The following is a 288,358-nucleotide window of genomic DNA, read 5'->3' as shown; positions in this document are numbered from 1 at the left end:
CCAGGAATGGAAGTATCGACTGCAGTGTTACCATCTGAAACTTGATTTTCTTCACTGATTTGTTTAGTTTGCTGAAATCCAATATCGGTCTCCAGTCCCCTGTTTTCTTTGGAACTAAAAAGAATTTTGAGTAAGTTCTGGATCTCTCTGGTCTGTGGGGACTTCTTGGATGACTCTTTTTCTAAGCAACTTTTGCATTTCTAATGATGCTTGTTCCTTTTGACTGGGTGGTAAATCTGGAATGGATTTGTTTACGGGAATGAGGAAATTGAAGGGAATAACATATCCCCTGAATATTATGTCCTGCACTAATTTTTCATTGGTTATCTTTTGCTAGGTTTTGAGGTGCAGTGACAAATGCCCCCCCCCCCCCGACTGCCTCCACAGGCAAACACTCGGGCATTCCTTCAGAAGCGCTGAAAGGGTCTGCCAAAGAAATATTCTCTAGAGTCCTGATTTTGCGGGCCCCCTCTACCGCGTGGGTGGCATCTTCCATTATTATTCTCCCCCTCTGCCTTTGAGGGAACTTTCACCCTGAGTGTCCTGATAAGAACTTTGAGATTTCTTGAACCACATTTTCCCACTGCCCCTCTGACCTTTTGGAAATGGTCTGGTGGGTGTGGAAAAACATACTCCAATGGCAGACAAGATCTTACCCTCTTGTTCACACCGGGTTAGCATTTCCTTTAACTTGAGCTCAAAGAGGGATGAGCCATCTAAGGGAGCATTTACAAAGGAAGACTTAAAGGGCTCTGCAAAATCACAAAGGTGCATCCAGGCCTGCCTCCTAATGGAGATGTCTGAACCCGCCACCCTACCTGCTCCATCTGCAGCATATGAGATAAGCCTCAAGGAGGAGATGACCAGAGTTGAGAGTAGCAAGCTGAGCATTGACCTTATCAGCTGCTGCATCAGCTGCAACTCCCTGGAGGGAATCTGATAATTCTTTTAGCAGATCTCTCTGAAGTCTGGTGAAGTGAGTGAAATAGTTTAGCAATCGTAAGGTAAAAGCTGCTGAAGAGAAGACATGCTTCCCATACCTATCTATAGTTCTAGAATCCTTATTAGGAAGATGGATAGAGGAACTGGTCTCAGAAAGTTCATTTTTCATGGCAGCCACCATGACCATGGCATCCACTGCTACACCTTTGGTAAGGAAAGCTTGGTTCTTAGGGGCTGTGATGTACTTATTTGGCCTTCTAGGAGTGGGTTCTATAGAATTTGCGGTCACCCACAACTTCCGAGAGATTAACTGAATAAGCTCATTGGAAGGCAGTGTCACCCAAGAGGCTGAAGGGTGAGAGCCGAAGGCCTTCAGTTATACCGACTCCTTGGCTGAAGGGGATGAGGACTGTCAGTCACCTCTCTGTTTCAGAATTTCCAGGATGTCTCCAAAGGAGACATTCTCAGGAGGTGACTCAGGGGGACTCTTCTGCTACATCGAAGTCTGTATCTGAGGTGACAGACTCCTCTGGGGAGCCCAGATGCTTCCTCTTGCATGGTCTCTTCTAACGGACTACTTCCTCAGTGGGATATTCTGGGGAAGTTTCAGAAGAGAGGAGAGTCCCCTGGGGAACATCCAGGGGCCTGGGATCTCTGCGGACCTGTGGATGGAGGTGATGAGGTTAGACACCTGTGCCGATGAAGGAGGAAACTCCAAGGAGGACTGTGCCTGAGACTGAGGAGCAGTCAACACTCTCCTCATAACCTCGAAAGCCATCCACCCCTGCTCCAAAGAACTCCCCTGACCCAACAAAATAGATGTTGGAGTCAAAAAAGCCTGCAGAGGAGGAGGCAAAAGCTCTAAAGATAAGGTGGGAGCCGAACCCATCTGCATCAAGCCCCCGAGGGATATACTCATATCCGAGGAGATCCGAGTTGGCTCCGAAGACCCAATCAGCAAGTGTCAGCTCCCACAGGTCTCCTGCTCTGTCTCGGTGGAGACATTCAGGGCAGACACCGGATCCAAGCAGCCAACCAGCCCTGGTCCAGAAACAGACACCAGTTGGATACTGGAGTCTTCCAGCTCTGAAACTGAAGGATGGATCGGAGGACGAGTAGGCGTCATAGGGGCAAGATGAGCCTGATCCAACTCCTTTGAGTTTGGATCCAAAAGAAACTTAACCAAGGTAGGTGGCTTAAGAAGCCTCTGCACCACCCTATCCACATCTTCGTCTGAGAGACTCCTAGCAGACCTAGTAGACAAAGTCAGAGATCTGGATCTGGTCAAGAAAGGAGAAGGGAGCAAAGAAGTATTCAGCTCCAAGGATGGAGATCGGCAAAGATAACGGTACTCAGCTGGTGTAGGTTCTTTTGGAGATGATGAGCCAATGGATGGTTTTGAGCCGAAGATACTGACTCCTCCGAAGAAGTCCCTGCTCCAGAGGATGCCATCTGCTCTGTGGATGCTGTTGGAGTGGACAACTTTGAATATTTAGCTTTCTGCTCCAACAATGATTTTAGAGTTGGAGAAGGTCGCTTTCCCACTCTCTCAGATTTATCAGACTTAGGAAAGATGGGATCAGAAGAGATAGGCTCAGAAAATAGTTTTTTCAATAACCCCTTCAAAATCAATTTATTTTTCCATTCCATAAGCACCCTCTGGTTAAAGGCATGGCATATGGAACAAGACACTTGCAAATGGAGAGGCCCCAAGCAGTAAACACATAAGGTATGAGAGTCACTGAGGAGCATCTTTTTGCTACACATCTTGCACTTTTTAAACCCTAAAGGCTTACTCTCTTTTTGGGACATACTGAAAACTAGAAACAGCAAACCACACCAAGTAGCTAAAGAAAGAATAAAGATAACGTTTTTTTTTTTCATTTAGAACTACCACAGCAATGGGAAAAGGAAGGGGGTGCATCCTCTAACTTAAACAGACTTTGTGACCTGTTCTCTAACTAAAACGAATGGTTAAGCAGGACAGAGAAAGTAATAGCACTATAAAACCCTCTTTATACAAAGAAGAAAGGGGAAAGGGACACCCTCTAACTCAAGTGGGTGAAAGTTAGATGCCCTCTAAGTTAAATGGACACTAACAGAAAGGGAAATCTAATGCAGGAAAAAAAAACTACTGTTAAAAAGGGAAGGCACTAACTACAGCTGAAAAACAGTGCAATCTAAGTATAAAAAAATACAAAAAAGCTAAAATAGCCAAAAAACTTAGCCCAGAGCTTGCTTGAAGATCCTTCCAGCAGTGCGGCAAATAAGATCTGAGGAAGTCAGGAAACTGCATTATGGGTAGGGAAGGAGGCCCACAAGCTTTGCTAAAGTCCACGGGTTTTGTAAAGGCCAAGATGTATCTGACACATTGGATCCGACCCATCAGTAGGCCAGACTGACAACAGCACATCATCAGTTATGCAAAATATGTCTGAATGTAAAATACATCTTAGGTTCATAGGTTGGTACTAGGCTATCGGCCCTAGGGCCTATACAAGCCTAGCCAAGCAATTCCCCGGATATTTCTTCCCACGATATTTACTTCCCTGGACCTCTGTCTAGCAGGGCGGCTGACGTGATCAGCAACCAACAGCAGCAAGCAAATGTTAGAACAAACCACAAGAGCAGGATGCAGGATACTAAGATTTATTCCGGTACCTCGGCCCAACAGCCTTCAAAGGAATAAACATCAAGCCTCCAGGTGCAGTATATATACACACACTGGTGCTACCCAACAATTAAACAATTAAATACAATTAAATACAATTGAGAAGAAGTAGAACAACTCACGAAAATTAAAGAGACAAACACAATCTTAGAGCCACTAGCAATTGAAATACATTAAATTGCTTATCAAAATTACTATTAAATATTTAAATTCACTTCTAAATTCAAACCTCGAGGTTTTAAAGTACCATATTTCAAAATGAATCTACTTTCTAGATTCAGTAAACTTTGTTGATAATTACCTCCAAAAAATGCATTAGGTTTGGCCAGGGCACAAAAATGTAATGAGTCCACAGACCCATTATGCACACTATGAAAATGTTCAAATATTGGACTACTAATTCTAGCATTACGCACATCACCAATATGTTCTAATACACGTTTTTTTAGTTGACGTTTTGTTTGACCTATATAATATTTAGGCAAAGCACAGTCACAACCAATAATGTAAACTACACCACAGGAGCTGCAATTAAACTTGTTTTCAGCAAGATATTTAACCCCATTAATAATACTACCTGATAGATTTTTCACCCTCATACATATCTTACATTTTCCACATTGGAACATACCTAATTGTTTATCAGAATTCAACAAAGAAGCCTCACTAAACAGATATCTAGGTTTCAAAATTTCCTTAAGATTTGCATATCTGCCATATGAGAAAGAGACATGTTTAGGAAAAAGGTGCCCAATCTCTTCATTATTACAAACAATTGACCACAAAAAGTTAACAATGTTACACAAAGTATCCGAAAATAAGGAAAATTTTGTGACAAAAAACATCCTCTCATTCCTATCCATCTCATTATGAAAAACATTAATATGAGATATCTTTGTGGTATAGTGCTTCTGAATAGAATCAAATCTTGCACGATTTTTCCTAATAGAAGTTTCAGAATAACCTCTATCCAACAGTCTCTTACAAACAAAATCAAATTCCAAATTCAAAAGGCTATGTTCAGAAGTGTGTTCATAAATTCGTTTGAATTCACCATAAGGAAGCGCCTCAATTAAGTGCATAGGATGTGCACTCGATGCATGAAGAAAATTATTAGAGGCTACCTCCTTCCTAAATGGTTTAAATTGGACAATCCCCTGTTTATCCACATATAACAAGATGTCCAAAAACTGAATTTCCTGTTTGTTAATAATGTATGTGAATTCTAAACCAAACTTATTTTTGTGTAAATCTACCATAAACTTGTCAAAATCTGAAACATCACCTCTACAAATAAAAATTAAATCATCTATGAATCTAAAATAAGAAACAACATTATTTTGAAAAAATGTCAAAGTATACAAAAAATTAATTTCAAAAATTGACATGAACAAAATTGCGTAAGTTGGAGCAAAACTTGCTCCCATTGCGGTGCCATCTATTTGAAGAAATATTTTCTTATCAAATACAAAGTAGTTGTGACTGAGAGCAAACTCTAAGAGTGAAATCACAAAAGATGTACGTGGACCTTCTCCCAAAATTTTCATTATGGCCTCCAAACCCAATCTATTACTAATATTCGTATATAAAGATCTTACATCTACCGTAGCCCAATACAAATTAGAGTCCCATTTGAAATTTTTAATTATCTCACAATATTGATTTGTATTAGTAATGTGAGAAACAACATATTTCAAATGTTCCTTTAATACACTATCCAAAAAAATCCCTACAAACTCCAAATAACCTCCACAACAAGACACAATAGGGCGGCCTGGAGGGTCGGAAACATTTTTGTGTATCTTGGGCATAGTATAGAAAATGGGGTCCTTAGGATTGGCCACATATAAACATTTCACATCTTTATTATTCAGAAAGCCCAACCTTTCACCTCTTTCAAGAATCTCTAGCAGAGAAGCATTGTAATCAGTAATAGGATTACTAGGCAATTCCACATACACTCGATCATTACACAACAAGTCATAGCTCATTTTTAAATAATGACATTTGTTCATAACTACCCATTTTCCCCCTTTATCTGCAACGCAAAAGGCATATTTTTTTGCAGCTTCTTTCATATTCTTCAAAGCATTCCATTCAGACTTATTTAAATTGAATGAAAAATATTGCTTCAAAAAGCTAGCATATTCACTTTCTGCCTTTTTGCATAGGACATTCTCAAATGTCCTCAACACTGCAGAGTTTTTAGGTGGGCAAAAATTACTACGACTCGGTAATACAGGTAAAATAAATTTCCCATAACCTGTGTAAAATCGTTCTGAACGAGTATCAACGGCTCCTGCCTCATTATTACCTACCACTAAACTACTGCCCCTTTGACTAGAGCTAACTAATACGTTTTCTGCCATAATATCATGAATAGAAATATCTAGCAAAGGGTCAAAAAGAACAGAAAAATCGTCCAAACCATCTATATCAATAGAACTAACAGAGAAATCTTGAGCGTTATCAAAGTCTGCAGAAACATATGAATTATCTTCTGTAGTTGCTGCAATAATATCATTGTTAACACAGCTTTTATCAAAAAACAATTTTAGATATAATTTTCTGCAGAAGCGTTTAATGTCCAAAAGAATATCACATAATGCTGGAACTTTAGTTGGTACAAACTTACTGCCCAAATTCAGCACCGTAATCATTTCTGGTGATAAAACCAAGTCACTCAAATTGACAACATTAGTCCCGTTCTCATAATTCACATTACTGTCCAATGGACGGACTTGAGTAAATTCGACACATTCATTTGCATGCTCCTCACCACAAAAACCGTGAATTACATGCTCGTTCTCATTACCATTGCCAAAAGAACCAGTACATTCATTTGCATGCTCATATAAACTATATGAACGAAAAGCATGCGTTTTAGCATTAGCGTCAGCACAAAACTCAGTACCTTTTGTTGCGACCCTTTTGGCGAAATTTTCGTTTCGCTCCTTGCCGAAAGCTCCATCTGCCTTGTTCTTCTTCTCCTTCCATCAGTGAGCCGTTGTCATCCACCAGATCAACTCGTTCAAAAGATACACTCTTCTTAATTCCACCGGCTGTATCAGATGATGACACTGAAGAATCACGTCCACTACGTGAACTTCCCTCTGATGATCTTCCTCGGACTGTACCATTCGTACTTTTCTTCTGCTGACGCTGACGTTGCCATGAATAGATGGTATTACTCTTGAAGTCAGCAATGTCTCTATTTAATTTTTTCTTTTTCCTTGCTATAACTTCACCCTCAGCTTTGGAAACGGCAGTATTAACATCTTTCATAGCTTGTACGAAAGAAGAAGTTACGTGTGTATCTGATAATGATTAACTAGCCTCACTTTCTGCTATTTTGGATTGGAGTAGTCCAAGGCTCCTCCGATTCCGTTTAATAAGAATTTTCAACCAAGTTAAGGTACATTGGAGAGACGCTGCTTGCCATTCAACTAAAAATTCACCTTCATCTTCAGCAAATTTATATGCAGGAAGTTTATCTATTCTCAAACCTCTTGGTGTGATAGACAGTTCAACATATTTTTCCAAAAGACAAATATCATAAAATAATGATGTCTCTTTAATTCTCAGTCTCTTTAAATCTTCAAATTTTTTGTCATAGCCATAATTACCAGACGTTGTCCATGGATCAAATTGAGCCAGCTTGAGATCCCTTTCTCTAGCCAAGCTGGCAAATAAAATTCCTTCATTCTCAACGTTGTAATTAGCCATCATAAATCCGGACCCAACTCTGACATTGAAACAGCAACCAACAGCAGCAAGCAAATGTTAGAACAAACCACAAAAGCAGGATGCAGGATACTAAGATTTATTCCGGTACCTCGGCCCAACAGCCTTCAAAGGAATAAACATCAAGCCTCCAGGTGATCCCCAGGGTGAATTTCCTATCTCCCATCCAATTGTCAAGGATCCTTTTGAAGAGGGCCAAGGAGGCGCACTGCTTGACATGTATGGGCAGTCTATTCCAGAGTATGGGGAGTCTCTGGGTCAGGAACCTATCCCTCCAGCATGTTTTGTTCACTGTGATGACAAAGTTTAGACCCCTGGAGTGTGTGGCTCTGAGGGATTGGGATTTTTTTAAGTGGAGCATGTCCAACAGCTCAGGGTTTGACATGGCCTTGTACGTTAAGCATAGATCGCCTCTGACTAGACGATATGCCACAGAGTATAGCTGGAGTTTTTTTAGACGGTCAGCATAGGGCATCTGCTTTAGGCCTGTGATTCTTTTAATGAGGTATTTCTGCGGCCTTTCCAGCTGTTGCAGATGTCTTGTGAGGTACATACCAAATGGGGCATTGTACTCTATAATGGGACGAATGAGGTATAAGTACAGTGGGACAATGAACTCCTTTTTTCTGGATGAAAAGCCCTTAGTGATGAGGTGTGCCACATAGAAGGATTTCCTGACTGCTGTGGCAATGTGATTATCGAAGATGAGACCACTGTCCACCTGTGTCCCTAAGTCTCTCATCACACTTTCGGTGTTTAGTGTACTGCCACCTATGTGGTAATTCATGGGTATGTGTTTTTCCCAAAGGGGATAACGACACATTTCTTGGCATTAAGCTTGAGCCCATGGCTCTGGCACCAAGCATCTGTTTCTGTAAGGCCCTTTTGTAGAATATCCACAACATTTGGGGATTCAATAATGGCTCCCAGTTTGCAGTCATCTGTGAACTTTGGTCCCTTAGTGTTGGCCTGTACTTCAGTGAAGTAGATGCCAAACAAGAGCGGTCCCAGGACTGAACCCTGAGGTACTCCACTTGTCACTTGTCTGTAGCTGGATTTGGAGTCAGCTACTTTTACAGTCTGGGTTCTGTCAGTAAGCTGGTTGGCAACCCATCCAGTGATGTAGGGATTTATGCCCAGCTTAGTAAGTTTATCTATGATTCCAGAGTGGGGGATGGTGTCAAAGGCCTTGGCGAGGTCCAGATAGGCTGTGTGGACCTCGTCCACAGCTCTGGAGACTGTTTCAAAGAAGTCAATCATGTTCAGGAGACAAGATCGGTCCTTCACGAACCCAAACTGGGTGGGGTCTAGTGTTTGAAGGTTGCCAATGTCTTTGTTTTGCAAACTGAATCAGACAGATTAATATCCATATGTTAGTACTAGGCTAGCTGCCATTGTGGGCCATTTTAAGCCTAGCCAATTACCCCATGGAAGAATCAAACCCTGAACATTGTGTCTGTAAGGTAAATACCTTAACCATTATACCAACCTCCCTATTTATGTGATAAGGAAATGCCAGATACCACTGAGAAGCCCATGTTTAAAAAAGACAGCTTGACAAAAGTGCTGGAAAAATATAAGTACACATTATCAGAGAGAGAGAGAGAGAGTGTGTAAAATATGCAGACTTTATGAACTCTACTCAAAAATCCTACCACACAAGGTATACCTCTCAACCACTTAGTGCAAGAAATCTAAAATAATGGAGGAGGGGGATGGAGAACAAAGGCCCAAAAATAGGGGCAGATTTTAAATCTTGCTCTTATAAATTTAGAAAGATGGCAGAATAACAGGATTTGTGTTAGCATCCATTTTATTTTGAACAGTATGAAGGCTGAAACTCAAATGTATGCCATAATTGCCATTATTTGGAAACTTCAATCCTCAGTGATTTATCAGAAAACCACAAATGTTACGAGGAACACAAACAAAGAATGTAAGGCAAAAATCTGGACACTTGAGAGCTGTGGCTATGTATGCTAATACTTGCTGCATAGTTGTGATCGCGTTTTTTTTTTCTTTACCTGGAAGAGGAGGAACAGCCACCGGAGATAAATTTTCTTATCTTCGACTAGACCACCTGCAGCAGCTGTGCCTGTGACCTGGTCAGACCTGTCCTTCCAAGGATTCCTTCCTGATTTCTGGTTCTGGGCTTGCTTGGTCTGGGTCCAGCACTCTGGATTCCTGGGAGTGCAAGTTGCAAAACACTGACTGACTTCTCTGACTGGGCAGGAATTGGGATTCAGGATGGGACTGGTCGGGACTGGACTCTGCTGCTGCTTGCTGCTGCACTTATATTTATTATTTAGTACACTCACTCACTGCACTACTGTTGAAATATACCGGATGATGCCAGTAGAATCCTCAGTCAAAATGAATACACGATATGCAATAAAAAACACTGATGAATTCACCAACCAAAAAAAAGATGCTGTTCCAAATACCATAAACGAACTCTTTTATTCACAAACAAACAGATAAGCGCTTTCACGCACCCGAAGTGCGCTTCCTCAGATCTTAACATTTAATGAGTGAATACAGGGTGGTATATATAGTCAGTAGAAATCAGTTAAAGCAAGTAAATGCATCCAATCATTCAATTTGCTTGATCAATTAATTACATTCAAGACAGAAAATAGTGCTCACATTTATGTGGAGGGCTAATATACTGAAATTTCACAATGCTTATATACGTTAGTTTAAAACAATACTTTCGACCTTTAAGATGTGTTTAAAACATTCAATATAATAAATTAATAAATAAATAAATAATGAATAAGTAATCAATAAATATTGCACACATTTATATATAAAAAACTAATATGCTGCTGTCATAATGCCTGTATGCATATATTTCAAGGCAAAAGCTTGCAACTTATGAAATCCGTTAAAACAAACTTTCAAAGCACATGAGAATAGTTTAAAACATTCAAAACATAAATAGTCCCTATTCGGTAATGTGCAAATAACGCATTTCATGAATTTATAGTATGATACTATATAAAATCTTTCTCATGTTTTATATGAAAATATTTCATAATCTTGTATATATGAAATGTAAATATGTCAAATAAATAACAATATAAATAAATATAAATAAATAAATAAATATATATAAATATAAGTATAAATATAAATATAAATATAAGTATAAATATATATATACATAAATATAAATGAATATAAATATGAGCATAAATATATGGATGTATAAATATTTGATCCATGTAATTGATATAAAATAATTCATGTGTGCAATTATAGCATATCTTATATTAAACTAACATTGTTATTTAAAATTATTTAAAAATACATACTATCTTATAAAATATTTGTATGACAGAATAATGAAATAGTTCATATGTTTCATATATTGTGTTTATGAATGCACATATACTTAGATAGTGTAGTAGAATTAAACAACTTAAAAGGGTGCTATTTGATAAAATAAAGAGTAAAAAGTATAAAAAGTGCTTTTGTAGATAATATATAAAAAATATATAAAACATTTCAACATCTGTGGGAATAATATACATATACGTGCATATATGTATAACTATATTCAACTACCTTTACTTATATAACCTGCTGTCTAGGACTGGTTTGATACAAACAGTCTGATTCAAACCAGGATGTAAATGGGCACCTAACCTCAAAATCCAGGATAATTCAATGTTTGCTAGGGTATTTGCATTATTTCCCCATCTTTTGTTTAATTTCACTAGTTGCAATACTCGAAATGTGAAACTGTGTTCTGTATATTCATTTATGTGTCTGGCTAAGGCATTCTTATCACTCTTCTTCCTTATTTCATAAATGTGATTATATATCCTTTGTTTGAACTTCCGTTTGGTCAGACCAACATAAAAAGCCTCACATCTTGTGCATGTTGCTAAGTATATCAAATTCATAGAATTGCAACTTGCATAAAATCTGGGTTTAAACGTAAAATGCATTCTTGGATGTTCAAAGAGTTGTTCATTGCTTATATATCGACACATATTGCATTTTGTGCATGGAAAGGTGCCTACAGTTCTCAAATGTATCTGTTCATTTAATCTGCCTCTCTCTTCTTTAAAACAAAGTAGTCGTTTGAGACTAGGTGAATTTTTAAAAATAAATTTAGGTTGCTCACCTACTATATTTTTAATTCCTTCATCCACGGTTAATAATTTCCAATTTTGTTTAATTATATTCTTCAAATCATAAATATCATTAGTATATTGTATCAAATATGCTACCCTATTATTATTATTACTGTGAGTCTTTCTACTTATTGTAAGATGATTAGATCCATTGTTGTGTTCCATTCCTACATGCTGTGTGCAAACTTCCATTGGGAAGATTTCATTTCTGATCTCGTTAAGCATTCTTTTGTTGTAGCCTCTATCTATAAAAAGATTCTCCATATTTTCTAGTTCTTGAATGAGCACTTTATCATTGTCACATAACTTGCCTATTCTAATGTACTGACTTTTAACTATGCCTGGGAACACATGTCTAGGATGCATGCTGTTGTAGTGCAAAAGATTGTTCACCCAACAGGTCTTCCTATATAGGCTAGTTTCCATCCTATTCCCATTTATCATAATGTTAATATCTAAGAAACTAATACAAGTATAAGACCACTCCATTGTAAATTTCAAAAATTGGGTGGTTGAATCTAAATACGCTAAAAACTTTTTAAAATCATCCAAGGTGCCTTCCCATAAAATCAGAATGTCATCTACAAATCTTCTGTACATTCTGATATTTTCACTAAATCTCTCATCATTAAATAAATTATTTCTCTCCCAGTTAAACACAACCAAATTCACATAAGTGTTGGCAACGGGAGTGCCCATGGCTACTCCCCATTGCTGCAAGTAGTGTTTGTCTTTAAACATAAATGCATTATTTTCAAGGACCATTTGCAAGAGAAAATGTAACAAAATTTTCTCATATGTATCAAAATCTGTATCAGAATTGAACACTTCCATCATAGCTTGCAAACTTTCATCATTGGGTATGCTGGTGAAGAGGTTTTTAACATCTAGTGTTATTAGGATGCAATCATCCAATACTTTTTTATAACTTCCATTGAACTCATTGATGTCATTTAATAAATGGTATGTGTCTTTTAAAATAGTGGGGATGGAGTCAACTATAGGTCTTAATATTGTTTCTAAATATATAGATATATTAGAAGTGACCCATCCCCTACCTGAAACAATAGGTCTTATTGGGAGAGGAAATATTCCTTTATGTACCTTGGGAAGGCCTTTCATAGAAGGTATCAAAGGCAAATCAATAAGTAAAAAATCATATAGCTCTCTATCTACTTGTCTACACATTAAGAGGTTGTATATATTATCATGCACATTTCGTATAATCTTGGATATATCAGTTGCAGATATAGCTCTGTATGTCTTAATATCATTTAAAAGTGTATGCATACTTTCGTTATAGTCTTCTGTGTCCATAAGGACTATGCTACCCCCTTTATCGGCTGGTTTTATTGTTAGCATATCATCTTCTTTCAATTTAGTAAGTGACATCAATTCTAATCTACTCATGTTAGAAAATTTATTCTTCTTTCTGTTTTTATCAATATGTGTATAATATTTATAAAAGTCATCTTCACATATTCTGATAAAACATTCTACTTGATGCGGTATGAGGGGAATAAAACTGCTTCTTTTCTTTAACGATACATTTGTAGTAGCTTCAGGTGTTGCTGTACACGTATGAAAATACATTTTTAGAGCTACGGACCTACCAAATAATCTTAACTCAGTCAAAGTGTTGTTTAGCTTGCTACACTGTGAGGGTATAAAACCCAGCCCTTTGTTTAACAACATAAAATCAATTTCATTAATTTCTCTGCTCGAAAAATCATATACTAAGTCATTCAGTTTCTTACGTTTTTCCTCTGTCCATATCTTTCCTCCGAAAACTTCCTCTTCCTGGGACCTTTGCTCAATGAGCGGCCTCTTGTGTGATATGTTTGTCTGATAGGGTATGGTAAAAAACGTGTATCATCTGAAGTGTTGGTTTTCCGGCGAACAACTTGTTCACTCTCTTTATTAGTAGATGCTCCCAAGGCCAATTGATTTGATGGTGGCGTTGATGTATCAGTTACTGTTCTATTCAGGAAAGTATTCGTTGAAATGGCCCCACTTGGAATATTGTTGAAGTCGACTCCGCCTGTTGTGTTACCAGTAGTCGTTGGTACTTCAATTGCCTCATTCAAGTGATCCATTCGACTGTTATTGTTCTCTCTATGCGTCGTGACGTCGTCGGCTCCTCCATCCAATGCGACAGCTGCCGCCGATTGTGCCTGGCTGTGTGTTCTCGGCCACACAAAGATGTTACCGTTTGCAAAATCGCTATGGTCACGACATAATTTCCTTTGTTTTATTAATTTCAGTTTTTCACTATATATATTTAATTGAGAATGTAAATTTTCCATCTTTCTGCTACAGAAATTGTTGGATGTGAAACGCTCATAAATGTCTTTTCTGAGCGCCTCCACCTTCTTTTGTAGTTCTGACTCTATCGGCAGGAAGTATTCCAGGATCAGGTTAATATAGCTAAAACCAAGGTTGATGTTTAGGTCTTGCCACTTCTTTAATAGGACAGGGTGTTGTTCGCCATAAGTAGGCATGCAGAGTACTCGCGTGCCTCTTGGTATTATTTTAAAATGTACACAAGCCTCCAGGTGCTTGCGCTGCCAGGAGTATCTTTGTAATTTATACATGTCATTCTCTAATTGCCTTAGCAATATGTTAAACTCAGTCATATTATTATTGGTTTCTATGTTCGGGCTTGATATTTCAGAAGGTACCTGTAGATCAAGTTGTAGCAACGGGTTTTCGTTAGATTGAATAAGATATTCCCATTTTTGTTGTTGGTTCCCTCTTGGAATCGGGTTATAATCAAGTTCAAATCACTGCACTACTGTAGAGAAAAAAGTTATTTATTATTTAGAACACTCAGTTAGCTCTCTGCACTACTACACTGTACAGAAAATTAAGAATAAAAAATTCCCAATGTAATGGCAATCTTCTTCTGTAATCAAGAGTAAAGACAGTTCAACAGACTAATTGCCACCATACTACAAACTGAACGTACGTAGTCTAAGGAGTGGAGGTAAACACACACACACAGGCACAGTCCAACCCCCCCCCCCCGAGCCCTCAGACGAATTCCGACTGGCTGGAAGTCTGCCTCATGAAGCTGAAGTCATTGAACATGCCCCCGCATGTGATGATGTCAGCAACAACTTCGGTGAGGAAAAAAAAATGAAAAAAAAAAAACAGGAAATTATCGGGAATTGAAGGGGCCACTCAGGAATATGTGGCACCCCATTATTCTGCCTCAAAATCGGTAATTACCGAGGAATTCAATATGGTTGAGAGGTATGCAGATAAATATAAAGACAAAGTACAAAATAAGCAATTGATTGATGACCCCAAAAGTTTTATAGAGAATTAAGAAACAAGGCAAAAAGAAGAGAAACGCAACCAATAAAGGAAGAAATAAGACACGTTTTGGAGAACTATCTATGAAGACCTTATGGGACATAAAGATGGTGAATGGACAGAAGAAGTAAAAGAAACAGTAAGAAGTTCATATGTACAGGGTATGAAATGGGATGAAGTAACAGCCAGAGAAATTGAAACAAAATTAACAAAAGCTCCTAAATGGAAAACCCCAGGCCCAGATGCAGTACCTAACGTCTGGCTAAAAGTATTATCATCTTATATGACGATTAAGCCCAGAGTAAGAAATACTTATAAGCACATCCCAAACAGATACCAACCTGGTTAACAGGAAAAATTATACTCCTCCTTAACAGTAAACCTGCAAACTATCCTAAAACTATAGACCAATAACTTGCCTTCCAGCAACGTATAATCTATATGCTGGAATTGATGTTGACAGAGTTTATAATCATTTAGAAGAAAACTCAATCATGGCAATAGAATAAAAAGGTAACAAAAGAAAATGACATGGAACAAAAGCTAATTTGTTGTTAAATAAAGTCAAAATGGAGAATTGTAAAAAGGGGAAGAATCTAAGTATAGCTTAGATTACAAAAAAGCATTTGACAGCATTCCACATTCATGGATAAAGTTGTGCTTAGAGACGTGTAGAATACAACCTACATTGATCAATTATACTACAGTGACCATGAAACTCTGGCAAAACCACTTTGCAGCTAAGCCATGATAAGGGACAAATTATTATCCCAGGGATAATAATTCAAAGGGGATATTCCAGGGGGACTCTGTCACTGCTGCTCTTTTGTCTTGCCCTTAACCCATTAAGCTGTCTACTTAACAGATTAGATCATGATTCAGTGTGGCTACCAGTAAACAACCAAGTGTAAAGACCTCTCATCTTTTTGAGAATGATTGAAAACTATATAATTCATCAGATGAGGAGCTGAAAGCACAACTGCAAGTGGTTAAAACTTTCTCAGATATAAAAATGTTATTTGGTCCTGATAAATGTGCAAAAGCAGCATTTAAAGCAGGAAAGTTGCAGCACCAAGAAAATATCAGTCTGGGACAGGAATGTGATATAAAGAAACTTGAGCAGGAGGGAGTATATAAACACAACTCAGTAATGAATATTTTAGAAGACTAAAATTAATGCTGAAAACAGCCCTGACATTTAGGAACAAAGTCTACACTATAAACCAATTTGCTCTTTCTGTTATAAATTACAGTTCTGGGGTGATGGGTTGGCCTCAAAAATTACTGGATCAGTTGGACTGGAAAACAAGAAAAATGCGTCATGCTTATCAAATGATTTATAAAATTCAGTGTGTACAAGATTATATACTGCTTGTTGTGAAGGAGGTACAGGCCTCAAAACTGATTACTTGTACAGATCTGCAGTTGCAGTACTCCATATATCTCTGCTGAATTCATCAGGTCCTATCATAGTGAAAGTTTTAAAGCATGAAGAGAACAAGTGCAAGATGACTTTATTGCTTAGTTTAGCAGAAGCATATTGGTGTCAACCAGGAAAGGGAAATCAAACCAGAAGTAGACAAAAATCAGGGAGCAATGTGCCAAAAAATATAAGAAAGAATATAATGAGAAAGATCAGATGAGAAGTTAAGAAATGTGAAAAAGGCATAACTATAGTTGCAAGTACAAAAACTCCTGGAACAACCTCGTATTGATCAGGACCTGATGCAGGAATGGTTAGGGACAGGTGAATTTAAACCCAAAACATGAAAGGTAAATATAATGGCAGCCCAGGATACTTGACTATGTACATGTTGGGTTACAAAGTCCATTGAACATATGGGAGAAACAGACAAATGCAGGTTCTGTAAAACAGAACTGGAAAAAGTCACACATCTTGTTGCTGGGTGTGATACACTAATATCAGAGGGCCTGTATACTGAAAGGCATAATAATGTTGCAAGACTACTGCATTAGGGATTGTGCAAACACTGCAATATTTAGGTAGCTTAGCAGCATTGGAAACATGAGCCACAAAGCATTATAAAGAATGATGACGTTTAGATCACATGGGATCACCCACTACTAACAATTCAGAAACTAGATGTAAGAAACCCAGACATAGTAGTCTATGAAAAGAAGGCAAAAGTACCATTGATCATTGAAATTACTACACCCAGTGATTACAATGTCTTAAAAACAGAGAGACACAAAGTCATAAAATAACAGGATTTGCTGTCAGAAATTAGGGCAATGTGGAAGAAGGATACCTAGACAGGTCTAATAGTAGTAGGAGCAATGGGTCTCACAAAAAAATAATTTACAGTCATATTTAGATACTGATACATGACCAGATGGCTTAATGGTTAAGGTCTTCTCCTCCCATGCACAAGATACAAGGTTCGATTCCGACCTCTGTCCAATGCCTGTTTGGAGTTTGCATGTTCTCCCTGTGTCTCCATGGGGCTTCTCCCATGTATGAAAAACATGATGAGTGTTTCCATCTCAAACTCACCAATGAATGATGGAGCTGTGGGCAATAGCACAGACTCTACATGGTGCCCTATAGGGGAAGAGTTGTACAGACCAAACGCTTTGGGTATCTACTGTGGTGTGCAGTATCCTCAAGATAGGAGAACACGGATCACATACTGCCCGCCGTGGTAGGGCTAGCCCCTTAACGGTGTAAAATATGGCTCTAGGTGATTCAGTCATGTTGACTAATGTCACCAAAAAATGGGCATGGGTAGTTACCGGTGATAAGTGGGTTGAGGACCCAGCCTACTATGACCCACGACAGGGACCCTTGCTAATGGTGGGAGCGGTATATGTGCCCTTATTGGCCAGTCTGTGCCCGCCATAAAGCCCAGCAGCCCTGGGTCAATAAGTTACTGGCTGGCCTGTGTCTAGTTGCCTAGCCTGGGTTACCTGGGATAACTCTGTTGAGCGAAAGCTGGACGTAAAACCAACCAACCTGCCAAACATGAACTGTGAATTGCTAGGTTAATGGAGGTTCACTGACAGGACGCAGCTTGGAAGTGGATGACATGATGATACAGAGGTGACTGGACATCATATGTATTCAAGAGACGAGATGGAAGGGCAGTGCAGCAAAGCCACTTGGCTTGGGATCCAGACTCTACTACTCAGGTGGGGGACAAACTAGAAATGGTGTAGGAATTGTGGTGAGAGAGAAGCTTCAGAACACAGTGAGGGATATCATCATAATTAATGACAGAATCATGGCAATCAAGACTTCAGTGTAATGACGGCAGTATTCATAATCTCAGCCTATGTCCCATAGCAGAGTTGTGACAGTAAGGAAAAGAGTACATTCAGACAGCATTTGCAGGACCATATTGGCAAAGGCTCTTGCTACTCCCATAGTGCCTTTTTTAGTCAAGGCTAAAAAGACAAACCCACATCCATAGGTATCACAAGGGATAAGAAACTAAGAGTAATGCTACTCAACGCCAGAAGTCTAAACCTCAAGATGCACGCACTCAAAACTCCCCTTAGCATGGAGAACATCAATATCTATGCAGTAACAGAAACCTGGTTCAAGGCTCCCGAGAGCACCCCAGCACTACCAGGTTATAACTCATACCATGCTTTTCGGCCCCAAAACTTGGACCGAACCACAAAAGGAGGGGGAGTATCAATATTCGTCAAAGATACCCACACCTCCAGGTTGGTGGCACAGCACGAAGCATCAGAGACTATCCATGTGCAACTAACAGTGGGTAAAACTGCCTTCCAGTTTATAGCCTGCTACAGACCACCCTCCCAAACCCAGGAACCCCACTCGGCCTTCCTGAGAACAGTGGAAAATATGAAGGTCTCTCCAAACACCATTATATTGGGCGACTTCAACTACCCAAACATAGACTGGGAGCATTACTCTAGCTCCAACACCCTAACCCAAAGGTTCCCAGAATTTATAAACTCAAATGCTATGGAACAACTTGTTACCACTCCCACAAGAAGAGAAAACATACTGGACCTGATCATCACCAACATGGGGACTCTATGCTCCAGACCAGAAGTGTATCCCTCACTGGTAAGATCAGACCATAAACTAATCTCACTGTATTCACATCCTGGCCTCACCCCCTTCCCAGAAAACCACAGTGAAAAACTTCTCTAAAGCAAATTTCACACTCCTCAAAACCAAGGTGGAATCCTTCAAAGCCCCCGGGCCTGTGGAAAATATGGCCCAGACTGCAGAATCCTTTATAAACACATTCTATGAACACCTTCAGGAATGCATGGATCATGCAATCCCAAATAAAACCAAGATCCAATCCTCCAAAGGCAGACGTCCTGTCTGGTGGACCCCAGCCATAAACAAACTATACAATAGAAGGAGGAAGCTACTACATGATACAGCAAAATCCCAAAAAGGGAAGGCATCTCTGATCAGTATTAGCAAAAAACTACTGGCACTCATAAAATCGTCTAAGGCCAGCTTCGAGAGAAAAATTGCACAAGACACTAAGGATAATCACAAGGCTTTCTTTAGTTATGTTAGGAACCTGGGTGGGAATTCCCAGATATGCTCAGAATTAGTCCAAAATGACAAAAAATACACCGAACCCACAGCCATTGCCATCATCCTAGCTGACAGGTTCAGCGCAAACTTCTCCCCCCCCACCAAAAGGGCAAATATCTATCCCAGCAGAGTGCTACCCCCCTGACATCTCAGATGCTCAGGTAAGAGCCACCCTCTCCAAAGCAAAAAACACAGCATCAATGGGACCAGACGGTGTCCCGGCTGGCCCTACATGAACTCCAAGAAGAGCTAAACCCACACATAAAACTACTGTTCAATCTCAGCCTTACTACAGGATATGTACCCAAAGAGTGGCGTACAGCAACAGTGGTCCCTCTCCACAAAGGTGGCGCCTCAACGGATCCTGGAAACTATTGCCCCATAAGCCTGACTAGCTTGCTCTGCAAAGCTATGGAAAGGATCATCATGGAACTCATAAATAAAGATATTGGGGACCTACAGACACTGGATCCTTCCCAGTTCGGCTTTGTTAAGGGCAGATCCTGCCTCTTAAACCTGGTCGATTTCTTTGAAACAGTCACCAAGGCCATTGACGAGGGGAAGGTAGTCCACACAGCCTACCTGGACCTCGCAAAAGCCTTCGATACAATACCCCACTCGGGCATTATAGATAAGCTCACCAGCTTAAATATAAACCCCTATGTCACTAGATGGGTTGCAAACTGACTCAAGGACAGAACCCACATGGTTAGAATTGCTGGAGCCATGTCAGACTCCAAACCAGTTACAAGTGGCATCCCACAAGGCTCAGTCCTGGGACCTCTCTTGTTCGGTATATATTTCTCGAAGGTACAGGCCAACACGGAAGGACTGTGGCTGACCAAGTTCGCAGATGACTGCAAACTGGGCGCCATAATCGACTCTCCAACCGACATAAGCATCCTCCAAAAGGGCCTCATAGAAACAGACAACTGGTGCCAGAGCCATGGCCTCAAGCTAAATGCCAAAAAGTGTATAGTCATCCCCTTTGGCAAAAACAAAGTGCCCACAAATTACCACATAGGTGGTAATCCATTAAGTACAGAAGAAGTAATTAGGGACCTGACAACCCAAGTTGATAGCAATCTCTCATTTGACAACCACGTGGCCAAAGTGGTTAGAAAAACATTTTATATAGCCCACCTAATCATGAAGGGATTCACATCTAGATCAGGGGAGGTCATCGTGCCTCTTTACTCATCCCTCATCAGGCCCATAATTGAGTACAATGCCCCTTTTGGGATGTACCTTACCAGACAACTGCAGCAACTGGAAAGACCCCAAAAGTACCTCACCAAGAAAATCAAAGGGCTCAAACAGATGCCATATGCTGCCCAGTTAAAGAAACTCCAGCTCTACTCAGTGGCATACCACCTGCTCAGAGGCGATCTGTGCCTGACGTATAAAGCCATGTCCAACCCAGAATTAATGGACATGCTGCACCTCAGAAAATCCAAATCCCATCGAGCTACGCGCTCGAGAGACTTGAACCTCAGCACTGAAATAAACAGGACATGCTGGAGGGACAGATTCATAACCCAGAGGCTCCCTTCACTCTGGAATAAAATCCCAGTCCAGGTTAGGCAGAGTCCCTCATTGACTCTCTTCAAGAGGAATCTTGATGAGTGGATGGGAGAGCGTAGGTTTACCCCGGGTATCACTTCTGTGTCACTGTTAGACAGAGGCACAGTATACTAACCTCGAAAAGGGCATAGCAAAATTAATTTAAAATGGGTGGCGAAAGCCAAACACACTCTGGCTAGGCTTATAAATGCCCTAGGGCAGATAGCCTAGTATGAACCTATGAACCTAAGATAAAGCAGGACAACATGAATTGGTGTTGATAATGGGTGACTTGAATGCACATATCGGGACAAACAGAACAGGATATAAGGACTGCTTTGGTCCACATGGGTGGGGCAACAGGAATAAAGAAGGAGAAGCCATTCTAGACTTCTGTCTGGCAAATGGCTTGATAGTAGCCAACACATGGTTCAGAAAGAGAGACAGTCACAAGATCACATACAAGAGTAGCCAACATGCAACTCAGGTAGACTTTCTCCTAGTAAAGAAAAGGCACTGGGGTAGAATCCATAATTGCAAAGTTATCCTCAGTGAAACAATCATAAACCACTAGTTGCCACAATCAGGTACAAGCAGTGGTCAGAGAAGGCTCTAAGGTCAGCAGAGACTGGGCTGAAGACCTGGAAGTTGACTGGAGAGAAAGTACAGCAGTTTAAGGAATTACTCAGGGCTCTAGTACCCCAAGAAGAGGAGGAAATAGGTGGAGCTGAAGAAGAGTGGCAGTGCCTAAAAACAGCATGTGTTAGGACTACAAACAAGGTATGTGGCCAAGCCAGGTATAGAAATAAGGTACATAAGGAAAGCTGGTGGTGGAATGCAGAAGTCCAGGAAGTCATCAAATGAAAGAAGGAGTGCAGGAGGAAGTGGGAGATAGAAAAGACTGACCAGGCTAGGAAGGACTACTGGTTGGCTAACAAAGAAGCTAAAAAAGAAGTTGCAGTAGCAAAGAATAGGGCATCGGAGGCACTCTACCAACTTCTGGAAGGTGACTCAGTAAGGGGTACAAAGAAACTATATCAGGTTGCAAGGCAAATGCAGAAAGATAAAGAAGATAGTCAGACACCCTTCATAAGGGATGCCAGCAACAAACTGCTCACCAGTCCACAGGACATCAAAGGCAGATGGAAAGAGTATTCCCAGCACCTTCTGAATGAAGAAAACCCCATAGAAGCTGCACTGTCCCAGAAACAGCCGAGGAGAGAAGAAGAGGAGCCCACCTTAGAAGAAGTAAGAGCAGCACTAAGGAAGATGAAGTCACAGAAAGCAGCAGGCTCAGATGAGGTCACAGCAGATGTGATAAAGATGCTGGGTGAGATAGGGGAGAAATGGCTCCTGAGGGTACTAATAGCAGTGTGGAGAGAAAGGCGTATCCCAGATGACTAGAGAATAAGCATACTCGTGCCAATGTACAAGAACAAAGGGAACATCCACAACTGTGGGCAGTACAGAGGCATCAAACTCCTACCACAGTGCATGAAAGTTCTGGAGAGGGTGATTGATAAACAGATACGCAGAGTAGTAGACTGTAATATGGGAGAGGAGCAGTTCAGATGCAGATCAGGATGCAGCACAATTGACCCAATGCTTGAACTGAGACATATACTTGAGAAGAAGCTAGAGATGAAGAGAGAGTCCAACTGGGCATTCCTAGACTTGGAGAAAGCATATGACAAGGTCCCAAGAGAGCTGATCTGGGCAGTGCTGCGATGGTTTGAAATCCCAGAAACAATGGTAGAATTAGTGTAGGCTATGTACAAGGACCCAATGACTCAAGTACAAACAGTGTTTGGCCTCACAGAGAGGTTCCCAGTAGGAGTGGGGGTACACCAGGGTTCAGCTCTGAGCCCTCTGCTGTTCATACTGGTGATGGACTACATTAGCAAAGAGGCTGGAGAGGACAGATCAAAAAAGCTGCTGTATGCACACAATGTGGCAGTACAGGGAGACTGAGCTAGAACTTCAGCAAAAGATAGGAGAATGGAACGCAAATCTGAAGGCACATGGGATGAAACTAAAGACAGATAAGACGGTGGTAATGGCAGCAAATTGGGGAAATCAGAAGACGCTGAGAATAGAGATAGAAGGGAAGATAGTGGAACAGGTAAACAGCTTCAAGTATCTGGGAGGGATGATTGAGGAGAAGGGTAGTCTGAATGAAGAGGTCAAAGCTAGAATCAGAGGGGCTGCAGCCAACTGGCATAGAGTATCAGGTATAGTCTATGACAGAAGAATGCCAAAGAAGCTGAAAAGTAACGTGTACAAGACAGTGGTGCGACCAGTACTACTGTATGGTACAGAAACCTGGGCAGTAAAAGCAGAACAGTTGAAGAAGCTAGAGGTGATGGAAATGAAGTGCCTGAGACAGGTGGTAGGATACACACTGTGGGACAGATGAAGAAATGAGGACATAAGAGAAGAAGCCAAAGTATCTCCAACTGTAGAAAAGATCAAAGAGAACGGATTACGGTGGTTTGGGCACGTGTAGAAAAGCAGAAGACAATCTGGTGAGGAAGATTTGGGACAGACAGGAAGAAGGTAAGAGGAATTGAGGACGTTCAGCAAAGGGGTGGATGGATTGTGTGAAAGATGATTTGTGACAGTCAGGCATGAGTGTTTAAGAAGGGAAGAGTGTGGCACTGAATAGAGAGTTGGCGACAGTTAACATAGTACCCAGACCCCATGTAGAAAATAATTGGAAAAGGGGGGGCTGATGATGATGATGATGAAGACATATAACTCCATATAAATTACAGAAAAAGCCAATTCTGGGTGCATTGTGGGTTCTATGAAGAGCACTTTTGGCTAACATCAAAGATTGGAACAATGCTAAATTCATGAACTTTAAACATGCGTTGACTTAGGAATGGGATTCATTCCCGTCATGGTATTAGAAACCCAAAAGACTTAGAGAAATTAAAATGAGTGCAAATATATAATCAATATGTGCTTTAAACAAAACTTGGCTTGGCTATGCCAACCTAGTTACCTTTAATAATATATGCAAATGAGGCTAACTGTTATCATATGATTCACTGGAATTTCAAGGCAACCAAGTCTTTAGACCATTTATGCCTGGCCACTACCCATCCTTAAGTCACATCCCCTTTCTCTAAGAGGGCTAGACCAGTCAAGTCTGGGACTGAATCTGTAGGTACCCATCCTATCATCTAGGTCTCATTTGGAGGATGACATTGTATCAGACTGCTTAATCTGCAGGAACATTATTTTCCAGAGGTGGCAAAAGGCTCTCTATGATGAATCTGTCTCTCCCACGAGTTTCATTTTCTTGCTGGTGAAGATTTAGGTACCTGGTTCTGGTACTTGTGGAACTACTGGACTTGTGGAGATGAAAGAGATCCAGGACAACTGGGCCTCTAATGTCATGGAAGACAAGGCATATATCTTTCCCCATGAGTCTATAATATACTGAATAAAGGGACAGTGCTTCCAATCTTTCTTGGTAGCTCAGGATCTTTAAGACCAAGATCTTCTTAGCTATGAACCTCTGGGGTCTTTCTAATTGTTTGAGATGCCTATTGAGGTACATCATGAAGGGGGAATTATCAAATAATTGGCCTAATTAATGCTGGCTATAAGGAAACAATGACCTCTTTACATCTGGAAGATACTGTCTTTGCAACTAGTTGCACTAAGGAGAGGTATTTTCTGACTACTACTGTAACATGATGATTGAAACAGAAGCAATTATCAACCCATGATCGTAGGTCTCTAACATAATTTTCATTTTGAAGTGGGGTATTGTCTATGCTGTATACTAAGAGAAGGGATTGTCCAGTAAATGTCCAGTAAATGTGACAATAGTTCACTTTTTTCTATTTAATTTGAGCCCATCTTCAGTACACCAGTTATTCTCACATGTAAGTTCTTGCTGAAGGGTTAAGGTATCAGACGAGTAATGACACCTAGTTTGCAATTATCTGCAAATACACTTAGCCAGAGAATTTGGTTCCAGTTTGGAGATCAGGAAAGTAAATGTCAAAAAGTAGGAGTCCCAGCAATGAATCCTGGGGGTACACCACCATTTGATTTCATGCTTTCTGATGAGGCAACTGCCTCTCACAATGTGTAGCTGACTTTTTGCTAGTTTGCTATCCATATTACCACACAGGGATCTATTTGTAAGGCATTACGCTAACATACAATGCCAATATGGGGTATGGTGTCAAACACCTTGGCCAGGTCGAGATGCACAATTATGACAGTATTACATCTGTCGACAGCCTGAGTAATTCTCTCAACGAAATTAACAATATTCATTAGGCAGAATCTTCCCTTGACAAAGCCAAACTGCTACAGGTCAAGTGTAATGAGATTTTTGATACTAAAGTTTATAAGGTCAGCGATAATATGTTCCATAGTTTTGCACATGAGACTTAGGCAGATGAGTGTATAATTTCCTGAGGTCAGTGGTAGGGTCTACCTAGTGAAGTGGCATCACCACAGTAGTCTGCCAAACTTCAGGGACAAAACCTACAGTTAAAACTTAGGTTAACAGCTTGAGGAGTGGCTCTGCCAGGGCATGCTTAGTACTGTTTACTAAACAACCAAGTTATATTGTCAATCCCGAAGGAAGAACTATTTTTGGTCTTAGAAAGCACCATCAGTACATGTTCCTTTGTTATAACAGGAAGTTTAAGGAGTATGTGGACTTTGGAAACAAATCTCTGAGGTAGAATTAGTGCTGAATTTGTTTGCTAGAATAGTGGCAATGCTTGTTGCATCTGAATAGGTGGAACTATTTTAAATACATTCAGGATAATACTGGTTGCTATTTCTTACTTTTTTGCCTAGTTAAAGAAGAATTTATAATTGCCCTTAGCTTCAGATGCTAACCTGCACCTGTGGGCTGCTTTTGCAGACCTTTTAGTAGTTTAAGATTTTGGTAATATTTCTGATAATAACCTGGATATGAGGGGTTTAGTATCCGCTGTATAATTTAATGATTTTTTTTTCATTGCAAAGTTTATGTTGTAGGACCACCAAGGGGTTATTTTTGAATTTCGCATTTTATTTTGTTCTGACTGAGACTGCTAGACCTATATATTTATAAAGGTTCATAGGTAAGTACTAGGCTATCTGCCCGAGGACATCTATAAGCCTAGCCAGAATGTGTTGGCTTTCGCCACCCCCTTAGATTAGTTCCCTGTGCCTCTGTCCAGCAGAGCCACTGAAGTGATCCCTGGGGTAAATTTTCTGTTTCCCATCCACTCGTCAAGGTTTCTCTTGAAGAGTGTTAGTGAGGGGCTCTGCCTAATGTAGATTGGAATCCTGTTCCAAAGTATGGGGAGTCTCTGGGACAGGAATCTGTCCCTCCAGCACGTCCTATTTATCATTGTGGTGAGGTTTAGATCCCTAGAGTGTGTGGCTCTCAGGGATTTGTTTTTTTTTAGGTGGAGCATGTCCATCAATTCTAGGTTGGACATGGCCTTGTATGTCAGGCAGAGATCAACTCTGAGTAAGCGGTATGCAACTGAGTACAGCTGGAGTTTTTTCAGTTGGGCTGCATAGGGCATCTGTTTGAGGCCAGTAATCCTCTTGGTGAAGTACATCTGTGGTCTTTCCAGCTGTTGCAGGTGTCTTGTAAGGTACATCCCAAATGGGGCGTTGTACTCTATGATGGGTCTGATGAGTGATGAATAGAGGGGCACAATAACCTCTTTTGTTCTAGATGCAAACCCTTTTGTGATTAGGTGGGCCACATAGAAGGATTTTCTAACCACCTTGGCAATATGATTATCAAAGGAGAGATTACTATCTACTTGGGTCCCCAGATCCCTTATTACATTTTCTGTATTTAGGGGACTACCACGTATGTGGTAGTTTGCAGGTACTTTGTTTTTTCCAAAGGGGATGACTATGCACTTTTTGGCATTTAGCTTGAGGCCATGATTTTGACACCAGGTATCCGTCTCAGTGAGACCCTTCTGGAGGATGTCTGTATCATATTAAGTATAAATTAGCATAAAACTCCTTCATGAAACTGCCTGTTGTATCAGGATCAGAGCTCATATTGCCATGAGTGAATTTTGAAGGCTCATCATAGAATTTGATAAGGTTAATATATTTGAAATCCTTAAATTCCCAGATATTACAACATGCAGCATCTCTGGAGATTTTGAAGGTGAAAGCCACTAGTTCACAACCTGACATAACCAGGGAAGAAGATACCATGGGAATAGTGCATGAAGAGGCTATATTTGTAAGGACCAGATTGAGACTATTGTGTCCTATAGTGGGTTTGTTAACTATCTGATCCAGGGAACTTTTGTTCATTAAATCTAAGAATGTCAGGGCATTCCCTGCACTGGAGGTATAGGGGTGTCGGTTTATTGAGGGGATGGCGCTGTCTCCCAATATAATGGAGTTCTTGTATATATGGAGTTCATTGATTACATGTAGAATCTTACATAATTAACAGAGTTCATAGAGGGTGTTCTGCAATAGGTTATACACTGATGATTTCTTCTGTTTAGGGTGATCTAGAGTTCTGTGTGTAGGTCTCTGGAAATCTGCCAGAGGATGATGTGATCCTTAACAAACATGGAGACATCACCACAGTTGCCATTGTATCTGAAGGCATGGTAGACACAAATCCCAGTATGGAGGGAAATACTTCTTTATATTTAAACTATGCCTCAGTAATTACACAAATATGAATGTGTTACAGTTGCAAGACTGGGCAATTTATTGTTGAGATTTCTAGCTTTCAGCAATGTCTCCTTAATATGATCCAGTTTTGAGTTTGATATGTTTGTTATGTTCATGGGTTCATAAGTAAGTACTAGGCTAGCTGCCCTTGTAGGCTATTTTAAGCCTAGCCAATTTCTCATCCAAAGATGAGAATCAAACCCTGTATCTTATGTTTGAGAGGTAAACACATTAACCATTATTACCAACTCCCAACCTTGTTTCATTACAATGTATGTGTTTATAGGTAAGTACTAAGCTAACTGCCCTTGTGGACCATTTTGAATTTAGCCAGTTTCATTTTCAAGGGTAAGAATCAAATCCTGTACCTTGTGCCTGTGAGACTAACACCTTAACAATTACATCAACCCTCAAAGTATTACACCAATTCCCAAACCAAATGTTGGAATGCCCATTAGATGAACTCTACCTAAAAAGGTACTATGTGGGCAGCAAAGGCATTAGCCAGTATGCGGAATGTTGGAATGAGCAGTGCAGGCCATCTTTTCTGAAGCAAGTTGAACTGTCGTGCATCTCATACCATGCTGACACACACTGGATCCCTCTAGAATGACACCAACTATTCAACCGATTGTTGAAGTAAGTTGTTTTTTCTGCATACCTAGGCATCATTCTTGAAGAAGAAAGGATTACACTCAGGATCAGTGTCTTGTCTGCATTTGTCACATGCATGGAGAGTTCCAGTATGTTTCTCTGCATAACCTTCAGGGTTTTGTGCTGCAAGTCATTTTCTCCCACATGGAACTCCACCATGTTGCAGTAAGATCTGTCAGGTGAAAAGTTCATTAGAGCTCTTGTGATGCCAGAGGTCCTGGTATCTGAAGGACAACTTACCATTACTCTGTCTTGGTCCAGAGTAGTGATCAGATAATCTGTGCGCCTGATTATAAAATCAACTATCACTAAAATATTTTTATTAGCACAGTGGCTTGGAGTCATCGATTTCTGACTCTTACTCTTTGAAATTACTGTGAATTTATTTATTTAGTTATTTATTTACATTTGTTGACCGGTAGTGATCGACTGGACGTAGGTCCATTTTCAGCGGAGGCCCAGGGAGAAAAGCTCCACAGTTAAAATATACAGACAGTTACACTGGATCTACATAGCGATTAACAATTTGATTAACATAGCAATTAATTACAAACATAGTTACAGATGAAGAACATAGTACATCAATAGACAACTAGAATCTTTATCTGCGAAGTACATAACAGACATTAACAATTGTTACAATAAGAACTTCCTGCTGTATAATAAGTAGTAGGCTTATGAGCATCCGAGCTTGCTATAATCAAGGTAGTTAGTGGGGTGGAAAGAAAGGTAGTGGTTGGATGGGGTGGGTGATATTAGAGTGGGATTTGCAAGGGCATAGCCAGCATGTTTTTAGGTGTGCTTTTAGTAAAGTTTTGAAGTGGGTGCATGATAGTAAGAAGGTAATTGTGGGTGGGAGGGAGTTCCATAATTTGGTTATGGTGCAAGAGAATAGTGCTTCACCAGCAGAGTTATTGGCTGTAGTGATCTGCAAGTGATTTTTGTTGCTGGATCTTAGTGGTCTGGTGGTGTGATAGGGTTGGAGTAGATTCTGGAGGGATGGGACATTTAGTGGATGGTTTACTAGTTTGTGGGTGAGTGAGAGTTGATACCATTGAAGGAGGTGAGGGAGTTCAAGCCAGCCCAGTTCAGCAAGTAAGAGACAGTGGTGACTATGGTAGGATGCCCCTGTGGCAAATTTGGCGATTTTGTTGTAGCAGGTCTCTAGCTTGTTTAGATCGCATTGCCTTAGGTTGGTATATATTGGACAGGCATAAAGTAGGGTGGAGATAAGGTGGGAATTTGCTACTGAAATGTTTGCTGCTTTGGTGAGAAGTTGCTTATTTCTGTATAACGCTCTGAGTTTTTTGTGGACTTTTTTATGGTAATGGATATGTAAATGTCAAATTTTAGTTTATTGTCTATTTCCACTCCTGTTGGGTGCACAGTGGTGTTGTCTTTTGCTGTGATGGTAAAGTGAGAGTTGTTTTGAGTATGTTTGGTGGGTTGGAAGATGAGTAGTTTAGTTTTGTTTGGGTTGAGTATTAATTGGGCATCGGATAACCAAGTTTCAACAGAGGAAAAGACTTCCTGTGTGACTTTTTGAAGTTTGGGTAGGGACTGGGCTGAGCAGATGATGGTTGAGTCATCTGCGTATTGTATGAGTGTGCCATGTTTGGTGGCAGAGGCTAGATTATTGGTGAAAATAGAGAAGAGTAGAGGTCCAAGGATGGATCCTTGGTGAGCCCCTATAGAGACAGGTAGTTGTGGAGATATGTCATTCTGCCATACAACAGATTGTTGGCAGTCAGACAGGTAACTCTGAAATCAGTTGGTGACTGATTGAGGGAAGGATAGGTTATTGAGGACATGAGTTGTTTGTGTGGGACCATGTCAAATGCTTTAGATAGGTCTAGGAAAAGAGCAGAGGAGGGATAGCCATTGTTTTTATGCTGATGGATAGTGTTAGTAAAGGAGAGTAAGGCAGTGGTGGTGCTATGGTCTGGTCGGAAACCATGCTGAGAATTGGAAAGGAGGTTGTTAGTAAAGAGGTAGTCTGAGACCTGAGAGTGAATCTCTCTAGTATTTTGGAGAGTGGAGAGAGAATAGCTATGGGGCGGTAATTGGTTAGTTCTGTGGAGGGGCTGCCTTTGTGGAGGGGAATTGTATGTGAAACTTTCCACAGTGTGGGAAAGTAACTTTCTGACAGAGATTGGTTAATCAAGATGGATACTGGGTAGGCCAGAGCATCAGCTGCGATTTGTAGGTATTCACTTGGGAGGTTGTCTGCTGCTAATTTGGTGGGCTTAAGTTTAGTTAAGGGGTTTTTTTTATGTTGGAGGTAGGTACAGGAGAAAAAGAGAAGGCAGTGGGGAGATTACTAGCTGAAGGTGTGGGTTGGAGGGGAGGGAGGTTGTGTTGTTTAGCTAGTGATAGTATGGTTTGTGTGAAGTGTGTGTTGAATGAGGTAGCAATATTTTTGGAGAAGTGAGGGATGTTAGGAGGAGGGGTATTGACTGGGCGGAGGATGGAGTTTATGGAGGACCAGAATTGTTTGGGGTTGTGTTGGGAGGAGTCTAAGGCAGACTGGTAGTATTGGAATTTGTCCTGTTTTATTAGCTTTTTGACTTTATTGCGTAGTTCTAGGAATTTCTGTCTAGTTGAGGGAGTTTTGATTTTGCACCAGTGCTCCCAGGCTTTATCCCTGTTTTTCATTTCTGACTTAGTGGTTTTCTGTAGCCATGGGGAGGGTTGTGCTTTGGTTCTGGAAAGTCTTATGGGGGCATGGTAATTAAGGATGCTCAGGAAGGTAGTATTAAAAAATTCAACTGCGTCATCAGGACTGAGGTACTTTAGAGGATGCCAGTTACATTCTTTGAGGGATGAGATGAATGTGAGTGGGTTAAAGTTTAGTTTTTTACGTATTTGATAGTAGATGACAGGTTTAGCTTGGCATAGGTATTTTTTGAGTAGGAATGTTGGGGAGTGATCACTGAGGCTATCTGATAAGCAGCCTGTTATATATGACTGGGGGCTCTTACTGACTAGTATCCAATCAGGGTAGTGTGCTTGCTGGAGTTTTTATTTATCCTGGTTGGCGACTGGACTAGTTGGGTGAAGCCATGAAGGTTTACATGATGGGTTGGATGGTTGCCAGAACAGGACTGCCAGTCAATATTGAAATCACCCAAAATTATAGTTTCTTGGGAGAGATGGTGGGTAGAGCAGCTGAGGAGGTTGAATGAAGGAGATGAGATGTTGGATTTACACTGAGACCTAATCTTGCTAGATCTAGGAGGCTTTGGGAAAAAAGAAGTTATGTACTCACCATAATGTTCCATGTCTGTTGTCCATATTCTCTCCTTCATTCTTGATGGTTGGGTTCAGAACAGAGCATCAGTTCCGACTCGGCCACATACTATAGCTCGAGAGCTTTTACTGGCTCGAGGCTATACCCTATCCCAAGATGCCTATTGACAGTTACCCAGATCTCGTTTGTAAGAAACCAATCACTAGACTATCCAACCCACTATGGTAAATACAACCAAACCCTCTGCCTATAACTCATGAGGCCCGAAGGGAATCAGAGAACTCATAGCCAATTTCAAAAAATGTCTCCTGATCCTCCAAGAAGGGGAAAGGAGGGTGGGATGCAAGAATGAAGACGAGTATATGGACAACAAACATGGAATGTTATGGTGAGTACATAACTTCTTTATGTTATGTTGTCCTATCTCGCCTTCATTCTTGATGGTTGGGACAGCGTCCCCAGCACCTTCTTCTTGGGTGGCTCAAGGGAATAAACTCTTCAGAACAGTGGAACCAAAGGATGCCCTGTTCTGGGAGGCCACATTTACTTTGTAATGAGTGATAAAATTATGAGGGTTAACCCATGTGGCTGCAGCACAAATTGAATCCAGAGGAAGTCTGGCTTGAAAGGCAGTGGAAGTAAACATAACTCTAGTTGAATGACCTCAAATTTTCCCTGGCAGCTGCTTGTGCTAAGAGTTATAAACATAAGTAATAGTGTCTGGAAGCCATTTAGATAAAGTAACTTTTGAAACTGAAGTTCCTTTTCTATTTTCTGAGAATGAAACAAACAGATGGTCAGATCTTCTAAATGCCTTAGTCCTATGTAAGTAAAAACATAACTGCCTATGGACATCCAATTGATAAAGCTTGTATTCTGCCTTATTGCCATGATTGGGAAAAAATACAGGTAGCTCAATAGAATTATTTAAAATTGGACTCAGAACATACTTTTGGCAGAAAAAAAGGATTTGTTCTGAGACAGACTCTGTCTTTGTGGAAGATCAAATAGGGAGGACGGACAGATAGAGCTTGTAATTCTGAAACCCTCCTAGCAGAAGTAATGGCTGTTAAAAAGATTGTCTTCCAAGTTAAGAACTTTAGTGGACAAGAGGAGGCTGGTTCAAATGGAGGGAGAATTAAAGAAACTAGTACCAAATTTAGGTCCCAAGGAGGTGGTGGTTCTCTTATGGTAGGTCTTAACAGGAATGTACCTTTCAGAAATGCTTTGCATAATCTGTGAGACGTAATATTGAATCCCATGTCTCCTACATGGTAGTTAGATATCGCAGCTAGTTGTACTTGTATCGTGGCTGCAGCCGCACCTTGATTAAAGGTTGTTAAAAATTCAAGAATTGCTGATATAGGGGCTGTAAAGGGGTCTATATGTTTTTTGTCAATCCAACAAGAAAATCTCTTCCATTTGCTCACATAAAGTTTCTTAGTTGTATTCTTGTGTAATGAAACCAGAATGTGTCGCACTGCTGGGGATAATTCTGGAAGCCTGGCTAAGATGGGAAGTGGAGTAACTACGCTGCCAGCTTGAGGGTTTGAATAGAGGGGGTGGAGCATTCCTGACTGATGAGTCAGAAGATCCGGTAATGGGTTCAGGATCCAAGGCTCCTTCTGAAGATGGGGCCATAGGAAGTGGAACCATATTGACGAGGCCAGTACGGAGCGATGAAAATTAGCCTGCAACTCAAGATTTGGCCTTCTGAAGAACTTTAGGCATTAATGGAAACAGGGGAAATGCATAAAGAAGTCCCGGGGGCCAACTGTGAACAAGTGCATCCCTTGATGACTCCCCTGCAGGGGAGATTAGGGCAAAGAAGCTGCTGCATTTGGAGTTCATGGACATGGCAAAGAGGTCGCAGGAAGGCTGGCCCCACTTGTGAAAAATTTGGTTAGCAATTTCCTGTTTCAGAGACCACTTGTGAGGCATAAGAATTGCCCTGCTTAATTTGCCCGCTATCACTTTGGATTTCCCCAGGATGTGAATTGCAGTCAGAAAACATTGAGAAGATATTGCCCATTGCCATACTCTTATAGCCTATCAGCACAGGGGGTAAGATCTGGTTCTGCCGTGTTTATTGATGTACCACACACGGACGTATTGTCTATTTGTATTGCAATTGTACCTACTGGAAGAAAAGTCTGGAATGTCGACAACACCAGAAGCACCGCTCTCATCTTTAGGACACTGATGTGTAAGTAGTATTTGCGTTCTTGCCAAGTCCCTTGGACAGTCTGTCCCAGATAATGCCCCCCCCCATTTGGGACGTATCCATGGTCACTGTAGTTACAGGATGGGGAAGAAATAACGGTCCACCTATCGTTACTTGCATGGATTGAAGCCACTTTCGCAGGTCCCTCTTGCAGGTGTCCATAATTAGAATCTTGTGTGACATGGGTAACTCCTGCATGGATCACTGAGCAAAGAGTAGCCACTGTAATACCCTCATGTGTAAACAAGCTAGTGGGACTAATGTTATTGCAACTGCCACTGAACCCAGAACCTTGAGGACAAACTTTGCCTGTACTTTCTTCGTCATGAGCAAGATTGATACCTGACGGCATAGCGTTAGTGCTCTTTCATGAAGCAGTTTTGCTACTATGTCTTTTGTGTTTAAGTCTGCCCCTATAAAGGTAATAGCCTGTGAAGGCAACAAGGCAGATTTTTCAAAGTTTACAGTGATGACTAGCTCTGAACAAAGATGAATGGTAGTGTCCCTTGTTTTGGTCAGCAAATGCTCGGTGGTGGGCGGTTAGCAGGCAGTCGTCTAAGTACGGAAACACTCGGAATCCTATACGCCTCATGTGAGCCATGACTACTGCCATGCATTTGGTAAACTCTCTGGGGGCAGTAGTGAGACCAAAGGGAACAGCTCTGAACTGGTAATGATTGGCTCCCAGCCGGAAGCATGGATATCTCCTGGATCACCTGTCCATCCTTATGTGGTAGTATGTATCCTGAAGATCTATTGAGCACATCCAATTGTCTTTTCCCAGAAAAGGGAGTCTAGACTGCAGTGTCACCATCCAAAACTTTGTTTTCTTTATGGACTTGTTTAGTCTGCTGAGATCCAAAATGGGCCTCCAGTCCCCTGTCATCTTTGGAACTAAAAAGAACCTTGAGTAATTTCTGGAACAGATTTGGTCTGCAGGGACTTCTTGGATGACTCTTTTTCTTAACAACCTTTGAATTTCTCGGGTTGCTTGATCCCTTTGACCAGGTAGTATGTCTAGGATAGACACCTTGGTGGAAGGGGTGGAAAGGAGAAAGGAATGTTGTATCCCCTGGATATGATCAACTGTACCCATTTGTCTTGAGTGATGTCCAGCTAGGCTTTTGGGTATAGTGATAATCTCCCCCGATTGCCTCCCGAGGTAGACAGGCGGGCCTCCTTTCAGGAGCGCTGGAAGGGCCTACCAGAGAATGTAGCTCTGTCACCCTGATTTTGCAGACCCCCCTCTGCCATGAGGGTAGCATCTTCCATTCTTATTCCCCCCTCTGCCTCTGGGGGAAAAATCACCACGTGCATCCGGCATAGCTCTTTGGGACTTCTGGAACCACATTTTTCTGCCCTTCTGTTCCTTTGAATATGGTCTGGTAGGGACGGAGTAACATACTCCCATGGCAGACAGAGTTTTGCCTTCTTGTTCACACCTGGTAAGAGTCTCTTTCACTTTTGGCCCAAACAAAGATGAGCCGTCAAAAGGGGCATTAATAAAGGAAGACTTGAAGGGTTCAGCAAACAAATAAAGACACATCCAGGAATGTCTCCTCAGAGCTATTCCTGTGCCTGCTGCCCTGCCTGCTCCATAGACTGCATATGAAATGAGATGCATGGAGGAGTTTATTACAGAATTTAAGGTAGCAAGCTGAGAGTTTACCTTGTCAGGTACTTCTGCAGCTGTAGTACCCTGGAGGATATCTCCTAGCTCCTTGAGGAGATCCCTCTGAAGTCTGGTAAAGTGGGATAAGTAATTCAGCAACCTAAGAGTAAAGGCTGCTGAAGAAAACATATGCTTCCCGTATCTGTCCATCATACAAGAATCCTTATTCGGCGGATGGATAGATGAAGATGTTTCGGCTAATTCCTTCTTGGTGCCCACCACCACCACCATAGCATCTACTGGGACACCTTTAGTCAGAAATTGTTTATCCTCCAGGGCTGTAATAAATTTGTTGGGCCTCCTTGGAACTGGTTCCACAGATTCTGGAGAGCCCCATGCCTTTCAACTGACTACACCAAGGAGCTGGTCGAAAGTCGGAGACACCCAAGAGGTGGAGGATTGAGATCCGAATACCTCCAGGTATACAGACTCATCTTCATAAGGGGAGAGGGTCTTCCAGCCACCTCTCTGCTTCAGGATCTCTAAGATGTCTGAAAAGCAGACATCCTCAGAGGGTGACTGTGGGGACCCTTCTGAATCCTCTAAGTCTGCATCCGACGTGACAGACTCAGGGGAGTCCAGGTGTTTCCTCTTACAAGTTCTCTTCTGAGGGATCTCCTCAGAGGGATACTCTGGGGAGGTTTCAGAAGAGAGTGGCTCACCCATTGGGGCATCCTGGGGCATTGGATCTCTATGCCTGGGCTGGAGGGATGGTGTGGAGTTAGACACTGGCCCTTTAGGGGGAAGAGTGACTGGAGCCGAGGGTGGAGCAGTCTGGGGGGACAACACACTTATCATCACCTCGAAGGCACCAGGGTCCTGGCCTGAGAGAGCCTCCGGCTGTGAGTTACCCGGAAACCTCCCCCGCATCAAGGATGATGGCTCCAAGGCTGATGTGGGTGCCAAACTCACCTGCGCTGAAGATGGGATAGTAAAGAAAGGCCTGAGAAAGAATGACGGCCCACACAGTAACAGCAAAAAAAAAAAAAAAAATGAAAGAACCAACAGCATGCTCAAAACTCTCAAAAAAGGAAGCTTCTTGAAATAACTTAATAATATCAAAGGTTTGACATGAAATATCACTAAAGTATAAAATGAAACAGACTTAGCCTGAGCCAGCAAAAAGCAATCCAGAAGCAGCAAGCGGCAAACGAGATCTGGGTAACTGTCGCTAGGTATCTTGGGATAGTGTGTAGCTTTGAGCCAGTGAAAGCTCTCGGGCTTTAGTATGTGGCTGAGTCAGAACTGATGCTCGGTTCCGCATCCAACCATCAAGAATGAAGGCGAGATAGGACAACAAACCATCATTTGTTTTTGGCCTTAGAGTAAGACATTTTAGAGTGTTTCGGTTTAGATTGTGGTGGAAATGTGCGAGACTCACAGTTATTGTTCTTTTTTTTCTGACAGGGAAGCCTCCATATTAATTAAATATTTGTACTTCTTGCAGACAGAATTATTTGTGTTTGGTAAGAATTTGTTATCTGTCAGCATAAGACAATTACTATACTGTCTGGGGATACCAAGTGCTAAGAGGATGGCAACCAAAGTGGAACAAATGGGCTGATCTTCCATTTTTTTCCAGTGACCCAGAATTTACTTAAGAAATATACAGAATAAACTGCAGCTACACATATGTGCTAGTTTATGGAAGGATGTAACTAAGTGGGTGATCATGAAGGGATACACTGACTGACACAGAGTAACTCCATGTAGCTAAATAAGATGATTTAAGGAGGGAAGCACACTCTAAGCCATTAAAAGAAGTAAAAAGTAAAGTGCAAATAATGGGTGTTTATTAGCTAAGTGCTGCTTAGAGGACTAGACAGTAAACCAAGCTCACACTGTAGCTTGCTACACAGTTACAGGCAGATGTGGGCACTTGTAAGTTCCACGAGTAACACTGAATAAACAGGATCTGGGAGAAGGAGACGATGTAAATAGAGATTTAGGTCAAGATGCCTGCATCTGCACAGGGCACTTTGTAGTGGTGGAAAGTTAAGCAGAGAAGTGGTCTAAATCACACTAAAATGCCTTATTTTTAACATTGAAATAATACAGCTTGAGAAAGCTCATCAGCCAGTACCAACTCACTAGAATTTCTCCTCAACAGCAAACATAAGGTTTAAAGGTAACTGTAAGAAGTAAATACAGTACGGGTGTGTTGACTTGCAAGCTGGTACAAAAGCAAAACATTGCTTCAGTCACAAATATGCTTCTACACTTAGCAAACAACAAAGCAAATTGATAAGCAAATGCATAAAACTCCAAAATGATATACCACCAACAACAGCATTTCTCCATTAATATTAATGAAGAGGCATGTCTTGCAGTTTCAGAATTAAATCAAACCTGCCACCATTTTATCCTTCTAACAAAATCTCTTCTTTGTTTCTATTCAGCGGGCAGTGCTATATGTCACATTCACATGATCACTTTTAAGATAGTGTGTGTTATTTTGATGGGACCATAAAGTGCATAGCACCACTTAGGAAAATAATTTTACCCATCCCTGTATACTAATACTAACTTGCAAAGAATATTAATTCCATGGCACACAGAATTTGCATTATTTCTGTCATATACAGAGTAGCACATACAGTAGAGGTTGTATTAATTCTGTTGAATAGAGATTGTACAAAGAATACCTTAGCTTCTACAATCTGAATTAATTCCACCACACAGCTGGGGGAGGAACATATAACATAATGGTAGTGATGCCTTGAAAAACACCACAGCAGGATAACTGGTAGTAAGATGTAATCTCTGAATACAAGCAAAATGTTCTACTATATTTTACAAGACTACAAATAACAGGGGGCCTGTGCCATATAGTATCCTGAGAATGTATTAATACTAAAACCCAGACATGACTGAAAAACTACAGTTAATCATATAGAAGTAACATACAGCAACATTTTTCTCATTGCTGACAAGCACTATTCTGTCATATCGTACAATCAGGAGCAATAACCAAATATAAAGCAGCATATGTATCTGATCATCAGCAGTAATAGCCAAACTGAAGAAAGAGCAATATTTCACTCTCTTTCAAATCACTGCAAATATCATTTAGTACACTACTTAGTGGGAAAAAAGCAAACACCCACATGGTCTTAGACTATTTTAATTAAAATAGTCTCTGAGATGACCAGTTGTGTCTTGTCTATAATAGTATGCAAGAAACAAATAAGTTGCTTGATAATGAAGTTCAACATTAGCTTGGAGATCAGTGATCACTTAATGAAAACTGCCTTGGCAAAAACAGCAATGTCAAGTAAATTTACAGAGATAAAACAGAATGCACACTGATGGCTACGGATACAGGAAAGAGTGTATTACAACAGAAATAAGGGCTTCCTCATATTAAGCCATACCAGTGACACATATATGACATGAGATACAGACACCTCCACATGCATCATCATCAACACCACCCCCTTTTTCCCATTTTTCTACATGAGGTTGGAGTGTCATATCAACCGGTGCCACTTCTCACAATTCACTGCCACCCTCCTACTATCTTTGACCATCATTACGGACGCTCAAAGGTCTTATCTCATAAAGTGCATCCATCTTTTGGCTGAATATCCTTATTTCCTCTTCCATTCTTATCTTTCCCAAACCCAATTTATCAAATTGTCTTCTGCTTTCTTGTACATGTGACCAAACCACCATAATCTGTCCTCTTTGATCTTCTCTCCAAGTGGGGCTACTTTGGCTTCTGTTCTGCCATCTTCATTTCATAGGTTCATAGGTTCATAGGTTGGTACTAGGCTATCAGCCCTAGGGCCTATACAAGCCTAGCCATAACAATTCCCTGGCTATTTCTTCCCACATTATTTACTTTCCTGTACCCCTGTCTAGCAGGGCGACTGACGTGATCCCTGGGGTGAATTTCCTTTCTCCCATCCAATTGTCAAGGTTCCTCTTGAAGAGGTCCAAAGAGGCACTCTGCTTGACATGTATGGGCAATCTATTCCAGAGTCTGGGGTGTCTCTGGGTCAGGAACCTATCCCTCCAGCATGTTTTGTTTATTGTGATGACAAGGTTTAGATCCCTGGAGCGTGTAGCTCTGAGGGATTGGGATTTCTTTAAGTGTAGCCTGTCCAACAGCTCTGGGTTTGACATGGCCTTGTATGTTAAGCAGAGATCGCCTCTGAGTAGGCGATATGCGACAGAGTATAGCTGGAGTTTTTTAAGGCGGTCAGCGTAGGGCATCTGCTTTAGGCCTGTGATTCTTTTAGTGAGGTATTTCTGAGGCCTTTCCAGTTGTTGCAGATGTCTTGAGAGGTACATACCAAATGGGGCGTTGTATTCTATAATGGGTCTAATGAGGGATGAGTACAGTGGGACAATGACCTCCTTCTTTCTGGATGAAAAGCCCTTCGTGATGAGGTGTGCCACATAGAAGGATTTCCTGACTGTTGTGGCGATGTGGTTATCGAAGGTGAGACCACTGTCCACCTGTGTCCCTAAGTCTCTTATCACACTTTCTGTGTTTAGTGTACTGCCACCTATATGGTAATTCATGGATACATGTTTTTTCCCAAAGGGGATAACAATACATTTCTTGGCATTGAGCTTGAGCCCATGGCTCTGGCACCAAGCATCTGTTTCTATAAGACCCTTTTGTAGAGTATCCACATCATTTGGGGATTCAATAATGGCTCCCAGTTTGCAGTCATCTGCAAACTTTGTTAGCCAGAGTCCCTTAGTGTTGACCTGTACTTCAGAGAAGTAGATGCCAAACAAGAGCGGCCCCAGGACTGAACCCTGAGGTACTCCACTTGTCACTTGTCTGGAGCTGGATTTGGAGTCGGCTACTTTTACAGTGTGGGTTCTATCAGTAAGCCATTTAGCAACCCATTGGGTGACATAGGGATTAATGCCCAACTTAGTAAGTTTATCTATGATTCCAGAGTGGGGGATGGTGTCAAAGGCCTTGGCAAGGTCTAGATAGGCTGTGTGGACCACCTTACCCTTGTCCATGGCTCTGGAGACTGATTCAAAGAAGTCAATCAGGTTCAGGAGACAAGATCGGCCCTTCACAAACCCAAACTGGGTGGGGTCCAGTGTTTGAAGGTTGCCAATGTCTTTGTTTATAAGTTCCATGATAATACGCTCCATGGCCTTGCAGATAAGGCTTGTCAGACTGATGGGACGGTAGTTTCCGGGATCCAAGGTGGATCCCCTTATGGATTGGGATAACTGTAGCTCTGCGCCACTCAGTGGGCACGAAACCTGAGGTGAGGCTATGATTAAACATGACACTTAGGTGAGGTGCCAGTTCATATTGTAGTTCATGTAGTACACAGCCGGGATGTCATCTGGTCCCATGGATGCTGTATTCTTGGCTTTAGAGAGTGCGTTTTGTACCTGTGTGGCCGTTATTACTGGAATTTGGCAATCTTCCGGTATTGAGATGGGCCATTTAGGAGGTGAGAGGGGGGTAAAGTTGGCACTGAATCGATCTGCCAGGATATTGGCAATATCCTTTGGATCAGTATATTTAATGCCATTCTGTTTTAGCTCAGAGCAGATCTGAGCATTGCCATTTAGATTCTTGACATAGTTATAGAATGCTTTGTGGTTGTCTTTGGAATCTTTGGCAATTTTATTTTCGTAACTAGCTTTGGAGGATTTTATGAGGCATCTCAGTTTCTTACTGAGGCTAGTAAGGGAGTTTTTGCATCCTGGGATTTTCCTTTTTCTGCAAAAGTTTCTTCCTTTTGTTGTAAAGTTTGTTTATGGCAGGGGACCACCAGATTGGCTTCCTTTTTTGGATGAGAGCATTTTGATTCTATTTGGGATGGCACGATTCATGCATGAGTGGATGTGCTCGTACAGTGCCTTAGTGTAGGATTCAGCAGTTGAACTTTCAGTTCCGTCTGCATGGGTGTTATGAAGTTTGTCACTTCTGACTTGAGTAGCATGAAGTTGGCTTTGGAGAAGTTTTTATGGTGGTTTCTTTACTGGGGGTGGGGTGGGATGTGGATGTTAAGGGTGATTAGCTTATGGTCAGACCTGACTAACAAGGGGTGACCATAGGTATGGAGCATTGATTTCCCATGTTGGTAATGACCAGGTCTAGGATATTGGAGCCCCTGGTGGGACTATGGATTAGTTGATCCAGGGCATTGGAATTTATGAATTCCAAGAACCGTTCATAAAGGTGTTGGGACATGAGTAGTTTTCCCAGTTAATGGCAGGGTAGTTAAAATCACCCAGTATTAGGGTGTTTGGTTCTATCTTAATATTTTCCAGTATGTTTAGAAAGGTGTAGTGAGAATCTTGGGGTATGGTGGGGGATCTGTAGCAAGCTACAATTTGGATTGCAGTCTTACCTAGTGTTAGTTGCACTTGGAGAATTTCAGACACATTGTGTTGGCCAACTAGCCTGGTGGTGTGAATATCCTTGGTGAATATTGACACTCCTCCACCTTTAGTGTTTCGGTCCTGGTTTGGTGGCCGAAAAGTGTGGTAAGAGTTGTAGCCTGGTATTGCAGGGGTGCTCTCTGGAGCCTTGAACCAGGTCTCAGTTACTGCACAGATATCGATGTTCTCCATTTTAGGAGTGCCTCGAGAGAGTGCATTTTGAGGTTTAGACTTCTAGCATTGAGTAGCATTACCTTCAGATTTTGCATGCTTGTACCTGTTATGGTGGTGGTTTTGTCCTTTGAAGTTTGCCTAAAAAGGCACTATAGGGGTGGCAAGAGCCTTAGCCAGTAACCTGAATCCCAGGAGCGACAGGTGCAGACCATCTCTGGCAAAGCATCGTGGTCTGTCAATCATGTCATCCCAGGCAGACAGATACTGGATCCCCTTTGAATGACACCATAAGCTTAGCCAATTGTTGAAGTCAATCATTTTATCCTTATATTGTGGTATCATTCTGGGCGAAGGCAGGATGCTACTCAGGGCTAGGGTCATACCTGCCTGGGCCACATGATCCAAGAGCTCTTCCATGTCTCTTTTCATGTAGTCCAGGGAGGTACGTCTCAAGTCATTCACTCCAACATGGACAATGACAGAGTCATATTTGTATTTGTTGTGGAGTGACTTGAGTGCATGCGTTATGTGGCGGATCCTGGCACCCGACAGGCAGCTGACTGTAATTTTCTCCTTATTCAACCTGGTGAGAGGGACATCAGTGTGCCAGACTATAGAGTCACCTATGACTAAAGTGTTAGGTACATTGTCTTGCCTTAGGGGCTGTTGCTGGGTGGCACACTGGTGTTGTGAACTATGTGACACATTGGTTGTGACTGGTGTTTGTTTGCGTTTCAGCTTCAGAGGTCTTTGTTGCTTGGGCAGGTTACAGTTAAGGGCCTCTGCATATGTGGATTTAGTGTTGCTATATGTGGGTGTTGGTGGTGCGGGTTTAGAAGGGCTATGTGTTGCTTGGGATGTAGTGTGGGTGTTAACCTTCTCCTCTTGACTGTTTAGCACAATCTTGGGTGGAGAGAGCTTTGCTTCCATTTTGGCTATGTAAGTGCATCACTCACAGGTTGTAGTGTTGGGTGGTAGGAGGAGAGGGTTGTCTGTGTACATGAGGCAATTGCTGCATTGCCCCAGTATGCCCAGATTCACCAGGTGGACAGGAGAAATCACCAGAAGCTGACCCTTGGACATGTTTGGTTTGGGGCTTTTTTTTTTTTTTTTTTTCTTTGTAAAGTATAGGAGCTGTTTCCTTAGCAAGGTACTTTGCAATTATAGGCTGTTTAGTGCCTACTATTAATTTCTCCTTGTTAACATCTGTCCCAGAGTGGACATCTTACCCATTTCAGGTAATTCCATCTCCATCTTGTCAAGCTTCCTCAAGAGCTCTGCCTTCACTGGTCACACCACTGTTTTGTACAACTTATTTTTCAGCTTCTTTCCATTTTTCTGTTACACACTCTTCCTGACATTCTGTACCAGCCATTTCTACTTGCATCATCTTGAATTTTAGACAGAAGTTAGTTTCTACTCACAAGATGACTTGAGGTAGTTCACTATGCCAGCTACAAGACAGTACCACCAGCCTATCAAATGCATCTAAGACGTGAATCAGGCATATCACCAATCTATCAAATGTATGTAAGATGTGAATCAGTCTAGCAGAAAATTCAAATTATGAAGAATGATACATGATCCTAGGGTAATTATGCAGCAGTCAGTGAATTTTACTGTTTAAGGGGCTTCTTCTTTTGTTCCACAACAGCTAACATGCAGTTCTTAACTTTCAAACATTATTTTTAATTTCAGGATGATCCAGTTGGTATGATTATGTACATGGTGTTTGCTGAACACTTCAGATTGTTTTAGGCATTACTGAATAGTAGCACAGGGCAGAAATACAACTTCCAGGAATCATACATGAACATTCTTATTTATTATTTGATAGGTAAAAAGGATAATAGAATGGCAAGAACACAGGGAATAGTGAACCATACCTGAACTGAGAGTTATGTACTTACCATAATGGCAGCTCTTTATGAGCCATGTCCATCCACTTGAACAGAAGGTTGATCACTGCAGTCAGCACAAGTCTGCCATCTTTAGGCTTTATCGTAAGCTTGAGATCATCCCATGACTATAACAATGTACCATGATTCCTTTCCATCTTCAGATCAAGTTTGCTACTGGATGGCCTACCACAAGTGAAAAAACTTACATCCTTATCTGTTTCTCCAAGGAATATAGTCCTTATTTCTACTAAAGGCCCTCTGGTAATGTCAATTGAGCCAACACAGAGAGGGAAAAACTCTTCAGGAGAGGGAAGGAGAGAGGACATGTTATAACGGATGGACATGAACAATGAAGATCTAACCTTATGGTGAATATATAAGTTTAATATCTGGAATAGCTATTAAACTTTTTAATAAAAAACTGTAGTATAGCAGAAAAGGGTGCTGTAAAAGGAAGATCTAACCTTACGGTAAATATATAAGTTTAATATCTTACAAGATCCACTCTATCTTCTTCAACAGAATGACAGGGTCTACAGTTGTATGTCTTGGGCGGCATCATGTCAGAATACCACAAAGGAGGGAGGTCCTGGAGAAAGATCTAGACCTTGAAATCACATCCAACTTGCAATGTCTTACAACTGCATGCAGTGAAGTCCATATATCCACAGAGCAAATGTCACCCATTGACAAATTTCTAAAGAAGGTTAATGAAGTAACCATGGATCAGGTTGCATATGTCCTGGATTCACTTGGAAATGTCTTATTTCTAAAGATCTAACAATAAACAATAAAATCTGTCAGCCACATTAATAAGATGGCTTCAGACAAAGTTAATAAACAGTTAATCATCCTTTCTGTGATTATTTAGTCCTGTCTAAATAAAAACATTGCTGTTTATGAACATCTAGAAAGTATAACTTATATTCTCCCATACTTGACTATGCTGGGAAGAAAACTGGGGGATTAATTGGCTGATTACGGTTTTGATCTGACACTATCTAAGGCATGAAAGTAGGATTTATTTGTATGGTAACCCTGCCCTGTGAAAAATTACATGTGGGCATTGGCAAGACAGCACTTGCAATTCTGGCCTCCAAGATAGATACCTTAGATCTGCCATGGGCTCTAGATTGAATGTTGAGAGTTTCAGTTTTTCAAAAGTAAAGATCCTATGGAGGGGTAGAATCCTTAAGTAGTGGTCTCAGCAGGAAGATACTCATTAAAAAGACCTTACAAATTTCTGAGATAACAGGAAAGAAAAAATATAGCCTTAGTGAACATTTGAGATAGCTGCTATATAAGCTCTCAAAGTAGAAAAACTGGAATAGCTATTAAACTTTTTAATAAAAAACTGTAGTATAGCAGAAAAGGGTGCTGTAAAAGGATCTATTACTACTCAGTGCAAATGGCTAATAGACAACGTGCTGACACTACTTGAAATCTTCAATATCTGTAACTTTTATGAGGCCTTCCAAGATGGCTGCACACTGATCAACAGCTTAATATCAGCTATCCCATTGTAAAAAAAGAAACTGATAGATAAGCGCCAGTAGCTCTGCAAATTTTAGTAAAATTCAGTTACTGACTAAAAAGTACACTACAGGGATGCCAGCAAAGAAGAAATGGAGCCTGAAAGAAAATCAACTAGAAAAAGCAAACACCCGCATGGCCTTAGACTATTTTAAGTAAAACAGTCTTGGTGATGACCAGTTGTGTCTTGTCTCCAGTGGTATGGCTGGGATAAATCCTGAAACTGTTGAACAAAAAGCACTTTTAAGTTCCAGCTTTGGTACAATATATTGCTTTCAGTAATTTAGAGATAAAAATAAACCAAATGTGCTTACAACTAATTACATTAAATGAAACATTCAAGGAGTTTATCAAATCAAAATGGAAAAAATGGAAGAAGCTTTAAACAGCTATTCAGATGAGTTGATAAAACTATGGGCTGGCTGAGTACAAGACTGCTCAAGGAAAGCTGTTTCAAAAAATGGTAGAGTTAGAGGGTAGGGCATACATAGAAAACCTGAGATTTTCTGCTGTATCACAAAAACTGGAAATAACTGTCTGTGCTAATTTTATGAAAGCACAAATAAACACATTGACTGGTATTCCACAACAGAATTTGTTAACTGAAAGGGTATGTCATGTGCATGCTCCAACTTGGCCATGTGAAAGCAGCCAAGACCTGTATTAGTAAAGATGCAATCATACCATCAGAAACAGTTGATCTTGACAAAACTGTGGCAAAATGACAAAGTATTAATAATTGGAGACAGCAGAGTGTTTGTGGATAATGCTTATTCACTGCACACCAGGAAGAAGAGAAGCAAATTCATTCTAGCAATCAGGAAACGTCAAGGGGCAAGTGTGAAACTCAAAAGGCTGTTATTTTTGATGGAAAACAGGCTAAGGAGGAAATGCAAAAGTTTAACCAACAAAAAGTGAGCGATGGAACAGAAGGGGACGCTGCTTTTCATTTTTCTGATAGTAAAGCTCATAGAGAGACTTTACCAGTGAAACCTTTTCCAACGTTCCAATGAAACATGCTTGAGAGACAGAAAAAAAAAATCACCAGTGGTGATTAAAAGAATTGAGAGTATCTTGAACCTGAACTAGAGACTAAGGTTGGGAGATGGAGATGAACTGGAATTAGACCAGCAACACTGAAATTAGTAAATAAATATGAGACTATAAAAAGCATCGATCACATTTGTGAAATATACAACAAAAAGTGGGTTAAAAAGACTGGAGTTTTTTTTTTTTTTGCTAAACTTGTAGGGGGACTGAAAGGCATATGCCCTACTACATGTCATTAATGTTTGGAAGGGCATTAAAAGAGGAAAAAAGGAAAAAAGTGACTGTAAGTACAACAATTTTTGTTATTAACAGTATTTGTATAAATATTTCATGATATAAATTGCATGTTATATAGTAAAACTTTTTCAATGACTGTTGTACGTGATAAAGATACTAAAGTAAACAAGTACTTTTTTCTTTTTCTAATTTTAAGAAATGTAGGCATTACAATGTAAAAAGAGAAGAAAGACTAGACAAGAGTGTGTTTAATTTAATAGACAGTAATCTTGGACTGTTGGGGTGGGAGGTGGGGTGTAAGTGCACTGATTATAATATATGTATATTTGAGATGTTTTCTTTTACTTCTGCATAAGTGAATATCTGAATTATTGCCCTTGGCTTAATCTGATAACAATGTGTGTGTGTGTGTGTGTGTGTGTGTGTGTGTGTGTAGTTGGATTTAAAAACAAGAGACCATTGTAAATGCAATGAATAGTTTTATTTAATAAATAAATGCTCAGGTTGAGTTGAGAAGTCTGCAGCTGAGGGTAGCTGTACATTCTGTTCTTAGGTTTCCATGGAAACAACTCAGTGAAGGCAATAAATCATGAGAGGTCTGGAACTGTTTGCTGCAATAAATCGCTAGAGGTCTGGGCATAGATTGCTGAGAGAAATGTAAAATTAAAAAAAAAAATACAAGAGCAAGTAGCTTAGTAAAAAATAAATCTGAAATTACTAGAAGTGAATAAGAGATATCAGCTTTCTGGTAACTAAATTCTTCAATGGATTTACTGGAAAAATGGCTAATTTAGTTTTATTGAAAGATAGCCAGTGTACCTTTTCTTAAGGCTAAAAGATAATGTTTTCTGAAAGCACACAAGCTGCTTTTCATATCTAGGAGGGGAATAAAGATAAGACAAGAACAGACAGCAATTAGTATAAGTAGGAGCACAGGGTGTAACATGCACCTTATCATGAATAACCTTAGCTATAGGTTATGTAAATGCCTGTGGATGCAGCTGTCAATCTGGGGCAAAAATTTCCATCAGGAGGGTTAAACTTCATTATCTGAAGATGAACATAGTTTTTGTGTATTTGTTTTAAGTTAACAGTTTGTTTTAGGTTAACAGGTTATGGGGTTGTTCTGGGGGTGTGTTTGTTTTTGTTTGTTATAGGGTCTTATAAAATGTGAATTAGAGGGTGCACGCAACACAAAAGGTGGAAAAAGAAGTTATATTCTTACCATAACGCTCCATCTGTGTCGTCTATCTTCATTCATTCATTCATTCATTACTGATGGGGTGTCATGCCGTTCTCAAAACTGAGTCAGCCTTATAACAAGCTTGTGCCAGCCAAAAAACTCTTGAGCTAAGCTTTACCCATAGTGCCCCTCTCCCTGTTACCTCAGGTTGGGTTTGCCCATGATAAAGAAAGCAGAGGCTTTTTTCTGAGCAAGTACCCTAATGTGGGATTTGGACCAAATCTGAACCTCCAGGAGCCCTTGGAGGGGGAAGGAGGGTGGAACATAATGAATGAAGATAAACACAGATGGAATGTTATGGTAAGAACATAACTTCTTTATCTGATGTTGTTAATCTTCATTCATTCCTTACTGATGGGACAGAGTCCCTAGCTACTTTATGTTCTGGAGGTCCTATGGAAGACTGTTTCTGAGTACCACTGAACCAAAGGATGCTCTCCCTCTGGAGACCAAATCCAATTTGTAATGAGTGATAAAGGTATGAGGGTTGCCCAAGTTGCAGCTTCACAGATATCATCCATTGAAGCCATTGAATGAAAAGCAACAGAAGTCACTACTGATCTGGTTGAGTGTGATTTGACCTTGTTTGGTAGAGGAGTTTTATTATGTTGGTAGACAAAGCATATACAATTTCTCAACCACTTAGATAAATTTATCTTAGAAACAGAGTTTCCAATTTTGGCCCTGAATAGGAAACAAATAACTGGTCAGATTTACGTACTGATTTAGTTCTATCAAGGTAAAATCGTAACTGTCTATGTACATCCAGTACATGAAGGCAGTATTCTTCTTTATTTGAGAAGGTTGGAAAAAAGACTGGTAGGTCAAATGTCTGATTAATAGTCAATTCTGAAAAAACTTTGGGCAGAAAGGAAGGGTTAGTCCGGAGTGATACTCTGTCCTTATGAAAGACCATGTAAGGGCGTTTTATGCACAAGGCCTGAAGCTCGGATGTCCATTTGGCTGAGGTGATGCCTACTAAAAATAGGGATTTCCAGGATAAGAACTTTATATTGCAAATTGCAGCAGGTTCGAAAGGTGATCGTGTCAGGGATTGCAATACTAGTGTTAAACTCCGAGGTTCGATCGGTTCTTTGAAGGGTGGTCTGATGTGCGAGACCTCTTTCAAGAAGAGTTTACAGAGATGATGGGAAATTAGGGATGAGTCTTGTAATCCGTTATGGAAATTTGAGATAGAATGAAGAAAGCTTGGCAAATAATCCAATACAACACTAATTGGAGCTGAACAGAGGTCTAATACTTTTTGTCAAGACCAAATAAGGAATCTCTTCCACTTTTTAAGATAAATTTTCCTGGTGGATGGTTTGTGAGAAGCCAGAAGAATGTTACGTACAGGGGAGGTAAGGTTATTCTGCCTAGCAATTACTGGAAGTGGAGAAACCAAGTTGTCAGCATGAGACTGTATATGTTTGGATGCATCAGCTCCTGCAGGTGTGACAGCAATTCCGGAGTTGGATCCAGAATCCATGGTTGGTGTACTAGGTGAGGCTAAAGGAAGGAGAACCAAAATTGTCACGGCCAGTAGGGTGCAATGAGGATTATTCTGCTTCTCAACCGAAAAACCTTCTTTAGAAATTGTGGGATCAGGGACGGGGGAGGAAAAGCATAAATAAAAGCCAATCATGTATTAGAGCGTCCCTCGGGGACTACCCCTGTGGGGGAATTAGGCCAAAATAGCTGCTGCATTTGTGATATGCTGACGAGGCAATAGGTCGCAGCAAAGCTGGCCCCAGTGGCTGAAGATCTTCGCTGCTATGGTAGAATTGAGAAACCACTCATGAGGCAGGATGATGCATCTGCTCAATTTGTCAACAATCATGGTGGAACCCCTGGGAATGTGGATTCCTATCAGAAAGCGGTTGGAAGCTGTTGCCCATTCCCAAATTTGCATGGACTCTTGACACAATGGACAGGACTTGGTTCCCCATTATATGTTGATATACCAGACCACCAACATTTTGTCAGACTGGATAGCAATTGTCCCTGATGGGACGGTAGATTGAAAGGCGTGCAATGCTAGAAGCACCACCCTTAGTTCTAGAACACTGATATGCAGATTGGCCTCCAGTGGGGACCAGGTGCCTTGGACTGTCTTTTCCTGGAAGTGCCCCCCCCCCTATCAGGAAAGAGTCCATGGTCACTATGGCCTTGGGCTGATATGGGGAGAAAAGGCGACTCCATAGGTTTTTTTCTGGCTTCATCCACCAAGTTAAATCTTGTTTGGATTGGTTTGTTATGCAGATCTGAAAGGACACAGGGTGATTGGAACGGGACCACTGTGTTAGTAGGAGCCACTGAAGAAGTCTCATGTGTAGTCTCGCCAGGGGAACTATTGTAATTGATGCTGCCCTTGATCCTAGAAGTTGAAGGACAGCCCGAACTGGAACTTTGTCTTGAGAAAGTATCACCTGGAGTTGGGACCTCAGTCTTCCTTCCAGGTCACAGATTAGAAAGACTGAGGTCCCAACTCCAGGTGATACTTTGTCTTGCGAAAGTATCGCCTGGAGTTGGGACCTCAGTCTTTCTAATCTGTGACCTGGAATGGAGACTAGGTAAGACTGAGTACTGAAAGTTGCTCCTATGAATTCCGGGGTTTGAGAAGGAGTCAACTTGCATTTCTCCATGTTTATTGAGATTCCTAGGTATTTTGCTAGTTTCAGAGTGTAATGTAAGGCTGTAACCAGTACACACTTGGTGCGGGTGGTAAGGAGCTAATTGTCTAAGTATGGAAACACTCGGAATCCTTGCAGTCGCAAGTGAGCTGTTACCACTGCCATGCATTTGGTGAACAGTCTGGGGGCCATAGAGAGTCCAAAGGGCAGCACCCAGCATTGGTAGTGATTTGCTCCCAGCCGTAAGCGAAGGAATCTTCTGGAGCGTTTGTCCATTTTTATGTGGTAATACGCATCCTGAAGCTCTATTGAGCACATCCAATCATCTTTCTCCAGAAAGGGTAGGATAGACTGAACTGTGACCATCTGGAATTTTGTTTGGTTGATAAATTTGTTCAGAATGCTGAGATCCAAGATCGGTCTCCAGTCCCCTGTCTTTTTTGGCACTAAAAAGAACCTTGAATAAAATCAGGATCCTGTTTGGTCTGGTGGGACTGCTTGGATGATTTTTTTGCAACAGCTTTTGTATTTCTTGAGTTGCTGCTTCCCTTTGACTGGGTGAAATGTTGAGAATGTGACTTAATGGCTTTGGGCAAATACTGAAGGGTATGCAGTAACCTCTGGCTATTATACTCTGTACCCAAGAATCTGTGGTTATTGTTTGCCAGGCAGGGTGGTGCAGAGAGAAATACCCCCCGACTGCTTCCAGAGGAAAGCAATCGAGCCGCGTTTCAGGAGTGCTGGTAGGGCTGTCCAGAGAAAGAATCTCTGGAACCCTGGCTACGTGAACCGCCTCTGCCTCTGTAGGGGCATCTTCCAGATAAGTTACCCCCTCTGCCCCAGGGGAGGTAAAATCACCACTTGTGTCACAGAAAGGACACTGGGATTTCTTATGCCATATCTTTCCACTCCTCAGATTCCTAGAGTAGGATCGTTGAGGGGTGGAAAAACATATGCCCACAGCAGACAGGGCCTTGTCATCCTTTTCACACCTGGCTAACATGTCTTTCACTTTCGGGCCAAAGAGGGAAGAAGCTTCCTCTGGAACGTTAAAAAAGGAAGACTTAAAAGGGTCCACAAAATCACAAAGGCGCATCCAGGTGTGATGTCTCATGACAATGCCTGAACCTACAGCTCTAGCCACACCTTCGGTAGTGTGAGAGATTAACTGCATGGACAAGTTGGATATAGATTCCAGGGTTGCAAGCTGTGAGGCAACTCTGTCTCGTATCTCATCAGAAACTGCTCCTAAAGTTCCAGAGAGTTCCAAGACTAGGTCTCTCTGGAGCCTGGTAAAGTGTGCCAAGTAATTCAAGGACTGAATGGCAAAGGTCGATGAGGAAAACACTCGCTTCCCTAACCTATCCATTGCCCGAGACTCCCTGTTTGGAGAGTGGACAGTATGGCTCTCCTCAGCAAGCTCTTTCTTAGTGGCCACTGCCACCACCACAGCGTCTACTGGTAGGACTTTGGACCAGTGTGGACTTTCTTCCGGTGGGGACAGAATTTTGTCTGGTTTCCAGGTGATTGGTTCAATGGTATCAGGACTTTTCCATGTGCACTGCATGATCAGTTGGACTAGTTCGTCTGCAGGCAGGGTCACTCAAGAAGTACAGGGTTGAGCACAAAAAGCCTGCAAGAATACGGACTCCTCAGAGGAGGGGTTGGTAGGCTTCTAATCTCCCTGCTGTTTTAAGATTTCCAGTATGTTTCCAAAGGGGACATCCTCAGGGGGCGACCGTGGGGACCCCTCCCCTTCATTGTAGTCTGTATCTTCGGTAAGGGACTCTTCAGAGTCCACGTGCTTCCTCTTGCACAATCTCTTACATGGTACCTGTTTAGCGGGGGCTTCTGAAGAGGACTCCGAAGAGAGGGTGCTGTGCAGTAGGGTATCTTCAGGCTCTTGTGCTCAATGTCCAGATGTGGTGGACTGTATCAGCTGCGGTTCAGAGGGAGGATATATATAGCACTCCAATGCTGAAGGTTTGCCTACAGAGGCAAGGGCCATCTCCATCACTTGGAAAGCTGGCCTGCCTGAACAGGGATGGGAGCCCAGAACTGAGAGAAGGACAACATCAGAACCAGGGTCACACCCTGCTCTGAAGAACCCACTCCTAAGGAAGGAGAGGACTTGGTGCTGCCAAGACTCCCAGAACCATAGTAGACGATGCCATAGAAAAAAATCGGCGCCAAAATAAGGGTCACGATGCTGGCAGCCCAGCCATGATCCCAAGGATGGCTCAGCTCCAAATGAGTTGATGACCAAAGGGTCGGCTCCGGAATCACGGTGAGGTCCACTTGTGGAACCGAAGAAGTGGGAACTGAAATCGACATCGGTGTCGGGTGCTTCGATACCTGCAAGGAGGTCAAAGAAGGGAAATATGCAAGTGTCCATGGAGAAAAACTCCCAACTCTGGATGGGTGGGGAGTTTTGGAAGGTGTTGCGATCCCTCTGACCGTCAGTTGCTGATCCACAAGTCACACCATGTCCAGTTCCGAGAGGCTCCTGGAGGAGTGGGTTGATATCCCCGATGGAGAATTGGGCCATTCCAAGAAAGGGCTATATTGTTGCCCAACGAAAGGATTTGCTGTAGGAGAGTATCGAGTCCGAGGAACAGTTTCTCCTATCAGCACCATGGTCTCAGGACCAGTAAGATGTACAGGGAGGGGGGAAGTGACCAGTGTTGGATGTACTATTGTTGGTCCTGAATAGGATGGGTTTGAAACAGTAGCTGAAGACATAGTCGGTGCAGTGGACATTATCGGTACAGTGGCTGGTGCAGGAGGCAGTGTCACTGCAGACGGTACCGAAGTGGATAACTGAGGTCTTGGAACCAAGGATGGCACCATGGAAGGCAGTTGAGGCCCTGGTGCTAAAGTTGTTGGTGCCAATTTAGGGATTTTTGATTTTGGTTCAGAAGACTTTTTATCACTGGAATGAGGTGAAGAAGGAACGGAGTGACTTCTTTTTTTGTGTTCTTTCTTTGGAGGGGATGAGCCCTCCGACCCAGACATAGCCTCTGAAAAATGAGTTTTTAAAAGGCCTTTTAGTATCAGCTTATTTTTTTCTCTCATTTAGGGTACGAGAACTGAACCCTTTACAAATTTTGCATGGTGGTTGAATAGAGAGGTGCGGAACACCTAGGCAGAAACAAGGTAAATGAGTGTCCGAATTAGGCTTGCATTGCTTGAAACTAGTTGTCCCTTTCTTTTCAGACATGGCAAGAACAACTTACAAAAAATATTTACCACAAATAAATACAAAGCAAAGTACAAACTCTATACTGATAGATTAGGAAAAACAGATAGAAGAGCGTTTTTTTTAAAGAAGAAAGGAAAGAATACAAACAATGGTATTTAGATTACCTCAAGAGGTAAGGGGAAGGAAGGTAGAGAGAGAGAGAGGGAAGGCCTGTACCAATGATGGTACTGAGATTACCAAGTTGGTAAGGAAAGTAAGAAAAGCCACTGAATAGGGGTTAAGGTTTAGCGACTAAAGAGAGAAGCAAATTACAAAAGTAATAGAAAAACTGTGAAAAAAGGTTTTTAGAATGATAAATTTTATAGTACTTAGCTGAGAGTTGGCTTGACACATCTTGATATCTATGCTATATCTACGTGGCAAACGAGATGTGGGGTAAAAGGGAGAGGAGCACTATGGGTAAAGCTTAGCTCAAGAGTTTTTTGGCTGGCACAAGCTTGTTATAACGCCGACTCGGTTCTGAAGACAGAACCGATACCCCATCAGTAAGGAATGAATGAAGATTAACAACATCAGATTAGATATTTATAATAGGTTGGAATAATAACTTTGTATCATAATTGTGACACTATCCATATCATTTTTGAATGTGAATGGCCTCACAGGTACAGACAAAAAGGCAAGAGTATTGACTTATATTAAGAAATGCACAGTGCAAATAGCAATACTACAGGAGACACATTTGGAAAGAAGTCAGCATGTGAATTAGATAAACAAAGGATTTCAGGATGGATAATACTAGAATATCAGGGACAAAGGAAAAGGGGAGTACTTACACTAATTGCTAGAGCAGCTGCAATAGTGATAGAATATGGAAAAAAGATAATAATGGTAGATTTGTTATAGTAAGGGGCTATTGGCAAGGTAGGAGGATTAAGATGACATGTATTCATACTCTGCCTAAAACTGCTATTACTCAGCATTAGAAAATTTGGGTAGAAATAATCAGCTTTCAGCAAGGAATATTATTTATAGGGGAGAACTACAACTTGATTTGCAGCAGTGAGAATGTATGTAGGGGACCTACAAGTGAAAATATAACAAAATATGGTAGATTTCTGAAGTAATTTAAGAAAATATTTGGCATGGAAGATGTGAATTCAGTAGTAGGAACTCAGAATTTACATGCCATTCACCACGATTCAATAACTGGGCTGGACTATACAGAAAATATATTTCATGGGAAGTGTATTTAATTAAAAGCTTCGACACAAACCCAACAACTATTTCAAATCATACACCAATAACAACTAAGATAAAAAAGCAGCGTAATGATGTAAAACTGAGACACTGGCACTTTCCCACTTACTTGTTAAAAAGAGAGGAATTTAAGGAATGGCTAGCGGAAATTATTCAAGAACTATTAGGGAAGACAGAAATTTCTTCAGAAGGTATAGTTAGTGAATGGGATAAAATGAAAGTGGAGTTTAAAAATAGGGTAGAAATAAAAGAAAAAGGAAGTAATATGAATTATTTACAGGGGCTGACAAAGGTTAAAGTATTGTAGAATAAGGGGAATCTCAGAGAACAAGAAGAGATGCAACTGCAAAGTGTTAAAGAGAAAATAAGGAAATACCTGAATAATATGCATGAATTTAGAAAGCTTGCTGTTAAGCAAGTATTTTTTTATAACTCCAGAGCACAAAAACTTTTAGCACAACAGCTTAGATAACAGAAAGTAGAAAGGATTGTTGCCAAACTCAGGGAACGTTTAATAAGAAAAAATAAAGTGAGATCCTGTAGAGATATTAAGAGATATTTTGGAAATTTTATGAAAAACTATAAAACAGAGAAATGTAGAAATTGAGAAAAAGCACAACTGGAATTATTTATGAAAGACTTAAGTATGCTAATGTTACAGGTAGATGAGGTTCAACAATTAACAGTTAATTAAGAATGGAGGAGATATATAGTCAATCTGCAGGAAGGTCTACAGGGATTAATGGTATTCCTAAGGAAGCTCGGAAACTAAGAGGGAAGAAAGTGATAGAGATCGGGAAGATCTTGATTAACAGATTTTTAAAAGGAGGGGAAGCATCAACACCCTGAAAGAAAGCTTAGGTGTTTGTAATACCTAAATACAGTAAAGACCCATCTGCCCCAGCTTCATATAGGCAATTTCAATTTTAAATCATAATTATGTTGTTGTTGTCTTTCGGCTTTTCCCAGTTAGGGGTCGCCACAGCGGAACTCCGGTCTGCTAATGATTGGCAGTAGATTTTGATGAACGCCGAGGTGCCAGCTCGACATTCAACCTTAAATGAAGGCACGCCCATTTATGCATGTCTTTCGAACGCCCACCCAACCACGGGGAGGACATGCAGACTCCACACAGAGGGCACTCTCCGCACTCCAGCCAAGAATCGAACGGGAGAACCTCTTGCTGTGAGGCAACAACGCTACCGCTGCACCACTGCAGATAGTGTTTATATCTATAATAGTTAAAAGAATGGCAAAGGTCTTGCCAACATTAACAGATATGGATCAATGTGGCTTTGTGGAGGGAAGGTAAACATCTGACAACATGAATAGAAGAAAGAAGATCTAAATGGAAGCAGAATGTAAGAAAATACCACTGTTGTTGATGGATTTTGATACAGAGAAAGCAATCAACAGAGTATGCCCAGATTTCATGAGAAGGATAATGGAAATATTTGTATTTCCTAATACAATAATTAGGTTAATAAGAATGATATATTAGGGATCAGAGGTAAACATTAAATTGGGAGGGTTCCTCTCTTGAAAAGTTCTGTCTGAGCAGGGGACCCAGGCATGAGTGTCCTCTTTCCCCTTTGTTGTTTGCATTATATTTACAGCCACTGGCAAAGAAAATAAGGGATTCAGAAATTTAAGGATGTAATTGGTATAGTAACCAAGAAGAGTTGGCTTTATTTGCAGATGATACTGTTCTGTACCTGATAAAAGCAGAAAAGGTATCTTAGTGTTGTGGAACATACTGAGACAGTTTCAGGTCTTTACAGGATATAAAATTAATGAAGATAAAACAAAGGTTGTAGCTGTAAACTATGTACCCACACATGAACTGGTTCAGCAATATCCATATTTACAGGGACATAATAAACTGAGGTTTTTAGGTATATGGATTAAAGATAAAGAAGTTTATTTTATGCCCACTAAAGATATTTGAGAAGAGACTAAACAAAAGATAATAAAAAAAAAAATGAGAAATTAAAAACCATTGTTTATGGATATGGATAACACGATACAAATAGTGAAAATGTTTTTGTCCCTTTTGTTTTATGTACAGGTCAGGCATATTCTATCAACCAGAGGAGAAGTTGTGGATAGTAAAGAGTTGAAGGATTTTATCTGTGAGTGAAAGAGGACGAGGGTCAAATGGGATAATTTGATCCTTCAAACAGAGCAAGGTGACTTAAGATTACCTGATTTGAAGGGATATTTTAGATTTATGCAGTTAAGGCTCATACATAACACAAGCAGAAAAATATAATTCAAAGTAGAAAGGGGTGATGATGAAGCAGGGAGTAAAATTCAAGAAATAACAACAGAGTGTGATTTTGGATGCAGATCCTTAAAGAGAAGAACAACAGCCATACAGAATATTATATTCATGAAGTAGCAGAAAGTTGATAGGGTTGATTGCAATTAGGGGTATAGAGAAAAGCCAAAAGGGGGGCTGGAATTTACTGGAGAAAACTGGCAAAGGAACCAAGGTATTGGGGGATGCATTATTTATTTATTTATTTACTGACATTTGCTTACCAGGAAAGTTTGACTGAGTAGGAGCCCATTTTCAGCATAGGCCCAGAGAGAAAAGCTCCAAAGTATTGTAAAATTAATGTTTTTAAAATGTTTTGTAATCTTCAAAATAATAAATAATTATACCAAATTATACTAATAACTAGAAAGGGAAAGGTAACAGAGGACATCTGGACTGCAGGTTAGACTGCCTTCCCTATCAGGGACATATCAGAGTATAGGCAAAGAGAAAGGGATAGGGGAATCCCAAGTGAAAGACATGCTCTGGTAGTTTTTAGTTTAATCTAGAACAAAAGCTTCTGTTAAAAAGGGGATAATTAGAAGGGCATATAAAATATTGCATGATAACTATATAAATCATTCAGTGGAGGTTAAAAAAGATTGGGAACAGAGACCGAATAAGTGATTCACAAGGAAGCAATGGGAGGACATAAGAATGTCTTCCAAATATGCAGCAAGGTATACGAGATTTAACAGTTTTGCATTGGTATTTTTTGGAAGTGTTTACATAGGTATTTTTATACGCAAAACATACTACAAATAATTTTTCCCCAGATATATGGCAAATGCTGGCAGTGTGATAGGGAAGAAAGGGGTAACTAGAAATAAGAATTTATGTACTCACCATAACGTTCCATGTTTGTTGTCCATCTCACCTTCATTCATTGCTGGTTGAGTTTGGAACTGAGAATCTGTTCTAACTCAGCCTATACAAAAGCTCAAGAGCTTCCATCGGCACGAGATTATACCCAAACCTATCATGCTCAGGGAAGATTACCTAGATCTTGTTTTCAAAAAAACTATAACTAGTAATATCGACATATAACCATGTCTCAAAAAAAAAAAGGGAACTAAGGAAAAGATTCAGAGAAAAACAACATCCAATTAGCAATAAACCTCTTGATCGGGAAGGAGAGTGGGATGCAAGAATGAAGGTGAGACGGACAACAAACATGGAATGTTATGATGAGTACATAACTTCTTAATGTTATGTTGTCCTATCTCGCTTTCATTCATTGCTGGTTGGGACAGTGTCCCTTGCACCTTATTTCTTGGGTGGCTCAAGGGAAAATACTCTTCAGAACAGTACGCACAATGGAGGCCCTGTTCCTGGAGGCCAAATCGACTTTGTAATGAGTAATAAAAGTATGAGGCTTTACTCATAATGCTGCAGCACAAATTGAATCCATGGGTAGCCTTGCCTGAAAGGCCAACAAGGTTGCTATAGCTCTTGTGGAATGGCCTTTTGTCTTTCCTGGAAGTTCTCTATTCTGAGAGGTGTATGTGAAGGTTATACAATCAGTAAGCCACTTGGAAAGCATGACCTTAGATAAGGAGGCGCCTTTTTTTTTTTACCTGAAAAAAATACAAACAGTTGCTCTGATTTCCTGAATTCCTTTGTTCTGTGTAGGTGGAAACGTAATTGTCTGTGTATGTCCAGTTGGTGTAATCTGTACTCTGCCTTGTTGCCCTATTTTGGGAAAAAAACAGGCAAGTCAATGGACTGATTCAAATTTGTTTGGAACATACATTTGGGGAGGAATGAAGAGTTAGTTCTCAGGGAAACTCTATCTTTGTGGAAAATCAAGTAAGGGGGACATACTGACAAAGCTTGGAGTTCTGATACCCGTCTAGCAGAAGACGTGATGGCCATCAAGAAGGTTGTTTTCCACATTAGAAACTTTAGTTGACAAGATGATGCAGGTTCAAAGGGAGGAAGGATCAAGGTGGACAACACAAAGTTAAGGTCCCAAGGAACTGGTGGTTCTTTCACTGGAGGCCTTAGTAAGAAAGTACCTTTTTAAAAAGGCTTTGCAAAGCCTGTGGGACATGATTTTTAATCCCATTTCTCCAATATGATAGTTTGAGATAGCAGCTAATTGAATTCAAATGGTAGCCACTGCTACACCTTCATTGAAAAGTTTTGCTAGGAAGTCTAATACGGTTGTTAGAAGGGCAGCAAAAGGATCAATGTGATTGTTGAGCGCCCAAGGGGAGAACCTTTTTCATTTGCTAGCATATAGTCTCCTAGTTGAAGCTTTATGGGATGAAATCAAAATACGTTTCACTGAAGGGGAAATATCTGGAAGCCTGGCTAGGAGTGGAAGTGGAGCAGACAAGCTGTCAGTTTGAGGGTCTGAATTCACGGATGGAGTGTCCCTGATGGATGAGTCAAGAGGTCTGGAACTGGGTCCAGAATCCATGGCTCCTCTTAGAGATGAGGCCATAGAAAAGGGGACCAAATCTGATGAAGCCAGCATGGGGCAATGAGTATCAAACTGCACTTCAACATGCTGGCTTTCTGAAAGACTTTGGGAATCAAGGGAAGGAAAGGCATAGAGAAGGCCCAGGGGCCAATCGTGTACAAGTGCATCCCTCAGTGACTCCCCCGGAGGGGGGATCAGGGCAAAGTAGTTGCTGCATTTGGCATTCATGGACATGGCAAAGAAGTCGTAGCAAGGCTGGCCCCACTTGCAGAAATTCAGCTCCGCAACTTCCTGTTTTAGGGATGACTCATGAGGCATTAGAATAGCGCTGCTGAGTTTGGCTGCTATCACGCTGGATTTCCCCGGGATGTGCATTGCTATCAGAAAACTTTGGGAAGAAACTGCCCACTGCCATACTTTTTGGGCCACTCGACATAGGGAATAAGACTTGGTTCCTCCTCGTTTGTTTATATACCACACCACGGACATGTTGTCTGTCTGGATTGCAATTGTTCCTAGTGGAAGGGAGTTCTGGAATGCCTGCAATGCCAAAACCACCAGTCTCATCTTTAGGACATTGATATATCATATTCTGCCAAACGCCTTGGACAGTCTTCCCCAGATAATGCCCCCCCCACCCCATCTGAGAAGCGTCTGTGGTCACTGTAGCTGTTGGCTGTGGAAAAATGAATGGTCTGCCTAATTCCACCTGAGTAGAGTGAAGCCACCAGCGCAGATCCCTCTTGCAGGAGTCTGTTATGATAATCTTCTGAGACATGGGCTCCTGCATGGACCATTGGGTGAAAAGTAGCTACTGGAGAATCCTCATGTGCAGACGATCCAAGGGTACCAAGTTTATTGCTGCCATGGTACCTAAAACTTTCAAAGCAACCTTTGATTGCACTTTTTTCTCCGTTAAAAGGTTTTTGACTTGCTGACGTAAGGTTTGAGCCCTCTTGGGAAGAAGTTTGGCTAACATTTATCTTGTATTTAAGTCTGTTCCTATACAGACAATATGCTGTGATGGCAACAAGGCAGATTTTTCAAAGTTTATCGTGATGCCTAGCTGAGAGCAAAGATGAATGGTGGTGTCTCTCGCTCTTGTTAATAGATGCTCTGTGGTGGTGGTTAGGAGCCAGTCGTCTAAGTACAGAAACACCCGGAATTCTATATGCCTCAAGTGAGCTGTGACTACAGCCATGCATTTGGTGAACACTCTGGCGGCTGTAGTGAGACCAAAGGGCAGAGCTCGAAACTGGTAGTGACTGGCTCCCAACCGAAAGCGTAAATGACTTCTGGATCACCTGTCCATCTTCATGTGGTAGTACGCATCCTGGAGATCTATCGAGCACATCCAATTGTCTTTCCTCAAAAAGGGGACTATCGACTTCAGTGTCACCATCTGGAACTTTGACTTCTTGACAGACTTGTTTAGTCTGCTGAGATCCAGAATGGGCCTCCAGTCCCCTGTCTTTTTTAGAGCTAAATAGAACCTCAAGTATGTTCCGGATCCAATTTGGTTTGCGGGGACATCTTGGATGGCTCTTTTTCCTAGCAACCTTTGAACTTCTCGGGTTGCATGGTCCCTTTGACTGGGTGGAAAATCTGGGACTGATTTCTTTTCTAAAGGGGAGAGGAAAAGGATATGTAGTAACCCCTGGATATGATCACTTGTACCCATATGTCTCTTGTTATTTTTAGCCAGGCATTTGGGTACAACAACAAGTGACCCCCGACTGCCTCCAGTGGTGGACAGATGGGCCTCCTTTCCGGAGTGCTGAAAGGGCATACCAAGGAAGGACTCCCTGTCACCCTGGTTTTGTGAACCCTCTGTGCCACATGGTTGGCGTCTTCCATTGTTATTTCCCCCACTGCCACGTGGTTGGCATCTTCCATTGTTACTCCCCCCTCTGCCCCTGGGGGAAGAATCACCACATCCACGAAGGCTCACTGGGACTTATAGAACCACATTTTTCCCCCCTTCTGGCCTTTGGGATAAGGCCTGGTAGGGAAGGAGAAATGGACTCCAATGGCAGAAAGAGTCTTTCCTTCTTGCTCGCACTTGGTCTCTTTCACTTTTGGTCTGAACAAGCAGGAGCCATCAAAAGGGGAGTTAATAAAGGAAGACTTGAAGGGTTCTGCAAAGTCACATAAGCGCATCCAGGAATGCCTCCTTAAGGAAATTCCTGTACCCGCTGCCCTACTCGCTCCATTGGCTGTGTAAGAGACAAGTCACATGGAGGAGTTTACCACAGAATTTAAGGTGGAGAGCTGGGAGGAGACCTTGTCTGAAACCCACACAGCTGCAGAACCTTGGAGGGTATCTCCTAGCTCTTTCAGGAGATCCCTCTGAAGCCTAGTGAAATGGGTCAGGTAATTCACTGACCTAAGGGCAAAGGAAACTGACAAAAATATACGCTTACTGTATCTGTCCATCATTCGAGACTCTTTATTCAGTGGATGGACAGATGAGGAAGTCTCAGACAATTCCTTTTTGATGGCTGCCGCCACCACCATACATCTACCAGGACACCTTTAGTAAGGAAATCCCTATGTGAGGATGCAGTAATTAATTTCTTTGGCCTCATAGGAACAGGTTCCACTGAATCTGGAGAGCCCCACGCCTTCTGACTGACTACGTTCATAAGCTGGTCGAAAGGTGGAGACACCCAAGAGGTGGAAGGGTGAGACCCGAAAGGCTCCAGGTACACAGACTCATCCTCAGAAGGGTTGATGGACTTCTAGCCACCTCTTTGTTTCAGGATCTCTAGGATGTTTGCAAAGGAGACATCCTCAGAGAGTGACCGTGGGGACCCTTCTAACTCATCAAGGTCCATGTCTGACATGACAGACTCCTCAGGGGAGTCTAAATGTTTCCTCTTGCATAAACTCTTCCAAGGGACCTCCTCTGAGGGGTACACTGGTGAGGTTTTGGAAGAGAATGCTTCGCCCAATGGGGCATCCTGGGGTTTCGGGTCTCCACGCCTGGGTGGAAGTGATAGTAGAGACGGACACTGGCACTTTTGGGGGAAAAGTACTAGGACCTGACAACGGAGTAGTCTGAGCTGACAGCACACTCCTCATCACCTTGAAAGCCCCCTGTCCCTGATCCGAAGAGGCCTCTAGCTCAGAGGAACCAGAAACCCCCCCACTGAACCAAGGCAGTGGGCTCCGAGGCCAATGTAGGCGCCAAGCTCACCCGTGCCAAAGCCAGAGAGGTAGATTCAGGTCGAACAGCTGTCCAGCTCAACTCTCCTCCCCACACCCGATGGGACAGTGTCGGCTCCTAGACCCCTTGAATTCCAATGCAGCAGAGGAGGTCGGAGCGGTAGTCGGGCCTGACAATACCGGAGCAGGTCTCAGCACCGAAGATTCCGCTACAATCAGATCCAAGCACTCCAGCTCTGAGGCCCCAGAATGGGTTGGAGGAGGAATCGACAAAGGGGAAGAGATGTTGGTCGGCTCTGAATCCCTCTGGGTTAGAGTCGACAGTATCTTGGCCAACGTTGGTGTTCATAAAAGTCTCTTCACCACCCACTCCACATCATCATCTGAAAGACTTCTGGAGAATCAAGAGGATAGGGTCGGACAGCTCATAGGCTGTAATAGCGGGGATCTCAAGACAGGGGAGACCAGTTCCAAAACTGGGGAACGGCTCTGAAATTTAAACTCTGTCAGTCCCGAGATCACAATTGGAACTGAAGAGGTATATTTCTCGGGCCTGAAAGCCTTTGGGTCCGAAGATGAGTCCTTTGCCTGTTTTTTTGCCAGCTCCAACACTGAATCAGCAGAAGACATCCTCTTACTTGACTTTTCTGATCTGGAGGACTGAGATTTCTCAATAGTTTTTGAGGCACTCTGATTCTCTTCCAAAGCCTCAGAGAATGTGGTTTTTAACAAACCTCTGACTATGAGCTTGGTCCTTCTTTCCATCAGTACGCTGGAACTAAAGGCATGACAGAAGGAACCAGACTTCTGTAGGTGGACAGCATCCAAAAAATACACACAGTTGGTGTGTCCATCAGTTACTGACATTTTCTGACTGCACTTTTCACATTTTTTGAAACCCGAAGATTTCGGGTTTTTTTAGGATCCTTAGACATCTTACCAATATAATATACCACCAGAAAAAACAACTACAAGAAAAACAACACTTTTTAAAATTATTTTTATGACAGTTAACAGGTAAAACTAACCTTAAAACACTGCTATGGAAAAGGGACGGGAAGACACAGTTCTAGCTAACAAATGAACTGACTGCATGCTACAAGGGGAAAGGAAAATCCCGCTAAGTTAAATTGGCCAAAAGGAGCCCTCTAATTTAAACTGGCCCAAGGGAGCCCTCTAACTCAAATGGACTACCCAAACAAAGCAAGAAAGAAAACTAGTCCAAACTCTCTAACTTAAACGAGTTTGGCCGGGGTAGGGGAAAAAAGGTCAAACAGGCCTAGCGGTAGACAACTGCCACCAGGAAAACAAACAACAACGAACACCGGAAAGCACAAGATACCAGTCCTAACAACTTAAATTGTTAAACTACAATAAAAAGAAGTTATGTACTCACCATAACATTCCATCTGAGTAGGTAACTTAATTTGTCAGCAACCTGTGTGTATCGGATCCAACCTGGATCCGAGCCGGCAGCTTTCCAAGCTAAAGATCCGAGCTCCAAGCTCCTCCCCTTACTCATAATACCCTGCTACCTCCTTCCAGCCCTCAGATCGCATTTGCCGAATTATACAATTTCACCAAGACAAAACAACAACCTAAAAAAACATCCTAACCTAGCGAATACTAAAGGCTGAATCATTGTAGGATTCAGATAACCAAAGAACCAGGTTAGGGGGATTTATCTGAAGTAGTTAACTTCATTTGATCAGCAACCTGTGGGACAGAGTCCCCAGCTACCAAACACTTGGGAGGTCCTTAAGGAAGGATATTCCAGAGCACTGCAGAGCCCAAAGTTGCCCTTCCTCTGGATACTAAATCCAATTTATAATGAGAGATAAAGGTATGAGAGGAAGCCCAAGTGGCCGCAGAACAAATGTCATCCAAGGGCACTCTTGACCAGAACGCAGCAGAAGTAGCCATAGAACGGGTAGAATGAGCATGAACCCCTAAGAGCTCTGGCAGACCAGATATCTTGTATGTGAGCAAAATGCATTGAGAAATCCATCTAGCTAAAGTCACCTTCGACACTGGCTTACCCAAGAAGGGCTTCACAAAGGAAACAAAGAGCTGCTCTGACTTGCGAAAGGCAGCTGTTCTGTGCAGGTAAAAATGCAATTGTCTATGAACATCTAACAAATGAAGTTTGTATTCCCCTTTATTCTGATAGTTAGGGAAGAAAACAGGTAGATTAATGGACTGATTGATGTTCGCCTGGGAAGCCACTTTAGGTAAGAAGGAAGGGTTAGTCCTGAGAGAGACTCTGTCCTTATGGAAAACAAGATATGGGGGTTTAGTACAAAGGGCCTGGAGCTCTGACACCCTTCTAGCTGAGGTAATAGCTACTAAGAAAGCAGTTTTCCAACATAAGAATTTTAAATCAACAGAAGCTGCAGGCTCAAAGGGTGGTCCAGTTAGAGCCTGAAGGACCAAAGTTAGGTCCCATGGGGGAACAGCGTTCCTAGTACGAGGTCTCAAAAGAAAGGTGCCTTTCAAGAAGGTCTTACAAATCTTAGTGGAAGCTAAAGGACTAAGATTGTCTCCAATGTGAAAATGGGAAATGGCAGCCATTTGAACCTTTACAGTAGAAGAACTGGCCCCTTGCTGAAAAATATGAGATAGGAAATCAAACACTGCTGGAATGGGAGCAGTAAAAGGATCCAAATTCCTATGTGAGGCCCGAATGTAAAACCGTTTCCATTTGCTGTTGTAAACCTTCCTGGTAGAAGGCTTATGCGCCGCTACCAGGATGGATTTAACTGCAGACAAGATACCGGGTGTCCTGGCAACTAATGGAACTGGATCAACCAAGCTGAGAGCTTGAGGTTGTCCAGATTCGAAGTTTCTAATCCTGAAGGGTGAGAAATCAGATCCGGGATGGGATCTAAGATCCAAAGAGGACCTACAAGATGAGACCGTAGGTATGGGAACCAGGTTTGACGAGGCCAGAATGGGGCTATGAGGATAATCTTATTCCCCAACCGACGAGCTTTCTGTAAAAATTTTGTCATTAACGGAAGAGGAGGATAAGCATAAAGAAGACCGGATGGCCAAGCATGAACTAGGGTGTCTCTGGGGCTTTCCCCCGGTGTTGGGGGGGGGGGTTAGAGAGAAAAACTCGCTGCACTTCGCGTTTGAAGGCAATTCGAAGAGATCGGAAAAAGGCTGACCCCACTTGTGGAAGATCTGTTTCGCTACTAAGGGGTTCAGAGAACACTCGTAAGGTGACAGGATAGTTCGACTCAGCTTGTCCGCTAGGATGCTGGACCGACCCAGAATGTGCATTGCTAACTGAAAATGGTTGGTGGATATTGCCCAATCCCAAACTCTCATGGCCTCTTGGCAAAGAGGGTAAGACCTGGTCCCCCCCTGTTTGTTGATGTACCAGGGCACTGACACGTTGTCTGTCTGAATTGCAACAGTCCCTGGAGGAAGAAAGGTATGAAGAGCTTGCAACGCTAGAAGCACCGCTCTCATCTCCAGAACATTGATATGCAGAACGGTCTCTGTCTGAGTCCATGTACCTTGGACAGTTCTGCCCATGCAATGCACCCCCCACCCAAGGCGGGAAGCGTCCATGGTTACCGTGGCTTGGGGTTGTGGCACTATGAACGGTCGTCCTTCCCGAAGCTCTCGAGATTGGAGCCACCATATGAGGGAATTTCTGGAAACTCTGCTGAGGGGGACTGGAGAGTCCAACGGGTGTTGAAGGATGGACCACTGGACTTGCAAGGTCCACTGGAGAACCCTCATGTGCAAGTGAGCTAAGGGCGAAAGGTTGATTGCTGCTGCCATGGACCCTAAGGCTCTCAGGACTAATTTCGCTGATGGGGCTGGAGATTGAAGGAGTGCTAGAACGTGAAGGGTTAAGCTGGGAAGTCTGTCCGACGTCAAGAAGGCCTTGGTCTGAAGTGTGTCTATTCTGGCCCCTATGAAGTCCAGGACTTGAACTGATTGAAGGGATGATTTCTTGTGATTTATAGTGATCCCCATCTGGAAGGCTAAGAGCTGGAAGCAATCCCTGGCTGAGCAGTGTAGATGCCTGGTGGAGGCGGAAAGGAACCAGTCATCCAGGTAAGGAAAAACCTGTATTCCCTGAAGTCTCAGGTGGGCCGCTACAACTGCCATGACCTTGGTGAACACCCTGGGGGCTGTGGTGAGGCTGAATGATAGGAACCTGAACTGGTAATGACTGGCCCCCAACCGAAAGTGGAGAAACCTCCTGGATCGCTTGTCTATGAGAATGTGGTAGTACGTATCCTTGAGGTCTACGGAGCATATCCAGTCATTCTCCTGCAACAGGGGGAGAATGGATTGAAGAGTGACCATCCGGAATTTCTCCTTGGCAATGGAGAGGTTTATTGTAGAAAGGTCAAGAATTGGTCTTAAGTCCCCCGTCTTTTTTGGTACCAAAAAGAACCTGGAGTAGTTGCCTAACCCAGACTGGTCTGGGGGGACGTGCTGGATGGCTCTTTTTTCTAGCAGCTTCTTTATTTCTAAAGCTGCAGTGTCCCTCTGACTGGGTGGAACATCAGGGAGGCGCCTCGACTGAGGAAGAAGATTTATGAAGGGAATAGAGTAGCCTCTGGATATTATTCGAAGCACCCAGCGATCTGTCATGATGGACTCCCATTGTGCCAGGTGCTTGGAAAAACACCCCCCGACTGCCTCCAGAGAGGAGCAGTTGGGCAACCCTTCAGGGCTGCTGCGTGGGTCGATCGGAAAAGGGTTCCCGCGACCCAAAATTCTTCGGCCCCCCCCTCTGCCTCTGGGCCGGCATCCACCTTGTCCCCCTCTGTCTTTGAAGGATGAAGGGTCCGGAGCATAACAGGACTACTGAGACTTCCGGAACCACATCTTCTTTTGTCCTCGCTGGTTCCTGGAAAAGGACCTTTGAGGAGTCGAGAAGCGGATTCTGACAGCAGACAGCGTCTTCCCATCTTTCTCGCTCTGGACCAATGTATCGCGGACGGTCTTGCCAAACAGGGTAGAACCATTGAAGGGAGCTTTTGCGAAGGATGCCTTGAAGGGTTCCACAAAGTCGCAAAGTCAGAGCCAGGCATGATGCCGTAAAGCGATGCCTAATCCGCTGGCTCTAGCGGCCCCCTCCGTGGCATGGGAGAGTAACCGCATAGACATGTTCGATACAGATTGTAGAGTGGCCATGTGAGTCGAGAAGGTCCATTTGTCCTCGGCCGACATGGACTCAGGGGGAGACTCAGCGTATTCCTTCACCAGATCCCGCTGAAGCCTAATCACGTGGGCCAAGTAATTCAGCGCTCTTATGGAAAAGGTAGCCGAAGCAAACATCCGCTTTCCGATACAATCCATCGTCTGAGACTCCTTATCAGGAGGATGGACTGAGGAACTATCCTATGCCAGTTCCTTCTTGGTGGCAGCCACCACCACCATGGCATCTACCAGGGAACCTTTACTCCACGCTGTCCTATCCACAGGGGGGCTAAGGATCTTATCTGGTCTCCTGGGGATTGGCTCTACAGTGTCCAGCTCCTTCCACGCCCTGGTAGTAATGAGGTCTACCAGGGGGTTAGCCGGAGGGGACACCCAAGAGGTAGATGGGCCTATGTCAAACGCCTCCAAAAACACCGACTCATCCGAGGAAGGCTTTTGGGCTGACCACCCCCCTTTTAGGCATAGCATTTCCATAATGTCTCCAAAGGAGACGTCCTTGGGGGTTGACCTGGGGGAACCTTCCCCTTCCTCTAAATCGGTGTCATTCGTGAGGGACTCGGGGGAGTCCAAGTTGCATTTGTGAGGGACCTCCTCGGCAGGACTGTCCGAGGACGGCTCACCAACAGGGTCAAGTTCCTCCAGTGGAACTGGGTGGGGCGTCAACGCAGGCTGTCCCTGGGGCTGGATGATGGAAGACAAGCTCATCTGCAAGGGAATGTTGGCTGGATCCGTAGCATGAGCAGGGGGTCTCGAACCTCTCGAGATAACCCTCTCCACCACGTCAAATGCTGAAGGTGATCCGCTCTCTCTTGGTTCCATGAGCAACACCCTCGGATCCGACGCAGGGATCGGCGTTGGAGCTGAAGTACTTCGACCCAAAAGGGAAGTGTGCTCCGACCGTAATGGAGCCGAAGACACACTTACCCCCTCGGATCCGACGCACGGCTCTCGGCCCCAAGAGCTCGGATCTGAAAATTGATCCGACAAACTCGAGGGCATGGCCGGCGAAGTAGCAACTACTATCGGCGCCGACTCCCTGACTCCGAGACTGCTCGGATCCGACGGCTCTGAAACTTGATAATGGATCGGAGAAGGAGCTATGAGGGCAAAGAAAGGGGCTGAGCTCCTCCCCGGTGGGGGGGGGGGGGCAGGAGCACTCCCATCTGCATCTGGGCTTGGAGAAAGCGACGCATCATCCGGTCCATGTCAGCGTCTGAAAGGCTTCTTGTCGACCTAGAAGCCGCCGCCAAAGCTGGCCGGGAAGGCCGCCTCGACAACCTCGAAGATGGCCAGGGCTCCTCTTCCGGCTCTGGCGAGAAATGTGGAGAATGGAGCCGAGAGGGGGAGGACCCGGGAATCTTCACGGGAGAAGAGAGCTGTTTAGCCGGCGGGGCCGAGGGGGCCGAGTCGGCCCGCCGCTTGTGGCTCCTATGTTTCTCTCTAGCCCTCTCTCTCTCTTTCTCCCTCTCTCTCTCTCTCCTCTCTTTTCTCTTGGAGTCATTCTCTCCCTTGAAAATGGTGGGAGGTTGAGTCCCAGCCAGGGGAGATAGCACAGCTGGCTGAACAGCCACAGCCATGGCTGGAGCCACTGAGGGAGAGGAGGAAGAAGCAGAATCGGCGGGTATAAGACCCGCCAGGATCAGCTTGTTCCTCCTATCCCTCAGAGCCCGGGGGTTAAAAGCTGCGCAAATATGGCAGCCTGAAGATAAATGCACTACCCTCAGGCAAATAATGCACTGGGGAGAGCTTATGGCCACACTCAGAGCACTTAGAGAAAATGATCTTAGGGCCCTCGGCCATACCACTACAACCACACACACACTTACACACAAGAATAAGGGGAAGGGAATATACTAAAACTAAGCTAGGCTAATGGGTTTAAACAATCACAAACACACATCTCTCAAACTTTTTGCAAAAATCTAAGAAATTACATAATACTCACTACCTAACCGCCAGGAGCTTGTAACTCGTGCTTGTTAAAGCCGCGGTAAACGAGATCTGGGGGCTGGAAGGAGGTAGCAGGGTATTATGGGTAAGGAGGAGGAGCTTGGAGCTCGGATCTTTAGCTTGGAAAGCTGCCGGCTCAGATCCAGGTCGGATCCGATACCCACAGGTTGCTGATCAAATGAAGTTAACTACTTCAGATCAATAGCTATTTTAAACTAATTTTAAACCAGTTTAGCAAAAACTATAAGGAAAAAAATTTCCACTTAGCCAAGAGCCTGCGTGGAGCACCCAATCTTGTTTAGAGGTAAAAGAGATCTGGGTAATCTTTCCTGAGCATGATGGGATAGGGTATAGCCTCGAGCTGGTGGAAGCTCTCGAGCTTTTGTATAGGACGAGTCGGAACCGATTCACGGTTCCATACCCAACCAGCAATGAATGAAGGCAAGATAGAACAACATAACATCATATGTTTTGGGATTGTAATGAGCTGGCAGACTTTAAAAATCCTCTACAGAGTACCCTGTCAGAAGTTTTTTTTGAGCTAGGGTACAGGATCTGAATTCCCTAGACACAGTAGGGCCTTGTTAAGTTTAATTCTGGTGGCTGCCAAAAAAAGCAATTACTAGGAATTAGAAATCAAAGTTTCTCATATTTCTTGAGTATTTCTCGACATGTCTAAAGCCTTGGACCCCATATCCCACCAACTTCTACTAAATAAACTAACTTGCTATGGCCTTAGTTTATCCCCACTAACTTGGTTCCACAGCTATCTTTCCAACTATCAACAAGCTACAAAGTGGGAAAACTCTCTTTCCCCCCTTACTCCCCATCTCTGTAGGTGTACCCCAAGGTTCCATTCTCCGTCCACTCCTCTTCATCATATTCACAAACAACCTCAGTACAGCAACCCAACATGCCTCCATAGTACGGTATGCAGATGATGCAACCCTTATATGTTCAGCCCCCTCACCCCAAGAACTCCAACTAAAAATGCAATCCTCTTTTCAGGCCACTGATCCTATCTCTCCCAACACCAACTCATTTTAAATCCAAACAAAACCAAAATCATAGTTTTTAGTAACAAAAAACCCAAGACTTTCACACCCCCTCTATCAATCATCTCTGCAAACAGTACCAAAATTACCCCCACTATCCACACTAAACTTTTAGGTGTTACCATAGATGACAACCTCAAATTTGACATACATATTGCCTAAACCATCAAAAAAGTCCACATCAAACTTGGTACCCTTTACAGGGCCAAACCATTCCTAACTCCCAATGCCAGCCTATCCACTGCTCGCATACACCTTCTATCTACCCTTCTCTATGGCTCTCTCATATTTACTAACCTTCGAAAATCTGACCTCAACAATCTAGAATCCTGTTACCATAAGATTGCTAAATTTGCCACTAATCCCCACACAGATCCCACCACTGTTCAGCTCTTTCAATATTAAATGGCTAGACCTCCCCACCTTCTATCTCTCAATCAACTATCCTTAGCCCATAAAATAATCTACCATCCCAACAACTGCCCTGCCATTGCCTCTTTAGTTCAACCTAATATTAATAGACGATCCCTCGGATATTCCAGCAAACTCCTACTAAAGGTATCCAAGTCCCACAATCAACATGGTCACTCCCTCTATTCACACAAAATAGCCAAACTCTGGAACACCCTTCCACACACAACAAAAAATCCAGTAGATGACAAGTTCAAATCACTCCTAAAGGAACACTTTATAAGACACTGGCTGTGCTCATGCCACTCCTCAGGTTAATCCATCTCCCCACTCTTATTTACCTTGTCACCTTATCTTCCAACTTTAACCTACTTACTATCTAGTGTTTTGCTCTTTCTGTACTGTAATTGTACAGTTCTACTGATTGTATTATATTTACTGCTACTAGATTGTGTTGTACTACAGTGGAGTTTTCTCCCTGGATCTCCAGTATTGAACAGGACCTTGCATTGTACTGTCTCTTGATGCTGTAAAATAATTTGATTGTACTAATGTTTGCTGTCACTATGTTTACTTTGTTGTTTGTAGTACTGTGAAGCTTTTCTCCCCGGGTCTCCACTGAAAACGGGCCTCTGGCCCAGTTGGACATACCCGGTCAACAAATGTAATAAATAAATAATAAATAAAGTCTAAATCAACAGTATTTGAAATAGTGAATACTGTAACAGAAATAAAATAATTGGAAGCGATATCTTTAGAAAACGGTAGGAGCAAATTACATGGAAAAAGTGGAAATTGTGGGAATAAATGCAGAATGATGTTTTAGAGGAGGAGTGAATTTTAAGGGGAGGCAGGAATTAATCAGTTTATGTACTGGACTGATGATAATTGTACAGAAGAATATATGAGATGTATAATGTTTGTAATTGTGAACATTTTCAAATAAATGTATGTTTGCCTATGTCTTAAGCGATAATTTAATAAAGGTGTTAAAGAATATATTTGTAACATTTATGGTCCCAATGAGGATGAAGTAGGCCCACTGCAGTGCTTTTATCAGGCCATTACCTCACTGCATGAGCAGCCTCATTCACTGCTTGTGGGAGGGGATTTTAATGTGGTGGTTGATCCCCATAACAACAGGATTCCATTTGATAGAGTTAGGTTACCTAGGATGTGGCCAATGCTAAGAGGAATCATGCAAGAGCTGCATTTGGTAGATGCCTGGAGAGCTTTGCACCTATCTGAACAGGATTACACCTTCCTCACTGACAGAACAGCAAGTCATTTTGACTTTTGGTTGGTAAGTGGTCAGCTTATGAGGAGAGTACAAAAAAACAGAAGAGTTAGTTGTTCCTTGTGAGATCATTCCAAGGTACAACTTGCCCTTAGTGGTTGTGGGCTGCAGGAATACCTCAAAGGAAATTTGATACTTTACTCCTAAGGGGAAAACAGAACCTTGCTTTTCTCAGTAACTCAGTTCAGGGTTACTGGGCCAATAATGACATGGGGGATGGTGACCTAACAGGGAGATGGACATTTTTTAAGAAAAAAAGCAGAGGCTGGGCTTATTTTCTGCAATCTCAAAACACCAAACAAGTAGAGTCCAAGCTAACTGAGCTTCAGATCCAGATTCATCAGACAGAGAACCATTACAAATGGGAGGAGATGTAACTCTAAAATGTTAGGATGGAATATCAGGATGTTGAGACAAGTGTATAAGTACATTCAGTACTCTCATGTGTCTGACAAATGGGAGAGATATAAGTTGTTTCATTGAGCCAGGGGGATCGTGTCTCCTAAACTTTTGGCTAAGAGATATTTGGAAAGATCAATTAATTTACCATTATTTCTATCAAAGTAGAGCTGTACCACTAATCTAATAAAGTGTATCAATATTTTTGTGGCAGAATTTGGTAAATGGGAAGTGCCTATGGGAAAGCGGATACTCAAGATGCTCCCCTTGGTTTGGATTGTCCCATGCCAACTCCTCTATTAGATCAAATGAGAGTAGCCATGGTGAGGCACTTAACACTTCAGGAAATTTATGAGGCAACTCAGACCCTTCCTTTGGGTAAAGCCCTGAGGTTTGATGGCACAGAGTGTGACTTTTATAAGCACTTCAGCCTGTGGGTGGGTGCACCATTACAAGCTCTCTACAAGCAAGCTGCAGCTCTAGAGGAATCTCCAGATGAAATGGTTAAGGTGAAAGTGATTATCATACCCAAACCTATTAAGGACTCCAGTGATGCTGTGAATAATTGTCCAATTTCACTACTGCATATGGACCTCAAGATCTTTGCCAAGATTTTAGCAAGAAGATCAGAGAACATTGCTCCCTCGATTGTGGGTCATAATCATCTATGTTATGAAAAAGGTAGATAAGGGGGTCCAGATGCATTGAGACTATGGCTAAACAATCAAACATTGTGCCAATATTATAAGATCCAGACAGAAATTCTTATGGTGGACTTTCAAAAAGTGTTTGATTCTATCAGTGTCCATTTTTGTGCCAGGTTTGGAAAGGTACAGATTTCCATAGAATAAATAGGTGTAAATTAATATACACAAATCCTATTGCCCAAATAAGTGTCAATGGTTACTTGTCGGAGATCATTACATTGCAGAGGGCACAAGACAAGGATGTCTACTCTCCAGTCTGCTGTTAGTATTGTCTGCTTCCCATATAGGCACCTATCTGACCAATAGTTTGAATAAACTTAGGTTAAATTTTGATTCTGTCTGCTTGGACCTTACCACATGGTTAGTAGATAATTGTGTACTTTGTCTAAACTCGTCTACACATCATATAGCTGCTGCTTTGACTACCATGGAGAAAACAGAAGTTATTGAACTAAGTTAATAGAAAGAAGACCAATCTTTTAGGTTTACACAATCCCCCAACAGCATTAGGTACTGATAACTGACAGGAAAAGCAATGGAGATGGCTTTTGTCCCAATATTTGCTAACTTGATGTTTTAATTGTGTGCATTTTTTAATAAACTTAATAATAATCCAATGGGAAGAAGACTTTATTTAAAAGTTGTAATTATCTAAAAATGTGTCATTTTATTGTTATTTTACAAATTATTTTTTATTTATTTCAGCATTAACAGTGAATTTTTAGACTTTATTGACTGCTTCAAAATACATTTTGTTTTACAATTTACAGTATATAATATGTTATAATAGAATATAAACAAATATGTAACACATATATACATGCACGTGTGGATGTGTGTGTGTACATATATACAATATGTATATATATTTATATATATATAAGAGGGAGTTCCTATTTAGAATGTTGACAGTTCAAAATGTTGACAGAAGTAAGTGGGTAGGTATTAGGGTTGGGAATGTGTTTTATGAGTATTGGCGGGTAAGAGTAAGGGTTAAATAAGGTGACAGCTTTAGTGTTGCACATGCTTGCTAGTGCATGTTTCAGTGTATGAGCCTATCTTTTGTAGTCATACTGTTACAGAAAGGGTTCTTCTAAGATAACATGCAGGGTCAGGGGCTGGGGCAAGGTTAAGGTTGGGGTTAGGGTTAGCATACATTAGTAAGGTGGAGCAGGGGGGTCTCAACCCTAACATTGCCCTTAACCCTGCACCTTACCTTAGAAAAACCCTTTCCTTAACACTACCATTATTCTGACAAACATCGTCCTATGGTGTTGGTATGGTTTTGAATTTTCTTTTTGGTTTTGTTTTAGTTTTGTTGTTTTGTAATTTATTTACTGTGGGGTTTTGGAGTTTGTCGTTAGTAACGTGAGTTCCTTATTGTGATCTGTCCACATTATGAATTGTTGGTAATTTGATGTTAGTATTTTGAGTATTTTCATTTTGAATTGCCAACATTTTAAACTATACTGTCTCTCGTTATCTCTCTCTCTCTCTCTCTATATATATATATATATATATATGTATATACATATATATATATATATATATATATATATATATGTATGCAATATAATTATTTACAATATACAATTTCACACTGAGATGAATGCAGGAGGGTCACTGACAACAACTCTGATCTGTGATATATAACAATAAGTACCCTGTTTTCTTGTTTATTTTTACAAGTTATTGCTTATTCTAACCATTTATTACACTTTTTATTGTCTGCTGCCTACTTTTTACTGTATTTTATTGCTATAAACTATTGCAATTGTCTGGCTTACTAGGCCTGTTAAATCATCTTTGTTACTGCCTCACTTTTTGTAAAGCTTTTTTAGCTAGAATCACTGTGTGAAAAGTATTAATTGGAACTTTCTCCATTTGTTAAGCATCTTTTTGTTCTGATTTTCCTGCCAAGGAGTGTATCATATAACTCATATGTTTGTAGTTAAATTCCTTTTTCTGTTTAAAACTTTCATTTAGTGTCTCACTGCTGCTTTTCTGCTGTGATAAACATTTCTGTAGTGATTCCTGCCTAAAATAGTGTAGCGAGTAGCTGTAGCATACTTCCCCCTTAGTTTCTCAACATTGAATTATCTTCTGTTCCCCCTTTCTCCCTTTCCATCTATAAAAAAAAACTTTATTCAGCTGCGTTTACAGTATTTGTGTTTCCTCCTACTCTATTACTTCATCTTGCTTTTTCGGCTACTTGTTCTCTAAAGTGTTCAATTGCATCTTTTCTGCTGCATTTATTACTGCTTGTTTTTAGCCTGTTTAAATTGTGTTATTCTAAGCTTCTTAGTTTTGGTTTAAGCACTTGGGCTTTAGGCTTACCCCTTAGCTCTCCCTGGCCTCTCTCCTTCAGATTCTGACAAATATGGATGGACAATTTCCTATGTTTTTTCCTGCCAGCCTGGTTGATATGGGCATCCTGAGACAGTGTAGCAACTGCCTCATGTACACGGAATACCATCTACTATTACCACCTAGGAACACAATTTGTGAGAGATGCAATTACGTTAAGAACCTAGAGTCTATGCTCTCTCCCTCACAAGCCAGTATATCTGGCACTGAGAAGGGTATCAACACAATCACTACACCTCAATCACCCACAACTACACAACACACACCCACATATGTGGAGGTTCTCAACAAAAACATACCCAAACAAAGGAGACCTCAGAGGCAAAAACACACACTAACTCCACAACCTTCCACACCGCATGCCAAGTATAGTCCACACACCTGTGTCTCTCAAACACAAAGGCCTAACCATAAACCCAATATATTAGTCATAGGAAACTCCATTGTGAGACACACAGATGTGCCTCTCACCAGAGTGGATAAGGAGAAAGTCACCTTTACTTGTCTCTCAGGTGCCAGAATTCACCATATCACATACACACACTCAAGTCTCTCAACAACAGGTATTGTTATGACTATGTCATAGTCCATGTTGAGATGAACGACTTGAGACGTACCTCCCTGGACTATATGAAGAGAGACATGATTGAGCTAGCTGAATAAGTGTCACAGGCAGGTATGTCCCTAGCCTTAAGCAGCATTCTACCGTCACCCAGAATGATGCCTCAATACAAACAGAAAATGATTGACTTTAACAACTGGCTTAGTTTCTAGTGTAATTCCAGGGGGATCCAGTACCTGAAAGCCTGGGAAGATATGATCGACAGACCACAATGCTTTGCTAGAGATGGCCTGCATCTGTCTCACTTGGGCTTCAGGCAAAGGTCCTTGCCTTCCTCATAGTGCCTTTTTTAGGAAAAGTTCTGAGGTAGCTAAAACCAACATAAAAATTTCAACAAAACACAAATTAAAGGTCATGCTGCTAAATGTTAGGAGTCTAAACATGAAACTGCACTCATTGCAAGCATTCTTAACCCTGGAAGATGCTGGCATTTGTGGAGTCACAGAAACCTGGTTCAAAGCTGCGGAGAGCACCCCAGCCTTACCTGGTTACTCATCCTATCATACATTCAGACCTCAAGCTGTGGGCAGCAAAGCCAAAGGAGGTGGAGTTTCAATATTTAAATATTAAAGACGCACACACCAACAGGCTGGTCAAACAGTATGACACACAGGAGACACTCCAGGTGCAGTTAACCACTGAAAAGACTCCTATTCAAATCATGGCTAGCTACAGGCCACCAAATTTGACTCAAGATGTCCACTCCACCTATCTGGACCTCTTCGAATCTATCAAGATTCAACCTTTTACCCTGATCCTGGGCAACTTTAACTACCCAACCATAGATTGGAAAAACTACTCATGTCAGAATGCAAATGCCCAGAGATTCCTCGATTTTATCAATGCAAATACCTTGGAACAGCTAGTGGATACCGCCACAAGAGGTGATAATATCTTGGACTTGGTATTAACCAATATGAGTAATCACTGCAGCACCCCTACAGTATCATCCTCCCTGGTAAGATCCGACCATAAAGCGGTCACTTTCAAAGTTAGCATCTCCACTGACCTCCTAGCTAGAGTCAAACAACAAAACTTCTCCAAAGCTGATTACAACCTCCTGAGGGATGGTATAAATGTTGGAACTGGCACCAATGTCCAAATCTACACCAAAGTACTATACAAGCACTTATATAGATGCATGGAATCACAAATACCTGACAGGACAAAATCACCCTCTGCAAGGAAGAGTAAACCTGTCTGGTGGACATCTGCAATAAATAAACTACACAACAAAAGGAAAAGAATGTTGTCCCGTACAAAGAAGGAGCAGAGGCCCATTTGGAAGCAATCTCTCCTTAGCCTGAACAGGCAAATAAGAGCACTTGTGAAATCCTCTAAAGCCAACTTTGAGTCCAAATTGGCCACATCTACTAGAGACAATCATAAGGCCTTCTTCACATATTCCGCAATCTCAAAGGAATAACCCAGATCTCTTCAGAACTGGTGGTCAAGGACACCACATACAAAATTCTGTAGATATCGCCAACCAACTGGCTGACAGATTCAGTGAAAACTTCACCCCCCTGTCCCCCCCATCAGTAAATCAGGACATCCCCAGTACCTGCCCCCATCCCCTCATCACTAGGGAACAGGTCATCACTGCCTCTCAAAGGCAATAAATACAGCCTCCAAGGGAACCGATAACATCCCAGGCAGCATCCTGTATGCACACAGGCATGAACTTGCAGCACCTTTATGGACCCTATTCAACCAAAGCCCGGCTTTGTCTTAGCTGAGTGAAGGACAGCCACTGTCATCCCTTTAAACAAAGGTGGGGCATCCACCGATCTGTGAAATTATAGACCCATCAGCCTAACTAGCCTGATTTGCAAGGCCATGGAACGGATTAACAGGGACATCATTAACAGGGACATTGGCAACCTCCAAACAATCGACCCCACACAGTTTGGCTTTAAGGGGGTGTCATGTCTGTTAAATCTGGTCAACTTCTTTGAGACAGTCACCAAAGCCATGGATGAGGGGAAGACGGTAAACACCGCTTACCTTTACCTGGCCAAAGCCTTTGACACTATTCCGCACTCTGGCATAATAGATAAACTCTCTCAACTAGGCATCAATCCATATGGGTAGCAAACTGGCTCACTGATAGAACTCAACTAATCAAAACAGGGGAAGCCACCTCAAGCAGTAGACTCGTAACAAGCAGCGTACCCCAGGGATCGGTCTTGGGACTTTTGTTATTTTGGATAAACTTCTCTGAGGTGTAGGCCAAAACTAGTGGGCTATGGCTGACCAAGTTTGCAGATGACTGCAAGCTGGGTGTGGTCATCAATTCTCCAAGTGATGTGGACGTCCTCCAAGAGGGTCTCACCCAAACAAATGACTGGTGCCAGAAACATGGCCTTATGCTGAATGCATCTTCATCCGCTCTGGGGAGAGTGACCTCCCCACATATTATTACATTAATAACAACGTCTTAAGCATACAATCAGCATGAGGGATTTGGGCAGCCAAGTTGATAGCAACCTGACTTTTGACCACCATGTTGCTTACATTGTATGGAAAGCTTTCTACACAGCCCACCTCATAAGTAAGGGTATCTCATCCAGGGACAAGGTGGTCCTAACATCCCTGTATTCTTCCCTTATAAGGCCAATTACTAAGTACAATGCCCCATTCAGCATGTACCTCGCAAAGCACATACAGCAGCTGGAGACACCACAGAGGTTCCTCACCAGACGAATCCACGGCCTCAAACATCTACCCTACACAGATAGCCTAAAAGCCCTGTCCCTTTACTCAGTTTCATACAGACTCCTCAGAGGTGACCTCTGTCTGGTATACAAAGCAATCTCAGACCCCGCCTTGATGGGACTGCTGCATATCCACAAGTCAAACTCTACTCGAGTAACCCACACGCACGACCTCAACCTGGTCTGTGACATCAACAGAACTTGCTGGCGGGACCGATTTGTGTCCCAGAGACTTCCTCATCTGTGGAATAGACTCTCTCCCTCTATGTCAAGCAGAGTACCTCATTATCCCTTTTCAAGCGCAACCTGGATAACTGGATGGGAAACAGAAAATACACCCCTGGGATTCCACCTGTGTCCCTGCTGAACAGGGACTTTGGGTGCTGACTTGTCTAAACATGGGCTAAACTCGTGGCTAGGCTTATAAGGGCTTCAGGGCCAATAGCCTAGTAATTTCCTATGATCCTATGAATAGCATTAATTTCTTGGATGTGAGTTTTGTCTTGTTCCAGTAGGGAAGAAATACAAAGTGACAGTATTTGGCAAACAGTGATGAGGTCTGTGGTAGGAGTGACAGACCCGTTCAAGGTGGAGGTGGGATTACATCAGGATCAGCTCTGAGCCCTTTATTATTTGCAATGGTGACAGACAGGTTGATAGATGAGATCAGACAGGAGTCCCTGGTGGATGATGATGTTTGTGGATGACATTGTGATCTGTAGTGAGAGTAGGGAACAGGGTGAGGAGACCTGGAGAGGTGGAAATATACTCTAGAGAGGAGAAGAATGAAGGTCAGTAGGACTAAGACAGAATATATGTGTGTGAATGACAGGGAGGACAGAGAAATTGTGAGGATTCAAGGAGTAGAGGTGGTAAAGGTAGATGAACTTAAATACTTGGGATAAATAGTTCAGAGTAATGGTGAGTGTGGAAGAAACGTGAAGAAGAGAGTGCAGTCAGGGTGGACTGGGTGGAGAAGAGTGTCAGGAGGGATTTGTGACAGACAGGTACCAGTAAGAATGAATGGGAAGGTCTACAAGATGGTAGGGAAACTAGCTATTTTATAATGGGTTGAAGACAGTGGCACTGACGAAAAGACAGGAGTCAGAGCTGAACGTGACAGAGTTAAAGATGTTAAGATTTGCATTGGGTGTGACGAGGATGGACAGGATTAGAAATGAGAATATTAGAGGGTCAGCTCAGGTTGGACAGTTTGAAGACAAAGCCAAAGAGGCAAGACTGTGTTGGTTTGGACATGTGCTGAGGAGGGATGCTGTATATTGGGAGAAGGACGCTAAGGATGGAGCTGCCAGGTAACAGGAAAAGAGGAAGGCCTAAGATAAGGGTTATGCTTGAGGTGAGAAAGGACATGCAGGTGGTTGGGGTGACAGTGCAACATGCAGAGGACAGGAAGAAATGGAAACAGATGATCTCCTGTGGCAACCCCTAATGGGAGTAGCAGAAAGAAAAAGCAGAGCATTTGGCAAGGCAACTTTGGTCAGTTATGTATATATGAATACTTGTTATCCTAATGATCTTAAAAAGAACATTATGCAGTCATAGCTTATTACAGTGTCTGGACTTGAACAGATAAAGACTTTGAAAAAGCAGATAATTCATTTCGTAATGTGTTTTTAGAACAAGGTTACTCTAAGGATGACTTTGATAAGTTAGCACAGGAAATATTACCGAATCGCTAATCGTCAAACCCCTATTCTTCGAACAAGTATTTATCGAAGCGGCAAATCTATGAACAATACAGCAAATGTTTTCTTAGGGCAGCGCAACAGTTGGCCGCCATCCAGAATTTGCCCTTTTCCCCACTGTGGTGTGATCTCAGAGTTGGTATATTTATTTGGGGGGGGGGGCACAGCATCCCACATCAGTAAGTGTTAAGTTTTATTTTTTTGTTCTCGATCACTAGGGTGGCCTACAGTTGGTTTGTCCTACGACAACTTTTTCTGAAAAGTTTGTTCGAAGATTTGCAGCTTCAATAAATAGTTGTTCGATGAATAGGGGTTTGATGATAAGCGATACGAAAAACGGATACAGACCCTTGAAAGCATAGCTCTCAACAATGACTGATTTTGCAGAATGCCTCTTAATGTTTGATTTTCTGGTAAATCACTGAGAATTACAATTAGCCAATAATGCTACACATTAGAGTTTCATACTTCTTATTCTTCAGAAAATGCACATAGATGCAAAACCAACTTTCTGGGTTAATTACGGTAATAGGTTCATAGGTGTTTACTAGGCTAAGGACCATAAGGGCCTTTTTAAGCCTAGCCATGCATACCAAATCTCTGAAAAGTTCTGGTACCCTTGTTAAGTGTAAGCAGGAGTTTGAGAGGTGAAACATTTACAAGCAGGGGCCTGGCAGATGAACCATTTTACAGGGTGCCTGTTTCCATAAGATACATAGGTGCCAAACCAGGGATAAATGTTCTGTTCCCCATCCAATTCTCCAAGTTACACTTGGATTGCATTAGGGAGGAACTCTGCTTCAAATGGATGGGGAGCCTGTTCCAGAAAAAGGGTAGTCTCAAATATTAAAAAAATTGTACCTCATTGTTTTTGGTTTTGTTCCTGATTCTTCAGCAAAGAAGTTGATAGATATGGCTGAAACACTTAAGAGGTTTAGGCCTCTATTTTGTGGTAATGATACAGAAAATTTAATAATGAACAGAGAAAGAAAATCAATTTTATAGATTTACTGTGGTAATTAATAATTCAGTAGATCCTCTAAGCATTAAAATATTATAAAACTGAACTGGAAAATTTTAATGGGTAATCAAGAACCCAATGAATGTTTGTGAATGTTTGACAAGGACCTTTTCTTTAAAAAAAATAAGCCAAATATAAAAAAATCTGAATGAGATGAAAAAAAATGATTTTGTTACTTCTAAATAAAAAGAGAGATTTTTAAACTTGTTTCATGTTTGTCTTGTAGATATGAAACCAAAGAGAATCAATGCTAAGCGAGGGTCCAGAAATGGTAGAAGAATTAATTTATTAATTTGTTAAAACAACCTGTAAAAATAAAATGAGGGCTTTTGTCTCACATACAAGAGACTTCATCAGAATAAAATGGTACTAATACAAAGCCATTAAACAGTACATAAAAAGATTTCACTGACATCTAGATAATTAATTAATAAGAACTATAGTATTCTTTACAGGGCCAGGCAACAAATGCACAGTGAACAATGCTACACATAATCCTTGCCAAACAGAAAGGCAGCACAACAAAGTGCATAGAAACATTTGATTATTTTAAAATAGTGTGTGCAACAAATGTAACAAAAAATTTTAAAAACTTGGGCTATAACTTATTATAAGCCTTCAAAGTTAAAATAGGTTTTATTGAAACACTGTCATTCAAACCAGGGGGAAAGGCAGCCCCCATTCTAAGTTGCCAATGCAGTTCACGTACTTTTAAGTAATTCTTCCAGTCCCCCCTTCTCTGTAATCCACTGTGATCTTTTCTAAAATACCAAAATGAAACTTGCTATAACTGTTACATTGGTCAGAATATCTGTACAGGGCAATATTCTCATTCATGCTGGCAATATTGTGTGTGTGTGTGTGTGTGTGTGTGTGTGTGTGTGTGTGTGTGTGTGTGTGTGTGTGTTCATAAATACATAACAGGAACAGGCAAGCAAAAACTGAGGGTGATGATACTCAATGCTAGAGGTCTAAATCTCAAAATGCACTCACTCGAGGCACTCCTTAAAATGAAGAACATCGATATCTGTGCAGTGACTGAGACCTGGTCCAAGGCTCCAGAGAGCACCCCTGCACTATCAAGCTATAACTCATACCACACTTTTTGGCCATGTAACCTGGACCGGAACACCAAATGCGGAGGTGTGTCCATGTTCATTAAGGATATCCACACCTCCAGGCTAGTTGCTCAGCATAATGCAGCCGAGGTTATCCAAGTGCAACTAACTCTGGGCAAAACTGCAATCCAAATTGTAGCTTGCTTCAGATCACCCACCATGCCCCTGGATTCCCACTCCTCTTTTCTTGATGTACTGGAAAATATTAGGGTTCAACCAAACACCCTAATAATGGGAGATTTCAACTACCCCACCAATAACTGGGAAAACTACTCATGTACCAACTCCTTCGCTCAACGCTTTCTGGAATTCATAAACTCCAATGCCCTGGACCAACTTATCCACACCCCCACCAGGGGCAACAATATCCTAGGTCTAGTCATTACCAACATGAGTGACCAGTGTTCCACACCTGAAGTCAACTCCTCATTGGTCCGATCCGACCATAAGCTAATTACCCTAGATATCCACATCCTGCCCCCACCCCCCCATTAAGGAAACCATGGTAAAAAATTTCTCCAAAGCCAACTTCATGCTTCTTAAGACAGAAGTGGTGAACTTCATGACACCCATGCAGATGGACAATACAGTTACGACTACTGAATCCTACACGATTGCACTTTATAAGCACTTACATGAGTGCATGGATCTTGCTATCCCAAACAGAACCAAGACGCTATCCTCCAAAAAAAGGAAGCCAATCTGGTGGTCCTCTGCCATAAACAAACTGTACAACAGAAGGAAGAAACTCTTGCAAAAGAGAGTAAAATCCCATGAGTGGAGGAGCTCCCTGGTCAGCCTCAGTAAGAAGCTGCGATCCCTGATAAAATCCTCCAAAGCTAGTTACGAAAACAAAATTGCCACTGATTCTAAAGACAACCACAAAGCATTCTATAGCTATCTCAATGGCAACACTCAGATCTGCTCTGAGTTACAGCACAATGGCACTAAATATACAGACCCAACTGATATTGCCAACATCCTGGCAGATAGGTTCAGTGCTAACTTCACCCCCCCCCCTCACGCCTTAAAGAGCCCATCTCTATACCGGAGGAATGCAAAGTCCCTGTAATCACGGCGGCACAGGTAAAAACCACACTCTCCAAAGCCAAGACCACAGCATCCATGGGACCAGACAATATCCCAGGCTGCGTTCTACACGAACTACAGAACGAACTGGCACCCCACCCAAGTACCATGTTCAATCATAGCCCCACCTCAGGCTTTGTGCCTGCTGAATGGTGCACAGCAACGGTTATCCCACTCCACAAGGAGGGAGCCACCACGGACCCCGGGAACTACCGCCCCATTAGCCTGACGAGCCTGGTCTGCAAGGCCATGGAACGTATCATCATGGAATCTGGACCCCACCCAGTTCGGGTTTGTAAAAGGAAGATCATGTCTCCTAAACCTGATAGACTTCTTTGAAGCAGTCACCAAAGCCATAGACAAGGGTAAGGTGGTTCACATAGCCTATCTAGATCTTGCCAAGGCTTTCGACACCATCCCCCACTCTGGAATTATAGATGAACTCACTAAACTAGGTATAGATCCCTATGTCACAAGATGGGTTGCCAACTGGCTCACTGACAGAACCAACACTGTGAAAGTAGCAGACTCCAAATCCGACTTCAGACCAGTGACAAGTGCAGTACCACAGGGTTCAGTCCTGGGTCCTCTCCTGTGTGGTATCTACTTCTCTGAAGTACAGGCTAACACAGAAGGTCTTTGGCTAATGAAGTTCGCAAATGACTGCAAACTAGGAGCCATAATCGAAACTCCTAACGATGTGGACATCCTACAAAAGGGCCTCACTGAGACAGATGCCTGGTGTCAAAGCCATGGCCTCAAGCTCAATGCCAAAAAGTGCATTGTCATCCCCTTTGGTATAAATTCTGTACCCATGAACTACAACATAGGCGGTAGTATACTTAACACCAAAAGTGTGATAAGAGACCTTGGGACACAGGTGGACAGTAGTCTCTCCTTTGATAATCACATCGCCACAGTAGTCAGGAAATCCTTCTACGTGGCACACCTCATCACAAAAGGTTTCTCATCCAGAAAAAAAGAGGTCATTGTTCCCCTCTACTCATCACTCATTAGACCCATTATAGAGTACAACGCCCCTTTTGGTTTGTACCTCACAAGACATCTACAACAACTGGAAAGGCCGCAGAAATACCTCACAAAGAGGATTACCGGCCTCAAACAGATGCCCTACGCAGACCGTCTCAAAAAACTCCAGCTTTACTCCGTCGCATATCGCCTACTCAGAGGTGATCTCTGCCTAACATACAAAGCTATGTCAAACCCAGAGCTGTTGGACATGCTCCACTTAAAGAAATCCCAATCCCTCCGAGCTACACGCTCTAGGGACCTAAACCTTGTCACCACAATAAACAGAACATGCCGGAGGGATAGATTCCTGTCCCAGAGACTTCCCATACTCTGGAATAAACTACCTATCTATATCAAACAAAGCTCCTCATAAACACTCTTCAAGAAAAATCTTGATGATTGGATGGGAAATAGGAAATTCACCCCGGGGATCACCTTTGTGGCTCTGCTCGACAGTGGCACAGGAAAATAATTTTCTTGGGTGGCAAAAGCCAGGGTACTTTTTGGCTGGGCTTGTATAGGCCCCAAGGCCAATAGCCTAGTACCTACCTATGAACCTGTGTTCTGAAAGCTAGTTCGGTTTTGCCAACACAGAATGCTGGACATCCTGTGCACATCGCTAGGAAAACTACCCTTTGAGTGCTAATTACCATCATGGAGGGTCATCTTTGTTTTCATTGCACTGGCAACTTAGACTGGAGGCTACCTTTCCCCTTGGTTTGAATGACAGTGTTTCAATTACACCTTTTTAACTTTGAAGGCTAACAAGTTAGAGCCCAAGTTTTTACAATTTTTGGTTACATTTGTCACATTTTTACACACTATTTTTAAATAATCAAATGTTTCTATGCACTTTGTTATGTTGCCTTTTTTTAAATTTATCCAACTCTTTTGTGTTTCTAATACCATGACAGGAATGGACCTCATTCCTAAGTGAAAGGATGATTAAAGTTCATGAAATTAGTATTGTTTCACTCTTTGATGTCAGCCAAAAGTGCTCTTTGCAGCACCCGCAGTGTGCCCAGTAATGACTCCCTCTGCAATTTGTATGGAGTTACATGTATTGGTAGCATATCTAAATATGATTGCAGACTCTTTTTTATAAGACCCATTACTCCTACTACTATTGGAACTATCTGGGTATCTTTCTTCCACATTGCTCTTGTTTCTGCTTACAAATTCTGATATTCTATTACTTTGTGTCTCTCTGTACCCAGAACACTGCAGTCACTGGATGTGATGATTTCAATAATCTATGCTACTTTCTGTCTTCCTTTTCTTGGACCACTATATCCAGTTTTCTAGCATCTATCTTTTGAACTGTTGGTTATGAATGATCCCATGAGATGTCGACTTCATCATTTTCTATGATGCTTTGTGGGTCATGTTTCCAGTGTTTTTCAGCCACTTCAATACCATAATGTTTGCACAATCCCCAGCGCAACAGTCTCACCACATTATTATGCCTTTCAGTATACAGTCCTTCTGCCATTAGTATGATGCAACCAGCAACAAGGTGTGTAACTGTTTCCAATTCTGTTTTTCAAAACCTACATTTGTCTGTTTCTCCCACGTTAAATTAACTTTGTAAAGCAACGTGTATGCAGACCACTATCTTGGGCAGCCAATATTAACCTTTCATCTCTTGGTTTGAATTTGCCTCTCCTTAACCATTCCTGCGTTCGTTCCTGATCAACATAAGGTCCTTACAGAAGTTTTCTACACTTGCAAATATATTTATGCATTTTCCACATTTATTGTCTTCTCATCTAGTCCTGCACCTTATATTCCTTCTTTTGTTTTTTTTGGCAAATTCAGTTGCTGCATGGTTTTTATCCACTTGTTGTTTGATTTCCATTTCTGCATGATGCCAATATGCTTCTGCTAGCCTAAGCAGGGAAGTCATCTTAGATTTATAGGTTCATAGGTAGGTACTAGGCTATCTGCTCGAAGGCATTTATAAGCTTAGCCGGAATGTGTTGGCTTTCACCGCCCCCTTAGATTAGTTCCCTGTGCTTCTGTCCAGCAGAGCCACTGAAGTGATCCCCGGGGTAAAATTTCTGTTTCCCATCCACTCATCAAGGTCTCTCTTGAAGAGGGTTAGCGAGGAGCTCTGCCTAATGTAGACTGGAATCTTGTTCAAGATAATGGGAAGTCTCTGGAACAGGAATCTATACCTCCAGCACGTCCTATTTATTGTTGTGGTGAGGTTTAGATCCCTAGAGCGTGTGGCTCCAGGGGATAAGGTTTTATTTAGGTGGAGCATGTCCATTAATTCTGGGTTGGACATGGCCTTGTATGTCAGGCAGAGATCACTTCTGAATAGGCGGTATGCAACCGAGTACAGCTGGAGTTTCTTCAGTTGAGCTGCATCGGGCATCTGTTTGAAGCTAGTGATCCTTTTGGTGAGGTACTTCTGTGGTCTTTCCAGCTGCTGCAGGTGTCTTGTAAGGTACATCCCAAATGGGGCATTGTACTCTATGATGGGTCTGATGAGTGATGTGTAGAGGGGAACAATGACCTCTTTTGATCTGGATGCAAACCCTTTTGTGATTAGATGGGCCACATAGAAGGATTTTCTAACCACTTTGGCAATGTGATTATCAAAGGAGAGGTTAGATCTCTCATTACGTCTTAGTATTTAGGGGGCTACCACCTATGTGGTAGTTTGTGGGTACTTTGTTTTTTCCAAAGGGGATGACTATGCACTTTTTGGCATTTAACTTGAGGCCATGGTTTTGACACCAGGTATCTGTCTCAGTGAGACTCTTTTGGAGGATGTCTGTGTCAGCCGGAGAGTCAATTATAGCCCCTAATTTGCAGTCGTCAACAAACTTGGTCAGCCATAGTCCTCCTCTGACTGTCTGTACCTCTGAGAAGTATATGCCAAACAGGAGAGGTCCTAGGACTGGGCCCTGGGGAATGCCATTTGTAACCGGTTTAGAGTCAGACCTAGCTCCCGCTACTCTTACCATGTGGGTTCTGTCTGTGAGCCAGTTGGCAACCCATCTCGTGATGTAGGGGTTTATGTTCAGGCTAGTGAGCTTGTCTATAATACCTGAATGGGGAATGGTGTCAAAGGCCTTTGCAAGGCCTAGGTAGGCTGTGTGGACCACCTTTCCCTCGTCTATAGCCTTGGTAACTGTCTCAAAGAAGTCCACCAGGTTTAGGAGGCATGATTTGCCCTTAACAAAGTTGAACTAGGTAGGGTCCAGTGTTTGGAGGTTCCAAATGTCTCTGTTAATGAGATCCATGATGATGCGCTCCACCGCTTTACAGACCACTTTGGCAATGTGATTATCAAAGGAGAGGTTACTATCTACTTGGGTCCCCAGATCTCTTATTACGTCTTAGTATTTAGGGGGGTGGACAGTAGTCTCTCCTTTGATAGTCACATCGCCACAGTAGTCAGGAGGTCCTTCTACATGGCATACCATCATAAAAGGGTTCTCATCCAGGAAAAAAGAGGTCATTGTTCCCCTCTACTCGACTCTCATCAGACCCATAATAGAGTACAACGCCCCTTTTGGAATGTACCTCACAAGACATCTGCAGCAGCTGGAAAGGCCACAGAAGTACCTCACAAAGAGGATTACTGGCCTCAAACAAATGCCCTACACTGACCGCCTCAAAAAACTCCAGCTTTACTCCGTAGCATATCGCCTACTCCGAGGTGATCTCTGCCTAACATATAAAGCTATGTCAAACCCAGAGATGTTAGACATGCTACACTTAAAGAAATCCCAAACCCTCCAAGCTACACGCTCTAGGGACCTAAACCTTGTCACCACAATAAACAGGACATGCTGGAGGGATAGATTCCTGTCCCAGAGACTTCCCATACTCTGGAACAGGCTACCCATCTATGTCAAGCAAAGTTCTTCATTAGCACTCTTCAAGAAAAATCTTGATGAGTGGATGGGAAATAGGAAATACACCCCGGGGATCACTTCTGTGTCTGTGCTCGACAGTGGCACAGGAAAATAACTTTCTTGGGTGGCATAGGCCAGGGAACCTTGTTGAATACGCTTACATAGGCCCTTGGGGCGATAGCCTAGTACCTACCTATGACCAAGCTAGTCAGGCTTATAGGGAGATAGTTCCCGGGGTCTGTTGTGGCTCCACCTTTGTGGAGTGGAATAACCATTGCTGTGCACCACTCTATGAGCACGAAGCCTGTGGAGAGGCTGAGTTTGAACAGTATGTTTAGGTGAGGGGTTAGTTCATCTTGGAGCTCGTGTAGGACACAGCCTTATATTTCAAAACTTTCACCACATTTGGGTCTTGTGAGGTCAGCAGATATGTCTGGAGTCCCAAGGAGGCCCATCTCTCCTTTGGAATGGGGAATATATAATCTTGGTATGCAATGATTTTTATAAATCATTTAGTGAGCATGAAGCATCCTTCTTGTTTTCCTATCTAATCTATCCAACACATTATGGGGCCAGTCAATCACTCCAAAACTGCAAGTTAGGACAGGTTTACAGCTTGGATTTTCTTCTCAGATGTCGACGCTATTTTCAGGATTAATTTAAGTCTTCTAAAGTACTCCTTATTAAGTTTTATTTGCATTTTTTCATGTTTTATCATTGATCCTGGATCAGTTCCCAAATATTTATAAACTCCCACTTGCTCAAGTTCTTTTATATCACATTCTTGTCCCAAACTGATGTTTTCTTGGTGTTGCAGTTTTCCTGCTTTAAAGGTTGCTTTTGCTGCTTTTCTGTTTGGCAAGGATAATGTGCATCATAGGATCATAGGATGATATTAGGCTACTGGCCCGGAGGCCCTTATAAGCGTATCTAAAAATTTCACCCATGTTCCCACAAAGTCAGAACCTGTTTCTCCTGTCCATCAGGGACACAGGTGGGATCCCAGGGCTGTATTTTCTGTTCCCCATCCAGTTGTCCAGGTTCCTCTTAAAGAGGGCTAGTGAGGTACTCTGCTTAACATGGGAGAGGGAGTCTATTCCACAGATGGGGGTGTCTTTGGGACACAAATCTATCCTGCCAACAAATTCTATTAATGTCACAGACCAGGTTGAACCCTTGCATGCGGGTTGTGGGAGTGGAGTCTGACTTACAGATATACAGCAACTCCAGCAACGCTGGGTCTGAGATGGCCTTGTATGCCAGACACAGGTCACCTCTGACCAGTCTGTACGAGACTACGTAGAGGGACAGGGCTTTTAGTCTATCTGTGTACTATAGGTGTTTGAGACCCTGGATTTTCCTGGTCAGGAACCTTCTGTGGTCTCTCTAGCTGCTGCATGTGTTTGACAAGGTACATGCTGAAGAGGGGGGATTGTACTCGATAATGGGTCTAAGGGAGGAGTACAAGAATGTTATGACCTCCTTGATCCTGGATGAAATACTCTTACCTATTGTTCATTACTGTGTATTTGTTGTCTGGCCCTTTAAAAAATAGTACAGTCCTTATTAATTATCTAACGACCAATGACATTATTTTATGTACTATTTAATGGTTTTGTGATAGGACCATTTTATTCTGATGAAGTCTCTTGTATGAGATGAAAGCACTCATTTTATTTTTTCAGGTTGCTTTAATAAATTAATTCTTGGACCATTTCTGGACCCTCGTTTTGCATTGATTCTCTTTAGTTTCAACTTTATCTGGTTGATGCTGCACCATTTTGTGTCATTTCTGATGTCTTGTAGACTAAGTTGTCAGGGACCATTCATATATTTAGAGAAATTAGAAAAACCATAGGAAGACAAACAATATTTTAAAGGTGAATGTACTTTTGCATATATTGCTATATGCACATCTTGTCAACGTTTCTATGCAGAAAAAACAGCATAATTGCTTTTATATTACTGTTGTAACAAATGTGCTTGGTATTTTTGTAATATTTTTGTAGTTCTCTTAAATGAACTTTTTTTGTATATGTGAGCATTTTAAAAGTTTGTCACATTATTTGCTCAGAATCTGTTTAAATGATTGTGTTAACTAAGTATGATTTAATGCTGATAAAGTCTTGTGTTTAATTAGTGGAGACAAAAGTGTTCAACTGTTTTGGTGATTCACTGAATAAAAGTGGTGTTCAGCTATTATTTGTCAGTGTTCTTTTATTTTATTTTTATTTTACATCTTCAGCTGCTACTGTTGTGCATATTTTTCTGATTATTATTTTTTAACTTCTGGAGCACAATGCTGCAGCAGGTAAAATTAAACAAATTTGTTGAACACTTTAGGTTGCACAAATCATTGCTGAACAATAGCGCTAAGCAGACAAGTGATGTACTTGCAGTTTTCATATATGAACACTCTTACTTAATTTTTGATAGGTGCAGCAGTTGTAAATACAAATATACCCTAACATTACTGCAACTGGATAATTAAATCAGAATGAATGTATTTCCCCTAAAAGTTCCATTCCTTTTTTAAAGATCTAGCACTGTTTTACCCTGTATTCCAAGTCAAGTAGCTACTACCTGTAAGCTATACTTAATGCATGCCATTTAAACATTTATTTAGTATTTGGCTCTTTTGCTACTTTTAATTGACTGTTGTGCCAAAAGTTAAGTCACTGTAACCTGAATGATTAATTCTGTATCCCAAAGCAGATGCTGGTGACTGGAATAAGTTTGCCAGACTAGACATATAAGTGAATTATCAGCATACCTCTCAACTTTCCAAATTTTCACAGAATGTCCAGATTTTTGCCTCATATTTTTGGTCTGTTCCTCATAAAATTTGTACCTATCTGGTAAGTCACTGAGGATTAAAGTCACTAAATAATGACACACATTTGAATTTCAGGCTTTATATTCTTCAGAAAATGCATGATAACATAAAACCTGTTGTTTTAGCAACTTTCTAAATTTATCTAAGCAATATTTAAAATCTGTCCGTCTGTGGACCTTTGTCCCCCATTATTTTAGGCTTTGTCCAGATTTCTTGTGCTAACAGGTTGACAGGTATGAGCATCAGACCTGTAAATAGCCTGTTATGCTGTTCCACCAAGCTCATATTTGTGATTCAGATGTATCAGGTTTCATTTTTAACTAATTTCTGAACATTTGTTACATACTAAGTTTCTTCTCTGCCAATAGGTCGTGCAGAATTTATGACAAAGTGAAGCTATGTATATTTTTTTTACTTTGCCCGTTCAAGCCACAAGGTAAAAACTACATAATGTTAATCTGTTTATATGCTGACAATGGCTGAGCATATAAATCTAGCTGGAATGTTGTCCTATAAGGCTGGAAAACCCTTGTTTTAAACCACTAGTTCCACTTATTTTCAAAGATGATTGATCTTCATAGAGGATGAGGGTTTACTGAAACAGAGTTTTGATGATTGCGATCTTCATGAAAACTTACCATGCTATCTTTGGCCTTCTTTTTACACAAAGTTAGTGAAACTGTAGTATATGTACATACTTATTTTTGTATGACACATCTCATGAGACTCTTCATCCATGTCAGCCTCATTTTTGATTTAAGCACATGAATAAGACAGCTCTTACATGCATAGTGATCTGTTTGCAGCAAGAGATCAATGGTTATAGTCCATACTGGGCCTCAGTAATCTCTCAATGTTTTTTTGACTCTTGAAACATTACCTTTTGATTGAACATCTGAAATCCTATTGCGGTCTGACTTCCCTATTCTTGAGTGGTTTGCATCTTATATCTTGGGTTGTACTCAGTGGGTATTCTTAGCAGCTATCCTTCAGGAGGTCACTTAAACACAATCAATTTAGGAAATTCTATCTAAACCCACGTACATTTTTCTTTGCATTTTTTTTTTGGTATTTAAGTTGTTTAAGCTGTTGTTTTATTGCCATTCTTATCTTTTTTCAATGATAATAATTACAATAGACTTAGCAAAAGGTGCTTAGACAGATTTACAGTGACTTGTTCTAAACAACAATGCTTGAGTTAGAGGGAGGTCAGCAACACTACAATACCACATAGTATATTTGGCACTACTGTGCTTGGATCACATGAGAAAACATCACTAGGCCTCAAGTACAGCATCACATGTGCATGTACATATGGTGTACTGTGTGTTGCTATGAACAAAATAAGTTGCTAAATGAAATTATTTTGTCAATCTGCATACATGTCACAGTGCAAAATTAATAACAAAAAGCTTGATCATGCAAATTGAACATCAGAATAAAAATAGTACCACACATGTGTAGTATAATAAAAACAGTACCAAACTGTACATGTTTGGACAGGACGGTGCAGTGTATGGAGACAACACTGACATACACCAGCTGCTTATAAGAAAATTAAGCAATCTGCTTGAATGCTGGCACACTTTAGAACTTGAAACATAGCTGTCCAAGACAGTAAAATACTAGGAAAGTGTACACAAAGCTAGTATACCATTGCAATACTGCTAGACCATCAGGAATACTGAAATGTGTAACTGCAGTAGTGCATGCCAAGCAGAACATAACAGGTGAAGATATAAAATGGTCAGCAGGTTGAATGAGCATGAACAAAGTCAGTAGTCAACACATGCAGCTTGAATAACAGTACAGTACCTACACTACAGATCATAAACAGGGAAATAAATCTATTGACACTCACAGTGGTCCACAGAGAATCCACACACCACAGAAATTCTCCATACCTGAATATTTCCCAATGGATGCATCTGAGATTGTATACACATAATTCCTTATGTTGTAGGTCTCACAGGCAGCAGTGGCAGTAACATGCCCTTTATTCTTCAACCTCCACTTTCATTCATGCAATAACAGAATATATTATTCCTATTTATGATATTGGCACAGTCCTGCTCCCCATGTATCACACTCAGCAGTTGTGAGATGGCCCACAATGGCCCAGAAGAAGGCACAAGAGGTACCTGTATTTTGCATTGATGGAAGGTTTTTCATCTTCAGATCATGCACAGACAATATCCTGGGGCTAAAGAGAGGTGTTTAATTACTCTTTTGTCATCCCTGTTCCCATATATCCTTCCCAGCACACAGGTATCACTAAAGTAGTCCAGGAAAGGCTTCCATCTGTTAGACATAGAGCTCCTGATTTCACTGTAGTTGGTCCTCATTTCTTCAAGGGGCAAAAGCAGCAATGTGGGCAGCTATTTGACTTTGTGCACACCTTTCCTTAAGGCCCAGCTCTTGGTGTCTCTTCTACAGGATTTGTGCAAGATAAGACATGCACTCTCTAATGCTGACTAATGGAAGGTGATGGGGTGTAGAGTTAATGTATACCATTTTGATGTCCAGTAGGATGGACTGTGAGGTCAAGTTGGTGTCCTGCTCAAATGCAATCTGTAGTCATAAACATTGCAGGACTGTATGACTGCTGGTTCCTTCTCCAGATTAAGCAGTATATGGGCAGGGGGGATATTATGTATTTTGCATAAATCCAATCTGCTGATATAAACATGGGAAACACATCATCCATTACTCAGCATTCACTTTGCTGAGGTCAATTTTTTTTTTCATTGTCTAGACAACCAACATTTTGTTCCATAATTGATTTCACCTGGATGACATTCAATGGGATGTTGTCAGGAATGACCTACACTGTGGGGTACTTTTCCTGGGCAGCTGTCATTCTTTACAGACCCTCAATATGGTCAGGTTCAGGTGGCATTTGGAAAGAGTTTTAGGGGTGTGTGAGGAAAGAATGGTAATACTGGATGCAAGCTGCAGATCCTCCCCTGATTTAGATGTATCTTAGCACTATTTTAGTTAAGAGTGTCACTGCTCCTCTATTTCGCTTTTCATCTCATTTAGAAAGAGATGAGCTTCAGTCCCAGCTGCATTTCAGATATAGTGGTGTGAGGGAATAGAGTACAACAGCTTTTCTCCACTTTTTACGCGCAAACACACACACACACACACACACACACACACACACATGCATTTATTATATCTTAAATGTACATTGTGTATTTATCTAGCCACATACAGCTAAGGTTTGTCCTCTAGATGTTTTGCTGGTTGTGTATACTCTCTCCAGCAATCTTGTTGCAGTTTTTTTTCACCTATTCAGCATGTCTCTATGGTTGCAGATATTAGCTTTTCACCTGTGCTTTTACTGGCTTGTGCTGGCAGCCATGATTCCTTGTAGAACTCCAGCCACCAGCCTTCAGCTACTAAGTCTTTCAGCTGCACTTCTGTAGTTGAGCACTAACCATTGTAATCTCCTGCTGCCCATGCTTCATTACTGCAGTTTTCAATAGTTCAAAATACAGTGCCCAAGCTACTGTGTTCCAAGCAGTCTTTAATTGTTGTAGCAGATCCTTTAGCTAGATAGAGAGAGCGAGACATAGAGAGAGAGAGAGATAGACAGACAGACAGACAGACAGACAGACAGACAGATAGATAGATAGACAGACAGACAGACAGACAGATAGATAGATAGATAGATAGATAGATAGATAGATAGATAGATAGATAGATAGATAGCGTTATTATTTTATTTATTTATCCTTTGTTGACCAAGTTAGTCCCACTGGGCTAGTATTCTCTTTTCAGGAGAGACCCAAGGTGGCATTTTCACTACAAGGGGAAGTCTGGCTGGGCATCAGGGAACTTCCCCAACTCTGTTTGGGTGACAAACAAGGAGTGCTGCCATTCCCAGCATGGAGGTGGTTGGGAGGAGCTACACCTTTAGTCAATATGGAGAGGCTATATTATTAAGTGAGTAAAGAAGAAGAGCATGACAATAATTTTGTTGATTCAAAAGAATTATTTCAGCAATGATTGCTTGGAAGTGGTGAAACGACTGACTCAGTGTGATACTTTCACAGAAGGAGGATATTACAATTTTAACTCTTTCAGTCAGGAGGGTTACCAGATGACATAGGTTCATAGGTTGGTACTAGGCTATCAGCCCTAGAGCCTATACAAGCCTAGCCATAACAATTCCCTGGCTATTTCTTCCCACACTATTTATTTCCCTGGACCCCTGTCTAGCAGGGCGACTGACGTGATCCAAGGGGTGAATTTCCTTTCTCCCATCCAATCGCCAAGGTTCCTTTTGAAGAGGTCCAAAGAGGCACTCTGCTTGACATGTATGGGCAATCTATTCCAGAGTCTGGGGAGTCTCTGGGTCAGGAACCTATCCATCCCGCATGTTTTGTTTATTGTGATGACAAGGTTTAGATCCCTGGAGCATGTGGTTCTGAGGGATTGGGATTTCTTTAAGTGTAGCATGTCCAACAGCTCTGGGTTTGACACGGCCTTGTATGTTAAGCTGAGATCGCCTCTGAGTAGACAATATGCGACAGAGTACAGCTGGAGTTTTTTAAGGCGGTCAGCATAGGGCATCTGCTTTAGGCCTGTGATTCTTTTAGTGAGGTATTTCTGCGGCCTTTCCAGTTGTTGCAGATGTCTTGAGAGGTACATACCAAACGGGGCGTTGTATTCTGTAATGGGTCTGAAGGATGAGTACAGTGGGACAATGACCTCCTTTTTTCTGGATGGAAAGCCCTTAGTGATGAGGTGTGCCACATAGAAGGATTTCCTGACTGTTGTGGCGATGTGGTTATCGAAGGTGAGACCACTGTCCACCGGTGTCCCTAAGTCTCTTATCACACTTTCGGTGTTTAGTGTACTGCCACCTATATGGTAATTCACGGGTACATGTTTTTTCCCAAAGGGGATAACTATACATTTCTTGGCATTGAGCTTGAGCCCATGGCTCTGGCACCAAGCATCTGTTTCTGTAAGGCCCTTCTGTAGAGTATCCACATCATTTGGGGATTCAATAATGGCTCCCAGTTTGCAATCATCTGCGAACTTTGTTAGCCAGAGTCCCTTAGTGTTGGCCTGTACTTCAGAGAAGTTGATGCCAAACAAGAGCGGTCCCAGGACTGAACCCTGAGGTACTCCACTTGTCACTTGTCTGGAGTTGGATTTGGAGTCGGCTACTTTTACAGTGTGGGTTCTATCAGTAAGCCAGTTAGCAACCCATTGGGTGACATAGCGATTAATGCCCATTCTACAGGCAATGCTTCCACAGGAAGAGCTTGAAGATGAGGGAGTGGCATCCTGGGGTGACTTCATGGATAGTGTCGAGAAGAGTACCATCATGAACAGTGAGGAGATAACGGATAAAAAAAAAAACAGGATTACAAAAAGAAAAAAAATTCAGAAGCAGTAATCAGCCGAGGTGTAGTTGAAATAGAGCAGAAGAGGCAAAGAGACGATGGAGGAGGAAGTAAGAAAAGAATTACATACCAGATAAGAATAAAATAAAAATTTTATAAGCCAGTATTAGGAATGAAAGTAACAGATGTGAGACAACTATTATGTTGGCAAATGCAATATTTTGTGGTTCATTTTTAAAAAATACAATAGCACTGGAAATATTTTAGGGATGTATGTTTGTGAAAATAATGGTAATGTTTTTCTCTGGAATAATAATATTTTTCAGCAAAGTACGTAAAAGAAAAGGATATATTCAGTTTAGAATGGATGTGGAGGACAGTGATACAACTTTTCTGACAAAATAATACAAAACTGTATCTGATTTAAGATAAACAAAAGACAACAGGGGAATATGGACTGGTGACAGGGAATTATGTTGGTATTAGAAGTGCAAGATGGGAAAAAAAATCAACATTCAAAGACTAAGCTTGCACTCTGGATAACTAAAGAACAAAACAAACCGTGCATTAAAGAGATAAGGCATGGGGAAAATGGATACACCATAAATCCCAGGCAAATCTACAAAATTGAAGGTACCTCAGAAATACGTAAAAAAGAACAGTAAAAGCCGACAAAAAATATACTACTCAAACTCTCAAAAAGTCTTCAGTTCAGATCGCAAAACTTTCTAGACATCCATTAATAAACACATTAATCCAACAACCAGCCCCTTCAATTGGTATGAATTCTGTCAGTATAGCTGAGCAATCTAACACCCATTTTATTAACTCGGTCACCTCCTTACTCAACCAAAACCCACCCAGTTCCCTGCTTCTTTCATTAAACTCTTATAATATCTCAAACACCTTCACACTTAAACCAGCATCCACATCTTACATCAAGAGACTTTTTCTTTAATTAAAACCAACTAACATTGCCCCAGACAATATTCTTACATAATTTGTTAAACTTGCTGCCAGTGCTCCAGCTTATCCCATCTCCATATTAATTAATATGTCCATCGATGCATCCTATGTTCCTATTCTGTAGAAAAATCCTACATCACTCTCTTACATAAGGAAAGCTAATCCAAAGACACTACCAATTACAGATCTATCACTATTTTCTCACCCCTATTAAAAATCCTTGAAAGGTGCATCCAGTCCCTACTATGTCATTGAAAATAAACTCATTTCTGAGACCCTATCACAGCACCACTACCCAATTCTTAATTTCCTGCATACTGTAAATCACACAACGACTCAGGGAACCTTGTATCACACCTCTTCTTAGCCCTCTCAAAAGCTTTCAATATGGTTATCTTTTCACAAGCTACTACAGAAAACCAGCTTCTCTACAGATCTCAACCCCATGACTCACCCGGTTCCAAAACTACCTCTACAATAGATTTCGAGAAGTTAAATGGCAAGATTCCATTTCAACTTTTCTACATGTAACTATAAGTATACCTCATGGGTCTGTCTTTGGTCCCATACTAATTAATATCTTCATTAATGACGTGCACCTGGCAAGTAAGCATACCTTCATAGTCCAGTACGCATATATCTCATCGCTGATCTGCTCTGCCAAAACCTAGTCTATCAGATCCATAGACAAATGTCTCACAAACTCTCACTTATTTCTAAACCCCTCCCAAAAAAAACAAATTAATCCTATTTACACCTGAATAAATGGCAACAAAAAGACCTTATTCCATACTGCATCACATAACAATAGTTAAACTGAACAAGTCAGTCACACCAAGCTACTATGTGTAACCACAGATAAACATCTGATATTTGATCAGCATATAAAACATGTAATAAAAGACTCACTAAAAAATGGGCTCCCTATAGCATCAACCTATACTTAATGGACAGTGGTAGAAAGCATATAGCCCTAACTTTCCTGCTCCCTGCACTATCAACATGTTAAACAGATCCCACTACTGCCTCACGCTAAAACAACTACAATGGATAGAACTTCCAAACTCCCTGACCTACGCCCAGTTATCTACAACCTACTCTCTCACAGCCTAACCCAGTAATTGCCCATCCCTAATTGGCACCATCTACCACCATTCCACCAACAGACTACTCCACTCCAACTACAAACTTCAACTTCACAGTAGCAAATCTAACAATAGCTGGAGCTTCTCTTCTTTGATAAGACTGCCAAAAACAGAATTCCCTATCCATTTTTATCAGGTGAAGTATCAAAACATGTTCCTTCAAAACACAGCTAAAGGAATACTTACTGGATTCTTGGCTGTGCTCCTGTACCTCTCCAGGTTAACATTATAACACAACATAATTTTAGTCATTGTACACATCCTTACAAAACCATCACATTGTACTAGTCTATTTTACACACTATTCAAACTATACTATATTATACTATACCATATTACAAAATTTCTCTCCTATACAGCTTTTCCTTCATGCTTCTTCCTAAACCTACCTCAAGTATACCTATGCTTCAAAATCGTTTCAGTAATATCCTTATCTCTATTCCCCTCACTCCCCATTCCACTCTAATCTCTCTTCATCTTTTCATTGACTAAATGCTCTTCATATGATACCCTACCTCAAACTTCACATCTGACTGGTAATGCCATGTTTATTGCCCCACACATAGTTATAGACCAAATGTTCAGTCATGCTTCTTTAACGCTGATGGACTCCATTACTGCTGCACAAATAATACTGATTTTATATTTTACCAATTACATATACTACACTAATTGTATTATACAACTGTCTGTATAAATAAGAATACTTGCATATTACATTAGTTATTGTAAATAAGTTTTTGCTTTTACTACATTTGTTAATGTGAAGGAGCTTTTCTTCCTGGTGCCCCATTGAAAAGGAGATTGTTGCCTAGCTGGACTATCCCAGTAAATAAATGCAATAAATAGATAAACATATACAGAGTGCCATAAGTTTTGCAAGAGCTAGAGGTGAACTAAAATGTAGAGGGAGGGGAACCAGGGGCTTGTCTTTTTTGGGGGTAAAGAAGGACATTTGATAGGTCAGTGTGACATGACATAATACACACAATGTGGGCTGAAAGGCTATAAGATTAAAATATTTATAGCAGAATGTTACCAATATAAACAAAAAAAGGCATTTTTGGACAGACTGTGGGGTAACAAATGGGGTAATAAAAATGCAAATGTTGAAAACGTTTTACATGATAACAATAGTCACAATGTTGTGATGAAAATTTGCAAAACAGAAACATTTCTGTGAATAATGAAAATGTCTGTGAAATTAATGCTGATTTTACTGTAGAGGAAAATATGGATGATGAAATAGAAAAAAAGAGGATGGGAAAGATAAAGTAAATTATGGAGACATTAGGTGACTATACAAGATAAATATAAAACAGTTCTTAAAGAAGATAGTGAGTAAGGGGAAAATTCTAGATGGCAACAAGTTAAAGGCAGAATTTCCATACAGAGAAGGGTCAAGGATAGAAAAAAGAAACATTAGATTAATGAAATTAAGAAAGGCAGGGAACATAATTTACCTCTAGTTTTCTCTTAACGTAAGCAGTATCATAAACAAAGTAAGGCCATTAACATTTTTTTCCAATGGTACAAAACTGTTAATGCTGGTATTACATATTTATTCGATACTAGATGGTTAAAACTTGAAAAAATAAAAGAAGACAATCAGAAGTTTTATGGGGGTATCCATTGTTATGGAGTTTTGGAGTAGAACAATGTTCTGGATTATCAGTGTCAATCAAAGGGGATGTGAGTAAAATATTAGGTCACATAATTGTAAAGAAAGGATATGTATCTGTTGTGGATATTAAATATGGAAAGAGACGATTTATGATTATTATAGTATATGCTCCTACAGAAATCAAAAAGAGAGAATATTTATTTAAATTTTTACTACCACATGTAATGGTGAATATGGATATAATTGTAGTAGGACATGCAAACTGCAATCTTAGACAACAGAAATGAAAATACTAATGATGTTTAAAACATTTAGTAAAGTGATAAAACTGGGAAATTTAATGTTGGGAAGTAAGACAAATATTAGAACAAACATTGACTATGTATTATATTCAGACTCAATGAAAGAAATACAAGGGGGGAAAATAAGGGTTTAGTTTTTGGATCATGATGGAGTATGGACCAAGACTGGAATTGATATCGCTACAATAAGACCAGGAAAAGGAATTAAAAAAAATAAATGAATTAGATGTAATTGTGAAAGATTTAGAAGATGCAACCAGATGTCATGGAATGAACAGAAGACAGTGAGATTTATGTATAGAAACTGAACAGAAGGGTAGATTGTGCCTAAAAATAAATATAAGGAATTATTTGTTCATATGGAAATGAGATGTTTAAAAGTTAAAAAAAGAGTTATCAGAAGCTAATGGAAGAGATGATAAATATGATGCAAAAATGTAGTTTATCTGAACAAAGAAAAAAACATTTAGAAAGAAAATAAAGACTAAGGAATTTGTTAAAAAGACAGCAATACTTAGTTCAAGAAACTAAAGAAACTGTGTGCCCTTTTCTTGGAAAAATAATAAAACAGATATATGTTAATGGATGATGTAAGAATGACAGACTGAAATGTGGCAACAGAAAGATATGGAGTGATAAGTAAAAACCTATTTGGAAAATTGTGACTGCTGTGAGTAAAATGATTAAATGGAATGTGAATCCTCTGTGTAAGAAATAACATGATATTTTTAACAAGGAATTTTTGTTAAATAAAATTTTAGAAGTTGTAAAAGCAGTAAATTACAAGACAGCACCTGGTATAGATTGACTACACTATAACATTTATAAAGTTTTGAATGATCATCAAACATTTTTGGTGTGTGTGTGTTTTTAATGACTGGAGAGAGAATGATTTTTGGATGGAAAAATATGTGAGGGGTAATTTGATTATTAGAGAAAAAATGTGATAATATGGATTTAATGAATTACAGATTGATAACCTTGACAAATACCAACTACAAAAATGTAATGAAATAATATAAAACAAATTAGAAAAAAAATTAAAAAGAATTTGGAGAATGAATGTTTGGTATAACAAACAGGAATATACAACAGTTAATAATTTTTAATGAAATAATATAAAAGAGTGTAGATCTGAATGACGATGTAAGACTAGCAGGGTGTGATGTTGAAAAAGTATTTGATACTACAGAGAATAATTAGTTATGTTAAATTCTAAAAGCTTTGTTATAGATGAAGGAATAATAAACGTAATCAGGTCTGCATTTGAAAACATTAAAGTATATAACTGAATAGTTGTATTACAAAGAGAACAAAGATTAGGCATGGGGTGAGGCAAGGATGCCTTTTAAATAGTTAATATTTCTTGCTTTAGTAATGAGGGCTGTTGTACAACATGTGGATAGAGGATTGGAAGAAGGAAAATATGTGTTTAAAAATACATTAAGTAGCCAGTTCTCATACTTTAAGCAAACTGCATTATTATACTGACAAGAACATTAACTGATTGATGGAAGTGGTAAAAAACAGAGTTTTATTTAAGTAAGGTGGGATTAAATATACATTGGGACAAAAGTAAATGTTTTGGTGAAATTACAAGTAAAGCTGACATATACTTTAATAGAACAGAATTTGAGTTATTAGGGATTGAATTTGGAAATTATGACACAGTTAAAAAAGAAGGACAAATTGTATTAGAAGATATACATGAAATAAGTAAACTTTAGAGTGTATGTAGGCTAAGTTTTTGTTAAAAAATTAAGAGAATACAGTAGAATTTTGTGTTTATGGATACATTTCAGTAACTGACTAGTAAGTGTACTGCCTAGATGCCAGGAAAAAAAAACCACAGATCACCTGGAAAAAATCATCTACAAAAGTGAGGAATAAATACTCACTGGGGAAAGTTTTGCAGCTGTAGAGAAAAAAAAAACAATGCAACCTCCAGACATGACTTCCAGTAATCTACAAGAAGATATAAGACAAATGCACATACAAACCTGATTAAAATAAATTAAACACTGGTGGTGTCTATCAATACAAACAACAAAAGGCTAGAAAAAATGGAAGAAGCTTTAAACAAATATTCAAACGATGTGATAAAGCTGCAAAAATCAGAGGTTGGAATGAAGAAATGTCTGGCTGAATATGAGACTGCTCAGAAAAAGATGTTTCAAAAAATAATAGAATTAGAGGACAGAGCATGTAGGGAAAACCTGAGATTTTCAGCTATACCAGAGAAGCTGGAAGGAACAGACTGCATTAATTTTAAGAAAGCACAAATAAGTAACTGGACTTGTATTCCATAGCAGGAGTTGTTAGCTGAAAGGGTACATCGTCTGTATGCTCCAAACCTGGCTATGAGGAAGCAACCTAGACTTTTAATAGTAAAGATGCAATCCTACCAGCAGAACGAGTTGATTCTGACAAAACTGTGGCAGAGGGATAAAATGCTTTTGTTTTGTGGAGCATGATTACTCATTGTACACCAGGCAGAAGAAGAGTAAATTCATTCCACTGTTCAGGGAATGTCAAGACACAGGTGTGAAATTCAAACTGCTGTACCCAGTTGTTTTCAAGGTATTCTTCCCTGAAGGGATAAAATCATTTTCTGATGAAGTATATGTTAAGGAGAAAATACAAAAGTTTGTCCAACAAAACGTGAGCTGTGAAAAAGATGGAGATTGTGCTTCTTGTTCTTCTGGTAATAAAGACCACAGAGAGGCTGAACCTGTGAAACATTTTCCACTGTTTCAATGGAAAATGTTGGAGAGAAGGAAAGGAGCATGAGAGTTGACTAAAAGAATTGAGAGTAAGCAGAGACAGGATTTGGGAGATGGAAATGAACAGTAATGAAACCAGTAACAATGTGGGATTATAGTGCAATAATTATATTTGTGAAATATGACAGAACAAGAAAATCAGGAAATATTGGACTTTTTCAGAATTTGTTGGACTTATGGGGGACTCTAAAGTATATGCCCTAATTCATGTAATTAATGTTCATAAAATGCTTTGAGTAAGGGAAGATAGGGAAGAAAGTTAACTGTAACTAAAGAAATATTTTTTCTTAATAGTACTATTTTTGTGGTGTATGGTTTTCTTTTCATGCTATAAAGTAATATTTTCTGTTATTTTTAAGTGTAATGGGGTTGTAAATAGGTGCTGCTATTCTTTTTTCCCATTCTTTCTCCCTTTTCTCTTTCTTTTGTTTGGTTTTAAGAAATGCAGGCACTGCAATGTATGAATGTGCTTTTTCTTACTCCTGCATGGGGGAATACATGGATTAAGGACCATAGATTGATTTAGTAACATGTTTTAAGAGAAAACAACTAAATTGAAAAGAATATTAAATATTATGAGACTTTTTTCTAGCAAATGAATGTATGCTTAGTAGCAATTCTGCATCTGGCCCTCATATCTCCAAGGAAACAATCTGATAAAGAGAAATTGACTGCCTGGTTCTCATGCCTCCATGGAGATAATCTGATAATGAGAAATTGCCTGTCTGGTACCCATGTCCCCATGGAGACAATCTGATAAAGATAAATTGGTTACAGTCTGGTGGAGAATGACTGGCTGGAGGAAAGAAGAAAAGAGAAACTGGCTAGGAGATAATATTCTTTGAAAATATTCAGGGGGTTTCCCAGCTGGTAGAGCTATAAAGATAATACAAAAACAGTTAGCACTCAGTAGAAGCACAGGCTGCACCATGTATCTTAGCATGGATAACCTCTCTTTTAGGTTAACTCAAGTCTATGAGTGTGGCTGTCAGTTTGGGACATTTGCTCCTATTCGGAAGATAAAAATTCAATATTTGAAGATGTACATCATTTTATGTGTTAGTACTAAATTAATTGCAGCAGTAGCATTGTTGCCTCACAGCAAGAGGTTCTCCTGTTCGATTCTTGGCTGGAGTGCCTTCTGTGTGGAGTCTGCATGTCCTCTCCACGGTCGAGCGGCCTCCGAAAGACATGCATGAATGGGCGTGCCTTCGCTGAAGGTTGGGCGTCGGGCTGGCAACTAGGCACCATAAAAATTTACTGCCAATCATTAGTGGACCGGAGGTCTGCTGTGGTGACCCCTAACCAAGAAAAGCCGAAAAGACAAACAGGGAGGTATTCGGGGGGGTTGTTTTATGTTTATGGGCTTTCAATAAAACAAAAGGTTTTGTAAGATGTGACATAGGCTCCAATGGATATGAAAAGAAACAACTATATAAAAGTTCAACATGGCAAACAGTGTATGCATGTAGCACAAAATCTTCAAATAGACATTTAACAAACAAGGTTTTATATATAAAAAGTGGGAATAATAACTTTTTAATAAAAATATTCTTTCTGTAATGCCTTTAAATGTCAATGGTCTCAAAGATAAATACAAAAAATAAGGAAAAGTGAACTATATTAAAACGTAAAGTGCAAATACCTATGTTACAGGAGACATACTCGTACGGAACTGAACATGAGACTTTGATGAAGAAAGGATTTCAGGATGGTTATTCTATGGCATATCTGGGACAAAGGAAAAGAGGAATGCTGATATTAATTGCAAGAGGAGTTCCAATAATGATACAAGAGGATAAAAAATATAACAATGGCAAATTTATAGTGCAAAGGGGCTGCTGGCAAGGGAGGTAGATTACACTGGCATGTATTTATATTCCACCTAATACTGCTATAATGGAGCTTAAAAAAATTCTGGGAGAAATAATCAGTTTTCAGCATGGAATATTACTTATAGGTGGGGACTGGAATTTGATTTGCAGCAGTGAAGGTGCGTCTGGGGGCCCCAGATGGGAAAGCATAACAAAGGAAGGTAGATTTTTGAGGAAATGTCTAAAAATATTTGGCATGGAAGATGTGAATTCAGTAATAGGAGTTTGGAGTAAATTTACATATTATTCCCCAAGCTAAAAACTGTACTAGGTTAGACAGAATTTACATTACACAGAAACATATGTTTTAAATTGAAGGTCTTGATAAGCACCCAATAAGTATTTCAGATCATGAGCCAGTAATAACTAAAATAAAACCACAGGGTAATGAAATAAAAAGTAACACTGGCGTTTCCCCACCTATCTGTTGAAAAGAGAGGAATTTAAGGAATGGGTAGTGGAGATTATTCAGGAGCTATTCGAGAGGATAGAAATTACTTCTGAAAATATAGTTAGGGAGTGGGATAAAATTAAGGTGAAGTTTAAACATAGGGTTGAAATAAAAGAAAGGTAGCCATGGTTGAGGAGTAAGAATTGTTTAGAGGTAGTGGGACTGACACATGTTAAAGTATGGCAATAGAGGGGTAATCTCACAGAACAAGAAGAGGATCAACTGCAGAATGGTAAGCAGAAAATAAGGGATTACCTCGATAATATACATGAATTTAGAAAGATTGCTGCTAAGCAACTGCTTTTGATAATAACACTAGAGCACAAAAACTTTTAGCACAATGACACAGGCAAAATAAAGTAGAAAGGGTTGTCACCAAGCTTAAGAAGCCTATAACAAGGAAGGTAAAAGATCCTGTAGAGGTATTAGAAATATTTCGGAAATTCTATGAAAGTCTGTATAAAGCAGAGAAATATGAAATATAAAGCAAAGAAAAGATACAAATGGAAATGTTTATGGAAGAATTAAATATGCCAAGGTTAGAAGCAGATGAGGCTCAGTTAATAACAGGATAGGAGGAGATGAGATAAAAGTTGTAATGTCTAACCAATCTACAGGAAAGTCCCCAGGAATATATGGTACTCCTGTGGAAAGTTGGAAGCTAAGAGGGGAAAACTGATAAAGATCGGGAAGGTTTTGTTTAACAGTATTTAAGAGGAGGAGAAGTACCAACACCCTGGAAGACAGCTTTAGTAGCTGTAATACCAAAAGAGGGTAAAGATTCGTTATATACAGCTTCATAGAGGTCCAATTCAATACTAAACCATGATTATAAAGTGTCCATATCTATCATGGCCAAAAGAATGGAAAAAGTAATGCCAAAATTGATAGCTATAGATTAATTTGGTTTTGTGGAGGGGAGGCAAACATTTGACAACATTAACAGAACACTGATGACCCAGAGGGAAAGCAGAATATAAGAAAATACCATTGCTGTTGGTGGGTCATAATGCAGGGAAAGCATTTGACAGAGTAAGTTGGGACTATATGAGCAGGGCAGCAGAAGCATTTGCATTTCCTGAAAAAGTTATAAGGTTGATTAGGAGGATATATGAGGGATCTCAGGCGAAAATTAAAGTGGGTAGGGTCCTCTTTGATAATTCCTGCTTGAGCAGAGCAACCAGGCAGTGGTGTCATCTTTCCCATTTGTTATTTGCATTACATTTAGAACCACTGGCAAAGAAACTAAGGGACTCAGAAATTCAAGAACATAATTGGTATGGTAGTCTAGAAAAGCTGGCTATGTTTACAGATGGTATTATTTTATACCTGACCAAACCAGAAAGAGACATTACACTGTTGTGGAACATTTTGAGACAGTTTCAGATCTTTTCAGGATACAAAATTAATGAAGTTAAAACAAATGCAATAGCTGTAATTTATGTACCCACACATGAATTGGTTCAGTGTTATCCATCTTTATGGGGACATGATAAAATAAAGTATTTAGGAGTATGGATTAAAAATGATTCTGTTGTGGCAGCTAAGGATATGTGGGGAAGAGACTAAACAAAAGATAATACAAAAACTGAGAAAATGGAAGCTTTGTTATACAGATATAGATAGTAAGATACAGGCAGTTGAAATGTTATTAGTCCCATTAGTCTTATATACAGGCCAGGCATATTTTTATTAACCAGAGAAGTTGTGGATAGCAATTAATAAAGACCTGAAGGACTTTACCTGGGAGGAGAAGATGGCAAGAGTCAAGTGTGGTAAGTTAATTCTTCCAGCAGAACAGGGCAGATTGGGATTGCTCGATTTGAAGGGGTATTTCAGAGCTGCACAGTTAAGGCTCCTATACATATCACAAGCAGAAAACTATAATTCAAAGTGGAAATGGATGATGAAATGAGGGGATGCTCAAGACACAAGGAGAGAGTGGGGTTTTGGATATAGGCCTTTAAGTAGAATAATAATAATCATACAGAATATTATATCCATAAAGTAGCAGAAAGTGTCCTAAGAACTAAGCCAACATGGGAATGAAGAATGGAGATTCTGCCAACAGGGATGACTGCAGTTTGGAGTATAGACTATAGGAAAGGGGGCTGGAATTTACTGGAGAAAACTGGCAAATGAGCCATTGTATTGGGAGCAAATAACTAGAGAGGAAAAGATGTTAGAATGGGAAGATGCCAAGAATTTATTTGGACTGCAGATTGCCTTCCCTGTCAATGATTAATATCACAGTACAGGCAAAGAGAAAGAAATTGGGGGTGGGGGCTCCTAAATGAAAGACCACCACTGGTAGAGTTTTTAGTAGAATCTAGAACAGAATGTGCCATTAAAAAGGAATAATTAGTAAAGCATATAAAATATTGCATGATAATTATAAGAATCAATCAAAGGAAGTTAGAAAGGATTGGATAAGCAATTCACAAAGAAATAATGGGAGAATATATGTATGTCTCCCAAATATGCAACAAAATCTAGAATAGTTAGGATTTTTGCCTAGAAATGTTTACATATATATTTTTATACCCCAAGTAGACTCCAGAGAATTTTTACTCACATAGAAAGCAAATGTTGGCAGTATGACAGAAAAGAAAGAGGTAATTGGGAACATATTTTCTGGGAGTGCACTGTTGGAAATACTGGATGGGCAGATTGGTTTGATGAGGGAGATGATTTTTCTGAGCTATGAAACAGAACTGGAATTGCCTAGACATGGTAAGGCCTTGATGTGTCTAAATATGGTGGCTGCCAAAAAAGCAATTACTAGAAAATCAAAATCAAAATCTAAACCAGCAATACTAGAAGTAGTGAATATAGTAAAAGAGATAAAACAAATGGAACTGAGATCTTTAGAAAAGGGTAGGAGCAAACTACATAGGAAAAATGGGAATTGTGGGAACAATACACAGAGGGGAGGAATTAGGTTAAAAAGAAGGCAGGACTTAAATGAGCTATGTAATGTTTGACTGGATATGACCGGGTAGATTATAAGCGACATATAATGTTTGCACATGGGAGTGTGTCAATATGGTTTGTGATGTAAAATGCTTCCAATTAGGATAATGCTGGTGTGGTTTGTTTGCATTTATATAAATGTATGATTGCCTGTGTTGTAAATGATGGTTTAATAAAGATGTTTCTAGTTTTAAAAAAATATGGGCAGGAACTGAATAATTTATGCAATGTTGCATAGGTTATATGATATATAGCAAAATATATGACGTATAACGTTTGTAAACATGAACTTGTTAATACAGTTTTATTATATTTATATAAATGCAAATTTGCCTATGCCACAAGTGATAATTTAATAAAAGCGTTTAAAAAAGATGTTATTGTCTTAGGTAAATTAGGGTATTTGGATACAGTGATGGTTTTCCCATGAGTTAGAAAGCAAATTATTACAAATTATTTTTACTATTTTATCGGTATCAGGTTAAATCCTGTAAGAAGAGATGTAATATAAAATAAAGTGAAAGGGGGGTTTAAATTTGAAGACTCCGTTATTTTTTCTAGCCTCTTTTTCATTTATAGAATATTAAAAGCTATCACATTTAATGAAGATAAAATAAATTTAAAATACAGTGGTATATGAAAAAGTCTAGATGGAGGAAAAAGAAAAGTAGAAGAGAAAAGGTAAGCTAAATAATGGAAAATAAAACTACAGATTTAGAAATTAAATGTAAAATAAGTTGAAGACAAAATATATGGTATGAAAATACAACAGAATCATTTTATTGTGTGTGTGTGTGTGTGTATATATATATATATATATATATATATATATATATATATATATATATATATATCCACGGAAAGGTTTAAAACAAGGTGTAATGGAAGCAATCGAGAATAGGTTTACAAGATTTAAATTTTGGTATGAAGATCAGTATTTTATTCAGAGGCCTATGTCAAAATAAGTTATCCGTTAAAGGACCCATGTTATATAAATCAGTAATCGAAAGGTTATGTATCAAGTGCAAGGTTAAGAAGACCTCAATACATGCTTTTCTAAAACGGAATACACTAATTAGATTATGGAAGGAATTGCAGGAATACGTATTTATGGATGGATGGTTCTAAATATAGGGAATATAGTATATAGTTACTACTACAAAGAAAAATATTATAGACAAGACAGAACATGTAGAATTTGTTTTAATATAATACATAATGTTTAGCAAGCTAAGTCGAAAAATGATTTAATAAAATATGAAATTTAAACGAATCCTATAGTCAATCTGGTTTGGTTACAGCATTTAGAGTGGGGGTGAATTTATGGCTTATAAAGATTATACTAAGATAATGATTTTTAAACAACTGCATCATGTTTATATACTATTTAATTATTTCAATTGAGTACTTCTTTATCCTAGCATTATTGTTTTACATTTCTTTAATTATAATGCATACTGCAGACTTATGCTATAAATATTTTATAAATATTATAAAAAAAGAACCCCTACTCTTTTCAAAAGGTGCCGTGGGATCTTTTACATACACCCGAGCTACCACCAACCCAAGCAAATGGGACATCAATTTAACATCTCATCCTAAGGATGACATACTCCAGAGTGCATCACTCCCCTAATGCTGCACTGCAATGTGAGCAATCCAATCTCCTGGAGTGGGAATAAAACCAACAGCCTTCTAATCTTCCAACACCAAAGATGGGTGTGCTATCTGTTGTGCTACTGACACTGCATAAATACACAGATAGAGGGATACATGCATGCATACATACATAAATACATGCATAAATACATACATGGATACATATATACATAGACTTAATTATTAACATAATGTCCCCCCTCTCGCCTCTGTTATCAAGAAGACTTTGAGACAGTACTTTCTGGCTTATACTCCTCAATTCCATATACCTTGCTGATGGTTTTATTTCACACTCCTTCTAGCATTCTGGCATCTCTTCTTCTTGTATGACCACCACATCTGCACATAGTACTCAAGGTGTGGTGAGCTGTCCAGGGCCTGCTAAATCAGAAGCATTATTTATTTATTTATTTATTTTTGCTTCTAGAGACTAGTTCTGAGGGTATATTCCATTATTCCATTTGTTGCTGTCTTGTCCTCTCACTATGTGTCTGGTGGTCCAAAAATGGTGTGATCACTCTCCCAGATGATACTTCATACCAATGTTGTTATATCCCAGTCTCAGCATTTAGTATTTGTCAATATTGAGCCTCAACTGACACATTCTGCCCACTCAGTCAGTCTTTCCAAACCTTTTCTTAGACATTAACCTAACATGCCTCCACTACTGGGCATTGTTTGTGATACCACTGAAGAAAGCCTGTTTTCTGTCCCCTCAAATATCCCTGAAACAAACATAATTAAATGTACCAAATTCAGGACTAGTCCCTGTGGTATTCCACTAGACGTTTCCTTATTCCTCATACTACTACTGCTCTCATCACAACTCTCACTATACTAAATAATAACCATGCAGCAGTCCAGTTACTCTGTCCTGGTCCTACCTCCAACACCTCCAGTTTTCCTTTCAGCTGCCTATGCTGGACTAAATCAAAGGCTTTGGTGAAGTTATGGTATACCACTCCAACCAGTCAAGCTCACCTGTCAAAACAGCCACAGAATAGGAGCCATACCTCTCAAGTGTCCAGAACATCACAGAATATCCAGAGTTTTGCCTCATATTGGTGGCCTGCTCCTGATAAAACTTGTGGTTTTCTGCCAAATTGTTGAGACTGATATCACTATATAATAAATTGTAACTAAGTTTCAGACTTCATATCCTGCAGAAAATGCACGGTAATACAAAAATGGTAACTACAGCAACTTTCTAAATTTGTAAAAATAATAATTAAAATCTGTCCCTGATTTTGGGTCTTGACCCCTCCCCAGTATTTCTGGTTTTGTCCTGGATTCTTGCATTAAGAGGTTGAGAGGAATGACTGGATCACAGCTGGCTGGGAGAATCCTTGGGCTATAAAAATGGATCAGATTTGACTAGGCACTCACTGTTGACTTTCAGGAATGTAGCCAGCCTTTCCCTCTGAATTATGTATATGACTTTCTCTCTTACTTCTGTTAGACTAAGGCTTGTAGTTCCCTGAATTTTTCTATCTCCGAACTTGTAAAATAAGAAGACATCTACTGTCCTCCAAATCACAAACACTTTTGCTCTGGTTAGGGATCTGTTGAAAATACCAATCAAAGTATTTCCCTCTGCACCTGAATCTAACAGGTACCAATCTGGTTCTTACGCTTTATGCTGTTTAATGGTAGCCAGTTTCCTCTCTACTTTCTCCCTCCTTCTCTCTCTCTTTCTTCCTTATCTCTCTGTATATATCTAAGGCACCTTCCACTATGCCATATCTCCCTGCCAGTATGGCAATCTCCTGTAGCTTGCTTGCTCTCATTTGCGAATACTGAAGAAAAGTATTCATACTGAAATTCTGCTTTATCCCAGTCTTCTGTGATCTCACTTCCACCTTTGCTCAGCTTGGCCAGCTCTCAAAGCTGTAGCAAAGGTGGAGTGAAGATGTTAGAGGGCATGTGATCAGAAGAGGTGCTGACCATCCACTGAAAGCAGTAGAGCTGTAGTGGTAGTCATTTAAGCAGTTGCAACCTCACAGCTGCTTAAAAGGCACAATGTATAAGGAACCACAGCAGGAGCTATGTAACTCTTTGTTACAGTTTATAAAGAAAAAAGGTACTTTAAAAGTACTGCAAAGAGCTATTGTCTAGTACATAAATAATGGCTCCCTGATTAGCTTGATTATTCCCTGAATGCAATAGAGAAGGAGTGGTAATTATTTAAGTAACCACAATGCTACAGCTGCTCAAATGGTAGGCTGTATAAGGAAATGTAGTGGAGCTAGGAGCTACAGTTTAGCAAAAGGTATTTGGAAAAGTATTGCAAGGAGCCATCCATATAGCCTTTATGTATTGTATAAATAAAAACTCTATTGAACCTGATCATCCCCTGGCAGCAACTTACATAAGGAACTACAACAATGAGGAATTGTAGCAGGTTGTTGAGGTCTAACAGAAGTATACCTCTCAGCCTCTTCCAGCAAGAATTCTGGACAAAGCCAAAAATGAGGAAGACAAAGTCCAAAAATCAGGGACAGGTTTAAATATTGCTCATACAAACTCAGAAAGTTGCTAGAACAAAAGGTTGTGCATTAACAAGCATTGTTGGGAAATGAAGTCTGAAACACAAATGTCTGTCATTATTTAGTGACTTCAGTCCTTGATTATTTGCCAGAAAACCGCAATTTTTATGAGGTATAGACAAAAAACATGAGGCAAAAATCTAGATATTCTGCAACATTCTGGACAGTTGAGAGGTGTGAAGAAATATTTCAAAAAGCCATTATGCAAGCATAATACTTCTTTGTTGATATCCCAAGATTGGGTTCCTATTGAATTGTCGACAGCTTAGATTGTCAAATGTTTAATCATCGGCATCTAAGCATCGAAAACTTACAATAGAGAATGGCCACATCATCGAATTCTTTCCTTGGGAAAGAATTTGCGTGGCCGTTATCGGGGATTTGCCCTTTCCCCAATGTAGAGCTATCTCGGAGTTGGTATATTTAGTTAGGGGGCAGGGGGGACTATTTTTGGGTGTGTTTGTTTATTTTGTTTACAGACGGCCACCCAAATTCTTTCCCGAGGAAAGAATTTGATGATGTGGCTATTTGCTATTGTTAGCTTTCGAGGCTTAGGTGTCAATGTTTTAGAATTCGACAACCTAAGCTGTCAATGTTATGATATAGACAGCCAAGATTACCTTTTTGATTCTTAACTCAGGTTTAGGGAATGGGGTACCAAAAAGCAGGTATTTCTAACACTGTTAAAAAGAGCTACTTTTATAATAAGATGTTTTTCACAAGCCATAGATGAGCTTTTCTTTCTTTCTTTTTTTTTTTTTTTGGTTGCTTTGCATTGCTCTGCAACTCTGGTCCCAAAGGGAGGTTTTTGTAATAATATGTATATACCAAGCCCAAAAGGACTTTTTTTTGTGCTCATCAACTCTGGTCTGCGGACACCAAAAGGAGGCACTGCCTAGAGCACCGAGCAGCCTTGCAGTTACTTCAGGTTTGTCTCTCTCTCTCTCTCTTCTTTCTACTGCATAAATAAAAAAATTCTACCCTCACCATCTTTGCTGTCATCTTGCCAGCTTCCTTATATTATGCCTTCTATACCTTCCCACATCCTCCTTTCCTCTTGTTCTGTGCCCTACTTTTTGCACTAACTGCTAACCTTGTATTGCTATATACAACCAGTCTGGTGGAATGAAGGGATAAAACCCTGTCAACAGCCTAGGAGGCTCAAGTTCAATTAGTGTCTCATGCATTTGATACAGTTAGCAGGAAGGAAGGATGTGCTTGTCCTAAAGGGAAAGAACCATCCTGATGTGGATGATTCATCCATCAAGTCCTGGAGGAGACCAGGGTTTGGAGCAACTGACAGGCTGGATGTGTGGGTTGCCTGAGGAGGATGCTCTTGTCCTGGAGAGGAATTACCATCCTGATGTGGATGATTCATCCATCAATTCCTGATGGAGGTCAGGATCTTGAGTACTCTCCAGACTTGGTGTGTTGGCTGGCTAAGGAAGAGTGAATACCCTAGGCAGAGGCTATACCCCATTTTCCACCCAGCCAACAGAAGTAATGTTGGAAAGATGTGGCAGTAAATTCTTAGGAAATGTTAATGAGAACAGCAAATGTGATGCTGCAGGCACCAGAGCTGATCAACATCCTCTTCACACTCTGCAGTATAGTACCACTCAAAGGATAATACCAAGATAACAATGTTCTCCACTTCTCCTTCCCTAATCAGTGATAGCATAGGATCAGAGGTCAGCAGCAATCAGAAGGTTGCCTAGCAGCTGATGGTCAAGGTGCAGCATTTTGGTCCAGAAAAAATTCACATTGCTGTACAGTCATATATCCTTTTTCATCTTTTTGTCCCTTTATCAAACTCTTGCTCATAGCCCTAAGTACACTGTTTCCACTGCCCATCCTTACTTATGTCTGCTAACCCTAGCCCTAAACCTAACCCTGCCTCTAACCCTAATCCTATAAATTATCTTATGAGAAACATTTTCCCTCACAGTACCACTATTCAGGCAAATTATGTCTGCAGGTATTATTAGTGTTCGGGTTAAATGATTGTAAATGGTAACTGTTTACATTTGTGATCATTTGTATGTTGAGGAGCAATCGCCAAGCTGGTTACATGGGCTGCCTGAGGAGAATGTGCTTGTCTTGGAGCGGAAAGACCATCCTGATGTGGATGATTCAACCATCAAGTCCTGATGGTGGTGAGGAATTGCACTGATCATCAGGCTTGGTATGTGGGCTGGCTAAGGAAGAGTGAGGAGTCAAACAAGTGTGTGCATGTAGACAGGAAGTTGCAGTGTGTTGTACAGTAGGGTTTTGTTGTTTATTTTATTAAGACGGCATTGAAGTTTTTCCGTCAATGAAGTTTCTTTGAATGCATTTGTGTATCAACAAAAAGCCCTATAACTGTATGTGCATACATGCTGTGTGTGCAGTTCCTGAATCAGAACTCTGTAAATAAAGATGCAGTACATAGAATCTCAAGTCCCTTTGCATTTGTTAAAGTTTTACTGTGAGTGCATACTTAGGTCGGATACACAATACTTACCACAATCTAGCTATGCATATTCCTTTAATTAGCTATCAGCTACTTTTGTCAGGTTGCTGATAATACTTCCTGATCTTAGTTATCTACATCATACTACACATTCTGAACTAATACCATTCACTGTTGCAATGTACTGTATCACTTCTTTGGTTCTGGGTTTCGACTTTGTATATTGTGTTGACTGATATATGACAGCTTGTCAAATATGATTCCTTAAAAACAATAGGGGTAGTTCATGGTAGTGGTTACTCCAAATACTTTATTTTTATATTTTTTATATTATCATTGTGTATTCCTTGATTTAAAATAAAATAAACAGTACATGTTTCCATTTTCTGGGGGACTCAGAGCTTCATGCATGCAACTGCATTCTGTTAAAAAGTATCAGTTTACTCAGCAGGATTATTTGGAAAAACAGCCCTGTGCTATTACAAGTCTTCCTGCATTTCGGAAGCAGCAGAAACACTGCTTCAGAGGAGACTACTTCTGATTGCTTCAGGCTGAAAAAAGTGATGGAAATGGAAGGTGAATAGTTAAGTGCTGAAGTAATTAGTTTCATTTTTTTTTCAGTTAAAATATTACTTATTTTTAAATAGAACTTTGCAAGTCTGGATTATAAGAACTTTTTTTTAATGTGTGTGTGTGTGTGTGTGTGTGTGTGTGTGTGTGTGTGTGTGTGTGTGTGCATGTGCGTGTGCACTTCCAGAAATGGGGAGAAATCCATACATAGGAACAAATAAGAGACACTTTTTAACACAATAACAGCATTCATTTGAAAAGCTCACAGTATAAGATAATGGGAATTAAGATGCATTTTCTGAGGCAAAGATTATAACTTTAATGGCTGTCATTGTTTATTAAGTGTAATCCACCAACTTGTCCACATAAATCACTAGTTTTAGGAGGGAGTACAAAAGACAAAGCAAGATTTTGAACCACAGTCAGGGGTAGCCGAGATGCATTGTGTGTGTGCAGGTGTGTGTGCGCGCGCGCAGTATGTTTGTATGTATATGAGTGAGTACATGTATGTGTGTGTGTGTGTGTGTGTGTGTGTGTGTGTGTGTGTGTGTGTGTGTGTGTGTGCGCGCGCAAGTAAGTGTATGTATGTCTGTGTGTATGTGCACAAGTGCAAATACACAAGAGGTTACTGTGTATTGTAGCAGAAAGCTGAAGTAAATTCCTGGGCTATTATTTACATATTTATTCATAAATATATTTGTTTGCAAGTAAAGTTCTGAGATATGTATTCATACAAGTGGCTGTAATTATGGTTACATCCCTGTGTGATTGTATAGGGATGTTGAAGTGTATTGCACTATATGGTTCTGACTGCAGCAACCTAAAATACATTTTTGGGTCATTGCTTATGTAGTTGTTCATTCATTTGATCACAAAGCACAGATTTTAGGTGTGCACGGTCATGCAGATGGCTCTGATTGTAGTCATGTGTGTGTGTGTGTGTGTGTGTGTGTGTGTCTGTGTGTGTGTGTGTGTGTGTGTGTGTGCGTGTGTGTGTGTGTGTGTGTGTGTGTGTGTGTGTGTGTGTGTGTGTGTGTGTGTGAGAGACAGAGATATATAGACAGGCAAGCTGGCTTGTAATGAGTTGCACTGTATGGGTCTGACGGCAACAAAAAGAAGTTATGTACTTACCATAACAATCTATCTGTGTTGTCCATTTTCATTCTTCCTCAACGTATGGGTTCAGATCCGATCCCTTGGATCCAACTCTGCCATTTGCAAAAGCTTGTGGTAACCGGAAACTCTTGAGCTACTCCCTTAACCACAATGCACCAATCTCAATTACCTCAGATCTTGTTTGCTAAGAAAGCAGAAAGACACAATTTAGTCACAGAGAGGAGACTCTATTGGAGCTATATATCAAGGGAAGTGGCATACTCACAAAAGCACTCTCTCTATCAGAAGTTCGCATGGCAGGGGGTTGGTTGGAGGTTAGCTGAGGAAGAATGAAATGGACAACACAGATAAACATTATGGCAAACATATAACTTCTTTACCTGATGTTGTCGATCTTCCTCAACCTATGGGACAGAGTCCCCAGCTACCTAATTCTCCTGGGTGGACTCAAAGAAGGATATTCCTGAGCACCATTAAGCCAAATGATGCCCTGCCCCTGGAGACCATATCCAATTTGTAATGAGCAACAAATGTATGGGAGTTGCCCAAGTTGCGGCTGCACAAATGTCGTCCATGAAGGCTCTAGCTTGAAAGAGCTCTTAAGAGATTTCAACAAGGTAATATCCAATTTGGTATATATATATATATATATATATATATATATATATATATATATATATATATATATATATAAGAAATACAATGTGTAAACCATTTGGCTAGAGTAATTTTGGTAACCGGTTTCCCAAGTTTCATGTCTGAAAAAGAGAGAAACAACTGTTTAGACTTCCTGAAATTTTCCATTCTGTGTAGGTAAAACATAATTGCTTGTGCATATCTAGTAAATGCAGTGTGTATTGAACTTTGTTAAAAAAAATGGGAAGAATACAGGCAAAGTAACAGATTGGTTTATATTAGCCTCTGATACCACTTTAGGAAGAAAAGGATTAGTTTGTAAAGTGATTCTGTCTTTGTGAAATATTAGGTAAGGTGATTTCAAAAACAATGCCTGTATCACCGAAATTCTTCTGGCAGAAGTAATGGCTACTAGAAAAATTGTTTTCCAAGAAAGGTATTTGAGGTCACATTTAGCTGCAAGTTCAAAGGGGGATTGAGTAAGTTGCTGTAGTACCAGGTTGAGGTCCCATGGGGGAGTAGGGTCTCTGAAGAGGGGCCTGAAAAGGAGAGTGCCTCACAAAAATGTCTTGCGTAGTCTATGGGAGGGCAATGGAAACACCATCAAATCCTCTCTTAAAATTTGACACTGCTGCTAGTTGAACCCTAACTGTGGAGGAGCTAGCTCCTTCTTTAAAAATTAAAGCTAAAAATTCAAGGATACTAGGCAAAGGGGCTAAAAAGGATCACCATTATTTTGACAGGCCCAGTAAGTAAATTCTTTCCATTTACTGGAGTAAAATTTACGTGTAGATGATTTATGGGAAGATAAGAGTATTTGATGGACTGGAGAGGAGAGCATATGTTGTCTGGCTATTAATGAAAGTGGAGACACCAGGCAGTCAGCCTGAGTTTCAATATGTCTGGATGAATCATGCCTGTCAGGTGAGACAGGAGGTCTGGAGTCGGGTTCAGAGTCCACAGGGGTGAGGCCAAAGAAAGGGGAACCAAATCTGTTGAGGCCAAGGAGGTGCAATGAAGATAACGTTATTCTTCAACATGGCAGCTTTCTGCAAGAATTTGCAAATTAGTGGGACTGGTGGATAGGTATAAAGCAGACCAGGGAGTCAATCGTGAAGTACAGCCTCCCTCAGTAACTCCCTCCTGAGAGGATTAGAGCAAAGTAGCTGCTGCATTTGTTGTTTAGGGGAGAAGCAAAAAGACCGCAGCAAGGCTGGCCCTACTGGCAAAAAACTGTCTCCTCCACATTCGTGTTGAGAGACCATTCTTTAGGTAGGAGAATTCACCTGCTCAGCTTATCCACTATCACATTAGACGTGCCCGGAATGTGTGTTGCTATAAGAGAGAGGTTGGATGAGATCACCCACTGCCATACTCTGAAAACTTCTCAACATAGCGGGTAAGATTTTGTTCCTCCTTGTTTGTTGATGTACCAAACTACTGACCTGTTGTCTGCTTGAACTGCAATCATCTGTGAGGGTAGAGCTTCTTGAAATGCCTGCAGTGCTAAAAACACTGCTCTCATCTCTAGAACACTGATATGCAAATTGGCCTCTATGGGAGACCAGGTGCCTTGGACTGTGTTCCCCAGGTAATGTCCCTCACCCTAAATGGGAAGTGTCTATGGTCACTATAGCCTTGGGATGAGAGGGAATAAACAGTCAGCCTAGTAGAACTTGATCTGACTGAATCCATCACCTGGGATCTTGCTTGCAAATCTGAGCGACATGTATTAGGGTTGACATGGGCTGATAAAGTATTGACCATTGCATGGCTAGTATCCATTGTAAAATACTCATGTAGAACCTGGCTAATGGTACGAAGGTTATTGCCACTGCAATTGATCCTAGAGCCGAAGAACCAAACGGGTAGAAATTTTGGTACTGCAGATTACCTTCTTGACCTGTGTTTTTAAGGTCTGAAGTCTTAGAGGAGTTAGTGACGCTATCATGATTTTGTATTGAACAATGCCCCTATAAACTCCAACTTTTGAGTAGGTTGCAAATGAGACTTTCTGTAATTTATGGTTATTTCTAGATGAGAGCAAGTCTGAAGAACGTCACCTTTTGCCTCTACGACTTGATACCTGGTCGGGGGATTAATAAGCCAGTCATCTAAGTATGGAAACACTCAGAATTTTGCAGTCTTAAGTGAGATGCCACTAGTGTCATGCATTTGATGAACACCTTGGGGGCAACTCTGAATTGGTAATGATTGGCTCCCAGCCAGAAGTGTAAGTAACTTCTGGACCACCTGTTTATGTTTATGTGATAGTATGCATCCTGAAGGTCTAACAAGCACATCAAATCATCCTTTCACAGAAAAGGGAGTATGGACTAAATCGTGAGCATCTAAAACCTGGTGCGTCAAACTGATTTGTTCAACATACTGTGATCCAAGATTGGTCTCCAGTCCCCTGTTTTCTTTGGCATTAAAAAGAATCTTGCGTAAGTTCTGGATTCAATCTGGTCTGGTGGGACCTCTTGGATGACTCTTTTTCCTAGCAGCTTTTATACTTGAAATGCTACTTGTTCCCTCTGACTGGATGGAACATCAGGGAATTTCCTTGAAATAGGAAGTGAAAGGGAAGAGGGCAATATTTGGCCTCTGGAAATGATCCTCTGCACCCAAGTATCTGTTATTTCCAGCCAGACTCTCTGGTGCAGGGACAAATGACCCCCAACTGTCTCCAGAGGAGGACAATTGGGCCTCATTTTAGGAACGCTGGAAGGATCTATTGAAAATGGAATCTCTAGACCCTTGGTTCTGTGGGTCACCTCTGCCATGAAGGCGGCATCTACTATTTGAATTCACCCCTCTGCCTCAGGAGGAAGCTCCTCCACTGGAAAGGATCCTGAGACTTTCTGAACCAAATTTTCCCAGTATCTCGTTGATTTCTCAAGAAGGATCATTGAGGTCTGGAAAAATATACACTCACAACAGACAGGATCTTTCCATCATTTTCATGCCTAGATAAAGTGCCCTTAACTTTGGGGCCAGACAAAGATGTTACATCAAAGGGAGCACTGCCGAATGAAGACTTGAAGGGCTCTGCAAAATCACATAAGCGCATCCAGGCATGCCTCCTTATGGAAACGCCAGAACCCACTGCCCTTGAGGTTCCTTCAGATGCATGTGAGAGTAACCTCATGGAGGAAATGGAAACTGCCTGCAGAGTAGCCAACTGAGAAGTGACAGATGCCTGTACCTCATCAGAAATGGCTCCTGAAAGAGTAGCAGAGAGTTCCTTAATCAGGACTCTCTACAACTTGGTAAAATGTGCCAAATAATTCAGAGATCTCAATGCAAAGGTCACTGAAGAGACTCCTTGTTTGGTGGATGGACAGTAGAACTCTCTTCAGATAGTTCCTTCTTAGTGGCCACTGCCATGACCATGGATGGCATCCACAGATACACCTTTTGTCCAAAATTGTCTATCTTCAGGGGGTTGTCAAAATTTTGTCTGGACTCAGAGGGATTGTCTCAATGGTGTCTGGGGCCCTCCATGCCCACCGAGACACCAAATCTATAATCATTGGTGGGCGGATTCATCCAGGAGGTAGACGGGCCAGTACAGAATGCCTGCAGGAATACAGACTCCTCAGATGAAGGGTTGCTGGACTTCCAGCCACCTCATCAGGGGGTGACCACGGGGACCCTTCACCTTCCTCAAAGTCCGTATCTTCTGTGACTGACTCCTTGGGGTAGTCCAAGTGCTTCCTCTTGCATGTTCTCTTCTTAGGGGCCTCCTCAGTGGGAAGCTCTGGGGAGGTATCAGAAGAGGTGTGAACATCCTGCTGGGAAGCCTGGGGTTTCAGCATCAGCTGTCCCTGTGGAGGGGATGGATGGGACTTTAAGTGGAGAGGTGACAAGTCTTCAAACTGAGAATCTGAGGGGAAGAGAACCGTCTTTGTTGAGGAAGCTAACAAGGCTCTCTCCATGACCTCAAAGGCATACCCCCCAAAGAGGAAGAAGACCATGGATCCATAAGGACAAACCTTTGGACCATAGTCCCCTCCTGCTCTAAGGAGAACTCCCCTAAGGCCGAAGTCTGAGCCAAACTAACCTGTGCCAATGCCCAGAGGTGCAAAGACGGCTCCAAAAACTTCAGAATCAACTGAGACACCATGGAGCCAACAGGGTACCCTCAGCTCTGACAGCCCTCCAGATCCGAACAAACCAAAGAACTCAGAGGGCGCTTCAGATCTGAGGAGAAAGCAATTCTTGAATCTGATGCCGACAGGCCTGAAAGGTTCGGATCCAAAAACTTCAAGATTGACAGGGGAGATGGAGGAGAAACTTGCACAGGGGGTGTAGTGGAAGGTTGGATCTGCTGACCCAAAGGGGTAGGAGCTTGGAGGCACTTGACACGCTCTGTGGTGAGAGACTCTTTCTCACTAACCTCTCCACATCTTCCTCAGTAAGTCTCCTGGAAGAGCGAGTGGAGACTAGTGTTGGGAACTTTGGGATATCTAAAAAAAAAGGTGAAGAGACCCTAAAATACCTAGTTCTCGGAAGACAAGAAATATCAGGTGATGAATCCAATATTTGCAGAGCCGGATCTGAAGCATTCTTATCCGACATAAGCTTGGCCATTTTAGGTTTCAGATCTGAAAGTATAGTAGGATCTGAGGAACCTGTCCTCTTTAGTTTTTGATCAAAGGTTGAGGACAAATCAAAGGATTTGCTTTTCTTTCTTTTAGGATCCAAGGGAGTAGACGGATCTGAAAAAGGTATTTTCTTAGATTTTCCTGAAGATGAACTAGAGGAGGGGGAAGCTCCAGATGGCATCTCACTAAAAGAAGAGGGCTGCAACCCCTTAAGGATCAATTTATTTTTCCATTCAACCAGTGCTCCAGGGATGAAAGCATGGCATATTGCACAGTTTTCCTGTAGGTGGAGTGGACTCAAAGAGTACACACAAAGTGGAATTTTGTGACCACATTTCTCACATTTTTTAAACCCAGAAGGGTTTTTGTCTTTATCTGCCATATTGAAAAAAAGGTAAATAAAAAAATATTTTATTTCACACACAGATTACGAGAGGAAACACTATTTATTAAATAACAGATAGGATTTTTTTTTACGGGATAAAGGAAAAGGGCAGGAATACCAACAATGGCATTAAAGAACTATAGAACTGTAGAAGAAAGTATACTAGAGGTAATATACGAAAGAGTACAACTTTACTAAAAAAGTGGAAAGGGAGCTTAACGATAGGAGAAAACTAAGATTTAGAAATAATTACAAATATAAATATTCAAAATAAAGATAGAAATGAAAATTATCATTCCTGAGGAAAAAAAACAATCACTTACCTGCTCAAGAGAAGCTGGAACCACGTCTTTCGCTTTCAAGCAGCAAATGAGATCTGGGGTGATTGGGGTTGGTGCACTGTGGGTAAGGGAGTAGATAGAGACTTTCTGGTCACTACTAGCTTTTGCAAATGGCTGACTTGGATCCGAGGGATAGGATCCAAACTCATAAGTTGAGGAAAGAATAAAAAGTGACAACACCAGATGTTTAAGTAAAATTCATGGGTCATAATTTATGTACTTATTCATTCACTTGATCACAAGCAGAGATGTTTGATGTACACAGTCATGCAAATGGTTGTAATTGTGATCACATACATGTGCGGAGGGAGTGAAATGGGTTACACACTGTACGATTCTGTCATAAGCAAAATGAAATACATTCCTGGTCTGTTACACATTTATTCATTCACTGGATTGCAACTAGACATCTGAAGTTTACACAGTCTTACTACTGATATTGTATATAAGGCAGGATGTGTAACTGATCACTGGCATGGAGGTGGTGCAGTGAGTAGTTCTGCCATCTCACAACACACAGTTCTGTAGTTGAGTTTTTGGCTGAGCTTCCTTCTGTGTAGCATCCACATATGCTCCCTGTCTCTCTGTGGGTTTTATCCAGTACTCTGATTTCTTCCCTGTGACCATCAACTACATAACGTATGGCTGTTTCCATCTGTGCTTTTACTTTCAAAACTTTCGGGGGGGGGGGGAAGAAGCATGCACTGGTGCCAGATAGGATTTATATATCCCTGCAAACATTTACCTTCTTGGTTTATTGAAAACTGCTATTTTGTTAGCTTTGAACATTAAATTTTAGACTAAACATAGGTTTTCTTTGAAAGAAAAAAGCAAGACTAAATTTCTTTCTGTACTCGTGATTTTTGTTAAGGCCATCATTCGAGCAAAAGTTTGAAAAAAAAACGATGACGCACCACAGATCATATAAAATGTTTTGTCTTCTTGGGGACTAGTGGCCCTTAGATCCCTGGCTTAATTCACTAATTTCTTCCACACTTAGTACAGTGCAGTCTTGGATAGTGTGTTGAAAAGATGGAGAAGAAAGCTAGAATGTATGAAAAAGTGTAGAAAAAACATGAAAAAAGTAAACTTTTTGGATAGTATTGGGCCAGGATGGGGTAAAACATGGAAGGAGCACTGAGGGATGCAGGAGGGAGCAGCATGCAACAGAGGGGTCCAATGGTGTCCTTTATCTGGGGCTCCAATTTACCTAAGGCCAGCACTGTTGATGGCAGTTCGACATCTAAGGTGTATATAGACAATAAAGCAGATAGAATGAGTGGATACGGAGGCAGTCTGTGGATGAAAGTGACTGACCCTATCTGCTATGTTATCACAGAATAATGTGCATTAATCTGCCATAGTACATCCCTATCCACTCAGATGCTTCCTTCAGCTCCCTGCTTTAAAGTCACCAGTTGTAACTGTTCAACAAGCCTGATCGTCAGAGGCTTAAGATTTTCCAAAGGAAAGGGAAGCAAGAGAGACTCTGAAGTTTTGACTCCTTCTGAGTTTGACCCCCCCATAGTTCCAAGATTGCTACAATTTGAATAAAACAATAATTTACTTTCTGTGGACTTTTCAAAATGAGATCGTTATTTTCAATAAAATGCTCCATTCCTTGCTTGTCATTATTTTAAGTAATGAACTGTCATTCAGTGACATAAAGACTGAATAATATGCTTACTCATTACTAACTCATGTAATGTTACACTGTTAATGTCCTGATTTGAAATGAGTGCAAAAGGATTGGATCACTTTACCAATTAATCCTTTTAATAAAAGGAATACAAAGGGCTAACCATGTATTCTCACACATTGCAAAACATATGCATGTACTGCTGTTCACTTTCATTTACTGGTAAACATTAATAATGAATACGCAAAATTACAGTAAATAGTAATTACAGTATTTACTTGTACAAAATGTACCTGTCTGTATTCTAAAATGACCTTTGGTAATGGATGAAACTCCTGCAGCTGTAACAGCTGAAAAACAAATAAAATGATCATGTAAAAAATATCAGTCTTTAGATTTATCTACTAAATGCACCATCTTATAAAAACAATATGCTTAATATGTGAAACATTAACAATTGAGGACAACAAATAACCATGCAGTAACAGCTGAAAAACAAATAAAATGATCACGTAAAAAAATAGCAGTCTTTACATTTATCTACTAAATGCACCATCTTATAAAAACAATATGCTTAATATGTGAAACATTAACAATTGAGGACAACAAATAACCATGCAGTAAAAAATGCAGCATTCCCAAGATGAACAAAATTAACCGGTTTAAGCAACCTAAACTTCAAAAATGATAGAACAGCATGGTTCTTGCAGTTTTATTTTTAATTCTAATTTTAAGTAGCGAACCAAATTCAAAACATAACTTTGTGCATCACAGGATCCTTTGTAATGACACCTACCTGTATTGTCAACCACATCCACACAACCAGAGGCTGTCCCAACTGCTTGTTATGCACTTTCGAAAGCTGCATTGTGTCACCCAGTGTAGTAAAGAAGGACACAGTCCCACCACACTCTCCATGAATATCTTCTTATCCCCATACCACATCTCAATCCTAAAATTAGCCAGTAGTAGCTCATCCAAAATCCACTTACCTTTCCTCTTAAAAATCATATAGGCTATGATCAAAACAACCCTATTCTTCTCGCCTTCCAGGATGCATATACATTGCCTCCAGTCTGCCCATGTTGTCTGAATCTTTCAACCCAACTGCAATCTTAATTACTTTCCCTGGACTCTCTCGTTCAATATTCTGTTGGAGGTATGCACTCCAGAACAGAATAAATTATGTCAAGTGAGCATCAACAATGTCCTCCAAGAATGGAAAAAATATATTCCACTTTCCTACAGCACAAGATTCTGATAATACACCAGCATTTTGTTTGGATTTGTTATTCTCACCCCATATTAAGGGCACCTTACTCATAATTATGACTCCCAGGTAATTTTGTTCCACTGTTTCCCCAGCCTCAAGAGGCTCCCTTAAACGATTCCTCCTGACAAAGTGAATCTGACACTTCTTAGTATTAAAACCCAGCTGCCAGTTCTTTTGCCTAGGCAGAAAAGATGTGCTAAAGTTGTTGCTCTTGCTACAATGACAGTTTTAAAGTAAGTGCTGATAAAAAACAGACAAGCTGTGAAATGGCAAATGATGTGATACATAAAGCAATCAGTGAAATAAATAAAATTATCAAGAACAAAAATTCCAGAACTAAGCAACACCCTCTAAGTCACCAGCTTGTCGTATGAAACAGCTATCATTTAACAAGCCTATTCTCTCATACCATAGCTAAGGCCTGGAACAACTTTCCAGGGTCTATTACATCTATCCCCACTATCACCCAGTTTAAAATCTCACTCAAGACTCATCTGATGAATACCTGGTTATGCTCTTGTATCTCACCCAATTAACAAATAAGACTCAGACATCTAAACTATTGCCAAACTCAGCCTACTCTGAAGCACTGTCCAAAAGGCATTGCTATTATTTGCTCTTATTTTTTACTCTCGATGTTTTGATGTAAATAAGCTGTTTTTCTTTTCCTCCATGCAAATACTTAACCCTATTATCCTATGTTAAGGATATTTGATGGATTTTGTTCAAACATTTCTCTCTTGCTTATTGTCTTTAATATACCTACAGTGTATTTCTATTTACTGTCTTGTTCATATTATGATAGTTTAATTGTATTTCTATTTACTGTTTTGTTTATATTATGATAGTTTAACTGTCTTTCTTTTTCTGTGGAGCTTTTCTCCCCAGGGCTCTGCTGTTAATGGACATGTGTCCAGTCGGACTTTCCCGGTAAACAAATGTAAAATAAATAAAATAAAAAAAATAAATTAAAACAAGCACTTTGCACCCTAGCCACAAGGCAGCTCTCATAGTTTAAATACAGATGCTTGACCTATCTAGAATACCCATACCCCTGACAACTGCATAAATTGCAGATACCACATAACCAACTGCTTACTTTCTTGCAACATAAGATATGCTTTTACTAAGAAATGTTTTACATCACTGCTTTTTCCCCAGGTACTCTTCAGATAACTGCGGTGGTGGTGCTGCGGTAGTGTTGTCGCCTCACAGTTAGACATTGCCCGTTCGATTCTCAGTTAGAGCGTCTTCTGTGTGGCGACATGCGTGAATGGGCGTTTCTTCGTTGAAGATTGTGCGTTAGGCCTGGCAAGCCAGCATGTAAAACTCTACTGCCAATCATTAGCGGACCGGAGTTCCGCTGTGGCGACCCCTAACCGGGAAAAGCCGAAAGACACACACACACACACACACACACACACACACACACACACACACACACACACACACACACTCTTCAGAAAAGTTTTTCAAGCATATGTTATCCTCTTAACTCCTCCATTCCATCCACTTTTGCATTTGTCTCTTCTCATTTTCTGTTTTTTTTTTTAATTTAGTTAATTAGTTAGTTATTAGTTAGTAATTACCTTAACTCATTATAGCCGAGTGATGCCTCCAGGTGCATCTGAAGTTAACTCCTACTGACGCCTCTAGGCATCAAATATTGCTTATTCATAATTGCATCAATAATTCCTAAAACCATGCTATGTACAAGATTTTAAAATATTTCATCTTAAAGCTTACACAATGGCAAATTCAACTGCATTAATATTTGACCTCTGTCTAGTGCAGGTAAATAGATATGAATTGTTTTTTTTTATGATATTAATTTATATAGATCTCATTTTCTCATTTTTCTAAATATCTCAACAACCAAGTAACGCAGACACAACTCCTTAGCCTCATATGAATGCTCTCAGCTAGATGAACAAAATGTTGCTGACAGTATGTGTGTAACTTGAGAGGTTGCTGAGATACTGTAAGCTGTTCACAAAATACTACAAATGTGATCGTACTGTGTTTACTGTGACTCATAAAATTTGGTTTAAGACCTAGAACCTAAAGGATACTGCTACTATAAAAATAGTTTGTGCTGAGGGGTTTGCCATTTATACTTCTTTCTTAACCACTATGGTTAAAGTGATACGAACATTTGTTTGAAATGTATGGACATAATTTGATTCCGTCAAAAGGCTTAGGCTCCGCCCATTGGAAGTTACAGTGTAAACTTGCTGAGCTCCATTGGAGTGAATGAGTTAATACATATATCAAATTTTCTCCATGCCCCACTCTTCTTGAAGACAATACATACTTGAACTCTTCTAATCTCTCATAAAATGTCTTCTTGCCTGGACTGTGAACATAACTCTCAACTGTCCAGATTTTCACAGACTGTCCAGATGTTTGCCTCATATTTCTGGTCTGGTTCTCCAACAATTGTGATTTTCGGGCAAATCACTAGCAAATCATTGACGACTGACGTAAGAAAATAATGACAGAAATTTAAGCTTTATACTTCATATCTTTTATAAAATTTAAGTTAATGCAAAACCTGTTATTCTATCAACTTTCTAAGTTTTTAAGGGTAACATTTAAAAAGTATTCCTATTTTAGGGCCTTTGTCAGGATTTCTTGCTCTGAGAGGTTCTGAGGTATGACTGTGACGGATTTTTCTTGCCATTCCCTGAAATGCCTCTGTCCTTCCTATGCAAAACACACCCAGTTCTCTTTATGTGGTCTTGCCAGCTGTTTGTAAAGACAGACAGCAGTTCCTTGATTCCTAATGTATGACTGTTTTATTTTACTTATTTGATAGCCAATTAACTAAACTGATTGGTAAGTAAACATACAGGCCATACATATCAAGGTCATGGAAATGGCTTTGGGCTCATTCCTAATAATGGCAAACAAATGACAAGTTAGCTATACAAAGGCAAATGTGTTACTCCACTTCATCCTGGTATCTCAACAGTCTTTCACTGTACCTTGCCAATACTGATTACCATAAGATTTTCAGACATGTCTACTCAAGGCCATTTTCTGTATGATAGATACACACACACATGGGCCTACTTCTAAATATCGAACCTCATATAACTGAATGTAATTGCCGCAACACAAAAATAGTGAAAGTTGAAATACCCAGATGGCAAATTTTTCCCAAGGTAAGCAAACATTTGCCCAAACTTACACAAAACAGTAAGCGAAAAAAAAAAAAAAGTAAGCGAAACCCACCTAGGTGGGGAGATATGCTCCCCCACCCCCCAATGTGGGGTGGCTGCACCCCCCCAACTACATATACCAACTCTGGGATTGCAATACAGTGGAAAAAAGGGCATGCTGGGCAAGTGTTTACTTACTCTGGGAAAAATTCGCTGTTCGAGTACTTCAGCTTTTGCTATTTTCATCTTGCGGAAATGAAGTTCGGTTATATGAGGTTTGATGTTTAGAAGTAGATCCATACACATACAGACACACACACACACACACACACACACACACACACATATATATATATATATATATATATATATATATATATATATATATATATATGTGTGTGTGTGTGTGTGTATATATATATATATATATATATATATATATATATATATATATATATATATATATATATACATATATATATATATATATATATATATATATATATATATATATACACACACACACATATATATGTATGGGTCTACTTCAAATTAACAAAATTTCACTTACCCAAATTTTAAATGATCAAAATGATAACACCGAACTAGCATTTAAATGATCATTCACAACACCAATATTTCCATCAGGGAAAGGAGGTAGTCAGCCAGCATTCAGGAGTATGCCCTATTCTCCACTATAGTGCGATCTCGGAGTTGGTATATTTAGTTGGGAGGCTGGTGTGGTGTGGGTGGCAAAGGCCCCCAGTTGGTTGGGTTTAATATGCTTTGGTTTGTTTTTTTGTCCATGTTGGCCGACTGCCTCCTTTCCCTGGTGAAAATATCAGTGTTGTGAGTGTTCGTTTAAACACAAGTTTGGTGTAATCATCTTGATCATTTAAAATTCGGGAATATATATATATATATATATATATATATATATATATATATATATATATATATATTCGTGTGTGTGTGTGTGTGTGTATATATATATATATATATATATATATATATATATATATATATATATATATGTATATATATGGATTCACTTTATAATCTTGAAATACTGAAATATCGACTGTCAGTATTTTGAAACTATAAAGTTGAATCTGCAAACTGCCGAAACCCCAAAACTGCAAAAGTAAAAATCACAAACGTAAATACACCATACACCACACAACATATACACCAGTCTACCCACACTGCAACAAACAAACAAAACACAAACACAAAAACACAAATTAACAAACCTACACTATAAATAAGCAGGGGAGCAAGCCCCCCTGCAACCCCACTACTTGTATATACTAACTCCAAGATCACACAAAACCAAAAAGACAGTAAACTCACAACTAGACATTCTACAGTCCCCTCGCACACACACATCACATATATATAAACACCACCACTTTCAACACTTAAACACTCATACTTTTACCTGCCTACCCTAACCCACACGTACAACTTTCAAACACACTCACATACACTCAAACACCTACCCAAATCCCTTACAAAACAGTCACTTACCTTAAAGTTCAGCTAAATCAACACACTAAACCATACATCATGCACACAATACTTTACACGCCACGTACCGGAACACCATAACCGCAAATTTGACATTTCCGGATTCATGGTTATGAAGTTTTGCTATTTTGAAGATTCGACTTTATGGTCTCGGAAATTCGATATTTCAGTATTTCGGGGGGGGGGGGGAGGCTCTTTTCAGGATTTTCACTTTGCAGAAGTATTTTACATGAAGTTTTAAATTTAAGCTTCTGTACTTCACAAAAGTCTTCCACTCTTTCTAGTCGCTTTTCATCCTTGTTTACTTATCTTGTTGCATATCTTTGTATCAATAGGAAAAGCTCAGAAACCAAAAAATACTGATGAAAAAACAACAGGATGACGCTCTGGTACCAGCAGGTAAAAGTCAAAATAGGCCGAACAGCAAGATAAATTCAAGTAGTCCAAATAGTGGATTAAATTGGAATCAGCCAAACCACACAAGTCATCCCTCAAATTATAACGATTTATTTAAGCACCAAAAACGAGCTTTTCATCAGAACACGCTCCAACTTCCTCAGAAAAAACAGTAAACCGTGTCTCACTACAAGTCGTTAGCTTATATACAAAATCATTTTAAAATCACATGGTCAACAATTGCTGATTAGGGTTAAGTTAAATACTGACACACCCCCTGTTTTTAAAAAACCTAGGATGTTTCAATAAATTATTTGACAAATAAACAGCAGTAAAATAGAATATAAACTATTGCCCAAAATAGCATAACTTCGATCGTACCAGCAACGCTGTGCGCCAAAGATAAACCTTGCCCCCACACACAGTGTTAGTATTTGAAAAATGGTAACTAGTTGTGGCTAGCACAACATCACAATGAGTTCATAAAACAATATCAAAAACACATAGTCACCTAATAGATGGTTTCAGATGGTTCTGCAAGTACCACTCTAGTAACCCTAATAAATACAAGAAGATATACTTAATCTACGGTTATAAAATTCTCCTAGTGTCGGAAAATAACCACTCGTCATATAGGGGACCCAGTGGGGGCAAGGATTATCGTTGCTGATACGATCGAAGTTATGCTATTTTAGGCAGTAGTTTATATTCTATTTTACTGTTGCTAATTTGTCAAATAATTTATTGAAACATCCTAGTTTTTTTAAAAACAGGGGGTGTGTCAGTATTTAACTTGAAACTAATCAGCAATTGTTGACCATGTGATTTTAAAATGATTTTGTATATAAGCTAACGGCTTGTAGTGAGACACTGTTTACTGTTTTTTTCTGAGGAAGTTGGAGCGTGTTCCGACAAAAAGCTCGTTTTTGGTGTTTAAATAAATTGTTATAATTTGAGAGACGACTTGTGTCGTTTGGCTGATTCCAATTTAATCCACTATTTGGACTACTAGAATTTATCTTGCTGTTCGGCCTATTTTGACTTTTACCTGCTGGTACTAGAGCGTCATCTTGTTGTTTTTTCATCAATACCCTCTAAAATGTTTCATTTACTGACATCAGAAAGGATCAATCCATTACTACCCTCCTCTATTTTTTTTCATTTTTGATGAGCTTTCAGCTGAACAAACTCCCTTTACCATTAACTTTCTACTTACTAGCTAACATTTTACGCATACAGTCACTCTAAGTCTCACTCCAAGCATGTCTGATTTCTTCACTGATATTTTACATATACACCATATATCTTACTGACATCCAGGATCACATTTACTACCTCTTTGTAGTCTACAATCCAGTTTACCAAAGTACTCTACTAGGTACAAAAAGCTGCATATAACTAATTATTTTAAAATAATAAAATAACTTGGCCACATCCTGAATAAAAAATGTATTAAAATGTTTAGCACATCACCAGTGCCTTCATAGAGTAAAAGGAAAACCAAACAAAAACTGCATGCATATATGCAATTTGTTAACACACATTATTGTTTACACATCCATTTAATTTCAAATCATCAGTTTGTTTACTCAGCCCTCATTAGGCCAGTCATTGAATATAATGCCCACTTTGGCATGTAACTGTCCAGACACATGCAACAACTGGAACGTCCACAGAGATACCTTACTAAAAGGATACAAGGCCTAAATAACATTACCTATATGGACCGACAAAACCATTTCACTATACCTTGTATCTTAAAGAATGCTGAGACGTAAACTGTGTCTAGCATACAGCATACTCTAACCCAGTAATGATGGATTTACTGCACATCAACAAGTCAAATGGCAGCAGAAATACTGGGTCTAGGGATCGAAACTTCTTCTGCAATGTAAACAGAATGGTTTAGAGGGGCAGGTTTGCCTCACCGTGATAATGCTGCTCTGGAACAAACTCCTCATCCACATACAACAAAGTTCATCCTTGTATATATTCAAGTTGGATCTATGGAAAGCAAAAAATTTGTATTAGGACTGCCTCTGTACTACTAATGGACCAGAGGTCACTCTTAAATACTTTATCTCATGCATATTCCTCTCAAATTATCTATGGTACGAGCCCAGTTATTCTCATTAGGGGTCATATATAATTATTGACCACGGGATGGGTAAGGCAAATCTCTAAACAAATGGGATTGGTTAATTCAAGCATAAAAAAGAAACTGTCTAAGCTTAAAATGGCCAGCAAGGACAGCTAGTCTAGTACTTTCCTATGAACCTATGACCCTATAAACACCTCATTACCCCCTTTACTGCTACTCCCCAAAGAGACACACACTAAAACATACATTCATGCACATACCTCCTAATCCTACGTTACTACTAAACTCCCCAGTATGTACCTCTACCACGATGGATGATCATGGCCTTTTAGCTGTGTTCACTATTATTACGTGCAAGGAGCGGCAGTGGTAATCTTCATGTCTGAGTGATTTCTGGAAGGCAGTTCCAGGGGGAACAGCCTCATTAGCATGTATTATGGCCACAGAGACAAGCCCGATGCAATGTTGTATGTCTGCATGAAAAAGTACCATGCTAGAGCTGTCTCTGAATAGTAAAAGGTTACCACGAGGTGTAACCTTTATGAATCCAGGTTAGTGTTAATGTCAGAGATGACTTTAGTAACACAGGGAAATTACAGTATAAGGAAGGAATGTTTATATTAAAGTTTAAAACCATGAGAAAAATAACTGGTGATGTATGCTGTAGTTAGCTTAAGTATGAAATCTTTCTGACTGGTTATTTTTTGATAGGTGCATAGGTTCATGGGTAAGTACTAGGTAAGCTACCCTTTTGGGCCATTTTAAGCCTAGTCAGCTTCCCTTTTGGGGCTTGAATTTACCTATGCCGTTTGGATAGACAGTGGCCTTACCCATCCCATGGTCAATAATTATACATTACCCCTAATGAGAAAAACTGGGATCACACCATGGATTATTTGACAGGACTCATGATGAGCTCAAATAAGCTAATAAAACTGCAAATGTCAGAAGCGGAAAGGCTTTTACTGGAAAGGCTCACCCATACTGTTGCAGTTTGCTGTGAGGGAAAGGATGGGTTGCTTTTTATTTGTTGTATTTTGTATTTCCTTATTGTATTTTTCTATTTTGTATACCGTGATTTGTTTTCTTTACACTGTGTTTTACCTGTATTCTGTTTTTAACTGCATATTAAACTTGTAAAGACACCACAGCTCTGTCTCTTGTGAGTCAGACAGAAATGAGAACAGGTCAATTAAGGAGTCAAACATAAGTTAGAAGAGGTCAGTTAAGGTTAATCATCTATGAACTGAGGGGGTGGAGCTAGGAACTAAACATTCTATTTAAAGGCTAAACTAAAACATTTCAGAGCTTTACTGGAAAGGTTCACTGAGACTCTGTTGCAATTTGCTGTGAGGGAAAGGTTGGTTTGCTTTTTATTTGTTGTATTCTGTATTGCTTTATTGCCTTTTTCTATTTTCTATACTGTGATTTGTTTTCTTTACACTGTGTTTTACTTGTATTCTGCTTTTAACTGCATATTAAAACTTGAAAAGACACAGCAGCTCTGGCTCTTGTGAGTCAGAGAAATTAGAACAGGTCAATTAAGGCATCACACATAATTTGGAAGAGGTCAGTTAAGGTTAATTGTCTGTGAACTGAAGGAGTGGAGCTAGGAACTAAACCTTCTATTTAAGGGGTAAACATTTCAGGGCTTTACTGGAATGGCTCACCTAGACTCTGCTGCAGTTTGCAGTGAGGTAAAGGTTGTTTTGCTTTTTATTTGTTGTATTCTGTACTGCTTTATTACCTTCTTCTATTTTGTATACTGTGATTTGTTTTCTTTACACTGTGTTTTACTTGTATTCTGTTCTTAACTGCATATTAAAACTTGAAAAGACACCACAGCTCTGTCTCTTGTGAGTCAGAGAGAAATTAGAACAAGTCAGTTAAGGAGTCACACATAAGTTAGAAGAGTTAAGGTTAATCATCTGTGAACTGAGGGAGTGGAGCTAGGAAATAAACTTTCTATTCAAGGGGTAAAACAAAACATTTCAGAGCTTTACTGGAAACGCTCACCCAGACTCTGCTGCAGTTTGCTGTGAGGGAAAGGTTGGTTTGCTTTTTATTTGTTGTATTCTGTATTGCTTTATTGCCTTTTTCTATTTCGTATACTGTGAGTTGTTTTCCTTACACTATGTTTTACTCGTATTCTGCTTCTAAATGCATATTAAAACTTGAAAAGACACCACAGCTCTGAGTCTGGTGAGTCAGACAGAAATTAGAACAGGTCAATTAAGGAGTCACACTTAAGTTAGAAGAGGTCAATCAAGGTTAATCAACTGTGAACTGAGGGGGTGGAGCTAGGAACTATTATTATTATTTTATTTTATTTTATTTTACATTTGTTAACCGGGTTAGTCCAGCTGAGCATTAGCTCGTTTTCAGTGGAGACCCGAGGAGAAAAGCTGCACAATCAGTATTAACATTTTACATACAGTCAGCAAGAAAATTGCATTGGCAGCTAAAACAGTAAGTTAGAAAAATAACATTTTACAATAAAATATTACAGAAAACAGTTGGGTACAAATGTTAGAGATCAAACTGCAAAAAGCATTTACAACAAATCATACAGAAAAGCAATAGAGTACAATGTCAGAATTCTTACAACAAAAACTTAGGTTCAATGTCAATGTAGGGAAAACAGTGTTCATTATTCCTAAGTAATTATATACAATATAGGTACAATCGAGTAGTAAGGTAATGTAGAGGTTAAGCAACAAGTCAAAGAGGTAGATGAATACTAAGACAGACAGTGGAAAAGAAAGGAGGGATGAGAGACAGAAGCTAGGGTTAGCTAGTTTCAGGGAGGATGACTACAACGGCAGGACCATTTAGTTGTTAGGTTTTCCCGAGTGGCTAGTTTGAAATGTTTTGTTTGGTCAAGGGACCTAATTTCTAGGGGTAGTATGTTCCAAGTTGTAGCAGGGTTATAGTCATAAACACCCTGATTTGGTTTGGGTTTATAGATCTGTAGGAAGTCTTGGTCTGAACTACATAGTGTCCTGGTTGGGGAATATTTAGTTATACCTGACTGAAGGCTAGGGCAGAAAGATGGTGGATAGAGGATGGAGTGGATAATTAACAGTTGCTATAGTAGCAGCAAATGAAGGAATTTAAGCCACTGCAATTGTTTAAGAGATAGGCAATGGTGTGACTTATAGGTTTGGTTTGCAGCAAACCTGGCAACTTTATTATACATAGTTTCAAGTCTGGTTATGGGTGTGGTGTTAAGATTTGTGTATAAATGAGAGCTATAAAGGAGGGTGGGAAGAAGAAATGCATGGGAGAGAGAGTTATTCTGGCTGAGTTGGTTAAATGTCTTTTGTTTCGGTAAAGGAGTCCGAGTTTCTGATGAATCTTTTTGATAGAGGTGGTGATCTGGAGATCAAATTTAAGCTGATAATCTATTATGAATCCTAGCAGTTTAGTGCTAGGGTCAGAGGTAATGACAGTGTTATTGCTAGATAGGATGGAAAATATTGTTTTGAGATTGATGAGTTTTTTTGGGAGGAAGAGTAGGAGCTTAGTTTTCTTAGGGTTGAGAATTAATTTGTTGTCACAAAGACATGTCTCTATGGTGTTGAATGATGCTTGGGTAGTAGAGTGGAGGTCAGATGGATTGTTAGTAATGCTGATGACTCTAGAATCCTCAGCATATTGTACAAGTGTGGAGTTGGAACAATAAGTGTAAAGTAGGTTGGTGAAAATACTGAAGAGCAGTGGCCCCAGTATGGATCTTTGGGGGACACCCACTGGGAAGCTTAGGGGGTGAGAAAAAGCACAGTGACATTTAACAGCTTGCTGGTGGTTAGAGAGATAGCTGGAAAACAAAGATATAATGGGAGGAGAGAATCTTAGGTGAGAGAATTTGTCTAGGAGGAGGAGATGGGAGACAGTGTCAAAGGCTTTGGACAGGAAGAGGAACAGGCATGAGACTAGTTTATTATTGTCATGGGCCAGTGATACAGTATTAATGAAGGATATTAGTGCAGTTGTAGTGCTGTGTTTGGGACGGAATCCATGTTGTGAGTGTGTCAGAAGGTTCTGTTGGAGAAGGTATTGCATTATCTGCTCGTGAATGCATTTCTCAAGAATCTTGGAGGGAGGAGACAGTATAGCAATTGGTCTGATGTTTGATATATCAGAAGAATTGCCGCCTTTATGTATGGGTAATGTGTAGAAAGTTTTCCATGTAGATGGAACGTATGATTCAGAGATAGATTGGTTGATCAGGATGGATACTGGATAGGCTAGCGGTTCAGCAGCTATATGTAGGAAGTAAGAGGGTAGGTTATCAGCTGAGGGGGAGCAGGGTTTAGTTCAGAGAGTAGAAATTTAATATATTTAGTTGAGACAGATGTAAGAGATAAAGAGTTAGAAGGAGAATCAAGGGAAGATGAGAAAGTGGGGTTTTTAGAATTTTTACTAGTGGAAAGGTCATTAATTATGGTAGTTATTGAATTAATAAAATGAATGTTAAATTCAGTGGCAGTTTCTTCAAAAGTTTTATTTGGGCATGGGTTGGGAGGGGAAGGGTTTCCTGGATGCAGTATATAATTGATTAAGTTCCAGAATGTTTTAGGGTCAGATTTTAGGGCAGTGGGAGGGTTTACATAGAAGTTGATCCTGTCTTTGTTGATAATTTCTTTTATTTGATTTCTAAGTTCTTTGTAAGTCTGTAGGAGAGAAGGGGTCTTAGTTTTGGTCCATAATTTCCATATCTTGTCACGTCTTTTCAAAAAGGCTCTAGTATGTTTGGTCGGCCAAGGAGCTGTGTTTGCTTTGATTCTCATAGTACGGAGGGGAGCTAGGGAGTTGAGGATGTTTAGAAAGGTAGAGTTGAAAGAGTGGACAGACTCATCTAAGGGGAGTGTAATGAGATGGGACCAGTTAATATTAGAGAGTTGGTCTATGAAAAAGTCTGGACTAAAGGATGAGGTTTTGAGGGAGGTGATAAACCTGAAAGGTCTGGTGAAATGGGGAGTGTGTCTATTTACTATGATAGGGCAGTGGTCACTAAGGGAATTTGGAAGAGTGTGAAGGTAGTGGTAATTTTGGGGATGAGACACCAAAATCCAGTCCAGGAGAGACTGTGGCAGGTGTGACTTGCTAATATGGGTAGCGGAAGTGATTAGTTGCTCAAATCCATGTAGGTTAATACAAGAGGTAGTATGGGGAGTTTGAATTGTAAGCCAATCTATGTTTACGTCCCCTAGAATGATGGTTTCATTAAGGATGGTCTGTGAGAGGTGGTGTAGGATGTTCTCCAGTACACTAAGATTATCAACAGGGGGGATGTAGATTACTACAACACTTATGGTGGTAAAGTTGTTAAGTTTAATATTTTTAAGCAGGAGTTCAACTGTAGAAAAAGTGGGTACAGGGAGGTTTGAAGTAGTTATTGAGAGGTGGTCACGGAAGAATACGGCTACCCCTCTACCTCTTTTCTTTTCTTTTGTCTATCAAGTCATAGGATGTTATAGCCAGGTGGGGAAATTTCACTATCTTTATTATATGGTTTCAGCCAGGTTTCAGTTAGGGTGACTATGTCAGGGGTATAGTTAGCTAACCAGGCAGGGAAGTCTTGTACTTTATTTACTACACTCCTGAGGTTGATAGAGCAGAAAGATACTTGCTTTTTTAAGGGGATGAAGTTAGTAGATGTTTGCACAAGAGGATTATTATTTATGGTAGGTTGGGAGTGGCCTGGGTTAGGATTGATATCTCCTGATAGAAGTAGTGGTTTGAAGTAGAATGTTTAAATGGGGAGACATTCTTTTTCTGCTTTGATGTGGTTGGAAGGGAGGGAGATCATTTTATTTCAGGAAGGGGAGTGGCATAGTTTGGGTTAGAAGGACTGGTTTGCAGAGGAGGCTAGGGTTTGGTATTTGGATGTAGAATACTGTTTGTTGGGTAGAAGTAGGGTGGGGGTAGATGTGTGTGATAGGATGTGAGGAGGTATAAGAAGTAAAGTATAGGTATCAGGAGTAAGGCTTGAGGTTTGAAAGGCATGGTTTGAAGGTAGAGTATGTGTAGAAAGTGGGAAAGATGAGGAGTATGAAGGTACTATAAAGGAAGAGGTGTGTCAGTAAGGAAGTAGTTGGGAGGGGGAGGGGCAGGGGAGAAGCTGGAAGGGGTGTGGTTAAGGTGAATAAGTACAAAGGAAATTACATGGGGTGGGTGGGAATGGGGGTTGGAGGAGAGCGAATGGAGCGGGGCCCTACTGAGCAGCTGCTGAATGAGAAAAAAATATCAGTCAGCCCTTTGCCAGATTAGTTCAGAATTCCTTAAGGATATTGGAAATTATTCTGTTTAATTGCAGGAAGTTAGTTATATAGTATTTTATTGGGGTAGTTAGATTTCAGAGTGTAGTTTGGGGAGCAGGGTCAGTATAGGACGTCAGGGTCTCAATGGTACTGTGCTCACACTGGTGACAGAGAACCTCTACTTCAGTGAGGAAATAAGGTAAATGAATTTAGATAGGCCTTACGCTATATTTGCACTTAAAACAGTGGAGTAGTTAGTCATACTTTCTTTTCAGTCAGGAAACAATAAGACAAGGCAATAGGTACTCTGACTTGCTTGTTTTGCATACGTTTCTTACTGAAATAAAATAAACCAAGTTTACCAAGGAGTTCTGTGGAAATTAGGAAGACAGGAATTTATAAGAGAAAATGTTTAGTAGAAGTAGGAAAACAGCAGAGCATACAAATAGTTCTAACTGTAGTCTGTCTTTATATGCTGTGTTATGTACAGAATGGGGGGGGCAGCTAATGTCCTGAAAAAATCAGGAAAAACAGTAAGTACTTTGGACTTACTTGATTTGCATACCTTTCTTTTGAAATAAAACACACTTGTAACCAGGAGTACGTGGGATTTAGAAAGACCACTATTTGTAGGAGAAAGGGTTTAGTAATACTAGAAAAACAGTGGGGCTTTCAAATAGATGAAACAGCTTGCAAAAGGAGATTGCTGTTAGGAAGTACAGTATGGGGAGGGGGCAAGATAACGTCCGCGATGGAGTGCTTTACTTAAAAATAGAAATTAAACAAGGCCTAGCAATTAATTTTGTCTAGAGGATAAAACATACTTTCTGTATATTCTGAAATTAACACTCATCCTGAGGTTGCCCGGTTCTGTTAAAGAGCACTGCAGGCCAACAGATCAAACTCGGCTTGGCAGGGATCCAGGGGAAAGTAGATTAAAAGGAGAAGTTTCTGTATATTTTGAAAATAACACTCATCCTGAGGTTGCCCGGGTCTGTTAAAGAACACTGCAGGCCAATAGATCGAACTAGGCTTGGCGGGGATCCAGGAAAAGTAGACTAAAAGGACAAGCATAGGTATGAGCACTCCCTCCAAAGAGTCAAGCAGCTACACCAACCTTCTATTTAAGGAGTAAAATAAAACATTTCAGAGCTTTACTGGAAGGGCGCACCCAGACTCTGCTACAGTTTGCTGTGAGGGAAAGGTTGGTTTGTTTTTTATGTGTAGTATTCTGCATTGCTTTATTGCCTTTTTCTATTTTGTATACTGCGATTTGTTTTCTTTACACTGTGTTTTACTTGTATTCTGTTTTTAACTGCATATTAAACTTGAAACGACACCACAGCTCTGTCTCTTGTGAGTCAGACAGAAATTAGAACAGGTCAATTAAGGAGTCACACATAAGTTATATGAAGTCAGTTAAGGTTAATCATCTGTGAACTGAGGGGGTGGAGCTAGGACCTAAACCTTCTATTAAAGGGGTAAAATAAAACATTTCAGGGCTTTACTGGAAAGGTTCACCCAGACTCTGTTGCAGTTTGCTGTAAGGGCAAGGTTGGTTTGCTTTTTATTTGTTGTATTCAATATTGTTTTATTGCCTTTTTCTATTTTGTATACTGTGATTTGTTTTCTTTATACTGTGTTTTACTTGTATTCTGCATTTAACTACATATTAAAACTAGAAAAGACACCACAGCTCTGTCTCTTGTGAGTCAAACAGAAACTAGAACAGGTCAATTAAGGAGTCAAGCTTACGTTAGAAGAGGTCAATTAAGGTTAATCAACTGTGAACTGAAGGGGTGGAGCTAGGAATTAAACCTTCTATTTAAGAGGTAAAATAAGACATTTCAGAGCTTTACTGGAAAGGCTCACCCAGTCTATGCTGCAGTTTGCTGTGAGGGAAAGGTTGGATTGTTTTTTATTTGTTGTATTCTGTATTACTTTATTGCCTTTTTCTATTATGTATACTGTGATTTGTTTTCTTTGCACTGTGTTTTATCTGTATTCTGTTTTTAACTGCATATTAAACTTGAACAAAACACCACAGCTCTCTCTCTTGTGAGTCAGACAGAAATTAGAACAGGTCAATTAAGGAGTCACACATATGTTAGAAAAGGTCAATTAAGGTTAATCATCTGTGAACTGAGGGGGTGGAGCTAGGAACTAAACCTTTTATTTAAGGGGAAAAATAAAACATTTCAGAGCTTTACTGGAAAGGTTCATCCACTCTGTTGCAGTTTGCTGTGAGGGAAAGGTTGGTTTGCTTTTTGTTTATTGTATTATGTAGTGCTTTATTGCCTTATTCTATTTTGTATACTGTGATTTGTTTTCTTTACATTGTGTTTTACTTGTATCCTGCTTTTAACTGCATTTTAACACTTGAAAAGACACAACAGCTCTGGTCCTTGTGAGTCAGACAGAAATTAGAACAGGTCAATTAAGGCAATCACACATAAGTTAAAAGTGAACTGAAGGAGTGGAGCTAGGAACTAAACCTTCTATTTAAGGGGTAAAATAAAAAAATTCAGAGCTTTACTGGAATGGCTCACCTAGACTCTGCTGCAGTTTGCTGTGAGGGAAAGGTTGGTTTGCTTTTTATTTATTGTATTATGTAGTGCTTTATTGCCTTATTCTATTTTGTATACTGTGATTTGTTTTCTTTACATTGTGTTTTACTTGTATTCTGCTTTTAACCGCATATTAAAACTTGAAAAGACATCACAGTTCTGTCTCTTGTGAGTCAGACAGAAATTAAAACAGGTCAATTAAGGAATCACACATAAGTTGTATGAGGTCAGTTAAGGTTAATCATCTGTGAACTGAGGTGGTGGAGCCAGGAGATAAACCTTCTATTTAAGGGGTAAAATAAAACATTTCAGAGCATTACTGGAAAGGCTCACTCAGACTCTGCTACAGTTTGATGTGAGGGAAATGATGGTTTGCTTTTTATTTATTGTATTCTGTATTGCTTTATTGCCTTTTTCTGTTTTGTATACTGTGATTTCTTTTCTTTACACTGTGCTTTACTTGTATTCTTCTTTTAACTGCATATTAAAGCTTGAAAGGGCACCACAGCTCTGTCTCTTGTGAGTCAGACAGAAATTAGAACAGGTCAATTAAAGTGTCATACATAAGTTAAAAGAGGTCAGTTAACAGTCACAAGATGGGTTGCCAACTGGCTCAGGGACAGAACCCACACACTGTGAAAGTAGCGGATTCCAAATCCGACATCAGACCAGTGGCAAGTGGAGTACCACAGGGTTCAGTCCTGGGTCCTCTCCTGTTTGGTATCTACTTCTCTGAAGTGCAGGCCAACACAGAAGGTCTTTGGCTAACAAAGTTTGCAGATGACTACAAACTAGGAGCCATAATCGAAACTTCTAATGATGTGGACAAACTACAAAAGGGCCTCACTGAGACAGATACCTGGTGTCAAAGCCATGGCCTGAAGCTCAATGCCAAAAAGTGTATTGTCATCCCCTTTGGTAAAAACTCTGTACCCATGAACTACCACATAGCTGGTAGTCTACTTAATGCTGAAAATGTGATGAGACCTTGGGACACAGGTGGACAGTTGTCTCTCCTTTGATAATCACATCGCCATAGTGGTCAGGAAATCCTTCTACGTGGCTCATCTCATCACAAAAGGATTCTCATCCAGAAAAAAAGAGGTCATTGTTCCCCTCTACTCATCACTCATTAGACCCATTATAGAGTACAACGCCCCTTTTGGTATGTACATCACAAGACATCTACAACAATTGGAAAGACCACAGAAATACCTCACAAAGAGGATTACTGGCCTCAAACAGATGCCCTATGCAGACCATCTAAAAAAACTACAGCTTTACTCCATCGCATATCGCCTACTCAGGGGCGATCTCTGCCTAACATACAAAGCTATGTCAAACCCAGAGCTATTGGACATGCTCCACTTAAAGAAATCCCAATCCCTCCGAGCTACATGCTCTAGGGACCTAAACCTTGTCACCACAATAAACAGAACATGCTGGAGGGATAGATTCCTGTTCCAGAGACTTCCCGTACTCTGGAACAGACTACCTATCTATGTCAAACAGAGCTCCTCATTAGCACTCTTCAAGAAAAATCTTGTTGATTGGATGGGAAATGGGAAATTCTCCCCAGGGATCACTTCTGTGGCTCTGCTCGACAGGGGCACAGGAAAATAATTTTCTTGCGTGGCAAAAGCCAGGGTACATTTTTTGGCTAGTCTTGTATGGGCCCTAGGGCCGATAGCCTAGTACCTACCTATGAACCTATATTAAAACTTGAAAAGACACCACAGCTCTGTCTCTTGTGAGTCAGACAGAAATTAGAACAGGTCAGTTAAGGAGTCACACATAAGAAGAGGTCAGTTAAGGTTAATCATCTGTGAACTGAGGGGGTGGAGCTAGGAACTAAACATTCTATTTAAAGGGTAAACTAAAACATTTCAGAGCTTTACTGGAAAGGTTCACCAAGACTCTGTTGCAGTTTGCTGTGAGGGAAAGTTTGGTTTGCTTTTTATTTTTTGTATTCTGTATTGCTTTATTGACTTTTTCTATTTTGTATACTGTGATTTGTTTACTTTACACTGAGTTTTACTTGTATTCTGCTTTTAACTGCATATTAAAACTTGAAGAGACACTACAGCTCTGTCTCTTGTGAGTCAGACAGAAATTAGAACTGTTCAATTAAGGCATCACACAATTTAAAAGAGGTCAGTTAAGGTTAATCGTCTGTGAACTGAGGGAGTGGAGCTAGGAACTAAACCTTCTATTTAAGGGGTAAAATAAAACATTTCAGGGCTTTACTGGAATGTCTCACCTATTGCCTTCTTCTATTTTGTATACTGTGATTTGTTTTCTTTACACTTTGTTTTACTTGCATTCTGTTTTTAACTGCATATTAAAACTTGAAAATACACCATAGCTCTGTCTCTTGTGAGTCAGAGAGAAATTAGAACAAGTCAGTTAAGGAGTCACACATAAGTTAGAAGAGTTAAGGTTAATCATCTGTGAACTGAGGGAGTGGAGCTAGGAAATAAACCTTCTATTTAAGGGGTAACATAAAATATTTCAGAGCTTTACTGGAAAGGCTCGCCCAGTCTATGCTACAGTTTGCTGTGAGGGAAAGGTTGGTTTGTTTTTTATTTGTTGTATTCTGTATTGTTTTATTGCCTTTTTCTGTTTTGTATACTGTGATTTGTTTTCTTTGCACTGTGTTTTACCTGTATTCTGTTTTTATCTGCATATTAAACTTGAAAAGACACCTCAGCTGTCTCTCTTGTGAGTCAGGCAGAAATTAGAACAGCTCAATTAAGGAGTCACACATAAGTTAGAAGAGGTGAATTAAGGTTAATCATCTGTGAACTGAGGGGGTGGAGCTAGGAACTAAACCTTCTATTTAATGGGAAAAATAAAACATTTCAGAGCTTTACTGGAAAGGTTCACCCACTCTGTTGTAGTTTGCTGTGAGGGAAAGGTTGGTTTGCTTTTTATTTGCTGTATTCTGTATTGCTTTATTGCCTTTTTCTATTTTGTATAATGAGATTTGTTTTCTTTACACTGTGTTTTACTTGTATCCTGCTTTTAACTGCATATTGAAACTTGAAAAGACACAACAGCATTGTCCCTTGTGAGTCAGACAGAAATTAGAACAGGTCAAATAAGGCAATCACACATAAGTTAGAAGTGAACTGAAGGAGTGGAGCTAGGAACTAAACCTTCTATTTAAAGGGTAAAATTAAACATTTCCGAGCTTTACTGGAATGGCTCACCTAGACTCTGCTGCAGGTTGCTGTGAGGGAAAGATTGGTTTGCTTTTTATTTATTGTATTATGTACTGCTTTATTGCCTTCTTCTATTTTGTATACTGTGATTTGTTTTCTTTACACCGTATTTTACATGTATTCTGCTTTTAACTGCATATTAAAACTTGAAAAGACATCACAGCTCTGTCTCTTGTGAGTCAGACAGAAATTAGAACAGGTCAATTAAGGAATCACACATAAGTTATATGAGGTCAGTTAAGGTTAATCATCTGTGAACTGAGGTGGTGATGCAAGGAGCTAAACCTTCTACTTAAGGGGTAAAATAAAACATTTCAGAGCATTACTGAAAAGGTCACCCAGACTCTGCTGCAGTTTGATGTGAGGGAAATGATGGTTTGCTTTTTATTTATTGTATTCTGTATTGCTTTATTGCCCTTTTCTATTTTGTATACTGTGATTTCTTTTATTTACACTGTGTTTTACTTGTATTCTTCTTTTAACTGCATATTAAAAGTTGAAAAGGCACCACAGCTCTGTCTCTTGTGAGTCAGACAGAAATCAGAACAGGTCAATTAAAGAGTCATACCTTTTTTCTAGTACCCTGCCACAACTTTTTTCTACTCTCATTTCTACATAGGCAATTTATATTTAAATGTATATTTATATTTTACTCTCCATATGACAGTCTATTACCAGACTTCTGCATTTACTAGCAGTCTTACTCTAGCAATCATTCAAGAAGATTGCCTCTCAGTCTTTATTTTTCCTGTTTATTAATCCCTCAGCATCTCACTAAACTTCATAAAAAATTTTGATCTTTTTTATTTGCTTTTATGTTTATATAATTGGCCTGCTTGGGGTTTTGGTTTTGATATTTGTTATTTGATTGTTTAAATCTTTGTATTGTAAGTTGACTAGTACGTAGTGGAGCTTTTCTCCTCGGGCCTCTGCTGAAAATGGACATGTATCCAGCCAGACTAGCCCGGTTAACAAATGTAAAATAAAATAAAATAAATAAAGTTAAAAGAGGTCAGTTAAGGTTAATCATCTGTGAACTGGGGGGTGGATCTAGGAACTAAACCTGCTATTTAAGGGGTAAAATAAAACATTTCAGAGCTTTACTGGAAAGGCTCCCCAGACTCTGCTACAGTTTGCTGTGAGGGAAAGGTTAGTTTGCTTTTTATTTGCTGTATTCTGTGTTGCTTTATTGCCTTTTTCTATTTTGTATACTGTGATTTGTTTTCTTTACATTGTGTTTTACTTGTATTCTGCTTTTAATTGCATATTAAAGCTTGAAAAGAAACCACAGCTCTTTCTCTTGTGAGTCAGACAGAAATGACAACAGGTCAGTTAAGGAGTCACACAAGTAAGAAGAGGTCAGTTAAGGTTAATCATCTGTGAACTGAGGGGGTGGAGCTAGGAACTATGATTATTATTATTATTTTATTTTATTTTACATTTGTTAACCGGGTTAGTCCAGCTGAGCATTAGCTCGTTTTCAGTGGAGACCCGAGAAGAAAAGCTCCGCAATCAGTATTAACATTTTACATACAGTCAGAAAGAAAACTGCATTGGCAGCTAAAACAGTTAGAAAAATAACATTTTACAATAAAATATTACAGAAAACAGTTGGATACAAATGTTAGAGATCAAACTGCAAAATGCATTTACAACAAATCATACAGAAAAGCAGTAGAGTACAATGTCAGAATTCTTACAACAAAACTTAGGTTCAATGTCAATGTAGGGAAAACAGTGTTCATTATTTCTAAGTAGTTATATACAGTATAGGTACAATAGAGTAGTAAGGTAATGTAGAGGTTAAGCAATGAGACAGACAGGTAGATGAATATTAAGACAGACAGTGGAAAAGAAAGGAGGGATGAGAGACAGAAGCTAGGGTTAGCTAGTTTCAGGGAAGATGACTACAATTGCAGGACCATTTATTTATCAGTTTTTCCCGAGTGGCAAGTTTGAAATGTTTTGTTTGGCCAAGGGACCTAATTTCTAGGGGTAGTTGGTTCCAAGTTGTAGCAGGGTTATAGTTATAGAGTACACACCCTGATTTGGTTTAGGTATATAGATCTGTAGGAAGTCTTGGTCTGAACTACATAGTGTCCTGGTTGGGGAATATTTATTTATACCTGACTGAAGGCTAGGACAGAAAGATGGTAGATAGAGGATGGAGTGGATAATTAACAGTTGCTATAGTAGCAGCAAATGAAGGAATTTAAGCCACTGCAATTGTTTAAGAGATAGGCAATGGTGTGACTTATAGGTTTGGTTTACAGCAAACATGTCAACTTTATTATATATAGTTTCAAGTCTGGTTATGAGTGTGGTGTTAAGATCTGTGTATAACTGAGGGCTATAAAGGAGGGTGGGAAGAGGAAATGCATGGGAGAGAGTTATTCTGGCCGAGTTGGTTAAATTTCTTTTGTTTCGGTAAAGGAGTCTGGGTTTCTGATGAATCTTTTTGATAGAGGTGGTGATTTGGAGATCAAATTTAAGCTGATCATCTATTATGAATCCTAGCAGTTTAGTGCTAGGGTCAGAGGTAATGACAGTGTTATTGCTAGATAGGATGGAAAATGTTGTTTTGAAAATGATTGAGTTTTTTGGGAGGAAGAGTAGGAGCTTAGTTTTCTTAGGGTTGTGACTTAATTTGTTGTCACAAAGCCATGTCTCTATGGTGTTGAATGATGCTTGGGTAGTAGAGTGGAGGTCAGATAGATTGTTATTAATGGTGATGACTGTAGAATCCTCAGCATATTGTACAAGTGTGGAGTTGGGTCAAGAAGTGTAAAGTAGGTTGGTGAAAATACTGAAGAGCAGTGGCCCCCAGTATGGATCTTTGGGGGACACCCACTGGGATGCTTAGGGGGTGAGAAAAAGCACAGTGACATTTAACAGCTTGCTGGTGGTTAGATAGCTGGAAAACAAGGATATGGTGGGAGGAGAGAATCTTAGGTGAGAGAGTTTGTCTAAGAGGAGGGGATGGGAGACAGTGTCAATGGCTTTGGACAGGTCGAGGAACAGACATGAGACAAGTTTATTATTGTCACAGGCCAGTGATACAGTATTAATGAAGGATATTAGTGCAGTTGTAGTGCTGTGTTTCAGATGAAATCCATGTTGTGTGTGTGTCAGAAGGTTCTGTTGGGAGAAGGTATTGCATTATCTGCTGGTGAATGCATTTCTCAAGAATCTTGGAGGGAGGAATCAGTATAACAATTGGTCTGATGTTTGATATATCCGAAGAATTACCTTCTTTATGTATGGGCAATTTGTAGAAAGTTTTCCATATAGATGGAACGTATGATTCAGAGAGATCGGTTGATCAGGATGGATACTGGATAGGCTAGCGGTTCAGCAGCTATATGTAGGAAGTAAGAGGGTAGGTTATCAGCTGAGGGGGAGCAGGGTTTAGTTCAGAGAGTAGAGATTTAATATATTTAGTTGAGACAGATGTAAGAGAGAAAGAGTTAGAAGGAGAAGGAGAGGAAGATGAGAAAGTGGGGTTTTTAGAATTTTTACTAGTGGGAAGGTCATTAATTATGGTAGTTATTGAATTAATACAATGAATGTTAAATTCAGTGGCAGTTTCTTCAAAAGTTTTATTTGGGCATGGGTTGGGAGGGGAAGGGTTTCCTGGATGCAGTATATGATTAATTGAGTTCCAGAATTTTTTAGGGTCAGATTTTAAGACAGTGGGAGGGTTTGCATAGAAGTTGATCCTGTCTTTGTTGTTAATTTTTTTTATTCGATTTCTAAATTCTTTGTAAGTCTGTAGGAGAGAAGGGGTCTTAGTTTTGGTCCATAAGTTCCATATCTTGTCACGTCTTTTCAACAAGGCTCTAGTATGTTTGGTCAGCCAAGGAACTGTGTTTGCTTTGATTCTGATAGTACGGAGGGGAGCTAGGGAGTTGAGGATATTTAGAAAGGTAGAGTTGAAAGAGTGGACAGACTCATCTAAGGGGAGTGTAATGAGATGGAACCAGTTAATATTAGAGAGATGGTCTATGAAAAAGTCTGGACTAAAGGATGAGGTTTTGCAGGAGGTGATAAACCTGAAAGGTCTGGTGAAATGGGGAGTGTGTCTATTTACTATGATAGGGCAGTGGTCACTAAGGGAATTTGGTAGAGTGTGAGGGTTGTGGTAATTTTGAGGATGAGACACCAAAATCCAGTCCAGGAGAGACTGTGGCAGGTGTGACTTGCTAATATGGATAGGGGAAGTGATTAGTTGCTCAAATCCATGTAGGTTAATACAAGAGGTAGTATGGAGAGTTTGAATTGTAAGCCAATCTATGTTTACGTCCCCTAGAATGATGGTTTCATTAAGGATGGTCTGTGAGAGGTGGTATAGGATGTTCTCTAGTATACTAAGATTATCACCGGGGGGATGTAGATTACTACAACACCTATGGTGGTAAAGTTGTTAAGTTTAATATTGGTAAGTAGGAGTTCAGCTGTAGAAAATGTGGGTACAGGGAGGTTTGGGGTAGTTATTGATAGGTGGTCAAGGAAGAGTACGGCTACCCCTCTACCTCTTTTCTTTTGTCTATCAAGTCTTAGGATGTTATAGCCAGGTGGGGTAATTTCACTATCTTTATTATATGGTTTTAGCCAGGTTTCAGTTAGGGTGACTATGTCAGGGGTATAGTTAGCTAACCAGGCATGGAAGTGCTGTACTTTATTTGCTATACTCCTGAGGTTGATAGATCAGAAAGATACTTGCTTTGTTAAGGGGATGAGGTTAGAAGATGTTTGTACAAGAGGATTATTATTTATGGTAGGTTGAGAGGGGCCTGGGTTAGGATTGATGTCTCCCGATAGAAGTAGTGGTTTGAAGTAGAGTGTTTAAATGGGGAGACATTCTTTTTCTGCTTTGATGTGATTGGGAGGGAGGGAGATAATTTTATTTTAGGAAGGAGAGTGGCATAGTTTGGATTAGAAGGACTGGTTCGCAGAGTTGGCTCGGGTTTGGTATTTGGATGTAGAATACTGTTTGTTGGGTAGACGTAGGGTGGGGATAGATGTGTGTGATAGGATATGAAGAGGTATAAGAAGTAAAGTATAGGTATCAGGAGTAAGGTCTGAGGTTTGAAAGGCACGGTTTGAAGGTAGAGTATGTGTAGAAAGTGGGAAAATTGAAGAGTATGAAGGTACTATAAAGGATGAGGTGTGTCAGTAAAGAAGTAGTTGGGAAGGGCAGGAGAGAAGCTGGAAGGGGTGTGGTTAAGGAGGATAAGTACAAAGGAAATGATATGGGGGTGGGTGGGAATGGGGGTTGGAGAGGAACAAATGTAGCAGGGCCCTACTGAGCAGCTGCTGAATGTGAAAAAAAAAAATATCAGTCAGCCCTTTGCCAGATTAGCTCAGGATTTCTTAAAGATATTAGAAATTATTCTGTTTAATTGCAGGAAGTTAGTTATATAGTATTTTATTAGGGTAGTTAGATCTCAGAGTGTAGTTTGGGGAGCAGGGTCAGTATATGATGTCATGGTCCCAATGGTACTGTGCTCACACTGGTGACAGAGAACCTCTACTTCAGTGAGGAAATAAGGTAAATACATTTAGATAGGCCTTAAGCTATATTTGCACTTAAAACAATGGAGTAGTTAGTCATACTTTCTTTTCAGTCAGGAAACAATAAGAAAAGGCAGTAGGTACTCTGACTTACTTGTTTTGCATACCTTTCTTACTGAAATAAAATAAACCAAGTTTACCAAGGAGTTCTGTGGAAATTAGGAAGACAAGAAAAACAGCAGAGCATACAAATAGTTCTAACTGTAGTCTGTCTTTATATGCTGTGTTAAGTACAGAATGGGGGGGGGGGCAGCTAATGTCCTGAAACAATCTGGAAAAACAGTAAGTACTTTGGACTTACTTGATTTGCATACCTTTCTTTTGAAATAAAACACACTTGTAACCAGGAGTATGTGGGATTTAGAAAGACCACTATTTGTAGGAGAAAGGGTTTAGTAATACTAGAAAAACAGCAGGGGTTTCAAATAGTTGAAACAGCTTGCAAAAGGAGACTGCTATTACGAAGTACAGTATGGGGAGGGGGCAAGCTAACATCCGTGATGGAGTGCTTTACTTAAAAATAGAAATTAAGCAAGGGCTAGCAATTAATTTTGTCTAGAGGATAAAACATACTTTCTGTATATTTTGAAATTAACACTCATCCTGAGGTTGCCCGGTTCTGTTAAACAGCACTGCAGGCCAACAGATTGAACTTGGCTTGGCAGGGATCCAGGGGGAAAGTAGATTAAAAGGAGAAGTTTCTGTATATTTTAAAAATAACACTCATCCCGAGGTTGCCCGGTTCTGTTAAAGAGCACTGCAGGCCAATAGATCAAACTTGGCTTGGCGGGGATCCAGGGAAAGTAGATTAAAAGGAGAAGTTTCTGTATATTTTGAAAATAACACTCATCCTGAGGTTGCCCGGTTCTGTTAAAGAGCACTGCAGGCCAATAGATCGAACTAGGCTTGGCGGGGATCCAGGGAAAGTAGATTAAAAGGAGATGCTTCTGTATATTTTGAAAATAACACTCATCCCGAGGTTGCCCGGTTCTGTTAAAGAGCACTGCAGGCCAACACATCGAACCTGGCTTGGCGGCGATCCAGGGAAAGTAGATTAAAAGGGGAAGTTTCTGTATATTTTGAAAATAACACTCATCCCGAGGTTGCCCAGTTCTGTTAAAGAGCACTGCAGGCCAATAGATCAAACTTGGCTTGGCGAGGATCCAGGGAAAGTAGATTACAAGGAGAAGTTTCTATATATTTTGAGAATAACACTCATCCCAAGGTTGCCTGGTTCTGTTAAAGAGCACTGCAAGCCAATAGATCGAACTTGGCTTGGTGGGGATCCAGGGAAAGTAGATTAAAAGGAGAAGTTTCTATATATTTTGAAAATAACATTCATCCCGAGTTTGCCTGTTTCTGTTAAAGAGCACTGCAGGCCAATAGATTGAACTTGGCTTGGCAGTGATCAAGGGAAGGTACATTAAAAGGAGAAGTTTCTGTATATTTTGAAATGAACACTCATCCCGAGGTTGCCCGGTTCTGTTAATGAGCACTGCATGCCAATAGATCGAACTTGGTTTGGTGGGGATCCATGGAAAGTAGATTAAAAGGAGACGTTTCTGTATATTTTGAAAATAACACCCATCCCGAGGTTCCCCGGTTCTGTTAAAGAGCACTGCAAGCCAACAGATCAAACTTGGCTTGGCGGGGATCCAGGGAAAGCAGATTAAAAGGAGAAGCGTAGGTATGAGCACTCCATCCAAAGAGACAAGCAGCTACACCAACCTTCTATTTAAGGAGTAAAATAAAACATTTTAGAGCTTTACTGGAAAGCCTCACCCAGACTCTGCTACAGTTTGCTGTGAGGGAAAGGTTGGTTTGTTTTTTATTTGTTGTATTCTGTATTGCTTTATCGCCTTTTTCTATTTTCTATACTGCAATGTTTTCTTTACACTGTGTTTTACTTGTATTCTGTTTTTAACTGCATATTAAACTTGAGAAGACACCACAGCTCTGTGTCTTGTGAGTCAGACAGAAATTAGAACAGGTCAATTAAGGAGTCACACATAAGTTAGAAGAGGTTAGTTAAGGTTAATCATCTGTGAACTGACAGAGTGAAGCTAGGAACTAAACCTTCTATTTAAGAGGTAAAGTAAAACATTTCAGAGCCTTACTGGAAAGGTTCACCCAGACTCTATTGCAGTTTGCTGTGAGGGAAAGGTTGGTTTGTTTTTTATTTGTTGTATTCAGTATTGTTTTATTGCCTTTTTCTATTTTGTATACTGTGATTTGTTTTTTTACACTGTGTTTTGCTTGTATTCTGCTTTTAACTGCATATTAAAACTTGAAAAGACATCACACCTCTGTCTCTTGTGAGTCAGACAGAAATTAGAACAGGTCAATTAAGGAATCACACATAGGTTATATGAGGTCAGTTAAGGTTAATCATCTGTGAAGTGAGGTGGTGGAGCCAGGAGCTAAACCTTCTATTTAAGGGGTAAAATAAAACATTTCAGAGTGTTACTGGAAAGGCTCACCTAGACTCTGCTGCAGTTTGATGTGAGGGAAATGATGGTTTGCTTTTTATTTATTGTATTCTGTATTGCTTTATTGCCTTTTTCTATTTTGTATACTGTGATTTGTTTTCTTTACACTGTGTTACTTGTATTCTGTTTTTAACTGCATATTAAACTTTAAAGGACACCACAGCTCTCTCTTATGAGTCAGACAGAAATTAGGTCAATTAAGGAGTCACACATAATTCAGAAGAGGTCAATTAAGGTTAATCATCTGTGAACTGAGGGGGTGGAGCAAGGAACAAAACCTTCTATTTAAGGGGTAAAATAAAACATTTTAGGGCTTTACTGGAAAGGTTCACCAAGACTCTGCTGCAGTTTGATGTGAGGGAAATGATGGTTTGCTTTTTATTTATTGTATTCTGTATTGCTTTATTGCCTTTTTCTATTTTGTATACTGTGATTTATTTTCTTTATACTGTGTTTTACTTGTATTATTCTTTTAACTGCATATTAAAACTTGAAAAGACATCACAGCTTTGTCTCTTGTGAGTCAGACAAAAATTAGAACAGGTCAATTAAGGAGTCACACATAAGTTAGAAGAGGTCAGTTAAGGTTAATCATCTGTGAACTGATGGGGTAGAGCTAGGAACTAAACCTGCTATTTAAGGGGTAAAATAAAACATTTCAGAGCTTTACTGGAAAGGCTCACCCAGACTCTGCTGCAGCTTGCTGAGAGGGAATGCTTGGTTTGTTTTTATTTGTTGTATTCTGTATTGCTTTATTGCCCTTTTCTATTTCTTATACTGTGATTTGTTTTCTTTACATTGTGTTTTACTTGTATTCTGCTTTTAAATGCATATTAAAACTTGAAAAGACATCACAGCTTTGTCTCTTGTGAGTCAGACAAAAATTAGAACAGGTCAATTAAGGAGTCACACATAAGTTAGAAGAGGTCAGTTAAATTTAATCATCTGTAAGGTGAGGGGGTGGAGCTAGGAACAAAACCGTCTATTTAAGGCGTAAAATAAAACATTTCAGAGCTTTACTGGAAAGGCTCCCCAGACTCTGCTGCAGTTTGCTGTGAGGTAAAAGTTAGTTTGCTTTTTATTTGTTGTATTCTGTATTGTTTTATTGCCTTTTTCTATTTTGTATACTGTTTTCTTTACACTGTTTCACTTGTATTCTGCTTTTAACTGCATATTAAAATTTGAAAAGACACCATAGCTCTGTCTCTTGTGAGTGAGAGTCAGACAGAAATTAGAACAGGTCAATTAAGGAATCACACATAAGTTAGAAGAGGTCAGTTAAGGTTAATCATTTGTGAACTGAGGGGGTGGAGCCAGGAACTAAACCTTCTATTTAAGGGGTAAAATAAAACATTTCAGAGCTGTACTGGAAAGGGTCACCAAGACTCTGCTGCAGTTTGCTGTGAGGGAAAAGGTTGGTTTGCATTTTATTTGCTGTATTCTGTATTGCTTTATTGCCTTTTTCTATTTTGTATACTGTGATGTGTTTCCTTTGCACTGTGTTTTACTCATATTCTGCTTTTAACTGCATATTAAAACTTGAAGACACCACAGCTCTGTCTCTTGTGAGTGAGAGTCAGACAGAAATTAGAACATGTCAATTAAGGAGTCACACATAAGTTAGAAGAGGGTAGTTAAGGTTAATCATATGTGAACTGAGGGGTGGAGCTAGTAACTAAACCTTCCATTGAAGGGGTAAAATAAAGCATTTTAGAGCTTTACTGGAAAGGCTCACCCGGACTCTGCTGCAGTTTGCTGTGAGGGAAAGGGTGGTTTGCTTTTCATTTTTTGTATTCTGTATTGCTTTATTTCCTTTTTCTATTTTGTATACTGTGATTTGTTGTCTTTACACTGTTTTACTTGTATTCTGCTTTTAACTTCATATTAAAACTTGAAAAGGCACCACAGCTCTGTCTCTTGTGAGCAGGGCAGAAATTTTCCCCACCTTCCCACCTGGTTCCTGTTGTGTTCTTAAACACCACTGTCTTTCTAGTTGCCTGCTTCTTATATTAATTTGATGATATATCTCATTCCCTCTCTAGTTTTATTGGTTGGTGTGAGTAAGCACAAAATTATCATTTTGTGAAATCATTCCTCTTCAACTATATAAATTCATTGGCCATCCTACTGTATTCCATAGTGCCAGAATAAAAAAGTGACCAGCCCCTTTCAATTTATCTTACTGTTTTAAAAATAGTAACTCTCCACTAAAACAACTTTTTAGACAAGTAAAAGTTAACTTACCTACTTTCACATCTAACTCCTCTAGTGCACACTGCAGTGTTTAGGATAAACCATTTTTTCATCTTACTTTTAAGCATCTATTGCAAGACCACCAGGTATTGGAGAAACCACATTCTACCTCTCAGTAGTCATCTTTGGATTAGTAACCAAAAAACAAAACAAAACTCACAGCAGCTTCCAAATGAAACTTGTAATCCACAAAATGAAGCAGCTTTTCAGGCAAAACAATAACATGTGCTGTGTTTCTGTGGAATAAAGTGAACTGAGGTGTGCTGAGCCATCCGTGTTTTTTTTCACAATTTTCTAAGCTTGCCCTGCTCATGGCTTTATTGTTTTACCTGAAAAGCTGCTTCATTTTGTGGATTACACCTTTGGATTAGTGCTTCTGTTTTCTCCTGGTGAGAGAAGGAGTGTAGTTACATTATTTCCTGGAGACTGCTGATCACCAGAAAGCTTAATAACTGCTTTATAGGTGACAGCTTGGAATCTGTGCTTCTATTCTGACCCTGGTGAGAGTAGGAGCAGAGTGCATTGATTCCTGACTCTTTCTGGTTGGAGAGTGAGTGCCTGTGCTTAAAGTACCTGATTGGTCTAGTTGCTATTCGAGGCATCAACCAGAAAAAGGCTACAAGCTTGCAGACCCTTGCAACATCTGGAACAAGACTGTGGATCACCAAACAGGCCGTGGCCCACTTCTCCTCTTGGGACTGGTGCTAAAATTTTGCTTCTGGTGAGAGAAGAAGCAAAGGAGTATTGTATCCCAACAGTGTGAAGCTGTGCTGAAACCAGTATTAGTAGTAGCCAGGTAATAACCACTCATGCGACTCACCTCTTTTCATCATTCTTGACAAGCTAATTCTTTATTTTCAGTAAGTACTGCTTAGATTCTTCCTAACTTTAGAATATCTGTCTAAATACTTCATCCTTAAAATTTCAGGTTCTACGTATTAGTTGAGTGACATTTTTCCTGTAAAAGGCTTCAGTACTTAATATATCGAGCTCATATCCAGGCATGTCTAAATGTCAGCTCCCTGTGCTTTCTCCTGTCTACCTGGTGAACCTGGGCATCCTGAGGGAATGTAGCAACAGCCTCATGTACACAGACAACCCTCTCCTCTTACCTCCCAACACTATGACTTGTGAGAGATGCACATATATAGCCAAATTGGAAGCCAAGCACTCACCAGCCAAGACTGGATTAGCCAGTCAAGAGGAAAAAAATAACACCTGCACCACACCACATTCAACACACAGACCTCCAGAACTTACACCTCCACAACCCTCACATAGTAACACAAAACACACACCTACGTTCGTGGAAGCTCTCAATAAAAATCTGCCCAAACAACAGAGACCTCCGAGGCAGAAATGCAAATAGCCACCACATCCCAGCACAAACCATGAGACACATAGCTCACATAAACAGTGTGCCACTCAACCAGAGCCCATAAGGCAAAACAACTTACCCAATACACTAGTCATAGGTGATTCAATAGTAAGGCACACTGATGTCCCACTCACTAGGTTGAATAAGGAGAAAGTTACTGTCAGCTGCCTGTCGGGTGCCAGGATCCACCACATAACACACGCACTTAGGTCACTCCACAACAGGTACAAATATGACTCTGTCATTGTCCATCTTGGTGTGAATGACCTGAGACGTACCTCCCTGGAATAGAAGAATGGACACAGAGGAGCTCTCAGATCTTGTAGCCCAGGCAGGTATGACCCTAGATCTGAGTAGCATCCTACTGTCACCCAGAATGATACCACAGTACAAGCAGAAAAAGACTGACTTCAACAATTGGCTATGTTTATAGTGTAATTCTAAGGGGATCCAGTATCTGTCTGCCTGGGATGTCATATTCGAAAGACCTCGATGCTTTGCCAGAGATGGCCTGCACCTGTCACCCCTGGGATTCCGGATACTGGCCAAGACTCTTGCCACCCCTATAGTGCCTTTTTTAGGCAATGTCCTGAAGACAAAATTATCATCATAACAGCTACAAGCAAGGGAAATCTGAGGGTTATGCTACTCAGTGCTAGAAGTCTAAATCTCAAAATGCAGTCACTTGAAGCACCCCTTAAAATGGAGAAAATCTACATCTGTGCAGTGACTGAAACCTGGTTCAAGGCTCTGGAGAACACCCCAGCACTACCAGGCTATAATTCATACCAGACCTTTCGGCCCCTAAACCTGGACCAAAGCACTAAAGGCGGAGGTGTCTCCATATTTATAAAGGATATGCACACCTCCAGACTAGTAATTCAACATAATGAATCAAAGACACTTCAGGTACAACTAACACTGGGTAAAACTGCAATCCAGGTTGTAGCCTGCTATAGATCTCCCACCATGTCCCAAGACTCCCACTCCACATTCCTAAACACACTGGAAAATATTAGGGTACAACTCAATACCCTTATACTGGGAGACTTTAACTACCCCTCCATTAACTGGAAAAATTACTCCTGTATCCACACACTTGTTCAATGTTTTCTGGAATTCATTAATTTCAACGCCCTGGGCCAACTCATTCTTACCCCCACCAGGGGTAGAAACATCCTTGACCTGGTTATTACTAACATAGACGAGCATTGCTCTACACCAGTAATCAACTCCTCCCTGGTCAGATCTGACCACCAGCTAATCACCATGGATATCTATATTCCACCGTCACCCCCCCAAAAGGAAACCACCATAAAAAACTTCTCCAAAGCCAATTTTGTGCTTCTAAAAACAAAGGTGGCTAACTTCATGACACCCATGCAAATTGAAAATAGGTGCATGACTGTTAAATCATACACCAGTGCACTGTATGAGCACATACACAAGTGCATGGAACGGGCCATACCAAACAAAACCAAGAAGCTCTCCTCCAAAAAAAGGAAGCCAATCTGGTGGTCCCCCACCAAAAACAAACTACAACAGAAGGAAAAAGCTGTTGCAGAAAAGGGTGAATTCCCAAGACTGGAAAAACTCCCTTGTTAGCCTCAGCAAAAAACTGAGATCCATCATCAAATCCTCTAAAGCTAGCTACAAAAACAAAATTGCTGCAGATTCTAAAGACAACCACAAGGCATTCTATAGTTATATCAAGAATCTACATGGCAATACTCAGATCTGCTCTGAGTTACAGCACAATGGCAATATATATACAAAACCAACTGATATTGCCCACATATTGGCCAACAGGTTCAGTGCGAACTTTACCCCCCCTTCACCCCATAAAGGGCCTATCACAATACCCGAGGAATGCCAAGTCCCTATTATCACGGCTACACAGGTAAAAATGCACCATCCAAAGCCAAGAATACAGCTTCCATAGGACCTGATAATATCCTTGGCTGTGTTTTACATGAATTACAAAAAGAACTGGCACCACACCTGTGTACCCTGTTCAATCACAGCCTCATTTCAGGCTTTGTTCCTACTGAATGGCGCACTGCTACAGTCATCCCACTCTACAAAGGGGAAGCGACTACAGACCCTGGGAACTACCTACCGCCCCATTAGTCTGACGAGTCTGATATGTAAGGCAATGGAGCGCATCATCACGGACCTTATAAATAAGGACATAGGGAATCTCCAAACTCTGGCCCCACCCAGTTTGGATTTGTGAAAGGTAGATCATGTCTGCTCAACTTGATAACTTCTTCGAGTCTGTCACCAGAGCTGTGGATGAGGGCAAGGTAGTTCACACAGCCTACCTAGATCTTGTCAAGTCCTTCGACACCATCCCTCACTCAGGAATCATAGATAGACTCACTAAACTAGGCGTAAACCTCTATGTCATAAGATAGGTTGCCAAATGGCTCACTGATAGAATCCACACTGTGAAAGTAGCGGACTCCGAATCTGACTACTGACCAGTTACAATTGGTGTCCCACATGGATCAGCCATAGGTACTCTGCTGTTTAGCATCTACTTCTCTGAAGTTTAAGCCAATACAAAGGGACTCTGACTGACCAAGTTCACAGATGATTGCAAACTGGGAGCCATTTTTGATTCTCCAACTGATGTAGACATTCTACAAAAAGGCCTCACTGACACCAATGACTGGTGCCAGAACCATGGCCTTAAGCTCAATGCCAAAAAGTGCACTGTCACTCCCTTCGAGAAAAATTCAGTGCCCATGAACTACTACATAGGCAGTAGTCCACTAAACACAGAAGGTGTGATAAGAGACCTGGGGACACAGGCTGACAGCAACCTCTCCTTTGATAACCACATTGCCACTGTAGTCAGAAAGTCCTTCTACATGGTACATCTCATTACAAAAGGTTTCTCATCCAGAAAGAAAGAGGTCATAATCCCTCTCTACTCGTCCCTCATTAGCCCTATTATAGAATACAATGCCCCATTTGGTATGTACCTCACTAGACACCTACAACAACTGAAAAGGCCACAAAAATACCTCAATAAAACTTAGACACATGCCCTATATGGACAGACTCAAAAAACTCCAGCTATACTCTGTCTCTTATCGCCTACTAAGAGGCAATCTCTGCTTGATCTACAAAGCCATGTCTGAGCCATAGCTGCTAGATATGCTACACCTAAAGAAATCCCAATCCCTCTGTGCCACACGCTCCAGGGACCTAAACCTTATTACCACAATAAACAACATGTTGGAGGGACAGGTTCCTAACCCAGAGACTTCCCATACTCTGGAACAAACTTCCCATTCACATCAAGCAGAGCACTTCACTGGCCCTCTTTAAGAGAAATCTTAACGAGTGAATGGGCAATAGGAAGTTCACCTCGGGGAACACTTCAGTGGCCTTGCTTGACAGGGGCACTGGGAACTAACTTTGGGTGGCATGATGCCAGGGAATCTTCTTGGGCTTGGCTTATATAGGCTCCAGGGCCATTAGCCTAGTACACACCTATGAACCTATAAGAAGAAAAGGGTGGCTGAGTATGAGACTGCTCAAGAAGAGATGTTTCAAAAATATTAGAATTAGAGGAAAGAGCACATATGGAAAATCTGATATTTTCTGCTGTACCAGAGAAACTAGAAGGAGCAGACTGTATTCATTTTATGAAGGCACAAATAAGCAATTAGACAGGCATTCCACAATAGGAACCATTAATTGAAAGGGCACACTATGTGTATGCTCCAAATCTGGCCACAAGAAAGCAGCAAAGAGCTGTATTAGTAAAGATGCAAACATACAAGCAGAAAGAGTTGATCCTAATAAAACTGTGACAAAAGGGTAAAGTATTATTAAGTTGGAGACAGCAGTGTGTTTGTGGAAAATGGTTATTCACGCTACACCATGCAGAATAAAAACAAGTTTATTCCAGTAATCAGGGAATGTTAAGAGGCGAGTGTGAGATTCAAGCTACTGTATCCAGCTGTCTTCAGAATATTTTTTCCTGGAAGATCAAAGTAATTTTTAATGCAGAACAGGCTAAGGAGGAAAGGCAGAAATTTGTTCAAAAAATAGCTTATCAAGAGAAGGGGACACTGTTTCTCATTCTTCTGATAATAAAGCACATGGTGAGACTTTTTCCCCCGTTCCAAATGAAAATGCTTGACAGGCAGAGAAAAGCACAGGAGTTGAACAGAAGAAATGGGAGTACTGTGGAGCTGGACCTGAGTCTGGAGTTGGGAGAGAAAGAGAGAGAGATGAACAGGAAGAAGAAAAGCAACATGGAAATTACGGAATAAATAAATATGAGACTGCAAAGCATCAACCACATTTGAGAAATATGGCTGTATAAGAATAAGTGGAATGAGTAGACCTAGTGACTTTGTTAAACTTATGAGGAACTGAAAATCATTTCCCTCACTTCATGTCATTGTTTGGAAAAACTCTGGGGACTGGAAGAAGGAAAAAGGTAACAGCATTTCTATGAAACTTTTCACAATATAAATTACATATTTTATAGGTAAATGTTTTTAGTTTTTCATGTATGTGATAAAGTTATTAAACAGATTCCCTTTTTCTACTTTATCTTCTCTTCCTTCTTTTTGGTAATAAGAAATGCAGGCATAACTGAATAAAAGAGAAGAAAAGCTACTCAAAAGCATCTTTAAGTTAAATGTCCATAATCTAGGGTTGTTGAGGTGGGGAATAGGGTATAAAAGTACACAGATCATAATATATGCAAAGCTGATATGTTTTCTCTTACTTTAACATAGGTGAATGTCTGTATTAAGATACTTAACTTAATCTAATTACAAATTTGAAACGGAAATATGAGAACACTGAATATAATGGAAAGTGTTCTCTTAGCAATAAATTATTCAACTTGTCTTTCAGGCTAAAATACAGGACTACATTTTCTTTTGTCTCTCACTTTTCCATGGAAGCAAGCTGAAAACAGAGCAATGAAAGACAGAGCACTGTTTTTTTTTCAAGGCTAAAAGTTAATGATTTCTGAATGCATGGTAGTAGTTTTCATATCAGGAGAATAAAGGGGAAAAAAAAGAACAGACACCAATTAGTGCAAGTAGAAGCACAGGCAATAACATGCTCTTACTATGGATAACCTCAGTTTCAGGTCAATTAGGACCTGAGTTAGCAGCTATCTCTTTTGGACAAATGTTCTTATAGGTTCCTAGGTCCTATACAAGCCTAGCCATAACAATTCCATGGATATTTCTTCCCACAATATTTACTTCCCTGGACCCCTGTCTAGCAGGGTGACTGATGTGATCCCTGGGGTGAATTTCCTACCTCCCATCCAATCGTCAAGGTTCCTTTTGAAGAGGATCAAGGAGGCACTCTGCTTGACATGTATGGGCAGTCTATTCCAGAGTATGGGGAGTCTCTGGGTCAAGAAGCTATCCCTCCAGAATGTTTTGTTCACTGTGATGACAAGGTTAGATCCCTGCAGCGTGTGGCTCTGAGGGATTGGTTTTTATTTAAATGGAGCCTGTCCAACAGCTCAGGGTTTGACATGGCCTTGTATGTTAAGCATAGATCACCTCTGAGTAGACGATATGCCACAGAGTATAGCTGGAGTTTTTTTAGACGGTCAGCATAGAGCATCTGCTTTAGGCCTGTGATTCTTTTAGTGAGGTATTTCTGTGGCCTTTCCAGCTGTTGCAGATGTCTTGTGAGGTACATACCAAATGGGGCGTTTTACTCTATAATGGGTCTAATGAGGGATAAGTACAGTGGGGCAATGACCTCCTTTTTTCTGGATGAAAAGCCTTTAGTGATGAGTTGTGCCACATAGAAGATTTCCTGACTGTTGTGGCGATGTGGTTATCGAAGGAGAGACCACTGTCCACCTGTGTCCCTAAGTCTCTCATTATACTTTTTTTGTTTAGTGTACTGCCACCTATGTGGTAATTCATGGGTACATGTTTTTTCCCAAAGGGGATAACTATACATTTCTTGGCATTAAGCTTGAGCCCATGGCTCTGGCACCATGCATCTGTTTCTGTAAGGCCCTTTTGTAGAATAGCCACATCATTTGGGGATTCAATAATGGCTTGCAGTTTGCAGTCATCTGCGAACTTTGTTAGCCAGAGTGCCTTAGTGTTGGCCTGTACTTCAGAGAAGTAGATGCCAAACAAGAGCCGTCCCAGGACTGAACCCTGAGGTACTCCACTTGTCACTTGTCTGGAGATGGATTTGGAGTCGGCTACTTTTACAGTCTGGGTTCTGTCAGTAAGCCAGTTGGCAACCCATCGAGTGACGTAGGGATTTATGCCCAGCTTAGTAAGTTTATCTATGTTTCCAGAGTGGGGGTTAGTGTTGAAGGCCTTGGCGAGGTCCAAATAGGCTGTGTGGACTGCCTTACCCTCGTCCACAGCTCTGGAGACTGATTCAAAGAAGTCAATCAGGTTCAGGAGACAAGATCGGCCCTTCACAAACCCAAACTGGGTAGGGTCCAGTGTTTGAAGGTTGCCAATGTCTTTGTTTATAAGTTCCATGATAATGCGTTCCATGCCCTTGCAGATCAGGCTCGTCAGACTGATGGGACGGTAGTTCCCGGGATCCAAGGTGGATCCCCCCTTGTGGAGTGGGATAACTGTAGCTCAGTGGGCATGAAGCCTGAGGTGAGGCTATGATTAAACATGACACTTAGGTGAGGTGCCATTCCAGTTTGTAGTTCATGTAGTACACAGCCCAGGATGTCATCTGGTCCCATGGATGCTGTATTCTTAGCTTTGGAGAGTGCGGTTTCTACCTGTGTGGCCGTGAATACCGGAATTTGGCAATGTTTTGATAATGAGATGGGCCCTTTAGGGGGTGAGAGGGGGGTGAAGTTGGCACTAAATCGATCTGTCAGGATACTGGCAATATTCTTGGGATCAGTATATTTAATGCCTTTTTGTTGTAGCTCAGTGCATATCTGAGCAATACCATTTAGATTCCTGACATAACTATAGAATGCCTTGTGGTTGTCTTTGGAATATTTGGCTATTTTATTTTCGTAACTAGCTTTGGAGGATTTTATGAAAGATCTCAGCTTCTTACTGAGGCTGGTAAGGGAGTTTTTTTGCATCCTGGGATTTTCCTCTTTTCTGCAACAGTATCTTTCTTCTGTTGTATACTTTGTTTATGGCAGGGGACCACCAGATTGGCTTCCTTTTTTTTTGGAGGAGAGTGTCTTGGTTCTGTTTGAGATGGCAAGATTCATGCAAGAGTGAATGTGCTCATACAGTGCCTTAGTGTAGGATTCAGCAGTCGAACTTTCAGCTCCCATCTGCATGGGTGTCATGAAGTTTGTCATTTCAGACTTGAGTAGCATGAAGTTGGCTTTGGAGAAGTTTTTTATGGAGGTTTCCTTACTGGGGGGTGGGGGGTGGGATGTGGATGTCAAGGGTGATTTGCTTATGGTCATACCTTGACCAATGAGGGGGTGACCACTGGTGTGGAGCATCTATCTCCCATGTTGGTAATGACCAGGTCTAGGATATTGGAGCCCCTGGTGGGATAATGGATTAGTTGATCCAGGGCATTGGAATTTATGAATTCCAAGAACCGTTTGGAAAAGGTGTTGGTACCTGAGTAGTTTTCCCAGTTAATGGCAGGGTAGTTGAAATCACCCAGTATTAGGGTGTTTGGTTGTATCTTAATATTTTCCAGTATGTTTAGAAAGGTGTAGTGAGAATCTTGGGGCATGGTGGGGGATCTGTAGCAAGCTACAATTTGGATTGCAGTCTTACCTAGTGTTAGTTGCACCTGGAGAATTTCAGATGCATTGTGTTGGGCAACTAGCCTGGAGGTGTGAATATCCTTGGTGAATATGGACACTCCTCCACCTTTAGTGTTTCGGTCTTGGTTTGGTGGCCGAAAAGTGTGGTAAGAGTTGTAGCCTGGTATTGCAGGGGTGCTCTCTGGAGCCTTGAACCAGGTCTCAGTTACTGCACAGACATCGATGTTCTCCATTTTTAGGAGTGCCTCGAGAGAGTGCATTTTGAGGTTTAGACTGCTAGCATTGAGTAGCATTACCTTCACATTTTGCATGCTTATATCTGTTATGGTGGTGGTTTTGTCCTTTGAACCTTGCCTAAAAAAGGCACTATAGGGGTAGCAAGAGCTTTAGCCAGTAATCTGAATCCCAGGGGTGACAAATGCAGAGCATCTCTTTCAAAGCATCGTGGTTTGTCAATCATGTCGTCCCAGGCAGACAGATACTGGATCCCCTTTGAATAACACCAAAAGCTTAGCCAATTGTTGAAGTCAATCATTTTGTCATTATACTGTGGTATCATTCTGGGCGAAGGCAGGATGCTGCTCAGGGCTAGGGTCATATCTGCCTGGGCCACATGATCCGAGAGCTCTTCCATGTCTCTTTTCATGTAGTCCAGGGAGGTACGTCTCAAGTCATTCACTCCAACATGGACAATGACAGAGTCAAATTTGTACTTGTTGTGGAGTGACTTGGGTGCATGCATTATGTGGCGGATCCTGGCACCCGACAGGCAGCTGACTGTAATTTTCTCCTTGTTCAGCCTGGTGAGTGGGACATCAGTGTGCCTGACTATAGAGTCACCTACGACTAAAGTGTTGGGTATGTTGTCTTTCCTTAGGGGCTGTTGTTGGATGGCACACTGGTGTTGTGAGCTGTGTGTCACTTTGGTTGTGACTGGTGTTTGTTTGTGTTTTAGCTTCGGAGGTCCTTGTTGCTTGGGCAGGTTAATGTTAAGGGCCTCCGCACATGTGGACTTAGTGTTGCTATGTGTGGCTGTTGATGGTGTGGGTTTTGAAGGGCTATGTGTTGCTTGAGGTGTAGTGCAGGTGTTAACCTTCTCCTCTTGACTGTTTAGCACAATCTTGGCTGGAGAGAACTTTGCTTCCAATTTGGCTATGTAAGTGCATCTCTTGCAGGTTGTAGTGTTGGGTGGTAGGAGGAGAGGGTTGTCTGTGTACATGAGGCAGTTGCTGCATTGCCCCAGTATGCCCAGATTCACCATGTGGACAGGAGAAATCACCGGAAGCTTACCCTTGGACATGCCTGTTTAGGTGCTTTTTTGTAAAGTACAAGAGCTGTTTTCCATTACCTTTGCAAGGTACTTTGCAATTAAAGGCTGTTTAGTGCCTACAATTAATTTCTCCTTATTAACAAGGAGAGTTGAGTGCTTGTATCAGTTTAAGGCTTCCTAGTGCTTTCCAGCAGGTTCTAGACAGGGGGTCAGATTTTAGTGCTACTACTAAGAAATCAGTTAGTTCTAAGGGAAAATTTGAAGAGAATACTTTCTGGCACCTTATTAGGAGGGTGAAACTTCATTATTTGAAGGTACAGTTGTATTACGTTAACAGGTTATGGGGATGTTCTAGGGGGGTGTTTGGTGTTTGGCTTGATGCTTAAAAGTATTGTAAAATATGACATAGGTCCCAATGTTGATAAGAAAAAACTGTATAAAGGATTAACCTGCCAAACATTAATGGATGCATGTATCACAAAACCTAGACATTTAAAAAGCTGCCATATATGATAGGTAGGAATAATGACTTCTTACCATAATGGCAACACTTTCCATATTATCTTGGAATGTGAATGGTCTCACAGGTATAGACAAAAAGGAAAGAAAAATATGTTATGTACTCACCATAATGTTCCATCTGAGTAGTTGTACTTCATTTGTCTTCAACCTGTGGGTTTCGGATCCACATCGGATCTGACACAGCTACATTTTCCAGCTATAGATCCGAGCTCCAGACTCCTCCCCTCACCCATAATGCTCCCCTATCTCCCTTCTCCCTTCAGACCGAGTTTGCCTAAAAGGTATCATGTACCTGACCCAACATCACCTTACCATAACAAGAAACTCCATTACACTCCTTAACCTGGACAGAGTCAAGGGCCAAACACTTTATACAAGGTCGAAGACACAGCCTGCATCCATGATAAGGTCAGGGGGGAGGAGGGGGGGGGAGTCTGAAGACAAATTAAGTACAACTACTCAGATGGAACGTTATGGTGAGTACATAACTTCTTTATCTGAAGTAGTTACTTCATTTGGTCTTCAACCTGTGGGACAGAGTCCCCAGCTACTATAAACTCCTGGATGACCCTCATGGAAGGATATTCTGGAGCACTGCAGAACCGAAGGATGCTCTATTCTGAGACATGATATCCAACTTGTAATGAGAAATGAAGGCATGAGATGAGGACCAAGTAGCTGCCAAGCAGATATCATCCAGAGATACCCTAGACCAGAAGGCAGCTGATGTAGCCATAGATCAGGTGGAGTGTGACTTCACATGTCCTGGCAAGGGCCTACATTTCACCTCATAGGCTCAAACAATGCACAAGGAAATCCATTGAGCAATTGTTACCTTGGAAACTGGCTTACCTAAAAAGGGTTTAGCATAAGACATGAATAACTGATCAGATTTGCGGAAGGACTCCATCCTATGTAAGTAAAACTTCAGTTACCTATGAACATCAAGCAGATGCAAACTCTATGCCCCTTTGTTTTGGAAGTTGGGGAAGAAAACTGGTAAATTTATAATTTGGTAAATATTGGCTTCCGAGGCCACCTTAGGAAGAAAGGATGGGTTATTATGCAACTACACTCTATCCATGTGAAAGATCATGTAAGGCATCTTGACAGGAAGAGCTTGAAGCTCTGACACTCCTCTGGCTGAGGTAATGGCCACCAAGAATGCAGTTTTCCATGTCAAAATCTGAAGATCAACCGATGCTGTCGGTTCGAAGGGTGCAGAAACCAATGCCTGTAACACAAAGATTACATGGAGGCGTAGGGTCCTTCACCGGAGGTCTAAGTAGAAAGGCCCCTTTAAAGAATGTTTTACACAGTTTGGAAGAAGCCAGGGAAGACATATTTACCCCCACATGGAAATTAGAATAGCTGCCAGCTGCACCTTAACTGTGGAAGAACTAGTACCCTGATGGAAGATGCTGGTCAAAAACTCTAAGACCGCTGAAAGAGGAGCCGTGAAAGGCTCCAAAGCTCACTGTTTAGCACATGCGGAAAAACGTCATCATTTGCTGTGATACACTTTTCTGGTGGAGGATTTGTGAGCCGCCACCAAAATGGACTTTACAGGGGATGACAATCCGGGAGTCCTGATAATCATGGGAACCAGAGCATCCAAGCTGTGAGCTTCAGACTGCCCAGATCTGGGTGAGGGATCCCTGAGAGATGAGAAAGAAAATCCGGGACTGGATGCAATGTACATAGAGGAACAACTAGGTGAGACCACAGTGAAGGGAACCAAACCTGGCGAGGCCAGAATGGGGCAATGAGGATAACCGTGCTGCCCAGCCTTTGAGCTTTCTGAAGAAACTTGGACATAAACGGGAGTGGGGATAAGCAGAGAAGAGACCGGGAGGCCAAGCATGAACTAGTGCATTTCTGGGGACTTCCCCCTCTGGGGGGTTCAGAGCGAAAAACTCGCTGCATTTTGCAGTGGAAAGAGATGCGAAGAGATCACAGCAAGGCTGACCCCACTTTCAAAAGATCTGTTCCGCTACTGAGGGATTCAGAGACCACTCGTAAGGTATCAGAATTGATCAGCTGAGCCTGTCCGCTAAAATGCTGGACCGCCCCAGAATGTGCATTGCTACTAGAAAGCAGCTGGTGGAGATCGCCCATTCCCACATTCTCATGGCTTCTCTTATAGCGTGGATAAGATCTGGTTCCCCCTTGTTTGTTGATGTACCAGACTACTGACATGTTGTCTGTCTGAATGGCATTCGTCCCTAGAGGAAGATGGGCATGAAGTGCCTGCAGCACTAAAAGAACCACCCTCATCTTTAGAACGCTGATATGCTACTTGGTCTCTGAGGGGGACCACGTGCCTTAGACTGTCTTTCTAGAGCAGTGCACCCCCCCAGCTGGGAGATGTCCGTGGTCACCATGGTGTTGGGTAAAACAGGGTGAAAGGAACATCCTTTGAGGATATCCGGAGATTGAATCCACCACTGAAGGGAGTCCATGCATGCCCTCGAGATTCTCACTGGAAAGGTGAGAGGAAGATCTAACAGGGACCACTGGACCGCAACTGTCCATTGAAGAACTCTCATATGCAAGACAGCCAACGACAGGAGACTGTGGCTGCATGGAACCTAACGCCCTGAGCACTGTTACGACTGTGGGGACTTGGGCGTGAACAATTTTTAAGACATGGGGAGGGCTCTGAAGTGGAAGTGACTGGCTCCCAGCCAGAAGTGAAGAAACCTCTGGAGCCTCTGTCCATTCTGATGTGGTAGTATGCATCCTGGAGATCGATCGAGCACATCCAGTTTGTGGCCTGCAGAAAAGGCAGGATCAACTGGAGCATGAACATCCAGAATTTTGTCTTGGTTACTGACAAGTTCAATGTGGACAGATCCAAGATGGGTCTGAGGTCCCCCATTTTCTTTGGCACTAAAAAGAACCTGGAGTAAACACTGGATCTGGACTGGCTTGGAGGGGGGGGGGGGCGGTTGGATGACTCATTTGTTCGCAGCTTTCCTATTTCTAGCACTGCCTCCTCCTGTTGCGTGGGTGGAATGTTTGGGAGGAGTCTGTTCATACGGGGATGTTCCTTGAATATGATATGATTTGTAACACCCAGCGATCTTTCGTAATGGACTCCCATGCCTTTGGGTGTAGTGAGAGGCGACCCCCAACTGCCCCCAGAGATGAGCATTCTGGCAACCTCTCTGGGCTGCTGCCCAGGTCCCTCTGAAAAGGGTTCTCGGGACCTGAAATTCCTATGACCCCCTCTGCCCCTCGGGTGACGTCTGTTCTGACCCCCTCTGCCACTGGGGGATGGCCCGATGGCAGACAGTGTCTTCCCATCCTTCTCACTCTGGACCAAAATCTCTTTCACTGACTTCCCGAAGAGGGAAGAACCATCATAAGTGGAGTTGGTGAAAGACGCCTTGAAGGGCTCTGAAAATTGACACAAGAATCAGGCGTGACACCTGATAGCTACAGCTGTCCCAGGCGCCCTTGTGGCTCCCTCCATAGCATGAGAGAGCAGTCGTATGAACGTGTTGGCAACCGCTTTTAGAGTGGCCATTTGAGCGGAGAAGGTCTTCTTGTCCTCCACTGACATGGACTCTGGGGTAGACTCCATGATCTCCTTCATTAGGTCTCTCTGGAGTCTAATAACATGTGCCGAATAGTTCAGCACCCTCACCGAGAAGGTCGCTGAAGACGTATACTCGCTTCCCAAAATGGTCCATCGCTATTGATTCTCGATCAGGGGGATGGACCGTGGAGCTCTCCTAAGTGAGCTCCTTCTTAGTAGCAGCCGCCACCATCATTGCATCTACTGGGGATCCTTGTTCTAATGCATCGTGTCTGACGGGGGACTTAGCACTTTGTCGGGGTGCTTAGGGATAGGCTGTACGGTGTCCGGCTTCTTCCATGCCCTAGATGTTATTAAATCCATGACTGGATCAGCAGGAGGGGACACCCAAGAGGTAGATGGGCCTGAGCTGAATGCCTCCAGGAACACGGACTCGTCCAAGGTGGGTTTGGGGCCTGACCACCCCCCTCTGGCGAAGGAGCTCCATGATGTCGCAAAAGGAGACAACCTCTGGGGGTGACCTTGGGGAAAACTTCCCCTTCATCCAAATCATTGAATTCTGTGAGGGACTCTGATGGAGAGTCCAAGTGCCTCCTCTTACACTTACGTTTACGGGATAACTCCTCAGGGGACTCTCCAAGGAGGACTCGCAAACTTCATGATGCTCCACCAGAACTTCCTGGGGCATCGTGGCCACTGGCTGTCCCTGAGATGGCAAGATGGTCGGAACCGCACTCAGGACCGGGGGAGGTCTGGGCAGAGTCTGAGGACGAAATGGTCACATGCCTCGACACAGAAAGAACCCCCTCCACCACATCGAATGCAGAGGGGGAGTGAACCTTTTGGGACATGCTGCCGGGGCCGTCCCCCTCTGATCCAAAAGGGGAGTCGGAGCCAAACCTCCAGGAGCCGAGATGCTGACAGGGATGTTCTGCTCTGAAGCGCTCAGAGCAGACAGCACCCCCTTGGATCCAAACCCAAGGCTATGGCTCTGAGAGCCCGGATCCAATCCTGTCAGATCCGACAAGCTCAAGGTGATGGCCGGCGCTGAGGTACATGGAACTGTCTAGGCCGAACCCTCAACCCCTTGGATCCAAGAACTCCGAAACCGGCAGTCGGATCACAAAAGGAGTTATTGGTCGGAATAACGGTTACAAGGAGCCCCCTCCACAGGGAGAGGGCGCCGGCAAGACTCCCATCTGGATCTGAGTGCGGATGAATCTCCACATCATCATGTCCATCTCTGCTTCACTTAAACTTCAGATGGAGCAGGAGGACGCCACCGAAACTGGACAGGAGAGCTAGTGGGGAGAAGCCCTTACTGGGGACTGGCTACAAGTATCCTCGGGCTTGGAGGAGAACCTGGGGGAGTAAAGGCGAAGAGACCCAGGCCTAGTCGCTGGCCTGATTTTCTGTGTCGGAGCTGCCTCCGATGAGCGGTCGGGGGACCAATTGCGGGAACAGCCCTTCTTGGACTTGTCCCCTTTCCCGGACCTCTTGATGGGAGTTTGAGTCCCCCAGACACCAGGGAAGAGGAAGAAGACGCAGCAGCAGCTGCTGCTATCCCTGCTGGGGAGGAAGGGATGGTAGTCCCTGAAGAGGGGAGTAATCCCTTCAAAATCAGTTTGTCCCACCTGTCCTTAAGTGCTCTGGGGTTGAAACTAGCACAAACAGGACAGGTGGACTTGAGGTGATCTGCACCAAGGCAAACCATGCACAGAGTGTGGTCATCCGCCGGGGACAGCTTATAGCCACACTATTTGCATTTTCTAAATCCTGCCTTAGGGGCTTCAGCCATAGCCACACAGGCCCAAAAGGCACACACACACACACACACACACACACACACACACACACACACGTGCGCGCACTCTGATAGAAAAGGAGAAGAAAGAAAAGTTTTTTTTGATATCTGAAGCAGTAGCGAGTGAGAAAAAGGATGTCATAAAGAGAATAAATAGAGTCAGAGAGAAAGAACCCAGAGAAAATTTCACTTACGTGACCCACTAACTGGAGCCCAGAAACCATGCTTGTAACCTCTATGGCGGCAAACGAGATCTGAAGGGAGAAGGGAGATGGGGGCATTATGGGTAAGGGGAGGAGTCTGGAGCTCGGATCCATACCTGGAAAATGTGGCCGTGTCAGAGCCGATGTGGATCCAAAACCCACAGGTTGAACTACTTCAGATCACCTAATTATATTAAGAAACGCAAAGTGCAAATAGCAATGCTACAGCAGACACATTTGGAAAGAAATTAATTTAATAAAGAAAGGATTTCAATATGCATATTCTGCAGAACAACAGGGATAAAAGAAAAGAGGAGTAATTACATTAATTGCTAGAGGAGTTCCGGTGGTGCTAGAAAAGGGGGAAAAAAGATAATAATAGCAGATCTGTAGTAGTAAGGGGCTACTGGAGTACTTCTAGTAATTGCTAGAGGTGTTCCAGCAGTGATAGAACAGGGGAAAAATAATAATGGCCGATTTGTAGTAGTAAGGGGCTATTGGCAGGAGATAAGGATTACACTGGCATGTATTTATATTCTACCTAAAACTGCTATTTTGGAGCCTAACAAAATTGGGAGAAATAACCAGCTTTTAAGCAGGGAATATTACTTATAGATGGGGACTCGAATTTGATTTCCATCAATGAAGATGTAGTTGGGGGGGCCTAGAAGAGAAAATATAAGAAAAGAGGGCAGATTTCCGGAGAAATTTAGAAAATATTTGGTATGAAAGATGTGAATTCAGTACTAGGAACTCAGAATTTATATATTATTCCCCAAGGTACAATAAACAGATTAGGCTTGACAGAAATTATATTTCACATGAACATGTCCATTTAATTGAGAACTTCATGCATCCGATAGCTATTTCATATCATGTACCAATAATTACTACAATAAAAATGCAGGGTGATGAAGTAAAGATGAGACACTAGAGCTTCCCCAACTACTTGTTAAAAAAATAAATTTAAGGAACATGTAGTGGAAATTATTGCATTAAGGAAGATAGAAAGTACTCCCAGAAGTTATAGTTAGTAAGTGGGATAAAATGAAAGTGGAGTTTAAAAATAGGGTATAAACATAAAAGAAAAACAGATCTGTTTAAGAAGTAATAATTATTTAGAGGTACAGACAAAGGTTAAAGTATTGCAAAATAAGGGGAATCTCACAGAACAAGAAGACTCACAATTTGCAAGGTGTTAAAGAGAAAATAAGGAAGTATGTGAACAATATGCATGAGTTTAGAAAGATTGCAGTTAAACAACTGTTGTTTGATAATAACTCCATAGCAAAAACTTCAGGCACAAAGACTTAGGCAACAGAAAGTAGAAAGTTGTTGAGAAGAAAAATAACTAGAGATCCTGTAGAGGCATTGGAGATATTTTGGACATTTTACAAACATCTATATAAAGCAGAGAAGTGTGGAAATAAAGAAAAAGTACAAATGGAAATATTTATACAAGACTTAAATAAGCCAAGGTTAGAGGAAGATGTGGCTCAACAACTAATAGTTAAGATAGCAGGAGATGAGGTAAAAGATGGTGATGCATAACCAATCTGCATGAAAGTCTCCAGGAATAGATGGCATTCCAGTGGAAGTTTGGAAGCTAGGAGGGAAGAAAGTAATAAAGATCTGGAAGATTTTGTTTAATAGTATTTTAAAAGGAAGTGAGGCACCAACATCCTAGAAAAAAAGTGTGGTGGCTTTAATACCTAAAGATGGTAAGACCCATCTGATCCAACTTTATACAGACCCATTTCAATTTTAAACCATGATTATAAAGTGTTAATGTTTATAATGGCTGAAAGAATTGCAAAAGTGATGGAAAATTTGATAACTATGTACCAATGTGGTTTGTGAAGGGTAGACATACATTTAACAACATTAATAGAGCAATGATGATCCAGAGGAAAGCAGAATGTAAGAAAATATAGCTGTTGTTGGTGGGTCTTAATGCAGAGATAGCATTCAACAGTGTAAACTGGGATTTTATGCATTTGCATTTCCTGATACAATAATAAGATTAATTAGAAGGATATATGAGGGATAAGAAGCAAAAATCTAAGTGGGTGGGTTCTTTGTGACTGAACAGAGGAACCACACAGGGATGTCTTCTTTCTACTTTGTTATATGCATTATATGTAGAACCACTGGCAAAGAAAACAAGGGAGTCAGAAATTCAAGGATATAAATGCTGTGTGCTCGAGAAAAGTTGGTTTTATTTGCAGATGACATTACTTTGTACCTGATGGGACCTAAAAAGGACATCTCAATATTGTAGAATATTCTGATACAGTTATGGGTTTTTGGGGATAAAAAAATAATGAAGATAAAACAAAGACTACATAGCTATAAACTATGTACCCACATATGAATTGGTCCAGCAATAGACACATTTACTGGGAGATGATAAAATGAAGTAGTTAGGATTATGGATTAAAAAAGATTTGGTTACAGCAGTTAATATGTGGGAAGAGACTAAACAAAAGATAATACAAAAACTGAGAAACTGGAAGCTCTTGCCTATGGCTATGGAGTGCAAGATACAAGCAGTAAAATGTTTTAGTCCCTTTAGTTTTAAATGCAGGTAAGGCATATTTTTATCAAAGGAGAAGTTGTTAGAATAATTAATAAAGAGCTGAGGGATTTTATTTTTGAGGGGAAGAGGGCAAGAGTCAAGTGGGATAGGTTGATCCAGTAGAACGAGGAGGTTTAGGACTACCTGATTTGAAGGGCTATGTTAGAGCTACACAGCTACGGCTCTTATACATAAAACAAGGAGAAATCTACAGTTCACCGTGTAAAGGGATGATATTGAAGCAGTGGAATAATTCAAGAAATAAGGAAATAATGGGATTTTGGATGCAGATCCTTAAGGAGAATAAAAATAAATTATGTCTTATCATAAAATTGCATCTTAGTTGCCAGTCTTCATTTGTCATCAACATGTGGGTTTGGTTCCAATCCTTCAGAACCAATTTGGCCGATTCTACAGCTCGTGGATTCCAAAAACTCTCGAGCACATCTCTTACCCATAATGCTTAGGGTAGATGATGTCAGACTCAGTTTGCTGATAAGTGAAAGAAAAAATATATATGAAAGAGACCATATCTGAACTAATGATAAATTCCAAAATGAAACCTTTCAGGAGGAATGTCTGTTCTTCCAGGAAATCTGGCAAGGGGATAGAGGGAAGGGAGTTGATGACAAATGAAAATGAACAACTCAGATGGAACATTATGGTAAGACATAATTTCTTTATCTAAAGTTGTCAATCTTCATTTTGTCATCAATGTGTGGGACAGAGGCCCCAACTACTTATAATCCTGAGTGGACTCAAGGAAGGACATTCCTGAGCACCACTGAACCACATGATGCTCTTCTCCTATAGACCAGATCTAACCTGTAATGAATAACAAGGGTATGGGGTGATGACCAAGTTGCAGCTGCACATATGACATTTATAGATGTACTCAACTAGAAGACAGCAGAAGTAGCTACTGCTCACTTTGAGTGTGCCTTTGGGGGTACTGGCACAGAAATACCCATCTTCTTATAAACAAAGGAAATGTAGTCCATAATCTACTTGGCTAGAGTTACTGTGCTCACAGATTGTCCTATTTTATTGTGTGAAAAGGAAATAAATGGCTGGTTGGATTTTCTGATACCCTTGGTCATGTCAAGGTAGAATCTTAGTTGTCTGTAAACATCTAACAGGTGTAATGACTACTCATCCTTGTTAGAGTAATTTGGAAAAAATACCGGAAGGTTGATGTATTGATTAAGGTTGGTTTCTGAAACTACCTTAAGTAGAAAAGATGGCTTGGTTCTGAGAAAAACTCTATCCATGTGAAAAATCAAATATGGTGGCCCAGACAAAAGCACTTGAAGTTCCAACATATGTCTAGACAAAATGATGGCTACCAAAAAGATACTTTTCCAGGATAAAACTTCAGCTCACTCCTAGAGGCTGGTTTAAAGTGGGATTGTGTCAGAGCTTGCAGCATCAGAATAAGGTCCCAAGGAGGTATATTATCCTTTTAAGTGGGTTTTAGGAGGAGAGCACCTTTCAAAAAGACTTTACAACGCCCTTGTGAGGCCACTAATGATCCATGGAAACTACTGTGGAATTAGAAATTGCTGCTAGTTGAACTTTAACAGTAGAAGTGGAAGCGTCTTTATTAAAGATGGAGGCTAGAAAATGAAGAATTTCATGTATTGGTGCTGAGAAAGGATCAAAATTATGTGGAGAGGCCCAATGAACAAATCTTATCCATTTACTTTAAAGTTTACATGTAGATGGTTTGTGAGATGACAAAAGGATGCATCAGACAGGGGAAGAGAGCATGTCATGCCTGGCCACTAGTGGAATTGGAGAAACTAAGCTGTCAGCTTGAGAGTTGTAAAGTATGGGTGACTGATGCCTGTCAAGTGTGACAGGAGGTCCGGAGATGGATCCAGAATCCAAGGTTATTGTATCAGGTGAGGCCAAAGGAAAGTGAATCAAATTTGCCTAGGCCAAATGCGGGCAATGAGGATGACTTTGCTCTTCAGCTTGGCTGCTTTCTGTAGAAATTTGGGAATTAGACGAATTGGTGGAAAGGCATAAAAAAGACCGGGAGGCCAATTGTGAAGAAAAGTGTCCCTCGAGAATCCCCCATCTGGGGGGATGAGGGCAAAGTAGCTGCTGTATTTGTTGCTTAGAGGGGAGGCAAAAAGGTCATAGAAAGGCTGGCCCCATGTGCGGAATATTCTTTCCGAAACTTTTCGATTGATGGACCACTTGTTAAGTAGAAGAATGCACCTGCTTAATTTGTCTGTTATCACATTTGACTTCCCCAGGATATGCATTGCAAATGGAAAGTGGTTTGATGAGATCACCCATTGCCATACTCTGAAGGCTTCTCGTCATAAGGGGTAAGATCTGGTTCCCCCTTGTTTGTTGCTGTACCAGACCACTAACATGTGTTCTGTCAGAATTGCAATCATCCCTAGAAGTAGAGAGTCCTGGAATGCTTGCAACACTAATAGCACTGTTCTCATCTCTAGAACATTTATGTGCAGATTGGCCTCCACTGCGGATCAAGTGCCCTGGACTGTATTTCCCTGGCAATGCCTCCCCACCCAAGCTGGGAAGCATCCATGGTCACTGTGGCTTTGGGTTGAAGTGGCATGAACAGGTGCCCTTATAAGACTTGTTTCAAATGAACCCACCACAGAATTCAAAGATTGAAAGAAACTTTATTGTCATTTAGGACCACACAAGTACAGTCTAAATAAAATTACAAATGTCAGCTCACAAGAGAAATGCAGTGCAAATAACATAGATACAGTGGTATCAGAAAATAACATAAGAAATAAAATAACACATAAGACATGCAAGAGGTAGTTCATATTACAAAAACACACTCAATACCCATTATGCAATGATAAAAAATAAATACTCACCACCAAATCCATTCACCATTAAGATAGAGAATAAATATTATGGTTGGTGTCCGAGTTAATAAGTCTCACAGCTGTGGGATACAAACTGTTGTTGAATCTGGTAGTCCTACAGTGGAAGCTGTGATACCTCCTTCCAGATGCAAGTTGTGAGAACCAGTTGTGGACCGGATAGGTCAAATAAGCTAGCATTTTGTATGTTCTTTTTCTTGCTCTTGTAAAGAAAATCTCCTGAACAGAAGGGAGGTTTGTGCCCAAGATTTTCTCAGCCAACCCTCACCACCCTCTGTAATTTCTTCTTCTCAGCAACTGTACAGTTGCCGAACCATGCTATGAAGTTGCTAGTGAGGATGGTCTTGATAGCTCCCCTGTAAAAAGTGATGAGAGCGGACAGTGGAAGCCTGGCCTTTTTGAGCTTTCTCAGGAGGTGAAGCCTCTGTTGAGCCTTCTTGACTATATGGTTAGTATTAACAGTCCAGAAGAGGTCATCTGAGATGTGAAGGCCCAGGAACATGGTTGATTGACTTTCTCTACTACCTCCCCTTTGATAGTGAGCATTTGGTGAATTGTTGCCTTTCTCCTGAAGTCCATAATCATTTCTTTGGTCTTATTAACATTCAGGTCCACATTGTCCCTGTCACACCAGGCAATCAAAGTGTTCACCTCATTCTTGTAGTTATGTTAATCCCCACCACAAATGAGACCCACGACTGTTGTATCATCAGTAAATTTTATAATATGGCTTGAGTTATGTTTTGCAGTACAGTCATGGATGAGGACGATGAAGAGCAAGGGGCTGAGCACATAACCTTGGGGAATGCCAGTATTCAATACTATGTGTTGAGAGGTGTTTCCAGCACATGTCCATTGGGGTCTACCAATCAGAAAATCAAGAGTCCAGTTACATAGGTGGTTGTTTATTCCAAGTTTCATGAGCTTTTCCACCAGTTGCATCTGTATCACAGTGTGGAATGCAGAAGTGAAGTCGATGTACAGCAGCCTTGCGTAGTTGTTCCTCCATTCTAGTTCTTTTAATTCAAGCTGTAGTGCACCTAATATCACATCCTCAGTCAATCTATTTGCTTGGTATGCAAACTGGAGTGGATCGAAGGACTTAGGCAGACCCACAGACAGATGTTGCTTCACAATCCTCTCAAAGCGCTTCATGATGTTTAAGGTTAAGGTGACTGCTCTGAAGTCATTAAGGCAGGTAGGGTTGGGTTTCTTTGGAAGTCGGACAATACTTGCTTCCTTGAAATGCGAGGGAACTTTCTGCATATAAAGGGATGAGTTGAAGATGTCTCTCAGTACCAGACATAACTGATTAGCACACCCCTTCAACACCTTGCCAAGTATGTTATCTAGTCTAGCAGCCTTCCTAGGATTCACCTTCTTAAGCTGAAGTCTCTCCTCCTCGGAGTTTAAGGTGAGCACTATCTCCTCTTTGTCAGTATTTGTTTTAGAAAGTACGGCGGTGTTTATCTCCTCAAATCTGCCAAAGAAGGAGTTCAGTTAATTTAGGAATTCCAAGCTGTCATCACATTGGGGTGTTTTGTTCTTATTGTTCGTGAGCTGCTGTATAGGTTTCTTGTGTCCCTCATGTCTTGAAAGCAGATCTGAATTTTCCTCCCATACTCCCTCTTTGCCTCCTTGATATCCTTTTTCAGATTTGACCTGACCGCCTTTAACCTTTCTTTGTCATTTGCCTTGAAGGCTGTGTTTCTTTCCCTCAGTAGCTCACAGACATTCCTGGTGAGCCAGGCTTCTGATTAGCTCTTACAGCGAAGGCTTTCATGGTAGTTACATGTATTTATGTAGGCAAGAACTGATTTGGTATAGGTGTCTATCTCTAACTGGAGGTTGTGCGTAGCTGCTTCTTTGAAGACCTCCCAGCAGGTGGTATTGAAACAGTCCTGAAGGCAATCCACGGAACCCTACTGCTATACTCTGATCTGTTTAGTTGTTTTTTTCTCTGATCAAAGCTGTCTTATAGGTAGGCAGAAGCAAGATGGCAGTGTGATTAGAGTTGCCTAGTTTGGGGTGCTTCAAAGTTTTAAAAGCTCCTTTGGTATTGCTGTAAGCTTTGTCTAAGGTATTCGCCCCACTGGTGGGGAAATCCACATACTGATAAAAATGGCGTAGCACCTCCTTAAGCTCAGCTCTGTTGAAATCATCTGCTATCACATGAGCAAATCCTGTATTTCTGCTTTGTAGCTCACAGATAATATTATGGAGTTTATTTTGAGCTTCAGTGGTGTTAGCACTGGGGGGATGTACACTGCTGTGACATATATCCCACTGATTTCCCTTGGTACATAATGTAATAAATAAAATAATGGAAACGACTAAAGGTCAGCCTGTAATATCCAAGGCAAACCAAAAAATGAAAAACAGTCTGGCAACCACAGCTAAAACCATAAATTTCATAGACTCAAATGAAGTACAAAACCAAACAAAAACCGGATAAGCACTTTCACACAAACAATATGCTTTACAGATCCAAAAAAATCAGCCACCAGGGTTGAATATTAATGTTCCTTTAAAACCGGCATTCAAAACCCGGTCATTACATCATTGAATCCTGAGGATTTGATTGGTTGTATGTATGGTTTTAGCTGTGGTGGCTGGACTATTTTTTGATTATGATTGAACTAGTGTACAGTCTTTGCACCATCTTTTATTAACACAGTTGCATACACCATCACCTTTAGCTTTCCCACTCTGTGCTTTACATCTATCTGCTCTAAAGAGAGTTAGCCCATCTAGGTCCACAGCATCATCACTAATGTTACTATGTAGCCAGAGAAAATGAACAAGCAAATATCCCTCACTTTATTTTTTGTGAGCTCCATTCTCAGATAGTCCATTTTATTATCCAGTGAGCAGACATTTGCAAGTAATACTGCAGGTAATGTAGGCCTGTGGGGGTTTCTCTTTAGTTTAGCAGCAGCTATGCCTCTGCAGCCTCTCTTTCTAGTTCTTTCACATCTTTTCATTTTGTAGCTGCTCTGGGGCATTCCAGAGCCATCCCTGTGAAGTTTCAGAGGTCTGATGGCATTCCTGTTTAAAATGCAGAGATCTAGGATTTCTGCAAGTGAAGAGGACCTGAAGTACACCGCAGGCAACAGAGATTCAATCCACCAGCTTGTACTAGGAATCTGTTTAATTTCCAGTAATTTCTTTCTGGTATAAGTAGTTGTATCCACATAAAAATGTCTGGAAAGTGTGTGTGTGTGGGGGGGGGGGTTGTGTGCAAAAGAAGTAGGAATAAGCATTTCTCCCTGACGAGCTAACAAAGCTGCAGCCTCCCTGGGTGCTGCCATTTTTTTTTCTCTTGCATGTGTTGGTGATCAAGATTGGCACTGACAACAGATGCTGAAGGACAGACCACTCTGCTGTAAGCAACCACTGCAACATTTTTATGTGGAATCTGGCTAGGGGAACAAGGGTTATGGCAGCTGCCACTGATCCTAATGTTTGAAGCACTAGCTGTGCTGGTACTTTGTCCTTTTGTAATAGTGTCTGGACTTGAGTCTGGATGGTTTCCAGTCGGGATGGAGGAAGCGAGGCAATGGAGGTTGTTGTATCCAATGAAGCACCTGTAAATGTTAGATTTTAAGTTGGTTCCACTGAGGATTTTTCAAAGTTGACTGTGATGACTAAATTGTCACATAATTGCAAGACCTCTTGCTTTGCTGTTAGCAGTAGCTGCCTGGAAGTAGTGGAAATGAGCCAGTTGTCTAAATAAGGAAACAGAATTCTTGCAGTCTTAAGCAAGCTGCTACTACTGCCATGCATTTGGTGAACACCCTGGGAGCTGTGGTGAGACCAAAGGGCAAAAATCTGAATTAGTATTGACTGGTTCCCAGCCCGAAGTGAAGGAATCTTCTGGAATGTCTGTCCATCTTTATGTGGTAGTATGCATCTGGAAGGTCTATAGAGCACACCCAGTCGTCCTTTCCTAAAAATGGAAGAATAGACCGAACCGTGACCATCTGGAATTTGGTTTTTCGAACAGATTTGTTCAGTTTGCTGAGATCCAAAATCAGTATCCAGTCCCCTGTCCTTTTGGCACTAAAAAGAATCTTGAGTAAAACCGTATTCTATCTGGTTTGTTGGAACTTCTTGGATTACTTTTTTTTTCTAGCAGCTTTTGAATTTGAATGGCTACTTGTTCCCCTCTGACTGGGTGGAACGTTAGGGAATTTCTTTGAAAGGTGAGGAGGAAGTGAAAAATGAATTCTTTAACCTCTGGAAATGATTTTCTGCACCCGAGTATCGGAGGTGATTTCTTGCCAGGCTTTTAGGTGCAAGGATAAGCACCCGCTGACTGCCTACAAAGGTGGACAATCGGGCCTCCTTTCAGGAGCACTGGAAGGATTTCCCTTAGAAAGAAACCAGAAACCCTGGTTCTGTGGGCCACCTCTGCTGCCCGGGTGGCTTCTTCCACTACTGTTCCCCCCTCTGCCCCTGGAGGAACCATCACCACATGTATTCTGGGAAGACCCTTGAGATTTTTTGAACCACAGTTTTTCCTGTTCCTTCTTGGCAGGGTTTTCCCATCCTTCACACACCTGGTTAAAGTGTCTCTAACTGCTGGACCAAAAAGGGATGAGTCGTCAAAGGGTGCATTGACAAACAAAGACTTGAAGAGCTCCACAAAATCATACAAGTGCATCCTGGCGTGCCTCCTTATGGAATTACCTAAACCTTCTGCTCTAGTAGTTCCTTTGGCTATATGTGAAATGAGCGTCATGGAAAAATTAGAAATGGAAGTCAGGGTAGCCAACTGAGAGGTGACTGATTAATGTACCTCCTCAGAAACAGTTCCTGAGAGAGTATCTGACAGATCCTTAATCATATCTCTCTGTAATCTAGTAAAGTGTGCCAAATAATTCAAAGACCATAGGGCAAAGGTCGATGAAACAATCTCACTTCCCCAATATATTCATCGTCCGTGACTCCTTGTTGGGAGGATGGAGAGAGGAACTCTCCTCTGCTAGTTCCTTTTTAGTGGTCAACGCTACCACCATGGCATCTACAGCAACTCTTTTTGACCAGAAGAACTTATCCTCCAGAGCTGTGATCATTTTGACTGGCCTTTTGGGGAATGGCTTGGTGGGTGGAGACAACCAGGAAGTAGATGGGGGGGGGGTACCAAAAGTCTGCAGGTACATGGATTCCTCGGTTGAAGGGTTGAGGGAATTCCAAACGCCTCTCTGCTTTAGGATTTCCATGATGTCTCCAAAGTAGACATTGTCAGGAGGTAACCTGGGGGACCCTTCACGCTCATCGAAATCCATGTGTTCCATGATGGACTCTTCTGGAGAGTCTGTTTCCTCTTACACAACTTCTTCTGAGGGACCTCCTCAGGGGGAATGTCTGGGGAGGTTACAGAACAAGAAGACGTACCCTGCTGTGTAACCTGAGGCTGCAGTACCCCCTGATTCTGTGGAGGGTGTGGTTGATGCTCTGGGACGAAAGAAGTCAAGGATGAGGGCTCCAAGGAGGAAGGAACTGACCTAGTGCTAGAAGTAGCCAATGCCCTGCTCATGGCCTCGAAGGCTGATCCACCAAGGGATAAGTGGGACTCCAGAACAGAAAGGGAGGACCTAGGCACCAAAACCCCTCCCTGCACCGATGTGGTCCCCCTCAAGAACGAAGCCAGATCCAAACTCACCCATGCCAATGGTCCAGTATGCTGAGACAGTTCCTATAAAAAGGGAGTTGACCCAAAAACCCTGGAACCGACAGGCAAGCTACGGCTCCAGGAGGACTCCAGTTCCAAAACAACCGGAGTGCTCAAGGCAGCCATCTGTTCATACATTCGGAACTGACGCGGTCATTTCCAGAAAACTTGGAGCAGAGAACTCTAAAGTGCCTATAGAGGTTACAAGAGGAGGTATAGAAGGGGGAGTAGAAGGTATCAGTGCCTACCCTGAAGAGGTAGTAAATGACAGAATCCCTGACACCTCTTGGGCCCAAAGTATTTTCATCACCAACTTCTCCATGTTATCTTCTGTTAGATTCTTGGAAGAACGGATGGAGACCAAGGAAGGGGACTTTGGTCTGGTCAAGAAGAGAGATGGTGGCCTGTCAGCAAACGGGTCTATTGAAGGGGAATGCTGTGTCCTGGGAAGAGGTGAAGGGAGAGATGCCAATTGTTTCGGTGGCGATTAAGGTATCGGAACCAAGGAAGCAGATACAGATTCTAAAGCATGCTTCAGAGTTGAAGATTGAGAAGCCAGCTCTGATGAAGTGAGGACCTCGATGTATTTTTCTATTTTGGACTCAGTGCCAAGGAAGTGCTCGGGACCAAGGCAGACCATTTCTTCACCTCCAAAGATCTAGAGGAGGTAGAAGAGACTGAAGAAGTATGTCCGGATTTGAGTTTAGACTTTTTTTGTCCAGATATGGCCTTCCCAAAGCAAGAAGGAGGCAGGCCTTTTAGGATGAGCTTATTTTTCCTCTCTACCAACACTCTGTGACTAAAAGCATGGCAGATGGAACAGTCCTCTTGCAAATGTAAGGGACCCAAGCAATAAACTCATAGTGAAGGCTGGTCTGAAAAAGGAATTTTATGGCCATATTTTGAACATTTCTTAAACCCAGCTGGAGCCTTCTCTTTATCAACCATTATAACAAGATGTCAGTGGCAATGCACAGACGTGCATGCACACATACACATACACACACACACACACACACACACACACACACACACACACACACACACACACACACAATCAAAAAATGAAAGAGAAAGATGAGAAAAAAGTTTTTGTTTTTTTAAAGAAAGCACTACCAGCAATGGTAGTGAAAATTACCTAGCAGTAAGAAGAGGGTAAGGGATACCAACAATGGTAATAAGGAGCTACCTAATGGTAGATGGAAAGGGGGGAAAAAGAAGAGAAAATTCTTGCCTAAAAAAACAGCTGAAAGTACTTAGGAGGTGCGTTACACAAAGGGTAGAAAGATATTTAGAAACCAGGAAAAGGGAAATTATAGAAAATATTTTACTTAACTGGTAAGACTTGACAGAGTAACAGAAAAACAAAGTCTGAAGCTGAAAGCGACAATCAAGATTTGGGGTAATCTACCCTAAGCATTATGGGTATGGGATGTGCTTGAGAGTTTTTGGAATCCTCGAGCTATAGAAGCAGCCAAGTCAGTTCTGAAGGATTGGAACTGAACCCACACAATGACAAAATGAAGACTGACAACTTCAGGTCAACAGTTATACAGAACATTACATTTATAAAGTAGCAGAAAGTATATTAAGAATTAAGCCAATATAGGAATGGAGAAGGGTAATTTTTCCAACAGGAATGACTGCAATTAGGGGTACAGAGAATAGACAAGTGGGAGCTGGAATTTATTGGAGGAAGGTGGCAAAGGAACCAAGCTATTGGTAACAAATAATTACAGAAAAAACGGTAATAGAATGGGAAGAGCCCAAGAAGACATCTGGAGTGCAGGCAAGTGATTGTTGTTCCTATCAGGGATTGATATCAGAGTATTGACAAAGTGAAAGGGATCGAGGAATCCTAAATGAATGACCTGCACTGGTTGAGTTTTTAATTGAATCTAGAACAGAGCCTGCTGTTAAAAAAGGAATAATTAGTAGGACAATATAAAATATTGCACAATAACTATAGGACTGAATTAGAAGAGGTCAGAAAAGATTGAGGAGAGAGATTAGATATGCAGTTCACAAAGGAACAATGGAAGGACATATGTATACCTTCCAAATATGCAACAAAATCTAGAAGATTTAGGATTTTTGCCTGGAAATGCTTGCACGGATATTTTTATACCCCAAGCAGACTGCAAATAATTTTTCCTAAGTTAGACAGCAAATGTTAGATGTGTGATGGCAGGAAACACGTAACTGGAGAACATATGTTTTGAGAGTATTATGAGTTGGAAGACTTTAAATACTGTATTTCTAGGAGTTAAAAATCTGGTAATGGTATATTCCAACTAGTTACAATGACTGCCGCTACTGAATAATCTGTTTCTGTAAGTTAAAAATACATTGTAAAGTGCTGAATGATATTTATGGCAAACTGGTGAAACTGCTACATTGTTGCAATATTGTCTGGTAATGAGATATTCTAACTAGTTACACTGACTGCTGCTAAATAAGTTTGGTTGTAGATTCTCAACGTATTTGTTTTGGTGAATTCTAATAGGCTATGTTAATTCGCTCTGCTTTCCGTACAATATTTATGATGTCTATGCTTATTTTGATGTCCTTATTTGGTTGCTTTTAGTCTTATATTCTTTCCTTTTGTCTTCTTTGCAATTTTTAGAGCCACTGAGCACCTGGTCGTTTTGGGACCCCCCCACCACCTGTGTTCACTCCAACTAAAAGCAAAGGAAACTTTAACCAACAATCGTTAAAACATAAAGACTGCAGCTCCAGCTTTAACTCCTGGAACCTTGCTGTTGCCACTTTGCCTGTTTTTGTAACTACTGTTATGCCTTGTTAAAATCTGTTACAATCAGCTAGAGTGCATACCCCAGGGGTGACAGCTGCAAACCTTCTTCCTCTTAGCCTCCCACCCCTTTCATATGTTTCATTATTGATACATTTTGCTTAACTTACCTGTTTTATGTTAAGGTATTTAGCCCATCTCAAAAGAGTCATAGCCTTCAGTACCTCACCTTCAATACTTATTCTTCACTAATTAAGCACCAAACAAAGGTGCAAAGTTTCAAGTTGCTTTTATCTTTAGCTACACAGTGTGCAACAAACAATGAGCAAAGGGGAATACAAATGTAAAAGAGAATAAAATCTGCCATTGTAGACTAGTAAGCAGCATACAACTTCTAACTGTGGTGTACTCTTACTGATAGTTTTTCTTAGAGAAACCTTCCAGTCCATGAACAGGATGTCTGTATGTTTACCTTACTTCCTTTGCTGTCCTTTGCTAATTAGCTAGGCTTGCACAGTGCCTTGGATTCTCCTCTGCTACTCTTTACTTCAATTGACTGTTTCTCTCCCTTCCCCCTCCCTCCAAGTGATTGCTCAGGTACAGCACACCAAAGGTTTTTAAAACCCTGGACACAATATTTGCTCTACTTTTGCAGCTGAAAGCCCTCCAGGTGCAGCATCTCTAGTAAGTGCTCACTTACAAGGAAATAGCAGCCTAGCAAAACTGTCCCCTATGCCACTCCCTCTCCACAAAGTTATTTCTTCATTCCCTCACTCATACTACTGTACTTAAATTCTCAGTAGGTCCACTGTGCTAAATTAAATAATACCTCTGCTTCTCTTTACCTTGGTGTCTTAGATGGCACAGACCTGCTGCCTACCTTAGTTCCAACTTGTAGATAGTTTTTTTTTCATCTGACTTACTGCTGTGATCTGCCTCTATCGGTTCTACCCACTCCATTCACCCTTGGCGTTCTTGGGCTCACCCCACTCCCATACCCTACCCCCAATTCCCACCCACCCCTACTTCACCTAATTCTATACTTAAGCATAACCACATCCACAACCCAACACCCAATCCTACAACATCACATCAACCAGTTCCACACCCCATTACATTAGTCCCTCCCCTCACTTTATCTTTCCCTCTCCACCTCTCCAGTCAGGTAGAAGTACACAACACACAATACTCCCAAAAAACCCTACCAAAGCACCCACTTACATTTCTCTAATATATCTCTCCCTACTAGTTTTACTATTCACACATTATTCCCTATCTACTGCAACCTCACACATCAGCTCAACCTCAAAATGAAGCCTTTTAATACAACACTCCTCCATATCGCTACTAGCTTACACTTACACTCCTACACTCTCTCTCCACTTATGACACTGACATACTATCCAATACTCCCCCTTCCTGGCAAACCTCCTCGTTCCACTACCCATGTTGTTCACAATACCACACTACAGTCTCAACCATGTTCCACACCACCTATATAGACTATCACACAAAGTCCTTCCTCATCATCCCACATCACCAGTAGCTCTGAAATATTCAAAACTTCAACACAAACTCTTCAAGCTCCTTTTACACATAATTATGCATTTAAGGTTGGTCCCATCCCCAAACGCAGTTCATTAGCCAGCCCTTCGCCATCAACACTTGCTATGCCCAAACCTCAGATGCAAATTTTCCCTTCTTATCCATAATATGAATGTAAAAAGTACAGCAAAGTCCATGACCTACATGCCCTACTATCCCTTTACACCCGCAATATTGCAACACTAACAGAAACTCCTCCAACACTGTAACACTAACAGAAACATGGCTTAAACCAGATATCAGTAGCAATAAAATTACTGCCACTGGTTACAGCATCCTACATAAAGATAGGAAAAACAAAAAAGGAGGGGATGTTGCGATCTTATTCAAGGATTACCTTATACTAGACCTTCTGGACCTCTTCATACCTGAATTTGATAATGCCGAACTAATATTTGCTAAGTTAACAATTAACCCCCAAAAACACCTAAATATCATAGTTGTATATATTCCACCAGGCAACAATATTGCCACACTTCAAAATATACTACAATGGACCTCCATATCTCTCCCACAAGAAATTATACTAATGGGCGACTTTCATATTGATTGACTCCTTCATTCCACTCCAAACCCTACATCCCATGTAAACATCTACGGCTTCACCCAACTCATCACATCTCCCACTAGGACTGATAAAACTTCACAGTGTCAATCCCTCAGTGACTACAACCCAACCTTTCTCCTAAGAAACTGCATTCATCAGAACTGCCAGCCCTCCATCCATCTACTCAGAAACAAAAATAAAATTTGATCCAAACAGGTTTATCTCTGCCCTAAAAAGCTACAATTGGGAACCTGTCTCTAGAAGAAGTTGTTCTCTCCTTTAACTCCACCTTCCTAAACATACTCAACTATCATGCTCCCTAGAACCATTAGAGTGAAATTAAAATATACACCCTGGCTAAGTAAAGAATCCAGATCCCTACTCAGAACCAGAGAGAAAGTCTGGGAACAATATTGTAAAGCCAAATCACATATAACCAAACAAACCTTCCTAGAACTCCGAAATAAAGCAAAAAAATAGTAAAATTAGACAAAAGCAACTATTATTACAACATACAGAATAAACATAAAAATAACCCTCAAAATGCTGGGCAGCAGTTAACAATACATTGCATCCTGGAAAATCAACCACTCCCACCCCAACAACAACCAACAACTCCATGAACTTAGCCAGTCAATTTAATACTTACTTTACAGAATCACTTCAACAACTTGCACTGACCCAGACCAGCCCTAACCACACCCCTCCTACCCCAAATCACAACAGTTTACATCCACCCAAAAGCAACAACCAGTTTACATTAAACCCAGTCTCCACTAACATCATCAAAAAACTCCTAAAAAATTAAGCCTATTACCTTAGCTGCCAACAATCTCCCTGCTGAATTCCTGCAGATTGAAGCAGAAGCAATTGCTTACCCTGTATCCATACTCATCAACATTATCTGAAGCTTATGTCCCCACCATCTGGAACATTTTCCACATCTTACCCTTACACAAAGGAGGTAACTCCACTGAACTAACAAACCATCACCCACTTGCAATTCTATCCCCTCTCTCAAAAATTCTGGAAAGGTTCGTAAACACCCAACTTATGGACTATCTCCTTACACAAAAGTTCCTATCTAATACCAGACATGGTTTTCACCCCTCTCACAGAACCAGCACAGCCCTACTGTCCTTTACTAACACAGTTCATCAGCATAGAAACATTAGTCATTTTGTATCAGCCATATTCCTGGACCTGTCCAAGGCCTCTGACATGGTCATCCACTCCAAACTCATCTATGTCCTCTCCTCCCTTAGCCTCAGTCACCTCGCTATCTCCTGGTTCCAAAGTTGCCTAGCAGAACATCAACAGACTGTCTGCTGGCACCAAGATCTCTCACCCCTTAGTCCTGTCACCTTAGGGGTTACCCAAGGCTCCATCCTTGGTCTTCTTCTTTTTTCTCTTTTTAACAACCAGCTCCAATCAGCTACACCCCAGGCCTCAGTGGTTCTGTACGCTGATGACACTACCCTGATTTGCTCAGCTACCTCCCTCAAACACCTCCATACTACTCAAAATTCCTTCTTATCTACAGAATCCGGATACACTAGCTCTCAACTTATCCTAAATCCCAGCAAAACAAAACTTCTTCTCTTCTACCCAACCAGATACACCTCCCCATCCACAACCTTCAGTATCCTCTCTAAAAATAAAATTATTATCACCCCAACAAACTATACTAAATTACTAGGAGTGGAAATTGACAATAACCTGAAATTTGATATTCACATTGCCCAAGCCATTAAAAAAGTTCACAAAAAACTAGGTCTCCTATACAGAAACAACAGATTTTTGACAAACAACACAAACGCCACCACTGCTAGAACCCACCTCCTCTCACCTTTCCTGTATGCCTCCCCAATCTTAACTAACACTATGCTCCAGACCAGAAGTGTATCCCTCACTGGTAAGATCAGACCATAAACTAATCTCACTGGATATTCACATCCCGACCCCACCCCCTGCCCAGAAAACCACAGTGAAAAACTTCTCTAAAGCAAATTTCACACTCCTCAAAACCGAGGCGAAATCCTTCAAAGCCCCCGGGCCTGTGGAAAATACGTCCCAGACCGCAGAATCCTTTATAAACGCATTCTATGAACACCTTCAGGAATGCATGGATCATGCAATCCCAAATAAAACCAAGACCCAATCCTCCAAAGGCAGGCGTCCTGTCTGGTGGACCCCAGCCATAAACAAACTATACAATAGAAGGAGGAAGCTACTACATGATAGAGCAAAATCCCAAAAAGGGAAGGCATCTCTGATCAGTATTAGCAAAAAACTACGGGCACTCATAAAATCGTCTAAGGCCAGCTTCGAGAGAAAAATTGCACAGGACACTAAGGATAATCACAAGGCTTTCTTTAGTTATGTTAGGAACCTGGGTGGGAATTCCCAGATATGCTCAGAATTAGTCCAAAATGACAAAAAATACACGGAGCCCACAGACGTTGACAACATCCTAGCTGACAGGTGCAGTGCAAACTTCTCCGCCTCTCCCCACCAAAAGGACAAATATCTATCCCAACAGAGTGCTGCCCCCCTGACATCTCAGATGCTCAGGTAAGAGCCGCCCTCTCCAAAGCAAAAAACACAGCATCAATGGGACCAGATGGTGTCCCGGGCTGCGTCCTACATGAACTCCAAGAAGAGCTAAACCCAAATATAAAACTGCTGTTCAATCTTAGCCTTACTACAGGATATGTACCCAAAGAGTGGCGTACAGCAACAGTGGTCCCTCTCCACAAAGGTGGTGCCTCAACGGATCCTGGAAACTATCGCCCCATAAGCCTGACTAGCTTGGTCTGCAAAGCTATGGAAAGGATCATCATGGACCTCATAAATAAAGATATTGGGGACCTACAGACACTGGATCCTACCCAGTTTGGCTTTGTTAAGGGCAGATCCTGCCTCTTAAACCTGGTCGATTTCTTTGAAACAGTCACCAAAGCCATTGACGAGGGGAAGGTGGTCCACACAGCCTACCTGGACCTCGCAAAAGCCTTCGATACAATACCCCACTTGGGCATTATAGATAAGCTCACCAGCTTAAATATAAACCCCTATGTCACTAGATGGGTTGCAAACTGGCTCAAGGACAGAACCCACATGGTTAGAATTGCTGGAGCCATGTCAGACTCCAAACCAGTTACAAGTGGCGTCCCACAAGGCTCAGTCCTGGGACCTCTCTTGTTCAGTATATATTTCTCGGCGGTACAGGCCAACACAGAAGGACTGTGGCTGACCAAGTTCGCAGATGACTGCAAACTGGGCACCATAATCAACTCTCCAGACGACACAAGCATCCTCCAAAAGGGCCTCATAGAGACAGACAACTGGTGCCAGAGCCATGGCCTCAAGCTAAACGCCAAAAAGTGTATAGTCATCCCCTTTGGCAAAAACAAAGTGCCCACAAATTACCACATAGGTGGTAATCCATTAAGTACAGAAGAAGTCATTAGGGACCTGGGGACCCAAGTTGATAGCAATCTCTCATTTGACAACCACGTGGCCAAAGTGGTTAGAAAAACATTTTATATAGCCCACCTAATCATGAAGGGATTCACATCTAGATCAGGGGAGGTCATCGTGCCTCTTTACTCATCCCTCATCAGGCCCATAATTGAGTACAATGCCCCTTTTGGGATGTACCTTACCAGACACCTGCAGCAACTGGAAAGACCCCAAAAGTACCTCACCAAGAGGATCAAAGGGCTCAAACAGATGCCATATGCTGCCCGGTTAAAGAAACTCCAGCTCTACTCAGTGGCATACCGCCTGCTCAGAGGCGATCTGTGCCTGACGTATAAAGCCATGTCCAACCCGGAATTAACGGACATGCTGCACCTCAGAAAATCCAAATCCCATCGAGCTACACGCTCGAGAGACTTGAACCTCAGCACTGAAATAAATAGGACATGCTGGAGGGACAGATTCATAACCCAGAGGCTCCCTTCACTCTGGAATAAAATCCCAGTCCAGGTTAGGCAGAGTCCCACATTGACTCTCTTCAAGAGGAATCTTGATGAGTGGATGGGAGATCGTAGGTTTACCCCGGCTATCACTTCTGTGTCACTGTTAGACAGAGGCACAGTATACTAACCTCAAAAAAAGGCATAGCAAAATTAATTTAAAATGGGTGGCGAAAGCCAAACACACTCTGGCTAGGCTTATAAATGCCCTAGGGCAGATAGCCTAGTATGAACCTATGAACCTATGAACTAACCACAGCAAGACAGATCTAGCCAAAGCCTGTCACAATAAAATCTCCAAGTTTGCCACTAATGTCTCATACAAGTCACATCACTGCTCATTACTTAAGCAGCGCAAATGACTTGAACTCCCGCAGCTTCTTCTCTTTAATCAACTTATCTTTGCCCAGAAAATACTCTATCAATCAGAAAAAAACCCTGCGCTCAAAGACCTCATTCAGCCATATTCCTCCTCAAGACCCCTTCACGCAACAAACTACTTCTACACACCACCAAAGCAAACAATTCAGCAGGTGAATCACTTTTTTCCAACTACATCTCCAAACACTGGGATAATCTACCCAAATGCGCTAGTAACTAACTCCTCAACACTTCAATTTAAAAAAACTCTAAAAATGCACCTTACTAACACCTGGCTCTGAACCTGCAACTCCCCTGGATAACCTATTTCTCCTTTTCACTCTATTACTATTACTCTTACTCTACTAGCATGATCTACCACTAATGGTAGTTTCACTTTAACTGGACATAATCATTTGGATATATCCACTAAATGAAAACAACCATTTTGTACGTGAATTACTGTTGCTCTACTTATTGTGTCTGAAACCACTATCTTGTATGTATTTGCTTCTCATTTGGCTGTATCTAATTCTCTACTGTATGTATTTGTTACTCTTGGAGCTTTTCTCCACTGAAAAAGGACCTGTGTCCAGTCGCACTTTCATGGTAAACAAATGTAAAATAAAATAAAACTAAAAAAAAAAAAAAAAAAACTCTGCAAAGTACTCTGTCAGGAATACTGAGTGAGCAAATGAGTGTAACTAAGGAAATTATTTATTTATTTATTTTTGCTGGGATACAGAATCTGAATTGCTTAAACATAGTAAGGCCTTGTTAAGTTTAATTCTGGTGGCTGCCAAAAAAACAATTAATCTGAAATGGAAATTAAAATCCAAACCAACTATATCTGAAGTAGTAAATACTGTAACAGAGATAAAAGAATGGGAAGTGGGACCTTTAGAAAAGGATAGGAGTAAATTACATAGAAAAAAAATGAAAATTGTGGGAATAATACATGCAGGAAAAGGTTTTGGAAGAGGAATCAGGTTTAAGAGAAGGCAGGAATTGAATAATTTATATTTGGATGGGGAAAGAAGTTTAAGAGAAGGCAGGAATTGAATAATTTATGCAATGTTGCTTATATTATTTGATATAACAAAACATTTGGACTTCTTCAGAACCTGCCATCTTTTAGCTCTCATCCCTTTTTATACCCTATGGTTAATAAGACTTAATTAAATAATCATTCATGGTCTGTGGTTTCTTAAAGGTAAGTTAAACAATGTGCATAAACTGCATGGTTCCTTGAATTTATAAACTTTAACGCAATGGAACAACTGGTCACCACTCCCACAAGAGGGAACAACATATTGGACCTGGTCATCACCAACATGGGGACTCTATGTTCCACACCAGAGGTAAACCCCTCATTGGTAAGATCAGACCATAAACAAATTTCCCTGGACATCCATATCCCATCCCCACCCCCAGCCAAGGAAATCACTGTAAAGAATTTATCAAAAGCCAGCTTTGCACTTCTCAAGACTGAGGTGGAATCCTTCAAAGCCCCTGGGCCAGAGGATAATACAGCCCAATCTGCAGAATCCTTTACAAATGCATTCTATGAGCACCTGCAGGAATGCATGGATCATGCTATCCCAAATAAAACCAAGACTCACTCCTCCAAAAACAGGAGACCGGTCTGGTGGACCCCGGCCATAAATAAGCTATACAACAGAAGGAGGAAGCTACTACATGACAGAGCAAAATCCCAAAAAGGGAAGGCATCTCTGATCAGTATTAGCAAGAAACTTCGATCCCTCATAACGAGCTCCAAGAAGAACTGAACCCTCACATTAAGTCACTGTTCAAACTTAGCCTTACTACAGGATATGTACCCAAAGAATGGCGTACTGCTACAGTGGTCCCACTCCACAAAGGTGGTGCCACAACGGACCCTGGAAACTATCGCCCCATAAGCCTGACTAGTCTGGTCTGTAAGGCTATGGAGCGTATTATCATGGAACTCATAAACAAAGACATTGGGAGCCTCCAGACACTGAACCCTACCCAATTCGGCTTTGTTAAGGGCAGATCTTGCCTCTTAAACCTAGTTGATTTCTTTGAAACAGTTACCAAAGCCATAGATGAAGGCAAGGTAGTCCACACAGCCTACCTGGACCTCGCAAAAGTCTTCGACACAATACCCCACTCGGGCATCATAAATAAGCTTACCAGCTTAAATATCAACCCCTATATCACAAGATGGGTTGCAAACTGGCTCAGAGATAGAACCCACATGGTCAGAATCGCAGGTGCCATGTCCGAATCCAAACCAGTTACAAGTGGCGTCCCACAGGGCTCAGTTCTGGGACCTCTCTTGTTCGGTATATACTTCTCTGAGGTTCAGGCTAACACGGGGGGATTATGGCTGACGAAGTTCGCAGATGACTGCAAACTGGGGGCCATAACCGAATCTTCAGCTGGCACAAGCATCCTCCAAAAGGGTCTCACAGAGACGGATGCTTGGTGCCAGAGCCACGGCCTCAAGCTAAATGCTAAAAAGTGCATAGTCATCCCCTTTGGGAAAAACAAGGTGCCCACAAATTACCACATAGGTGGTAATCCATTAAGTACGGAAGAAGTAATTAGAGATTTGGGAACCAACGTAGACAGTAATCTCTCCTTTGATAATCACGTTGCCAAAGTGGTTAGAAAGACCTTCTATATAGCCTACCTTATCACGAAAGGGTTCGCATCTAGATCAAGAGAGGTCATTGTGCCCCTCTACTCGTCACTCGTCAGGCTCATACTTGAATACAATGCCCCTTTTGGGATGTACCTTACCCGACACCTGCAGCAACTGGAGAGACCCCAAAAGTACCTCACCAAGAGGATCATAGGCTACAAACAGATGTCCTATGCAGCTTGACTAAAGAAACTCCAGCTCTACTCAGTTGCTTACCGCCTACTCAGAGGCGATCTATGCCTGACGTACAAAGCCATGTCAAACCCAGAATTAATGGACATGCTCCACCTCAAAAAATCCAAGTCCCTTAGAGCTACACGCTCCAGGGACCTAAACCTCAGCACAAAAATAAATAGGACATGCTGGAGGGACAGATTCATTTCCCAGAGGCTCCCCTCACTCTGGAATAGAATCCCAATTCATGTTAAACATAGCCCCTCGCTCACCCTCTTCAAGCGAAATCTTGACGCGTGGATGGGAAATCGCAAATTCACCCCTGGGATCTCTTCTGTGTCCCTGCTAGACAGAGGCACAGTAAACTAATCTTAAATTGGTACCTTCTGTGACCTACTTTACAGAGGCACAGTAGGCTAATCTAATAGGGAGGCGGAAGCCAAATACACTCTGGCTAGGCTTATAAATGCCTTAGGGCAGATAGCCTAGTATCTACCTATGAACCTATGAATATAAAAATAAAAATATAACAATAAATGTGAACATGTATACAACTGACTAAATAATCTTTTATAAAGAATCTTCTTTGTCACTCTATACTAAAAACTTTTAAAAACACTTTAAAACAATTTATTACAGCAAGACTTATAAATAAAACTTGTGGTATTACCAGGCAGTCTCCCAACCAAAAACTAACCAGGCCCAACCCTACTTAGCTTCCACGTCAGCCCTTTCAGAATGCTGTGATTACAAGTGCACTGTTTGAAAAATGTGTTCTTAAATTAAATATTCATGTTAAAAATCCAAAACTTGTAAACCAATAATCATATGAATCTAAAAAAATAAAACTATTATTTTTTATGAAAATTTCATTATTGGAAAAATGTAACACTTCATGAATACATTTTTACAAGTGTTTGAACCATATTCAATAAAGCACTTGAATATAACATTCCATACAATTCTCATAAATCCAATGATTTTATTTTTAAAACAGGCATAATATAAGTGTGTTCAGTTAATCCTGGTAAAATGGTGGCATTACATCTTAACTGCCACTCCAGTTCTTTCCTTTCGTAGGTTCATAGGTAAGTACTAGGCTATCAGCCCAAGGGCCTACGTAAGCCTAGCCAGCAAGGTTCCATGGCTTACACCACCCAAGAAAGTTATTTTCCTGTGCCACTGTCGAGCAGAGACACAGAATTGATCCCCCGGGTTTATTTCCTATTTCCCATCCACTCATCAAGATTTTTCTTGAAGAGTGCTAATGAAGAACTTTGCTTGACATAGATGGGCAGCTTGTTCCAGAATATAGGAGGTCTCTGGAACAGGAATATATCCCTCCAGCGTGTCCTGTTTATTGTGGTGACAAGGTTTAGGTCCCTAGAGAGTGTAGCTTGGAGGGATTGGGATTTTTTTAGGTGTAGCACGTCCAACAGCTCTGGGTTTGACATAGCTTTATATGTTAGGCAGAGATCACCTCAGAGTAGGCGATATGCTACGGAGTAAAGCTGGAGATTTTTGAGGCGATCAGTGTAGGGCATTTGTTTGAGGCCAGTAATCCTCTTTGTGAGGTACTTCTGTGGCCTTTCCAGCTGCTGCAGATGTCTTGTGAGGTACATTCCAAAAGGGGCATTGTACTCTATAATGGGTCTAATGAGTGTCAAGTAGAGGGGAACAATGACCTCTTTTTTCCTGGATGAGAACCCTTTTATGATGAGGTGTGCCATGTAGAAGGACTTCCTGACTACTGTGGTGATGTGACTATCAAAGGAGAGACTATTGTCCACCTGGGTCCCAAGGTCTCTTATCACGCATTCGGTGTTAAGTAGATTGCTGCCTATGTGGTAGTTCATGGGTACAGAGTTTTACCAAAGGGGATGACACTGCACTTTTTGGCATTGAGCTTAAGGCCATGGCCAAGATCCAATTCCCACACCCCATTCCTATTCTGCTTGTCAACTTTGTCCAGAATCCCAAACTTAAAACCTCTGTACTTGTCACAATTTAATGTGTGCCTGTAAAGTGCGTTGTTTTGATTTTTGGATTTAATTGCATTTAAGTGCTTGGAAATTCTCTTTTTAAAGGCTTTTTTTGTTTTGTTTTCCCAATGTTGTAACTATCACATTGGGTACATATTCCAATGTAGATTAGCCCCGATGTGTTACAATTTCCATCCAAGTCTCAAAATCATGGCCAGTGATGTTAAATATAACTGATTCTGTTTTAAAATAGAAGGGCAAATATTACACATCCCAAACTTTCTGGTGCCTTTATTAAGATAATTGGAACCAAATTTCGCCAGGTGCTCAAACCTAAATTTCAAATTGCGGCCTGCTTTGTTCACAAATAATGGCTTATTTCCTACTATACTATATATCTCATCGTAAATTCTGAACATAGCCTGATTTCTAGTAACAATGTTCCTTACGTCTTTTGAAAAAGGCCCATAATTGATGAGCATAGCATTTAAATATGCATTGTTTTTTGACTGAAATTTCCTTACAAAGTTTTTGAATGGTTAGTCCCTTGTAATAATGAGTCCTGTAAGAATTAAACCATTAATAGGATCATAGGAAGTTACTAGGCTACTGGCCCTGAGGCCCTTACAAGCCTAGCCAAGAATTTAGCCCATGTTCCAATAAGTCAGCACCCTAATTCACTGTCCAGCAGGGACATAGATGGAATCACAGGGGTGTATTTTCTGTTCCCTTCCAGTTATTCAGGTTGTGCTTAAAAAGGTTTACTCTGCTTTACGTGGAGAGGGAGTCTATTCCACAAAAGGGAAAGTTTCTGGGACACATTGGGTACATATTCCAATGTAGATTAGCCCCGATGTGTTACAATTTCCATCCAAGTCCCACCAAAAAATCCTACTGATGTTACAGATCACATTGAGGTCTCAGGTGCAGGTTACTCAAGTGGAGCTTGACTTGCAGATATGCAGCAGTTCCATCAGGGCGGAATCTGAGATTGCTTTGTATGCCAGACAGAGGTCACCTCTGAGGAGTCTGTAGGAGACTGAGTAGAGGGACAGAGCTTTTAGCCTATCTGTGTAGGGTAGTTGTTTGAGGCCCTGGATTCTCTGGATGAGGAATCTCTGTGGTCTCTCCAGTTGCGGCATGTGTTTTGTGAGGTACATGCTGAAAGGGGTATTGTATTCAATAATCGGTCTTATAAGGGAAGAATACAGGGATGTTATGACCACCTTGTCCCTGGATGAGATACCCTTACTAATGAGGTTGGCCATGTAGAAAACTTTCCATATAATGGAGGCAATATGGTGGTCAAAAGTCAGTTTGCTGTCAACCTGGGTTCCCAAGTCCCTTAAGACTGATGGCATGCTTAGTGCCTTATTATCAATGTGATCATTTGTGGGAACGTCATTCTCCCCAAAAGGGATGATGATGCATTTTTTAGCATTCAGTTTGAGGCCATGTTTCTGGCACCAGTCATTTGTTTGGGTGAGACCATCTTGGAGGATATCCACATCACTAGTGGAACTGATGACAGCATCCAGCTTGCAGTCATCTGCAAAACTGGTCAGCCATAGCCCATTAGATTTGGGCTGCACCTCTGAGAAGTATATCCCAAACAGCAGAGGCCTCAAGACCGATCCCTGGGGTACACCGCTTGTTATAGGTCTACCACTTGAGGTGGCTTCCCCTATTTTGACTAGGTGGGTTTTATCAGTGAGCCAGTTTGCTACCCATCTGGTAACATGTGGACTGATCCCTAGTTGATTGACTAGGTGGGTTTTATCAGTGAGCCAGTTTGCTACCCATCTGGTAACATGTGGACTGATCCCTAGTTGAGAGAGTTTATCTATTATACCTGAGTGGGAATAGTATCGAAGGCCTTGGCCAGGTCAAGGTAGGCAGTGTGCATCTTCTTACCCTTGTCTATGGCCTTGGTGACTGTCTCAAATAAGTCAACCAAATTTAACAGGCATGACTACCCCTTGACAAAACCAAACTGTGTGGGATCAAGTGTCTAGAAGTTGCCAATGTCCTTGTTAATGAGGTCCATGCTAATCCGCTACATTGCCTTGCAGATCAGGCTAGTTAGGCTAATGGGTCTATAATATCCTGGATTGGTGGATGCTCCACCTTTGTGCAAAGGGATGACAGTAGCTGTCCTCCACTCGGCTGGGACAAAGCTGGTACTCAGGTTTTGGTTGAATAGGGTGTCTAATGGTGCTGCAAGTTCCTGCCTGAGTTCATGTAGCATGCAGCCTGGGATGTTATCAGGTCCCATGGAGACAGTATTTTTTGCCTTTGAGAGGGCAGTGATGAATTCCTCACAAGAGAGAACGGGAGGGGGCCAGGTACTAGAGGATGTCCTGTTTTACTGATAGGGGACAGAGGAGTGAAGTTTTCACAGAACCTGTCTGCCAGCAGGTTGGCTATGTCTACAGGGTTTGTGTACGTGATGTTCTTGACCAAACGTTCTGAGGAGATCTGGGTGTTTCCCTTGAGACTGCAGACATATGTGAAGAAAGCCTTATGATTAGTGGCTGTAGCCTGTTTGGACTCGAAGTTTGCTTTGGAGGATTTTGCTAGTGCTCTTATTTGCTTGTTCATGCTAAGAGAGATTGCTTCCAATTAGACACCTGTTCCTTCTTGGTCCTGGACAGCAATTTTTTCCATTTATTATAGAGTTTATTTATTGAAGATGTCCACCAGACAGGTTTAGTCTTCCTTGAGGAGTATGATTTTGTCCTGTCTGGTATTCCTGATTCCATGCAGCTCTATAAATGCTCACATAGTACTTTGGTGTAAGTTTGGACATATGTGCCAGTTTCTGTAGAAGGGGAGGGAGCTGTCAAGCTGTTTATACCTTTCCTCAGGAGGTTGTAATCAGCTTTGGAGAAGTTTTTTTGTCTGACCCTAGCTGGGGGGGGGGGGGGGGTGTCGGGGGAGATGGTGACTTCGAAAGTGACTGCTTTGTAGTTGGATCTTAACAGGGATGATGACACTGTAGGGATGCAGCAGTGGTTACTCATGTTAGTTAATACCAAGACCAAGATATTTTCACCACTTGTGGGGGTGTTAACCAACTGGTCCAAGACATTTGCATTGACGAAATCAAGGAATTTCTGGGCATTTGTGTTGTGGTATGAGTATTTCTTCCAATCTATGGTTGGAAAGGTAAAGTCGCCCAGGATCAGGGTAAAGCATTGAATCTTGATAGATTCGAAGAGGTCCAGATATGTGGAGTGGGCATCTTGAGTCTGAGTTGGAGGTCTGTAGCTAGCTAGCTATGATTTGAATAGGGGTCTTGTCAATTGTTAACTGCACCTGGAGTATTTCCTCAGCATCATACTGTTTGACCAGTCTAGAGGTGTGTATGTCTTTTATGTATATTGCAACTCCACCTCCTTTTGTTATGCTGCCTACGGCTTGTGGTCTGAACGAATGATAGGATGAGTAACCTGGTATGGCTGGGGTGCTCTCGGCAGCTTTGAACCAGGTTTCTATGACTGCATAATTGTCAGCTTCTTCCAGGGTTAAGAATGCTTGCAATGAGTGCAGTTTCATGTTTAGACTCCTAGCATTTAGCATCAAGACCTTTAATTTACATTTTGATGAAATGTTCATGTTGGTAGTTTTGACCTCATGGCATTGCCTAAAAAAGGCACTATGGGGGAGGCAACAGCCTTTGCCAGGAGACTGAAGCCCGAGGAAGGCAGGTGCAGGCCATCTGTGGCAAAGCATCATGGCTTGTCAATCATGTAATCCCAGGCTGTAGGGTACTGGATCCCCTTTGAATGACACCAGAAACTAAGCCAGTTGTTAATCGCAATCATTTTCTGTTTGTATTGAGGCATCATTCTGGGTGATGGTAGAATGCTGATTAAGGCTAGGGACATACCTGCCTGGGACACATACTCATGAGCTCAATCATGTCTCTCTTCATATAGTCCAGGGAGGTACGTCTCAAGTCATTCACTCCAACATGGACAGAATTCTAACAGTACCTGTTGAGAGACTTGAGTGCATTGGTGATGTGGCAGATTCTGGCACCCGACAAACAAATAACCGTGACTTTCTCCTTATCAATCCTGGTGAGGGGCACATCTATGTGTCTCACAGTGGAGTCACCTAGGACTAATATGTTGGGTTTATGTTTACGCCTTAGTGGCTGTGAGACACAGGTGTGTGGACTATGTGTGGTGTGTGGTGTGGTGGGTAGTGGAGTTTGCGTGTGTTTATGCCTTGGAGGTCTCTTTTGTTTGGGTATGCTTTTGTTGAGGACCTCCACATATGTGGGAGTGTGTTGTGTAAGTGTGGGTGGTGTTTGAGGTGTGTGAGTGTTCATGTTGCCAACCTTCTCAGTGCCAGATAAACTGGTTTGTGGGGGAGAAAGCAATGACACTAGGTGCTTGATGTAATTGCAACTCTCACAAATTGTGTTCCTAGGGGCAGTAGTAGAGTGTTGTCCATGTACATGAGGCAGTTGCTACACTGTCTCAGGATGCCCATATCAACCAGACTGGCAGGAGTAAATGTAGGAAATTGTCCATCCATATTTGTCAGAAACTGAAAGAGCTAAGAGGGTAAAGGAAGGAAGGTCTACGAATAGTACTACTAGATGATAACACAAGTGCTACTAAGGGAAAACTTATAGCTGGAATACCTCAAAAAGGGTTTAAAACCATGCAGTTGAAGCTCTAGATGCTGCAGACCTGTATTTAGACTATGCTACCCAATTTTAAGGTTAAGAACTCAGTAAGAAAAAGCTCACAATGAAGCACAGGTTAATCACTTATAGTCAAAAGAATATCACTTGCAGTATGAAAAATACAGTTAAACACCAACAAAATGCAGTAAAATGCAGTTAAACAGTAATGAATTGCGGTAGAAAGCAATGAAATATAGTTAATCAGTAGACTGCTTTGAAACAATAGCTCACAAATCACAACAGTAACAGAGAGCACCAATAAAGCAGCGATTCAGTAGAATGCTGTCATCAATTTAGTGTGGCTACCAACAAGCAGTAATAAATATGGCAAAGAGCAAAATGAAGAGAAAGAGGTACATTTTTTTATTTTAGTACAAAGTGAAGAGACAGACGATAATGAAATAATTCAAGGTTCAGGAGCTGAAGGGGTGGGCCTTTAGTAAGTTCTCATTATAAACAGTAGAATGAGCTGATGTAATGTGACTGGGGGTCCAGTATCAACTTTATACCAGAGACGGGCAACTCAAAGCCACCAAGATTTAAGACCACCATAACAACTGGGTCAGTGGGTGAGACAAAAAAACAGTTGCACAGATTACACAGATATGTAGTAAAACAGAAGTGCAGAAACAATTGAAAATAAACACATATCTTTTTCCAATTTCACAGCAGGGCAAATGGCAGAAGGCCAATCTCTTTCTGCAGCTTTGAACAGCCTGAGCGAACAAGTATACCTGGTTTAAAACACTGGCTATTAAAGGCAGAGAAACAAAAACTTGCCCAATTATCCAATCAAAAATAACAGTGTTGCAGGAATGCTTTTAGCTAAATTAAACCAGACTGATTACTTTCTGCCACAAAGAAAACAGCTAGGCCTCTCCAGACAAAATATTTCACTACAAGCTGAAAGGATCACAAACAGTAACAGATATTTGGCTCTAACAGACAGCAAACAGGAGACTAAAAACTGTTGCAGTGATTGCAATAAACAGTTGCACAGATCACACAGATAAGTAGTAAAACATAAGTTCAGAAAACAATTGAAAATAAACACTTATCTTTTTCCAATATCACAGCAGGGCAAACGGCAGAAGGCCAATTTCTTTCTGCAGCTTTGAACAGCTTGAGCAAACAAGTATACCTGGTTTAAAACACTGGCTATTAAAGGCAGCGAAACAGAAAACAGCCCAAATATCCAATCAAAAATAAGTGTTGCAGGAATGCTTTTAACTAGACTAAACCAGACTGATTACTTTCTGCCACAAAGAAAACAGCTAGGCCTCTCTAGACAAATGATCTCACTACAAGCTTAAAGGTTCACAAACAGTAATGAAGTTAATTTAGCAAAAAAGAAAATGTATTTATTTTTACAGGACCATTTATTACAAGGGACTATTAATGAGAAACTATATCATTGTTTGCATAATGAAAACACAGCAATACCCTTTTTTTGGAATCCCCACAGTACATAAAACTATAGAGAAACCTGTTTGTTGTCTGTTAGAGCCAAATATCTGTTACTGTTTGCGATCCTTTCAGCTTGTAGTGAAATCTTTTGTCTGGAGAGGCCTAGCCAAACACCAAAGACGGAGGTGTGTCCATATTCATTAAGGATATCCACACCTCCAGGCTAGTTGCTCAGCATAATGCAGCCGAGGTTATCCAAGTGCAACTAACTCTGGGCAAAACGGCAATCCAAATTGTAGCTTGCTACAGATCACCCACCATGCCCCAGGATTCCCACTCCTCTTTTCTTGATGTACTGGAAAATATTAGGGTTCAACCAAACACCCTAATAATGGGCGATTTCAACAACCCCACCATTAACTGGGAAAACTACTCATGTACCAACTCCTTCACTCAACGCTTTCTGGAATTCATAAACTCCAATGTCCTAGATCAACTTATCCACACCCCCACCAGGGGCAACAATATCCTAGATCTAGTCATTACCAACATGAGTTCCACACCTGAAGTCAACGCCTCATTGGTCCGATCCGACCATAAGCTAATTACCCTAGATATCCACATCCTGCCCCCACCCCCATTAAGGAAACCATGGTAAAAAATTTCTCCAAAGCCAACTTTATGCTTCTTAAGACAGAAGTGGTGAACTTCATGACACCCATGCAGATGGACAATACAGTTATGACTACTGAATCCTACACAATTGCGCTTTATAAGCACTTACATGAGTGCATGGATCGTGCTATCCCAAACAGAACCAGGACGCTATCCTCCAAAAATAGAAAGCCAATCTGGTGATCCCCTGCAATAAACAAACTGTACAACAGAAGGAAGAAACTGAGGCAAAAGAGAGTAAAATCCCATGAGTGGAGGAGCTCCCTGGTCAGCCTCAGTAAGAAGCTGCAATCCCTAATAAAATCCTCCAAAGTTAGTTACGAAAACAAAATCGCCACTGATTCTAAAGACAACCACAAAGCATTCTATAGCTATGTCAAGAATCTCAATGGCAACACTCAGATCTGCACTGAGTTACAGCACAATGGCACTAAATATACAGACCCAACTGATATTGCCAACATCCTGGCAGATAGTTTCAGTGCTAACTTTACCCCCCCCCCTCACCCCCTAAAGAGCCCATCTCTATACCGGAAGAATGCAAAGTTCCTGTAATCATGGCTGCACAGTTAAAAACCACACTCTCCAAAGCCAAGAACACAGCATCCATGGGACCAGACAACATCCCACACTGCGTTCTACACGAACTACAGAACGAACTGGCACCCCACCTAAGTACCATGTTCAATCATAGCCTCACCTCAGGCTTTGTGCCTGCTGAATGGTGCACAGTGATGGTTATCCCACTCCACAAGGGGGCAGCCACCACGGACCCCGGGAACTACCGCCCCATTAGCCTGACGAGCCTGGTCTGCAAGGCCATGGAACGTATCATCATGGAACTTATAAACAAAAACATTGGTAATCTCCAAACTCTGGAACCCACCCAGTTCTGGTTTGTAAAATGCAGCTCATGTCTCCTAAACCTGATAAGACTTCTTTGAAGCAGTCACCAAAGCCGTAGACAAGGGTAAGGTGGTTCACACAGCCTATCTAGATCTTGCCAAGGCTTTCACCACCATACCCCACTCTGGAATTATAGATAAACTCACTAAACTAGGTATAAATCCCTATGTCACAAGATGGGTTGGCAACTGGCTCACTGACAGAACCCACACTGTGAAAGTAGCAGACTCCAAATCCGACTTCAGACCAGTGACAAGTGGAGTACCACAGGGTTCAGTCCTGGGTCCTCTCCTGTTTGGTATCTACTTCTCTGAAGTACAGGCTAACACAGAAGGTCTTTGGCTAACAAAGTTCACAGATGACTGCAAACTAGAAGCCATAATCGAAACTCCTAACGATGTGGACATCCTACAAAAGGGCCTCACTGAGACAGATGCCTGGTGTCAGAGCCATGGCCTCAAGGTCAATGCCAAAAAGTGCATTGTCATCCCCTTTGGTAAAAACTCTGTACCCATGTACTACAACATAGGCAGTAGTATACTTAATACCGAAAGTGTGATAAGAGACCTTGGGACACAGGTGGACAGTAGTCTCCTTTGATAATCACATCGCCACAGTAGTCAGGAAATCCTTCTAAGTGGCATACCTCATCACAAAAGGTTTCTCATCCAGAAAAAAAGAGGTCATTGTTCCCCTCTACTCATCACTCATTAGACCCATTATAGAGTACAATGCCCCTTTTGGTATGTACCTCACAAGACATCTACAACAACTGGAAAGGCCACAGAAATACCTCACAAAGAGGATTACCATCCTCAAACAGATGCCCTACGCAGACCGTCTCAAAATACTCCAGCTTTACTCCATTGCATATCGCCTACTCAGAGGTGATCTCTGCCTAACATACAAAGCTATGTCAAACCCAGAACTGTTGGACATGCTCCACTTAAAGAAATCCCAATCCCTCCGAGCTACATGCTCTAGGGACATAAACCTTGTCACCACAATAAACAGAACATGCCGGAGGGATAGATTCCTGTCCCAGAGACTTCCCATACTCTGGAATAAACTATCTATCCATATCAAACAAAGCTCCTCATTAGCACTCTTCAAGAAAAATATTGATGACTGGATGGGAAATAGGAAATTCACCCCGGGAATCACCTCTGTGGCTCTGCTTGACAGTGGCACAGGAAAATAATTTTCCTGGATGGCAAAAGCCAGGGTACCTTTTTGGCTGAGCTCCTGGGCCGATAGCCTAGTACCTACCTATGAACCTATGAACTATACAGTTTAATAGTCTCAGCACATAACTCAATGACATTCATTAGGAGTTTTTGTTGATAGAATGTTTAAGGAATGTGTAAGCAACATAGAATATATACTGAATGGTTCATGGCATTTCTAAGCAAAGTGAGACAAAAATGTTATAGTGATTCTAGTATTCACTACTGTTGATGTGGTGTATTTGTTTTCTTCTATCCCCGTGACAAAGGAATTGAAATGTTCCAGGAGACAGTTTATGAACTAAGTACATTAGATTCTATTACGACAGATTTTATTTGTGACTTGATGGAGATGATTTTTCCTTTCACCATCACCCACCACCCAAAAATCACCCAAGAACATTGCCAGCATGTTTAATATTTTTTTCACTGAGACTATACAGTCCCTAGCTAGCCAACTAACTCCCACATGCTGTAATTCAACCACAGTCACACCCACTTCCCAACTCTCATTTAATTTCCAACCAGTCTCTACGTCACTTATCCAATCCCTACTTAGTAAATTAAAACTACCCACACTATCTGCAGACCTCCTCCCTGCAGAGTACTTACAAAAAGCTGCGGACGCTATAGCATTCCCCTTCTCCATCTTGATCAATACAACCATAATAGAATCCTCCATCCCCTACATCTGAAAACCATCCCATGTTATACCACTTCACAAAGGAGGTAGTTCCACAGAACTGTCAAATTATAGACCCATTACCATTCTTTCACCACTGGCCAAAATAATGGAGAAGTGCATCCACAAACAGCTACTTTACTATCTCATTCAGAACAATCTACTGGCAAACTCTCAGGACGGCTTTAGGCCATACCACAGCACCACCTCTGCCCTCCTCTCTTTCACCAACATTATAAACCATAACCGTAATAACAATAAGTTTTCCTCAGCCCTTTTTCTTGACCTCTCAAAGGCCTTTGATATGGTTAACCACCAACTACTCACCCACACTCTGAAAAATATTTCCCCTGGATAGCCATGCTATTTACTGGTTCTAATCCTATCTGGGTGGTAGACAACCGGCTGTACTCTGGCAGAATAAGCTGTCCACCCTATTACCTCTTACCCTTGGTGTCCCCCAGGGCTCTATATTAGGTCCCCTACTTTTTTCAATTTTTATTAATGACCTTAATACTGTCATCCCAGATGCAACCTGCATCCAATATGCTGACGATTAAACTTTGATCTGCTTGGCCTCCTCCTCGACAGACCTCCAGACCTTATCCCAGATAACCTTCAACACAGTCAAAAATTGGCTCTCCGATCATTGTCTGCTCTTGAACCCTAACAAAATTAAGCTACTACGTTTCTCCCCCACTTGTAGGTCCACTCCACTTTCCTTTACTATAAAATCAAACAATGGTACCATTATTTCCCCAGATGCCCACACTAAACTGGCTAAGCGACAGAACCCACAGGGTCAGAGTTGCTGGAGCCATGTCAGACTCAAAGCCTGTCACAAGTGGTGTCCCACAGGGCTCAGTCCTGGGTCCACTCTTGTTCGGCATCTACTTTTCTGAAGTACAAGCAAACACAGGAGGGTTATGGCTGACAAAGTTTGCAGATGACTGCAAACTGGGCGCCATAGTCGAAAACACATCTGACACAGATATCCTCCAGAAGGGCCTCACAGAAATGGATAACTGGTGCCAGAGCCATGGCCTGAAGTTAAATGCCAAAAAATGCATAGTCATACCCTTCGGGAAAAACAAGGTTACCCTAGCTACCATGTTGGTGGCAATCCACTGAGCACAGAAAAGTCATCAGGGATCTGGGGACCCAAGTTGACAGTAGCCTTCGTTTGACACTCATGTTGCTAAAGTAGTTAGGAAAACCTTCTATATCGCCCACCTGATCATGAAGGGATTCACATCTAGATCAAGGGAGGTCATCGTCCCCTGTACTCATCCTTTATTAGACCTATGATTGAGTACAATGCCCGTTCGAATGTATCTGACCAGACACCTGATGCAGCTTGAAAGGCCCCAAAAGTTCCTCACCAAAAGGATAAAGGGTCTCAAAAATATGTCTTATGCTGCCCGACTGAAAGAACTCCAGCTCTATTCAGTCTCATACCGCTTGCTCAGAGGTGACCTGTGCCTGACATATAAGGCCATGTCAAACCCAGATTTGATGAATATGCTTCACCTCAAAAATCTAGATCCCTCAGAACCACAAGGGCGGAGACTTAAACCTTGACACGGTTATAAATAGAACGTGCTGGAGGGACAGATTCATCACCCAGAGACTCCCTATGCTGTGGAACAAAATCCCAGTACATGTGAGGCAGAGCACCTCGCTGGCCTTGTTCAAGAGGAATCTTGACCAATGGATGGGAGATCGCAGATATACCCCAGGGATTACTTCAGTGTCACTGCTTGACAGAGGCACAGAAAAATGATAGGCATAGTTTTTATTCAAACTAAAGGGGTGGCGAAAGCCACATAACTATGGGCTAGGCTTATAAATGCCCTTGGGCAGATAGCCTAGTATGAACCTATGAACCTATAAACTCTTAGGGGTAATAATACACAATAACCTCAAATTTGATAAGCATGTCAATCAAACCACCAAACCATTAATAAGAAACTCGGCTCACTATATAAAAATAAACCTTTTCTAACCCTGTCAGCCAAGACAGCCATCGCCCGCACTCATCTACTCTCTACCCTTCTATATGGCTCTCCTATACTCACTAACTTGAACAAATCTGATCTTGGCAAACTCTCAAGCGGCTATAACCACACTGCCAGACTTGCCACTGGCTCCACATATAGGACACACCACTGTCACAACCTTAATCTCCTAGGATGGTTAGAATTGCCCAGCCTACTTCAGTTCAATCAACTCATAGTAGCACACAAGGTTCTCAACCAACCTGAAAATACATCTGCCCTTAAAAACATTATCAATTCCTACAGTAACTCTAGGCCACTTCGCTCTTCTAACAAACTGCTAGTTCAAACACTCAAAACTAACAATTCAGTAGGTGACTCCCTGTTTGACAACTATGTTGGCAAAATTTGGAATTCACAAACTGGGAAAGCCAACAACACAAGAACTGAAGATGGTGAGTGAAAGGAAAACTGCTCTTACGACTGGTAAAAACTCACGATAGTTTATTGAACAATTCCACACGACTGGTTAAGCGCTTTTGACTGGTGATCAGTCTTCATCAGAACCTGATGAAGTTCTGATGAAGACTGATCACCAGTCGAAAGCGCTTAACCAGTCGTGTGGAATTGTTCAATAAACTATCGTGAGTTTTTACCAGTCGTAAGAGCAGTTTTCCTTTCACTCACCAAAATTTGGAATTCACTTCTAGCTGACTTTACTCTTGAACCGTTGTTAACTAAATTCAAAAAAAGTCTCAAATGGTATTTTACTACACATTGGCTATATCCCTGTTGCAATCCTGACTAACTCCTTTTTTCTAAAGTGTTCTAAATTACACTGTATTCAATACCTAATTTCACTCATAACTGATACTGTGCAACCTTACTTGTTTTTAATTATGATAAACTGTAAATCCTTCTAGTCTTCTATGAGGGCAATACTGACGGACCCTGTAAATCGTGTCTTTCTTTCTTGTATTGTGTAAAAGTTTATCTTGTATGGTGTAAAGGTTTATCTGTAGTATTTGGAGCTTTTCTCCCCAGGCCTTCGTTGAAAATGGACATGTATCCAGTCGGACTATCCCGGACAACAAATGTAAAATAAAATAAATAAATAAAAATAAGTGTAAATATTTCTGGTTTGAGGGTGAATATTTCAGGCAGATATCTGGTAAAATATATTAATGAATTACCCTCCGTTCTTTGTTTCACCTACAAACATTCTGATCTAAACATAAGTTACCTGGATGTGGAATTATCTAGGAACCTAGTGACACAAAAATTTGAATCTAAAATTCACAGGAAGGAGACATTTTCAAATAGTTATTTAGATTTTTAGAGCTCCCATCCGAAACATACGAAGAAGAATATTTTTAAAGGACAGTTAGTGAGAGCCACTTGGATGTGCTCCGATATTGAATTTTTTTGAGGCGAAGGTAGGTAAATTCTTGGAAATGTTCACAGAAAGAGATATCCTATAGATTTATTAAACAAAGTGATTGTGGATGTTAAGGAGGGATGGGATACTAGATACAAATGCCCTGCTAAGAACGCAAGAACCATTCAAAAACTTTGTAAGGAAATTTCAGTCAAAAAACAATGATATTTAAATGCTATGATCATCCCTTATGAGCCTTTTTCAAAAGACATAAGGAACATTGTTACTAGAAATCGGGCTATGTTCAGAAATTTATGATGAGATATATAATATAGTAGGAAACAAGCCATTATTTGTGAACAAAACAGGCCACAATTTGAAATTTTGGTTTGAGCACCTGGCGAAATTTGGTTCCAATTATCTTAATAAAGGCACCAGAAAGTGTGGGATGTGTAATATCTGCCCTTCTATTTTAAAACAGAACCAGTTATATTTAACATCACTGGACATGATTTTGAGACTTGGATGGAAATTGTAACATATCAGGGGTAGTCTACATTGGAATATGTACCCAATGTGATAGGTACTACATTGGGAAAACAGAAAGAGCCTTTAAAAAGAGAATTTATGAGCACTTAAATGCAATTAAAACCAAAAATCAAAACAAAGCACTTTACAGGCACACATGAAATTGTGACAAGTACAGAGGTTTTAAGTTTGGGATTTTGAACAAAGTTGACAAGCAAAATAGGAATGGCATGTGGGAACTGGATCTGGAAAGGAAAGAACTGGAGTGGCAGTTAAGATGTAATGCCACAATTTTACCGGGTCCTTATTAGAAGAACGAAAGTCCAAAATATCGAATGCTGTGAACAGCGAAAATGATGGACATTGATGAATTTTTTTGTGAGATCCCGGTACAGTGAAGATCGGGAAATTTGCCTTTTCCTCACTGTAGTGTGATCTTGGAGTTGGTATATATAATTAGCGGGGGTGTAGCCCCCCACAATAAAGGGTTTGATGTCTGGCATTTTCGCTGTTTACAGCGTTCAAGTATATGAACTTTCGTTCATATAATATAGACCCATTTTACCAGGATTAAATGAACACACTTGTATTATGCCTGTTTTAAAAACAAAATCAATGGATTTATGAGAACTGTATGGAATGTTATATTCAAGTGCTTTATTGAATATGGTTCAAACACTTGTAAAAATTTATTCATGAAGTGTTAATTTAAATTTTTCCAATAATGATGAAATTTTCATACAAAAACAATAGTTTTATTTTTATTTTTTTAGATTCATATGATTATTGGTTTAAAAGTTTTGGATTTTTAACATGAATGTTTAATTTAAAAATACATTTTCAAGCAGTGCACTTGCAGTCACACCATTCTGAAAGTGCTGCCTTTGGAAGGTAAGCAGGGTTGAACCTGGTTAGTTTTTGTATGGGAGACTGCCTGGTAACACCACAAGCTTTATTTATGTCTTTAGTACATTGTTTTACATTGTTTTTTAACAGTTTTTATTATACAGTAACAAAGAAGATACTTTATAACATATTATTTGGTCAGTTGTATACATCACATTTATTGTATTTTTATATTAATTAATTTATGCAGTTTGTGCACATTGTTTAACATACCTTTAAGAAACCACAGACCATGAAATGATTACTTAATTAAGTCTTATTAACCACAGGGTATAAAAAGGGTTGAGAGGAAAGATGGCAAGTTCTGAAGAAGTCCACATGTTTTGTTAGGACAAAAGTGCTGAACCTGCTCTGATGTTTTACTTTATTTTATTTTCTGGTCGCGTTAATAATCAAGTTCTGTTTTAATGCACTTTGGATCATTCGTTGGTAGATTTTGTCGGTGGATTTCCTTTCATCGCCAGTGGATTTATAACATATTCCATTTGCATGGGAATGTAACAACAACTGGTGTCTTTTTGTGGCTACTACACTGGACTTGATTTAAGACTCAGTCTTGGATTACAGTGAATCTATTCAGAAGACAATTTCTGTATTATATGTACTGTTGAAGCAATTTGTTTGCTATTTACTGATCAAACACTGTGAACTTTTAGTTATGTACTCACCATAACTTCAGATGTTTGGGATCCATCTCGCCTACATTCCTAATGATGGGTTCGGAGCCGATCCCTCGGCTCCGACTCGGCACGCTTATGCCAAAGAGCGAAGTCTCTTACTGGCTGAGCTTACCATATCCCAGGATGCACCACTACCAGTCCCCCAGATCTAGTTTGTCCGCATACATGCACACATGCATACCCTGCTTATATAACATCGTCAGATGAAACAAGATAAAACAGTAGAACTCAAAACTGTTCAATCTCTTCTGATCTCCAAGGCAGGGGGAAGGAGGGTGGGTATTAGGAATGTAGGCGAGATGGATCCCAAACATCTGAAGTTATGGTGAGTACATAACTAAAAGATGTTATGTGATCCTATCTCGCCTACATTCTGAATGATGGGACAGCGTCCATAGTACCTGAATCCTGGGTGGCTCACTGGAAAACACTCCTGAGTACCGTGGAACCAAATGAAGCTCGTCCTCTAGATGCCACATCCAATTTGTAGTGGGAAATGAAAGTGTGCGGATTGGACCAAGTAGCCGCAGCACAGATTTCCGATATAGCGAGCTTGGAATGAAAAGCTATAGAAGTAGCCATAGCTCTGGTAGAATGAGCCTTGATAGATGTTGTAAGTTGCTTATTCAAAGAAGAATAAGTCTGAGTTATGCAATCTCTGATCCATTTTGAGATAGTAGCTTTTGTGATGGTTTGGCCCAGTTTATTATCTGAGAAGGACACAAACAACTGGTCTGACTTACGAAGTTGCTGAGTCCTGTCTAAATAGAAGCGTAACTGCCTGTGAACATCCAATTTATGAAGAGTGTATTCTGCTTCATTGGAGAATTTTGGGAAGAAAACCGGTAGCTCTAGAGATTGTTGTAGGCAGAAACTAGAACAGACCTTTGGGACAAAGGATGGATTAGGCCTAAGTGATACTCTATCCTTGTGGAAAATCAAGTACGGTGGCTTAATAGACAGGGCTTGAAGCTCTGAAACTCTTCTTGCCAAGTAATTGCAACTAAGAAGGCAGTTTTCCAAGACAGATATTTTAACTCGCATGTAGCAGCCGGTTCGAAAGGGGAGATGTTAATGCGCCAAGCACCAAATCAAGATCCCACGGAGGTGCAGGATGAAAAATTGGTGGTCTTAATAGGTTCGCACCTTTAATGAAAGTTTTGCATAGTCTGCTGCTCATCAAAGGAGGATCCATGGATTCGTGGAATTTAGAGATAGCCGCTAGTTGGACTTTAATAGTTGAGACGGAAGATCCCTGATTAAACAAGGATGTTAAAAATTTCAAGACCTCTGGGACAGGAGCAGTGATAGGGTCTAAGCCCTTGAGTTGAGCCCAGATAGCAAACCTCTTCCACTTACTAAGGTACAATTTGTTAGTGGTGGGTTTGTGGGCTGAAGATAAAATGTGAACAACTTCCGGGTCTAGAGTGTGCCTTCTAACTAAAGTCGGAAGTGGAGGAGCCAAGCTGTCAATTTCAAAGATTGAAGGGACTGATGTCGAAGTCCCGACTGATGGATTAGCAAGTCCAGAATCAGGTCTAAAGTCCACGGATCGTCCACTGCATGCTTCTTCAGGTAGGGAAACCACACCTGACGAGGCCAGTACGGGGCAATCAGAATCATTGAAGACCCCAGTTGAGAGGCTTTTTGAATAACTCTGGGAAGAAGCGGAATGGGAGGAAAGGCATAAAGTAGCCCTGTTGGCCAAGGTTGTGCTAGAGCATCCATGGCTGGTACTCCCTGATGTGGGATCAAGGAGAAGAACCTTTGGCACTTGGTGTTTAATGGAGTTGCAAATAGGTCGCAGCACGGCGTCCCCATCTCCTGAAAACCTGAGCTGCTACGGTGTGGTTTAGAGACCACTCGTGAGGAGAGAGAATTGTCCTGCTCAATTTGTCTGCCAATATATTTGACTTTCCCGGGATGTGGGTCGCTACCAAGAAGCGGTTGGTAGCTACAGCCCATTCCCACACTCTCATGGCCTCTCTGCAAAGGAGGTATGATCTGGTCCCTCCTTGTTTGTTCAGATACCAAACCACCGACATGTTGTCTGTGTGGATGGCGATGATGCCCTGAGGAAGAAACTTGTGTAAGGCTTGTAGGGATAGAAGTACAGCCCTCATCTCCAACACATTGATGTGGAGAAGAGCTTCGTCTGTAAGCCAGGAGCCCTGAACTAGCCTGCCCAGACAATGCCCCCCCCACCCTATCTGGGAGGCATCTGTCGTCAGGGTAACCACTGGAGAGGGAAGAACAAAGGGGTTTCCTTGATCCAAATTGGATGTCTGAAGCCACCAGCGAAGGTCCCTTTTGCATATATCCGTAATCATGATGTGATGATTGAGGGAAGATCCTGAAAGGACCATTGCGTTGACAATAGCCACTGAAGAATCCTCATGTGCAATCTTGCCAGAGGGACTAAAAGAACCGTGGCAGACATTAAGCCTAGAACTTGTAGAACCATCCTGGCTGGGGCTTTGGATCTCGAGATCAGAGCTTGAACTTGGCCCTGTAAAGTTTGGATCCTTTCGGCAGGAAGAAAAACACGCATCAATCTTGAGTCTATCTCTGCTCCTATGAACTTTATGCGTTGAGAGGGCAGCAAGACAGACTTTGACCAATTGAATGTAATCCCCAGGGTAACACCCAGGAGATGGTGGCTTTGAGGTTGTCCATTAGTAGATGCCTGGTGGTGGCAGTCAGGAGCCAGTCGTCCAGATAGGGAAACACTTGGAATCCAAGACTTCTCAGGTGAGCCGTCACTACTGCCAAACACTTGGTGAACACCCTGGGGGCTGTGGTGAGACCAAAGGGCAGAGCGCAAAATTGGTAATGACTGACTCCCAGGCTGAAGCGCAGATACCTCCTGGACGCCTGATGTATCGGTATGTGATAATAGGCGTCCTTGAGGTCTATGGAGCACATCCAAACATCCTTCTCCAACAATGGGAGAATGGATTGTAACGTGACCATTCGAATTTGGATTTCATGACGGATTGGTTCAGTCTGCTGAGATCCAATATTGGTCTCAGGTCCCCTGTCTTTTGGCACTAAAAGAACCTGGAGTAATTTCCTGATCCGATCTGGTCTGTGGGGACCGGTTGGATGACTCCTTTTCTAGCAGCTTTAAAGCTTCTGCGGCTGCCATTTCCCTTTGACTGGGTGGTGGGTCCGGGATTCTTTTGGACGGTGGGGAGTATGTGAATGGGATGGTGTAACCTCCGGCAATGATCCGAAGCACCCATCTGTCCTGAGTGATTGACTCCCAGGCTTTTAGGTGCTTGGCAAAACGACACCCGACTGGCTCCGGAGCAGCACAGCCGGGCAATCCCTCATGACGTGTGGGAGGCTGAAGAGCCACGAAAGGACTCGCGGTCTCCAGAATTGCGGGGCCCTCTGTCGCCTCTGGGACGGCGTCTCCCTGAAAAATTTCCCTGTCCTCTGCCTCTGGAAGGGGATTCTTCCTGCTGTTGGGAGAAAAACTTACGGGATTTGCGGAACCACATTTTCCCCCCTCCTTTAGCCTTGGGGTAAGGCCGAAAGGGAGTGGAATAACGGGCACCTACGGCAGATAAAGTTTTTCCCTCTTGCTCACAGCGGGTAAGGGTGTCTTTAACCTTGGGTCCAAACAAGGAGGACCCATCAAAGGGAGCGTCGGCGAAGGAAGACTTGAAGGCCTCCGCAAACTGACACAAACGGAGCCAGGCTTGTCTCTGTAGAGCCACGCCTGTGCCTGCCGCTCTACCGCCTTCGGCCGCATAGGAAATGAGCCTCATGGACGAGTTAGAAATTGACGTAAGGATAGCCAACTGAGAGCTAACCGACTGGGCTAGCTGCTCAGGTAGGTTACCGAGAGGAATCTGACAACTCCTTGACCAGATCCCTCTGAAGCCTGGTAAAATGTGCCAAATAATTCAGAGACCTTAAAGTAAAGGCCGCTGAAGTCAGGGTGCGCTTGCCGTACCTGTCCATACTCCTAGACTCCTTATTAGGAGGATGGATGGACGTTGAAGCCTCTGCCACGTCCTGTTGTGTAGCAGATGCCACCACCATGGCATCTACATCCACGCCTTTAGTGAGGAACTCCTTCTCGGGGCGAGCAGACAAAAATTTATTTGGACGAGAAGGGACTGGTTCCACGGTATCTGGATGTTCCCACGCCCTTCGACAAACTAAATCCAGAAGCTCGTCGAAGGGCGGAGACACCCAGGAGGCGGAGGGCTGAGCCCCAAAGGCCTTGAGGAGCACTGACTCGTCAGTAGAGGGGGGTTTGGATATCCAGCCGCCTCGTTGTTTGAGGATCTCTAAGATGTCTGCAAAGGAGACATCATCCGAGGACGACTGCGGGGACCCCTCTGCATCATCCAGATCAGTGTCTGAAGTAATAGACTCGGGGGAGTCCACGTGCTTCCTCTTGCACGATCTCTTCCTTGGGGGTTCCTCCGAAGACAGCTCAGAAGAACCCTCAGGAGGAGGGGAACCCCCACTGGGGGTAACCTCAGGCCCCGGGGCTCCACTGACTACGGACAGGGGAACTGCCAAAGACCCAGTCTCCACTCCTAGGGAAGGTGCCGGTAAAGCCGGGGAGATGGCCGAAGAGGACTTGGCCAAGGCACTCCTCATGGCTCTGAAAGCCGGACCCCCAGAATCCTGGGAGTGTCCGGTCCCCTGAGCCGTGATAGTCGACGGAAGACCCGCAGCCGAAGCACCGAGGGGGAGGCTCGGAACCGAAAGCATAGGTCCCGAAACATCACCCCGGGTCCAGCCGAAGACGTCCGCGTACCAAACTCGGACCTGAAGGCCCGGGTTGGAGTAAGGGTCGGAGCCGACCCTGAGATCTCCATCGGCTCCAACAGCACCTGCTCCGACGGAGCCGAAGCAGTCGGAGGAGGAATGGCAATGGGTGGGCCAAGGTCATCGGCTCCGAAGCCAACTGGGTCGGAACCGAAACAAATTTTTGGAAGACTGGGGACTGGAACAGTCTTTGGAGCACCCTGTCTATATCAGAATCTGACATCCTCGAAGACCGAGAGGAAACAGAACGGGTCCGAGACGGCCTCTCCAACGGCCCCAAAGGGCTAGGGGACCGGCTCCGAGGCGACTCGATGAGTATCGGCGCCGAGGGAATACACACCAGATTCCATCGGTGCCGAGGTGGACTTCGCGCCGAGGAGGAAGTGTCTGAGCGGGCAACCTTTGTCGGCTCCGAGAGCTGTGGAGCCGGCGAAGATGACCCGCCTCTCGATGCCACAGCTATCGGCTCCGAAGCCAGAGGAGTCGATACTGGTGGCATCGAGGCAGACTGTTCACCTCGGCCCAAGTCCTTGGAGCCGAAGGAGAGGCCTGCCTTTGTTTCTTAGCGATCGGATCCGACGGACTGGTCGGAGCCGACGCCCTTTTCTTTTTGGCTGGAGAAGGAGAGGATGCCAAAGCTTCTTCGAAAGAAGGTTTAATTAATCCCTTAAGAATTAATTTATTTTTCCTCTCCTGGAGGACCCTTGAGGAAAAAGCGTGACATACACTACATGATTCCTGTAAATGCTTTGCCCCTAAGCAATACACACATAGCGAGTGATCGTCCGTGATGGACATTTTGAAGCTACATTTTACACATTTCTTAAAGCCCGAAGGCCTAGGATTCTGAGACATTATAGAAATTTTCAGAAAGTAACTGTAAAGAACACTGGTGACAGACCTATAATAGGCTTACAGTTTACACTGCAATACTCTGAGTTAGTTAAACACAGCACAAACTCTGTAAATGTAATAATTTCTCTCAGTAGTTCCTCTTTAAGGAAGAGAAATATAAGTGAAACAGAACCGAAGTCACCTACAAATAAAAAGACCGGGAAAGGCCTTTCCAGACAAGAGGTACTCCTAGTCCACACTCACAACACAAGAATTCACCAAGTGAATTTTGTCAAACACACTCAAAACACAAGAATAGCTGTTAAAACAGCTTTTTGTAGAGAATGAAGAAAATCCTGACAGAAAAACTAGTGAAATAATCACTACTTAACTCAGCCAGCTCGAGACCACGTCTTCACTTGTTAGCGGCAAACGAGATCTGGGGGACTGGTAGTGGTGCATCCTGGGATATGGTAAGCTCAGCCAGTAAGAGACTTCGCTCTTTGGCATAAGCGTGCCGAGTCGGAGCCGAGGGATCGGCTCCGAACCCATCATTCAGAATGTAGGCGAGATAGGATCACATAACATCTGTTTTTAGTTTTACTGGTTTATTTTTGTTTTCACGGAAGTTCTCCTTTTGGATTCGCTACAAACATACTTATAACTTGTTGAGTCCCTTTCAAAAATTCCATCTTATCACTACAAAGCTTAATACAAAGAAAATGCGTGAGCTGAATGTCATGTTTTCCATGCCAACAATTAGTAGTAGAAGGCTTTCTGTATATGGTAAACAAAACTTTTTTTTTTTTTTTAAATTACCTACCACATCTGGATAACTATTTTAGACTGCATTTCATGTGTCATTTTAAGCCAGACCAACTGGTTTCAATACTAAAAGTAAAATTATAAGCCACTTGGGTGTCCCTTTTGCACAAAGATAATTATCAGCATAGTAAAAGTAGATATATATACTCATTTTCATATAAAGCCATAAATACATTTACGTACAAAGGTGCAAATGAGTTACTTAGAACTCTACCTGAAATTTGATGAAAACAATATTTGCCAAACAAAAAATAACTGTTATTCAGTATAAATATAGTCAACTCAATAATGTAATTAGCTGATGGACTACTTCATGAAAACCAGTATACAGCTCATTCCATGGCATTTTATACAAGTATATAGTCTACAAATATCAATACATGTCTAATATATAGGTCCATAGGTTCATACTAAGCTGTTGGTCAGACATCATTTGTAGTCTACTCTCAACATCAAATTTCATCAGTTTCTAAAATACAAAATAACTACTCCCTAATTTATCCCCTTTCATTGATGGGTTGGGTGGCCAGAGAAGGGGTAAATATATGGTTCCCCATGCAATCATCCAGGTTGAACCTGAAAACAGTCAGGAAGATAATTTGTTTTACATTAGGGAAATCCATACCTCTCAACCTGGAAACATCAAAAATCTGGACAAAGCCTATGAAAAATAGGTATAAATCTGTATGCTGATTAACATAACATTTGCATACTTAATTATATAGCCCCACCCACTCCAATGGCATTGTGGGATACCAACTTTTAAACGCAAACTGAAGAACAGACAACCAAAATATGATCATGAAACACAAAATAAGAAGAAGAACAATAGTGTTTTATTTATATTAATATTTGAACTTGTGCAAATCTAAAAGACTTCTTTCACTTAATCTTATGTACTCTCTTCCCCTCATACCTCTCAGCTTTACAGATTTTCTCAGAATGTCCAGATTTTTGGCTTTTATTTTTAGTCTGTTTTTCATAAAAAAAGAAGTTATGCACTCACCATCATGTTCCATCTGAGTAGTTGTGCTTCATTTGTCTTCAACCTGTGGGTTACGAATCCGACTCAGATCCAAGCCGGAAATTTCACAAGCATCTGCTCCGAGCTCCAAGCCCCTCCCCTACCCATAATACACCACCACCACCTTCCTTCCCTCAGATCAAGTTTGCTACCCCATAAAACAAAGAACCCAATCCAACAAACCTTATTTCATCAAATTTTCCCAACTAGAGCCGCAAAAGTGCACTCTGCTACATACTAAGCCAGCAGGTTCGGGGGAAGGAGGGAGGGATGGTTGAAGACAAATGAAGTACAACTACTCAGATGGAACGTTATGGTGCGTACATAACTTCTTTATCTGAAGTAGTTTACTTCATTTGCTCTTCAACCTGTGGGACAGTGTCCCCAGCTACCTATACCCTTGGGTGGCCCTCATGGAAGGATGTTCCAAAGCACCACGGACCCAAAGGATGCCCGGCCTCTAGATACCAAATCCAACTTACAGTGGGAAATAAAAAGTATGAGATGAGGACCAAGTACTCGCAGAAGAGATATCATTCAAGGACACCCTGGACCAGAACGTCGCTGAAGTAGCCATGGACCTGGTGGAATGGACTCTAACTTGACCCGGAGGGGACAAGCCCTTGTCTTTGTACACTTAAAATGCAGAGAGAAATCCATTTAGCAATGGTCACTTTGGAAATGGGTTTACCCAAAAGCGGTTTAGAGAAAGAGACAAATAACTGGTCAGACTTTCGGAAAGACTTGGGTCTGTGTAAGTAAAAATGTAGTTGCCTATGAACATCTAACAAATGCAACTTGTATTCACCTTTATTTTTGAAATTTGGGAAGAAAACAGGTAACTTGATAGTCTGATTGATGTTTGCCTCAGAGGCCACTTTGGGAAGAAAAGAGGAATTGGTACAAAGAGAAACCCTGTCCTTGTGGAAAACCATGTACGGGACCTTGACAGACGATGCCTGGAGTTCTGAGACTCTCCTAGCTGAGGTGATAGCAACTAGAAAGGCTGTCTTCCAGGACAGAAATTTAAGGTCTACTGCTGTAGCCGGTTCAAAAGGAGGAGCAACCAGCACTTGCAACACCAAGGTAAGGTCCCATGGAGGAGTGGGATCTTTGACCGGAGGACACAAGAGAAAGGTACCTTTGATAAAAGCTTTGCACAATCTGGAAGAAGCCAGAGAAGTCATATTTTCATCAATGTGGAAATTGGAAATTGCAGCAAGTTGTACCTTCACTGTCGAAGAACTAGCCCCTTGTTGAAAAATGTTTACCAAAAATTCAAGAATAGCCAGAATTGGTGCCGAGAAGGGATCCAAGTTTCTCTGCGAGGCCCAGATGGAAAAACGCTTCCATTTGCTATGGTAGATTTTTCTGGTGGAGGATTTAAGAGCTGCCACCAGAACAGACTTGACAGAAGAAGACAAACCGGGAGTCCTGGCAATTAGGGGAACTGGAGCAACCAAGCTGTGAGCTTCAGACTGTCCAGCTTCGGATGTGGGACCCCTGAAGGGTGAGATATGAGATCCGGGTGGGGATTCAAAATCCAAGGAGAAACTAGAAGATGAGACCATAGGAAGGAAACCAAACCTGGTGAGGCCAAAATGGGGCAATGAGGATGACTTTGCTCACTAGTTGATGCACTTTCTGTAAAAACTTTGGGACAAGAGGTAATGGAGGATAAGCATAAAGAAGACTGGGAAGCCAAGCCTGGACAAGAGCGTCTCTGGGGGATTTCCCCGGCAGGGGGGCTTCAGAGCGTAGAACTCACTGTACTTCGCATTGGAAGGAGATGCAAAGAGATCACAGCAAGGCTGACGCCACTTTAGAAAGATCTGCTCCGTTACTGAAGGATTCAGAGACCACTCATAAGGCATCAGGATAGAATGGCTTAGCTTGTCCGCCAGAAAGTTGGACCATCCTGGAATGTGCGTTGCTACCAGAAAGCAACAGGTGGAGAGCGCCCATTCCCAAACTCTCAAGGCCTCGCGACAAAGGGGGTAGGATCTGGTCCCTCCCTGTTTGCTGATGTACCAGATCACCAACATGTTGTCTATATTGCAATTGTTCCCAGAGGAAGAAAGGCTTGAAGGGCCTGCAACGCTAAAAAGACCGCTCTCATCTTTAGAACACTGATATGCAAACTGGTCTCGATCGGGGACCACATGCCTTGGACTGTCCTTCCCAAGCAATGCCCTCCCCACCCTAGCTGGGAGGCGTCCATGGTCACTATGGCTTGGGCCGGGGCTGCAACAAATGGACGTCCCTCGAGTATGTCCAAAGAATGCATCCACCAAAGCCCTCAAAGTGATTATGTCCACCAAAGGATCTGTGGGTGGGGACATCCAGGAAGTAGACTGGACCATGTCAAAGGCCTCCAGGAACACCGACTCATCTGAGGAAGGTTTTGGGGCAGACCAGCCTCCCCGCTGGCGTAAAGCTTCCATGATGTCTCCAAAGGAGACATCCTCAGGAAGTGATCTGGGGAAACTTTACCCTTCCTCCAAGTCAGTGCCTCCGTGAGGGACTCTGGGAGGAGTCCAAGTGCCTCCTCTTGCACGTACGCTTTCGAGGGACATCTCTGGTGGGGCTCTCCTGAGAGGGCTCGCAAGCCAGCTGATGTTCCTCAAGGGGAACCGTCTGTGGCTCTTCGAGCGCAGGCTGTCCCTGTGGTAAAATGATGGGAATCACACCCAGACCAGGGGGAGTCGGGGAGGAATCCAAAGAAATAGTCAAGGGTCTTGAACCAATAGAGAGAACCCTTTTCACTACATCGAACGCCGAGGGAGAGTGAACTACCTGGGACCCTAAAATGGCAGCTGCTCTCCCGGGGTCTGACGAGGGGATCAGAGCCAGTCCCAAAGGAGACGGAGCGCCGAGGAGATGTCCTTGACCCGACAAGGTCAGAGCCAAATGTAAAAACTCCACCCCTTTGGATCCAACGCCCAGGCTACGGCTCCAAGAGCCGCTCAGATCCGAACTAGACAAAACCGACGTGCTCAAGGTAACTGCCAGAGTCGAGGTAGCAAGTACCATCGACGCTGACCCCCTGACTCCGAAGCTCCTCGGATCCAGATACTCTGAAGCAGATGGTCGGATCTAAGAAGGAGAAATAGGTGAAAAGAAGGGGAGTGAGCTACCCCCTCCAGAGGGAGAGGGAGCTGGTAAGACTCCCATCTGGATCTGCATCCTAATAAACCTCCTCATCATTTTATCCGTGTCAGATTCCAAAAGGCTACGGGTGGTCCGCGATGAGGCTATGGACTCTGACCTAGCTGGTTGGTGTACTGAAGCCCTGGAAGATGACCTAGGCTCCTCCGGCTCCAGAGAAAAATGAGGTGATCGGAGCCGAGGGGAGATAGGTTTAGAAACAACCTGCACCTTAGGAGGAGGCCCCGCTAGGGCAGAACGATCTGGGGACCTCTTTCTGTGTCTGTCACCTTTGTGCACTCTCTTTTGTTTCTTTAGCCTTACGGTGTCCCCATCCCCAGGCCTAGAAGTGGAAGGTTGAGTCCCAGCCTTGGAGGGAGAAACAGAGAGAGAGGGAGCTACTTAGACCAAAGATGCAGTCACAGCCATAACCGCCGAAGAGGAAGAAGTGGCTGCCTCAGAAGCAGGGAGAAGGCCCTTCATAATGAGTTTAGCCCTGCAGTCTCTCAGAGCTTGCAGGTTAAAACCCGCACAAATGCTAGCGTCTATCGGCAAGTGGGCCACACCTAAGCAAACAACACACAGAGTGTGGCCGTCAGCAGGCGACAACTTATGGCCACACTCTGTGCATTTCTGAAACATCTGTTTCAGTTGATCAGCCATTCTAAGAAAAGCACAATAGACTAAGATTACCCCCAACCAATCCACACATACACACAAACAGATAGCTGAGGGAAAAAGAAAGAACTTTTTTTTTTAACACGACGCACCAGCGAGGGGGAGGAAAGGGGAACCTACATCATTAACTAACCCTACAAACACTAACAGCAAAAACACTTGCCAAAAAATGCTCAAAGTTACTCACAATACCCGGAGCTCAGGGATCACAATGCAAACGCAAACGTGGCAAATGAGACCTGAGGGAAGGAAGGTGGTGGTGTATATAGGGTAGGGGGAGGAGCTTGGAGCTCGGAGCAGTTGTTTGTGAAATTGCCAGCTCATATCCAAGTGGGATCCGTAACCCACAGGCTGAAAACCAAATGAAGTAAACTACTTCAGATCTGTGTTTTTCTGACAAATCATTGAGGAGTAAAGTCAGAAAATAATGACAGACATTTGAGATTCAAACTTTATACCTTTCAGAAAAGTCATGCTAATGCAATACCTGTTATTCTATAAACTTTTTATGTTTGTAAGACCAATATTTAAAAATTGCCCCTATTTTTGAGCCTTTGTCACCCATTATTGATGGCTTTGTCCAGATTTCTTGCTCTAAGAGGTTGAGAGGTATAGAACTTCCCCTCTATTTTCAAAACTGTACCATTTTCCAAATAAAGAAGACACTTATAACAGAAACAAACAGACAGACTAGCTAGCAGTACAGTACAGTACTTAAAAACAATACAGGGCCCAGGGCTCAGTGAGTCTAATATTATGATAACTCAAAGTCAAGAAAAGAAGTCAACTGTCAAAAATTTCATTTATCTCTTTCTTATAAATGAGCTATTACCATACAAATCCGTAATAGTTCCCCTCTGTTTTCAAAACTGTACCATTTCCCAAATAAACAAGACACTTATAACAGAAACAAACAGCCAGGCTAGCTAGCAGTACAGTAAACTAATTAAAAACAGTGCAGGCCCCAGGGCTCAGTGAGTCTACTATTATGACTCAAAGAAGTCAAAACATAATATTTCAACTTTCATTTCTTTCTTTCTTATAAATCAGCAGCTATTAGCCTTTATATTTACCTGCTGGAGCTGGGGGAAGACGCAGCAGCAGCACCAGAAGAAATACTTTTTTTCATGATTGTCTTGATGAATAATTCACTTGTGAAGTTGTGACTGACGACCGACTTCGGACCGGGAAGATTCACCGCCGCACAGCTCCAAGTCCGTTAGACTAACCAGACTACTTGTCTTAGTCTTCTGCTGCACTGCCTCTGACTGCTGCAGGTGCCGGTGGACACAGGGAGGGATGGAATGGTTTGCTGTCTGAGCTGTCTCCTGTCCTGCCTTCTTCTAATTTATGCAGCAAGTCAAGTTAAGAAGTGACTTTAAGGTTTATTTATTTTAAATTTACAGAAAAAAAAAACAAAAACACTAGTCTGCTCTGCTTTCCCTCTGGCTGGCATCTGTTGACTCTGCTCAGCTGCCAAGTAGTTGGTTTAGAAATATGGAATCTCGGTTGTTGACGTTGTTGTGTGTCTGACTCACTCTATCCCACCCCTCTCTCTTTTATTCCCAATCCCAGGCAGGCTGTTACAGCATGCGAGATGAGTGAGTGACAACGAGACCAGCACGTGCAGTGCTAATGTACATAAACAAACAAACTCGTGCTCGTCTCTCACTTACTCAGCCCAGAGCAGCCCTCAGCCAAATTCTGACAGGTTGGCAGGGTGCTCACAAAGCTGACGTCACTGCAAAAAAAAAAAAAAAAAATAGACGAAAAATAATTAAAAAAAGCTGGGAAATTTGGAATTTAAGGGGGGGCCACTCGGGAATCGTGACACCCCATTTTTGGACCACAAAACCCGGTAATAACCGGGTGACTTGGTATGGTTGAGAGGTATGGGGAAATCTATTCCATAAGACAGAGACTCTTTGGGAGAAACATCTATCCTACCAGAAACCTTAATTATGCTTCACTGGAAGTTTAGTTTTCTTGAGCAGGTGTTTAGGGCATTGCTTATTTTGCTGCAGTGTAGGAGACAATATAAGACTGAATCTTTTAAGGTTTTGAAGGTGAAACATAGGTCCTCCATCAAGAGGCTGTAAGAAACAAGAAAGAGAAAAAGTGCTTTAAGGTGGTCTGTCTAGCATAAGGAAATTAGGCCCTTGATTCTCTTAGTGAGGAAACACTGCAGCCTTTCAATTTCAGTCATATGTTTAAACGGGTCTATATTATATCCTCGAACGCTTAAAAAAGCGAACGCTGATTGATCGAACTTATTTTCGCGAAACTGCAAAATATCGAAGCAGCAGAAACTCGAATTTTTTCCTAGGGAAAGAATTTGGTTGTCCGTTTCTGTTGCTTCGGTATTTTCAGTGTTATGGTGGAAAGTTACCGGTCGGATTCAGGTAAGCGTGCGATTGTGTGGATGTGAGTGTTAGGGTGATTTAGGTGAGTTAGGGTTAGGGCTCGGGTTAGGTGTGTGTGCGATTGAGTGGACATGAGGTTTAAGTGAGTTAGGGTTAGGGAGCGGGTGAGGTGAGTGTGCGATAGTGACGGACCTTAGGGTTAAGGTTTGGGTTAAGGTAAGTGGGTAGTTAGTGGTGTGTGCATAGTTTAGTGTAGGGTTAGGTATCAGATTTTAGGTGTATGTGTGTGGATTTCTGTTTGTTTGGTGTGCTTGTGTTGTGTGTATGTGTTTTGGATCAGCGATTTTTTTCCCTGGGAAAAAAATCGCTGATCTGACAGTTCGAGATTGTAAGCTTTCGCTTAAATTAGGTCGATCAATCAGCGTTCGCTTTTTTAAGCGTTCGATGATATAATATAGACCCTGTTTAAACAATGCATATCAAAATGGGTTTTATATCCTATTATGGTTTGATAACCATGGAGTAGAGTGGAATGATAACTTCCTTTGACTTGAAAGATATACCCCTGGTAATCAGTCTGGCTAGACAAAATTATTTCCTAATAATAGCAGATACAGGGTGATTAAGAATAGTTCATTGTCAAAGAAAGTGCCCAGCTTTCTAAAACTGTATCAGATTTCAATGGGATGTCATCTGTGGAGTAATGCATTAGTACTCATGTTTGCCAAAAGATACACTATTACATTTTTTGGCATTTAGCTTAATGCTATCATCCAGGTACCAGTTGTTTGTATTTTCTAGACCCTCCTGGAGAATCTAGGAATCATATTGAGAGTTTCTGTCAGCTTTGAGTTTGCAATCATCCACAAACCTGGTCAGCCACAGGCCCCTGACATCAGTCTTAACATCAGAGATGTAAATCCCAAAGAGAAATTACCTAAAGACCAATCCCTATAGGACACAAATAGTAACCCTTTTCAATGAGTGCATGCCCCTTACACTGTAGTTTGAGTTCTGTCAGTAAACCAACTTGCTCTCCAGCAGGTAATATAGGGGATTACATTTAGTTTGATTAGCTTGTTGATAATGCCAGACTGTGGGATGGTGTCAAAAGCCTTTGCTAGTTTATTGCAAGTGTGTAACAATTTGCATGCATCTAATGCTTAGGTGACTTGTTCAAAGGTTTATAGATAGGCTTATAGATTAGTACTAGGCTAACTGCCCTTGCGAGCCATTTTAAGCCCAGCCAATTATCCCTTGTGAGACTCAAGCCCTGTACCTTGTGTTTGTAAGGCAAACACCTTAACCATTAGGCCATCAAGCCGCTGGAAGCCCACTAATTTAGGAGGTAGGAGCTACCTTTAATAAACCCAACTGGTTTAAGTCAAGGGAATGTAGACTGCTGATGACGTTATTAATAAGTGTTATAATGATGCCCTCGATTTTTTTTAAAGACAATGCTGGTTAGGCTTATAGTCTACAGTTTCTTGGATAAGAGGTGGGTCCTCCCTTGTTCAGTAGAATTACTATAGCAGTTCTTCACACCTCTGGCTTGAACCCAATGGGGAGTTCCTGCCCCACTGAATATAAGAGCCTAGTTTTCACAAATTATATTAAATTTTGATTATATTTTATCCACATTTTCTAAGTAATCTTGACATACTGCTATTAGGCGCCACCTTTTTTTCTTTGTATCTTAGTGTTACAGCAGAAGATCGGTATCATCATATTTTGTATAAACATTTTACCCACTTCATTAAACTCAAAACTGACTACCTTCATCTAATAAAGACACTCAATCCTTTCTTAACTATCTTATACCATTTAAATGTTCTAAATACATTGTAATATACTGTCTTTTATTGATGTGTCCTGACTTAATTTCTTTAAAATTTGCCCCTTTTCTTCAGTCTAATTATATTCTATAGGCTGCTTATTCTGTAACTATTCTTTAAATGACAGTAGTCTATTAAAATGTATCATAGTTCCGAAATGTCTTGCTGTCATACTTGGAACAGAATAAAACGATGGCCAGCAGTCATAAAAGTAAAACGTCTTTAATGGAATCCAAACGTAAGTGCTTTCACAGTTACCAAGACTGCTTCTTCAGACAATACCATTAGTCAAAAACCTTCATCCCTTAAGTACAGTGCTTAACATTCAAATGCAATACCTTCCTGACTGCTTGTTACACATTTAAAGAACCATCATTGCTACTGCAAAAACAACTAGTACTAAATACATTTAGTAAAACTAGTTGCATTCAAGGCTGTATAATACATGTAGCTATAACCACATTACCTATTTGGTATATGTATCAATACAATATGCCAGTTACATACAAACCTATAAAAAACATGTGTTATCCTGCTACCCCACCAGTATACACACTTTGTTTAACATCCTATTAAAACTATGTTATCTACACAGAGGTCTGGCTATAACCACATTACCTATTTGGTATATGTATCTATACAATATGCAAATTACATATAAACAACCTATAAAAAATAAAAATAAAAATTTTAATAAAAAAAGTGTTAACCTGCTACCCCACCAGTATACACACTTTGTTTAACATCCTATTAAAACTATGTTATCTGCACAGAGGTCTAGCTTTCAGTATGGGTTTGATGGAGACTTTGTCATTCAAACCACTGCCACTATCAGCTCTTAATTTAATAATCCAGCGGGTTTCATTTGTTTCTGTCATACTTTTTAACATCTCCATGTCTCCCATCCAATCTATTTTTTTTCCATAACTAGGAAGTGAAATTTATGTGTCCCCTTGTGAATGACATGTTTAGCTAAGGCATTAGTGGTAGTTCTAGTATTAATATTATATACACGTTCCCTTATCCTATCACGTAGTCTCCGATCAGTTTTGCCCACATAAAATGAGCCACAGCTTATGCAGTGGGCTAAATAGGCCATATTTGTAATGTCACACATAGCTGCAACATTAAATGTAAATGTCCTATCAAAACATGCCTAGTATCTTTTCATCAGCTGCTATGCCTTTCCTGTTGGTTGTCCTGTGGAGCAGGCTATTTATCTGGTGCATTGTTGTGCTGTTGTTACTGTCACACTTACACATGGGGAATGACATGAGCCCTGTCATTAAACAAATCTATATTTAAGTGTTGGTCACCATTAATTAAAATTATTCATCTCTGAAACTATGGTATAAAATAATGTGCAACTTTCATCTTCACCCATTTTACATTCATGTAAAATGTGTTCATCTTATACAACTTCATTTTTATCATGAAAATTATATTTTTAAATTCAATTTTCATACTAATCTAAAACATTCCAGTTTTATTATATGCAATTCTGCTGTTGCAGTGAGGAAGAATTTTAACCGAAATTCTAACACTGTCATACCTGTGTCTTTTAAATCAACTTCTAGTATAATCGTGTGCCATACCTCTCAACTGTCCAAATTTTCACATAATGTCCAGATTTTTGGCTCATATTTTTGGTCTGTTCCTCATAAAATTTGTTGTTTTTTGGCAAATCACTGTGATGATCTCAGGGCTGAAGTCACTGAATAATGGCATACATTTGAGTTTCAGACTTCAACTCCTTCAGAAAATATATGTTAAAACAAACCATGTTACTCCAGCAACTTTCTAAGTTTATAACAGCAGTATTTAAAATATGTCCCTATTTTGGGGCATTTGAGCCCCCATTTTGTTGGGCTTTGTCCAGATTTCTTGCACTAAGAGGTTGAGAGGTATGTTGTGTGTCTAACCATTCATGCGATAACAAAGTCTGAATAACAGTTGCTTCATTACTAAAACAGTACTTATTTTTAATTCCTATGCATTTTGCCTGCAGTTGCTGTCCATTTCTGCCATAAAACTATTGTTATGACTTGTGACCTTGGCTGGAATGAAAATTTGTCTGCCTAAAGTTCACCAAAAGCTGCTGTATGTCCCTGGGGCTGCCTTTCACACTATCCCAAAAAATCTTTGCTTTTGAAGAAACCGCCAACATGCTGTTACTATGTTACTACACATGAACCCACACTGGGCCATATTGTTGTGTTGACCACTAGTTTCCTTTCTACTATGAAAGAACTGATATTGCCCTCTTATGACTATGTACTTATACTGACTGAATTTTCCTGCATGAATATTAAGCAAAGTACAGATGTGTGAGGTACTCATCATAATGTATAAATGTGTGAAAATCTTACCATAACTGTATATAATTTAAACCATTCCTATCTTCAAGTAATCCACCAGCAACAGGTAATGTTATTGTGTAAGGGCAATCAGCCTAGCCAAAATTTCTATAGCACTGCGTATTTACTCACTTGTTTGAGATGTCAGCTACAGTCCTGAAGAGCAGAGGTTGCCTGTCTACATTGACGGGCAATGGGACTTTTTACTAGAATGGCAGCGATAACATTTAGATCTCCACTCTATAGTAGTATATAACAATAATCCATAACAATCAGGCTTTGTGCAGTCAGATACCCAGATAACTAAACAGAAAAAAATGGCACTCTGCCACCAGCTTTTTTGATGCACACAGAAAAGACATCTCTCTCCTCATCAGACCATTAACAAATATAATAATGGATAATTATACCAGAATATCTGTATCTTATATGTATACAAATGTACAATAAATCAGAATATCTGGTGAGCCTCTTACTAGATGTCAGTGCAGTGATACTGGTCAAGATGCACACTATCTTTTTTACATCCAGTTTCATTTTTAGCCCTGCATGTGCACTCCGGTCTTGTTAGCCTGCATAATCACCTCATAAATCTCACAAAAAGCATATGGCTATTTAACTACAACAAAGTATAAGAGCAACAAAAAATAACAGAAGTCTATAGAACATAAAAGAAAAATGGAGAAATGGATTGAAGCCTGTAATAAAGTAAATAATTTGCTGTGACGTGAGTTCCTTACATAACACTGCTAACCTGAACTTGCCTACTGCACTGATCAGAACTGGAGAAGCAATTCATTCTACTTCAAGATGAAAAAGTCAGTCTCTGGAGTGTCCAGTTTCTAGAATACTAACATTAAGGAAGTCTCCCTCATCCTCACTGTTGAGACAAAATAGGGACTGTGGTAGAGGATATCCATCAATACATTCATCTCTACACGATGCAAACAGCTGTGAGGGGGATGTCCCAGTCTTGCCCCACTAACAGACCTCCAATGCCTCACTGCACAAGGGGTATGAATGCAAGATAACCTGTTTGTTCATGTAACAAACAATACCATGGCTATTTGAAAGGAGGGGGGGGCTTAGATTTCAGCTATCCTTTTCTGGAGCCTTAAGAGTGGGCATCATTACCCACAGCTCAAGATGATATTTGTAGAGATCTCTATGTTGCAGACCCACTTTTTTGCACTAGGCAAGACCCTAGGTGGACCTCCCTTTACAGCAATGAGGTTTCTGGCATCAGTTTCTGGAGTGAGCTCAGCTGCAAGAAAAAAATACAACAGTGAACTTGATGGGAATAGATCTCCACTGCAGAGTCTGGTAGTAGGATCCGTGGGAGGCTATTTATTTTATTTTATTTTTTTTATTTATTTATTGATATTTGTTAACCGGGTTGGTCCAACTGGGCTTGAGGCCCATTTTCAATATAGACCCGAGTTGAAAAGCTCCAAAAAAAACAGTTACATGAAAAACATATCGCAGTTAAAAAAATTTAAAAACACATACATATATGAGAGATAGTACAAAGATCAAAATAACAAATCTGTTAATACAGCATGAATAAAAACAAAATAGACAGCTTACATGATACAACAAAAACACAATATTTATAGAAAGCAATCATGTATTTACATGAGAAAATTATGCATCTTAATTGCTAAAAAGCAATTGGCATTGGCTATCATGCATAGAGCTGTGGAAAATGAGATGAGTGAGAAAAAAAAAACTTAATTAGTGATTTAAGGAGAGTGAAAGCTGCTTACGTTGGGTCGTGGCAGGGACAAGTCTTGGAGTTGAGCATATGGTGTTTTAGTTCATTTTTAAAGGGTAATGAGTGAGTGATGGAACATATGTTTAATGGAAGTTTGTTCCAAGCAATTTGCCATCTGTTTTCTTAGGTGTCAAGTAGTTGCTGGTTAGAGGTACGGAGGGTCCTAGGTGGAGTACAAGTAGAGATAAAAGATGAAAGAGATGGACAGGATGAAGGTTTGTAAAGCATGTTGTGCAGCATTTGAAAGTGAAATAGTTGGAGTTGTTGGGGAAGCTCAAGCCATTGGAGAGAGTTTAGAGCAATACAGTGATGAGGATTGTAAGGAGAGTTTGTGATAAATTTAGCTATTTTGTGGTAAGTTTGTTGGAGTTTGTTCAGGGTTGTAGTTTGAATGTCGGTGAGTACTGGGGTAGCATATCTGAGGGAGGGAAGGAGGAAGGCTTGTGCCAGTGTGAGTCTAATATTGTGGGTTAGAAATTTTTTATTATGATACAGTAGCCCCAAATTCTGGTATTTTTTTTATACTTTGGAGAAAGTGCAGGTTAAATTTCAGTTCATCATCAATTATGACTCTAAGGATGTTTGTATGGGTTTCGGGTTGGATAATTGTGTTGTTAGAAGATTTAATAGCAAAGGTAGATTTATGGTTAGTAAGAGATCAGAGGAGGAAGAGTAAGAATTTGGTCTTTTTAGGGTTGAGGATGAGTAAATTATCAGACAGCCATTTTTCAGTGGACAGAAAGGCATTCTGGGTTAGGGTATGGAGCTCGGTCATATTATTTGAGATAGCGATAAGTGTAGGGTCATCAGCGTATTGGATGACAGAAGATTGTCTGAAGGATGTGTAGAGATCCTTGATGAAGACATTAAAAAGAAGGGGACCCAAGATGGAGCCTTGGGGTACTCCAGTTGGGACAGGAAGGAATAGTGAAAAGGATGACAGCCATTTGACAGATTGCTGCCTACAGGATAGGTAACTACTGAACCAGGCCAGGGAGGAAGAAGACAGATTAAGATTAACAAGTTTAGATAGCAATAGAGGATGAGAGACTGTATCAAAAGTTTTGGAAAGGTCAAGGAAGAGGCAGGATATGAGTTTGCTTTTGTCGAGGGCTTCAGCTATGGTATGAGTGAAGGATAGGAGGGCAATGGTTGTGCTGTGGTTGGGATGGAAGCCATGCTGAGTGGGAGTGAGAAGGTTATGCTGGAGGAGGTGGTTAAGAAGCTGAGATTGAATGCATTTTTCAAAAATCTTAGAGAGGGGGGATAGAATGGCAATGGTCAGTAGTTGGCAAGGTCTGTGGAGTTCCCATCTTTGTGTAACGGAATAGTGAAAAAGGATTTCCACAGGGTAGTCATGGTGGATTCTAAAATAGATCTGTTGATTAGTATAGATACAGGACAGGCAATAGATTCAGCAGCAAGTTTGAGGAAGGTAGGAGGTATACTGTCAGTAGAGGGAGAGCAGTGTTTGAGCTTAAGAAGAAGAGATTCGATGTAAGATGTAGGAACAGGGTGAAAGGAAATGAGAGTTTGGTTTGGAGGGTTAGGAGGGATAGGTACAGTAGTAGTGCTACAGTTTGAGGGAATGAGTTTTTGGATGGTTTCAATGAAGTGTTTATTGAGGAGGGTGGCGGTTTCCTGCATAACGACTCTACAAACACTGGTATCTCACTATTCCCAGACACAAACTTAGAAACAGCACAGAAAATTGAACAGTGAAGATGGTGGCTCTTCTGATTCCTCATTCAGGACACAAACCTATGATTTCTGTAGCTCACTCTATAGGCAAAATCAGCTGACACTGAAGTTTGTCCAGCTCTGTCCCAATAAAGGGAATCCCCTATGGCAGGGCAAAATAGAATTTCTTCCACTTCATTGTTACCCTATAGCCTGCAGTTATGGAGGGACTCAGAAAATAGCCTTTAAAAAAACAATCATCCAAGAATGAGAAGACAAGGAGATTATCCTCTTAAAAGGACTTGGCTATTTTGGCCACAACCTTGGCACAGATAGACCAAATGAAAATACTTGCACTGGAGGTGATGTCAGCCCAGATGAAACCAATGGAACCTCATTGTTCCCACACAGTGATATGCCAAAAAGCATTATCCATGTGATTTGACACTATTTAGGCCCTCTGTGACAGCAGGGATGGGATCCTCTGGCAAGTCACCATTTGGATCTTCGTGTATTGGATGTGACTGCTGAAGTTGCTGAAATCTAGATTGGGATAGAACACCTACCAAATGGATGAGGAAGATATGAACACAGAATCCTCTTCCTCTCTCCAAAGAGGAATAGGCACTATGGCCTCTGGACATGCTCTAAGAAATCTATGAAGATTACTAGTCTAAAAGCCTAAAGTGGATTTTTTGATAAAGTACATTTCTGTTTAAGTATACTTACTATAACAAGTGTTCTTCGAGGACTAGTAACTGTAAGAGTAAATCATAATATTTGGGTTTTACCTACTCTATCTTCATTTCCATCCATAAACCATGCCTTGGTTCTCATGTAGGTCAGCGATTGTCTCATACTTGCATTTGCACACCTGCAATCTGAATAATGTTAGATGCAAGAGGATTCCAGGATTTTTCAGTTCATCAAGCCCCTTAAGATACTCAAAGGAACTCACCACCATAGTAGGATTTGTTGCTTAAATTCATAAATAATCTTTCAAAAAAACATTACTAGTCCTGCAGTAGTACATTAAGTAAAAAAAAAAAAAAGAAAAAAAAATACTTGCATATTTTCACAGGGAAGGAGGGAAGGCAGCTTTAGCCCAGTGACCTCTCCTTGAAGATCTACTGTAATTACTCATATTAAAATATATATTAACTCTGCTATGTTCTACTTACACAGAGTTTATGTGTTTGCACAGTGAGCAGCAGTGCTAATTACATATTCATGCTGGGCACTGCATTTAAATTAAGACAAATGCAGTTTCATGGCTAGCAACATTGTTGCTGGCCAGGAAACCATGGAAAGCAACAAATACAGCAGCAGACATGTAAACCTGTTTAGCTATGGGCAAACAAGGTCTGTGTAATGCCACAATTATTACCAGGGTTATAATTTCAGCAATGTATATATTTTCAGCACATTACATGACAGTGTACACAGTGCAGAGAATTGTGGAAACCTGTTTCATGCATACTGAACAAAAGGTTACATAGACTGCATTCTAAATAAACAGACAGGGGAAGTGTGTGTACTGAACAGGGGCACACAGATGACTTGTAGGAATGAACACAGGGAAAGAGGACAGGTGAAACCTGGTAATGTACAGCAGATGAGGACATGTCAATGAAAACAGCTGCAACATAAACACTAATCACATATCAACATGATATAGTACGGACTACACAGTAAATATATATTTAGAATGTACCGTCACCAAGGATGATGCCACAATAAAAACAAGAAATGATAGATGTAACGCCTGTGCACTGGCCCAGTAATCAACTAGCCTCAATCCTCACCACTAGCACCAGTGAGGGGCGTCCACATTGGGAGGATAACAAGTACACACACAGTAAAGTAAAATTTCCCTTAAGAGCACGCAGAGATCACAGTCAGTCTGGGGCTGGTTTCTCCCTTTCTCTCCAGATCCATAATAACACTCCTCACTGGCACAGCTTTTGGGTTCAGATCTCAGCCTAGTGGTCAAGCTAAAACCTCCAACACCCTCTCTGTCCAGCCAGTGCTTCGTGTCCATGCCCAAGCAGCTGACATACACACACTTTAAGATTTGATTTAGATACAAACACACAGACACTCCTGGGAAAGGCTGGAACAGGTTCTCTAGCTATGCCCTCTTTCTGCCCAGACTATAAGGTAGTACCGACTGCCACCAACCACTATTATCAGCTACTATAAGGCCCCTCCCAAAGGGTGACCAATTTCACCTTATAATATTACTGTTATCCAAACAGTAAGTGTACCAAACAGCAAGAGTACTGGAGTGGCTTGGACAGTATCACCAAATACATGCAATGTATCCTGAGAGCTTAAATTATCTCTGCACAAAACAGCCACAGTTGAAAAGTTAAAAAATATTTAATAATAAATAATAAAAACACAAGACAATACTCCTCAACTCAACACAGTGCTAATTGAAAGTTCAGAAATCACAGGAACTTTAAAACAATAGTGTAGGATAGTCTGACAAAAATATAGAAAAACAGCTAGACTAATCTGGCTAAATACCGATCTCACTCTAAGAGAAATCACTATTCTAAATACTACTTACAGACAAGATACAAAATGTTCAATCTTTCTCTCTGAGAAAGTCTTAAATTGATAATACACAGTACTGCTGACTCATTTCACATTACATCATTTTTATCACTTCTCCTTTAGTTCCCAGGCTAACAGAAACTTAAAATTTACATTTCTTTGTAAGTTGCACCTGGCCAGAAAGCCACAGCAATAAAATACATTTTTACATATAAACCTTAGTAATTATCTCTTAAAATAAGACAACAGAAAGAATTTCCTGGCCCAGACATCCTGTCTCCGAGCTTGAGATCAAACACAGCTGTAATTCTTTACTTAACAGCTTTCTTCTAGCAGGGTGCACTCTGGTTACATTTTTGAAGCTCAGTACAACATATAGTTCAATCACAACATATAGTTCTCTTTACATTTGTAAAACAAGCCTGTGGATTATATTAATATTTACAGTGACACAGGATTATTTACAAAACGCTATCTAGCTAAGCTGGCAGCCTTTCAGTTTTTCACATTTCTCCCCCCTGAGAACTCAAGCTAGTTTTTCAAGTGTCCCTTGAGAAATATTGCTTGAGAGGGTTGAGTCTGTCTGTGTACACCTTACCCATTCCATGTCTTGACAACACATCTGTGTTGGCGTTGCTGACCCCACTGCGGTACTGCACTGACATATCATATGCTTGCAACCTTAGGCTTCACCTTAGCAACTTGGCATTTTGCTGGCTGGCTCAGTGTAACCATATGAGGGGATTGTGATCTGTAACTACAGTGAATTTTCTTCCATATAGATAAGGCTGAAGTTTCTGCAGTGCCCACACAATGGCTAGACATTCCTTTTCTACAGCTGCATAGCATTCCTCCCTGGGTTGAAGCCTATGACTGAGATAAACCACTAGCTGCTCTTCTCCCTCCGAAGAAATCTGGCTAAGTACAGCCCTCACCCCATGGTTTGAAGCATCCACCTGCACAACAAATTCTTTCCTGTAATCTAGACTGGCTAACATGGGGGTCCTCCCAAAGTTTCTTTACGCTTTTGGAATGACTGCTCACTTGCTGTGGTCCACACTACCTTATCTGGCCTGTTTTTCCTTGTCAGGTCTGTGAGGGGAGCAGCGATGGTACTATAACTGGGGATGAGCTTTCTTTAGTACCCTGTTGTCCCTCAGAATGCCATCACCTGCTTTTTGGTAACAGGTGCAGGCCATGCGTGAATGGCTTCCACTTTGGCAGGTTCTGGCCTGATATTACCACTCCCCACTCTATGTCTCAGGTAGGAGACCTCTGCCATGCCCACCTGACATTTGCTCAGCTTAATGGTCCTCTGTAGTCTGCCCAGTACCTCCCTGACATGTTGAAGTTGCTCTTGCCAGGAATGGTTGTAGATGGCAATATCATCTAGGTAAACAAGGGCAAACCCACCTGCTCCTGCTAAGATATGCTCTACCAGCCTCGGGAAAGTTGCAGGGGCAGTCTTCATTCCAAAGTGCATCTTTGTGAACTCATACAGCCAAAAGGAGTCACAAAGGCTGACCTCTCTCTAGCACTAGGAGTCAAGGGCACTGCCAGTAACCCTTAGTAAGATCAATGGTGGTAAGATACTTAGCCCCACCGAGCTGCTCTAGGGCTTCATCCGACCTAGGCATGGGGTAAGCATCTGACTCTGTCTGACTTTTTAATTTCCTGCAATCCGTGCAGAACCTGGTGCTGCCATCCTTTTTTGGCACCAGCACCACTGTGGAGGCCCAGGGACTGTTGGACTCTTGAATTACTCCTAGTTCTAACATTTCCTGTATCTCCTCCCTCAAAGTCTGTTTGACGCTCTCAGGCACCCTATAAGGGGTCTGCCTAATAGGCCTTTGAGGTCATGCATCCACCTGGTGCTGCACCAGGTGGGTGCACCCAGGTTTACCAGTGAACATGTCCCGAAACTCCTGTAACACTGCTTGGATTTCTCGAACCTGGGTAGGAGATAGCTGCTGGGACATTGCTACCCCTTCCACCGAGGTGTCAGTCCAAGCCTCACGCTGGAGATCAGTCACCAGATCTCCCTCAGACTCCTCCTGCAATCCACTGCAAATACACAGCACAAGGGCCTCCCTATCACGGTATGGTTTCATCATGTTAACATGGTACAATTTGTGCTCTTGCCTCCTGCCTAGCAGTTCCACCATGTAGTTAACATCACTGACCTTCCTTACCACCTTGTAGGGTTCCTCCCAAGCTGCCAGCAGCTTGTTGTGTCTGACAGGAATGAGAACTATTACCTGCTGCCCTACAGCAAACTGTCTAGCATGAGCATTCCTGTCATACCAGACCTTTTTCTGCTGTTGGGCGTCTGCCAGGTTCTCCTGGGGCAAGCCCATGAGTTCCCTGAACCTTGTCCTGAGGTTTAGGACATATGCCACAACAGATTCCTTGTAAGATTCACACTCATCTTCCCACTCATCTCAAATTAAATCTAGAGATCCTCTCACCCTATGCCCATACAGCAACTCAAAGGATGAAAAATCCATGGATTCCTGGGGAACCTCTCTGTAAGCAAGCAACAGATGGGGCAAATATTTGTCCCACTCCCTCTTAAACTGGTCTGCAAATGCCCATAGCATGGACCCGAGTGTAGAGTTTAACCTCTAAACAAGACCATTAGTCTGGGGATGGTAAGCGGTGGACTTTAGGTGCTTCACCCCACAGTACTTCCACAGACAAGCCAGCAGGTCTGACATGAAACTGGCACCTCTGTCAGTCAGTATTTCTTTTGGGAAACCTACCCTGCTGAAAATCTGTAGCAAAGCATTTGCCACCTTTTCTGCCTCAATGGAGGACAAAGCCACTGCCTCACGGTATCTGGTAGCATAATCTACTACCACTAGGATATACTTTTTCCCTGTGGAACTTGGGGTACTCAGAGACCCCACAATATCCATAGCTACCCTCTGAAATGGCTCCTCAATCACAGCAAAGGCATCAAAGCAGCTTTCACCTTTCCCCTGGCTTGCCTACCTTTTGGCACTGCTCACAGGTCCTGCATTACCCTGTTACACCTCTGGAAATCCGAGGCCAATAGAAGTTTTGCACAATACATCTCTTTGTACATTTTATGCCCATATGACCTGCAAAGGGAATATCATGGGCTATGGCTAGAAGAGCCAGATGGTAGGCTCTAGGCACTACCAACTGCTGTAGTCTCTCACCTTCTAGCTCACCATCAGGGGTCCACTCTCTATACAGTAACCCTTTGTCCCAGTATACAGATTCCCCCTTCCCTTGAGAATTAGGTGCCTCAGTAGCTACCTGCCTCAGGTCTTGCAATATAGGGACTGAAAGCTGAGCCTGTCTCAACTCTCTCTTTGTAACCCTTCCCAGTTCCCCTTCCACAGGAAGTCTCGTATCCTCTGACAGCGGTGCCTCACTGTCAGCCCGGGCATTACTACTTACCTCTTCCCTTGCAGTCACTCTGTCCAAGGGAACATCAGTACCCACAAGCAGCTTTGGCTCACCTTCAGTCTCACTGCTACAGAGTAACTCCCTCCCTGAAGTAACCATCTCACCAGTCCTGGCTGCAAGTGTGCAGTCTGAATGGGTCTCCCCCAGGCTGCCAGACCCACATGCTTGTCTCCAAGCCTGACTGCATGTAACTGCATGCGCACATGGTACTGCATTATCAAAATCATTCCTTATCAGGACATCTGCAGGGATATCCTCAAACACACCTATTTGTTGGCTTCCTTTTCCACCCTCCCAGTCAAGGTGAACCGTGGCCAAAGATATTTGGAATGGGGTCCCTCCTAAAGCTCTGACTAGAGTAGACTGCCCAGGCAAGTAGTGCTCCTCTGTAACCATTGCAGGCTTCATAATGGTTATATCAGAGACTGTCTCTCTCTCTTAGCAATGGCCTCTTTGCCATTCACTACGATAGGATATAACCTCTGGTAGTAGTTTGGTACCCTTGTTGTCTCAAGACAACCTATTTCTGGCATTTTGTCCTTCCCACTTACTGATTCCCTCACCTTTTGTTTCCCACCTTGCCTCTGTGGACATCTATAAGCCACATGGCTGCACTGGTTGCATTCAAAACATTTAACCCTAGGTCCTGGTTGTGTACCTGGTCTAGTGGCTTTCTCTGCTACTGGCAGATTAGAATGGGACAGTCTGGGCTGTCCACTATGGGTTCCTTTAGACCCATGAGCAGCACTGGGTGTCCCTTTCCTGTGCAGTGATGCCCTGCTTGTTAGGTATAGGTCTCCCTTTTTCCCTAACTCATCTGAAGTAGCACATTGTCTATCAGCTAACCAGATCCTCATGTCCTCAGGCAAAGTACTAAAGGCTTGTTCCCTCACCAAAAGGTCTGCCAGCCCTTGAAAAGTGGTGACCTGACATCCACCCACCTATGAAAATAAGTGCTTAGTTCAGCAACATATTCTCACACACTTTCATCTGCCTTGCATCTATGCTCACGAAACTTTTTTCCTGTAAGCTACAGGTGTTAGCTTAAAAAATTCTATAGCAGTATAATCAAAAAAATTCATGCTCAGATAATTTAGACAGCACAGTTACAGCTTTACCATGGAGTAAGAGGGGGTCAGGAACTGTACCCAGAACCTTTGGTCAACATTATACTGTTTACATACCCTCTCAAACATATGAATGAAACTATCCAAATTTACTGACCTTTTGTGCTTCTGGGGTCTGGTTACTCCCTTCCGCATTACCTCCATGACTTTGGCAAAGAGTCAGCATCTCCTTTTCGTGCTGCCTCTGCTTCTCCTTCTCCTTAGCTTCGAGGTGTAGCAGTTTCTCATTCTCCTCAGCCTGCAGATGTCTCAGTCTCTCTGCTGCTTCTGTTTCCAAACGCCTGGCCTCCAACTCAAGTCTTTTTATCTCCAGATGGATTTTACGTCCTCTGCAGAAAGGTTGACCTGTCCATTCTCTGAGTGTTGTACATCTCCACGGCCAGTCTGATCATCCTCCTGGTTGCTATTCTCTGATGCAGCTGTGATCAAAGCTGCAATCATGTCTGCTTTACTCAGGTTTCCATGCACCATTCCTTTAGCCTGGCACATCTCAGCCAACTGGCTCCTTGTCAGCTTACCGTACTCCTCTGCTGACATGCTTGCCTGCTCTCCTTGACTAACTAAGCTGACAAAAATAATGAAACAATTGTGATCTGAACTCTGAATATTCACTGCGTAGCGGATTTAAAGTACAAAAACACCTTCATCACTGATCATTGTACACAAGCTACTGGAATTCACTATCCACACCACTACAAGCCAATTAATATGTGGTGTGGCTAAGGTAAAAACTTCAACCCCTGGACCAACAGGCCATACCCAAAACATGCCTGACAAGAGTCTTCTGCCAAGTATTTCTAGTGAACAGGTTATAGCTGAGCTCTCAAAGGCTAAAAACACAGCCTCGATGGTACCAGGTTTTCATCCCAAGCACTTACTAAGCAATCTAAATCAGGATCTAGTGGACCCACTTAGCATCCTGTTTAACCATAGCCTGGGAACTATCTTTGTTCCAGCAGAGTAGAAAACAGCAACAGTAATCCCCTTGCACAAAGGAGGGGGGGCATCAACCAACCCTGGGAACTATAGACCCTAAGGCCTAACCAGTCTCATCTGCAAGGCCATGAAATGAATCATCATAAGCCTTATCAACAAGGACATAGGTGACCTTCAAACTCTAGACTCAAACCAATGTGGCTTTGATAAGGGTATATCATGCTTATTAAACCTAGTAGACTTCTTTGAGAAAGTAACCAAAGACCTGGATGAAGGTAAGATTAGTGCATACCACCTATCTTGACATAGCCAAGGCTTTTGACACAGACCCCCATCAGGTATCATTGAGAAATTCTCCCAGCTAGGGATTAGCAAATTATCCTGAAAATTGCAGAACAATAACTTGGCTTCCAAAGACATATAAACTATACACTGGAAATGATACCGACAGAATGTATAGTCATTTAGAAGAAAATTCAATCATGGCAACAGAACAAAAAGAAAATAGAAGAAAGTCATATGGGAGAAAGGATCATCTGTTGCTAAATAAAGTCATAATGGAGAACTGCAAGAAAAGGAAATAATCTAAGTATGGCATGGACTGGCAAAAAGGCATCTGATAGTATCCCACATTCATAGATAAAAGAGTGCTTAAAAATGTATAAGATATACCCTACACTGATCGAATACATTACAGTGACCATGAAACAGTGGCCGACCACTTTGTAATTAAGCCATGATAAAGGCTAAATTATTATTCCAGGAATAAAAATTCAAAGGGGGATACTCCAGGGTGACTCCCTGTCACCCCCTGCTATTCTGTCTTGCCCTTAACCCATTAAGCTGTCTACTTAACAGATTAGGCCATGGCTATAATTTAGCTCCTAGAAAATAAAAAAGTGTAAAGACCTCTCAACTTCTTTTTGTTGATGATTTAAAACTGTGCAGCTCATCAGCTGAGGAACTGAAAGCACAACTGCAAATAGTCAAAACTTTTTCAGTTCATAGGTTCATAGATTAGTACTAGGCTAAGTGCCCTTGTGGGCCATTTTAAGCCTAGCCAATTGCCCCATGTCAGAATCAAACCCTGCACCTTGTGTTTGTAAGGCAAACACCTTAACCATTATGCCAACCTCCTTCCCAATATAGGTATGGAACATAGTTGATATAAGAATGTCATTTAGTGTTGATAAATGTGCAAAAGCAACCTTTAAAGCAGGAAAACTGCAGCACCAAGAAAATACCAGTTTGGGATAAGAATGTGATATGAAAGAACCTGAGAAAGAAAAAGTGTATAAATATTTGGGAAATGATGAAGGATCAACAATAAAACATGTACAAATGCAAATAAAATTTAGTAAGAAATATTTTAGAAGACTTAAATTAATCCTGAAAACAACACTGACATCTAGGAACAAAATTCAAGCTATAAACCAATTTGCTCTTCCTGCCCTAACTTACAGTTTTGGAGCGATTGACTAGCCCCAAAATGTGTTGGATAGATTAGACAGGAAAATAAGAAGGATGCTTCATGCTTACCCACTCCAAAGGAGGTATGGGCCTCCTTGAAAGTGATTACATGTATAGATTTGCAATCGGGGGACTGCACACATATCTGCTGACCTCCCAAGACCCAGATGTCATGAAAGTTTTGAAACATGATGCAAATAAATCTAAGATGAGACTTCCCTGCTTAGTCTAGCAGAAGCATACTGGCGCCAAGCAGGAATGGAAATCAAACCAGAAGTAGATAAAAATCAGGCAGCAACTGAATGTGCCAAAAAACAAAAGAAAGAATATAAGGTAAAGGATTAGATAAGAAGGCAAACAATGTGAAAAATGCAAAAATATAGTTGCAAGTATAGAAAACGTCTGGAAGAACCTCATGTTGATCAGGCTCGAATGCAGGAATGGTTAAGGAGAGCCAAATCCAAACCAAAAGATGAAATGTTAAGACTGGCAACCCAAGATAGTGTGCTACTTACACATTGGTTTACAAAGTCCATTGAACATGTGGAAGAAACAGACAAACGTAGGTTTTGTAAAACAGAATTGGAAACAGTTACATACCTCGTTGCTGGTTGTGACATACTAATGGCAGAAGGTCTGTGTACTGAAAAGCATAATAATGTAGCAAGACTGTTGCAGTGGGGATTGTGCAAACATTATGGTATTGAAGTGGCTGAAAAACACTGGAAACATGAAGCACAAAGCATCATAGAACATGATGAAGTCTACATCACATGGGATCACCCATTACCAACAGTTTAAAAGATAGATGTGAGAAAACCAGATATAGTGGACCATGAAAAAATGACAAAAGTAGCACTGATCATTGAAATCACTGCACCCAGTGACTACAGTGTCCTGCATAGAGGGAGACACAAAGTCATAAAATATCAGAATTTGCAGGCAGAAACGAGAGCAATGTGAAAGAAAGATACCCAGACATTTCCAATAGTAGTAGTAGCAATGGGTCTTATAAAAAAGAATCTACAGTTGCATTTAGATATATTACCAATACATGTAACTCCATATATATTGCAGAAGGAGTCATTACTGGACACGTTGCGGGTGCTGCGAAGAGCACTTTTGGCTGACATCAAAGATTGAAACAATACTAATTTCATGAACTTTAATCGTACTTTGATTTAGGAATGGGATCCATTCCTGTCATGGTATCAGAAACCCAAAAGACTTGGCGATATTAAAAAACAAGAAGTTATGTACTCACCATAACGTTTGATGTATGTAGTCCATCTCGCCTCACATTCTTACCTGTGGGTTCAGAGCCGAATCTTGGCTCCAACTCAGCCATACTTTAGCTCAAAGTCTTTCAATTGGCTGGGCTAAGAAAGTATACCATGCTGCATTACTCCCTTTTCTCAGATCTAGTTTGCTGCGAGCTCAATCACTCACTCTCTACACATAACAACACATAGAGAAGGAAGAACATACCAACCATAAAGGAGTTTTGAAACCATACCTAACCCCTAGGTCCTCCAGGATGGGGGAAGGAGGGGGGGGGGGTAAGTAAGAATGTGAGGCGAGATGGACTACATACATTAAACGTTATGATGAGTACATAACTTCTTGATGTTATGTAGTCCAATCTTGCCTACATTCTTACCCGTGGGACAGCGTCCCCAGCACCTGAATCCTGTGAGGCTCAGCGGAAAATACTCCTGAGCACTGTGGAACCAAAGGAAGACCTGTCTCTGGACACCAAATCAAACTTGTAGTGAGTAACAAAGGTGTGAGGAGATGCCCATGTAGCCGCAGCACAAATATCATCCATAGACAACCTGGCCTGAAAGGCTGTAGATGTAGACACAGATCGGGTAGAGTGAGCCTTCACTTGAAATGGTAAATCTCTGCCACCTGAAGCATAAATGAAGGAAATACAACTGGAGATCCATCTAGACAAGGTGACTTTGGAAACAGGAGACCCAATCCTGTTTTCTGAAAATGAGACAAACAACTGATCCGATTTTCTAAGATCCTTCATTCTATGTAAATAGAATCGTAATTTTCTGTGCACGTCCAGCTGATGAAATCTAAATTCTGCCTTGTTCGAGAACTCTGGAAAGAATACAGGTAGTTCAATGGATTGGTTTAGATTACTAACTGAAGCCACTTTCGGTAGAAAGGAAGGGTTCAGTCTGAGAGAAACCCTATCCTTATGAAAAATCAAGTAAGGTGGTCTAAATGATAAGGCTTGAAGTTCCGAGACACGTCTGGCTGAAATGATGGCTACCAAAAAGATTGTCTTCCAAGTCAAATAGTTTAAATCACAAGTGGCTACAGGCTCAAAGGGGGGCGAAGTGAGACATTGTAGAACAAAATTTAAGTCCCAAGGCATAACTGGGTCAAAGACTGGAGGTTGAAGCAGCATAGTGCCCTTCAGGAATGCCTTACAAAGTCTATGTGCCATGAGACTAGGCTCATCAGCGACGTGAAAAATGGAAATAGCCACCAACTGGACCTTAATAGTTGCGGCTGCTGAACCCTGGTTGAAAAGCATGGAGAGGAACTCCAGGACTGACGAAATTGGAGCTGTATAAGGATAAATTTGTCTTGCTTGCGCCCATATGGAAAATCTCTTCCATTTACTGGAATAGATTTTTCTGGTGGAAGGCTTATGGGAGGAAGACAGAATATAAACCACTTCCGGCGAAAAATGATGAAGCCTGACTAATGATGGAAGTGAAGAATCCAGCCTGTCAACCGGAGGGTCTGAAGAGAGGGATGGAGCTGCCCTGACATATGAGTCAGCAGATCTGTTTGTGGGTCCAGAATCCAGGGGGCGTCCATTAGATAGGGATGGAGAAAGGTGAACCAAATTTGACGAGGCCAGTGTGGAGCAATCAGAATCATTTTGCTTCCCAAAGATTGCGCTTTCTGAATAACCTTTGTCAGCAGAGGAACAGGAGGGAAGGCATACAGTAGACCAGAGGACCAATTGTGAACTAGAGCGTCCCTGGGTGACTCCCCCTGAGGGTGGATAAGGGTGAAGTAGCTGCTGCATTTGGTATTGAGGGGGCTGGCAAATAGGTCGTAGCAAGGCTGACCCCACCTGCGGAAAATCTGCTCCGCAACCTGATTGTTCAGGGACCACTCTTGAGGCATCAGAATAGCTCTGCTCAACCTGTCAGCAATCACATTGGACTTCCCCGGAATGCGCGTTGCTACAAGAAAACATTGGTGAAGCCACTGGCCACTGCCACGCTCGCATGGCCTCTCTGCAAAGGGGGTACGACTTGGTTCCTCCCTGTTTGTTTAGATACCATACTACTGACATATTGTCTGAGTGGATCGCAATTGTCCCAAGAGGAAGAAAGCTCTGAAGTGCTTGCAACGCTAGTAGCACTGCTCTCATCTCCAGGACATTGATATGCAGATGCATCTCATGTTCCTGCCACGTGCCTTGGACTGTCCTGCCTAGATAATGCCCCCCCACCCCATCCGGGAGGCATCCGTGGTCACTGTGGCAACCGGAGGGGACGGAACAAAGGGTTTTCCCGCATTGAGGTTGCTGGTGTGAAGCCACCAGTGAAGATCCTGCTTGCACCTGTCTGTGATTATTATAAGATGAGAAAGCAGAAGATGTTGTAAAGACCACTGGGCGAAGAGTAGCCACTGAAGGAGCCTCATGTGCAGCCTTGCCAGAGGAACTAGCATAATTGTAGCAGCCATCGTCCCCAACAATTTGAGGATCAATCTTGCTTTCACTCTTCTCAAAGGAAGCAACGCGTACACCTGTTGTTGTAAACTTTGAATCCTTTCTGGTGGTAAAAACGCCCTCATGAGCATGGTGTCTAACTCGGCGCCTATAAAGGTGACATGCTGCGAGGACAACAAGGCAGACTTTTCCCAATTTAGAGTGATACCCAATTGTTGACACAGTTTGACAGTGGCGTCTCAGGTTTGTAGGAGTAGATGCCTGGTGGTGGCAGAAAGGAGCCAGTCGTCCACGTACAGAAACACTTGGAATCCCTGACGTCTCAAGTGAGCCGTCACCACTGCCATACATTTGGTGAACACCCTGGGGGCTGTGGTGAGACCAAAGGGCAGGGTGCAAAATTGAAAATGACTGGCTCCCAGCTCGAACCGTAGATGACTTCTGGATGAACTGTCCATCTTTATATGGTAGTAAGCATCCTTAAGGTTGATGGAGCACATCCATACTTCTTTTCCCAACAATGGGAGAATAGATTGCAACGTGACCATTCGGAACTTGGACTTCTTCACATGGGTGTTCAATCTGCCAAGATCCAAAATGGGTCTCAGGTCCCCTGTCCTTTTCGGCACCAAAAAGAATCTGGAGTAAGTCCCTAATCCGATCTGGTCTGAGGGGACATGCTGGCTGGCTCCTTTTTCTAGCAGCTTTAAAACCTCTGAAGCTACAGAATCCCTTTGACTGGGTGGAACATCTGGGATTTTTTTGATCGGAGGGGGAGTTGAAGAGAAGGGAATGCAATATCCTCTGGAAACTATTTTTAATAGCCATTGGTCTTGAGTGATACCTTGCCAGGCCTCTGGGTATAGTGAAATGCAACCCCCGACTGGCTCCGGAAATGCAGTCAGGCCTCCCATCAGGAGCACTGGTAGGGAGAACCACAAAAGGAAACGTGGTCTCCCTGGTTATGCGGGCCTCCTCTGGCCCTAGGGCGGCGTCTACCTAAATTACCACCCCCTCCCCTGCCTCTGGAAGGGGACTCACCTTGTGCGGCATGAAAAAACCTCTGCGATTTTTTGAACCACATCTTCCCATCCCTCTGGGTCTTGGGATAAGGCCTGGAGGGGAGGGAAAAACGGATTCCCACAGCAGACAAAGTTTTTCCCTCTTGCTCGCACCTAGTGAGAGTGTCTTTGACTTTGGTTCCGAATAAGGAGGAACCATCAAATGGGGGTTGGTGAACGTAGACTTGAAGGCCTCCGCGAAATTACAGAGGTGCATCCAGGAGTGTCTCCTAAGAGCAACTCCCGAACTTGCTGCCCTACCCGCTCCCTCGGCTGTGTAAGAGATCAGCCTCATGGAGGAGTTAGCAATAGAGTTAAGAGTAGACATCTGAGTGTTGACCTTCTGAGCCACTGCATCAGAAACGTTACCCTGTAGAGTATCTCCAAGCTTTTCAGATCTCTTTGGGGCCGTGTAAAATTTGATAAGTAATTCAGCGACTGTAGAGTAAAGGCCGCTGAAGAAAACATACGCTTCCCATACCAGTCCATGGTCCTAGTCTCCTTGTTAGGAGGATGGACGGTAGACGAAGTCTCAGCCAGTTCCTTCTTGGTGGCCGCTGCCACCACCATGGCATCTACAGGAACTCCCTTGGATAGAAACTCTTTGTCAGAGGGGCTGGACAAGAATTTGTTGGGTCTCCTGGGGACTGGTTCCACAGAGTCAGGGGTTTCCCACACCCTTCGACAAACCAGATCCAGAAGTTCGTCGAAGGGTGGAGATACCCAGGAGGCAGAGGGCTGAGCCCCAAAGGCCTTCAGGAACACCAACTACTCCTCGGACGGAGCTTTGGAGGGCCAGTAACCCCTCTGCTTCAAAATTTCTAGGATGTCAGAGAAAGAGATGAGGATGACTTGGGGGACCCCTCCAATTCATCGAGGTCGGTGTCTGACGTGAGGGACTCATCTTGGGAGTCGATGTGCTTCCTCCTGCACGTTCTTTTTCTGGGTGGCACCTCAGGCATAAACACTGAGGAGCCCTCAGAAATATGGGGACCACTCATGGGGGTATCCTGAGGCCTTGGGTCTCCGCTGTCGAAAGATAGAGTGCAATCAGAGACCTGCACCGGAGCTGGAGGGGACAGAGTGTCAGTGCTGAATGATGCCACTAAGGACCTGGCCAGCGCGCTCCGCATGGCCTCGAAAGCTGGTCCCCCTGGCTCCGAAGATCAACCAGCCATGGAAGACCTCGGAGCAGAAGGGACCAGGTCCAAAGCCGAAGCAGGGGTCAGGCTCCCTCTCGCCGAAGCACCGATAGGGAGGCTAGGAGCCGAAAAGCATCCCGAGGCCTCCCCCTCGGGTCCGACCGAGGAACCATGAGTCCTGGACCCCGTGAATGGAGCCGACGGGGTCGGAGCTGAAACTGGAGCCGATAAGCCAGGATGGGCCATCGGAGCAGACCTAGGGACATCAGATGGCGCTGACCACTCCGGCTCCGAAAGCTGAGATTCGTTTGGAGGAGGAAGTATCGATGCTGGCTGGGTGATAGGCTCTGGAGTCGACTGGGCTGGAGCCAAAAACAATTTTGCCAGTACCGGTGATTGGAGCAGTCTCTGTACCACTCTATCTACATCCACATCTGAAAGAGTCCTGGAGGATCTAGAAGATAAGGAAGGAGATCTAGACCTCCTCTCTGAAGGAGACTTGTGAGGAGGAGAGACCGGCCTAAAAATTGGAGATCGGCTCCGAACTAGCACCTCCGCAATCAGCTCCGAGGGACTTGGAGCCGAAGCAGATTCCGTCGATGCACTAACTTCCTGCGGCTCCGAAGACAGTGGAGCCAAGGATGCCACAGTAGATTTTGCTACTTTCTCAGGAGGCTCCGAGGATACTGATGGAGCCGGATATTACTTTTTAGCCTTGGAAGTTTTACTCTTAGAGGGAGAAGACTTGAAGCTAGAAGCCCTCCCCAAATCCTCTTCGAAGGAGGGTTTCAGAAGTTTTTTCAAAATGAGTTTGTTCTTCCTCTCCTAAAGAACATGTGGGCTAAATGCATGGCAAAATGTACAAGATTCCTGGAGGTGAATCGCCCCCCAGACAATAAACACACACAGAGTGCCCATCAGTGATAGACATTTTATAACCACATTTAGTACATTTCTTAAAGCCCGAGGGCTTATGCTCTTTCATATCCTTAAACATAGTGAAGGAAACTGAAAAGCCACCAACCGTTAATACAGACCAACCGTTAATATAGAAGCCACAAGCGCGGGAACTAAAGAAAAACCAACAGACAATCACAAAAAGACCTCTAACTTAAGCGGTCCCAACAGGAACACAGGGAAAGGACTAGGTCCTCTAACTTAAACGGCCCTAGCCCGAGGGATAGGTACCTACTAACAAGCAACACAGAAAGAACAGGGACAGACTAGGTCCTCTAACTGAAACGGGCCTAGCCCGTATGGGAAATAGTTAGCGGGACACCACAAAGACACAATATCACGAGAAAAACTGTAAACCAGATTATCAAACTAGTACACACACAACACACAGCTATGAAAATAGCTTTTTTGAAGCAAGAATATCTCAATAAAAGACAAAAAGTTATACTTACCCACAGCCAAGAGCGAGACCATGTCTGAGCTATATGAGCGGCAAACAAGATCTGGGAAAAGGGAGCAGTGCAGCATGGGATACCTTCTTAGCCCAGCCAATTGAAAGACTTCGAACTAGAGTATGGCCGAGTCGGAGCCGAGGTTCGGTTCTGAACCCACGGGTAAGAATGTAGGCGAGATTGGACTACTTAACATCTAAGGATTAAGCCTTATGTCACTACATGGATAGCCAAGTGGATCACCGATAGAACACACAGTGTTAAAGTTGGTGACTCAACCTCTACCAGTAGAGCTGTCACCAGTGGCTGGGGCCTTTACTGTTTTGAATCTATTTTTTGAAAGTCCAGGCTACAGTAGACAGCCTTTGGCTTATCATGTTTGCTGGATAACTTGATGGACTTCTTCGAGACAGTTACCAAAGCCCTAGACGAGGGCATATCTGTGCATACGGCCTACCTTTACTTAGCCAAGGCCTTTGACACAATCCCCCAATCAGGCATCACTGATAAACTCACCCAGCTGGGTGTCAACCCATATATTGTCAGGTGGGTTGCAAACTGGCTCACTGATAGAACTCATACAGTCAAAACAGGGGACTCCACCTCCTCCAGCATACCTGTAACCAGTGGTGTTCCACAGGGATCAGTTCTCAGACCCTTACTGTTTGGAATCTACTTCTCTGAAGGTACAGGCTAAAACTAAAGGATTTAGGCTAACAATGTTTTCTGATGACTGCAAACTGGCAGCAATCATTCTAACCCCTAGTGATGTTAACATCCTGCAAGAAGGTCTTATGCAGACTAATGATTTGTGCCAAAGTCATGGTGTTAAACTTAACACAAAAAATACATTATCACCCCCTTTGGCCAGGGTGATGTTCCTGCAAACTACCACACCAATAGCAATGCCCTAAGCACATAGTCAGTGGTGATTGTGATCATGCTCAGTGATCATCTGGGCACACAGGTGGACAGAAACCTTAACTTAGATCACCATGTCTCCACAGTGGTAAGAAGAACATTTTATATTGCTCCTCTCATAAGTAAGGGCATTGCCTCCAGAAAAAAAAGAGGTTATAACCCCCCTCTACTCTTCCCTCATCAGTCCAATAACAGAGTACAAACCTCCCTTTGGTATGTTCTTTTCCAAACATCTGCAGCAATTGGGAATACCACAAAGGTTCCTTACAAAGAAAATTCAGGGTCTTCAAAATCTGTCTTATGCAGACAGACTGAAATCATTGTCACTTTACTCTGTGTTGTACAGACTGCTCAGAGGTCACCTGTGCCTTGCATATAGAGCAATCTCTGACCCACTTTAATGGAAATGCTGCACATTCGCAAGTCAAATGGCACAAGGGTCACTCTCTCAAAGGACCTTAACCTAGTATGTGACATCAACAGAACTTTCTGGAAAGACAGATTTGTCGCACAGATGTTGGCCCACCTTTGAACAAGCTTCCTAATTATGTTAAACAAAGCCCCTCATTGGCCCTGTTTAAACAGGATTTGGACAAATGGATGGGTAACCAGAAATTCACTCTGGGGGTTCCACCTGTATCCCTCTTGGACAAGGACAACAGATGCTGATTTTAGTGTCTGCTTGAACCACACACCCTTGGGAACATGGGTTGAACTTGGTTGGGCTTGTAAAGGCCCTGGGGCCATTAGCCTAGTAACCTCCTATGATCCTATGATGCTCGCAGATTGGCTGCAATCATTGAGTCCACCAATGATATTAACATATTACAGGAGTGGCTAACACAGACAAACAATTGTTGCCAAAGCCACAGTCTACAACTAAACGCAAAAAAAATGTCATTATTATTGCCTTTGACAAGGTGGAATTCCTCACTAATTATAGTATTGACAATATTCCACCCTAAGCTCCAACCCAGTGGTGCAAAACCTCAGAATACAGATATATAGCAATCTGAACTTCAACAAACAAGTTTCCACAGTGGTAAGGAAAACATACATAGTGCATCTCATAAGCAAGGACATCGCATCCAGGTCCAAAAATGTTATAACATCATTCTACTTGACCCACAGTAGAACATTAATAGAGTACAATGCTCCCTTTTGCATGTACTTCACCAGACACCTGCAGCAGCTGGAGAGACCACATGGTTTCTCAACAAGGAAATACAGGGCCTCTAAACCATGCCATGACATACGTGGATAGAATGAAACCCTGTCACTGTACTCTGTATCATATTGGCTTCTGAGAGGTGACTTGTACCTGGCCTATAGGGCAGTCTCTGACCCTACACTGATGGAAATGCTGCACATTTGCAAATCTAATGACACAAGAGTCACTTGCTCTAGGGATCTTAACCTAGCCTGTGACATTAGCAGAACATGCTTGACAGACAGAGATATCTCCCAGAGACTGCCAGCCCTCTGGAATAAACTTCAAAATCACATGAAGTAGAGCGCCTCATTGACCCTGTTCAGGCGCAACCAAGACAAATGGATGGGAGAACGCAAATTCATGCAGGGGTGGCACTCATGTCCCTCACTGGCAGGGGTAGTAGATGTTGACCATAGGCTCACTCTGCTAATTACATCCACCTAATAAAGACAATTGATGCTACTTCTGATGAACATGGCTAGGCTTGTAAGAGTTGTAGGACCACTAACCTAGTAACCTCCTATGAAAGTATGAACCTATGTCAACAGTTCTCAGGGGGCATATTACTACAGCTGTTATAGAAGGCACATGTAATGTAATGGCAGCAATGGCCATCAGTACATTAGCTCACATAACAGATTACAATACCTTCTTGTAGCCAAACTGTACACCCACACCTCAATATAGCATATGTCAATGACAGCAACACTGACATGTCAAATGATCATACGGTTGGTCATAGGACACTATTAGGCTAATGGCCAACATCATATAAAATCCTAGCCATTATTATAAAATAAAAGTAAAATGCCTATGTGTATATTATGGAAGATGGGAAGACTATTGTGTGTATGTGTATATTTCTTGGATTGCATTACATTCTGCCACTGTCCATATGCGACATGTGCACCAGACCATGACAGAATTAGCAATCATACATGCAGTGGTCTGGGGATAACTTGAATAGGCTCATAGAAGGACTTCGCTTCATGATGTGTGTATATTTGACATGAGGACATCCTTCACTCCTCTGCAAGAAGGATGTCATGTGGCCAGAGGACAAAGGAGGATGTGTGGTGCTACGTGAATGGTACCCCAAGTGGTAGTGATATGAAGAGCTAATACCAGCAACCAAAAACCTGATATGAACATTACACCTGTGTAGGCATAGAATATGAATGCCATACAATGTCAAAGTAGAAACACCACATGTCTGACTGTAACACTGTCAAGCTGCAGTATATGGAGTAGGACAGCATCACTGTATGCTGAGGAGAACATGTTGCGAGCACTGTAGGGCATGGATGTGGTGTCACATACCTGCATGAAATTGTCTCATAAGTGAAAGCTGTATGTATAGACATGCAAGTAGCTTGCTGTCAGATTAGAACACCTATATGTGTAGTTAAAATAGATTGCAAACGGAGTAGTTAATGTTACTACAGAATAGGTTTGTATTGAATACTGTCAGAGTACATGTTACACAGGATGCTATAATTACTGTATGCTACAGCAAGATGTTTTGAGGAGTGTTGGAAATAGCTGTGGACTCATATATCATGCTTAAACTACCTATTTAGACAGCACATTACTTAACACAAGCACCAGAGCACTACTGCTGGAGAATACTTTGATAATAGCGGTATTGCACATGCTGGTGTAAAATGTTCTCTTTAATGTCAAGCAAGTCCACAAACACATACACATGCACACATAGCACACCAGTTGTCTGCAGTGCGAACAGAACCCTTGCCTAAGTACACAGACTGGAGAATTCAGCACTTAACACATGCGCCACAGCACAAGTCTGACTTTTACAAGGCTGCAGGACAGTTTATAGTGGGTTACATCATTACTGGATGTTGGATAGAAGATGCTGGGATGCCTGAATAAAATGGATGTGTAAGCATGTCCAACTGTCAAAATATTGGTATTCCATGGGATTGTAGTGATGACTGTAGGACACACGATTGTGCTCTTCTGACTAGACACACACACACACACACACACACACACACACACACACACACACACCTCTTGACTGCAGTGAGATTAGAACCTCTACCTATGTACACAGACTAGAGAACTCAGTGCTTAATGCAAGCGCCACAGCACAAGTCTTTTACAAGGCTGCAGTAGAATTTATAGGGGACGACATCATCACTGGATGCTGGAAAGAATATGTTGGGAGACCTGTCTGAAATGGATAGCCAGCCATGTACAACTGTCAAGATATTAAAGATCTGCATGTTACCACATTGATGAGTGTAGCATTTGCTGTTGTGCTTCCAGTGTGCAGATATGCCTTAAAAAGGCAGGTTTCCAAACTATTTGCAAACAATTGCCCACATTACTACAAGTACTGGAAAATATGAATGTGTATTGTCATTATAAAGATGTGCATGGTATATAAGAAAGCATTTATTACTTATTTCTGTAGTGCAATTGATATATTTTATTTATTTTTATTTTAAATAACATTTGTTTATCAGGAAAGTCTGACTGGGACAGAGCTCATTTTCAGTGGTGGCCCGAGAAGAAAAGGTCCAGATGCATGTCTGTGGAATGTGGGAGGAAACCAGAGCACCCAGAAGAAACACAAAAAATGCATGGAGGACATGCCGACTCCATACAGAAAGCACCCCAGCTGAGAATCAATCCATACAACCTCTTGGTGTGAGGTGACAATGTTAATCATTGCACCACTGTGCCACCTAATGTGAACATGTACCGAGATACTAAGTTTGAAGTGCAAGGGGGGAGGTATAAGATTGCTGCAGTGTAAATATGGATTCTTTCCTCAAAAAGTACCTTCACTTTGTGTTTTTACATGTACTTTCATGGGATGAAGACTAAATGGTCAGTGAACATAAGTAATACATGCTATTGTGCACTTTCCATAGCACACCTATGAGCAGCAGGTTCGCAATTGAATGCAAAGTGTTTTCACATGTGAGATACACATTTATACTGCTTTCCCTGTTTGCTCATAGTTAAGCGGCATGCAAACATGAGCCTCATTGCTAAAATTATGACAGTTCTGAGTAGTGGGTGTATGAAACACACCTGCTGCTTAGCTGATTCTCTGAGAGCAGATGTAAACGCATTGACACATTTGTTTTGAAGACCACATGATATATGATTCGAATCCAGGTGTATGTAACAGTCTTAAACAAATAATTATAATGTAATAAAATAATATATATTTTATTTTATACTACATTCACTGTGTGTTACATTAGTGCAACATGTTTAAGCAGCATTGTGAGTTGGAAACCGCACCAAAGAAGAGATGTTCAACATCGCTTGGCATTGGTGAGCGATGCCAAACTCAGTGCAAACACAGAGGCCAAAAATTGAAGGGCTCCATTGCTTTTTTCTTTTTTTTTGTTTGACTTGTGTGTGTTGTGTGTGATTCTATTTTTTGACCAGATTAAAGGTGTTAAAATGGGGTAGATAGGAAAGTGGTGGAATGGGGGGCAAGCAGGGAGGAAGAACAAAGGGAAAGCAGTATAGGAGTGTGCAAGGGGGAGGTAGGAAAGAACCACAGCTATCCACTTCTTCAACAGTGTAAAATGAATATGTATAGAATATTGGGTGAATTTGGACTGTCACCTCAACAAAGGGTGACAGCGCAATCACGTTGTATAGCCAATTAGACCAAATCAAGTATATCAAGAAGATGTGCGCGAAGTGGAGAGCCATGTATGGGACGATATTTGGGGGGGGGGCAGGTACCCATTTTTTTTTATTTTTATTTCAGTAAGAGAGTTGGGTAAGGGATGCAGGTATTTCTGGGTGAGCTAAGTAGGATAGGTGAGGAAGTAAATGCAAACAAACAAGACAAAACACTGGGATGGTGAGGGACACAAACAGTTGGGAGACACCATGACTGGGGTTAGGGAGGAGACAACAGATGCCCATGCCCGTCAAACATGGGGACAGTGAGAATCTAGTCCTCAACCACAGGACTGTCAGCACTGTCCTCTTACTTGAAGTGCTTGACATATTCTCCTATGCACCATAAGGGAGAGCAGCCTCTCCATCTGCTGTAGTTGTGCACCAGTGGTCCTGTGCACAACCCAATGCACCAACCCTGGCATCTCCTGGCAGTAATGTGAGTCGCACTGAAGACAGCCTTAGCCAGACTATTCCAAGCCTCAGACTTGTATTGGGAGTTAGTACAGTCCCCCTACAAAAGCCTTTAGTTGTGGCACTTTACAAGGAGTCCACTGAAGATTCTGGACTCCTCAACACCCCACCTCTGCTAAACTGGGCACCTTCCCTTCAACCACCAGACATGTCCAACCAGGGAGAACAGCAATAGCTAAGAATGATTTCCTGTCAATGCTTGTTACCACATTTACTGGTAGTGCACAAACCCAAACAATGATGCCATCCATGTTTGTGAGATGTTAAGTGGAGAGCAACAGTGCCAAACAAGGGAAAGCAGTTTTTGAAACTGGAATGTTAATCTGACACTTGGCATTAGTTTGAGGGTTGTTTGCTGCTGTAACTGTTAGGTGATTTAAATCTGCAGACATGTACTGGGGTCATAAATTTCATGACTGACACATTTTGGGTTTTGTTTTATACACTGATAAAATTGATTTTTACAATGTGAGATTCAAACCTATGCATAAGGGGCAAAATATTTTGTTCCACAGCGGTGATTTTCCAACTTTCCTAAAGAGAGGTGCTTCTCAGACATATTTGTGAAGTATATAAAAATACACAGACAGATTGAGGGGTTAACTATGTATGTGCGTGATCTGACAAGGTCCTGGTTTATACATTCATGTGTGTATGAGTCTTACTGAAGTTAAGGCCAGATAGCACATTATAATTACAGAAACATAGTAGGCAATATACCCTCAGTCATACATATAATTTATATGAGCTCTACTGCTACACATACTTATTATTTATAATTATGTGTACATTTTTTATGTGATATTTAACATAAAGTGAAATGGAATGACAGTAAAAATATTTGGAATTTCATGTATTAGAACTCTGGAAGGTATTGTAGGCCTACACTTACACCCACTGCTACAGGAATAGTTAAATAACAGCTGTATATTTTTCTATTTATTATTAACTTGTGTGTGTTAAACACCACTTAACACTGCTTAGTGTGTTTGTGCAGTGCCCAACACACTTGATAGAATGTATCTGTTTTGAAATTGTCTGTCTGCTTTTCTCTCTGCAGGTGTCGGGAAAGATTGTTAACCGTCGTTCAACGCTGCTAACTGACACTGCGAGATGGAAAGCAAAAGATGCAACAATGTATCCTTTTTGAATTTGAGGATGTCTGCATCCTGTCTGCAAGTGTTGTGTCTGCTTCGTGTGTGGGCCATTAGTCCAGGTTTGTGCGGTAGTAAGTGACACAAAAATGAGACAAGAAAAGGTAAACGTGTTTTAGCCTTGTGAGCAGTGTTTATTATGTTTCATCCTTACAAGACAGAGGTAGGACTTGAACCATGATCTATAAATAGTATATGTTAGGTGGATCAATGTGTTTAGCAGATGTGCTACACACACAGGTGATTCACAGGTGTTGTTGATGTACTGGTTATCAAAGAAGTACATTACATAACATTTATTGTGTTAATCCATTTCCTGTTTTTGTGCTAAGCCATACACTGCTCAAATACTGGCAAAAAAAAAAAAGAAAGAAATCAATAAAATAAACAACACTACAAAATATATATTAGTACACGTGATTTTTACAAAAGTCTGGATTTGAACTCTCACACCAATGAGCCTACAGGACACAGTAAGGGTGTCTTATCCCTCTTTGCCACAGAAACATCTTTGCCCATGAGAATGAAAATCATTGTGTATACAAACAAGTACAAAATCATCCACAGTGTTAAACAAAACATATGGCACGTGTACACTTCTGAGTTGTTTTTACATGTATTACATGTATTAATTTCAGATGTAGTGGAATCAGTGATCACACAACCATTATTTGCAGCAATGCAGCTCTGTCTTATCTTTGTATTGTGTTCATTCTTCTCTTATCTGATCAGTGATGTCAGACATGAAGTCTATAAGACATTTTGTATCAATGTCCTTAAAATGTATGAGAATATTAAATGACAATAATATACAGTTTTCAACCAAGGCTGGGGGTTTGGATATTAGTGAACAGAAACTGAAAAATTTGTGCTGTTCACTTCCACTTAAAACCTTCACACAACTACTTCTACACTCTGTACGTGTATCATAGTTGGCACACACACTGCAGGTAAGGGAGTCTGAATTGTTGTGTATTCCTTCTCCCTCCCACTAACCATTCACAGATGCAATCTATTACCAACAAACAATGAAATAGTGCCTACACTATGTTTATATCTGCTACACAAAGCCAAAGGGTTGGGATTCAGCAATTCTAATGAGTTTACACCTCATTTGCACCTTCACTGTGCTTAGAGGCATGAGTCTACACCATAACAAGGTAACCGTGTAGCAAGGGAACTTGAAGGTGCGAGGACTTGTGTACTTATAGAACACAGAGCATTGATTGACATTCGTTTAGAGTTATCTGCACAGAAGACTTCTGATGTTGCTAAAGTATGCTTGTATTTTTCAGGCACATGCTAGATTTGTTCAGATGTTATGAAGAGAACTGTTATGTATATGCATTAGGAGATTAAACTGTTATCAATATGCACTTCTTATACCTCACTCGGCACAGGCATTTTTGCAATCACTGGCTTTCACAGGTACACAGCCTTATTAATTGTCATTACAAGTGTTACTGTTAAAACTGGTTACCTTACAGTCTTTTCTATCTTATTCCACTGCAATATAAAGTACTACATTGTCAATGACACAGGGATGATGGTCCAGAGACACCACCAGGGGAGTGCTGGGCACAGTGAGAGGTGCCTAGCGATCGTATACAATTTACTTTTTAGTTTTACATGTGTACACATTTTGTGAAAATTGTGTGGGAAACATTCATAACAGGTGAATTACATGTTATTCCTTGGATTCTACAAACTGCCATGTTCCTGTTTTTGGCAGGTGGAAGAGCCAAGTACTGTCAGAGTGTTTCCACATCACCAGTTGGGTTTCAAGAGTTTTGCTCTGCAATTGTGTAGTCATCCTGGTATTTCCATGTGTGTATGGGTACAACTGTATGCAGTCAGTGACTTGTTGTACCATAGCATTCAGGCACTGTTGGCCTCTGAAAGGTTCCTGTAACTAAAAACTCTAAGTGCTGCACATACATTAGTCTCCTCAGGTATTGGTTCCCCTCGATTTGCACTTGTTCTCAGTTGTAAATGACAAAGGTTGCAGAGTTCCTGTAGTGTGTCTCTATCCACCCTGTAGCACTCTACAATTTCCATATAATTCAAACCGTGGTAAGTTAACAGCAATCTACATATCCTTTTTCTTCTTGGCCAGGATCTGTTTGCAGCAGCATAGACTTGTGCCTGTAGTACATACATATGTAAAACAGCAACTGCAACCTTTAACAGTGTTTCTTTGTAGAGTACCTTCCATGGCTGTATTCCAATAGATTTTGGAATTTGCAGAAAGAAACTACACTGAGTATACACAATTGCTTTATAGCTTGTTGAATAGCTCCTAAATCTTGAATTGGTTGATTAGCATACAATTTAGCTGCTTGCGCTATACTGAGCATGCCAATATGTTTACTGTGTTTGCACAGCTCTACACATCATGTAGAGCCATTTATGTGCACTATCGTATGCATATTGCACTATGATGCACATGTGGTTTTAGTGACCCATGTAGGGTTTACTGATACTGTACCAAGATGTTTTATACAATGTAAGCACTTTATTTATTTATTGTAAATTATGTATTTTCATGTGACATTTGCTAAATTGATTGATTTTGGTATGTTATATCTTGTTTTTGCCAGTTGGCCTACATTGTGACATAAAAAGATCTAGATGAACCAGTTCACTTAAATGGTTAACAAAGTCAATGAACAAATACAGTGAGTAGATTCCCAAGCAATACTATCATACCAAGGGGAGAAGGACAGCTTGAAGGACAGCCCTCCCAAAACCTATCCTAATTCTGGACAGTGCATCCAACTTGTACTGTTTTGTGAAGGTTAGGACAGTAGATCATACTGCATTTTCAAAAACATCTTATGTGGACACATTCCTGAAGTATGCTGTTTACACGACTGCTGCCCTCGTGGACTAAACATTCACCATGCTTTGAATAGGTTTACTGTACTTGTTTCAACAAAAGAAAAAAATACCAGCAATTTACAAAAAGTTTGTTTATTGGTAGGTTGGCCTTCTTTTCCTGTTTTGAAAGATGGAGAAAGTTTCAGTATTTCTGACATCATTAGCCCTTCTTGCATAGTACCTCAGATGTCTGCAATCATTTACCAAACATGTTACAGGTGCTGTTCTCCATCATTTTGGTAGCTGCAAATAGTAATGGCAATCGGGTGGATAAAGAGTAACAGGAGAAACTACTTTTGGCATGAAATATGAATTTGTTTTCAATGACAACCTTCCATTGTGAAATATCAAGTAAGGTAGTGTATATCTGAGAATGCAACTCCAAAATCATTCTGCCAGAAGTAAAGTAACCAGACAATAGTGCCTTCCAAGAGAGTTATTTCAACTATGTTGAAATCTGTTGGTTCAAAGTAAGATAGAGTTATTTTTTTACAAACAAAATGTGAATCCCAAGGAACAGAGGAATATTGTTTTGAATGTATCAAGAGAAGGATCCTTTTAAGGAAGACCATGACAGAAGAATGAACTGCAATCTTTGGAATGGTTAGGATAGAGGGAGAGACCGTAGAAATAAGAAATTTGATGAATAAGACAATTTTGAGTTAAATAAATATTTAAGTAGCATGAAACCTTTGATACTGGACACCATTAAGGCTATAAACATTGTGTAAAAGTCCAGGATACAATTTTTTTCTACTTCTAACAACAACATTTTCTTGTATTGGCCTTTTAGCCCCTTTCAAAATATCTGGAAGTTGTGGAGAAAAACAGCAACTATTAGGAATCAGAATTCTGTGCTCCATACTGAAAAATTCAAAGTTTTCGGATTGGAAAATAGAATTTTGCCCTCTTGATAGGCCAGTAATGACTGCTCCATAGGCAATGGCCACAGTGGGGGGGGGGGGGGGGTCAACCAAATTAGTATTGAAAACAAAGTTATGTGGGCCTAGATGGAGCTATCAAAACCAAGTTAGCTTTGCCCTGTCATTTTTAAAGAGAACTTTCTCAATTAAGGTAAAAATTGAGAAGGCAAACACCAAGGTCTGATTTTAATAAAAGGAGATGCATCTATCTTTCAAACTGTCTCCTAAAGAATAAGAAAGCAGAAAGTTTTGAGATGGTTGCTGTGGTAGGTGTCAAACAGATTCTCTTCTGAAAAAAAAAACACATTTTCTTTTTTTTTCAGTTAAAAATTCTTGGATTCAATTTATGTTTATGAGACAGTAATTTTTCTTCATAGTACATTTGTCAATTAATTTTTGTAAACCTGGAATATAAGTTGTTAGAAGATGGAGATTATGTTGCATGGCCATTCCTCAAATCCATTCCAACTCTTTGCAAAATTGAAACATTTTGATTCCTCCACGCCTGTCTATATACAGTGAAATTGGAATGGTTGAAAGTTGTCCTGAAAGGCAGTCAAGAGCTGATAAAAATGCTTTGCTTTCATTTATATTAATATGAAACAAATTCTGCTGTTGATACCAGCTTCTATGGAACTGTTAAGTTGATGAGCAAAGCACACAGACAAATTCCAAATTATCCCTGTTGAAATGTGAATGCTATATCCCAGAAGTAACATCATTTCTATAGATAGGCTGTCCTTGCACATCTACAAATTAACTAATTCATTAAGTCCTGTGTTATAGGAATTACTACACCCAGAAGATCTGCAGACAAATTCAAAATGCTCTTGTGATGCCATACCATCAACTTCCTCATATGTAGTCTTGCTTAAGGAACCAGGGGAATGCAAGAGGACAAGCACCTCATTGCCATCATGAACTGTCTCACTATCATAACTTGTTCCTTGGAGAACTATAAAGGGAATTCTTGGAGTTCTACCTTTTGTTCTGAGTAGGAAAGATGTGCAATAATATGTAATTTATCAAAGCTCTTAAGAAAGTTACTTATGTTGAAAGAGTCACATGGTTTTTTTTTGTCATTTTGTCTTATTCCATGTGACTGGAACAGTGCAATGATTTGAAAGTGTTGTGTCAGAAGTTCCTTTTGCTTTTTGCCATTGCTAATGATCCAGATAATAGAAAACAACTATCCAGCTCTGGTGATATAGGGAAATGAAGCCCTGACTTCGGCCCCAGCAACCTGAGTTTGATTAGAAACTTGGGCACTTGCACAGCTGGTACAGAAGATGGGCATACTCATCATGATGGGAGGAGAGTATGTGCTGATATAAGAGGACATCTCGCTGAGCACTGGTGTAAGCTAAGACTAGGAGAGATTGCCAGGCTGGGTACACTGGTAAACCAAGGAGGAGGAGTGGCACCCCTATAGTGCAGGATGGGGATGTGTTCACAGACTACACCTCATTATTCACTCTTATTTCTGAGTAGAATGTTACGGTGCTGGGGAGTTAGGGCTTAGTAAAAGTCATGCTGCCAACATATGTGATGCTACAAGCTGCTATCTCCATGATGTCCCCTCTCTGTGACCTCCAACAAAGGCCTCGGGTTGGTCAAGTTTTACTGGCAGATGCTGCTATTCCAAGTCCCCTATCTTTCCATCAGGTAGCACCAGAAGAGGAATGGAAGCTATGGGAGAATGGTCAGGCAGCTGATGGTAGGCTGTAACAGGAACCCAAAGGCAAAATAATGAAAAACAGCTATGCTTTGCTTTCTTATGTGTTCAAATTCTGGAGTTAAATATTTGGTAATTACTCTAGGGCTACAGGCAGCTCAAATGGCAAAGATGAATACTGGAAATGGTAATGAGTTTTCTGGACTCTGGCATTTTTTTTTTTTGAAAAACAGTGTCACTAGAATGTGAAGCTTTGCATCTTCTACACCTAATGTGTCATATAAAAGTCATGAGCTAGGAATGGAAGCACAGTCTTCGGCATCATCATCTGAATATCTATGCATTTATTCTCATATTTGATTAGTCTACAACCAGTGGGTCTTGACTTATCATCCTTTTCTGGTACCATAAATAGCCTGGAATAAAAATCCTGTGGTCTTTGACAGAAACTCTTTGAATAGCATTTTCCAACATAAAAAATGCACTACATGAATTGGTGTGTGTGTGTGTGTGTGTGTGTGTGTGTGTGTGTGTGTGTGTGTGTGTGTGTGTGTGTGTGTATAGGACTAACTGCGTAGCATTAACTGCCTTGTTTTATCTGAACATATTATGTGGCATAATCTGGTTTAACAGCTTGCAATTCCCATTTGTCTACAGTTTTCTTTTGTTGGGCAGGTTTACAACTTGCTTCTGAGGGGTACTGGAGGGTGGAAGTGATTAGGTATTGATAACAGTCATTGTGATGATCTGTGGATGAATATGCCTTCTCCTGAATCAGTTGAATTATTGCTGACTCAGTACTTTTGAAATGCTTGCACTGACAGAAGTGCTGCGTAGGAGCTCATTCAAACAAAAGTTTATTTTTTACCAGTAGTGTAGGACAAACTATGAACCTAGTATTGTATTAACCCAACAAGAAAGCACAGGGTTCAGTATTTTCCTCTCCTGTTGAGTTATTAGTAGTAAAATATTTCTGAGACTGACAGGTGGGAAGTATATATATATATATATATATATATATATATATATATATATATATATATATACATATATATATTACTTTAAAAGGGCCTTATATTGTCTTCCTTCCTAAGTCAACTATAATGTCATCAGCTATTTGATGAAACAAAAATTATCATGTCCAGAAGCACTGAGAAGTCCTGATCTCAAAATACTCATTTTAAGGTTCTGTTATAAGCTAAATCATCCTACTTAAAAATACTGCTGCCATTTCTTGAAACAGCAGCCACAGTATCTTAAGTGCATTCAATGTATACACTCCTGTCTTGTGGGTCTATATTATATTCTCGAAAGCCGATAATGTCGAATCTGACATTGTCGACATGAGAATATAGAATGCTCAGAATCTCAAGCGTGTAAACGGAAATCTCCGTAAGGGGAGATTTCCATTTACTGCAATGCAGTGCGGTCTCGAAGTTGGTATATTTAAGTAGCGGGGGGTGAGGGGGGGGCTTGCCCCCCTGCTTAAACCCATTAGGGCACTATTTTCATTTTTCTTTTTTGTCTTTTTATAAGGTCGACGTTTGAAGACATCGACCATATGGTGTCGACCATATGTTGCTCCATGTTTTCAACCACCGATCTTATAATACAGACCCTGTCTTGTCTACTGTTGTAACAATCCCCCCTCCTTCTCTTTTGTACAACATTACAGTAAGGAATAAACTGTAAAATTGCTTGAATTTGGTCTGAAATGGACAAAAAAACACATAGACTAAATATTTTAGTGCTCTAATCATTACGGTACTAGATATGTAAACTGTAAATCATAGTTATCTAATAACCTTGAGTCCTTACCCAGTAGGAAGAAGCTAGTGAATAGTTTTTCTATTCTGGGTAGAAGCTGATAAAAATATAATTGCAGAATCAACCCTGCATAGATTATATTAATCCCGTATAAGGGAAATGTATACAATTTATCAGTCTTTTATTGCTAGAGACAGAAAAGAGACAATGAAAGTTTCCCTCGAGTATACTGTTGAAGGTATTTTGCAGAACATGGACCATTTCTTTGTACCTGATAATCTCTTTATAGTTTTTTCCTCTGGAGATGAGGAATTACCAACAACCTAATCAAAATATTTTCTAATTAAATGACTAGTATTAATATCTAATCACTTCTTCCTCTCCAGTGACTTCCCTATGGCCCAGTGTGGGAATATCCTCACAGACTACACCTCAATGCTCTCTCTGATTTACAAGTAGTATTTTATTTGTTGTCTGCGGTTATCTTTTCCTAGGCTGAACGCTGAGTTTGAAACTTGCCTCTGAGGGGCACTGGGTAGCTGTTTGAAGTTATTTAAGTCTTTGGTTATAAAACAAACCTTGAAGCCAACTGATTCTATTTGTGAGCAGTCTTTATACCTTCTATGATAGCACAAGATGGCATGCAAGTAGATTATAGAGCAGGGTTCAGTATTTTTAATTGGCCTGGTAACAGCTGTATGCAGGGAGACAATCAACTCCCTGGAAAGTTTCTCAGTCCCACTGAAGTTGAGTTGGGCAACTCCATATGCATCCTAGACAGTACAGGATACATAAGTGTCAACTCTACAAGACTTCTAATGTCTTTTTTCTTATATTTGTCAATGTTTGGTAGTTAACCATTAACAATGATTTAAGCTGTGACTAGATAAGGATGCCCAATTTCACCAGTATTATTTGTACTAGCCACTGAACTACTAACCAGTTTCCTGGGACAATACTAAAGGAAGACAGGGTGGAATGTCAGGCATATGATCACCATGGTTCTTCTATTTGCAGATGACATGCTGGTGGTCTTTCTAATCATCTCTTAGGATAAGACAGTCAATCGATGAGAGACTGTAAAGCATTTCTCTTGAGTATCAGTTTTTAAAGTGAACACTAAAAAGTCCCAGATTTTGCATATGGGTACTAGCCCATTGAATTTTGGTGAGAAATGTTTCCTGGGAAATGGCAACTTTTTCACATTACATAGTCACTGCAGAGGATGCTTCTCCCTTAAAACTAACCATTGAGAGATGGCAACGTTTTCTTAATGGTTTTGAAGATTCATTATCTGCACCATTAGATTAATAAATGGTTTTAGCACCACAGTGTTTGTCCTCTACTAGTCCCTGTGACCTTCCACATTTTAAGAAGATAGGTGGAGGCAGGCTATGTGTGCACTTCGGGTGCATTCTACACCCAGAATTACAGTAACAGTTATGGCACATCATTAGGGAAGGTAGAAAGAGAAGGAATTCAATTTCCTTGAATTTGTCTTGTATAAGATGACAGACACTTCATTTATTTTCTTTTTGGGTCTCCACAAAGTATTAGGTCTCTTATAGAGTTGAGGCAGGACTTTTAAAGACATACACTGGGCAAGGAAAGGACCAAGAAGAAAATTAGCAACATAGTGAGATTAATGAATAAATGCCAAACTATAAACAATCAATCCCACTGGATACAGGAATAGACATGTGAAATGTGGCTTTGAAAGAAGTGTCTGAAGAAACACTGAATCTTAGATTTATAACTGGATTTAGATCTATGGATGGGAAGTAGAAAAATTATGCTAGGACTGCCCCCTTGTCTACTAAAGGACAGAGGCAGCTCCTAAATTCTTTATCCCATGCACGGGTACCCACAAATTATCTATATTATTATCCCTGTAATTCTCATTAGGGTAATATATCATTATTGACAATGGAATGGGTAAGGCCAATCTATTAACAAACATGATAGGTTATTTTGAGCACAAAAATGGAAATTGGCTAGGCTTTCAATGGCTCACAAAGGTAGGTAGCCTGGTACTTATGAACACACGAAAGACTAAAATGTTGTTGATTGTGGTTGACTGAAAAGCATATACCCCACTTCATATCATTAATGTTAAAAAGGGCACTGAATGGAGTGAACCACAAAAGCAGTGTGCAAAGCAGTCACAGCCCTTAAGGCCAAATACAACACCAAACATACTTGTCATAGGTGACTCCATAGTCAGACACACTGACGTCCCACTCACCAGGCTGAACAAGGAGAGGGTCACAGTAAGCTGCCTATCGGGCGCTAGAATCCGCCACATAACACAAGCACTCGGGTCACTCCACAGCAAGTACAAATATGACACAGTCATTGTCCATGCTGGTGTGAACGACCTGAGACGTACCTCCCTGGACTACATGAAAAGAGACATAGAGGAGCTCTCTGATTATGTAGCCCAGGCAGGTATGACCCTAACCCTGAGCAGTATCCTTCCTTCACCAAGAATGATGCCACAATATAGAGACAAGATGATCAGCTTTAACAATTGGCTTAATGTCTGGTGTCATTCAAAGGGAATCCAGTGTCTGTCTGCCTGGGATGACATGCTTGACAAGCCATGCTGCTTCGCAAGGGACGGCTTGCACCTGTCACCCCTGGGATTCCGGATATTGGCTAAGGCTCTTGCCGCCCCCATAGTGCCTTTTTTAGGCAAGGCTCAAATTCTAAACCTACCACCCTAGAAAACAAAAATGGGAAGAAACTGAGGGTAATGCTGCTCAATGCCAGAAGTCTAAATCTCAAAATGCACTCACTCGAGGCCCTTCTCAGTATGGAGAACATCGATGTCTGTGCTGTAACTGAAACCTGGTTCAAGGCTCCTGAGAGCACCCCGGCACTATTAGGTTTTACCTCATATCATGCGTTCTGGCCCCAAAACCCGGACCACACCACAAAAGGAGGGGGTGTATCCATATTCATAAAGGATACACACACCTCCAGGTTGGTGGCAATGCACGAAGCTTCGGAAACCATCCAGGTGCAACTAACCATAGGCAAAACTGCTCTACAAATTGTAGCATGCTACAGGCCACCCTCTCAAACTCAGGAACCCCACACAGCCTTCCTGAAGACACTGGAGGGTATAAATGTATCTCCAAACACAATCATATTGGGTGACTTCAACTACCCGAATATAGACTGGGAACATTACTCAAGCCCTAACTTTCTAGCCCAACGGTTCCTGGAGTTCATAAATTCAAATGCCATGGAACAGCTAGTCACTGTTCCCACGAGAGGAGAAAATATACTAGATCTCATTGTCACAAACATGGGGACAAAATGCTCCACACCGGAAGTATATCCCTCATTGGTGAGATCTGATCATAAACTAATCTCACTGGAAATCCACATTCCCGCCCCCACCCCAAACAAAAAAGACCATAGTGAAGAACTTCTCTAAAGCAAACTTCACACTACTCAAGACTGGTGTGGTATCCTTCAAGGCCCCTGAGCCAGAGGAAACCACAACCCAAGCTGCGGAAGCCCTTACAAATGCCTTCTATGAACACCTCCAGGGCTGCATGGATCAGGCAATCCCAAATAAAACCAAGACTCTTTCCACAAAGGCAAACGTCCAGTCTGGTGGACCCCAGCCATTAACAAACTTTACAATAAGAGGAGAAAGCTATTACATGATAGAAAAATCCATAAAAGGGAAGTCACCCCTGATCATTATTAGTAAAAAATACGAGCACTCATAAAATCAACTAAGGCCAATTTTGAGAGAAAAATTGCCATGGATTCAAAGGACAATCATAAGGCCTTTTCAGCTATGTTAGGAACCTGGGTGGAAACTCCCAGATATGCTCAGAATTAGTCCAAAATGATACAAAAATCACTGAACCCACAGACATTGCCAACATACTGGCAGACAGGTTCAGTGCAAACTTCACCCCCCCCCCTAAAGGAGAGATAACTATCCCAGCCGAGTGTAGCCTCCCGGACATCTCAAATGCGCAGGTGAAAGCTGCTCTCTCTAAAGCTAAAAACACAGCATCAATGGGACCGGATGGTGTCCCCGGCTGTGTGCTACATGAGCTAAATGAGGAATTAAACCCGCACATAAGGCAGCTGTTTAATCTCAGCCTTACCACAGGATACGTGCCCAAGGAGTGGCGTATGGCAACTGTGGTCCCACTCCACAAAGGCGGCGCCTCTACGGACCCTGGTAATTACCGCCCCATAAGCTTAACAAGTCTAGTCTGAAAAGCTATGGAGAGGATCATAATGGAGCTAATAAACAAAGATATAGGGGACTTGCAGACATTGGACCCGACCCAGTTTGGCTTTGTCAAGGGAAGATCATGCCTTTTGAACTTGGTCGACTTCTTCGAAACAGTCACCAAGGCCATTGATGAGGGAAAAGCAGTCCATACAGCCTACCTTGACCTTGCAAAGGCTTTCAACACAATACCCCACTCGGGTATTGTAGAAAAACTTACCAGCTTAAATGTAAACCCATATGTCACAAGATGGGTTGCAAACTGGCTTAAGGACAGAACCCACAGGGTTAGAGTTGCTGGCGCTGTGTCAGACTCCAAGCCGGTCACAAGTGGTGTCCCACAGGGCTCGGTCCTTGGCCCCCTATTGTTTGGCATCTACTTCTCAGAAGTACAGGCCAACATGGGAGGACTTTGGCTGACAAAGTTTGCAGACGACTGCAAACTGGGCGCCATAGTGGAAAGTGCATCGGACACGGATATCCTTCAGAAGGGACTCACGGAAACAGATAGCTGGTGCCAGAGCCATGGCCTGAAGTTAAACGCCAAAAAATGTATAGTCATACCCTTCGGGAAAAACAAGGTAACCCCAAGCTACCATATAGGTGCAATCCACTAAGCACAGAAGAGGTTATCAGGGACCTGGGGACCCAGGTTGACAGTGGCCTTTCTTTTGACACTCACGTTGCTAAAGTGGTTAGAAAGACCTTCTACATTGCCCACCTGATCATGAAGGGATTCACATCCAGATCTAGTGAGGTCATTGTTCCCCTGTACTCTTCACTTATCAGACCAATGATCGAGTACAATGCCCCATTCGGGATGTATCTCACCCGACATCTGCAGCAATTGGAGAGACCCCAAAAGTTCCTCACCAAAAGGATAAAGGGACTCCAAAATCTGTCATATGCTGCCAGATTGAAGAAACTCCAGCTCTATTCAGTCGCATACCGTCTGCTCAGAGGTGACATGTGCCTGACATACAAGGCCATGTCCAACCCGGAATTAATGGACATGCTCCACCTCAAAAATCCAAATCCACCAAAACCACTAGAGCAAGCGACTTAAACCTTAGCACGGATATAAATAGGACGTGCTGGAGGGATAGATTTATCACTCAGAGACTCCCTATGCTGTGGAATAAAATCCCGGTCCATGTGAGGCAGAGCACCTCGCTGACTCTGTTCAAGAGAAATCTAGACCTGTGGATGGGAGATCGTAGGTTTACCCCGGGAATCATCTCTGTGTCACTGCTGGACAGAGGCACAACAAACTAATGGGCACAGTATTTTTTCATATAAGGGGTGGCGTAAGCCACAAAAATTTGGGCTAGGCTTATAAATGCCTTAGGGCAGATAGCCTAGTATAAACCTATGAACCTATGAACCTATAAGAAGCAACTGTACATAAAACAGTTTTCGATATTAGTAATATTTGTATAAAACTGTTACGATGTATTTTGCATGTTATATTATAAAGTTGAACTGTACAGTGTGCAGTCAGAGGTATTTTAAATGTGAGGTGGGGAATCTTATCAGTGACTGCTGTATATATTAAATATAGGAAAGCAAGAAAGTATTTTTTATTAGGTGTAAGATATCCAAGCTTTACGATGTAACGAGGTAAAGTGACTGCTGTATACATTAAATATAGGAAAACAAGAAAGTACTTTATATTGGGTGTAAGGTAGCCAGGCTTTACAATGTAACAAGGTAAGAAAGGCTAGACATAAGCAGGTTAATATAATGTTGTTCTCTTGGCCTACTAGGGTGGGGGAATGTAAATAAATAGACCTGACTGCTTTAAAGTTCTATCCCTGTACAGAGTCTACTATAGATTGCTGAGTGGTAATCTATGCCTGGCCCACAAACCATCCTCTGATTCAACTCTAATAGACCTGTTGCACATCTATAAAACAAATAGCATCAGAATCACCTGAACTACAAACTTAAACCTTATCTGCAACATAAATAGGACATACTGGAGGAACAGCTATGTGTCTGAGAGACAACCTCCTCTCTGGAACCGGCTTCCCATCCATGTGAAGCAGAGTTCTTCTCTAACCCAATTAATGTGTAAACTGGACCAGTGCAGGGGGAATTGGAAATTTACCCATAGTCTGGCACTATGGCTCTAGTAGACAGAAACAGTCTGTAAATGCATGGCTACCCATACCCAAACCTATATACACTATTTACAGGTTCATAGGTTGGTACTAGGCTATCGGCGTTATGGCCTATACAAGCCAAGCCATAACAATTCCCTGGAAATTTCTTCCCAAAATATTTACTTCCCTGGACCCCTGTCTAGCAGGGCGACTGACATGATTCACAGGGTGAATTTCCTATCTCCCATCCAATTGTCAAGGTTCTTTTTGAAGAGGGCCAAGGAGGTGCTCTACTTGACATGTATGGGCAGTCTATTCCAGAGTATGAGGAGTCTCTGGGTCAGGAACCTATCCCTCCAGCATGTTTTGTTCATTGTGATGACAAGGTTTAGATCCCTGGAATGTGTGGCTCTGAGGGATTGGGATTTCTTTAAGTGGAGTATGTCCAACAGCTCAGGATTTGACATGGCCTTGTATGTTAAGCTGAGATCGCCTCTGAGTAGATGATATGCCACAGAGTACAGCTGGAGTTTTTTTAGACTGTCAGCATAGAGCATCTGCTTAAGGCTTGTGATTTTTTTAGTGAGGTACTTCTGCGGCCTTTCCAGCTTTTGCAGATGTCTTGTGAGGTACATAGCAAACGGGGCGTTGTACTTTATAATGGGTCTAATGAGGGATGAGTACAGTGGGACAATGACCTCCTTTTTTCTGGATGAAAAGCCCTTAGTGATGAGGTGTGCCACATAGAAGGATTTCCTGACTGTTGTGGCGATGTGCTTATCGTAGGTGAGACCACTGTCCACCTGTGTCCCTAAGTCGCTCATCACACTTTCAGTTATAGAAGCAGTTGCCTACCCAGCAAGTCTTAATACTTTCATATATTTAATATGATACACATTTTAGTTTATTTAAAGGTAGCCAGTGCAGTTTTTTTTTTTTTTTTGGCTAAAAGTGAATGTTTTCTGAAAACATCCAAGTTGTTTTTCACATGTAGGAGGGGAACAGAGATAAGAAAAGAACAGGTATCAATTAGTACATATGTTGCAACACAGGCTGTAACATGCACCTTAGCATAAGTAATCTTTAGGTTATCCCTATGTGTGCAGTCATCCATTTGGGACAACTTTCCCTATCTTGAGGGGTAAACTTTTTTGAAAATGTACACAGTTTTGTGTACTTGTTCTATATTAAAAGGGGTGTAGATTCTGAAATTTTATTTAGTTTTTTACTTGAGTGTTTTCATTGAAGTAAAAATTCTTGAAAATATGACAAAGGTTGAAATGGAGATAAGGAGGAGCAACATAAGAGAACAGACCACCAAGCAGTAATGTCTGCGTGTAAGCTAAACAATGGAAATATATATTCAAAAGTACTGTCATGTATAATAGGTGGGCTTAATAGCTTCTATCATAACAGATATTCTGTCTATATTATTATGTAATATAAATAGTATTACATGCACAGAAAAAAATGCAAAGAGTACTGAATTATATTAACAGGTGTGTGCAAACAGCAATATCACACAATACACAATTGGATAGAAATGATCATGTGAATATGACAAAGGATTTCATGGCTGACATTCAGCAGAATATCATGGAAAAAGGAAAGTAATAATAGTGAATACTAGAGGCCACAGTAGTGACAGAAGCAGAAAGAATTACAATAACGTTAGATTTGTGGTAGTAAGGGGTTATTGGAAGGGGAGGAGGATTATTCTGGCACATATTAATATTCCACCTAAAACTGTTACTATGGAGATTAAAAGAATTTTTGGAGAAATGATCATCTTTCAGCAGGGAATATTTTTTATGGATGGGGATTGGACCCTGATTTGCAATGGTGAGGATGTATCAGTGGGATCAAAAAGGAGGAAATATAACAAAAGAAGGCAAATTTTGGAAGCAAGTTATGAGGGTGTTTAGTATGCAAGATGTTTATTCAGTAGGAGGAAGCCACACAGAATGTATACATTATTCTTCAAGGTACAAGAACTGGGCTATAGTATAGTGGATAGAAATTATATCTCCCAGGAATGTGTGCATTTAATTGACAACTTTGACACATGTCTAATAATTACTTCAGATTAAGCACCAATAAAAAAATAATATAAATACGCAGGACAATAAAGTAGAAATGAGTCACTGATGCTTTCCCAATTATAACAAATCAAAACAAAACTACTTAGCACTACGGAACAAGTCCAAACAACTTATACGGCTCGATAAAATCAATTACTACAAAACCTTACAAGAGAAAAACGCTCATAACCCCCAGAAATTCTGGGCCTCAATAAGAAAATTACTGCATCCAGGTAAAACCGACACTCCCACACCCATAATTCCAATTAACAAAGAGGACACCCCTACACAATTCAACAAATTCTTTACAGAAACAGTCCTAGCTCTATCTAACACCCTAAATAACACCACCAGCCCTACTCCATCTCCAACCCCAACTAACCCTCCCACACAACAGACTCCCTCTAACTTTTCCTTAACTCCAGCTCCTACCCAACTTATTACTAAACTCCTCAAGAAGCTAAAACCAACCACATCAGCTGCTGACAAACTTCCTGATGATTTCCTTCAACTAACAGCTGAAACTGTATCCTACCCTGTGTCTATCCTCATAAATAGATCCATAGCAGAATGCAAAGTACCTTACCTGCAGAAAATATATCATATTATTCCACTCCACAAAGGTGGAAACTCCCTTGAGCTCACCAACTACCACCCAATTGCAATTTTATCTCCTTTATCAAAAATACTAGAAAGAGTAGTGCATACACAGCTAATGCAATACCGCCTAAAAATAACCTTATATCTACATCTCAACATGGCTTCCGACCCTCCCATAGTACCACCACTGCTCTACTCTCATATACCAACATAGTCAATACCCATAGAAACAACGGACTTTTTGTTTCCTCTATATTCTTAGAATTATCTAAAGCCTTTGATATGGTCAACTACACCCTGCTTCTCAAAACTCTATCTACCGTTAACATTAACTCCCTCACAATATCATGGTTCAACAGCTATTTATCAGGCCACCAACAAGCAGTTCTTTGGGAGGACCAGCTATCCTCCCTTCTACCAGTATCCATAGGAGTCCCTCAGGGCTGCATACTTTGTCCTTTACTGTTCTCCATACTTACAAATCATATAGCTGCCACATCCCCCTCTGCCTCTATAGTACAATATCCAGATGACATTACTATCATATGTGCCACCCTAACCTTAAGCGAGCTTCAAACAATAACACAGCATAACTTTACTCTGGCTGAATCATGGTTTTCTGGCATTAAACTTACACTCAGTCCCAAAAAAACAAAACTACTTCTCTTCAGTCCTGGTAGAGCTCCTGCACTAAACAATGATTTCACCATAAACTCCAAGGATAACACCTCTATCACCCCAACAACTGACACAAAACTCCTAGGAGTAGTAATAGATAACAATCTAAAGTTTGACATACACATAGCCCAAACAATCAAAAAAGTGAACAAAAAGCTTGGTCTCCTGTATCGGAACAAGCAATTCATGACCAATGACCAACTATACAAAAGCCATTAGAGCTTTTTCTGTGTGGAGACATGCGTGAATGGGCATACCTTCATTGAAGGTTGTGCATCAGGGCTGGCAACTCAGCACGTAAAAATCTACTGCCAATTATTACCAGACCGGAGTTCTGCTGTGGCAACCCCTAACCGGGAAAAGCTGAAAGACATAACAACAACAACAACTATTGCTAGAACACACCTATTATCCACCCTACTATATGCCTCCCCTATCCTGACTAATCTTCACCAAGGCGAACTAAACAGAATGGCATCCTGGTATAACAAGATTGCCAAGTTTGCTACAGGTGCCTCTAGTAGATCCCATCACTGTCTTTCCCTCAAACACCTTAGCTGGCTTGAGCTGCCCCAACTACTTCTTACCACTCAACTCTCTATAGCTCACAGACTGTTCTACCTCTCTGACAAAACTCCAGCTCTACAGGATCTAATACAGCCCTACACCACCACCCGAACCTTAAGGTCAACAGACCAAAATCTCATAAAGGTCATCAAACATAAGAATGAAGCAGGTAAAGCTCTTTTTGGCTGTACTATAGCAAAAATCTGGAACTCACTCCAAATCCATTTAACTTCTACAAGCTCTGCTCCACTATTTAAGAAATTACTCAAAACCCACTATACTAACAACTGGCTATGCACATGTGACTCCCCAGGCTAAACCACTATATTGAAGAGTTACAAGGTTTCCACCAAAGATCACATATAAGTTTCTAACCTCAGAATACCTATGCTTACTAGAAACCTGTAACCTCTGAATACTTATTCTTAACAAACAATAGTCCATTACATGGTATTGATCTAAACGACTGTGAAGAAATGCTGAATGGTTTATTTTGATGCTATTGATTGTTTACGCTCTATACCAACATTTTAATTATGCCTTCTAAATGTTTACATGTATGTATTGTAGCATTGTATTAACTGAAGCTTTTCTCCCCGGGCCTCCGCTGAAAATGGAACTGTGTCCAGTCGGACTTTCCCAGTCATCAAATGTAAAATAAAAATAAATAAATAAATATATTATTGAGGAATGGTCAGTGGAAATTATATGAGAATTATTTGGGAAAACAGACATTTCTTCAGAATGGATAGTTAGGGAGTGGGATAAAATTGAAATGGGAGTTTCAACACATAAGAAAGAACAAGATATGGGGCAAAAGTAATAGGAATTATTTGGAAGGGAAGACAATGGTTAAAGTACTGTAGAATAAGGAGAACCTCACAGAACAAGAAGAGGAACAAGTGAAAACTGCTAAAGGGAAAATAAGAGAGAGTTTTTTTTTAAAATAAGAGTGTTTTGATAATAAGCATAAGTTTAGAAAGGTAGATGTTAAGCAACAATTTTCTGATAGCAACACCAGAGCAAAAAATTGTTTATCACAATGACTTAGACAACAGAAAGTAGAAAGGGTTGTCAGCAAACTTGGGGTTGTAACAAGAAAAATAATCAGAGATCCTATGGCTGTATCACAGATATTTCAGATTTTTTATGAAAATCTGTATAAAGCAGAAGAACATGGAAACCAAGAAATGCAGACATGGAGATATTTATGAAAGATTTAATTATGTCAAGGTTAGAGAAAGAGAGGATGAGATTCAACAAAGGATAGCTAAGATAGGAAAGCATGAGATAAAAACTGTGATGTAAACCAAACAAATGGGAGGTCTCAATGAACAGAGGGTATCCCTGTAGAAGTTTGAAAGTTGGGAGGCAAGAATGTGATAAAGATCTTGAATGTTTTGTTTAACAATATTTAAAAGTGGGGAGGGGGGTGTACCAGCATCTTGGAAGAAAACTGTGGTGGCTGTATTGCCCAAAGAGGATAAAGGCCCTTCAGACTCAGGTTCACATAAACACATTTCAATTTTCAACCATGATTATAAAGTGTTTACATCTATACTAGCTAAGAGAATGGCAAAGGTGATGCAAAACATTGATAGATATGGATCTTTGTGCTTTTGTGGAGCACAGGCAAATATGTGATACTAACAGAACAATGATGATCCAAACAGAAACAAATTATACGAAAATGTCACTATTGCTGGTGGGTTTTGATCCACAGAAAGCATTAGAGAGAGTCAGTTGGAGTTGCATGAGTAGGGCAATGGCAGCACTGGCACTCCTTGACAGAATAATATTGTTATTAGAAGAATTTATGAAGGTTCGGTGGCAAGAAATAAGATGGAAGGTTCCTCTTACAGCAAGCTGTTTCGGAACAAAGGGCAGGGATGTCCTCTTTCCCCTTTGCTATTTGCCTTATATTTACATTTGCAAAGATAACTCACATATTCAAGGATATAACTGGTATGGTAATGAAGAAAATTTAGTTTTATTTGTGGGTGAAATTATTTTGCACTTGATAGCTCCAGAAAAAAATTTCTTGGTGTTGTGAAATATTTTGAAACAGATTCATGTTTTTTTACAGGATATAAAATAAATAAAGATAAAGCAGAGGCTACTGCAGTAAATGATGTACCCACAGACATTAAATTTCTCAGCAATACCCATATTTTTAGGGATATGATAAGATGAATTCTTAGTTGTATGGATTAGAAAGGATTCCATTATGGCAGGTTTGACAGATTATTTTACAGGTATTCAATTAAGGTTCATATACATAACACAAAAAGGTTATAAATCACAGTAAAAAGGGATGGTGATGAAACGGGGAAGAGTATGAAAAGTAAGGAGAGAGTATGATATGGGATACAGATCTTTAAAGAGAACATCAACAATCATGCGCAATATTATATCCATAAAGTAACAAAAAGTATTCTAAGAAATAAGACAAATGGGATTGGACAAAGAAGATTTTACCAGCAGGGATGACTGCAAATAGGGGTATACAAAGTAGGCCAGGGGAGGGCTGGAATTTACTGGACAAAATTAGCAAATGAACCAAGATTTTGGGAGCAAATAAACGAACAGGGAAATTTAATAGAGAGGGATGAGGCTAAGCATAAATTTGGACTGCAGATTACAGGCTATCTTCCTTATCAGGGATTGACAATATAGTATAGGCAATAAAAAAGTGACAGGGAAATATTAAATGAAATACCAACTTTGACAGACTTTTTAGTTGCATCTAGAGCATAAGTTGTTTTTTTTTAAAAGTTATAACTAGTACAGCATATAAAATATTGCATGATTTTAAGAATCAATCAGAGGAGATTAGAAAATATTGGGAAGAGAGAATGGAAAAAGAAATTATGTACTCACCATAACGTTCCATGTTTGTAGTCCATCTCGCTCTTCATTCTTACATATGGGTTCGGGGCCAATTCTCGGCTCCGACTTGGCTGATTACAAAGCTAAAAGTCTCTTAGTTGGCTCGTGGCTAGGTAGCTATCCCATAGTGCACTAGTACAATCACCAGATCTTGTTTGCTGCTAACTACAGAAAGATAGAAAAGGTTTTCCAGAAAGAAAAACAATAATGAACGGTCTCCACCCTACCAAAGGCAACACTATCCTGTCTCCAGATCCTTCCAGGATGGGGGTAGGTGGGTGGGTTTGTAAGAATGAAGGGCGAGATGGACTACAAACATGGAACGTTATGGTGAGTACATAACTTATTTATGTTCTGTAGTGCTATCTCACCTTCATTCTTACATATGGGACAGCATCCCTAGCACCTTTTTCTCAGGTGGCTCACAGGAATATACTCCTGAGTACCGTGGAACCAAAGGAGGCTCTACCCCTGGAGGTCAAATCCAGTTTGTAATGAGTAACAAAGGTATGAGGGGTAGCCCAAGTTGCTGCTGCACAAATACTGTCAATTGGAACTCTTGCTTGAAAGGCAGCAGATGTGGATAGGAATCTTGTGGAATGAGCCCTAATCTTGAACAGTAGGATCTTTCCATTGGAGGAGTAAATAAAGGAAATACAGTTAGAAATCAAATTAGAGTCACTTTAGAGACTGGCAGACCTATTCTAGACTCAGAAAAGGACACAGACAATTGATCTGACTTTCTAAGTTCCTTAGTCCTGTGAAAGTAGAACAGTAACTGCCTGTGAACATCAAGTCAATGAAATTTATATTCTGCAGTGTGGAAATGATTAGGGAAAAACACAGGCGGTTCAAATTAGTCTGAGAACAAACTTTAGGGATAAAGGAAGGATTTGTATGAAGGGAAACTCTGTCTTTGTGGAAAATCAAATAAGGAGGCTTGATTGACAGTGCTTGTAACTCTGATATCCATCTAGCTGATGTGATAGCTACTAGAAACAGTCTTCCAAGACAGAAATTTCAGTTGACACGAATGTGCGGGCTCAAAAGGCAGGGAAGTTAGTTTGGACAGAATTAAATTTAGATCCCAAGGAGGTACAGGTTCCTGAAAGGGAGGTCTGAGCAAAGTAGCGCCTTTAAGGAAGGTTTTACATAATCTGTGGGACATCAGATTAGGCTCATGTTGTCCCAAATGAAAATTAGATATCGCTGCCAGTTGGACCCTAATTGTGGCAGCAGCTGATCCCTGATGGAAAAGTTCAGACAAAAATTCTAACACCACAGGGATGGATGCCTTGTAAGGATCTACATTTTTTTCTTTTGCCCAGACAGAAAATCTTCTCCATTTGCTAGTGTATAACTTCCTAGTGGAAGGTTTATGCGAAGATGTAAGGATGTGGGTGACAGCAGGTGAAAATTTATGAAGCCTGAGTAGGGATGGAAGTGGAGCAGCCACGCTGTCAAGTTGAGGGTGTGGAGACAGGGGAGAATGGAGCCTGACATGTGTGTCAAGAGGTCTGGAACTGGGTCTAGAGTCCATGGATCATCTAGTAGATGAGGCCTGAGAAAGGGGAACCAAATCTGACGAGGTCAGTAAGGAGTGATGAGAATCACTTTGCTTCTCAAGAACTTTGCTTTCTGGATCACTTGGGATATGAGCGGAAAGGGAAGGAATGCATAAAGGAGTCCCAGGGGCTAATCTTGAACAAGTGCATCTCTCGGTGACACGCCAGAGGAGGGATAAGGGAGAAATAGCTGCTGCATTTGGCATTGATCGGGCTGGCAAAGAGAGCGCAGCAAGGCTGTCCCCATTTGCGGAAGATCTGTTTCGCTGCTTCCTGATTCAGAGACCACTCATGAGACATCAATATTGCCCTGCTGAGCTTGTTGGCTATCACAGTGGTTGTCCCCGGGATATGCGTTGCTACTAGAAAGCGTTGGGAAGATATCGCCCACTTCCAAACATGAAGAGCCTCTCGACGAAGGGGGTAAGATCTGGTTCCTTCTTGCTTGTTTAAATACCATACCACTGACATACTGTCGGACTGGATTGCTATCGTCCCTAGAGGAAGAAAGTCATGAAGTGCTTGCAACGCTAGAAGCTCTGTTCTCATCTCTAGGACACTGATATGCAGGTGAGCCTCATGATCTTGCCATGTGCCTTGGAGAGTCCTGCCTAGATAATGCCTCCCAACCCTATCTGTGAGGCATCCGTGGTCAAAGTAGCAACGGGTTGGCAAGGGAGGATTGCAGTGCTTGTTGTCAGCTGATTGGGCTGAATCCACTAATGAAGGTCCTTTTTGCACGACTCTGTTATGAAGATATAGTGAGATAGAGGCAGTTGTTGAAGAGACACCTGGGAAAATAGAAGCCATTGAAGAATTTGCATATGCAATCTGGCTAGTGGGACCAGATTTATGGTAGAAGCCATGGTCCCTAAGAGTTTCAGCACTGTCTTTGCCTTGACTTTCTGTAGAGGAAGCAAACTGTGAATTTGTTGTCTGAAGTTTTGAATTCTGTCTGCAGGAAGATGAGCTATCATGGCGACTGTGTCTATTTCTGCGCCTATAAAAGTCACAAATTGAGAAGGTGATACGGCAGACTTTTCCCAATTTACTGTAATTCCCAGCTGGGGACAGAGCTGGATGGTCGAATCTCTGGCTTGTAGGAGTAGGTGCCTGGTGGTGGCGGTCAGGAGCCATTCATTCAGGTACGGAAATACTTGGAATCCACGATGTCTAAGGTGAGCTGTCATTAGCGCCATACATTTGGTGAACACCCTGAAGGCTGTGGTGAGACCAAAGGGCAGAGTACGAAATTGGTAATGACTGGCTCTCAGCCGGAAGCATAAATGGCTCCTCGATGCTCTGTCCATTTTTATATGATAGTATGCATTTTGGAGGTCTATAGAGCACATCCAATTGTCTTTCCCTAACAGAGGGAGTACAGACTGCAGTGTCACCATCTGGAATTTAACCTTCTTTACGGATTTGTTTAGTTTGCTGATGTCCAATATGGGCCTCCAGTCCCCTGTTCATTTTGGCACTAAAAAGAATCTGGAGTAAGCTCTGAATCCTATCTGGTCTGCAGGGACGGTTTGGATGACTCTCTTTGAAAGCAACTTTTGAACTTCTACAGTTGCTTGATCCCTGTGATTGGGTGGAACATCTGGTATCTTCTTGGGAGTGTGGGGTGGAAGAAAAAAGGATATGGAGTATCCTCTGGTGATTATTCTTTGTACCCATTTGTCTTGGGTGATGTTTAGCCAGGCTTCTGGATACAAAAATAAGCGACCCCCGACTGGCTCCAGAGAAGCACAGCTGGGCCCCACATCAAGAGCGCTGATAGGGATGGCCTAGAAAGGAATCGAGGCCACCCTGGTTTTGCGGACCATCCCTGCCTCTAAGGCGACGTCTACCATTAGCTCCTCCTCCTCTGCCTCTGAAGGAGGAATCACCCTGTGCATCTGGAAAAAATCTATGGGACTTCTTGAACAACATTTTACCACCTCTCTAACCCTTGGGATATGGTCTAGATGGGAAGATAAAACATACTTCCACAGCAGAGAGAGTTTTCCCTTCTTCTTCGCACCTCGTGAGTGTATCTTTTATCTTAGGTCCAAACAGAGAAGAACCGTCAAAGGGGGCATTGGTAAAGGAAGACTTGAAAGGCTTTGCAAAATTACATAACCACATCCAGGAGTGTCTTCTAAGGGAAACTCCCGAACCCGCTGCCCTGCTTGCTCCGTTGGCTGTATCGGAGTTTAGCCTCATGGAGGAGTTCACGATGGAATTTAAGGTGGACAACTAAGCAGTCACCTTCTCAGGGACTCCTTCAGTAGATGTACCTTGAAGAGCATCTCCTAACTCCTTGAGGAGATCTCTCTGAAGCCTAATAAAATGTGTGAGACGGTTCAGTGATATGAGGGTAAAAGCCGCTGAAGAGAAGATACACTTCCCGTATCTATCCATTGTTAGAGACTCCTTGTTCGGTGGATGGACAGATGAAGAAGTCTCCGCTAGTTCCTTCTTAGTGGCCGCCGCCACCACCATGGCATCTGCAGGCATGCCCTTGGTCAAAAACTCTTTCTCTTTTGGTGCTGAGAGAAATTTGTTGGGTCTCCTGGGGACTGGCTCCACGGCATCAGGAGTTTCCCACACCTTTCAACTATCCAGGTCCAAGAGTTCATCAAAAAGTGGAGACACCCAAGAGGCTGAGGGTTGAGACCCGAAAATCTTCAGGTACACTGACTCCTCATCAGAAGGGGTGACAGTGGGCCAGCCGTCTCTCTGCTTTAGGATCTCTAGAATATCTACAAAGGAGACATCATCAGAGGATGACTTGCGGGACCCTTCTCTCTCCTCGAGGTCAGTGTCCGAGGTGACAGACTCATCCGTGGAGTCCTCATGCTTCCTCTTGCATGTCCTCTTCCGAGGGGGCTCCTCAGAAGCGTATTCTGGGGAGGTCTCAGAAGACTGGAGGCCACCCAGTGGGAGCTCCTGAGGCTGCGCGTCTCTGCTGCCAAGAGAGAGAAGGTGCTGAGACACAGGTCGGTACTTGAGGGGGAAGAGTATCGGTACCCTTGCGCAGAGTTGATGACCAAGACATCACGCTCCTCATCATCTCGAATGCAGATCTCTCCAGCTCCGAAGACAGCCTCGGTTCTGTGGAAACGAAGGTAGTCCTCGGCTCCAGAGCGACCAGCTCCAAGATGGATGTAGGGTCCAATTCACCCTAGCCGACGCACCGAGAGGGAGACTCGGCACCAAAGAGTTTTGGGTCCAAGTGTCCCTGTCGGGGCCGACTGGTGAGCTTCGGCTCCTAGACACCACGGACGGTGCCGAAGATGTCGGAGCAGAACTCGGCTCAGAGACAGCCACAAGGGGAGTTGGAACCGAAGGTTCAACAACAAGCATCACCAAAATCTTCGCCTCTGAAGGCCTGACTCGGCTCGGAGGAGGAACCACAACAGGAAGAATGGGCTCAGATGGCTCCGGAACCGACTGGATCAGAGCCAACAACAATTTGGGCAAAGCAGACGACTTCAAGAGTCTAAGCACTACTCTCTCTACATCTTCTTCTGAAAGGCTCTTGGAGGATCTGGATGACAGGGTAGGCGACCTGGGTCTCTGTAAAATGGGAGATCGTAAAGTTGGGGTGACCGGCTAAAGATCTCTGGTCCGGCTCCAATGCAATTTTTCAGTAGTTGGCTTCAGAAGGCTTGGGGCCGACACTGCAGTGTCAACATCGACCACCTCAAATGGCTCTGAGGACAGAGGAGCCGAAGAGATAGAAGCTTTATCCAGTTTCAATGTTTCCTGAGGAGGTTCAGACAAAATAGTCGGCACTGGAAAATGTCTCTTGGCCAACTTGACCTTCTTTTTTCTAAATGAATGAGACTTTGAAGATGAAGAAGCGCTTGCTAAGTCATCCTCGAAGGAAGGCTTGAGGAGACCTTTCAGAATTAACTTGCTCTTATGCTCCTGGAGAACTCTGGAGCTAAAGGAGTGACAGAGGGAACAAGTTTCCTGCAGGTGAATGGCTCCGAGGCAATAACCGCAATTACTATGACCATCTGTAATCGACATCTTTTGGGAACACTTAAGGCATTTTTTAAACCACGAAGGTTTATGGTCTTTGGAATCTTTAGACAAGGCTATAAAACCTCTAAGAAAACAGTAAGGAGGAGGACAAGGTCCTCTAATTTAAACGGGCCTCGCCCTAAGACAGGTACACATCAAACACAACGAGAACTAGGTCCTCTAACTCAAACGGGCCTAGCCCTAACATACCACACACACAGAGAAGAGAAACCAATAGAGGACTAGGTCCTCTAACTTAAAACGGGCCTAGCCCTGTTAGAAAGACTCAAAGTTAAACAGAGGACTAGATCCTCTAACTTAAACAGACCAACCTGGAAAAGAGGCAGAAGCTAAGCCGGAAAGAAGCAGAATCTTAGGCAGCAGGCAAAGTATGAAAAGGCAAACTGCACACAATTATTAATCTATAAAAATGTGAAAACAAGGTCCTAATACAAACGCGGACCTACGGAAATATTAACTGTATCAAAAACTAGCACACAACACTGCACACAATTATTAATGTATGAAAATGCGAAAAACAAGGTCCTAACACAAACGAGGACCTACGGAAATATTAACTGTATCAGAAAACTAGGACACAGGATACCACACAGAGAACAACCAGGGTCCAACGGCCAACAAGTTCTCAAAAAACTAACTAAGTAAATAGCAAAAAACACTTCTATACACTACGTATGAGATAACTATCACTAATATTAAGTATAACTAGCTAAATATATCAAGAAATATCAGTAAAATATGAATAATAAAGAAAAGGTTTTGAACTTAGCCATGGCCAAGCAAGAAGCACTTCTGAACTCGTAGACGCAGCAGATGAGATCTGCAGATTGTACTACTGCACTATGGGATACCTACTTAGCAACGAGCCAACTAAGAGACTTTGAGCTTTGTAATTGACCGAGTCAGAGCAGAAGATCGGCTCCGAACCCATATGTAAGAATGAAGGCGAGATAGGGCTACAGATCATAGACAATATACAAAGAACAATGGCAGGACATCTGTGTGGCTCCCTAATGTGCGACAAAGTCCAGGAGGTTTAGGATGTTTCCTTGGAACTGTGCATATACAGTGCATATAAAAAGTTTACACACCCCTGTTAAAATGCCAGGTTTTTGTGATATAAAAAAATGAGACCACAATAAATAATTTCAAAACATTTCCCAGCTTTAATGTGACCTATAACCTGTACAATTCAATTGAAAAACAAACAAATAAGTTAGGGGAAAAATATAAAAAAATAAAAAAAACGTACAATAAGCTGGTTGCATAAGTGTGCACACCCTTAAACTAATACTTTGTTGAAGCACCTTTTGATTTAATTACAGCATTCAATCTTCTTGGGTACACACCTGCCATCAATAAAAGAGACTCTGATTAACCCCAAATAAAGTTCAGCTGTCCTAGTAGGATTTTCCTGACATTTAATCAGTTGCCTGCTACAGCAAAAGCCATGGTTCGCAGAGAATTTACAAAGCAGCAAAAGGATCTCATTGTTGAAAGGTATCAGTCAGGAGAAAGGTACAAAAAAATTTCCACAGCATAGGACAGACCATTGAACACAGTGAAGACAGTCATTAAAAAGTGGAGAAAATATGGGGCAACAGTGATGCTGCAAAGAATTGGATGTCCCTCCAAAATTGATGAAAAGACAAGATGAAAACTGGTCAGGGGGGCTGCCAAGAGACCTACAGCAAACAGGAATTTCTGGCAAGCACTGGTTGTGTACTACATGTGAATATATCCCATATTCTCCATATGTCTGGGCTATGGGGTAGGGTTGCAAGACGGAAGCATTTTCTTACACAGAAAAACATCCAGGCCTGGCTAAAATTTGCAAAACCATACATCGTCTCCTAAAAGCATGTGGGAAAATGTGTTATGGTTTGATGAGACCAGGGTTGAAGTTTTTGGGCATAATTCCAAAAGATATGTTTGATGCAAAACGAACACCATCCCCACGGTGAAGCATGGTGGTGGCAGTATGAAACTTTGGAGTTGCTTTTCTTCAGCTAGAACTGGGGCTTTGGTCAAGGTGGAGGGAATTATGAACAGTTCCAAACAACAGTCACTTTTGGCTCAAAACCTTCAGGCATCTGCTAGAAAGCTGAACAAGAAGAGGAATTTCACCTTTCAAGGACTACAATAACCCCAAGCATACATCCAAATCAACAAAAGAATGGCTTCACCAGAAGAAAATTAAAGTTTTGGAATAGCGCAGCCAGAGCCCAGACCTAAATCCAATAGAAAATCTGTGGGGTGACCTGAAGAGGGTTGTGCACAAGAGATGCCCTTGCAATCTGACAGATTTGGAGCACTTTTGCAAGAAAGACTGGGCAAATATTGCCAAGTCAAGATGTGCCATGCTGATTGACTTCTACTCAAGATGACTAAATGCTGTAATTAAATCAAAAGGTGCTTCAACAGAGTATTAGTTTAAGGGTGTGCACACTTATGCAACCAGCTTATTGTACATTTTTTTATTTTTTATATTTTTTCACCTAATAGATTTGTTTTTCAATTGAATTGTACAGGTTATAGGTCACTTTAAAGGTGGGAAACGTTTTGAAATGATTTATTGTGGTCTCATTTTTTATATCACAAAAACCTAGCATTTTAACAGGGGTGTGTAAACTTTTTATATCCACTGTAGGTATTTTTTATCCTGACCAGACTTCACAGAATGTTTCCTCGGGTAGATAGCACATGCTGGAGGGATGAGTTAGTAATTTTTAAAAATTCCCTTCAGAATACTTTGTCAAAAATGTTTAGGGAAGCAAATAGTTGTAACTAAGGAAATTATTCTTTTCAGCTGCGATACAGGATCTGAATTACTCAGACATAATAAGGCCTTAACTTATTCACTCTAGAGCAGCTCAGAAAATACTCACTTTCATGACAGGAACCCCAACAGTGCAGCCTGAGCTTATTCTGATGGAATATATTTCCATTACCATACATAAAGCAAATATTCATGACTCTTTAAACATAACAGCAAAACTAAAATGTAAATGTGAAAGTTGCTTAGCAGACACTGATGTTCGCAACTGTGTAAATATTGATAGTGTGTTATCTAATAAATTATTTAATATCTGCCAAGGACTGCAGATGCCATGCATATGTTTTGTATATTTTGTAAAAAACAATTGCAATATCTCAGTGAACACACCATGTAGACCTGAACAATTTGTAATTCATTTGTTTGTGAGAATGTTAGCTTTAAAATGATAACTTAACCAATATTGTGTGATGTTCCTTTACTGAGATATGCACATAAATATGATAAATATCATATTTCCCATAATCTGACAATTAAACAAAGCATAA

This window comes from Protopterus annectens, chromosome 2.part1 (genome assembly GCF_019279795.1).
Source record: "Protopterus annectens isolate FY-2018-M chromosome 2.part1, PAN1.0, whole genome shotgun sequence".
Taxonomy (NCBI): Eukaryota; Metazoa; Chordata; order Ceratodontiformes; family Protopteridae; genus Protopterus; species Protopterus annectens.
This window is presented reverse-complemented; position numbering follows the sequence as displayed.